The 288,358-nt window shown below is 41.8% G+C and overlaps 2 protein-coding genes and 1 long non-coding RNA gene across 3 annotated transcripts; 2 read left to right on the top strand and 1 right to left on the bottom strand.

Annotated features, from left to right (window-relative positions):
- Nucleotides 1-17,994: 17,994 nt before the first annotated feature.
- On the top strand, nucleotides 17,995-21,078 carry AVPR1A (arginine vasopressin receptor 1A; the record flags this gene model as incomplete). The annotated part of the gene is made up of 2 exons (XM_080349494.1): nucleotides 17,995-18,997; nucleotides 20,795-21,078. 2 exons carry the CDS (start codon nucleotides 17,995-17,997, stop codon nucleotides 21,076-21,078), a joined length of 1,287 nt encoding a protein of 428 aa, XP_080205620.1.
- An 89,355-nt stretch (nucleotides 21,079-110,433) lies between these two features.
- Nucleotides 110,434-244,000, top strand: PPM1H (protein phosphatase, Mg2+/Mn2+ dependent 1H; the record flags this gene model as incomplete). Its single annotated transcript, XM_080340319.1, has 10 exons — nucleotides 110,434-110,669; nucleotides 175,331-175,496; nucleotides 184,814-185,158; nucleotides 192,700-192,812; nucleotides 208,130-208,214; nucleotides 215,545-215,663; nucleotides 228,849-228,912; nucleotides 230,546-230,653; nucleotides 238,088-238,239; nucleotides 243,856-244,000. 10 exons carry the CDS (start codon nucleotides 110,434-110,436, stop codon nucleotides 243,998-244,000), a joined length of 1,533 nt encoding a protein of 510 aa, XP_080196445.1.
- Nucleotides 244,001-274,348: 30,348 nt separating this feature from the next.
- LOC308051759 lies at nucleotides 274,349-277,929 on the bottom strand. The gene is made up of 2 exons (XR_013923527.1): nucleotides 276,228-277,929; nucleotides 274,349-274,967 (listed from the first exon to the last, which is right to left on the bottom strand). It is a non-coding gene; the product is annotated as an uncharacterized lncRNA (long non-coding RNA).
- Between the last annotated feature and the right edge of the window lie 10,429 nt (nucleotides 277,930-288,358).

The raw sequence follows: 288,358 nt of genomic DNA, 5'->3' as shown, positions 1-288,358 counted from the left end.
GATAGAAAAGTGCAGTCTTGTGAACCCAGCATTTTAAACCACTCTGTAATGCACACAGATTGAGAAGTTCAGCTGTGATATACTGATTTTGTTTCTATCAGTGCCACTTCAGTACAGGCAGGTATGTGGGCAGGTCTGTTCCTCTGAAATGCCCGGTCAAATTCAAGAAAGAAAATCTCTCAGAAGAAATAATTATATTTCTTCCAATGACAGGGTCTCATAATTTTCTCAGCCACCTTTCTGAACTCTCACATGAGCACCATCAAGCTTGGAACAATAACATACTTTTCTCTTGAGTCATTCTATACTGGCAAAATTTAGAGCATTCAGCCATATTTTACTTCAGACACAAAAAAATTTCCTTCATGCCAGAAGTGTGGTATCATATTTACTGTCTGCAAAGAAAGTGTTGAGAATATGTATTGTCTTTGGTTTGAAGGTCACATGAAAGCAAAGTGGGTTTAGTGCCTCATTTATTTCTCTGGAGCTGCAAGTACCCTGTTCTCAAATATTCTGATGCAAATATGAAAATTAATTGTAATCTGCTGCAGGGTTTGAAAAGATCGTGCAGGTTTACTGAAGGTCATGAGAGACATTTGCAAGTTTGTGGTGTCATGAAGTGGAAAGGGTACATAAAATTCAAACAGGTTTCCCACATAAGTGAAAAGAAACTAGAAATACTGCAAGAGAGCAGTATAGTACAAGTGCCCCAGGTGTTCTACTTTTTTCTTTTGATACTGTGTAAACAAGCAGAATCTTCAGGTCTGACAAGCGCTAATACTAAACACAGTATGAACTGAATATTTTAGCAAAATCCTGGATAACAAGAATGGTCCAGCATTTCTAGAGCTTCTTTTAAAGCCTGAGAAACTTGCTTCTATGACCCTTAAATACACAGAGGAACTTCAGTGCATGGTCCCCTGAAAGCAGAGAGGGAGATGTACAAAGTGGAAGGGGACAACACAGTCCCATTCACTGGACTAGGTTGCTTTTGGAGCTACAGGTGGTGACTCTGCATGGGAAGCCTTGATTTCACCAGAGGAATTGAGAAAGATTGTGAGAGGCATGAGCAAGAGCTGAACACTGGGCTTCGACTAAATCAGCTGGAAAGATCTTTCCCATGTCAGCTCTGATGGCAAATGGGTAACACATTTGCTGAGCCCTTGGATGGCCACAGACAGAGGCCCAGGTGACATGAAGGAGTGTTATTGCATCCAGGTCCCAATTGTTCTTGCAGGACGAAAGTTAGGACCATGTGAAAGAATATGTGGTTTTATTGCTCCTTTCATTTAATTCCTCTTCATTGCCCATCCACTCCATGAGCAGTTTCTCTGAGAAATCTTCTGGTGTTGCACAGTCTCTGGGGAGAAGCACCACCCAGCTCATCCCCTTCAGCACGCCACAGAGGCTTCCTGCCTTTGGAGGGATTCCTGGGGGTTGAGCTGTGCAAAAATCTCCATCTCCAGGTGCACATGAGTCCTGATCTTTTGTGAGATGCTGTTTACTGAGATCTCTCACAGATTCTCTGTGCTCTGTGATTTAAACATGTCTTGTGCCTAAAATTTGAAGCTGGGAGATTTTTTCTTCTGGCAATGGTGCCAGTCGTAGCTTAAGCCCTGTTTTTCTTTGTGACAAGTATGAGAGTCAGCCCTTGTGCCTGCTGTCTCCAAATATACGAGTGGTGGATTTAAGCTTTTGTTTATTATTCGTTTCCTGGGTCCTAGTGAACAGTTCAGGAAAATGGTTATTATCACCTAACAGCAGAAAAACAGGCAGAAGCAGGGAATGAGTGAATCAGTGGAGCTATAGGCCAGGGAAATACGAGACTATTTTTTTCAGTCTGCACCAACAGCAGAAAATCAAAGATTACCTCTTCTCTGGTTGTGGAGAAGAAATGTGGAAGACTGTAACTTTAGTGAAAGAAAAATGTTGGAATTTTAATGTGTGAAACAATCTGCTTCTCAATAACAAATCATTAGGTTTCTGGTGTTATTAATATGAATTTTTACTTAAAATTTTCTAAGTCATGCATACAAGTATTAACAGACTGGAAAAAGCAAGTGCATCTCAAACTGCAGGGACACAGGTTGGGGGTGCTCATGCAGAGCTCTAAGATGACCAGGAATAAAGGAATGACAATATTACTCAGTACTTGTCTGCAAAGTTATTTGCATAATGGATGGCTCTGCCTCACATTATCGTGGCAGTTATCAATCTTTATAACAAAGCATTTGAATGTTACTGAATCTGTTGAAACTGAGTGAAAGAAGAAATCTGTGTGAGAATTTGGGACGTGGCGAGCACTGGCTTTGCTGTGATTATTGATGTTGAAAGGGGTTTCTACACACAAAGTGCATATTTGATCTTAGCTATTCTGTACCTAGAGCACTGACAAATACTTGTTTTATTCCACAGTGCAGCAGGATAGCAATTTTAATTTAAATAGCACTGACTTGAAGTATTTCAACTTATTTTAATGCTAACTGAGAAGCTATAATAATCCTACTTGAACAGCAAAGCAAGGAGATGAAATGTCATCTTGGTGGCATAAGTATTTTCCCTCTGATCCAGCGGAGTTGCTCCCTGTAAACTGAGTCCTGCACACATTTCCCTGATCAATGTGTCAAGCAGAAGAGACAAGAACTTGGAAGAAAGTGTGTGGGTGTATGTTGTGTGCATGTGTACTTGACCTTCACCTGCCATTCGCAAGTTATCTCCTTTTTCTTGCCCTCTTCTTCCTTGCTTTTCACAAGATCTGAAATGGTGATCTGGAGTAAGGCAATGCTTTCTGCTGCAATTGCTGCTATACTAGTGCAACACTGTATGTACATACATTGCTGCCACTTTTTCTCCAAGTTGTACGCTGACACAAATGGGATACAGAGCAGAGCTCACAGTCACTAACGTCGCCAAAAGCTATGTTAATCCCTCGGCAACTCCTGTAGAAGGGACAAAGATGACAAGAAGTTCAAGGCAACTCTTTCTGAGAGCTGATGACAGAAGTTGTCAGCCAGCAGAATGAGGTTGGAGCCCCATGTACAGAGAGGTGGAGCAAAGCAGGGTACTGCTGAGAGGAGCTAAAATCAGTCAGGTGGTGATTCTGTTCCACATAAATTCACTTACCTGCAAGGGGGCCATGTCTCTAGCCATACTAGTTATATCACAAGGCAAAAGGGGGCCAAAATGTCCCAGTGGAAATATAGCGGATTAGGGAAGCCCACTTCTGAGCCTTGTCTTCAGTGGACCCCGAGCCTGCCACATCACCCACAAGAAGCCACATCTTGCTCCCAGCTGCCAGATCATGTGCAGACATTCACTCCTTGGTATGTCAGGGCACCAGAGGCTCCACAAAGCTCAGACAAGGCTGACTCTGACCCTGAGTAGCACCGCAGGATGGCTGGGGCTTAGAAGATCCATAGCCACAACTGGAGAAGAAGTACAAAGGAATCTCCCGCCTTTGGGGTAACCCTGAGCAAAGTAGGGATGCCTGATGGGATCAGTTTTGTCTGGGAGATGAATGCACTCATCTGTGTTTGCTGCCTGTGTGCACTGGGAACAGCATCTGCCGTATCTGGTTGCTATTTGAAATGCTTCCCAGCAGCTGTTGCTTCATCTGCTGCAGTTGCTGTAAGAGACTCTGTGAAGTTGCAGTGCAGCTTCTGCCAGCAGGACCCTATCACATGGCTCCCAGGGTGCGTTTAGTGTGATTCTCCTTCTTCTCTCTTTGTCTTTTGAGGTAGTGGTAGGACATAGTCACAAATAAGCATGGCAATCAGGAAATAAGATAAGTTCTTTTGAGCCAGAGCGGTCCTTTTGGGTAAACAATGATCACCATTCAGCAAAGTTAGTTTTGAACTTTTCGCTTGATAAATATTGTCATGTTCAATGACACTCAATGGAAAAGTGTATGCATTAAAATTATGCATCAAAAGGGGATGTTAATTTTAAGTTATTTTTTGCTGCTATCAGTGTTAAGTTTTTCACAGGAAAATTTAAAATTTGAAGGTTTTAGGTTTAAAGATTTTCCACAAAATCATGAAAAAAAATTCAGATTAACTTTTCCTTATTATACTTTCAGTAAACAAAAGCAAATGGACAAAAACCCAAGCCAGGCAAACTTTGTGACAGAAAACTTTCAGCTACCTCTGGTGGCTGTCAGAACAAGAGGCCATGTTTGTAGGCAAAGGTAATATAATTTATTAAACCAATTGATATAAATCATTAGTAATGATATCACCTGCAAACCTTGCCCTTCTCACTCTGGCATTTTCTTTGCCACAGCACTGTTCCTTCCCTCTCTCATACAGATTTCACCAGAAACATCTTGTTCTCCCTTATTAAAATGATCAACAGTGAAATACTTGCATATTGCCCCTTAATGTCATAACTGCGCTTCAGATTTGAAGTCATTATAGGGACACTCTCTTCCCTCAAATCAACTGTTATACACTGTCTCCAGACTCAGTTTATTAGGTAACTCCCACGCCTGAATAGAATATACTCTCATAACTACAAAATCTACGAATTTTTAATTTGTAAATCAAAGCTTGAATTCCACAAACTGCACATTACAATCAGGACAGATTTCACTTGCTTATATAAGTGATATCTGAGTATTAGGCACAAGAAAGGAATTGGGACATTATATTTCTAAATTTGGTTCAATCCCCAAAATGTTAGGCTTGTGTCATTCTGGCATATAGTTCACATTTCTGAAAGCACACTTCATCTCTACAGTGCTCCCTATCTAGTGCATGGTGTTAGTTTAGAAAAAAAACCAGCATTTGTGTAGAAGCTGGTTATCAGAGTTCCTAACTTGGGAAAGCATCTCTGTTCTACAGGAGCATTTAGACACTTGTGCCACTGCCTTCTTGAATCAGGGCACAAATGTTGAACAACAGATAACAATAAAATCTCTTGGTCTACTCTACATACTCTTTTGCAAAATACAAGGAGGCTGCTCCTCTGGCATCTGCAATGCACATACAAATTGCTCCAAGTCATTGTTTGTTTTCTTACAAACCCAGAAAGATAGGAAATCTATGCAAGAGAAGCAAAGGGAAAATGATGCATGGGTTTTTTTGGAATGGTTGTACAAAATTAATTTTGTTTGAGGAAATAAATTTCCTCAAGAATTCTCATGCAAGAGATCTGTATCACAAGCAAATCTGCAATATTCCTTAGCAAATGTTGGATAGTGCATACATGGGATGGCTCAGTCTGCCTGGCTTTGTATCTTGTGCAATCACCTATTATGCAAATGTTCACTTTGTGTTCACAGGTCCCAACGCACTTACTTAGAAAAAAATTTATTCACATTCTAGGAAGTGAAATAAAATCCACAAGACTTAAACTTATATTAAAATCCATTATGTTTCTTCCTATTGCTCTGCATATCTGCTTGTTTTGCTGCAATGTGCAATATGCACAAGAGTTCCTTCGGGATTGTCTTATCGTTTAGTTCCAGAAAGTCTAAAGAGATCTGTTCAGTCCAACATAAATTTTATCTATGTTTATTCTTACTAGAGAAGAAATAGCCTCATTCTGCAGATAAACCAAATCCTTTCATAAAAATGCTTTTGTTACTAAGCAAACCTGGTAACAGACACCTAAGAGAGAATTTTCTTCTTCATGCAGAGCAATCAGGCAATGTTTTTGCATGATGCACTTAAAAATCAAACTTCTTGCATATTGACGAACCAAACTGCACCAAGGAACAGTGCATAATAATGCTGTGAAGGGCATATTGTTTAATTAATCTACAAGCTAATATTAATTTGGCTATCTGTCATCTTGAAAGAACATCTACAGTACAATCAGAGAAGCTAAAATTTATGAAGACTAAACCAGTCCTTACCGCACATTCTGAATTTATCTGGAGTTCTTCTCTACCGATTTCAATAGGAATTGTACTAAGATTGCCAGGCAGGTGAGGATGTGTTAATGTAGCGCAGAGTAGTTCTGTTCAAAGCACATGCGGCAGCAGCATCCAGACAAGTAAGAAAGAGCAGACCAAATCTTAATGGCCTCAGTGAATGCCTATTCAGGCACATGTCTCCCACTTTGCTAGTTATAACTAATGTTCTCCAAAGTGTCTATGGAACTGTGTAAGTAATTTGCTCCAAAGCAGACATTCCAAGAGCTTATTCAGCAAATTAATAGTTGCTAAGAATTTCTACCGAGGTTAGTTCATGTCAGCTTTCAAAATATAATTTTGTTAATGTACATTGTTATTCATGCTTAAATTTAAGTGGCATCTTTTACATCATACTACTGTTATTAAAGAGAGTTCTTTAAACTAATTGCTGTACTGTGTTTTGGCAAACTCATCTGGGATGAGTCTAACTAAGACTTCTGAGCCAAAGAAATAGTGCCAGCTTAGGTATTTGTCCCATCTTAATGCCCTGCAGTTGTCCTGTCTTCTTTTCCTGTTTTCCTTGTAGAAACATGCTGAGTAAAGAGTATAAGGTGTAATGAAGAATCATTTTTTTAGCTCTGGAGTTTCTGTATGTTTTATTCTCACAGTATTTTGGAAAGTGAAAGCTTATATTGATCTTATAGCTTGGCTTGATTTTTTAAAGAGTCCTTTTTGCCCCCTTTTTTCCTTCTTTCAGTAGTTCATTACCTCCACTGGAAGCCCGTGAATACAGAGTCTGTTACTATATATTCATCAGACTTGTAATTTTTCCTCAGATTAATGGTTATACTGCCTTCACCCTTACAGAAGGAAATTCTTAGGATGCTTTAAGCTTTGCATTTTCCCTACTCCAGTCTTCTACAGTTCTGCTGGAAATTATTAAAGCTTAAAATTCTGATTTAAGTAAGCCCAAACTCTTCTAGATTCTTCAGGAGGTATAGCAACTTCAGAATAATCTTTCACTAGCAACCAAGGTCTCAGAGTTTTAAACTTGAGTAGTTGCTCCAAATTTGTAAAGCGCCTGAAAATGTGGCTCTCATCCCTTGAGTTTGGTAAAGCTTTGTTCCTACAGTCTTTTAAAATCTAGAGACTTTTCTAAAAAGTCTTCCCATTCCTTATCACATTTTCTTCACATAAGAAGATCATATTATCTTACCAAAAAAATAAAAAAAAAAATAAAAAAAAAGCAAGATATGCCTCTAATATAAGATCAAAAGTAACTGATTTACAACCTACTATTTGCAGTTTGCATCCAATTTGCAAATGAAGATCTCTCTTACATATATGTATGAAATCAGTGTTCTCTACTAATATCTTTTTCTAAACAAATCATAAAAGGGCATGACATAGAAAGTAGCAACAAAATGTGCCATAAAAGCAAAATTTTCACATCTATATACATCATGAGTTTCATGGGAAAATGAAATGTTGCCTTCCCAATACTTAGCTAAAGTTTTTGAAATTAATTGGGATAAAATAAGCTATCAAAAATCATGTAAAGGCAACTTATCATGATGTTCAAGCATCAGAATATTTTAGTACAAAATCATAGAAATGTAGAGCCAGGAGAATGTCAAGAGCCTGATATCAAACCACAGAGTACTGTGGCAAAAAGGTCCCAGTTCCTTGCTAGGGAGTTTCCCAAAATGTACATGTGGACTTGCTATATATTCCTTTTCAGAGCTCCTGCAGTACTCGCTAGTGCTGCACACAGCTGATGTAACTGCTTAAATCTCTATCTCGCAATGTCGTCATGACAAACATGAATTTGCTGTCACAAACACCCAAGTTGCAAACAATTTGGGTGCTAATGTGGTCAGGGTGCTATAAATTGTTCATGATCTTGCTTATTGAATGTCACGCATATGAGGATGTAGAGTAGATGGCATGATTGACCATGAAAAGCTGTGTGATATTTTAACATTGATTATGGCCAGTTCTTCAGCACGATAAAAAATTTAGATGAAGATTTCCCAGTATTTCAAGTAGTCTTTTCCAGGACGTATTGTATCCAAAGTATGCGACCAGTACTTTGTCAAGAATCACTCATGGGCAATTAATTTCTTTACATCATTCATACATTTGTGTTGCCAGTCACATCTCCAGCAAACACCAACAGCTACATATGTTTATTCTTAGAATTTTTAATCTGGTCTAGTTAAATACTGTGGATAAATGCATTAAGCCTAAATAGTAACAGCACCTTCCTGTTTAAATACATGACTTAGAGCAGAGTCAACATAAGGTTTGTTTGGGACACAGGTTATTGGACTAGAAGCAGCTGCCTGGAAAATCGTTCAATCTATTTTTTCAGGAAATCACAGAGTCTTTTCACAACTGTATCACATTACTTTATTTCTTTTTTACTATTCTGTTCTGACACTATTCCAAACATGGTGGCAGAGGTCAAAAACTATTTTCCAAGGACTTTAGGGTCACATTGATGACTGAGACAGCGCTACACTATCTCATAAAGTTTGGGAGTCTTCCTGAGCTTGGGATTACACTCCCCTGGCCTTTTTTATTCTTGAACTTGTTGCATATAAAATATAATTTGTGACTTGATTGATCAAACCTTTCTCTAGAATTACTATAAATACATATACACCTCTTGCATTACCAGCTCTTAGTTCTTTAGTTTGCCACATTTAGATCTGCTGAATTCAGGGAGTTATCTAAGGCTTCTGAGAGCCTGAAACCTTTAATAATTAAGTTTGAAAAAAAATCTTCTAAAGACCCTTCACTTGTCATTAAGCCAACAAAATATAAATTCAAATGACTTAATGACTTGTTGTGCTAGGTTCTTTGATTATACTGACCTAAAATTAACTTGGGCCATGATTATTGTATTGCTTCAGTCCATATTCTCATAGATTCCTTGAACAAACATTTTAAGCAGCTTATCATTTCTGGTTGTTGATTTTGTTATCTTTTGAAGCTAGCCTGAAAGGTTAGTTTTTCTAGTGAGAGGGCCAGAAAAGACTTCTCTACAGAGCTTCTGATTTGTGCTGGCAAGGTGTCTTCTAGTTCCATAACTCAGAAATGTTTGTTATGCACAAGGTAATAATGAAGCAGCAGAGGAGAGATCTATTAAAAGGGTGCTACCCTAAGTCATACTCCAGCAGGAGCTATATTCTTACTTTGTACCATATCCAGGAACTGAAAATGGCAGTCTACTCATCTTAATCAATTCAAGTGATTAATAGGTGAGTACCATTAGTACAAATCAATGTACACTTTAACCAGAAATATATCATAAATATTAATTGAAAGTACTAATGTAATAGGCGGTTTAATTACTTTGCTACCAATAGACAAGAGAATAGGTGCATTCTGTGGCAGCTCTAGGGATACCCTCCCCCCACACCCGAAAATGATAGACTCAGCCTTCCAGGGGAGATCAGGTCATTTATCCTTAACTGAATCTCCTCTCGTAATGGTGGTGGTGGTGGTGGCAGAAGGAGATGAAGGATGCTGACTTGTTCAAAACAGGAACAAGCCTTTCCTTGAACTCACTTGAGATAATAAGATAGTGATGACCCATATTATTCAGGGCCAAAGAAGAAGGGAAAAGTGAGATTCTCACAAATAGGGGCGTGTTAAAAATAAAATACCAGAGTCTATTGCAATGTCATAGACAGAAGACAGGAAGGACTGAAATAAAGCAACAGAAGTTGATTTAAACACAAAGCCCATAACATTAAAGAATTTTCTTCCATATGACATATCCAATTTATATCATGTTCTGACCTCCCTAAGAACCTGGGCACATATGTGGTTTTAGATCCCAGATTTTATTGCCATTTCTGTGTTGTAATGTCTTGAAATTAACTTGTGCAATGTTTGAAGGCTTGTTCTGAGTGACATTGCTGTTGTGTTTGTACTCTTCCTTATACATACTCTCCTCCTGATTCTCAGGGCTTTTCTAGATGGAACATGTCACCTGATGACTTCCATACCAGTTAGAACAGATTCAGAGCAAATCACAACCAGTATAAAATAGTGCTATTTACTCATCACTGAATGATACCGGCATTCATGAGAGGCCACTGGGAACAAACACCAATAGAAACCTTCTATAAGGTCAGTTCTAGGAAGATTTCATTTTCAGTTTTGGACAAATGCGATTAAAAGATTTTCCTCGTTTCCTTTTGAAAAGGTTCATACATAAATCCTGATAGAAGCCTAAGAAAATTTCAGGAAATCTCCATGTGCTGGCTTCTAACTCCAGGATTCTGTTTCACATGGTTTACTAATACTGCTTGTGGCAAATTAAGCATAAGCAATATAATGACAAAACTTAACAAGAAACCATTAAAAATGTTTATTCATAGGACATAAAATTATATACCTTGGCTTATAGCTTGTCTAGATCTCATGAGAGTGCTTTTCCTCTCTTGCCACGCTCGTAAGCTCATTAGTACCTCCTATCCTCTAAAATTTATTGTATTATTATCCTTCATTATCCTGGAAGCACATAAATTTTCACCTGGTCATAAAAGGAACAAGTAAAACATTATATGATATGGAGCTGCTAAATATGATTATGAGGGAAGTGCAAAGAGAGACTGCTTAAAACTGTCATGTAGACAACTTGTTTGGAGTGAAAATGATAAAGTATGCTAGTTTAAAGTAAAAAGTGAGAATATCTCAAAGAGCCCTGAATCTGCAGTAACTAACAGCAGCAAGTTCTCCCCATCTAAGTACTTGCCATGATGAATTTTAACTTATAGCAGTTTGCAGACCTACACAAAAGTCTTGTTGTATTTGACCTTGGGCTGCTAAGTACCAGTCTCCACCCACATGCATTTCAAAAAACCCAACAAAATCAGCAGCCAAGATGCTCAATGCAGCATCTAAATACCGTTACAGATTCCTTTCTTTCCTCTCTGCTTCTGCTGGTCTTGAACTCCCAACTCTACTTCATCAGTGAGAGAAACTAAGGTCGATGCACCAGCACATCTCTGCTGTGCCTGTGCCTGAGACACGAGGTGGCCTCTCGTTACCTGCCTTGGATTCTCCTTTCACATTCTCACACGTTACCCTGCAGACCCTGCTTCAAGGTCCACCTACATCCCTGCCCTGCATTTCAGCTTTCTTGTCTCTGACTTTCAATGCCTGATCCTTCTCTGCCCTCCTCAATACCGCTATATTTTTTATCTCTGGAAAGGTCTGTGCCGTCTGCATTGCCAGCTTGTTGCTGGCTCAGTCAGGGACAGCAGATGTGACAACAGAAGGCACACTGGAGGCAGGCAGGGAATGTTCTATTTGCTTCTTCTGCATGTTGAACATGCTGTGTGCCACAGCTCACGTTAAAGAGCGCAATACACCTGCAGCCTTCAGGATCCTAAACTTGTGGTTTAAGGCAATGATTAAATATAGTCTGTATTTCCAGGTCTCAACTATTCAAGGAACTAATCACACAGCTGCAAGGACTAGAACAACTTATATATTACACATTATATTCGGATTTGCAGAATGCCAGTCCATAATACAATTATCAAAGTTTTGTGTAGAGCTGTGGCACTTACGGATTGGAGCCTTTTCCTCCTGGCTACCCACTAGAAGGCCCAATGATCACCACAAGCAAAACCTGGATAACATCGAGTGTGAGCTCTACAGAGCCAGCTGGACTGCACACCTTTTTCCTCCCCACAGGTTTCCTCAGGCAGTGATGCAAAGCATTGCGCCACTAAAGTGGGTTCAGAAAATTCTACCTACAACATGGACATGGTAAAAAATTACCCTTAGGGCGTATCAATACCTCTTTCCATCTCCCTCAAACTTTTAAATTTTGATCAGTGATGTGTTGAAATGAAGAAAAGCCATTACATAGACTTGCATGAAAAACTGTGATTTTGATAAACTGGCATTCTAAAGAAAAAGCATTTTGATGAAAAAATTTTTAGCTAGCTCTGTTCCAGAGAGGGCTGGGCTTTAGACTGAGGGAACAGTCTCACAGAGGATAGTCCCATATAAACAGGAACAATGAATGTCCCATAATTATCCAAAAGACCAGCTGACATTTGAGCCTTCTCCAGTCTGTTAGAAAGCCTGGATCCTATTACTCAGTAATATGGTGATAAAATGACAGTGGTGTCAGCAGCCTCAGCTACCAAACCTGTGAGAATGCAGCTTCCACAATATCCTTAGTACAGGTTATATGAGTGGTGTTTTCTTTATATTAATGGTTTCATCGGGATTCTGCATCAATCACCAATATTCCCTATCGACAGACCCTTCAAATAATCACCATGAGAATACTGACATACACGGTTTCAAAACCAGTTAATTTTAAAATGCTTTAGAATGTATTTCTTAAGGATAGCTACTAAAATAAATTGTGTCATAATCGAAAGTGTTATTTCCTTTATTTCATCAATGTTAAGTGGTTCTGTCTTTCAATTAGAATTATGAAGCAGCAACACTGCCAGTGTTATTCTTGAATACAGTGTGCTTGCAGTTCTTGGCATGGTTCTGAGATAAATAAGGCAATTTTGTACAATGACTAGCTTTTACACAAATATTTTGAACCATTTCCTAGAATCAGTTGGTAGTATCATCAGTTGCAGTTAAATTCCTTAGAAAAATTGTCTTGCATAGGTTGTTTGTATTCCTTCTGGCTAGTTTAAGTGCCTGAAAAGAATTTTTGCTAGTATTAAATATTTTTGTAAGAGAATCACATCTCGCTGTGTCAAGTGTTTTCTAAGAAGAATTCACACAAGTAACCAGTGTTCATTTAATTTTGTTTTTACTGACTACTCTTGCTACCAAACTAAAATATTTTCCTTTGGTTTGGCTTAGCATATGTTAACTAGGAGAGAACACAAAAATAATTATTAAATTGCCCCCAGATGAATCAAAACTTGAAAAATGCATAAGGAATCATAAGATAGGTGTTAACACATGATAGAAGCAGTAGGTTATAGACAGAATGAAACTCTACATAGGAGTGAATTAAAAACTGGCTCAAGGCATACTAAAGATCATTGGGGGCCTCTAATGTCTCTGAAATAAGAAAACTGAGAGATAAAACTACTGATTATGTGCTTAAAGCACATTGCTGTAGTGTCTGTAAAAGGGTAAAATGTGTATTAAGTCTCAGGTCTGGAAAGTCTGAGCTTATCCATTTCACAAGGTGGATGCTTAAGCAACACGAGGAAGATCAGTTCTAAATTTTCTGCCAACAGCAGCATTGAATGAATCTGTGGATTTAGGCCCTGATGATTTTAGTCCTTCAGATTAAATGAGAGATTGCTGGCTGAGGCTCTAGTTAAACTCTCTCAGAGAGATTTTATTGTGCCATGGATGTGCTGAAGGTCTGAACAACGTGAAGCAATGGGGAAAGGCAAGACCTTTCACTGTGATTTTTGGTACGTTTCTTTGACAACCTTCTAAACATGCAAAGGCCCATTGTCCATTCAAACACCTCTTTCCTTCACTGCCTTGAAATTCGTACAGGCCGGGAAGCTGCTGTGTTAACATTTGTGCCAGGGAATGGTTGAACTCTGTGACTCCCAAAGGCCCTGATTGCCATCAGCCAGGTCAGCAAGGCTGCAACAAAGGAAGCAAAGGGAGAAGAAGGGCAACGTGATGCTTCTTCTGGTGACGTTTAGCCATATGGGCTGCCCTGTGGTTCTGCATTGAATATCACACCCAAACTCCATCATGGAAAGAGAGAAACAGGGGTGGTCAGATACAACTTCCTATGTGTATAAATACTAGAATCTGGATCTGGATGTTGATTCAGTTAATAAGCAAAGAAAAACTTGGGCATAAGCTTCAGGTTCTGTGTTTCCTGGCCTCTTTTAGACATTTTCAGACAATGAAATGGGCTTTTGCAAACTGAATCCTGAGGGCTAATCCTGCAGGCCTGTGTCCTATTCTAGGTTTCTTGATTCCATGTTTTCCAGGGTGAGAGTTTGCCCTCAGTCTTACTCATTTATTGTTCTTGTACTGCAGCCTTTTCCGAACCTCGAATTTAGATTTCTACTCCATTTTGAGTGTGGTTTTGGTGCAATTCTCCTCTCAGTTTTGCTTCGGTAGCCAAAAAGCTAGACAAATAGAATTGTAAAAAAGGTATTTTTTCAGGAGGTTGCTTTGAGTCCCAAGTGTCCTCCTGCCTGCCTTCAGGTGACATTTCCTTTTCAGGGATGGTAAATGGATGGGACACGTACATGTCTCCCTGGTGTCCCCAGCTTTTGGCAGTCTCTCACACAGCACATGAGCTCTCTTTCATACTCAGTTCCCATAGCTGTGATTTTAAAGGTCGGGATCAGCAGTATCTAAGTCTTGTGGCTCTGGGAAGGGCTATCAAACTCAGCCTTACTTATTAAATAGTGCATATGGAAGGCAGCAGTACAAATACTTTGAACTTGGAGACAGATCACAGGAGACAATCACTCATTTCTATGTAGATGGTTTATGTGCTATTTAGCAAGACAGCTGAATCCTCTACAAATAAACAGGCCTCCTTTTTTTAGCAGTACTTTAACCCTGATCCTGCATGAGGAATTTATTAGAAAAAAAAGCTTGACCTTTTTTTGCTTATGTTGCTTTTTTGCAATTCTAATGACTAGAGCAACTCTTTACAAAACCTGGCAGACAATCATGTTTGGACTATGAGTAGCTACAATTCAAAACTGTCAGTTTTCCTGAAGAAGATTACACTGAAATCCCCCTACTTTTTGATGAAAAGTTGTCTTGCAGAATACAAATCATCATCAATTTTCCAGGATTAAAATCTTGAGCCTTTGACTTGCTCAAAGCATTTCTTGAGCCATGGAAGAAAGGACTAAGATTGTCCAAAGGCAGCAAAAGTCACCACCAAGACAGCAAAGGATGAATGGAAAACAGCTGAATTTGGCAACAAGCCAGGTCATGGTCCAATTAAGTTTTCGAGTATTTTACAGGAGCCATTCAGTCACCAGTGAATCCAACATACAGAAAGACATCTGGCAACCTTTAAGCACTTTTACAGAAATTCATATGCCAGCAGAGAACACACTAAAAAGCTTTGCCATCCTTAGACATTTTTATAGAAAGCTCCATGCCTAATGAGAACAAATCAAGGATTCTTGTAACAGCAACCTCAATTTTCTTTACTGAGGCTTAAGCTCCAAGCTGAGCTCCAGGTGAATCACAGGGCAAAGATGTTCATTTTCTCTAGCAGCCTTCCTAGTGACAATTTTTCTCTTCAGAAGAGTATTCTACAAGTTTTCTGTTAACTGCTTTTTCTCCAAGTTGATCTCTGTGTTGCAGCTTTCTCTGGCCACAGGGACACTTTCCATGCCTGGTCAGATAGGAGAGCATTGCTTGTTCAGCTTGATAAAGGACACCTACTTGGAAAACTGAACATTATACTGATTAATTTGAACAACAGCATTTTATCTAAGGCTTGCCCTATCTACACACTGATACTGTTAGAATGGAGTAAACAAGACCAGGCTAGATCCCAGTCTAGTAGAGAAACCCAAGAGCCCTGAATTTACTTAATATCCAGAGCAGAAGGACATTTTAAAAATAGTAGTTATAAATAAAATTCTCCACTGAATTATCTAGATCTGTTGAAAGAAGCAAATTTGCAACAGTCTGGTTAAATACATTATTTAAAAAACATAAATATTGACTAATTTGGGGATGGAAAAAAAAAGGCATAAAGAGTAGCCCTAGGCTTCTTCTATCTGATGGAGTACAATGCAGCAAAAATCAGTATAAATTTTATGCTTAATATTGCACATAATCAGCCTTGTACAATGACACTGAGGCAAGTTTCCAGCCCTTTGCTCTGGAAACACTCTTACAAACACTGTTCAGAGGAACTGAGCACAGGTTGGGAAGGGATATTAATGCACCTGAGATTATGTGGTCTTGACAAACTGTTGGTACTCTGAACTAGCACGACCACCCTCATCTTATTGTCTGGCTGTTATAAATGTGTCTTTCTTATGCCTGAAGTTTTTGCCTCCTCTAATAATGGAATGACATACCCAGAAGAAAATGGAGTTTTATGATTTTCACATGGTTTGCACAGCAGAAAACCTGTTAGGACAGTTTCCTGAGTAACACCATTCATTTACGCAGCGTTGAGCTCCTGTAAAGCATGTCAGAGACACAGGCAAGGAATTATTCTCATGGCTGGGTACAATGCTTTGAATGTGAAAGAAGCCTTGGTAGCTGAATGGTTTTGTGAGATTTGTGATACGTGGTTTTCACTTCCCTCTGTATTTAACCTGAAACCTGTAGTCACATACTCTGTTGAGTGGTCCATATGGTTTCCTAGGTCCACTAAAATGTATAGCTAAGGCAAGACTATGAATCTGTTGTTGAAAAGTTGGAACACTGTGTGTGTGGGAGGGTATGAATGTGAGAACAATTACAGTTTTTGACTCCACAAAGTTTTATGTTCTTACCAATACCTTCAGTGAAGTTCACAACGTAAGATGGAATAAACACTAAGCTGTGAATAGTGCACTGAACTGTTCACAAAAATTAGGTTTTGGAACAAAGATACCTTTAAAAAAATAAGTTTACTGGAAAATTAGGACAGCCACTTTTTTTTTTTTTTTGTCCATATTCCTGGTTTTGTGGGTTTTTTTGGAGCTTTCTACAGAAAAACTCACGGCAATTATTTGCACTGTTAGAGCAGGTGTCCTCCTGGACTACTACCACTGATGCCCAAGCAACAGAAGCTCAGTGGCAGGCTGGTGTGGGTGTACGTACCCTCTCACAGGCTAACAAGCCCAGAAAAAGACAAAAAGCCTAGGATAAAGCCTTGCACAATTCTAGCATCTTTGGGAGCATATCATCTCCTTGTATTTCAAGCTGGAAGACTCTTCTGGTGTCAAAACTTTTGCAAACATCTTTCTAATAAAAGAAGTAAGATTTATTCTTTAATTCTTCACCCTTTTTCCTTCTCCCTGCAAAACCAGTAGGAAAAAACCCACATATTTTTAGCAACTAAATTTAAATGAAATCACTTGTGAGCAGACCCAGAGATTTTTATGAAAACCAAAGTAGGATTGGCATCTAATATAATATTTCTTTGTTGTAATCTTATGCATTTATTGTGACTGAAGGAAACAGTTTCTAAATGAGAGGTCAAATTCAGGTTCTGGTGAAATCAGATTGTAAATCCACACTCCTAACAGTGGGACCAGAATTTGCACCGAGTCCACTATTCCAATAGGAAGAAAACTCTTTAGTTCAAACGTGTTTAAACCAGAGATTTAATTGACCCCTTGCCACAAACTCCCTAGGGAAGGAGGAGATTTTGATTGTACTTACAGAAGCATGAATTTTAGAACCATATGCTAAAATCTGGAGGATGTTTGTTGTCCTAGGTGAAATCCTGAAACCTTTCAAAACATTATGTTTAGTGAGTTGCTTTCAAACTCTGTGCTATTTTTTCTAAGGATTCACTTTGCTGAGGTTTATCCCAGCGAGACTGTGAGATGCCCCAGGCCCAGATGAGACTCTTGTTAGATCCAGAGCCGCTCTTCTTATCCACCAGCCACTTTGCCTTGGATAGAAGCGGGCTCGGGAGTGAGCAGATCGATATTGAAAGATCTCCACCTGCTTTGCGTGGTTAAGGTAACAGTATTATTCTCAATTAAACTTTTAAGTGCTGCTTTAAAAGACCGTGAGGGAGCTCTCCTGGTGCAACGTTTCCTCCCGACCAGCTCCTCCCGCTGCCCCTTGTCCTTTCCCCGAGCCGCCGGGCCCCGGGGAGGCAGGGAGGGGGTGACGGGCCCCTCGGAGCAGCACTTTTTTGGTCGGAGCGGCCCCGGTCCGTCGGCGGGGCGCTCCCCTCCGGGGGCGCAGCGGGACGAGCCTCCCTGCGCTGGCGGGGGCGGGCGGGCGCGGACGGGGCGGTGGCGGCCGCCGGGGGAAGGAGGGGGCTGGCGTCAGGCTCTGGGCAGCCACTGGCACGGGAGCTCCCCCCTCGCCTCGCCTCCCGCGGCGGGGAATAAAGGCACCTGGCCCGGCGCACCGCGCCGCCGGAGCGGGAAGGCGGCGGCGGCCGAGCGGGCGTGCGGAGGTCGGGCCGGGCCGGGCCCCGCCGCGCAGCCCCCTCCATGCGCCTCGCCGGCGGCGCAGGCTCCTCCCGGGCGGCGCCCTCGCCCGGGAACGGCAGCCGGTGGCGGGAGACGGAGCCCGGCGGCGGCAGCAGCCCCAGCCCCGAGGCGTGGTCGGGGTCGCCCAACGGCAGCCTGGACGGCTGGGACCCTTTCGGGCGGGACGAGGAGCTGGCGAAGCTGGAGATCGCCGTGCTGGCGGTCACCTTCGCCGTGGCGGTGGTGGGCAACGGCAGCGTGCTGCTGGCGCTGCGGCGCACGCCCCGCAAGGCGTCCCGCATGCACCTCTTCATCCGGCACCTCAGCCTGGCCGACCTGGTGGTGGCCTTCTTCCAGGTGCTGCCCCAGCTCTGCTGGGAGGTGACCCACCGCTTCCACGGCCCCGACGGGCTCTGCCGCGTCGTCAAGCACCTGCAGGTCTTCGGCATGTTCGCCTCGGCGTACATGCTGGTGGCCATGACGGCCGACCGCTACATCGCCGTCTGCCACCCGCTGAAGACGCTGCAGCAGCCCACCAAGCGCTCCTACGGGATGATCGCGGCGGCCTGGGCGCTCAGCCTGCTGCTCAGCACCCCGCAGTATTTCATCTTCTCCCTCAGTGAGGTGGAGCGCGGCTCGCAGGTATACGACTGCTGGGCGCACTTCATCATGCCCTGGGGACCCCGAGCCTACGTCACCTGGATCACCGGCGGCATCTTCGTCGCGCCCGTCCTCATCCTCGTCACCTGCTACGGCTTCATCTGCTACCACATCTGGCGCAACGTTCGAGGCAAGACGCGCCCGGGGGAGGTGGCAGCGGGCGGCGGGCGGCGGCCGGGCGGTGGTGGCCCTCGGCGGGGGCTGCTGCTCGCCCCCTGTGTCAGCAGCGTGAAGACCATCTCTCGCGCCAAGATCCGCACCGTCAAGATGACCTTCGTCATCGTCTCGGCGTACGTCATCTGCTGGGCGCCCTTCTTCACCATCCAGATGTGGTCCGTCTGGGACCAGCGCTTCCCATGGGTCGGTAGGTGACGGGGAGGCCCCGGGGAGTACTGGGAGGGCACGACGCCGCTTTTCCCCGGCCGCACTGTCACTCCTTGGGGTCCTCCGAGGGCTCAGCCGGAGCCGGCTTCCCGGGGCGGTGCGCAGTCCTGGGCCGAGCGTGGGGGAGATGGGCGCGGAAGGCGAGAGCGGGACCATGACCCCGCTAACGAACCCCTCTGCCCTCCGGGAAATAGCGGCTAAACGCCCCCCGCCCCGCAGCCGACTTCGCACGGCGAGGCGAGCAGGTCCTCGGGGCCGCCCCGCCGGCACCGCTCGCACTCCCGGACGGGGCGGCCGCGGGAGCTCCGGCTCCACCAGTCCCGGGAGCAGGCGGAGCGGGGCGGCTGCCGGGGGCAGCTGGGCCCCCGGGAAGGAGCCGCAGCCGCTGCGGTGTCACCCAGAGCGAAATTAGCGGATGAGAACTGAAATATTTGCGGCGACAATTTGAACCAGCAACATCTTTTTCCATTTGAAGCTGCCCATTCGTAAAACTTTAGAAACCTTTTGTGTTATTACCAAGCATGCACACATGTATATAATAAGTAATTACATGAGCAGGGAACTTACTAAGCCTTCTTTCCTGTAGCTGCCTTACATGTCTGATAATGGGGCTGAGCACACCCTGAACCCTTCCTCTCAACAGGGCAGTCACCTCGGAGTAGCTCCTTTATCTGCCACCAGTTCTCATGAAACAGTGGCAATTTAGTATTTTGGAGATACCTGTGCATCGGTTGAATCTGGCTGAAAATAATCAATGAGTTTAAAAGTTGTTACATAGGCAATGACAGGCAACATAGTAGCATATACCCCGTTTCCTCATAATGAGAAAGCAGGAAGTCGAAATGTTGAAATTCATAATTTCCTGGGGGTTTTTTTAATATCCCCAGTTCATCACTTACTGTAGTGAGGTCATTGATTGCCCCTAATATACGACTAAAGTCAAGCCAAAAATGCAGGTGTCTACAGGGAAATAAAGGCTTGCAGTGTACAAATAGATTTTATTTTATTTTTTTTTACTTTAAAATAAATGCAAACCTAACTGAACAGATGGATATTTGGTAGTTTGTTTGAAGAAATTATTTAACTCTTATGGAGCTGTGTAACACAGCAATTATACTTCTTTGCACATTCATTATTTACAAAGAAAGTTCACTAATCATTGATTAGGCTAAATATGTACTTAAATTTAACTAGTTATTGAGGGTAGAAGACTGTAACTGTTTTATGGCATAGTGCAAACTTCCATGTTTTCCTTAAGTAAAATTTGTTCAACCTCTGAAATCCAGATTTGATTCACAAGCCAGTAGTTACTTGAGCATTCAACGCTTTCCATCATGCAAATGTATACAGCAAAATTCGGTATTATTGAAAGCAGTGGGAAATCGGTGGGAATTTTGCCACTGCCTCCCAGGGTAACCAATTTTTAAAACAAAAGTCTGAAGCAAAAGCTGTTCAGTATTTAAAGCATGAGCTTGTCAACGCATGGATAAACATCAGTGGAAACAGAACTAAAGAATTCTTTTGTATGGGTTGCCCCATAACTACTTCTGTCACAGCTTTTTGAAGTCTCATTGATTTCAACAACAGCCTTACATAAATAAGAACTTTCCTGATTATGTGCTCATTATTCCTTTCAAATACTGCTGCTTAACTTTAAAAAAGCAGAATTATCCAGTAATTGAAAAAAAAAAAAAGTCCAACAGTTAATGAAGCAATTGACTGAATGGCGCGAATGTTCTTTTGATGATTAAACTGCTTTCTTCCCTCTTTTCCACAGACTCTGAAAACACGGCGACTACCGTCACAGCTCTGTTGGCCAGTCTGAATAGTTGCTGTAACCCCTGGATCTACATGTTCTTCAGCGGGCACCTCCTGCAAGACTGCATACGAAGCTTCCCTTGCTGCCAAAAAATAAAGCAGACGCTGAGTAAAGAAGATTCAAACAGCAACAGCAGGCGACAGACTTCATATACCAACAACAGGAGCCCAACCCACAGCCTGAACACCTGGAGAGAGTCTCCGCACTCCAAATCCACCAGCTTCATCCCCATCCCAACCTGAGACAGGCCCCAGGGTAGGCCGGGCTTGGAGCCCCGTGACAGCGCTTGGGAAGGCCACGCACAGCACCTTGTGCTGGGCAAAGGCATCGTTCGTGGCAACAAGGAGTGACTAAGGTGGCTATGAGACACAACAGGCTGCGTTACTCAATAAGCTATTCTGCAGCGTGTAAATTATTTTCTGAAAGGTATTTAGGACTTGGGCAACTGATCAGGAAGGTGTGACAACAATAAAGCAATTATTTTTCTAAATAGAATTTATTATTTTATTTTATTGTTTCTAAAATACTTGCTAAGTGCATTTTTTGCTTGTTGTGCAAAGCAGTGAAAATAGTGGAGTTGGCATGTGTTGAGGTAACTCCACTCTGTAGTGTTAATGCCTAAAACTTCTTACGATTGTCCGATAAGTCACAGATAAAGAAGATAATATGAACAAGATCACAATTTAGTCTTGAACACAAAAAGAGTTGGGAGAAAATCCTGAATGTCCAGATAAGCAATATGGTTAGACAGTTTGTGAGTTATTTAGAATTCAATTGATCATGCTCCTTTGTTTTGTAAAGGTCTAACAATTCTCAGTTAATTAAATTTATTGGCATTTGTGAAGGCAAATCCTTCAGTGCTGTCAATGTCTGTGTGTGTAACGCGGAGTTTCATTTTTGGGGTGACATTTCGTCCTCCATGATGATGAAAGTTATACAGCATTTTTTTGGTGTGTTGTTGCATCTACCTTGATTTTTTTTTTAATTAATTTAAAAAACGTATTGTTAAATAAGTATGGTAAGCTATGACTAGCTCAGTGCTTTTACAAACACATACACCACGAAAGCTCATCATCATTATGAGAACCACTTGCTTAATGGGTAAGAGTTGCATCTTTTTTCTTCACTAAGACAGCTAAGATCGAGCCACACTTGGTTGTCAAGCAAATAGCCTCATAAATTTGGGCAATGGAACTATTTGGTAAAAGCTGAAGAATCAATATATTCCAAGACACACATTTCAGAATCAATCTTAGAGGTCCTCTGGGAATACATTAAAATTGTCAGTGTTGTTGGTTTGATTTTGTTTGTTTGGGTTTTTTTTTTTTGGCAGATCATGACAATATAGGCTTTGAAATTGGCAGTAAACTGCAATTAAGAGTCATCACACCCCATGTACTAATTGTAAAGAATTCGAGGTGTGCTTGTTTTCACTACAATGCATGCCAAGTCCAATGTAGTTCCTGCAGCTTGTAAATAATCCTGTTAGGTCTTTGTGCAGAGTCTGTCTTTTACTGGAGATGGGGTTTTGAAGCTCCTTGAGTAAGTGGTGCAGTCCTGAGGATCTCTTTGAGAAGTACAGCTACCTGTCTGCTCCTGAGCTCTCTGGATCCCGAAATCCAGGCATTCCCTTGGCACTGTGCAGGACTTCTGTTGTAGTCTCAGCTGGTTCTCTAGAAGATGACTGGGACGTGTGCAGGGCTGTGTAACGTGCATGCTTGTATTTGCAAGCAGGGAGCTCAAAAGCAGGTTTCTCTTTCTCACCAAAACCAGACGAACAAGCTGATTGCTTTCCTAATTGCTTGAGGAGAGAAAAAGATGGGATCACAACTGTGGCTTTGACTGAGGATGGTGCTGGCCCCATGCCTCTTGCAATACTGGCAGCAGAAATTAGTAGAACTAGACGCCAGATGAGACCATGTTCAACCTGGCGTCCAGTCTGGAGCTTCCAGACGTATCAGTGACTGTTCCAGGCAAAGAACAGGGAAGAATATAGCTCAAAAAAAATTGGTTTTTGTTAACATGAAAAAAAATCTGAGCTCTTGTCCTACATTTCTTGTTATAATTTTCTGCTCTTCAGGAGAGCAATCTGGCCTGATGTTTTGTTGTTGTTGTTGTCCAAAACACTAGAACCCAAAGGATAGCATGGTGGAACAGCTTATATTTAACAGACTTTTTGACCACCTTTAATACGCAGATGTGACTACAGCTGTCACCAGTCATGGGTGAAAGTTTCATGAAACTCAAGTCATATTTTAGTAAAAAAAAATGCATGCCATGGCATTGGGTGTGTGATGATTTGTGGCCATTGTATGTACTGCGTATATTTTGCAAGTAGGTAATTCACAGTTACTGAAATTGCAAGTGTTTCAAATTAAGTACACCATCCTTTGTATAGTTTTCTATTTGTGTAACTACTTTCTTTGTACATAAAATATATATTAAAAAGCAATTAGCTGTACTGACAGAATGTTCATGTTTGCGGAATTGAATTATTTTTCTATTACACTTTGTATTCAAACAGAGAAGATGATGAGAAAACAAATGTAGAATAACATTGATTGTAAAACTGAGCTGGATAATGACCAATATATATGAAAAAGTAAAGAGACTTAAAATTACAGTTTTCAGTTTCTTCCAAATATGCTACAAAATCTAGGCTTACACTTGGGACTTAGTATAAATGTACTATGTGAGTGTTCTACAGTTTCTGTAATTAAATAATCGACAACAGTATTTAACAGTATTTGAATTTCAGGCATTTTTTGTAAATACCAAATTTTGCTTTTTCACATAATTGTAACATGAGAAGATACAGCACATATTTTTTTATTGTCCATCAGTAGAGATACATTTTGTTGGGGTTTTTTTTGTCTTTTATTTAACAGCTACTCTGGTTATTTTGAGGGCACACTAATGAAAACAGAAGGAAACAAGAAATTGTGAAACTACTGCACGTTTAGAACATGGAAACTTGCTCTAATAAACCTATATATTTGTTTGATGAGAAGCATTTTGTTTCTATTACTTGACTAGATTTTGCAGGGCTAGAAACATGTTTGGTGACAGTCCATATATTTTACAAAATATACAATTTCTTCATTAATTTTGATGAGTTGTTTCTATGAAAAGCTTTAAGGAGTGAACAAAACTAAAATGTTTTCCTGTTACACATAGTGCGTGAAGGACATGTGCAAAGAAGGAATGTGCGGTCAACTTTCTGCTATATACTGGTAGTATTGTTAAATCATGTAACGTAGCACTTACATTCTAGAGAGATTATATTGATATTTTGGTTTTAATTTTGGAGAACAATATTTAGCTGCCAATGTAAAACACAATTGAATGGATGAGCCTGCACCCTGTTTTTTGTGGCGGTGTTACTAGAACTGCAGCATTTTTAAAACAATTAGATGGTAGAAGCAGAACACATGGGATATTGAGAAGATGGAAAGAATTTTATTTTCTTAAGTAAGAAACAGAAGTTGTTTTGCTTTGCTTTGTTTCGGTTTGTTTTCATTCATCTCTTTTTAATTTTGTAGGTAAATATTCTGTTGACTCAGAAAGGAGAAGGGTTTTCTCTTCTATATTACCACAGCAAGACCAAAGTATACAAGAAGACACAAATTCATGTGTGCCCAATCCTGCAAAGACAAAAGCTTTGTCTGCCCCGAATCTTCTGGCCTGTTCCAAATTGTCCAAATTGAAGGACCTTATTAAAGTACACAGATGCTACTTTCCAGTTCATGCAGAGGAAGGAAAGGGTCTGCAGCTGGATGTCACCCCAGGGCATGTACCAGTGGCCCAGCTTTGGGAAGTGAATGCAGATCGTACAGTAGAGCTAGAGCTGAAATACAGACTTGCTGCATAGAGGAAGCTCTTACAGAGTTGTCCTAGACTGAGCTCACCACCTACAGAGAGGACTCATTAAATACAATGTCCTCTTCTAAAAAGTGTCTGCATGAGTTTCACTCAATAGTCCCTTCTATACAGGATGGAAAGAAGAAGTACCTTCCCTACTTGGAAGACTGGGGAGGCAGAAAGGAGTTATTGTGCTTAAGCACAAGTTTGGAACTCTAGTTATTGTTACAAGATAGTTTTCTGTGTTTTCTTCTTTAGGAACAGGCTTCAGTGGAAAATGTAGTACTTGCTACTTGGGTAAGGGAATTACAGGGTACGTTAATGAACAAGTTTCAAGGTCCATCACAGTGGTTCCACAGGGAGCAGTCCTGGCTGGTTCAGGTAACAGTCCCTCACAGAAGAGTGGGTCCAACTCATCTTGGAAAAGGCAGGGGACTGTAAAAGGTAGTGTAGGTCACGTAGAATGGTTTGTGCAGGTATGTAAAAAGCAAGCAAACAGCAATCATGACTGGTCCCTGCTGAGCTTTGTTAGAGCCAGCCAGCATGGGTCTGCCTCTCCCAGGACTAGTCCTGCAGAAAGTCCTGGGTCCGTACTGTGTTAATGGATTAATACTGTATCACTGTTCTGGCACAGCTGCTCAGTAATTTGCCATGTCTAAGTATAAACTTGCTTGGAGTAACAGTTTACATACAAATTAGTCTAAGGTCTTCATAAGGACATTTTTAGTTGAATTCCTGACACGGTCCATTGGGTTACTCCATTTCTGAAAAGCAACACTGTGAGGCAGCATCGGGAGTGCAAAGCTCTCTTCCCAGCTGTATGGTGAAGAGATTGCCAAGTGCCTCTAGTTTTAGGTGGACCAAGCAAGATTGGGTACGGATGGACTTTCTTCTAGTCAAAGAAGATCCAAAGAATCTTTTGCACGTTGCCAATATTTTGCACATTTCCAACCCATTGTCCATTTCCAATATTTTTTCTTGGGGGCGTGAGCAGGAGGTGAGGATTAGGGATGATGCACTATCCCAGTGCTCTGCAACCAAAGGGTGGTTTTCAGAAAAAAATTCTCAGGATCAGTGGAAGGTCATCTACAAATTTCTCGCCTCTTCATTGGCTTAATTTATTTCCCTTTATTGATGAAAATGCACAAGTGCCTTCCCTTCCTTTTCATGATGAATTAAGTCATTCCCAAGAACAGTTTTGAACCGCTGCAGTTTATTATGCATTTCTGTTAAGTGTTAACACTATTTACAATTGCGTAAGCAGGAATTAAGATTTAATATTCTCTCATTGCAGAAATAAGGACTACTCTTTCATGACTGTCTATTGTTAAATGGATTGTGCTCCTACTCTGCAATAGAGCAAAGTGCTATTGAAACCACAGTCCCCTTTCTATGACAGTATTTTGTATACATAGGACTATAACATTTTATTTTTCCTGCTCAAATGTGGTAGGCTTGTGAGACCCGCTTAACTAGATTTATGAGCTTTGCTTCTGCTCAAAAAATACAGCCTTATCAGAACTGAAGAAAAAGAACACCCCTGATTTGGATCCCATTTTGACTTATGAATGACCTGTTAGGATGTTTCATCTCTATTGTCCCATTTGACATGGATCATTCCTTTTCAAGCAAAGTACTGGCAACGCAGGCTGAAGGTGGCCCAGCAGTCTTTACACTTTTAAGGCAAAACATTACAAACTACTTTTCTCTCCAAGGCGTGAAACCCATTCTGGAAAGTAAAGAACAGGTAAGCAGAGACTGGCATGGTGGCTACCTCAGCCTCTTCCACCACGGCTGCTGTGACTGCTCCTGCTATAGTCTCTCCTGTCCCTGGCAATGATGGCTGCAGCAAGAATGGGTGGATGGGGACCATGGGAGCAAAAGCAGACAGGGTTGTCTTTAGAACACATTCATTTTCAACTCCTTTTGGAGGAAGGAATGTAGATCTTATCAAATGAAAAAAAAAACCCCACACAGTGAATACTGGGAGAAAGATTAACTGGTGGCTCAGAGAGCAAACAAAACATGTCTTAGTTCAAAGATGATTTGAAATTATCAAGAGGCTTTCCATTTTGGAATTGTAAAAGATGTTTCATATATTTAGAAAAGGAGCCCCTTGTCTCCTGGAACTGTAACTACATGAAGCTCCTTACAAATCTAGTAAGTATCTGCTGAGATGGCTAGCTACAAGGCTATGGCTAAAAAAGGACAATGATTTCTTCAAGTTAAACATTCAACATGGGACTTGTAGGGTTTTGGCCCCCACAATACAGACATGGCCTGTGGGTAATGCGGGCAGCCACAGAGCTTTCAGGGATGAGAAAGGAAGAAGACTAAATACCAATCCCCTTTTTGGAAAGAGGTGATAAAGTCAGGCTAATTGTTGTAACAGATGCCTAAATCTTTGAGCTAAAAGACAACAGCCTTCCTATTATTTTAGAACACTTTTGGTTTAAGGTGTTGTGGAAATGAGGAGCTGTGGATGAAGAACTCAAAGGATTAGGAGGCATTAGTATTGTAGCATTCTTATCAAAAGGAGAAACTTGCTTAGGCGCTGCTCAAAATTTTTTCTAAGTATGGATACTAACTGTATAAAATATCGGCAAAAATAATAATAAAAAAAAGGTAGCAAATGCTCTCTCCTGGCTCACTGTGCAGCTGGCAGAGTTCTGCACAGTAGACATCTGCTAACTGGCCAAGCCACAGACAAATGCATCCTCTGAAATACTCCATGTGTGGGTCCCCTCAGAGGAAACCACTGATAACCATTCCCTCTATTGTTGGCTGAGATCAGAAAAACAAATAAATCAAATAATCAGACTAATTTGCCATGCACTTAATCTAAGTAATTCTCTGCCAGAGAAGGCACAAACATAATTAAATTGTCACCATAATATTTTCTAAACGTGAGACATTTCAGTGTTTCCATGGGAGCAAAGGAGGGCTTCCAAGTATTACATGAGACACATGAGCTAAGCATTGAGTTCAGTAAAACACTTGGCCATTCATGTGGATTTCAGTCCTCCTGGAGTCCCATTATCTCCAGTACTCCAAACACTCTGAGGATGATCAGTGCAATAACAAATTATATGCAGTAAATGACAAACAGAAGTAAAAGATACGCAGAAGTAAGAGACGCTTTTGTGGGCCTGTGTATAGTCTCATTTCCCAAACCAAATTGTACTTGCATGTTTTTTCAGATAAAATGAGCTTGGAATAGTTATGTATCACTGATAAAGTAGTTCACCATAAAGATGATGTTCAGAGGCTCAAGAACCCTGAGTTCCGATATACAGTTACAGATGTTCTTTATTAAATGGATAGATTGGAAGCTTATCAGTTATTACGTTACTAAATTAAATAGAATGTGGGAAAATGAGCAGAGAGCTCTGCCTTTGTTCTCTTGTTTGTTTTATTTTTCTTTTCTTTTTCTTTTTTTTTTTTTCCCCATCTCTTACAACAATTCCCACGAAAAGTTGTATTTTAAATATGCCATACTGGAGATTAGATGATCTAAGGCAACATGAAGAATCCCAGCTTGACTCGCTCTTTCAACATAAGATTCACTATTAATGCTTGCTCCTTTGTCTAACAGAGATTATGATGTGAGTCATAGCGTAATTAGACAGCGGATTCGCCTTTCTTCCCAAATTTATGACCCAAGCACCTCAATATAGGTATTTAAAAGTGGAGGACACAAAGGTGGAATTCATCTGCATGAATGTACCTATACTTCAGGTGTGTCCACTTGAGCAAGACTGACTACTTTTGTAGGCAACTCAGAGCCAGTTTTTGTAGTCCAGGGAATCATCGTATGGAAGATGTCAACATCCGATCAAAAGAATTCTGCCCTTATCTCCACTGATATATGGACCAGAAGGCTATTTATTCATTTATCATAATGGCAGGTAGACAACTAGCTCAGATGGGTACATCTGTGCTGCAGGTAGCTGTCTACAGGTGATATTGTTTTTATTCTTGGATCTTAGTAGAGACCTCCATGTTGCTAATTCAGGATTTTACTTTATTTCGAGGTAACTACAAAATGTGACCACCTAGTAACATCATATTAATTTTAATGGAGCTGACAACGTTCACAAAGGGTAGCTCGTATTGCAAAGGTTCTGCCAGCTGGGTGCCATTGTTATTCATGTCACAAGGAGACCAAAACCAAAATGAGTCTAGAGATCAATTTACCTCCTCACACCCAGATGACATCTCTGCCTTTACAAAGCGGGAATGATGTCTACATCTAATCTCTCCATGTGCCACATCTGTGAATGTTGAACCTTTTCAGGTTTCATCTCCTTTGTGCTTAAAGGTGGATTTGCAAGAAAATCCTTAATTAGTCATAACCCTAGAGATACTTAGAAAATACAATCCTAAGGGTCAATCTACAACACAGAAAGATATATCAGCTTACACAGAGAACTAGGACTGGAGAAAAAGCTTCAGGATAATACCTAGCATTCGTGGTAATGTTATGTGTTGAAAAAATCAATAATAAGGAAAGTGAGAGCTGCATGTTAGGTATCTGTCATGCACAGCATGTGAACTCCTGATCTCCTAAGAAACTGCAAAATTTTAAAAACTTTGAGAATACAATCAGTGCAAAATTATTTGCACTTGTTGCCATCAATGACTGTTTTCAACATGAGCAGAAGCACTCTAAGAAAAAAAGAAGCAATGAATCGGCCCAACAACTGTCCCTCTCATGTGTTTAAATGAAAAGCAAAAGCAATGTAATGATTACAAGAAAAAAAAAACAGATTTGACATGTTTGATCAAAAGTGTCCTTTTTTCCGCTGAAGATGTACGGTTCATCTAAAATAAACAAACAAACTCTGTGTGCAAGTCTGTGCACACTGTGGTCTGTGTGGGTGGTCAGAGGTGCCTCTGGCTTCCCCAGGTGCATTTCCCCAGTGTAGGGAAACCCATGAACCAGCCACCCCAGAAGCCTCCTCAGCTCACTGCAGCTCTTGCTGGGAACACTCTGGTTTGACTGCATTAACTCTGCATGTACCAACATGCTTGTGTTCCTGAGTGTATCTTCCCATTACAATTTTTAAACCTTCCTGAAGACAAGAATATAAGGGAAGGTAGAGCCTCACTGGGACCTTTGCACTTGGTGTCCTTCTCTTTGGACCCAGGAGGAGGGTACGAGCAGGGGTTACGTGCACCACTGCTGGCTGACAGCAGGGCATAGGACCTGTGCTTTCCTGAGCTGCTTCTGCTCTGGGTTAGCAGGCTCCAGGTAACCAGGCAGGCTGTCTCCCCAGGGATTATGCTGGAGTACCTTCAAGTGAGATCTTCCAGATCAATGTAGGTACCCATCCTCCTGCACCTGGAGGGAATCTGTGTCTCTTTTGGGAGACAAGTGGTTAAAATCCCATTCCACAAGCTGCTATCTGGGATGGGAACAATGCTTAAAAAGGGGGCTGAACTTCCTCAGTAGTGAGAAGTCAGATTATGGAGGAATAGTTGTATAAAGCAGAAAAATGTCTTGGAGTTGAGAACTCATAAGAGTTTCTTTAAAAAAAAATAGCACATGTGGCAGCTAAGGCTCCTTTCAATGAACTTATTAGTGTGAGCTGGGAAATATAGCTGCAGCACGCCCATCTCTTCATATTTGGCGTTTTAAGGGAGCATAACAGTTTTTCTGGTTCAAAATACAGCACTAACACATCTCAGTCTTGCTGAACTCTGTGCTTGACCTCACAGTGTGATACTGCCACCAGTTTCTCACGTTAAGAGCTCACTAAAAAGGAGTCAATATATCTATCCATATTTTGACTTGAACCTTCTTTTTACTGACTGTAATCTGACACTTTCAATGTAACATTTTAAAGCATCATTTCCCAATGATAGAGGTTTATCATAGAATAATTTGTTAAGACAAGAATATAAACCATTTCTTTATTAATGTTCTCCCCTAGTGTTAGTGGTTTCTGACTGACCTTACCTCAGTGGTCTGTTTGCTTTTTTCTTTATTTAGATGTCTTCAATTTGACCTGGGAGTATAATTTCCAGCAGGTTTTGAAAGGTTCTTCTAACAAAACTACAAGATAAAATAGCTGGTGTTTTAGCTGGTATGAATCCTCAAGCTCAGATGCCTGCTCTCGTTTCAGTGAAAAAGCCAGAGCAAACCAACACATTGCTAATTACCAGAAACACTGTGATAACATGTGCCAAATGTATAGATTGAACAGTTATGAAACATAAATATTTTTAAATGTGTTTTCTTCAGAGTCTGTGATTTATAAGTATTACACGGCAGAAAGAGAGTACTAATTTTTCAAAAGCGAATTAATCTGAAATGAAAAGCATTTTAAACTGTTCATTCTTTGTATTTTTATTAATCTTCTTAACTTAAAGCTCTTTTCTGTCTTGCAGTCCTGTACTAAGCACAACAGAATACTTCCATCATATTGCAGAAATATTTTCCAAGCATAATACAATTATTATACTCATCTGTCCTGTAAAATACAGAATCCTGTGCCTACTGGAGATACCAATTATAAGAATTAAGATATGCAAGCACTATTTCAATTAATTTACCTTTGATCTTTTGTATAACTATGTTTTTCATCAGAAATGATTCAACTCTTCATTTCAGTGACTTTCAGTGAAAGCACTTGCACAAAGAAGAAAGCTTGCTTATGAGACAGACCTGGCTCTGCCGTCTCTCCTAGGAGCCTCGTCTGCCCTCACTGCATGTCTTTATGTTATGTACAATGAAAAGATGAGAAATCATAAACAATTTTTGTCACAAAAGGAAATGGCTGTGATTCCGTTGCTTTAATAGTGGGAGAAGAAACACGTGAGACACAAATAACACCAGCTCTATTACTTCTGCATGGCCCTAAGGACTGGAAAAGGCCACAGCTCCTCCTTGCAGCAGCCAGTCCTAGTGCTCCTGGCTTCTCAGTCTATGTTACTTTGGTTTCAGGCAGCTTTTATGCTTCTGGAGAGTAATAATAACCCACTAAAGCCATAGCTCTACATAGCAGCACCTTAGTCTCCCAGGATGGGCATCTACCCCATGTCTGGGCAGGCTGTCCCGGCATGGTTTGTGGCTGTTGCTCTTCTGCTGGCAATCCTCAGATGAACTGGGTTTCATCCTGTCTGCAGCTACACTTTCAAGGATGGCAGGTTTCTGCTGAAACAACCTGTGACTCCTCTTTGCCAGAAGAAACAAACCCACTCCCTCAGCCTCTCCTCACATCACTGAGTACCTTGGCAGCCTGCTACTGGACCCTTTCCAGTTCCTACACAATCCTCTTGGGCAGGGGTCCCAAAATGGCACACCATTCCAGCTGTGGCCCAAGCTGCAGCAAGCACAGCTTGACGTGCAGACCATGCTTTCTAATGTAGCTCAGGTCTCAGTTTCTCCTCGTTCCCAGTCATAGTGCCCTGTTGGTTTAAGGTTGGACTGGGCACCCCCTGATTTCACAGATCATTTCAGCAGGGCTGGCCACCCCAGGCAGCATTCTGCACCTCTCTCTCTTGCACTGGCCTTTTCTCTGCCAGGTTAATGGCAGCCCCTGCTTCTCCGGCAAGTTTAGGTAGCCATAATGGTGTTTCCCAGAGACAGGATGCACTGAGTTTGCGTGGCAAGGTTGTGGTAGCTGGGGGGCTACAGGAGTGGCTTCTGTGAGAAGCTGCTGGAAGCTTCCTCAGTGTCCAACAGAGCCAATGCAGGTGGCTCCCAGATGAACCTGCTACTGGCCAAAGCTGAGCAAATCAGAGACGGTAGTAGTGCCTCTAGGATAAAATATTTAAGAAAGGTAAAAAAAAAAAGCCCCTGCACAACAGTAACTGCAGCTGGAGAAAGGAGTGAGAATATGTGAGAGCAACAACTCTGCAGACACCAACACCAGGGAAGAAGGAGGGCAGGAGGTGCTCCAGGAGCCAGAGCAGAGATTCCTCTGCAGCCTATGGTGCAGACCATGGTTAGGTCAGCTGTCCCCCTGCAGCCCATGGAGGTCCAAGCTGGAACAGATACCCACCTGCAGCCAGAGGAGGACCCCACTCAGGAGAAGGTGGATGCCTGAAGGAAGCTGTGACCCCATGGGAAGCCTATACTGGAGCAGGCTCCTGACAGGACCTGTGGGCATGTGGAGACAGGAGCCCACATTGGAGCAGGTTTGCTGGCAGGACTTGTGACCCCATGGGCGACCCAAGCTGGAGCAGTCTGTTCCTGAAGGACTACACCCTGTGGAAGGAACCCGTGCTGGAGCAGTTCATGAAGAACTGCAACCTGTGGGAAGGACCCAGGTTGGAGAAATTCATGAAGGACTATCTCCTGTGGGAGGGACCCTACGCTGGACCAGCAGAAAAGTGTGAGGAGGAAGGAGCAGCAGAAACAATGTGTGATGAACTGGCCACAACCTTCATCCCCTGTCTGCCTGCTCTGCTTGGAGGGGAGGATGTAGCAACATCGGGGATGAAGTTGAGCATAGGAAAAAGAGGGAGGTGGAGGAAAGGTGTTTTAAGATTTGGTTTTTGTTTCTCATGACCCTACTCTGATTTGATTGGTAATAAATTAAATTAATTTCCCCAAGTCAAGACTGTTTTGCCCTGAATGATCTCCCTCTGTTCTTATGTGCACCCTTTTGTCATATTTTTTTTGTCATATATTTTTGTCATATTTTTTTTCTCCCCTTGTCCAGCTGAGGAGGGGGATAGATCAGCTTGATGGGCACCTGGCATTCAGACAGGGTCAAACCACCACACAGGAGCAAGGCCACATGGCCCACAACCAAAGCTGTCCCTATCAGCACTGTTCTCCCACCAAGGACCTTTGTCTGTTTCACACAGAGTCACATTAGGGCACAAACCAGCAGGGAGATAGGGCTGAAGTAGGGTTTCTTCAGCCCACTGCTGTCCTGTCCCCTGTGTTGGGACATCTGTGCCCTCTCACAGCAGTGTCCCCTGTCCTGGGCAGGGTAAGAAGGGTAAAGGACTGCTCACCCTCACAATGGCATGCACGGCAATGCTGTAGCTCAGGTTGATGGGGCAAGGAGCGTGAGGAAGGTCATCTCATACAGATGTTCACCATGAAAGTGCTGCTGCTCAGCTCTGTTTCTACTTGGTGCCTTCAGCATTTGCAGGTCAGGGTGTAAGTAGTGAGGTTGCTGGGCTTAAAAGTGAGTCTCTTCTAGGAAAGACCAGAGATTTTGCAAGCAGCTAATCTGCTTTTGTGGCTTCCTCTCTGTCGGTTAAAAAAAACCCAAAACAAAACAAACACAACACCAAACAAAACAGATCAGGTATCACCCTCCAGTCCAAAGTCCTGAGGCATGGTAAAGTTCATGCAGATTTAATTTACTTTCCCTCCAAAAACATCCAACATGCCGCTAGTCCCTGCCTCTTGCCAGCTCTGGAGTTATTATTGAGGTTGCCACAGGCCACAGTTGTGTCAAGGTCCACGACACCAACTGACCAGCACAGGTAAGGGTGTGTCGGTGCTAGCATCCCAGCATCCCAACACAAGACAGCTGACAATGTCTCTCTGCAGACCTGCTTACCTCTCATCTTCCTTGGAGACAGCTGGGCTGTGCCACAGCACTGACACTGGGATGGGACCACTGTACCTGTTGGTGTCTCTGCCTGCAGGCAGGTACAGGGGAGCTGTTGGGATACTCCAGCACAGGCACCCCCTGTTGTGCCTGGGGTGGTTGGGCAGCCCTGCTCCTCACTTGTGGCCTCCGCAAGAAGAGCAAAGGTGTTTTGTGCTGGGCAGCCTCTGAAGAGTTTTGTCTATGGCCACAAAGCAAGCGTGTGGCACTTGGAAACACATGGCTGACAGGGATGTGTCTGGGAGGGGTGAGCTGAGCTCCCAAGAACAACCCATCCTGGGATCCCACCAGGCCAGGGGTGCTCGTGGGTGCTGGTAGCAGTGGCACAGGCATGGGAGCATGTGTGGGTGCCAGCAAGCGGGAAGGAGAGGGTAACACCAAGCCCGTGCTCAGCGCAGAGGCATTTCTCAGCGCAGGCTCCCCCCTTGCCCCTGCTCCACTAAGGGTGCTAAAGGTGAATAGCTGGAGCATGTAAACGAGCACTGAAGCACTGGGAGGAAAAGTCCTTGCCAGACATGTGTAGGAAATTTGTGGCTGTGCTAGAAACCAAACCAGAACATTAGATTCTTAGTACAGTTCTTTAACCATCAGTTAATGTCCTCTCCAGAGAGTTAAATTGTTGTGAGAGAAAATGTCTGCAAAGCTACAAATAAGCACTGAAGAGTATTCTTGCCATTTTCCCCCAGAGACTGGTAATTTTATTTTTTATAAAATGCTGGCACTTTGAGAACAAAATTGTCTTTCTTCCGCAGTGTGCACTCTCGGGGGTAAGTAAAACTTAAGTTTTGACAACATGACAAAGAATTAAAGTGAAGGGATATGTGCATTGTTTTCATTTGTTCTCAGAGCTGTTCTCAAATGAGTGTCATCTGAAGTGTACAGTAGGTAAATATATAACTAGTGGGCCAAAGGACTTTCCAGGTTGTCATGTACCCGCAGTGGGGACAGCATGAAAATTCATGCTTACTCACTGCCCCCTGACACTCGTGATAAAGCTGTGGTAGTGGTACAAAGCACAGCCTTCCCGATAGGGATTTCTCTGTTTCCACTGACTGCCTCAGTGCTATCTTTTAAAGATGTTTTAAAGAATCTTTTAAAGAATACTTTTTGATGTGTTACTTTTATTGTACTTGTTCTTTTGGCCTGGCTTAAGAACTGAATAATAGTATACTGCCAAATGCAGCATTTCACTTACCGATTCCAAGATGATGCACTTTTATGAGTCTTTGCTCAGCTGCGGCTGTGAATCAGTCACCAAATTTCAGCGTTTTTATCAGCTATCTGAATCCAGGTGTGGTTTTATATGACCTTTCGTTTACCTTACATGTAATGGGAGGCCAGATCCTTACTTCAGTCCTGTATGTCCGGCTTACATCATGTGCATAGGTCTCTTCCTGAAGGATATTCCAAAAATGGCAAATCAGTCTCACACAGTCTTCTATGTTAAATCAACTCAGGGTTAGAGAAAAGAGATAATATGAGATATTCAAGGATCTTGGAAATTATCCTCACTTTCTAGTGGTGGGTGTCTGGAAGTTCACAGAGAATGTCGCTTCTGGAGTGAAATTCCTGGCCAGGCACAGCTGTATTCCACAGTCCCTTCATCAGTCAGGGTCCGTCAGGTCACATCAGCACAAGGCAATGGGGCGACAATTTGAGTTAATTATAGATTGAAATGTTTGTACGAAAGCCACAGATGAAACAGTAGAACAAAATTTAGAAGTAGGGGTAAGATTAATAGCTCTATGTGTGTGATTTCATTCAAAGGAAGAGGAGGAACAAACTGACCTTAAGATAAGGTTACAAGAAGAAGAAGAACAGGACTTGAGCCATAAAATAACCAGATAAGGAAAGCAAGACTTATGAGGGTTGAGTTAACATACCAAGGCAAAAGATCCCAAACAGCTTCTGCTTCAAAAGGGCACAGAAGCAAACCCACACAAGTTCCTCACTGCTAGCCCCGGACATACATGTTTTAGTGCTTCTGAGCACATGGGTGTGATCATGTGAATGGGTAAAAACTAACTTAGAGATTTTGTAAATTAAAATCACCTTTCTGTTATAGTAATTTGCTACAGATTGGCCTTGATGAGATGTAGGAGTAAAAAGCACTACATAGTGCAATAGTTCTGCTTGCAGAAGGATCTCCCTCTGGGCCTACATCACACATGAAGCAAGTCAATATGTGTCACCTCAAAGGTCTGGATCCTATAACCCACTGGCTTTGGTATCTTTGATCTGAAATATTTGAAATAAAGTTTAAAAGACTTTTGGACAGTATCTGAATTTTTTGTTGACTCACTGAATGTAAAGGGTAAAGAAACCATACTAATGCCAAAACAGTAACAGATGCACCATTTTATACAAAAACTGGGAACAAAACCATTTTAGACTTGAGAAATAAGAAAGACACATTGACACCAGCCTTTCCAGTAACCAGCAACTGTTCTGTGTCAAATTTAGTTGAATCCAGCTGAGACACAGGCCAAATTCTGGTTTTGGCTATATGTGTTCTAATTTTGCTGAAACCTGGAATGATTTCAGTCGCTTAGCTCCAGATTTTAGACTTCCCTTAATTTAGAGTGAAACTGGAAATGTCAGCAGGCAATCTTCTAAGTGGCATCAGATGCAGAATTAAATTTACCAAAAAGAGATTAATCTGGAGACAAGGAAGAGATGAAGCAGGAAGATTTTGGGCCAGGTAACTGATGAATAAACACCTACAACAGAAGAAGGCTCAGAGGAGATGGTCAAGGATGATGCACCTATGAAGCTCAGGGCATAATGTAGGATGTGACTGACCACAGCTGTTTCAAAGCAGTCAGCTTCTTTGCAACAGGACTCCTTCGCAAAGGAGGGTGGTTTTTGTTTTAGATGAACAGCTATAAACAGCTGGGTGGATCCACTGGTAGTGTAAAGGCTTCCTCCTGAGTTAGTTAAAGGAGTGCGAATGTCTCCCTGAGTTAGCCAGACCGTTATTGGGGAAACAAATACATGGCTCAGCCCAACATAGATTATAAAAATTAGACAACTAGTATAAGTATTTCGAAGAGAGCAATGGGCTTGAGTTGGCCCAGAGTCATGACAGTGATTATATTATGGAGACTGATCACAGGAATCAGACTGGTATTGTGATTAAACTGTTTATTGCAATTGCCATATACGTTTTGCAAAGTGTAACTTACGTTGGTATTGTGATTTCAATATTTTGTGTATCACTCTGCTAAATCAGAAATCCCATGTAACATCAACCATCTTTGAATAAGCATATTGGATATTAAACATTACACCCTCCACATGTGGGATAACTAAAATAACCTGATCAGAGAGTACTGCACTCTGACAGGCCATTCTTGTCTTCTTCCAGCACTGGGTTGCCCTGAGGATGCTGCTAATCTCTGAGAAACTGATAAGAAACACTGTTAGCTTGCCCAAGTCAGAGTAACTTTGCTGTGAATTCAGTCCTGCACCCTCTGTCTCAGTAAACCCTGTGCATTTACCAAGTCAGAGAAATCATCATATGCTTGCTAATGTATATGATGTGACTTTTGAAAGGATTTTTTTTTCACCATTGTAATATTTCTTTGTGGTACAATTATTAGTAGTAGTAGTAATAGTATTGGTATTAAGTGCTTCTCTTTTCAAATTGATAAGATTTAATGTTTGAGCTTTTCGGAAATCCTGGGACAGTGGATTACAGATGCCTTGTTCCTAAATTTTTTTGGTTGCTTTGAAAATTCCCTCCCATGAGTTCACTAAAAGCAATTCTGTTAAAAGTTTGCTGTAATACAATCAAACTCTTACTCCCAGGTATTTCTCCACATCCAGAGGTCAATGTCTCTTTCAAATTGATGGCAGAGATGGAGTGCTGCGTAACTTTGAGAACAGTTCATTGCATGCTCTTCCTTGCAGTATTCTTTAGGTGAAAAACAGAGTTTTGCACATCTGATCCTGCACATTTCAGAACAAGAGAGATTTGAATAACACGCTTCTTTCTTCAAAGACTGCAGAAGAGGCCTGTAAACCTTCCAGAATATATAGTATTTATTTTTTTATTCTTAGCACAGACTGCAATAAACATCATGCACCAAAGTGTTATGACTGAGTTTTTCCATTCCTGTGATGAGGCGTGTGACTCCCATAACCTCACAGAATATTAAAAGGATCTGCCAGTGGAAACCATAGGGGCTGTTTTGCTCTGGCTGTGGCTTCTTTATAACCAATTCCCTTTTCAGTGGGGATAAATTAGAGAGTGAAGACTATTTTGAGTGCTGTTTTCATAAAACCTCTCAGTCTTTCTACCTCTTGGTCAAATTATTTCTCCCAGTTACACTACATCTTTGCAATATCAATAAAGTCAGTGGTCTCTTCCCCCCCCATTTTTCTTTATAGCTTAAGGTGTAAAAAGATGGGTAGAAATCACTGAATTTAATCAGGTTTTTGTATGCATAAATCTAAGGGTAGATTTTCTTTCCTTACATTTTTAAAAAGTAAGTTTACTTTAGAAATAGCAATCCGGTAGTCCCAGTTGAACCAGCACTGTTTGACAAATTAGAAATGCTATAAAAGCAACTCATAATCCACTAGGGAACTCCCCTCTCCTCCCTTCCATAACAATATTTATAGCTAGACATAGAAAATATATACACAAAATAAGATATAAATGGCAAATGATAAACAAGTGCTCAAAAACTGAAAATCAGTAGAAATTTTTAGATGACCTCAAATGATTTCTCATTTTTTCAAAGAACGCTCTGTCCACTTCATGACTTGACCAAGGTAAGACAAAATAAAGAATGAGGCAAGTGGTCTTATAGCACTTGTGAAAAATTGGGAAAGGAATGTGTGTGAACTTTTAGGGAGTTTTGCTATTAAGAATGAATATCTGTTAGTTAAAATAAGTCAGCCACGAGAGAGGGTGTGGAAATTTATGGCCTACAAATATTTGTGTGGGAGGGGTACTAGTGGGAAATGGGTTGCAAGTCACTTAACTGCTGGTACAAAAAACACTGTAAAACATTGAATTTAGTGACACCTGTGCTCTCACACTGTTTTTGTTAACAAGGATAAATAGATACTCCTCATGTTGTTTGTAAAGTCTAGTGGCAATCTGAACCAGGGACCTCCCTCTCTTGCAGTATTTGACCAGTTATAAACAACCTGGGAAGGCTCAGGAGACATTTGTGTACATGGAAAAATTGCTATATTTATTTTAGAACCTTTGGACTTACAAATATCTAAATATTTTACAGCTAAACACTTGATTCAGAATCAGTCCTTTACTGTAAGACAGGTAGTGCAGGAGGAAAGAAAAACTCAGGGGTCAGGTTGCCTTCTTCTGTCTTCTGTAGCTGGTTGCATGGAAACGGAAAGGAGAAGGGACATTTGTTAGGGCAGCAGTACAGGCAAGGGGAAGGGCAGGAGTAGAAGGATGCAGCCTGGAAAGGGGACTGATTGCCCCTGTGCCAGGTGTGCCAGATATTGGGGTGAAGTGAGCTTGTGTGCAGTGAATGCAGCACTATGCAGGGCACAGGTTCAGCATGACAGCAAATGGAGACAGTGCTTTTACACCATGCTTGGAAACTAGTAGAGTCTGCTACATATGTTTTAAGGGCATGTTACAGACATCAGCAGAATTTCTTGGTGCTGTACAGCACTAAGCTGAGGACTAAGTGGTGGGTAGTGCTGTGCAGCGCAGGCTACAGCCTGGTACCAGCACTATAGTGGGTAGGGACTGGCCCGCTGACTTCAGAGGATCTCTGAAGAGAGAGCTCTGGGGAAGGCCCTGCCAGCCCTAGTCCTGGTATGAGACTTCTTTCCTCCACTAGCTTCTGCCTTCTGATGTGTCCTGTGATACTAGATGCTGGTGCAGTACCAAACATTTGAGGCAGGGGCTGGTGAGAGAGAGATGGTTATGTCCTCTTTGGATTTTCCTCAGTAAAACTGGGTCTTCTCTGCCAGATAGGGATGTCATTCACCCGTAAATGACTGATGAACACAGGTGACTACTGATGTCATGGAGCAAACCACTGGGAAGCAGTGAAGATCTTCTCAGAATTACCTGCTGTGTTTGCTATTGGCACAGCAACTGAATGTGTCAAATGGATAAGGGATGGAGACATTTACAGGTGTGAAAGTGGGGAGAAATCCCACATGCCAGTGCTTTGCAGCAGATAATGTGGCTGCTGGCTCACTGCAGAGGCAAGTGAAGTTTACATGGTCCCTGGTTAACAGGAACAGCCTTTGGGCCATGAGATAATATTCTTTTCATGGTCTTTATATGAGTGAAAAGCATTGAGAAAATAAGCCCATCCAAATCAGCAGGAGACTTCAAGAAGAATTAATCTACTTCTGAAGCTGGACATCTAAGCCAACCTAAAAGCTCTTTTTAGCTCACTGCTGTATTTATTTTCTTTTTTTTTCAGTTGGGTTTGCCTTTTCGTGTAAATGTTAAATTAACTGACTCTCCCTAACTTCTTGAGTCATAACGGGTAATAGAAAGAAGACTACAGCACGAACGTGAACTTTGTATACTCTCACCATGGGCTCTCCTCTCTACTCTTCACCCTAGGGACAATCCATCTCTGACTTGTGAGTACGGTTCTCAGCAGATAGCTAATCTCTTCTATAAACAAACTGACTTCTATTCCCTTGGGAAAAACAAAGAAAACCAAACCAAACAAACAAAACACATACACAAAAGCCCAACCAATCATCCAAAAAAAACCCCAACACCAAACTAACAACAACAAAAAAACCCCAACCAACCAAAATAAAAAAGCAACAAATAAATGCACAATCTATGAAATCAGTGTTCCAATCCAAAGGAGAAGCAAACAGAGAACACTTGTCATCTGGGTTGGTTTTCTTCACTTTTATGGCCTCTTGATGGCATCTCTGCAAACCATCCGCTCTTTTAATTAAAGGTCATGCACAAATTTTTTCCCATGAAGAAGAATGAAACAGTTAAATTTGGTGTTTGAGAATCCAAGAGAGTCACAGCTTATCTAAGGGCTGCATTTATGCCTATTCTAGTCAGTGGGAATGTTAGAAAGGAGTGGGGAAAAATGCATGAGTGGTACTTTTCACATTAATAAAAGCCATGATTTATTCCTACTGTATGGATGCCATTAGAATAACTATTTTATCAATGACTACAGCAACCAAAGCCTCCTGCCCTGAAGTCCTTCCTAGCTAAAAGGACTTGTAAATCCTATTTTGATCTGGGACTTGGAATTCCTCCTCACATTTTGCCACTTGCCCAAGGAGTACAAACTGGGATTCAGAGGAGCCCTTTGTAGGTGAGGTACATCAGATAATCCCCATCAAGTCACTTTTGACACTCCATCAGCCATTTGGTTATCATCAAGGCTGTAGGCATCCCACAGTTTCTAGGAAGGCTCAGAGATGCTGGCATGGGAGGTGCACCCTCTCTGAACTGTTTCCACCCCTTTCCTTATCTACAATGATTTTCAGTGCTGTAGATATTCCCCTGAAGAGTATTGCTAATCCATCAATTTGGCATAATGTGATCATGCAGTTATGATATTGATGTAATATTTGATATAAGATCAAGTCTACTGAGCTAGATGAACTTACTTTGTCATATAGGGAACTTTTGTGATGCTTTAGGCTGACAATTACACTGCACTCCTGACAATGAAGCATAACCGTAAACAAGTTTTTGTTAAATTCATACAAAATCTATGTCAGATCTGTAATTCTGTTTGGCAAAGATTAGCTACATGTGGAAAGAATACTCCATGGAAGGCTGTGAATCATCACACACGCATGATCATCTGTAGAGTAATCTCAGGGCTTTAACCCAGTTCTCCCATCCATGTGTCCTTTCATGACTCCAACATCTCTGCCTGAAAGGCTGCACTGAGCTGGTTTTTTGTCCCAGGAGCACACTGTTCAACTGAGTAAAAATGACAGGATGTGATTTGTCCTCTGTGATGTCCCATGTCCCTTGCACTGACCCGGCTGTTACCAGGGCTGTAGCCCACCCCATGCCCAGCACTGCATCTCTCACCCAGAAGGGATGTTACCACCTGCCTTAGAGCACAGATCAGGACATCCCAGTACAGATGACAGGTTGCAGAACTCTAGGTCTTCCCTAGAAGTGATTAAGGTGAAACGTTTAATTTGTTTATGAACATACTTCCTCCAGAAAATGGCTTAATGAATGCTCAGGCTTCAGCACTGCTCTTGCATGTTTCTGAGGTGTGGAACATGAAGGAGGGGAACAGATTTCTGAACTGTCCTACAAGAGCCTGTGTGTTTGGTTCATTTTCTAGAATATCCCGCAAAGAAAATGTCACATTTGCAAATGTGCTGCTTAGGGACATGTTGTGGATCACAGCTTTTGCCCAGCCTGTGTTTCAAGGTGGCAGAAGTAAATTATAGAGACTCGTAGGTATGAGTCAGTCTGCAGATTCAGGTACTCAGTTCATGGAAATAGGTCTGAAGACCAAGACAGGGTATGTTCACCCAAAATATGGTCCTTAGAGAAGAAGGTGAAAAGTTTTAGTTTATCGTGAGGAATGTACATTGACAGGAGCTAGCAACAGGTCAGTGAAATCCAGACTTACTGTCTCCTTTCTCATATCTTTTGACTACTGGATGAGACCTCTGCAGGTACATTTCAAAGACTCTGGCTATAAATACAATGTTGTAGACAAAAAAAAAAAAAAGGTTATGAGACATTGGATTTTCTATATATGAAAGTTCAAGAGGAGTCAGAAGAAAAACAGAATGTTTTCCTGCTAATAAAAGGGACATACTTTAATAAACATGGAGTTTTTCATCAAAGAGGAGACATCAAATCTCATTTAGATTTGTTTTGAATTAAGCTGGCATAGTCTGGCCTTGAGAAAAGTTGACATATGAAAAATTCCCTTCTCTGTTGGCATGGAAGAAACCTCTCAGGATTTTTATGCAAAGAGAATAGCATAGACTATCTGGATCTTAATTGCATGTCACTTTATCTTTGTTGCAAGATTAGAAAATAGATAGATAGATAGATAGATAGATAGATAGACAGACAGACAGATAGATAGATAAATAGATAGATAAGCTGGCAAATTATCTGCTGACCTCCATTTTCAGTCAGTTGCACGATACCTAAGGAGATATTTTTTCATAGGACAGAGAAATTTCTATTTACAGGTATGCTTACAACTATAAAAGTACAAAATGGTGATTCACTGAGTAGGTCATCATTCATTTTTCTGTCTGTTTCATGAAACTGACCCGCAGTAGCAGTTTTGAGCAGGAGGGTCATAATTTCTAGAAGATAAGAAAATTGACTCTGGAGGGCCCCTCAGATGAAGTCCTGCATCATTAGGAGTATTGATAACCAGTCCTTTGTACAGGGAGATTCCTGCTGTCAATCTGAGAAGAAAGTTGTCTACATTGATCCATCTTACTGAATGTTAGCACTCAGGATTTCCAAATAGCAACACAAAACAAAGCTAGAGCCCCTGGGAAGGTGATGTTATGACAGTCACAAAATATGTTTCTTTAGAAAGAAAGACAGTTGATATTCCTTTATCACCCTGCTTTATACATATCAGATATCTTTGAGGCATGGGGAATAAAATGTAGCTGTCGAATTTCTTTATTTGGCTCTTGCAGAGCATCCTACACCTCAGCAGCAAACAGGAAAACCTCTGCACATCTAACAGTTTCCTCCTCTGGAGAAGGGCCTTTTATGCTCCATTTGATGATTCAGCACCAGTAGTATCTTTTTTTTCTCTCTTTTTCAAATTCGATTACTACTTAGCCAAAACCCAGTTATCAGAGTAACAGCTATCTGGTCCAGTAACTCTCCTCAGACTCTTTTACTAGGTGTTTCTCTCTTTTAAAAGCATTAATGTCCTATTCAGGCTTTTTATGAGTTATGCCACTTCTTGAGGACCCCAATTTGCAATTAGTCTAAAGGATATTTCCTTTTAAGGTATTGAGGCTGTTTCTGAAATGGCTGCTGCTAAATCATGTGAAGCAGAACACAGCACAGCTTTCTTCAGTTGCAGGGAGCACTGGGTAGGGCACTTTTCCTCTTCGCTTTAGCTGTTCATGTTTTCTTTCAAAGTGTTTTAAAAGGGTCTGCTGCTACATCTTCTCATTATACAAATGTCATTTGCTTTTTTTCTAAATATGTACTGCAGCCCAATGAGGAGAAAAAAAAAGCCCTGTGTTTAATCAAAAAGCACCTGCTATGGAGCATTTCAGTCCTACACTGAGGGTCTGTAACACACCGTGGTAGCACCCACATAGAAAGCAAGATGCTACTTGTGTATATCTAATCAGGTTTGCAAACTACACCATATTCTAAATGTTTGAAAGCAGAACAATATACTCTGAGTTTCATATACTGGCCTTTCCATTCCAACAGGGTACACAAAATATTCCTGTCCTTATAGTGCATGGACTTAGCAAAGGCTTTCTTGATATAATCCCTTTAAAAGTCAGAATCCATCAAATAAACTGTAACAGCACGATTTATCCTATTGCTTAAAATCAATTATCCATCAGTATGAGCAATAGATAAACCTTCTATGAAGCTGAGAATTACCAATAAATTCTTTATGCAGAGGTTGCCAGCAACTCCAACACTGCACATTGATCACAGTTTCAGTTGTTCAGTTGTAAAAATATTCCTTTTGGTTTTCTTCTTAAAATAAAGTTGCTTCTCTTGCTGTTGCTGGACCCTGTGTGAAACAGAGAAAACTGCAGTTCCTACCCCCATTGGTTTTCCGAAGTTTTAGGGGCAGCAACTGAATGCTCCTGTGACATTCTCTTGTTCTATAAACAAAATCCTGGGAAAACAGTCAGTGCTGTCCCTACCCATGAAGGAAACCATGCATGGGACTTTTCAGGATTACTCCTTCCAAGGCAGAGGCTCAAGCTTGCCTGGGAGCATTGCTATGCAGTGGGACCTGGTGAACCACACTGGAAAATGGTCGGAAGGTTTCCAGGTCTGGCTGTGCCCTCTTGCACCTCATGTGGCCTCACGCAGATTTCGGGCACGCTTTGGCAGGCACCGTGCCCAGCTGCAGGCAGCTGCCTGCTCTGCTGCTACAGGCGGATCACCAGCATTGCTGCAGCTTTGAAAACAGCCCAACGTTGAGCAGGGGTTTGGACAAGGTGCCTTCCAGGACCCCCTCCCAACCTCTATTTTTCTGCAGTTGTAGGAGTTGGGCCTTTTCACACTCTCTAGCCTCACTGCCTGGCAAACCCACTTATTAGTATGGACATACCATCTACAGGGCCTATGCAGTAGACTAGAAAACAGGTGGTTTTTTTTCCCAACAGTTGGCCATTTTCAAGATATTCCTCTTGAATTTGTGGAAGCCATTCCTCCTGACAGCGTACATCCCACCTGTTTTTAGACCTGCTGACACAAACTTTGGGATATAAAACAGTGGCATGGTCCAGGCAAGCCTCTCACGACACGCGCAGAAGTCTGTGATTTGCCAAGCAAGCCTTAGCAGTGGTGAAACAGACTATTAAAAGTTTTGTAATGTCACAGTATATATAATAATCTTTGGCAGGCTTTCAAGACACAGTTACCATCAGTAAAGCTGCATACTAAAACCTCACAACCTGAGGAAAACAAATCTTGAAAGAGCTGCTCAAGGTTCCTCTCAGTACTCATATTAATAAAGCTTGTGCTTTTGTCTAACTTACCTCGCAAGGAATTTGAAAATATTTTAGCAATTCAACAGTTTGTGGATTTACCCTCCTCTCATAGCCGTGGGGATGCACTTTCTTCCTGATAGAAGACCTGAATACTCTATTTGTTTTTCCTTTGGGAAACAAAACAAGTGTCTTCAAGCTTCACACATCGGGTAGAGATGTAATTTGTTGTTCTCTGAAAAAAAAAGTTATATTTTCTCTTCGAAACGCCAGTGGTTGTAGATTTTAAACTATCAAGGTCCTTTTCACTATAAATTGTGTTAATCCGGGTTCCCAGGCTGCTTTTCTGTGGTTGTATAACTACATGTCTCCTTCTGCCTTGTTTTCCCACGCTGTGGTGAAGTGGGAAAAGAGGTTTCCATTCAAAATGCCAATACTGTGAATAAAGAGGCCCCATTAAGAGCATATTTTTGCTCAGACAGTCCCAAAGTTAAGTGGGGGGGAAGCGGATTTATAAGTGTCTAATATTATATTCCTTAGTTTTCTTTAAGAAGTACGTAGTTGTGTAACATCATAACAGTTTCTTCACCAGGTTTAAATTTTTAATACAAAGCAGATAACACAAACCAAAGGAGCATCACAAAGACAAAAACAACAAAAAATTCACTTTCATGTTTTTCATCTTCCTAACACGTATAGAATTCTATACCTGCTTTTTCCATTAAGAGATGAAAAACACAGAATAGCCAATAGTGTCTAAAATTGTACACTATGAGAGTTTTACTCCAGAACTCTGTCCCTAAATGTCTCAACAAAACTGAACAGATACTGTCTGCCCTTAAATTCTCAAGGTTTGTTCTGATTCTAATTTTATTATGTTTTAGGCTGATAGCAAACCCAATAAATACGATGGACACATTATTCTTTTTGCTTCACATAATAGTAAAGATCATACTTTAGGATCTTATTTTGAAACATAAAATGAAGGTGGTGGTACACAGAGAAAAGCTTAATACCATTTACAGCAGTTTGTTTCATATTTGACATTTTTGACCATGTGAGAGTTTTTTAACTCAAGTTCATCAGCTGCCTGAGCTGCACTTACATATCTGTGGATCAGTAGTGCAGTTAACAAGTAGAACATTTCTGCACTAGTTCAAGCTAGTTCATCTAGCACTCAAACAGAAATGGTACTTGAATCTGTAAACAGACTACAATGGGATCACATTTGGAAAAATACAAACCTCTCTCTCTGAACAACTTTTTCAGATCCAGAACTCCAGAAAAGTGTTCACTGTGCGAAGAATTAAAAGAGTTTGGGATACATGAAGATGAAGTGTTCACATCTACCTGAGCACTAAACTGTAAACACTGACACAACAAATCAACAGGATATTCTTTAGGTCTGACCATCCCAGTTTCTTATGCAACAAGATTTTCTTCTTCCTCGATAATTTCTGAAGGAAAAGGGAGTGAGAAAGGATGATGTGCGTTTCCCCAAGGAACCATCAGGACGCAGCCAGGTTGAGTACCCACACCTGGGAGCTATTCTTATATCACACATTGTAGTCATTACCATGAGTAGTCAAATCTATACTTTTGCCTTGTTAACCTATAAATCATTTGCTTTCTGAGACTCTCAGCCAACAGGTTTTACTCAGAGTTTTCAGAAAGCTTCTCATTTCCTTGGCAAAAGTTACATCTTTAAAGAAATGCTTGTAATGTCTTCTTTTCCCCTCTGTTGAAGTACCCATGCACATTTCATACATTTTACCTATGGGTTTAGGACTGGACTTCCTTCCAGTGTGCCCACTCTTATTTAAGTCCTTTTGTTAACAAACACATGAAACGTTATCTGTATCAGCTTAATTTACTGTAATTTTTCAAGTAGCATCAAAATGCTTGATAGTTTAAAAACAATCGAAAAGCAGTGTTTCTTGCAGAGTCTATTATGAGGAAATTTATCTGTTCTGAATGACTTACGCAACGTTGCTGGCTTTCATCATTATGCAGAAAATTCTATTAATATAAGCAAGACACAGACCCTAGTTATTAAAAGGCATATGGCTGAAACAGAAAAATGTGGGCATGCTCATTTACAGTTATAAAATAATGTTTATCTACTTCATGTTTGTAGTTGTCACTCTTTCCAGGAAGCCATGGGATTTTAGATGAAAACAAAAAAGTGTAAATTGTGATGGTTTTACATTTTTTTTTTTTTAATTAAATTAAACCTTAACTTCACATCAACCCTGTCACTATATGCAACATAACGAGGAACCATTTTGCTACATGATAATGAAGTTAATATTCCTCCAACAACACTCTTACACCAGCGTACAACTGAACATTTTCTCCTTTTGCTTTCAAACCACGAATTTCCTTTCTTACAACTTCTAAGAACAAACATGAAAATACAGTTTTTGGAAACAATCCTGATGTTTTGTTCAGCTGTTATGAGACTGGATTTTCACTGTCATCATGAGAGCTTGAATCTTTTTTTAAGAAAGGAAAATTGAGGTGCTTGAAGTCACAGGTGTCCTGAGTGTCTGGCAAAGGAAAACAGCCCTTGATGTCAACAACACACTCCATGTCAAAATGTTAGTGGTAAAGTGGTGGCAGCTGGCAGTCCTGCAGCTGTTCCCTGATCAGCCCTGCTAGTTACCTGGAGTAGGGGGGGGGATGTTTTGTGCTTTGGGATTACCCCACAAAGCTCATATGAACATCCTGGTATGCCATGCAGTAGCTGTGACAACTGGTTTTGCATTTCCAACCAGCAGAAGACACAGTAGGAAAGATCCCTGCTTGGCTGCCATTATGGATGCAAGACCTTCCCCCACCAGCCCTGGAAGTGGATTCAAGGCCTTGTCAGCCAAAGAAAAACGGCAATTTAGATCCATGATTGACGAGATCTCTTTACATTGCCAAAAGCATTGAGTCCCCTATGTCTCATAAGCTCACGGCTGTCTGCTTTCAGTTGTTCATTCCCAAGCACAGAATTTTAATTTCTAACAGAGTTCTTCTACAAACATTTCAGTTCTTCCTTCTGAAAAGCCCTTTCTGCACTTTAACTCCTTCATGTTATGCACACTGTTTTATTGCTAAAAGATTCCTCTTCACCTTTTCCTGCAGCCAATGTCAATCTAGAGCTTTTATTAGGGCTGCATACAGATTTTGGTATTTGATGCATTTGCCTTCATAGTTTAGACAATGTTGCAATATTCTACCTATATTTTTCACATATTTAAGAGCCTTGATCTAAAATGTATTACCAGAGCTGAGTTGTGGATGGTACTGACTCATTTCTGTCAGACTTCAAACATTCAGACATTTACTGTTCCTATAAAAAACCTTCATGCAGCTACCCCAGTAACAAAAACATAAGTAGCCATGCAGTAGATGTCTTCAAGTGATGATGCATTACTGCGGACATTTTTTATTATGTTACAGATTGCATGAATTCCTTATTACCTTCCAACTTTATTTTTATTTCCATAAAAAGCCCTTTAGTTTAGAACTGTGTTGCAATCTATGTCACAAAGCACTCATTCTTCACACTGTACTGAGGGGTTATCAGTCTTCTTGGTTATACTCATTAAAAATCATGAGTTTTTTGCAGACTCCCACATTACATCTAATAGGGAAATGCCATGCACTAGACATTTTTGGGCCAAGCAGATGGAGTGCATAGTGCAACTGACAGCTGTAGTAATACAAATGAACTTTCCAAATACACATCAGCGTGTGAGGTGGGGAACATTGTGGTTCACACTGGTGGTGGCCTAAAGCTTTGTAGCCGTGGGGTAGGGACACCCCCCCTGCAACGTTTACTGTCTTTCATGTAGGGGACAACTAACACTGTGAAGTGGTGATCTGGGAGACAGAGGTGTAGGTCAGTCTTTGCTAGTTATATAGGCAACAAGCTTCTAAAGACTAGCAGCGTTCATTAGCATTGCTTAAGATACGGTCTGCAGAGCATTGTATTAGCTCAGGAAAAACAAGCTGGGACTCTTTACTCTATGTTTGTTAAAATCACTGTCAAGTGTTTAACTCATTTTATCTGTTTAACTCACTGTCAAGGAGCCTCCAGAAAAGCTCATTAAGACCTGAAGAGATCTTGAATGAGAAATACCAGTAAGGCATTTACTTGTAGTTGTTCTAGTCCTCGATGCAGTTGCCTGTGCCTTACAGGACACTTCAGCAGGTTGTGTCAGTCCATCCAGGCTCCAAGGTCATGGCTTTGGCTCTGCAGGCAGTTTTCTGCACCGTTGAGAACAACTTTTCTTCAGGAAAAGAAATGAAGAGGTTGTGGGGCTCCCAGGCACATCACCACCCATTTTCCCCTTTGGACATGAGGCTAACGTGTCCTTAGGTAAACTGTGTGTCACTGGTAGGATGCTCCTAAAACCAAAACTGGGTTTGGATAACCTGCCTGCCCACCTCATGGGTCCATATCAAGGAAAAGAGACAGACTGTTTTTAGACAAAACTGTGGTTTTCTGTGGAAAGATGAAACGTAGAGTGAAAATATTTAGAAACTCATTTTGTCGCCAGAAAGAACCTGAAAACCCACACCCCACTCTCAATTGGTTCTCCCACAGTCACTAGTGGGAGTGGGCATCCCAAGGGGTGGTAGCAGTGCTGAGGGAGGCTCATGTGTCCGTCATGGATGAGGCTTGGACTCAACCTTTCCATATGTACTGGCCCTAATGAAGGACTGGTACCCAGCTGAGGTGATGGAGCTACAATGGTTTAGGAAGGATCCTGTAATGCTTGGAGAGCAGAGACAAGGGGCCTGAAGGAGCACCACCTTGAGCTGTGCCAATATTTGGACATCCTAAAGAGGAAGATTGTGTTTGCTTCAGTGTTAAAAAAAAAAAAATAAAGAAAAAAAAAAAAGAAAAAAAAAAGAAAAAAAGAAGAGCAGCTGTCACCATTACAGCGAAAAGGCCCAGATCACCATTACACTGGCACCACACTGTGGACATTTGCTGCCACTGCAAAAACACTTGCGCTTTTCAGACAGATTTTTCTCTTCTGGCATAAAACATTTTTAAAATACATGTTTGTCCTGTGGGAAACAATAATCCAAGGGTTCAGAAATGTCAGCTTGATGATGCCATCTGATCCACCTGTGACAGGCAGGGGGTCAGAGACATTTCAGGCACCTGGTCTGGAAGGGGATAGGAGGCCTGTTGTACCCTGTCTTAGAATCATAGAATCATTTCACTTGGAAGACACCTTCAGGATCATCGAGTTCAGCCATAACCTATCCTAACTCTAGCACTAAACCATGTTCCTAAGAACCTTGACTAAATGTCTTTTAAACACCTCCAGGGATGGTGACTCCACCACTTCCCTGGGCAGCCTGTTCCAATGCCTGACAACCCTTTCCATGAATAATTTTTTCCTAATATTCAATCTAAACCTCCCCTGGCACAGCTTGAGGCCATCTTCTCTTGTCCTATCACCCGCTACTTGGGAGAAGAGACCAACACCCTCCATGCTACAACCTCCTTTCAGGTAGTTGTGGACAGCAATAAGGTCTCCCCTTAGCCACCTTTTCACCCTCCCCACAGCTGGCTGAGGAGGTGGACTCTGAAGGGGAAGAGTAAGCTCCACGAAAAATTAATTGGTTTCTTCTCTCCCTGGTGGAGGAGCTTGGGCTGACACCTTCCCAGGAACAGGACCTTCCACCATGACCCCGGGCCCCTGCAGTGGCAGCCACCCCACATGTGGCCAGGATGGGCTGCTGGTGCCCAGTGTCACCTTCTCTCCCCTCTCGCCTGTCCCTGCACACACCAGTAACCATCACTGGTGAAAGACCCTTTGCTTCATATCAGTTAACATTTGCACTGACAGATGTTCACCTCTTCATTCAGACTGTGGCAGAACAGAGAGTTTTCTGGAAGTGTACCTGCAAAGATCTTCTTCTCCTTTTGCAATATAAATACAGGTTTTAGGGCAGGACAGTAAACAACTAAATTTAGCAGGATCTATTTTTCTGTAGTGTAACTTCATTGACTTAGAAATGTTAAAATATGTGAAGAAGTTTTATCTTGAAACTCAAAATTGCTGTCACAAAGCACATTCCTGTTTCCACTAAGCAAATATTTGCTATTGAGACCTCTTTGGGACCTGTGCAGAGTGTCAGCCACTTTGTGGGTTTGAATATTTTGCTTTCCTGAATCAGTATACACAATCCCTTTCTAGCAAGAAATGGAGGCAGGTGCTGATGGGCCTTGGTTCTTTAATCCTTTACTTATTTTGCATGGTACACTGTGGGAAGGAAGGTCTGAGTGTACATTAGCAGCTGGTCCAGATTTGCCTTCCTATGTGGCTAACAAAGCTGTGTGAGGCATGGCCAGGCTCTGCTGGCCTTGGTCTCTCCATCAGGTCCCCAGGAGCTGGGTGTCAGCCATAGGCTTCAGCATCTGCACCTGAACCTGCAGCAACCTGAATGCCTCCATCTGATTTTCACATGTTGACTCACCACAACCAAAAAAATTAAGGATCTCTGAAAACCTTTGCACTTTTTTGGGGAATATAAGTATACATTCATACATGAGACTAACAAGAGTGTCTTGTTAGCTGTATTAGTAATTAAAGAACATTAATAGTGCTGATTTTTGTGAACTTTTTTGGTGAAATATTTTTCTTTAATCTCCACTGTAAATTGCGACAATATGACATTTTTGACCACAGTATGATATAGGAGAGAAGAAAGAAAAATAGGAGGACATGAGAAGCAGATGACCGATCAAATCCCATCAAGGTCTAAACATTTCACCTACCTGTGTTTAGAGCTGATAGGTCCTCATTTTTTCTCCCTCTCCCCGGGAAAGCACTCCCAAGCTGGCAGAGGGTGATAGGCTCCTTAATGTCAAAGCCTGATCTTTTCGGATCAAAGTATTTTCTTATGTCACTAAAATTTATTACAATTAGTTACTTATCACTGAAAATACTTGGCAGTTTAAGAAACATCAGTCTATTGTAATTAAATACCAGCTGGCTGCTGGCAATTTAGAAAAATCGTAACTGTCTGTTCCAGATCACATATCATAACTAACTGTGATTCACAGGGGTTTTTTCAAACATTGTTTTCCAGTGACTGATCTTGCCACATGCTACAGGAGCCTTTCTATGAAACGTCTGGTATGTCAAACACTTAATGTTCTTATATGCTGTATTGCTTAGTGGTGGAGTAGATGCTTTATTGATTGATATATGTTCTATATAACTTATTTCCTGTAGTTCCCATTTAGTCTTTATATTATCCAAATATTGATTTTAATAATGCACTGTAAGTAAGTACAGCAATGCCCCCCAGGTGGGTAACATCAGATTCACTAACCAATCTGATATCTCTGCATTTTACAGTTGGGGAGATGGAAGCGCAACTAATGTAAAAGCACATTTCAGTGTATGTTGATGAATGTGTGAGGATTGGCAAATAACTAATTATTTTATCAATTTATGAAGCATAAACTGAGAAATGGATTCTTGATATTTCAGCAATTGCTGATCAAGTTCAGAGAGAAAACATGGACAGATTTCCTTGGATGCTGCTTTTCTTGATGATTCCCCGCAGTTAGAGGCTGTCTCTGCAAATTTGAAGGAGTCACAGGGATATTTTCAACATTTTTTACATGGACACTGAAAGCATCTGGGCTGCTTAAAAATGAAAGCTAACTCTGTGGAAATAAGTGGGTTTAGAAAGCAGGTTAAACAAGATTGATTAAAACTTGCTCTCAAGTGCTCCCTTGCTCACTCACATCATGGGAGCATAAATCTAGACATGCTCAGGTCCCGCCTGCTCCAGAACGCTGGGCAGTAGCAACGGTAGATGACCAGGTTAAGTCAGAGGAGCTGGCAAACATCTAGTCATCTCTTCCCAATGCCATCCCACAGCTTCCCCCAGCCTGTAGCTCATAGGCCTCTTCACTTTGTCTTATTACTATGATTTATCCTCTTGCTTATGCTTGTTGTCATTTGCTAATATGGTTGTGTTCATTCAATGCACCTGGCTCATTTCAGCCTGCTGCCCCTGCCAGGCAGCACTGCCAGGGACTAATAATCGCACAACAGCAGGAAAAAGACAAGGAGGAAGGAAATAAGGAAAAGGCCCCATAATATAATGAGGAAAAGCTCTCAACTCATAATTGTTCATTTAGAGTGCTTGTAATAGGATTTAAATATTTAAGCTCATTACAATGATATTAATAGAAAGCTGCTCCACCAAAATCCCGCTCCCAAAGGAGTCTGTCACTTATGGTGAAGTACAGGGAAAACACGTAGTGATTCATCTTCATGTTCTTGTTCCGCTTCCAAAGTGTCCAAATAATTGTTATTGCTGAAGCAAAATGCTTGAAACATTCTGAAGGAGGATACAGAGAAAAATTATATGCAAACTATGATGAGCAGAAAGAAAAGGTGGTATTTACTTAGTGAAGTATAGTTTGCCCATCTCCAGACTACTTACTGAATTGCTTCTTTCCAGTTAAATACTGTCATTTGTTTCATTTGGCTTAGTAATAATCTTTTACTTCTGTCTCTTTGAAAAATATTTATATAAATGCAAGCAAGATCAACACAGTTTTAGGTGATATTTCTTCGGTAATCTATGAACTGCTTAATTTGTCTGTGGCACACACTGAGATAAGGCTCATGGGTGATATGGGAGATGTTACGCTTAAATCCAGAGAAGAGTGGCCCCAAAAAGAAACAGGCAGAAATAGCAGTTTATTACTGCTTGCTTGTAATCCTTTTTACTCAGTTTTTTAAAAAACATAAAACAGTCAATAATAGTAAATATTGTTCTCATATTGAAATTTTGGCAAGGTCCTAGCATAGTAAGGACACCATGATTAAATAATGGAGGGCACATACCAGACTTGACAGAAGAAAAAAAACATACTTTCCCCACCATTTATTGTTAGCTATGTGATCCTTATTTAATATTATTTAGAATAAAATTACTTGGTGGGGTTTTTTTAAACTCCTCTTTCTTCCTTACACAGGCAATCCTCATGCCAAAAAATGTTTTGCTGCTTAAAGAGCAAGTGGAATCTAAGATTGCAGTCTGAAATAATTGCGTCAGTCGGCAGGGAATAGACTCCTTCCGCTCTTCCCTCTTGAGATTGCCCTTAAAAGCTGCTTATAGTCCTAACCACTTAAGTAGAAGAAAGATGTAAGTACCCTGAAAGTAATGGAAAGAGCAACAGGGATTAAGGGGCTGCAGGGATTCATTTAAAAGGAACTATTTTTAAAGTATTGCACTTCATAGATAGATTATTTTGTCCTGGGTGGAAGTGCTTTACGTAACCACCACTGCTGTAATCAGACAGGGAAGCCACTTCTCTCACCATCTTCTGTAACCTGTAGGTGATCTTCCCATTAGATTTTCATCAACTCTTTTTTTTTTTCCACTCTGCTGCATCTCTGAAGTGTATAATATTTGTAGGCCATAAACATCAAGGTGAGTGACAAATTACTGGAGCTACAGGGCAAAGTGCACGCATGAAATTGTGCCTGGCTATCTCAGAAGGTGCCTGATGCAGAGATTTATTGGATTGTGATACAGCATCCCAAATGAAGCAGTGTAGATTTTGTAATTTAGGATGTTTTAAATAAGCCCAAACAGTGCTTGAGGGAAGATACTCCAGCTGTTTACATTTATGTAGTGTCCTTCACAAACGGGTCCCAGAGTGCTGAACCAATAAGTACAAAATAAAATTATTAGCACTTACTCTGCAGGGAACGAGTATTCCTTTAGTTTTCTTTTAAGTGCCAAGATACAGACCAAGCAGTGAATTTAATAACTTAATGCAGAGCACAGAGTTGCCCCTTTCCCCTGTTTCCAACTGACCTGAGTTAATAACTGAGGCAAAGCACACATGGCACTCTGCAAACACAGCACCTTAACGCACTGCTCTCAGCTACCCAACCAGAGTGGATTAGCTGGAGACTGCTCTGCAGCCCTGGCTCGGGACTTCGAATGTGAATGAAGCAGACCGTGAAATCAGCGTGTAATCTGATGGTAAACCAATGAAAAACCTACCGGACTAATGGTACATGTCTGGTAAAAGCAGAGCTGTTGTATTTTGACTGAAGATGCATCTTGGACACAGTGTAAAGCGAAAGTATGGTAAATGAGCATTACAGCTACATACAACAAACCCCCAGGAATTTCTTTTTAGGATAACATCTCTGTTCCCAAGAAATTAGCTGAGCACTGGGTGGTTTTGTAGGCAGTAAAAAATGACATTTTAGAAGACAACCTATGCATCAAAATCTGACAATCACAACAAAAAACCCGCAAACAAAACAAACAAATCAACAAAACCCGCCACATTTTCTGCTTGGTGATGCAGACAATGAAATGTGGCTGAACTACAAGAGAAGGGACCACCTGGCCTGATTTATTTATTTACAAGGAATCTACTGTTTGACTTCGACAAGTATCACTTCAAGTACATGCTTGCCTGAATGCAAGTACTTTATTGGAGCACAAGATGAATTCTGGAGACTCTGCTTTTAAATCCAGTAACTGTGGAGAGTCCGCAACAGGCAATCTCCAACATGCAGATGTTTAGTGAACATGCCGTGATCACAGGTAACCAGAGTTGATCATTGTTTAGAAGTGTTAAAACTATACAAAGAGCTACAGAAAATCATTGTTTCTGTACTGTGGTACGGATGCTGGTCTCCAGGTGCTTGTCTTCTTTTGCTTTGCTTCATGCAGAAGACAAGGACCAAAGTGGGGAGAAAAGAGCAGAATGAGGAAGTGCAGTGGGCTTTGCTGTGTTCAAAAACCCACACTGTCGCACATCTTGCTCCTGACCAGTTTATCGGTTTGCTCAGTCTCAGTCTGCACTCCCAGCACAGTAACTAAAAGGACAGAGAAACATGGCATAGGTGGTGACTGATGGCTCCATAAGCTTTGCTCCTGTGGCTCTGGTTGTATCCCATTGACAACATCATACAGGGAAAATTGGTGATACTGAAAACATTAAGCACTGAAATGGGCAATCCCTGGAGCAGCTGTTTCTCTTCTACAATTTGAAGAGCACTTTTAGAAATCACAGGTAAGCTTCTACCCTGCTGATCAGAAGTAATAAAGGTCAGAAAATCAGCTATATTGTCTTGCCTGAAAAGCAGAACTCTCTCCCATTGGTCTTTGGAGGCCTTAACACATTTTGCTATGTGGACATAGCAAAAGGATATTAGGAATTTTTTTTTTCACTGAAAGGGTTGTCAAGCACTGGAATAGGCTGTCCAGGGAAGTGGTTGAGTCACCATCCCTGGAGGTGTTTAAAAGATGTGCAGATGTGGAGCTTAGGGACATGGTTTAGTGTCAGACTTGGCAGTGTTAGGTTACTGGTTGGACTCAATGATCTTAAAGGTCTTTTCCAACCTAAACAATTCCATGATTCTATGATTCTATAATGAACAGGTATTCGTTTACCTGTGGGATCTGACGTGTGTAAGCAGACAAGTGAAACCACCTATCTGTCAAAAACTGATGCTCAGACATAGGCAAAATTCAAATTGTGATGTTTTGTTCCCCTTCTTTCCATGAAAATGACACAGGATCTCTGAAACTACAAGATTACCAGCAAAACACTGACTCTAGAAAGCAGTCTGAAATAAGATAGCTGATAACTTTGAGGTATGATGATTGATATTTTCATAAAAGCATGGTATTTTATTCCTTATGCTAAACTACTTTATCATATGATCACAATTTTTGCCACTCTAACTCATTAATTTACTGAGATAATAAAGGCATCCCTATATTACATAGAAAAAAATGGAAAAAAATGTTGTTAATGTTATGAAGCAGTTTGTCATAAAAACAGTAAAAGCATATCAATAGTTGAAGGTAATCTATGATTGATTGGCTCATTTTGACTATGTAGTTAAACTTCCAAGAGGAAACACAATGCTTTTCTTGAAAAATGATGGTGCACTTTAGAAGGCATCCAGCTGTGTTGCAGAATTTGCTATCCCATTTTCAATCATATTTATCCATCTATTTTGCAATATTTTCTGCCTGCTTTCTAGGCAACAGGATAATGCCTTATGAGCCATCAACATAAACACAAATTATAACCTGTCATTCTTTGGGCTAAGGGGCATGAGGCAGCAGATGAATGGTGGTCCCATTGCTGACTATTTTTTAGAAAAGGTGAAAATAGAAGACAAGAGCTGACTTGCCCTTTGCCTGACTTTGATGGGGAAAATGCATCTTACATTCAACATGCATGCAGCTAGCTGGATCTGATAATTATATCAAGCCTTGTTTTTAATCTATTTTAATCCAAGCAGGTTCAAATGCCTCCAGTCTCCCACTAGCCTCCTCCTTTGCCTGCAGCCAGGGCTGGATGCAGGGTCCCACAAGGTACAGCACTGAGCTGTCTGGGATTTACTTTTACATCTTTGGTCACCAGAGGTCAGAATAAACCACAGTCTTCATAAATCCTGCTCATGATTCAAAACTCACCTCTTGCAGTCCAGAATTCCCATATGAATATTTTGAGAAACTGCCCAAGTAATGTACTTATACAGCAAAAGGAATCTGCCCATAGGTAAACAGTTTAAAATTGCTGAGGGGAACTGCTTCTTTCCCATTCAAAGGGCATGCAAAACTGATTAAATACCGCTAAGCCAGTCACCCCAGCTTCTTGTCCTCCCTTTACCATGCTAATTATAGGGAATGAGAAAGTAACATCCAAAAAATATTATTCAGCCCAGATGGTAAGTGATTCTTTGCCACCAGAAGGAGGAGACATATTTTTGAAGTTGGAGTGTCTTGACTCAAAAAAGCGGCAGACATTGAATGTATTTTTTCATTTTAGTGGCATATTTAAGCAAAGGGTGGAAGATTTAAATTTAGCCATTAGAGGTCAGTAAACCCCAGGTTATTCATCCGTTTGTTGAGTTCAGTTATTGAAAAGAAAAGTAGAAACAAGGGAAAGACAAAAATAATGACAGCATTTCCTAAACTTTTGGATTAAATGCCAGGTGAAGCAGATTCCTGTAATAGAGAGCAAAACTGTAGTTTTCAGCTGAAAACGAGCACAGCTGAAAATTAGCCTACATCCTTCAGAACTTGTTAGTGTTCTCTTTGTAAGGCTTATTTCAATCCCATAAACAAAACAGTTATACAGATGACTGCCTAATACAAGATACAGAATTAATCCAAGGAGCAGGGGACTGTGATTAGGGATGACTTTTCTCAAATGTGAGTGTGTAACCACTACTCAATGCTGCAGAGTTGTTTTTGTGTACTGCTACCCCCAGCTCACAGATTTGTTTCTCTTGCTCCACAGCAACCCAGCTTCAGTGAGAAAGACACAAGGAAATACTGACTTCCACAAGTGTACTAGGAGACAATGATATTATTCATCTTATATTACCAACACTTAAAAGAAATTGTCTTAATCTATATGGTAACTGTATAGGATTTAATAATGTCTGCTCTAAATTGATGCAACTTAATATAGCTGTTGAACAGCTAAAACTAAGCTTGCTTGCTGACCCCTACCAGAATAAAACTTGAGCTTATTTCTTTCCTGAACCTTCTCCACCCCGTGATTTACTGCCATTTTTCTGTTAGCCTATCTGAAGCTAACTTGATGTGTGATGCCTCTAATGATTGTCCAAATTTGCTGAACAGGTCTTCATATATTACTGTTGCTGGGTGCCCACAGCTGGCCCCTCACTGGCCTTACAGAGGGTGCTAACCCGCAGCTTGGAAGCATCTCCCTGCTCTAGGCAGGCACATCTCTCTCAGCTATGTGTCTTGCTGTGCCAGGCTGCCATGTTACCTGATATGAACCTTAACCTTGATGTCTAAGTCCCCAAATATTTGAAACAGAGGGAATGAAAGCACCAGTCTGGTGAAGAGCATCACGTGATGTGTGTGCTCACTCTCATGAAAGGAACATGCCAGAAAAGCAGGCGGGCAGAGGTCTTTTAATCAGTAACAGTAAGACTATTAGGCTGCCAATCTTCTGTCTCTGTCAAAAAGACAAAAGCCAGCCTGTATGGAATATTTTCAGAGAAAAAGTGTTTCTAACACAGTATAAGACCAAGGTGAAAATTCCTCTGGAGTTGCCTGCAGTCATCCCCTAGAAAGTCTGACTTCTGGTCAAGGAAGACCACCCAAAAATGAATGAATACAGACAGGGCCATGACAATGAGCAGCAGAAAAACAAAGCAGCTAAAACAGCACAGCTTTTCTGGCCTGGCAAAATAAAGGCTGGAGACAGTTATGACAGTTCACTATAAATACACTGAGGAGTGAGTGAAGAGGAGGAAGACAAGCTATTCAGGATGAGCAATATACTTGGCACAAAAACACATGGACATAAATTTCCTGCAAATAAAATTTAGGCTGGAACTCAGGAAAAGATTTCTAGGTCTCTCAAATGCCTTCATTTCTCATGGGCAACCACAAATTAATTTAAATTTAGATCTTGGTTAATTAAAGAAATGACAAGACATGGGTTGCCCATGACAGCAGGGGACTGGAACTGGTGATCCAGCAGACCTATAGCATAATTAGCTAGCCAGACCCCTTTAAAAGTTTTTTACAAATAGCTCTTCAACAAATAGCTCCATGGGGTCCAGTTCTGCCATATATTTCATGGAAATCTCTCACAGTGATGAAATTAAGGCTTCCAGGCCATGATTGGCAGATGGTTGTTAAGGCCTGCATGCAAGACAATATGAGCTGACAGCTTACAGATCATGCAAGCTTTATGTCAACAAGGAACATGGACAAGATGATTTCCAAAGGTCCCTTCCAACCACAAACATTCTGTGATTCCATGACCTTGGATGAGTGAAGAGCTCCCTTTATTTATGACTCTCTGATATTTGCATTGAAAACTGTGGTCCTGGGATGAAGGGGGAAAAAAGGATCAGTCTTCTCTAAACTCCAAAAGCAGATAGGCACAGAGCAAGGTTTCTGCTGAGCCTGTGCTCAACACAGAAGAGAAAGACATTAAGGTTATGTTCTGCATGTGTTCAGAAGCTTCTTCTTTTATTCTGGAGAAATAAAACTGAAGTAGTAAAGTAAAAGGAACTGAATCCTGTGGTTGGAGATTTGAACAAGAGCTGGTGAGTCAGTCCTGTGGCATCCAGAAATAGTCTTCTGCTTCAAAACAAAATGTGTGTCAGCAAGAGGTTCTTCCTTCTGAGGAGAGACTGGGCTACCCCACTGCATCGGTGACGGTGGTGTTGGTGCGACAATGAAAGACTTTGCCATCACCTCTGGGAAAGCTGAGGGGAGGGTAAGGGCTTCCACAGCCCTGCAATGTCAAGTCACACAAAGATTAGAGGATGGGGTTGTTGATCTCACAGAGTCACCACGCAGCCCCTGTCCCTCAAAGACAAAATGTTAGCAGATTTTGTTCTTCAACTTCATGGTCTTCTGTCCAGATTCAGAAACAGTCTCATTTATGCAAGTCTCAAGCAAATTTATTTAATTTCAGTGGATTAGTTTGGGGTTTTTTTTGTTGTTGTTTTTCATTTTGTGGGAGGCTTTTTATTTGTTTGTGGTTTTGTGTTTGTTGTTTTGGTTTGGTTTTTTTCTGTAAATCATCTATTATTCTGTGTTAATAGAGAAGAATGCCATAAGACTGTCAAAATAATAAACAGCTTGGTATATGTGACATTTTAGTAACTCTTCCCCTTAAGTATCATGGCATTTATCAACATACTAACTCAATGACAAATGATTTGATCTTTCATTTTCTGTAATCAAGACCTCTGGAACTAAATCATTTTACTTAATGGGAACAGCAAAGTCACTTGAATAATACAGATTCAGAACTCAAGTCAGATGTAACTTTTGAGCAATGTGCTATCTGGGTCAAACTGTGGATGAAAAAAGGAAGAGCAGAGACCGGGATGAAAAGACAGAAAAATAACGAGAGACAGAAGCAAAAATTTCATCTGTTTCAGTTTAGAACATAGCATATCACATTAAAGGCTAGAAGATAAACACATCATCAGCTCTGTTTTCATCACTTAGAGTAGATATTTTAAGAAACTTCATCAACTAAGTAGGAAGTTGCAATGTGGCTAATAAGGAAGATTGGATGAGATAGAAACACAAACAGCCTCAGGAAAAACCCCATGATATAAACTGATGAGTGCAGCTAAAAGCTGCTATTTAAACATTTTTTTTATTGATGCAAGAGCTATCATGTGCTCTTCATGCTGCAGTATCCACTGTGAAGGTCATATTTGAAACAATGAACATTGATCTGAGCCTATATAAGAGAGCCATTGTAGATGCAGAATAATGATTTGGTCCCTGTACCATGCTCTCACGTACTGCATGTATGAGCACAATGCAAACCACTTCTGACATTTTCTCAAAGCTGTGACATGAGGTGGGCTGGTGACCACACAGGAGGAAACATCCTGCTGGGGGTGTGCTGCAGACATGGTTCCCCAAGCATTGCTTGTGTCCAGCTCTCACTGTGCTGGGGCATAAGAAGTCCCACGATACAGTGTAAAGTGATGTGAGCAGACCTTAGCAGGAAGAGCTGAAAGCTCATACTAGCCTTTCTATTGATTTAAAAGCAATTATTTGCCTGAATAAGCCCTGCTCATCTGAGAAAGGCGTTACAAAGTCATGGCCAGAGGCTTCTGAAAGCTCCTATCAGTCCCAGATGCATGTGTTGTGAGACACACGCTCTACTTTCACGACATGCTTAGAGGCCTGAGTCTTTAACTAAGTCTTCTGTGCCTTCCTGTTTTGGAGTTATTCTACATGGCCATAGCATTCCTCAGTGTCTTTTACACAGATTTGGGCTGTGACTAAGTTGGCCAAGCTTTCTAGGTGGTCCTGAAGTACATAAGCCCCACCTAGAGTCTTTGCTACTAGCTGACTCTTGACATGGTCTCCCAAATCCAGCTTGGATTTGGAAGGGGCTAAGGACACAGCAGCCCTGTGTCCAGCTTGGCTGCAGTTTCCCAAAGTTGGAGCAGCCATTTTCCAGTGTGCTAGAAATGACCTGAAAGGATTCCCCATTTCTGGACTCTCTGGCCTGCACCACGTACTAGGACTGCCTGAAGTCAGAGATGGAGGAGACAGCAATAGCCTGGATACACTGAGAGAGAGATGGCTAAAGAGGCCGCCCAAAAACTGGCTGTAATTGCAGTAGCCTTTTCAAACAGACATTCAAGTTGCATCCAGCTCACCTCCGGGCACATTTTAACCTGGCTGAGCTACATCTGGACTGCAATTGGCCATCAGTTTGTCCATCCCTTACTGCCTACAGAGTGGAAAGGGCAACAGTAAACATTTTGCTCCAAGCAATAATGAGTCTAGGAGAGGTCTAGGAGGTCTAGAAGAGGTCTAGGAGAGGTCTAGGAGAGAAAGCCTTGAGAAGCAATTTCCAGTGTATGATTCCTAAAACTTTACAGCTGTGGAGAGGCCGAGTGACTCAGTGGACTAAGATTATGCAGGGAATAAAAAACTAATTTTATTTGTCTTCTGTTTTAGTACATAACTTTTGGTCAGCCATTTAATCCTACCCACTTTCCCTTATGTGTAATACTGCAGTGGTAGGACCCAGTTCAGGACATGCTTTGATATTCTCTGGAGCTGTAAAGGTGATATAACTGCTGAACATCACTTATGTCATGTCGGTTAGAGGCTTAAATGGTAGTGCTGACAGACCTTTAGTAACAGGAGTGTTACAGGCATTAGCACATCTATAATTACAGGCAAATCTTCTCTTTGTGTTTATTTTGTCCTCAAGTGGATCACCAAAATTAGTCTCTTCCACGCTAAATAACATGTCCTGAATATTAACAATTTCTGGCTTTCTGTAGCATGAATTCTCTGCCAGAGCTTGAAGATGGCATGAGTTAAGCATGACCTGCTTTGATTTATTTCTGTTTATTTTCAGAGGTATAGGTCTGTATGCTGAAATCATGAAGCCACATTCTCATCTCGCCCAGTTCTTCCTTTCTTTCCTGTGTGTGTTGGGTGTCATTAATATTTACAGTACTACTAGTATTTTCAGTTAGTAATGAAAGTCTTCACAGCTTTCTCAGCTACTGTTCATCATCTAACTAGTCCTGAAATATGAAGAATGCACACTCCTTGAGCTTTACCATTTGTTTTTTAAAACCTTGATTCTCGAACAACATGACGGAAAATTCTGTAGCATCGGTGTCTTGTGTGATTCAAAGGCAGCGGTCATATGGTCCTCCAGCACCTTTTTTCCAGCTGCCAAAACTAAGATGCTGATTTTTATCTCCATAATGCAGATCATAGAAGAAATGGCCTTGACTGTAGCAGAGTAGCAGAGAAGTAATGGCAAAATCACTTAGAAGTTGTCTGCACTCTGGATACATCTGAGAAATCCATAATAAACTCTGTTCATCAGAATGCTTGGGGTTTTGCTAAGCATGAAATGGGTGGAGATAAGGAGTTTGTGGGTGATGCAAAGAAAATACTAGCTTTCTCACAGATTAATTGCAGTCCTTGTACTGCAGATCATAAAAAAGAAATTAATCTGCAATTGTAAAGTTCTTGTACTCTACATTAAATGTTGGGGGGAGGAAGAGAATTAATGCTTGGCACTAAGTGAAAATGAAATACAATGTGATACTTTACATTTAGGAAGGGACCTTGAGTGGTCTTCTGACAATACCAGAACAAAGCAAAGGCAGCTCAGTTAAATAACCGCTAACAGACATTTGTCTCATCTGTACTTAAAAATATCCATAAATAAAGATTCTCTGCCTTTCCATTGTAAATTTAGATTAGTTTTCCACAAAGAGAAATTTCGCAGTCTGGATTCATTTCACTGGAACACCAACTTTCATTAGAAAAGCTTCCTAGCAGTGGCTGGTGCTCTTTCACTCCATTTTGCTGGAGAAACTGCCTGCATTCAAGAAAACTGGTGAGGTCACATCTAGAGCACTGTGTCCAGTTCTGGAGTCCCCAGTTTAAGAAGGACAGGGAATTACTGGAGGGAGTCTAATGGAGGGCTACCAAGATGATTAGGGGTCTGGAACATCTTTCTTATGAGGAGAGACTGAGAGAACTGGGTCTGTTCAGCCTGGAGAAGAGAAAGCTGAGAGGGGATCTCATAAATATTTATAAATATCTCAAGGGTGGGTGTCAAGAGGATGGGACCAGACTCCTTTCAGTGGTGCCAAATGATGAGGGGCAATTGGCACAGACTGAAGCACAGAAGGTTCCATCTGAATATGAGGAGAAACTTCTTCACTTTGAGTGTGACAGAGCACTGGAACAGGCTGCCCAGAGGGGTTGTGGGGTCTCCTTCTCTGGAGACATTCAAAACCCACCTGGACATGTGCCATTTTCCTGTGGACACCCCAAGTCCCCTTAGAGGCAAGTGATAGACCAGCCTCGCTATGCCTTTATGGAAGTGACAGACTGTGCTGGGTCTCTGCAAGGAGGATCTGCTGCAATGGCCCTAATCCTCGCAGGCAGAGGGGAGCTGAGACACGCGTGACTTCCTTTGAGAGCTTCCTTTGCAGATCATGCTTTTGCTTTCTGAATTGACAGCTGTCAATAACTATTTTCTTATGTTTTTACCTTTAGGACGTTGAAAATCCCATCCAGGAGACTTCAAGCAGTCCACTGGTATTGCTGACCAAGAAAGGCAAAGTGTCTGAGCCCTGGCACCTAGCATCCTACCGTCCCTTATCTCTTTATTTATAAGATGCCCCATACTAGGGCCTCGTATATAAAATCTAGCCCACATATTGCAAGTCTTCTTCAACCATTAATCCCCCTGTTTTTTTTTTTTCTAGACATCAAGGCATAAGACAATCTCTCTTATTCCTTCCCTTAGATTCATACTGGGATGGAAAAAATCATGCATTTTCTCCTGACATGTAAGTGTTACAGCTGACTCACAAGTGTTCCTGTGCCTCCAGGACTGTGACTGCTCTATCCCATACAGCATGGTTTAGGAATGACTCTCCCCTATATATTTAAGTAACATAACATGTTAACTTACAAATACTCTCCCTTGTGTCATGTCCCCCCCACATTTATTTAATCTCTTCCTTCTTTCACTCCCACAACTTTTGTATCATGAAAGACTTGCGAAATCCCTCAGGCAAATTTCAAAATATCAGCCTTTATCAAGATGGTTTATTCTGCCGATACAGCTTATTCCCTCATTTTGCTTTTCCTTTTCTATCTTTAGACAAATTCTGTATGAAGAAGGAGGAATGAATTTTCCTTCCCTACTCCTCTTTTAAGACTTTACAGATGGTCCTGGACTCCCTGCACTGTGCAACATCCTTATAGGGGCTCCCTGCATTTCCCTCCTATTGCTTATTCTCCCCTTTCTCTAAGGCCTTCACAGGCCTTCTTTCCATCTCTTTTACAATGTTTTACCTCTGCTCCCTTGCTTAGTCAACATGTCTCTGCTTTGAACCTGTCTCAGACCCCACACAATTCTCTCCCTGCTCTCTCCAGTAGCACTTTCTATCCCCAGCAAGCACTCAGAGCAGTTTTCCTGTTCCAGCATTTTTAAAGCCTTCAGCTGCCCCTGCATTTGTGAATTTACTCAAGGTCTGGGAGGACAGTGACTGTAGTTGTGTCCCTGATGAAGGCTCTGCAAAAAGCACCAGTGTCCCAGGTCTGCTCAGTGGGGACCCTGCTGACTTCTGTTTATTGTTGTTGGCCTTCAGCCAGGCCAGCCCCGCCAGTGGGCTCGCTGGCAATGCTTGTTCTGGTTGCTCCGGATGGATGAAGGGTCCCCCTGAGGAAAACCTGGGGGCTGGAGCAGCAGTGTGCCTGCACGTCTGTGTGCTCACACGTGTCCGTTGCTACCCAGCAGCCAACCCTGGCTCCTAGTGCAAGCTCCTTTATCACTTTTATTGCTAAATTTCCATTTTCCTGCAACCCTGAAGGGGCCTCTGGCTCCTGCGTATCCGGCCAGAACTTATTGGAGTCTCCTCCGGCATTCCTCCATGTTTCCTCACCAGTTCAGGGGGAAGAGTAGCACATACTGAATGGCCTATTCACCCCCTGGTAGACACACAAACCGCACAGAAAACATGGAGGGCTCGTCTGCAGAGCTGGCTCAGGCAGGAGCACCTGAGAGACTGAGCCACTGCTGCTCCCACTCAAGACCCAGACACGGGGCTGTAATGGCAGACTGTGCCCAGGGTGGCCCCGTGCCATGAGGAGGCCATTGTCCGTGGTGCTCACTGCAGACCTGGCAGCAAATTAACAGGCTGCAATGGTCTCCGAATGGAGCCTTGTGCTTCTCCTTCAGCTCCAGGAGAGGAGCTGGATTATTTCCAAAGACAATGTTATGTGTACTCATCTGGAGGCTGTGTAAATAAATCAGTTCAAGGAATTAACTGGGTTCTCCAAGTAGCTGCAGCCGCTTCCCACTGAACCCTGGGCAAGGCAGCAATCAGCTCCCCATCTCCTGACCCAGGTCCGGGCAAAGATCTCTGCTGCCCAGGAAAACTGCCTGTGGGACCAGTGGTTTCAATCATCATACACATTAACTGGGGAATGACTGTACATTGTTTCATACCGGATGATTTTGTGCTTGGTTGTATGTAAGGAATTTGCAGCCTTAAAAAGGCTGGGAGTAATTTTCAGCCTCTCTAGACAGAAGTTTATATGATAGGCCTTTAATTGCATTTTCTGCTGGCACCGCTGTTGGTGGCCCTGGTACCTTGGCTCCTACCCTGCTATCCTCCAGAATCAATATTACCTTGTATGTTAAAAGGTGCTTTGGGAAGTCCCCACCATGTGAAAGCAGCTGAATGTAGCAATGGTGCCAGTATTCTGGCCCCAGTATCCCAGGCTGTACAAACAGCTGTCTTGTCTGCTTATTTTGACAACAGAAAATGTTGAGGAAACATAATCCTTAGTCTGTTTGGTTGGTGTGGTGTTCAATTCTGGAGTTCTACACACTATACCTGCGCATCACACCCTTTTTCTTAATTTATCTGAGCTTCAAGTTTTGGCAAAAGGCAATAGCATTTTAGACAAAACCCATCATGAGAATGGAAGGAGGAACTTTCCTTTCCAAACCTGACTGGACTTCTGTAAATGTTAGTAAAAATCCCTTATCGCATTTTCATTTATAAAACTGAAACAAGGTTGCTCACTCGCCCACCTGACAAGGGATTAGGAGGTGCTTCAAAGGGATTTTGAGACTGAAATTCTACTCTTCGGTCCTCTTGCCCACTTCTGTATTGCTTGGAGGCTCAGACCATCAGAGATGTTGGGGTGGCTCTTGTTATTAAGAGAGATTAAGCTGGATAGGAGTAACCCAGGGGATCAGGGGGTGCTAAGGTAATAATGTCCCTGAGGTGCTCAGCAGGAACTGTTCATCTTGACTGCAGCGGCTCCCTCTATGTGCAGTTCAGCAAGGGCATGGGTGCATCCAATACAGAGATTAATAAATAAATACGCAGATTCAGATACACAAATGAAGAGCTATGAAGGTAAAGGGATTTTGAAATGCCCAAGTTATTGCTGCTGCCCTTTCAGAATAAAAAACCAAATTAGTAGCTTTATCTTCCTGTCATTACACAGGTAAGAAACTCATGAAATCAGTGTGACTAATCCTGTGATTAAGGACTGCAGACCGGGTTCGGGACTTAATCTCTTCTGAGAAAATCTCAATTTAACAGGAGTAAAATGATCCTAGTATCAGGTTATGAAGGCCAGTGTTTCAAGAGTGTGGAAAAGGAGTTATAATTAATTTTCAGTTTGGAGGGATATTTGTGTTAAGATAATTCTATTATACATGTGAAGCAATTGTGTGTTTGACTCTGCAATTCCAAAATTATTATAGTTTTCATTAGAAAATTAAGATCATCTGGATGCAAGGCTCTTTCAGAACAGCACAGTCTTTTGAAGTATGAAAGAAAGAACACCGTTTTTTGCAGAAAATGCAATGACAGAGAGGGGATGCAGTGTCCTTTTTCAGGAGTCACATTTAAAGGATAAGATTAGAAGTGCATTATCTTGATGCAGGATTACAGAAAGCCCCCTTGCACAGCTGGTGCAACTGGCACTGAGAGGAAGACAATCTGCCTGCTCTTCAGCTTCTAAGCAGCGATAACATGACAATGTTTTCAACATACTGTAGGATAACACTGGGGAGGGGTCTTTCTGAATTTTAAAATAATTCCTCTATATGTAGATATAGATATATATATATGTGTGTGTGTCTCTGTGTGTGCTTGTATCTGTGTGTGGCTAAACACGGTCTTTTGTTATTTCCAGTTTCTTAAATATCAGAGTTGTTTAATTCAGAGCAACTTTTTTTTAAATTTCCTTTCACTCTTATTTTTGAATGTCCTTCTTTCAGTGTGGTTTCCAGGAAGGGAGGGAAGAGGGAGCAGAATAAACATCCATAGCTAGATTTTGTTTTCAGAGCAATTCAGTACATTTCTGCAGGCTGGGTAGAAGAGGAAGATTGTCTGCTGTGTTTTCTGAAAGTTACTGGCAGTCTGGACATTTCAGAGGTTATTCATTTGGGGCAGGGGGACACATTTTGCACATCCACATATACTGAGTGAACCCAGAAGAGGATGAGGGCTTAGACAGATGCAGCCAGCACATGGTCCAGGTGGGATGGGGGAATCTGTGAACTGAGTCATTAGACAGCACAGTTTGCTCCCACAGTTTATTGGGATCATCATGTGCTACCTACAAGGTCGAGACAGAGAGACCTTTGCAAGTTATTTCTACAGATAGCCTGAGGCTTGTAACCAAGCAGTTTATAGTCTTTGTCTCTACAGTTATTGTGTTTGCAGGTACCTAAACTGCCCAAATAGAAGTTGTATCTGCGATTAAGCATTTGCAGGCTCAGAGCCTCAAAGGTCGAGAGATAGCTGGACTAAACTCTTTCCCTGGTTAGCCCACACCATCCATCCCTAAACACACATATAGAAAATGTAAACATTCAGAAACTAAGGAACCTCTTTCTGTAGAAATGTCCATGTTATTGAAGCGTGTTTTGAAGGGTAGATGTATAGTATTTGTTGGAGATTTTCTAGTGTGTTTCTGCACCTTTGTAACACTGCAGGTTCCCTGTGATGCTGCAATGTCAGCAGCAAGTCCAAGCTGGCTGCTGAGCCAGAATAACACTTGGCCTGGTGTAGAAGGTAACTAACAAACCAGCATTGGCAAAATAAGAGACGACAAGACAGTTCAGATGGACAGCTGTTCCTCCTTCTGTCATATTAAATGTCTTCCCTTTTGTAGCCCCTTAGTATGTACATTATTTTTATTCCATGAAACCAAACAATAACAACCTGAAAATACCATTTGCAATGAGACCATGTTAGAGCTGGTAGCCTGTCACTGCTTGACTTCCTTACTGTTGGCTTGAGTTGCCACTGACAGCCTCCCAGCACACTTATAACCAATAAAGGGAGTCTGAAGAGATCAGAAGTTATATTCACAATCACTTATTACTTGGTGCCAGCTAGGACCATAATAAAAGCTGCAAAGGAGGCCACTGATTTCTTACTGCATTCAGTGAGTTACTGAGAAATCAACCCAAAAGTCATACTCCAATAACAGCTAATGTCTCTGCTGAGCTCCAAGCTTATTTCATGCTCACAATTTTGCTGAAACTGACTGGCTGAAATAATTATCTAATGAGTCAGGCCTCCCAGGAACAGCATTTGACATCCTCGTGAGGAAAATATAGCTTTAATTGTCAACATTTCATAATCTGAAATTTCAGATGCTAACTGATCATTTTGAAGCTGCTTATCCATCCTGATAAGATACACATTTTCCTTATGAATGGTATTTCTTTTGATCTTTAGGTTTTCCCTGATTCTTCTCTGGCTGCAGTTAACAGGGGTTAACTCATTTGCTCTATTTTTTTTTTTTATTGGAGTGCTTCTGCTGATTTATCCTTTAGCATCTTCTTTATTCTTGAAAATGCAACCTGTATTTATTTAATTGTTGGCCTACAATAAGCTTCCTCATTATTGATCAATCACTACCATCAAGCAATGCACAAAAAAGAAAAAAAACCACACAAAGGGTATGTATTTTTAGTGCCATTTGATGTGTCTGAGTCTAATTATAAGTGAAGACACAAGAGGGAAATGTTTTGTGTAAAGAACCTGCAAATTACAGCTTTGCACAGATCCTGTTATATATATCTGGGAGAAATCCCTTCTCTAGCTCCAGGGCTTTGATATGAAGGAGGAGTGAATTTGCTTTTCTGTATTCTGTCTCTTTTCTTCCCTAAATTGGATACTTTTGGTTGCTTTTTCTTCCCTGAGAAGAAATACCGACTGGCCCAAACCTCCCTGATTTGTTCTGCTTAACTTGACATACAGAATCATTAGCGTTTCTCCTTTGGCCATTAATCAAAATCTATCAATTACCACAAGCAGTCTTTACTTGTTTGGGCAGAAGTGCCTGAGTCCTTTCTCTTCTGTTTTTGGAGGACTATCAGGAAGAACATAGCTCACTTCAGTGCAAAGTATTACAGATTAAGTTTGAGCTTTTCAGCACGCCCAAGGCAGGATGAGGACCTTGTTGCACTGCCCAGGAACAGTCCAGGTCAGGGAACAAAACTCATCTGTGAAATTCAGGGCAGGGTTGAGAGCAAGGCCATGTGCAGCAAAGCCTGCTATCTCACTGTTGCAGCACCCAGTGCTGCAGCTGAAGGCTGGGGTCAAAGCCCCACGTCCATGCTCCAGGAGAGCTGGATTCAGACTGTCTGGTGGCTGTGGAAGAGTCTGCTTCCAGTGGCACTGGAGGGACTTGGGTCTGCCCAGCAGTGCCAAGCACTCCTCTGGTCTCCCCATGGACAATGTCCCCAAGCTGCAGCATGTCCTTGAGCGCATTGTTGCACACAAATAATGCGAGTGAGAAGCAGGTCAGGCTTGGCCTCACTCAAGCTGCAGCTGAGGAGGACATGGCCGTGACTCGTCCCTCGGACTTCCCTTGCCATACGGCAACAAGCACTCTGTAGCCAGCCCATAGCTGATGCCCAGGCAAATCTTCAGCCATTTAGGGGCATTATGGACAATGAGAGCTATTTGAAAGCTATCTAATGAAAACATCCCTAGTCCCAGGGAGAAAACTGGTTGTCACATGGATCACAGCAACAATAAACAGGAGCATGCATGCTCTGCCTCCAAAAGCAGGTGCCTCTGCAGCCTCACCAAGGGGATGATGCTTCCCCTCTACATGGCACCACTCCGCTCTGACACCCGTAAGCAGGTGCCTGTGACAAACTGGCTGCCTAAAATACTCCAGTAATTGATAGGGAGACACTGAGTGGCTAGAAGAATCTTGTTATTCTAGAAGTAAAGTTAAAGCATCATTATACCCGAGCAGTAGCTCTAATTTAACATGCCACCAGAATGCAAGGCACCATCCAAAGGGTAAACAAGCACCATTTCGGGTTTTCACAATCAAAGGGAAGAACCTTATTTGTCTGCTTACACAAGCTAATAAGGTGGTGGAGGTATTATTTCAAGAAGATCAATTGCATAGGTATATCAACTCTTCCAGTTTAATCCATCACTCAGGATACAAGAAAGCAAATGGAAGGTGCTAATAAATGATTCCTCTTTCAGTGACAACTGGGTCCTTCTGTTGACAACAGCTGCTATGTAAAAGGCAAGTTTTGGCCTCCTAGCTCACAACATGGGCTCACCTTGGGCAACCTGAGGAATGGTTAGCCTCTTGTAGGATTTGACTCAAGGCAATTAGCTTTCAAGTGTTGTATCCACTCCGCTAATAAAATGTTTGCCAGACCTAACTCTTGAAACACTTTTTCTTCAAAGGTAAATCAGAAACCTGAAGCCGATGTGACACTTCTGAGCTCTTGCCAAAGGCAATCCTGTGGAAATGCAGCAATATGATGGTGTTGAAGAAACAGCATCTATAGCTGAAATCACATTTTGGCAATAATTACTTGAGCAGCTAAAAATTACCTCCCAGTAAGTGTGAATGGCGAGGATGTGGCCCAGAGCATAGCACTGTAAAAAGGCATCCAGAAATGCAGCAGGGTACAGTTTAATTCCAAACCGTTCATCACCATCTGTTAAGAGCTATATCTCTGAGAAGAAAAAAGGCACCGTGGTACAAATCCTTTTTATTTAGAAACACTAAATTTAGGATAGAGAAGAGATTTGTATTTTTCCCCGCAGACTTTTGTGCTTGTTTGTGTCTGGACACGGCAGCTTTACCTCTCTGCCTCCGCAGGTGTTGCTGAGGGAGGTGAGGGCGAGGAGGTCAGTGGTGCCAAGCTGCAGCACCCACGTCGCTCTCACCTGCAGCAGGTGTGCCTGCAGCCAGCGCTGCACTGCTGTCCGCTCCTGGCCACGGCCACACCAGTGTCCCTGTTGTCACTGTACATGAGGATAGAGAAAGGTGTTCCTGCTTTTGCTTTAACTTCAAGGGGGAAAAAGAGGAACTTAATTCTTGAAGGCTGGGGCATGAGGGTTCAGCTATGGCGTGTTGAGGCAACAGAAATACTGTAGTGAGAATCCTGTTTTCTCATTAATATATGGAAGAAACCTCTTCCCCTGTGTAAGAAAATATCTCCAGCTGCCTTCTTGTACTTGGTGAAACTGTTGAGAACATTAAATGCCAAAATTTAGCCCAGTAGAAATTTGCTAGTCACTGCATTAAATGATCCAGTGTTTCTGAATGTTGTATGCTAATAGTCTTTTGAAACAAGAACTGAGTTGGTTTTATTTCCCAGTGCTGTTGAGCTGTTTAGAGGTTCATGCTCAGTTTGCCAGGTGGTAACAGTTCTGACTTCTAGAATTTTGCCTCTGTATCTTTGCAAAATAAAAGACAGTACAGTTCCCTCCTCCATATATGTATTTGGCGATCTTAACATCAGTTTGTGGTACACGTGCTGATCCCAGCTGCTTAGCAAGGACACAAGTGGGTGTCAGCTCAGTGCCTTAAACAGGCCTGCAATCTGCCTTGGCTATATAGAAAATTTTTAAAAAGCATGGTGGATGACAAAAAGGCGGACAAAGCCCAGTTTTTGGTCAATATCCTGAGTTGTTGGGGTCTGGCCTTTGCATACAGTTCACTTTGGATGAAACAAGAATCACCCAGGAGCAAGAGACTGTTCTGTAACCTGCTGCTCAACTGCATGGTGGTGGTGAGATTTGGCTGCTGCCAGGGCAGATGCTGTAGCGAAACCTGGATATTTGTGTTGAAAGCTGTAAGAAACAACTGAGGCCAGACTAACATAAAACCAGTGAAAAGGTAAGAATTAGAACCCTTTGCTCATGTGAGGAATCCCAGGCTGTGAGAAGTCTGGGCTATTACTCTAAATTTAATTTTTACAATACAGGTCAGTTGTCCTTGGGAGAGCTGGTTATCATACCGAGCTGGTGCTTCTCCCTCTGTTGAGCTGCTAAGTCACAGTAAAAGCTACAACTTTATTGTGAATATTTTAAAAATATTATTATCCTGTGTAAACAGATTCTGCAGCTGTCACAGAGATTTTTATGATTTTGTGTGATACTCTGCCCAGCTCTGAGCTGTGCTTCCACGTGCTGGGGCACCTGGGGACCCGTCAGCTTCATCCACCTGGAAAAAGCCATTTCTCCCAGGGATGCTCTTTGCAGTCTGCTCTGCTCTGTTCATTAGGAGGGACTGGGCTGCTCCTCATCCTACATGGCCTTCCTCTTCCAGACAAGCAGGATGGAGATGGAAAAGACTGGGCAGTTCCTCTTTCTTTGTTGTGAATTTTTCCACTGGGAACAAGAGGCAATCCATTAAAAACCTGAACAAGCAGAGTCTTCCTCTCCATCCACAGTCCTCTCCCACAATTCATAGGTGGTGGTTATGTTTATCTTGCTGGCGTCCAGGCCTTAGAGCTCCATATCGAGTTCACAGTTTCCTGTTTGCTTGTGAGGTTCATGTCTGTTATCACTGAAACAAAAAGGAAGCCCCCCTGCCTATTAACTGGTTCCTCTTCTCTCCTCAGAAAATGAAACCTAATTTAAAGTAGTGTTGCACGAAAAGCTTTCTTCAGGCAGAGGGAAAAGCAAATTAATGTCTCCATTAGTTATTTTATTATAGTGAAGCAAAGAACAAAATAAAAAATAATTAAATTTCATTTTTAAATTGTCATTAAATCATCCTCATTATGAAATACTGAAGTAATATTTTGGTATAACAGCTCTTACCTTTGGAAATTTCTAGGACTTGGGAAAATTTAGGAACATAGCAGGGTCATTTTCTGTCATGTCAATATAGTGGATTTCCCCTGAGCATGGTCTTTGGTTTGATTAAGGTATGAGAAGACTGCTACTTGCTGATAAAATACGAGTGGCCAAGGCAGCCTCTTTTTTATTTGGCTAACAATCTAAATAACTTCATACAGTAACTTAATACTTTCCAACTGAGAATGAGGATGGCGATGGATAATGATGAGAAACCTTTTTCTGCAGTGTATACAGTTTAATGATGGCCCCAATTCAGCACCATGACTAATCTGAATTACTTCTGCTCATAACATTACATTAAAACCCTGCTGAGGGATCCTGCTTTCACAGCCAGCTGTTCAGTAAGTGGCCACCAAGATGAATTTGGCTTCACAATGCTGACTTTTGGCTAGGTTATTCATTGCTCTTATTTTATTTATCTGTTTATCACAACCAGGCAGGTAAGAAAATATGAATGAATGGACCACTTCAGCTATTGGTCTCAGTACGGCAAACATTTGTCACATGTCCTTGACACTGTGGGAAGTCCAAACAGCTTAAAATCATTAGTCACAGAATTCACTTTCAAATTACGGGGTTAGAAAAAAAAAAAAAAGGCGCTAAATCATACGTCTTTTTATTTTGCTGGTTTGTTGGTGAAATAAAAGGGCATATTTTTCCAAGTTTTCTCTGCATTCATAAGGAATTGCTCATCTTTTCATAAAATTGTGGATTTTCAGAAACAGGTCCAAACATAAAACTGTTCAATGCTTTGCAAGCTGGAATTAAATTCAGCCTTGGTAATAAGAATAGTTTTGTTTTCACAGATGACTTTCAGGGTATTTGGTAGCACAGATTATTTTTTTATAGCAGTAATTCTACACATTGCCATTTGTCTATACTCAGATGAGCAGCAGGGATCCATTCATCATTTAGATATACATTTCTGGCTTTTGTAGCTCATTTGGGATGATTTGTGTTTAGAGTTAGGCATCCTGCTGAATCAGGAACATAGGTGTGTCCCTTGTTATAAAAATACTAAAGTGATGTGACCTTTGGCAAGAAACCACTCACACTGATGTAAGCTGTGAGGGTACGGTGTGGTTACGGTTTTATCGTGTTGTTGTATTTTAATGAGATTGTTCTGCACAATGTACATAGTTATCCAGGCTCTGCCTTGGTAACAAGTGAGGAATCATCACAAGCAAGGTCTGAGGACAGTCACGCTCTGCTAGTTTAAGATGTACAAAACTGGCGGTCTGACGAGGAAAGAGGCTGATGGTGACAAAGACATCTTTTTGCAGATGTAACCCAACATTCCAGAAGGAACAGAGCCATTGAGAGCCTGTATGGGAGCTATTAGAAAACCTTCCCCATTAAAAAAGCCCCTGGGAAAGGTGAGAGTGAGCTCTTGGTTGAGAACCTGGGAAGGAGGCGTGAGGATGAGTCTCCCCATCCCCTCCAGCTGAGGGCAAAGGCTGGGGCAGGAACCAGCACCTGGAGAGGATGGGGTGGGCGGGAGACAGGACTTGGTGACAACTGCCTTTTCCCAGTGAGGAGGTAAAAATACCTGAAGAAAGAGAGAGTCTGTCTCACACAGAGAAGTGAGAAAGTTGTCGGGCACAGACTGAGCAAACTAGTAAAGAGGTGATAATGCATGTCCTGAAAACAGGGCACTAAAGTTCTCACGAGAATGAAAAGGGACAAGAAAAAAAAATAGAGGCATGATTATCTTGGAAGGTTATATGCTAATATAAGAAACATGGAAAATAAATTGGAATAATTTAATACACAATCAGAATTATTACTTAACTGATTTTATAGCTTAATGGACATGATACCTTTATGTTTTTTGTTCAGGCAGGGAGAGAGAGAGGCATTTTTTGCAAGGTGTGCATGGTGGCTGTGTGTGCCTGCTGTGAACACCAGCAGTTGGAGGCAAGAGATCTGCTGAAAGTCTCTGAGCGTAAAAGAGGAGGAGACGCACCCCTACCACAGTGGAGATTATTATCTGATTCTTAGAGAGGGAAAGGTTCCTTTGGATCTTGTTTCTGCTGAGCAAAGGAGTTGGTTCAGAGGGTGGAGGGAGAACGTGAATCCTGTGATATAGGTTACATCATAAAGAATAGTATTCCTGACATCTAGCAAGGAAAGAAAGGGAAGCAGTAAAATAAAAATAAAGGCTTTGAAGAAAAGAAGCATCACTCAGAGAATTGAGAGAGGAGCAAGGCAGGAGGAAAAATGTAGTTTAAAAGAAGTTCTTAAAGTCAGCCTCAAAAAGACAAGCACAAATTATTTCATACGAAGGAGATACAGAAAGTGTAGTAAGAAACCACTTTTGCTAACTCAGGAGTTTTTCAGTGACCTGAAAATTATTCAGCATGGAAAGTAGGTCAGGTTACTAAGAAGATATATGTAAGACTAGCACAAATCTACAAGGACAAAATCAGAAAGGCAGAGGCATAGAATAAAATAGAATTAACACAGGAGGTAACAAGAAAAAAGAACAGAAATGATATCTTGAAAGAACATTTCCTGGAACATGAAGACATTAAAAAAGTGGAAAAATGTGATTCACTCCTAAGGGCAAAAAAGGTTAATATAATATATAGATAGAAAATTAGTGAAGAGGCAGTAGATGTCTTTATATTGGCTGTAGCACTACTTTTAACTTTGCTTCCCAGGGGAGTCTGATGAACAAGTTAAAGAAACAGTTTTATTGAAACCACAGTGAAATTGCTGTACAACTGTCTGGAAAACTGTACTTCTAAAGAAAAGGACAAGCTAGGATTTCTCCTGGGTCTGATATTATTAAATATTTAATGGTATGGACACAACAACATAGCCTTCCTGTACAGGGTACGAGCTGGAGAACATAACTGGATTTCAAAATTATTTTGAAAAATTGAAGTGGCCTGAAATCAATAGTTTAGGTAGTAAAATTCACAATATGAATACAAGAAGGGAAAATGTGAACTAAACAACTGCTTTTTAGTAAAGTCTCTGGGGTGCACAAGAGCACATGGGTGAGCATGACCTGAGTCAGGGATGTTGTGCTGAAAATGCAGCTTCACAGCAGGATGCACAAAGGAGCTGCATGGGAGATATGTTCTGCCTTGCTTGTCGCTGGTAACAGCTCTACTTTAAGAAAGATGAGGTCAGCTTGATTGAAACCAGGGATCTCAGTTTAGATCAACCTCTGACAGGGATGACCTAGCAGAGCTGAGCCTGCCTCAAGGCAGGGGATGGACTACACGACCTCTCAAGTACCCTGCCAGGCCTGTTTTCTGTATTTCTGCAATCGCTTAAACGTTCCCTGTAATGAGAGTGGTTGTCACAGAGAGATTTCACAGAATTGACATTTTCCGTATTAGAATCATAACTGCATCTGCAAGAGAAGTGACCAGAATACCTAATGACTTATCCAGTTAAAAATATCTTAAGGAGCAGAAAAATGAGAGCACTTAACATCACCTAATGCAGCCTTGAGGGGGCATAGGAGCAGATTTATTTTCCAAATGTGATGCCTGTAAAATGGCCTGTTTCAGACACAAACAACACATCTGTTACACTGACATTTCAAAGATGAGAAGACATTTATCAGAACATCATTTTCGAATAGAAGTATTGACTCATCAGGGTTCATTCCAATTAAATACAGGGAATAATTAGAAAAGACAATAATCAAAGTGTCTGTTCAACAAGGCTTTTACTTCCATGGGGATCTAAAACTGAGGAACTTCATTCTGCTGCATCAAACCCGCATCAAACCCACATCAAACCAGTGCTGCCCCCGAGCATTGAGCCAGGCCTGACTCCTGCCGAGGACCAGATGGGGGGGTGGTGGGCACTTACTAGAAATGAACTAGTTGGCTTTGTGCTTTGGTTTGGACTGAAATGATATTTGACTCTCACCGTGAAAACTGACTGGAGCAAGAAATTTGTTCTGATGTCCTGTTTACTGTCTATGTGAAAAACAAACAAACAAACAAAACAAAACAAAAATAAACAACCACAAAAACCAACCCGCTGCCGCTTTCCAGTTATGTAGTACATATGCACATATTGTCACTTAAATGCTTGCACAAAATATTTTGATAACTCTCTGTAATAAAGGCACATCTGAGTTGAGGGAAGGCAAGTGATTGAATGATCGAAATCAGTAGATTAAAGCTGAAAATGTGTATTGGACTTCAATCATGTCTGAGTGGCTCCTATCTGAAAGAAGGGATTTTTCTTTTTGTAAAACAAGCTGAGAAAGACAGATGGAAATCATGTTCCTGCCTTCTTACAGTATTTTGCTACAGGCAAATGTTATTATCATTATTATCTATACCAAAGCAAAATGCAATAGCTTATGTAGTTGCAAGTACTCAAACAGAATTCTTCATTAAGAAATTATCTTGAGAGTTGCTTTAGGAGATGAAAGCCATCATCTTCACCATTTATTCTCATTCTCTTTTCCCCTTGTCAGCTGTGTAGACAGATAGATAACTTCAAAGATAATCTCTTGAACTATACTTGCTACAAGTGCAGATCTGACAAAAGCACGGTGTGTTTGTAGGTTTAGACATAGCAAGTATTCCCATTGATTTCAGTAGACTGTCTGGTACATAAGGATAAGCGTAACACAACTCCTGGTATGAGTAAAGCATTAAAATGACCCTCATCCTTACTGGAAAGGAGAAGAAGGCCTGTTCTTCCCAAAAGGTTTATCACTGGTTGTAAACAACAAGTTAGCCTTTTATTGCATTGTATAGTCCCTGGCAGAAGAGATGATCAAAGACCAGCAAAGGGCCAGGAAGCACTAGCTATAGCCACACACATTATAAATAAATGTACACATGTAACCTAAAAAGAGTCCCACACGGAGAGGAGACTCACTGCTCTGTTTGTTTGTTTCTCTGGAGCTCTGGTTGGGAAATTATTGCCAGCAAACAGCTCTTAAACTAAAAAAAAAATTAAAAGCCAGATTTCCTTATAAAACACAGGCTCGTACCTTGATGCCCAGCTAGGGGCAACCTCACAGAATAACCTTTGTTTCTCAGGTGTGGAGGAGATGCTGGCAGGCTCTTGGGAAGGCAGCAGAGATGAGGGGGCACAGGGTGGGCAGGCTAACACAGAGCCCGCTGACATGGGCTGAGATGCTCCATGCCAGGAGGCCCTCAGCAGAGCCACGGCTGCCCTTGTCACCTTGGAATGGGAGCCCTACCTCATGTGGGGGTTATCTGAGTGACACCTGGGGCCCTTCCAGACCACACTTTTGTCATTTCATGATGAATACCAGAGCAAGAAAGGTACTTTTAACCAGATCCACAAAGGACATTACCTTTGCACTTGTGCAAGGTTGTGTGTGTGTGCCACTAACAAGGTTATCAGCTTCTCAAAAGACCTGTGAGTGCATTTGCACTTTGAATAAATGCAGCGAGACTATTACTCTGTGCCCTTAAATATGAGAAAATATTTGCTGGTTGTCATGCAAATTCTAAGGGCTCCAGGCAGCAGGACACATTTTGACAATTATTTTCTTCTGGTTCGCTTGTGGTGCTTTCAGCATCATTGCTCGGTTGGATCCATCCTCTTGCCAGGTAGTCAGCAGGAGAGGGTAAACTGATAGCCAAGGATACCTTGGCCTCTTGCACCACTTGCAAGGAAAAGAAGAAACACTAAGCCAGGACAGTTTGGATATCTGTTGAGGCTGATAGTATCCCAATGAAACACATGTATTAATTATTAATACAAATGGCATCAGATAGCAAAAATTTGTGCATATAAAATTGACTTATATTTTACCTTTGAAACGTCTGTGTTTGCTCCAGCATGAAAGTTTGTCTGTAATGGCCTATTAGTGTTTAGTTAATGCTACATTAGCTGATTTTTAATGTACTGAAATAGCAACGGAGTCACAATCCAGACACTACCTCAAGAAGAAAACGCAGAAGGAATCATCCATGAGAAAGAGGTGCTTGCCTTTTATCTTTTAACTGTCTGTCTCATCAGACAAAATTCATTAGAAATACAGTCTATAAAATAATGCTCAGCACATTACAGAAGATCATGTCAAAGGTAGTTTTGTAGTATGAGAACAAGGGAATTAAATCAGCCATTCATATTAAAATAACCAGTATTCAACATCTAATCACCTCTGTGCCATCTGAAAATTTTCCTCTGAATTAGCATGTCAATGTTTTACCCCTTTTCTGTAATGAGCTTGCCCACTCAGGGAAAAAAATAACTTTAATAAAATGCTAATGTAGTACCTGTAGCTTTATTTGCAATTTTACAAAAAGAAACAAACAAACAAACAAAAAAGAATTATTTAAGAGAGATATACACAAGCAATATAAATATAGTAAACATTTATTTAATCCATGGATAGCTGATAGCCTCTAGATTGCATTGAACTATATAGGTCTCCATAGAGATGGTTACATTAAGGTTATGCGATGTAACAGCCTAGACTGATATAAGTCATGCTAACAGGAGCTTGAGCAGAGGGAAAGTGGCAAATAATGTCAGAGACAATAGGTACAAAGAGACTTTCCTCCACTATGAGGGTGATGAGGCACTGGAAGAGGCTTCCCAGAGAAGCTGTGGATGCCCCATCCCTGGGAGTGTACAAGGCCAGGCTGGATGTGGCTTTGAGCAACCTGGTCCAGTGGCAGGTGTCCCTGCCATGGCAGGAGTGTTGGAACTAGATGATCTTTAAGGTCCCTCCCAACCCAAACCATTCTCTGACTCTATGAAAGCCTGGCTAGAAGTAGCCTGATTACAAATTAACAATCCAGGTAAATTGCTAATGATGTATGTGCTGAAGCAGTGGCAGAGTTGACAAAAGACCCTGGCTGGGATGCCCTTCCCAGGGTGTGAGCACAACAGGAGCACCACTGCCTTCTCCACAGTGATGTCCTGGATGAGCAGCCTCCAGACAGTGACTGAGAAAACTAAGAAAGAAGAATCCACTGGAGGTAAGATGTTTTACTATTACACTAAAAAACTGTGTAGATTAATACCGTACACATATGTACTATTTACTCCTTATTTGCATGCCTTAGTCTTTATTTACCTAATGAGCTGTATGCTCAAGATTTTCATTAACAGACTTTTAAGTGCATTATTTCTTAAAACTTGTTTCTCTGGGGAAAGATTCTTGATTTCTCCTCATTAATGTTTTATATTTCATTTTTCCTCTATGTCTATGTTATGCCTTAAATGATTTCTGCTAAAATACAATCTTTGTTCACGAAATGTAGGATTTCTGTCACTTAATTTTAGCATCTTAGAGTTTACTGTCTTGTCTGTGCTTGTTGTCCAGGTTCCCTCTATTATCAGTGGAGAGAAAGAGACCTCTCCAGGGGGCCACTCATTTGATTTGTCTCAGATGCCTTCTTTAGACCGCAATGAATCACTCAGTCATGGGAGGACTTAGATCTCTCTGCTTTGATTTTAGAAAAAGCCTGTCTAACTGCTTTATAGCCAGCACCTAGCTTATAGATGACCAAAATCAGGGGAACTGGATTTTATCTCTTCCTGTTATAATGATGTTCCTCTACAGAAATGGTTGCTTTAGAGGGTCTTCCCATGCAGTTACTGAAATAAGCCATGATATTTGTTTGATCAGAGCAAGACATACAGCTAATTTGGACTATTTGATTTTCTGTGGCTGGATTGGCTTGATAAAATCTGCTGGGTGGTCAAAACCCTAGAGTGACAGGGCTTAGATCACATTTAAAGGGCTTCACAGCCCTGACTACTAGTGTCTCCAAGCATACAGCCATGTGCAGATGCAACACAACCTACGGAGCTGTCAGGGCAGCAGGTATTTCTGTAGCAAACGCTTCTTTTCGGAGAGGCTCTCTGAGGAGATGCATGGGATCTCCCTCGATCCAGAGCCTTTATGTGATTGTTTTGCCTAGGGTAGAGTTAAGTTCCTTCATAGTAGCTAGTATGGGCTATTTTTTGGATTTGCGCTGGAAACAGCCTTGATAATGCAGGGATGTTTTGGTTATTGCTGAGCAGTGCTTAGAGAGAGTCAAGGCCTTTTCTGCTCCTCACTCCACCCCACCAGTGAGTGGGCTGGGGGTGCACAAGAAGTTGAGAGGGGGCACAGCCAGGACAGCTGACCCCAACTGACCAAAGGGATATTCCATGCCATATGACGTCACACTCAGCAACAAAACTAGGGAGGAGGTTGGCTGGGACTGGCTGGGTATCAGTTGATTGTTGATGAGCAATTGAGTTGCTTTGCATCACTTGTCTTTCTTGGGTTTTATTTGTGCCTCTTTGTTATTTTCCTTTTCATTATTATTATTATTTTGTTTCAGTTATTAAACTGTTCTTATCTCAACTCACGAGTTTCTCACTTCTACCCTTCTGATTTTCTTCTCTCTATCCTACTACAGGGTAGAGAGCAAGCAGCTGGGTGGTGCTTAGTTGCTGGCTGGACTTAAAACATGACACTTTCCAAATGCTTCAGTTTCACCATCATACCACATGCACAGTAACACACCTCACAGCCTTTTCTGGAGGGTTAGAAAGTAGTTAACATTTTAAACTAAACCATGTAATTAATGGGCTCCTCTGGCTGATAAACAAGCATAAATAAGTCACAATTATATTATGATCCTTCTTGTAATGATTTCTGCCTGGCAATAATGAGCTATTTCATGGATTCAGGGCAAAATTCATTCTGTGCAAGGGCATAATGTAAGGTCTATGGGCTGCCTAACTTTCACTCATGCTTTCTGAATAACACCTAAGAAGCACTTTAGATGTGCAAAGGTCCTGGCCCGCCCTTTTCATTTTCACTGACTAATTTAGGATCAACCTACTAAATGGGGTTTTTAAAGGTCATTGTAAAGTACAAGGAAGGTCTGAGAATAGAAGCCAGTTCTTCTCAGTTCCTAAATCCCAAGACCTTAGGTGCCCTTATACATAAAGATAACTCCTACGTCAAAACTGTTAAATATATTCTAGAAAAGTTTTTCAGATCTCTTTTTAAAAGCATTTCTACAGATTTCAGGAAGTTCTTAATGCCTTGCTAACATTTTCTCAGGTCAATCTCTGATGACTTTCTCCCTGGCTACGTGGTCTACAGCTGCTGTTTTGACAAGGCAAACAGCATAAATCTGCCCATCTTTGGGCTCCCTTAACTCTTACAAGGCACATCTCATTCATTACAGAGATGCAGTTAATAACCTTCTGTTTCTTCACGCAAGCACAACTTCTAATTGGTCATTACAAGAAAAAAAAAATTCATTTGCATTTAATTATCCTGTATTAGGCAATATAGAAGGTGACACTAGAAAAGGTAAAATAGTTCCGTATTTATTCAGGAAGACGGTAGCAATTCAGATGGTTTTAATTAGATTGTGCTACATGGATGTTTCCAAATGCAGACACAGTGTCTCTCTCGAGAAGTGAGAAGCTGGCTGGTTTTCACTTTCAGTGTAACGAGTATGTTCCATTTGAAGGGACTTTCTCCATGTACATTCCTCTTATTCCAGGTGGGTTCTTTTTCCCAGTCCATCTCTTATTTTCCTAAGCAAACATAACTGTAGCTTTGTGGGAAATACTATTCATGCTAACTTTTAGCTGATGGCGATAGGTAGGTAGGTAGGTGCTTTTGGTAAGATAACTTTCTTCGATAAAGATATAAGCTACAAAGTAAGGTTTCCTTTAAAGCAGTTTCTCTCTTACTTTCCCTTAATGACCAGTGGTCCAAGATCCCTCTTCTTCTGGAGCCTTATCCAAAGTCTGCTAAAGTCAGTGAGTCTTCCCATCGATGTTAGTGGTCTTTATCCCACTTGACTAATTTCTCAAGCCATTTAGTACTTAAAACCCCCTGGAATCAGTGAGTTTGTACCAGCAAGTCATCCCTATTATTTGCTTATTACAGTGTCAAAAACCTAGAGAGCCAGGTGATCCAGAAGCAGCATCCCATTGGGCTGCGGGAGTCTGTCTGCCCCACGGCAGAGGACCAGTCCCTCACCTCCGCTCGGTCCCCAAGCTCCAGCAGAACTGACCTTCTTGACAAACACGTGCTCCACCAAAGCCACAGATCCAGTCACTGACATTTGGTGTCATTCATGCTCCCTACAGTGTATGTGCAGTGGAAGGAGAAGCAGAACTGCACCCAAGGGTGTATGAGCACAGAATACAGCTGTAGAGGTCTGGCGAGTTTGCAGGATCTGCTGGTTTTGGCTACTCCTCAAACACTATTTGTTATGTATTACTCCCCATTCCCCAAGATAAACAAAACAGCAAACTACTTTAAAAAGCAGCTCCACTGAGTATTGCTGTTGCAAGAATAATTTTTAAAATGTATCAGAAGGGTTGAACACACACCAAAAAAAAAGTCTGTATTTTTAATGATATGAATATGAATGAGAACTCAGGAACACAGAAGACTCGTGTAAGGACTATTCACCCAGAAAAACTCAATATAATAAATTAAACAAAAAATATTTTTTCATGTGAAACAATGAAGAATTGTTTCACAGTTTGTAACCCTCTTCTCTTTACTAAACTGCATGATCAAGTGCATGACTTTTACTCTGTATGTGAGGTTTTAAATTTCTCCATATCATTTGCAGGGTAACCAAGAGTACATCAGTTAGAAATGTATTATCCTTTCTCTTTTTTATGAGCTGTGGTTGCTCAACAAAGGAATTGGGGACAAATTCTATAGCTTCTTTTACAAAATGTGAGTGGAAGCTTTCTTCCAGCTTGTTCTGGCCTGACATTTACTTCAAGAAAGTACTTATCTCTGGGAGCACACCAGGAAGGAAACTATAAAAATACATTTGAGGATCTTGTCAAGTTAAAAGTGTATGACAAAGAATAAGCCTCTGCCGATACTTCGGTGTGTTCCAGAAACTCACTCTGTTGGCTGGTGTGTGTTCTCCAAACCAGAAACAGAGAGAGATTATTCCTGACTTTTATCTTCAAATTTATGGGCCTATTTTCCCTGTAGCTTTTGCATCACTGCACTTTTCTGTAATGTTCAGAGGGAGAATGTTGCCATATATTTCAAGAGATGAAAAGCCATCCAGTTATTTCTTTGGAAATATCTGTTGACCTCCAGTTGGCCCAGACATATGTGCACAGAACAAGCAGGGTTTACAGTGCAGGTAGTCAAATCAATAGAGACCCCTTTTCAGAATTAGCAAAGATTTAACTCATATAAACCTCTGCTCCAGAGGCATTTGTAGAAAGGAAATGGACATTATGAGACAGCTTTAATGACAACAGAAACTATTGTTTTCCTCATAGGCTCTGTATGCCATAATCACATGTACATGCTTAAATTGGTATACTTCACATTCTTGCTTACCTTATTCTGTGTGTGGAAGGAGAACATCACACAAAATAACGGTGTGTTGCAATAGCAATGTGTGAAAGAGTAAACTCTGTGGTCTAGTAACCACTCTGTGGCATGTACCTAAAAAGTTGTGAGCCAGAGAGCTGTGGTCAGCAGAGCAGACCTGAGGGAGCTGGGAGATGTGCTCTGCTCCTCCTGGACCGACTGGTCACTCTCCAGCCCAGCACAACCCAGCTCTGACATGTGAGGAGAGGTTCTGGCCAGGTTTTAAAGATGGTGATAAGAGAAAAAATTATCCAAGTACTTAGGTGTCCACTTTAGGGTGACTGAATTGCTCTGTAGGGCTTCCCTCCTCTGCACTGAATAAATGTCTGTTGACTTCAGTGTGAACTTACATGCCTAGAGGTTGATTCAGTTGCTTAAATGTAGGCATCAAATGTAACTCATGCAAGATGCACTAGGTTATCCCACCTGGCTCTGCCTGCCACTCCAGAGGGACATGGGGCTCCCATGGGTCAGAGCTGCCCAGCCTGCTTGGGTGGGCAGCTCAGATAATCCTAGTTGAGCAGATGAGCATTCAGATTGCTCCAGAAACATCTAGTTAAACAACTGCATCATGCCCTGAGCTCACATGCAGATACTTAAATTTGGAAGTCGTAAGTTTGATGAGAATTAGATTAATTCTACATTTTGTTGCACTAAACCATACCCAGCTCAGCCTGCTTCTGAAGGGTAGCCAAGGAAGTGCCAGAGCACTGTTAACTCATGATGAGTTTTCTGTGCCTGCTGTGCAGGACTAGATTTGGTCTACTAAGGTTTTAACTCAAACCAAATGTAGGCGCCACATAGATTTCTGGCATGACTGCTGAGCTTCCTAGATAATGGCTTTTACTCATTTTGTAGAGTAGAATGGTTATGACATGATATTTTACAGGGACTTAGAGACAAATCCCTGCCTAAAGAAGCTTAAATGATGTAAGGAGTTTAAAATGGATTAATTTCTATTGCTTGTGGGAACCTTCAGGTATATAGCTTTTGCTTCTCTGTTCATTTTCTACCCAACTAACACTTATCTTTTTGTGAGAGCTGGCACATAATGTGCTAGCAGTTCCTGGAGAGCAGAAGCTAGTTGCAGCCCGCATTGCTGAAATCCAGTGTGTTGAACTAAGCTGAGTCTTTTAAATGCATCCAGGTGGTGGAAGGTTGTGGGAAAATAAGCCAAGCTAAAACTGGACTTCCAGTGGGGAAAAAGTCATGAAAGTGACTGGGAAAGAACTGCAAATAGGAGCTCCCACATGCTCATGCAAGCTGCAGTGGGATTCATTCCTGTGCTGAGCTGACGGTTCTCTGCAGCTCCTGCAACCTCCATTACTTACAGCTTAACATCTGTAGTAGGAAAGTACTCTTTACTCACCCCAACATCTACAGAGGGCCTCAGCACACAGCATGTTACTCTGAGGTCTGGGTAGCAGTCAGCTTTTTAAAGAAATCCAAAAATAGACCTGTTTGTCAAAGCCATGAAAAAAGTACATTGGAGGTACAGCACCTATAGAGATTCAAGTCAGGTACACAGGAGAAAGCTTCAGCAAGCAGCAGGCAGTCACACAACCATTTCTCAGACTTGCCAAAATGGCAAGAATGTTGTAAGTAAAATGTGAATTTTCCACTTTGTCATACTTGTCATTCAGATCCATCTTTAAATAAGTGATGCAAGCAATATGTACCTCTATCTCACAGCAACCACCTTTCCTTTCTACTCTCCCTGTTAAAGGAAAAGTAACCAAAAGCAGATTGAAGGAACCATTACAAAATATTTCTTAATCAAGTCTTCAAATGTCTTCAAAAATTAATTTGATAAGCGCCTACTTTAAACCATTTGTTTTTCAAGAATTCAGGTTGTTATCACACAAAACACTCATTTGAAGTGAATTAAAACCTTTCATGCTTCAATAGAAATTTAAAGCAAGTATTAGGAGACCAGCAAATGTCACAAGTGTCTGACAGCACTCTTCAGGATTGGAAACTGCCTACAATCACCTTCACCTTCACAATAGCCCTGAGAGAAATTTGCAAAGTGGTGACAACTGTACTTTCAGAATATTTTGTATGGAGCAATACACTTTTCACCAAAGCCCAAAGTGATCATGACCTAAGCTGTAGGACACCTCCACCAGGACTATATGTACACAACCAATTACCTTGTGTGTAATTATCATAAGAAATTAAAATTCAATAAGTAAATAAAAGAAACCTGACAATAACCTTCTTTATTTCAGAAATTAATTTTAGAAAAAACCTCTTTTATGTAGCCAGGATTTTAGGGGCAAATGTTCTGATCTTTTTTTTTTTTTTCCTGTCCCTAAATTTTCACCTTCTGAGCAAAATTGTCATGACATTTTTCAGTATCTTCTGTCAACAAAATAGAGAAAACATGATGTGTCTTTATCTACCTACACAACAAAGTAATGGCCCTAGAAGTGAAGTACTGCATATCAAATACTCCCATAAAATTGCTCATAATCAATCCCCCAAAGTCATTAACATTTTGAATAATTAATACATTCAAGAAAATTACAATCTGTTCAAAGACAACCCATGAAAAAGCCTAAGACTGCCAAACAAGTTATTCATTGTAAATTATTGCTCTGCTGATGCAGTTACATCACATAAAATGAAGCACTCAGCCCTTGAAGAACCAAATGTTTCACTACCCTTTCTAATGCGTGGCAAACAGGTGAAATGAAGCATGCAGAGAGAACTAACAGAGGAGAAACCTGGCAGTGATGGGAGATCATCCTCAACATAGACGGCATTTCATATATCCAGAGTCCTGACATTCCTTGTAAGTAGAATAATAAAAAAATAATAAGGTAACACCAAAGCGAGCGGGATGCTGAGACCAGAATGAGTGTCACTATGCATTTTCATTAGGCACAGCTGGAAGGTCTGAGAATATGTTGTGTAACCAAGTCTATTAAAATTAAACAGTGTGACAAGCGCTGACACAGCAGTCGAGCTGCTGGTGCTGAAGGCTGCCCCACAGCTGGTGTGCAACAGCAGACATTCCCACACAGACCACTGAACACCAGTTGATCTTCATCAGAAGCATTTTTTTAAAATTACCTCCACAGACTGAAAAATAGGCAACACTGAAAATTATCACTAAGTTTGTAAACTGCTGCTAAATCCTCTGTGGTACATGAAAGATAGACTTTAATGAAATGCAGCATTTTCTTCCACAATATACTATCAAAAATATCTGGTACAATAAAGGTAATATCTGAGAAGCTTTCATCTTCCCAGTCTCCTCTTAATAAAACACAGACATTAATCAGATGTTGCCTTTAAAGTGCAAATCAAGGCAGAGATTCACATTCTTAAGGGTATTTTTTACAGTGCTTTGTCCTACTGTCAGATATGAAATGTGTGCAGGCTGTAAATGAGTAACTTGAGATACTTTTTCCTTGGCATAATTTCAGTGCCTTTCTGTTATTCAGACCAGATTGCAGACATATCCAGCTATTCTCCCTGCACTGGCTTTGTGTATCAGAAAGGCAGATATTTCCAGAGGTCAAAGTGTTAGAGGTGGCCAAAGAGCCTTGTCCTCTTTTCGCTGCCTGGTGAAGCTACAGCTCTGGAAAGCACACCTGGCTTCTCCTGCTGAGGAGAGGGGTAGACAGGGTGGAGAGCTGTTGGGGTAGCTGCTACCTCCACTTTTTCCATCTCTTCAGGGGCAGTAAATCCATCTGCCAAAGTCTCTTCCCCCTAACCTGGTTCGTATTCCATGTGAGGTTTATCTATAGGCTTGTCCATTCTGCTCCCCTGGGAAATGCCCTGGCCCACACTCAGATCACCACTCCTCCGTTGTGATGCTGAGGAACCTTCAGCACCTTGTGCAGTTTGACTGGACCACAGAGTTAGAAGAGGTTCTTAGGATTCCCCTTCTTCTTCCAAATATTTGAAAAAAATGTATGTTAACATCTACTTTTCATTCCCAAAGCAAAATATGTCAATATTTGCAGCAGACTTTATCCCTGGTTAATAAGATTTTACCTGGAGTAATTTCTCCAGAACAGCATTAAATGTAGTAAAACTGAGGAAGATCGATCCCTGGGTTCTTTCCCATCAAATATCAGTAGTAAATCCTTTTCTAAAATTTTGCATTAATGTAAGATAAATGGTTGATTCTTTCAAAGGAATAAGTCTGTGAGAGTTATGCTTCTGAGCAAAGGGAAACTGAAGTCAGAACTCAGTGGTCTTCATTCCCAATAGCCATGTCTGTACTGTGTGGACCAGAGGACCTATTGTTGTCCATTGTGGCTCCCTCGTTGCTGGAGTAACTAGGTTTCTTTCCAGAAACACCCACTGGGCAGTAAGAGGATGGTCCACAACAATGCAGGATGCCACCATACAGGCCAGATGTTGTCCATACGTGCACCTCAGCACCTCACTGAGGACCACGCCTGGAAGCAGCAGCCATACAAACTCATGTGCAGAGATAAAGGTATGCTCCAAATGTTACCAAATCACAGATTTCAAAGAGCTCCAGAAGCCAGGCTGGGCAGCGAGGAGGAGCAGATAGCACCTGAACACATCACAAACTCCGTGGTGCTTTAATGTGGGTACTCGTTAGTAAGTTCATTACCTTACTATACATAAAAAGGAAGCCTCTTTACCTCATATTATTCTTTCTGTTAGCAACTTCCCACAGTACCTGTAACCATCAAGTCACAGGTGCTTCCATGGCCCTGAGACAGCCCAGTGTTCTTGCGGGAGGCTCCAAACTTAAACTCTTCCTGTCTGCACATCTCGCAGAAAAGGATTTTCCACTCTTCACTCACCCCAAAAACTTAGCACTGCGATGATAAACTGATCTAGAAATAAACTTGAGGTGATCATATGTTTAAGCATTTCCTCACATAAACATTTTTTTGCATTTTAAATTATAAGGAAACCATTTATTAGACTGCGGCAAAGGAGGTATTGGGCTGTTAAAAAGAAGCAAATAACCAGGGTAAGAAACATTGTGTTCTGCTGTACATTTCTCTCTTCATATATTGCCAGCAGACGATAATGAGCAGTGAGTCATGAGTAGAGTTTTACTGGAATGAAAAGGGGCAGAAACAGACCAGAAAGTACATCCTATCCTTTCAAGATCCCCCATCCCATGAATATCCAGATCTTCATTAATTAAGGTTTGACTGTAAATTATTGTCATTATTGCAAATTCATGTTGGGAACCAATCCAATAGTGCTTTCCAATAGATGTCACTGAAATGCCAAGTCACATATGCTTTTCCCCACAATGCTGCCAGGAGCCTTGTCTCCTTCCATGGCTCCCCAGCATGTTCATGCTCCTGGCAAAGCATTTAACGTTGTGTTTCCAGCAGCTTTGAGGCCTTAGGGCATAGAAAGAATGGGGTGAAGCAGTTCTTAGGTTTATTCCAAATGTAGCAGATCTTCAGAGACTTAGAAATATTCATTTGTCAGTTGGTAAAACCTTTTCCGTGGATACGGAGGACTCAGAATAAACACTAGGAAAAGAGTTGTCTAATAATTGTTGAAAGAATGAGTTACAGAAGGGTTTCTGCTGCAGTAAAATATCATTTCTTTGTAGTCCCACCCCTATTGCTCCTGTATGGACCAAGTCCTGTCTCTAGGGGATAACAGCAACTACAAAGACCCACCAGAGGCTTTTCTAATTTCCTTTTATCATTTAGACTGATACTACCCAGATGATAACACCGTAGCTATCGGAGTAAGACTGAATGGCATATTATTCACTACTTTTACTGCACTTGGATGTAAGTCTCCAGCTAGGTTCCAGAAGATCCCCAGTTTCACTGAAAGCATCAGCACCTTAAATTATTATTTGTATCATGATAGCAACAAGAGGCCAGTAATCCAAGATGTTAGAGTCTGTAGGAATAAACAGACTGTCCCTTCTCCAGAGCTTTCCTTCCTGCAAGAAATAAAATGTCCTCAGGTCATTATATGAAGGTCCTGTTCTGTCTCTGAGCCAGGAGTACAGAGGAAGCTGCCTGCCAGACAGCTGCTTGCTTCTCAAGCCCAGGATGTTGGAGAAGATCATCCTGGTTTGGAAAGAGATATCCCTGTTTTCCTAGCTCAGGTGTTTTCTTGAAGGTGTCACACTGATCCTGGAGAGAGCTGGTCATACATGAAGTGCTCTTTGGACCAGCATGAGAGGAGAGTGAAGAGCTGATCTCTCCCCTTTTCTCTGCTCTGCATTCTTTATGTGCACTCTTTAAAGCGAGTTTTTCTCTGTTCATGACAATACTTTCCACTGCCAGAGAATCCTGACCTCCGGTTATCACCTGATTTTAAAGGGACATACAAGATCATCAGCCTACCCTGTGTTGCCAGATGTATGTAGTTTTGTTCAGGTGTGTCACTGACAGGACAGTTAATTAGCCTGAGTATATGCAACGTATCTTCCAAATGTTTTTGTCTTCCTGCAAGGCATCCTTCTGTTGCAAGTCCCTGAAAAAGTTTCCCAAACTAAACTGGTCAATGTCAAGTTCCCTGACATCAAGTTCCCTGTAATTTGCCTCATCAGGACCCCAGCCCCACATCTCTATCTACTTCCCCCATTCTTCCCCATCTCCTGCATCCAAGTGCCCCCGTCTGAACTCTGCGCTCTTTCATTTCTCTGTCTTTACCTGTGCTTCCACCAGCCAGGCCCCTGCCCCTTCTCATCCATGCAAGACAAGTCCTCAAGCCATCCTCCCCTCCTCATCCTAAGTTGGCCAACATCTTGCATCCTGAACCAGAAGAATACAGAATACAGACTTCAAAGCAATGTGTGTGTGAGGAAACAGCAGCTGCAATGGCAGCTTGGAGCAATGTTTGCACACTTCTGCCAGCGGGTGGAGGTGCCTGTGTCACGTCTCCTGAAAAGCCACCACACAATGAACTGGGAGAGGTTGTGGCTGCTGCTGCCTATTTTGAAAAACTTCTCATACAACACTTGAGCAAAGTCTGGTCAAGTGTGAGAGTTGGAAGAGCCACCAGCATGTGGTCTGTATTTTCTTGCCTGCAATGAACATCTGGATGTGATCTGAGAGGAACCTCTGCTTCTTAACTCTGTGTAGTGATTGCTCCCACCTCTGAAGGGGCGGGACAAGAAATCCACTCTGCAGCTGACCTGCAGGTCACCAGCGTGAGCAATCTTATGTGTTCGTAACAGATAGCCACTGTGAAACCACGTCATTTTTCATGAAGCTTTGCAAATCTCTAGGATATTAAGAGAGTGGTATGGAGAACCATGCTTTGATCCATGCGCCGGGTTCAACAGATTGCTGACTGTGAGCAACTGCTGGGATCACTTCAACATCTGGGGGTCAGTGTCCTGAGCAGGACACAGCCTGATGTGTGGCCGGTCCAGCGGCAGAGCTGTGTAACCCGCGGCTCAGGTCTCATGGAGGCTGCCGACACCCAGGCTCTGAGAGCAGCGCTGGATCCAGCTGCCACCCTACAGCTGGGAATGCTCTTCAGTCATCCTGAATAGGCACATTGGGCATCTGAACTTCCAGTGGAGATGCTATTTGGAGACGCTATTGAGAAAAACTGGTAATCGAGGCAGTAGAGAAAGGCCAGTTCACACAAAGTCACACAAGGATTTGCTTTTTTGTCTGTTCTGCTTTATACCGTTGCCTCTCCAAGGCTGAGCCCACACGTCCCCATGCCCGCTGGTCACCCCAAGAGACCTTCTCCTCCTTGGCGGCTTCACCATGGCTGCAGGATGAAAGGCTTCAGATCCTCTCTTGAAGATTAAGAGAGGGAAGATCAAGTGCTTGTTTCCCTCCCTAGTCTTGCATTTTAAGCTCAGCTAGGTCACTTTGAAAGGTGGACAGAGTATATTTCTTCAGTGCTCCTACTTTTTAAAATGTGGTACAACTTTTTTTCTTTTTTTCTTTTTTTTAATGTTTTTTGTCTTCTGGTCTTAATTTTATCTTAATTTTCACTTTTTAATACACATCACCTATAAGAGTTACTCCTTAGATTCACAGTTTTTGGGAAGGCTCAATCCCAAACTTTTTCAGAACTATTTAGAAAATGGTTAAAACCTGGAAAAAGAGGCAAGCTGGCTAAATAGCATACTCTGAAAGATTCTTTCAAAGCCATGTTGTTCCACAATTTTCACCCATTTGATCCTACAACTATCATTATTTTAATCTTACCAAGGGAAAAAGAAATTATGTTCATGGCATGTTGTGCTGTCAGTGTGATCCAGACACCCTTTGCTGCTTCATGGTGCTAATTCTCAGTGTTTCTAATAGTTTAGTTATAATTATGGACTATGATAGCATGTGTGCAGTGCATAGCAAACAGAATTATAACAAATCTGAGTTAATCTGCGCTGTTCCAAGTGTTCATTTATCAATATGCTTACCAAGTTGGGCTTTTTAGTGTGCTGTTATTCTACTGCCAGCAAGCACAGTTCACTTGCATACAGAGAGAAAGATTTACCATTGTCATTTAGTTCAAAAGCAAGTGAACAACCTCTATAACCATAACAGCCAAATAGCTACTTTGGCTTGAAGTCCTTGTGTAGGACTGTGATGGAGCAATACATACTATAGCTATGAAATATATAACTAAACGCATGGTGTGGAACAGGGAGTGCTCAGAATGCCACACAGAGTCGTTCATATGTGAAATAACTAAGCTCAGCCTTGCACTTTCTTGCTGGCTGGATGTCTGCTGTAATTTGTATCTGCATCGAAGAAGTGCAGGAAAACCTGCAGAGCCTGAGATTTTCTGGGATTTATAATACAGGTAGGTTTTCCCAGAAGAAATAACAGAAGCCTAGTGAACCTATGACCAAGTCCCTTAACAAATCTCCTATTTCTCCTCCAAACTGGAGGGTTGCTACAAGTACTTTATAGTAGAAAAAATATAATGTATTGAGAAATCTGCTTCCTATTCCTAGTATTCCTTTCAATTACATCTGAACTTTATGAAATCACATTTGACGTGAAAATTCAGTGTGAGGTAGAGATCAGGTAGAAAGTACGGAGTGAATCCATTGAAGTTTCTCAAAGGAAAACAATTGAAAGAGGAGGTAATATAAAAGGCGTACACAGTCCTAATAGAGGTATCTGAAAAACACTATTTAAATAAACAGATAAATGCATGATGTTTACAATACAAAATTCAGTCCCACTCATCCTGTAATAATCAGTTTTCATTATAATATAACAGAATGTTTGTAACACCCACACCACTGCCTTGAATTCCTCTGTAGCACTAGACTCTTTTCAGACAGTTGTTCTTTTACTTCATATTTTGCTTCAGAAGAAATCATTAATATCTTTCATACAGGCATATGCTCAGTACTGTTATAACGTTGTTATCCGAAACAGATTACAAAAGCAGGTTCATCAGGTGAACAATCTTGGCCTCATAATACCTTCTTCAGTGTAGCAGAAAATGATCTGGTTTATTAACAGCTGCTGTTTACCTGGAGCTTTTCTGCCGAAGAAAATAATGCAGCTGCATTGCTATCTCTGTGGCAATATACACTATTTTTTCATGGGGATATTCAAGAAAAAGGATTGTTCTTTTCTTTATCATCTATTCTATCTCCATTATCAATTCCCAGCTGAAGTAAGGACCTTGGTGTACTGGATTATTATTATGGAATAATACCTGTCTCTCGTGTATTATACCCACCTCTCATGTATTTTCCCTGTCAGAATAAGTATTGAAAAAATAGATAATGGAGATACAGTCAGTATCTCTATTCCAAAGGGAGATGTATAAAAGAGTACCTATCCCATTAACTAGTTGTTTATTTTGAAGGAAGAAAGATGAGTTTGCATCAAAGATATTTCTAGTTTCCTTTGTTACAACTCTATTTAGGCACAGAGAAAAGCTTCTAGTATTTTTTATAGTTAACATTGAGAAAGCTTTTATTTTGGTTTGAAATGTTAATTTGACAGTAGCATTTACTAACACACTCTGATGACCAAAAAGAATATATCTGAAGCACTTCAAGACATTTTATTTTGTTTCCTAATAATCATCGAGAGGTGATGGCCAGATTTTACCAGTCTACTTTCTATTCAAGGTCAAGTTTATAGGATCAATTCAGGCCACTTTATAGTCATCGTGCAGGAATATAGCAGTTTCCAACAGAAATTCAAACAGATTTAGGGACAAACATTGAAAAATACTGTAAATAGGTATTGATGTTCTCTTCAATCTGCTAAGTCATGCTTGTCCTGCTGCTATTTCTCTTTCCATTAATTTTATTTACAGTTTCATCATGTGGATATTTGCAGGAAGGAGAGCTGAGCAAACAGCGTTTTCATTCTGGGGCGATTCAGATATTTCAATATTTTGTCCCAAATCAGATTGGAACCAATTTTTATGGGAAGAAAATACATGAAGAATTTCAGGTGAAAACTGCAGAGGTGTTTTCTGGCTGTTCAGTCCTGTAACAGGATTTGTTATGGGACTCTGCAGAAGGGATGCCCTGGTTCTTGATAACAAGGAAATTTATTCCATTGACCTGAAGCACTGAGGTTATAGCTTAGATTAGGCAAACCCAAACCAATCTATCTTATTTCAGTTGTCTCAGTGCAACAAGTTTGCAAATTTAACAGTTTCTTGTGAAAAATTTGCCATTTTGCAGGACTTTATTAACAGTTAAAACCCTGTATTTTTCATGGGAAAATCTCTAATCAGGTCCAGAAGCAAGTGGATCCTAGAGCTGCACACTGATATATTCAAGGAAAATCAAGTTTTAAATAAAGCCAAGCAGGTTAAGTACACCCTTGCCCAGGCAATGAATAGTAACTGTGACTTGCCCAGGCAATGGCAGCTGCTCAGCAGAGGGGAGGCTGATGTTTCACCCTGAGAATTCTTGTCATTCGCTCTACAGGATAAGGCAATTTGCATAATGAAATAATCCAAGAGATTTCACCAAACAAATTTGAGAAAACAATGACAAGCACATAAAAGTTTTGTGAAAAATGAAAGTCTGAATCTGTAATGAAATATATATTGTTGCTATTCTTTCTATTGCCTTTAAAATAGTTCCACTTACAAGATATTGAGGATATCATTAAACTTCCTTCCAGAACACAAGTTGTTCTTCCTCAGCTCATTTGACTGTTTTTGTATTATCATTTAGGAATTCCAACACAAATACTTAGCCATAAGGAAATGCTGCAAACCAAATATGACTCGTGCACAAAATGCTTCAATTTAAAACAGAAACAGTCCTCCTTTGACAAGGTTAAATGCAACTTTTAACACTCTGAGTATGCCAGCAGATAAAACACAGAAATAAAAAGCAGGGAGCCAAAAGACGCATATGGAGTTAACAATGCTCTTTAAAACTTCAGCAGAGGGCTGAGATGCACATTTTTAAAATAGTGATGCCTGAGCATGCATATCTATGTGGGTGGCTTATGAAATCAGGGCTGGCACCCTCACACAAAAGAGCACCTTTGGTGGACCCTGTGAGGGATGGGGCCGCAGCTCAGGTTTGTGGGATGGGACAGAGCAGACCCTTTATCCTTCCTCTGCCAGAGGTCCTCCCTTCTGCATGGGCGGCTCCTGGGCAGATCGTGGGCATCGTGGTTCATCCTCGAGGCTGGTGTGATGGGTGCTCCTGGGTCTGGCCGGCTACTTGAGCGATGTGCAACATCACATTGAGCCTTTGCAACATCATGAGATGATAGGTCTCACTCTGTGCACCAAAATCTTGGCCAGTGCTCAAGAAGACAGTACTCCGACCTCTGACTTCCAAGTTATTTGCATCCCAGCAGGGCATGGCTTAGCATTCCACTGGCTGGGGAATTCAAGGGCTAATCGCAGTGATGATAAACTGTTGACATCTTTTGATCTCAAACATCCCCTTTGTAGTTACACCTGTGTTTTCTCCTTTCTGCTCTGGGGGATGCAATTGCACCTGTAGTTTTGAATTTTGAAAGAAGACGGATGGGAGCTACAGGAAGTTGGGACTGGACCCAGTCTTTTCCACAATGTAACAGCTGTGATTTTCATGACAGCCCACACTTGTGGTAGTTTCCACCGCAAATCATACTGCTTTACTGGCAACAACACCAGGGGAAATAAAAAAACGTGCCAGATCTTGACCTGCTCTGTACTTGTGCACCCAAGCATCAAGCTGCTTGCATTGCTGGATGTAAACCACGTCCAGGCAGAGAAGAACTGGGCAACTTATTCAAAAGCAAGCTCTGCAAAACAATGTGTACACCGGAACAGTAACTGGACTGGCCCAGTTACTTATACACTTCAGGGGCATGTCTGGGCAGCACTGGGGCACAGCCCTGTTCCCCTGTCCCCACCACACACAGCAGCAAGGGGCTATGGGCAGCCTGGATGGTGGCTGTGTCGGAGCAGGGGCTGGACACCTGCCCACAGACATTACGCCTTCAGACCGGGGCAGAGGAAACCTCCTTCCACTTGAATCTATATATGTTATAGTGTCATATACCATCTGCAAAAAACTAAGGTGTTTTATACAAACTGTGTATGCAGGCGCATGAATGCATGTGCATAATACAGCTATTTTAACTTGCCTACAGAGAGAATCTTTTCCCTGTACTGGATAAGAAGCAGCTGGCAGCCTCGTGGCAGATTCTTTTTCTGTATACCACATTAAAACATTGCTATTCAGACTGACTTTTAGTGTGAATCATATGATCACATTGATGCTTCAGAACATAAGTGCACACTTCCCTTTTGGCATTAATAGTATTTATGAAAGAAACCAGAAGAACTTGTCCAAATTTAAAATGTGGTAATATTTTACCTTCTGGCTATTTTCAATTTTTTTGTTTTATTTCTCCTAAAGGAAAACAGTCTGAAGATATTTATATGAAAAAATATCAAAAGATCATTGCACCACCCTGAAGGAGATTCACACATAAAGTTTCTCTCAGTAGTTTTCCTCATGGATTTTGTTGTTGTTATTGTTGTGGAATTAATCTATACTTTATTAAGAGCATTCTAAGCTCATATGAACTTTTCATTTTACAAGATATGTAACTACTGTGTTAATGGCCATCTACAAGTGAAATACAGAGACACTGGGAACTTGTTTGGAAGAAGCCAAAGGGGCAGAACACATATGACTCATACAAAAATGTATCGAGCATTGTATTTCTACAAAAGGTAACTGTCCACAGGCCTGAGGGGCACAAGCTGCTGGGATCTCATGTTCTCCATCACAGAGGGCCCGTGCTGGCTCTGCATCTGGGCAGGATGATTTCATCCCGGCAGCCCAAGCTGAGAGAGCTTCAGTTTAACTGAGGAGAAGCAACAGCCTGGGCTTCAGCACAGGTTGAGGAGAGATTATCAAGAATAATGCTGGATATTTCCTCTGGCGCCTCTGGCATGCTGATGTCTGCATTATCTCGTTTCACTGTGACCATTGCTGTTACCCAAGCTAACAAAACTAAAACTACATGCACTGCAACTCCCTTTCTCTGCTGTCATTGATATAATGATTATCACCAAAAAAAGGACAGAAAATATGATTATGTCCTAGTCCTGTCAATGTTTGCACATCACTAATTTTAAACAGGTGAGCGATTTGGGCAAAATGTAGTTGGGTTTATGCATTCTTGCACTATTATTATTGTGATGAACTTTCTTTTTCTAAATCAATGTTCAAGATACAATTGATGATGTGAGCATTAGGAAACAAGAAGAAAAGAGGAATGTTAGAGGCAGCAACATGAGCCCCTATTCTTGATGAACTACAATCACCAGGACTTTTTATAAAAAAATACCATTTATTCAGAATGTCAAAGCCAAGATCCTAAATGCAGCTTTGGGCACCTTATGGAAATGCACCGTTTCTCAGAGCTGCTAAATAAACACAAATTTTGCTGGAGCTAAAAGGTGGCTGCAACAGGAGCCAAGTGGAAGAAGTTTCTAAAAATCAGGTTTGCTTTTCTTGGCAGCTTCAAGACCAGTTGGAAATGGGTTCTGCCCCTGTAGTTTCTGTAAAGCTCTCATGGCTGTGTTGTGCAGAATAACAACACCAAGGTGGCTTAAATGGCCGTGAATTTCCTGCAGCAAAGTCTCCATAACATTGTTTAATATATGGCGATAAAGTTACAGGCAACGTTGTTTACATCAATGGGATTTACTATGACCTATCAAATTACCCTTTGTTCATTAAATCAGTAGTTTCCAAACTTCATCTTCACCAAGGACTGGAGTCTTCACTGAAACATTATTATAGAACTAATAATGGCATTATTATTATAATAGCACAAAACTATAATAATACATATTTCTGAATTAGTATCTTTACAATCCCTGGATGCCTTTTTCCACCTCAGCCAGACACCGCTTTTATTCCTACCTTGCTTTAACACTCCACTGCCCTATCTTAAAAACCTCAACCACTTTTCCCTAGAGGGTAGCTGGTACCCAGCCCCCCCCCCAAACTTCTCATTATGTCTTGAGCATCTCATTCCTTTCTCAGGAGGTGTAGAGACTTGTGACCCTGCAGCAGCACTGTCCCCATCCTTAGGAGGATTTCTGGTCATTTGCAATTTTGTGCTTGGGGAAGAGATCCCCCTTGGGACAAACCCCTCCAGGCAGAGGTACCACATGAAAATTCTGGGGCACAGTTACTGCTCTGCTTGTGTGAGCCCCCTTTGTGCTCTGAGCTCAGCAAGCCACAGTGCCAAAGACCAGTTTCATGTAGGTTCTCACTGAATGGCTTTAGGGCACCTAGAATAACATGATAATTGTACGTGTGAGCCGTAATCCCATGTCACAAAATCCTCCATGAGCAGCACAGCCTGGGGAACAGAGCGGCACAGTGCTTGCACTATTTTCCTTACACGTTTGCTTAAACTTCAGGGAGTGGCTGGTTTTTGACTGGAAGCACTGACAGGTCAAACCTTCCTGAGAAACTTCTCTCAAAGGACTTCATCCTTGAAAACTCGCTACATCAATGTAGCTGCCAACAGGACCAGAGAGATACCTGCTTATCAGCATTTTAAAATGCTTCCCATGCAGTTTATACAAGCCTCTCCTACCAGCTTTGAATTTCAGGCTTCATTAGATTTAATGGAGCACCAGAGCCGTCTTTGTGGTGTCAACACTTTTCTTCGGTCTCCTCTCGAGCTGCTCTCTCCTCTACTCTCTCCCTGCTGTCATGCCAGCAAACTTTTTGACTCTGACTTCCAGACCCACATCCCTCACTAATTGCTGCTGAAATGGGGGTCTGCCCAGAGCCAGGTTGTTTTGAGCAAACTTCCAATGGGAATATCGTACAGTGCTCCCCACTCACTTAAATCCTTTTTTATGAAATAACACATAAATATGGATGATACATTTCCATATTTTTGCTAACCGTTGGGCTTTTGATGGGATTGTAGCTCAGTGAGTCCTGTTATAAAGGTGCAAATTGAAACCAGATGAAGTGAGTACAGCTGTGACCACCGTTCTTGGTTTTTGGTGCAGGTAAACAGTTGTCTGAGGCTTGGAGGCACCAGGACAGGGCTGAGCAACCCCCAAAACTGCCCCAACACCTTCACTGTCAGCACCATGCTGTGCCCAGCCGGGGAACACAGGGAACAGCAACTGAGTTATTTTACTCTCATCTTCAGGGAGACCAAATTGGGTTCTACATAGGGTGTCAACAAGTTTTGGACCAGCCATGAGAAATGACTGGGAATAACAAGCATTAGATTATGGCATGTGAATGATTTACTCTCATTACTTAAATGCATTTGAGGTGCATGTGTCACTCTCAAAAGGGGCTACAGCTCTATAGAAACAATCGAAGATTTTTTTTAAAATACATTTTATATTAAAAAAAAAAAGTAAACACAGGTGGTCAGTCACAAATAATTGTATTTCCAGAAGGTCAGCATATTTATTCTATGTCAGCTGTTTAGTGGAAGAGTATGATACTTGCTTTATTACTTTAAATCTGTTAAAAAGCATCTTTTCAATGCGGTTTCTTGGGTTGTTGCAGACAATAGTTGAAAAGTCATGACCCATAGAAGTCAAAGGTTAATTTGATTTTCAGATACATCAGCTGGAGCAAGCAGAAGGTCGCGCAGATTTCCTATTGTTGTAGCAATGTGTTTGTCTGGGGCATTTCCCGCTACTGCCTCTGCTGCGGAAGCAGAGATGTTCGGACAATCCTGTTTGCACTTCTTCCTCATCAGCCTGCTCCAGAGCCGGCCTGACTTCTCCCTGACACAACCTTTTCAGTCTGATTTTAGACACCCAGGTTTTTTGTTTGGTTGTTTTGGGGTGTTGTTTTTTATTTGTTTGTTTGTTTGTTGAAGAACATCTGAAAAGCCCCAGTTTCTGCGATCTCGGAAGAGCCTTTATGGGTATATTACAACACAACTGAAATGGTTCCAGTTCTCAAGCATCAAAACTCCTCGATGTCGCTGCACACGGGATGGCCACAATTGACAGGTTATTAACGTTCTGATGTGTCTGTCCCTCGGCTGCCAGCATTGTAGCATTGAGTGAAGTCCTGGGTTTTAGTCACTGATTCAGCTCAAACTGGGAGAAATTAAGCAGACATAGCTGTCACATTTTTTGCCTTGGGCAATCTGTTAGAAGAAGATGTATGAAAAAATTATTCCTTTTCTATTATTATTATTTTAAAGTCCGCTGTACAGAAGACTGTCAAAAGCCATAGCTACTAGTCAATAAAAAAGGAAGTAAAAAACAAAGACAAATTGAGCCAAATGCCCACCCCCTAATAAATAAAATAAGGTGAGGAAGAATCCATTTAAATATACATGTCATGAGCATCAATAAAAGAGAGCAGTCAGGTTATAAAACAAGAGTGGGGGTAAAAAAAAGCAACGTGCTTGTCCAAGCAAAATAGGTTTAGAGCCCACAGTACTGAGACACATCTTTGCAGAAAAAGCAGCAGATACTGTAACAAGAGAGCTTTGAAGGATGCTGTAGGAGAAAGGACAGAATTTATAGTATCTTATTACACAACTAAAACAGAAGAGTTCTTTTTTTTCACTCTAACACAACTTAATAAATATTTATATAGACACTTTTATCTCTTCATGAGACATTTGGAAGTGCAAATAAATTCTAAATACTTGGTTTTGCCTTTTTTGTTCTTTCTTTGGCTGTTGACAAGATTCTGTGTATTAGTTGTAGCAACCTGAATGACAGCGTATTAGTATCAGAATGTCATGTATTTGGGAAAGCACGTAGTCAGGCTGACTACACAGGGCCACAGGCAACATCATAAGTAATGCTGGAAAGAGAAAAAATGAATGGGGAAAACGGTTTCTGTGTTTCTGCTTACAGAAAATGAGCAGAAATCCAAGAGCTACATACAAAGGTAGCATGATTTCCTTAACTTTCTCTGCCATCATTCAGTATAGCTGGGACTGTGACAGCACAAAACATCTGGTAGACTCAGCCTGAAGTCTAGGAGCCTGGGGTTTTGACAACTTGCTCAAAAATGCCACTTCCTTCCTTGGCAAGACTGGCTGCGAATGAGTGCCATGTAAAGCACCTGGGATTTTGTATGCTCAGGCTGACACTCAAACCCTGAAGTTCTGCCAGAACTGTTCATTTGAGTAGTATTAAAAGGAAAAAAAAAAAAAAGAAGAGGGAAAAAATAGCACTGAGCACTGCCTAACTCTAAGCAGGGCATAATAGGTAAGGCTCAGACCTGCTGCAGATAAGATCCCGGCTGACACGCAGCTCAAATCTGGTACCTGGCTGGCCTGAGCTGCAGGAAAGCTCATGCAGCAAAAGCCGTACCTCAGATGTAGAGAGAGGATCCTTCTTCATGTTCACCATCCGTTCCTGAGCCACCGCCGGCAGTGGAGAAGCCCCTCGCCCACCCATTCCGCTTACTCTTGAAACAGCTCCATTTAAGGAGCTTTTGCAGCGAGAGCAGCTCCAGGTTACTAAAAAATCCCCCACCACTTGGTATATACAAATCACTTGCCTGCATGTTTAACACATATGTAACTCAGGCACGAGCCAAGACCTTCTTATATTCAGAAACATGCTCCTACTCAACCCAAAATGTTGAAGCAGTTGACACACACCTGTGCTCAGCCAAGCTTCTAGTGATGCCCTGTAACTCCAAGCACCTAAAATTACCCACACGTCCTTTTACCTGCTTGTTTTCCAGTTGTCTCTGCATTGCAACCTATTTGATTACTTTCACATTTTGTTTTTCTGAGATTGCCAGCAAAACTGTTGCCATTGCTGACATTTTGAAGCATCACAGCATCATCAGGGCAAGATGTTCTTTCACAGGAGCCAGGGCAAAGGAGCCCCAGAGAGGATATAAACATTTTGCTCCACCTCCCCTATGAAAAGCTGCCAACAGGAGCACATAAACAAGCTAATCCCTATTCCATCCCATTATTAGCAGATTTAGCTACAGGCATTAAAAAGGAGCAGATAATGGAAAGTAAGAAGAGGCTGCAGAAGCAAAATGATGATGATGATGTTTATTGTGAAATTAGATGTTTATTTTCAGGATACCTGCAGATAGATTCTTGAATAAAAAGTCATTCTGTAGTTTTCAGCAAATGTGAAATTCTTACCGGCTTGTGGGCAGCTTACATTGAAGTATTTATTTATAGTTATATAGATTGCAAGCAGCTATAAGATTTTGTGACATTTTCTACTGTGATCGCCAGTCAGTTAAGATCCCTCCTTAGGCCCCTTTTCCTGGCTGGTACCTAAATCAAGGCTGCTCTTACACAGCTCATGATATTGCATTTATTAGTCCTTCATCATGAGAAGGGACATGAACCCACTTTTCTGGCATGAATGCTTTCAGCACACAGCTGTACAGCATATTTTTGACCAAGGACAGAGCTGTGAGGGCTCTGCTTTGTGTTGCCTCCTAAATACTTCTGGGAAGGGGCAGAAAGAATGAGTCTGCCAAAGTAGAAGGGAGAGGGGCTGCGGGGGACGGGACACCTGGGTTCCAGCCCCTGCTTTGTTAAATCTGATCGAGATTCAATACAGTAGGTGTGCTCTGAAAATACCTTCTAGATTAAGTTTCACTGTTGAGAAGAAGCTCTAGCTTTTGGATCTCTAAAAGCATAGGTTTTTAACCATTCAGCACAACCAAGAATGAAGGTTATTCTCCACATATGTTGAATTTGGGAGCTAGACAATTTCTATCTCCAAACCCTACATGCTACACCAGGGCACCTGGCATGTCCATACAGCACATCAGCATAAAACCCACGCATACAACAGTTTCATCCCCAGTTTCACCCTAGTCTAAAAGAAACTTGGGATGTTTGCTTGCCCCTCCCATCTTCCCCACTGTGCTCCAGCAGGTTTCTGATACAGGAGATGCTCAGAGGTGGACCTGCAGGTGAAATGCAACATGCCAGGAAAGCTGAGTCTAGCTACAGCCTCTGCAGCACAGAAAAGCAAAAATACTTGGGGGTTTGGGTCACCTCATGGTTAGGGCAGCAACTGAAGAAGAACAGTTTGCTCTAAATTTTGTGCTTGAGAATAAGATACACAGGGTTTTGGCCCTGATACCATTTTGTGGATTTGGCCTCTTTGGGTAGCCTGCAGCCTTCAGCAGAATTACTGGATTCATGCTTTGTGGGAACTGGAGTGTGCCCAAAGCCTTGGGACTGTCACACTAACCACATTCTGCTGGAGATGCTCTCTCTGAACTTCAGTCCCAGAAATCTCTCGAAAAGAAAACCTGTGTGTGAAATTAGAGGATAGTGCAATAGAAATCAGCTATAGCAGAGGAAAGATACCACTCCAAGTCTTGCTAGTATTTATTTATTTTAAAATTTCCTTGGTGCTCTTGCTTGCAAACTGGCAAGAGCACTAACAGCTTCGATCTTGTCAGCTCTGATAAGCCTTGAAATACCGGGGCTTGCTGCAGGCGCGGACAGGAGATCTGGTATCATGGGAAGTAGGATTGATGTCTTAATAAGTGGCATCTTCCCCTCCACATCACTATGATGCCTCAGGCACTGTGCTTCTGAAGGGCCTTTTCCGGAGATAAAGAGCTTGCTCATGCTCATTAAAGGTTGCACAGTACTTTTGAAAAGGTAAGAATAACTTCATTGATCACCACATGACATGGTGATCTTTCTAAGAAGAATCATGTGCAAAAATAAGGCTCTAAGTGCTTGGGTTTTTGGGGGGTTGTGGTTTGTTGGTTTTGTTTTTGTTTTTGTTTTTTGGGTTTGGAGGATTAACAGAGAAAAACAATCAATTCTTCCTTCAAAACTGTTTTTTCCCCTGCAAATATAGTACCCTCACCATAATGTCAGACACCTATTCTGATGCAGTCTCTGAATTCATTCAGCAGCTGAGTTCACACGTGTGGATACTCTGCACATCTGTGATAATGTGACACAGAAGTTCATGCCCGTAGAAATGGTGTATTCATCTCACATTAGACCTCCTTTTCTCACCAAAGTCTTTGGCAGTTTTCCCATTGCTTTTATTCAGAGCATGAAAAGCCCAGGAAACAAAGCCCGAAGAAAGCTAGGAATGTAAGGTATAAACAAGGTAAAAGGAAGTAAAAGCTACAGTGTTAAAAGAAATGTCATATTCCTGTGAGGCAGAGCCCCAAGTATTTCCATGTTGGCAAAGAAGCTGGAGCACATGAGCTTCAGAAGTCATTTCCAATCAGAATTATTCTACCACTGTATAAAAGTTTAGCATATTCTCTGCGTAAATCTGTTTTCATCGCGATCAAAGTGCTCTTGAATTTGTTGAATGATGAATGATGCATGGCAAGGTGGCATAACACAATTCAGATGCTTCAAAGAGATCATATGAGTGTGCTTCTGGCCCGCATGCAACTTCACTAGCTCCATGGCATGCGTAGCCATTCAGAGAGAAAAGTATATTTATCCAAATATCACAAAGAAGCTTACATTTTTAAAAAATCCAGCCTGTCATCTTTCCTTTGCATTAGTTACAGGATTGCAGAAGGACACAGAGTCAATTTTCAAACACTTGCATAGAGAATTCAGAATTTTATTTGAAGTCAATACTTAAACCTTTAGAGGTCTACTTGCCACCAAAGAAGAACATCTGACTTGGACCAGAAGGACCTCAGTCTAGGAGATCTGAGAAACTTGCTGAGATCTGCCAGGCCTGACCATTACTTCCTTTGGGAGGTGAGGCTTCACCTTTGACTTAAAAGTCAACAACATGATCCTCTTTCGCAAAGAGAACTGAAATCAAAGCATCTCTTTACTTTTCAGTATGAAGAGGCCATATCATACCTGTTGTATCCTTACAGCATTCTTGTGCCAGAGGCAAGCATCCATGGAATTTCAAACAGCACACAGATTTGTTTTGAGTGGTGAGCTGTTAAGCTGTCTCCCATATGTCTGATCTGAGCTTCTCCTTGTCGTCTTGCAGAGATAATTTAAATTCTAACAAGCCTATATATGCTTCCTTACATTTCTTCCACGTTTTCTGCCAAATGGTGACCGCAGGTCGGGCAGGACGACAAACGCTGCATCCTCTCTTACTTTTAGTCAACTTTTCAAAGCCTTTGGGTCAAATAAACTACAAAGCTTAGTCTGCTGGTGTAGCCTCTCCAGGAATATATTTAATAACCTGCAAAAGGCTCTACTTTTACAAAGAAAAAATGAGCCTCTCCAGGATATATGTCAAGTGCTGCTCATGGTCTTCTTCTCACTCCTGTATTCTTCACATGGCAGGTCCATTAAAGTATTAGTGAGGGAAACGAGTACTGGAAAGCCTGTCTGATGACAAGCACTGGCCATCTAGCAGGCAAAAGACGCATGAAGAGATTGTCCTCAGCTGGAAGGGACTGGGAATGAACTGGGATTGGACAAATCAAATATAGTTCAGGCCACCAGAGTGGCTAAGAGGCTTTGGGAATCCCACCACCTCAGCCTTGCCTTCTCCTGTAACATCTGAATGTAGATGAACAGCTGTCTGTTACGGCACTTAGACATATGACCTGTGAAAAAAACCCTACATTTAAACAAGCCTTTTGTTTCCCTTTACTTCTTTTTTTTTTTTTCTTTAAAGTAATGACCTCTGCAACATAAACAGGAAGCAAAGCAAAGCAAACAGAAATGCATGAAAGGAAGAACCACAAGGTTTCCATTATATTGTAAACAAATGGTGTGTTATTAATGTCACATATTTTTTTGAACTAAGAGAGGTTTGCTGTTCCTCCAAATGTCTATATCAGTCCTGGAAATGACTAAACAAGAGATAGGAAAAATAACTACCTCCCCTCAAAGGAGGTATATCTCTAATGTTTAGTTCAGGGTGAATATTTTTCCAGCTCTACTTCAGGTAGCACTTAACAACACTCCTAGCATCCCAGTTCACTAATTTACTTTTGGCTCTGCAGACTTTCTTAACAGACAGCTTTAGCACAAAATTTTTACATTTCTCATGTCTATACACAAGGAACCTGGAACAAACCCAGGCATTGTTGGAACTCAGCTATCAGGATGTTGTTTAATAATCAGAAACTGAGCGTGCTCACAGGGCTTGGTCTCCAAAACTGTAACTGTGTGTTCAGTGGTTCACCAGCTGGTTTCTAGCACAAGCCAGCTAGATGACAGCTGATCATCCCCACTAGCCATGATGACTAACCAGCTTTTCCCTGCTAAGTCCCAGCACTGCGCTACTCTCATGGCTTGCTGCACTTACCTGCTCCATTTTGCAGGTCACTCTGCCGTTCAGTGAGACTTACAGCTCCCTCAGTACTACACCATCACAGGGCACTGACACAGCCTTGCTATAGAGGACAGACTTCCTAAATGCTCTTCCTACATTCCCTACACCCCCGTTTTCCTCAAGGTCGGCACACACAAATCTGCAGCGTTTCCATCCATTTGGGTGACTAGCACTTGGAGCAGACCTGCCAAGGTTTTTTGTGCAAGAATATGACATGGTCAATATGACACGGCCAGGGAAGGAGTGGTTAAAACAGCTATGTCCTCAAATTTGAAGACACTCAGGCTTATCCTTTCAATTTTGCTCCATGACAGCATCCTGAACACCTGGCTGTGTGTGGAGGTACCACACTATCCCTGCGGGTGAGCTGGCAGGCATGACCCCCGCTTGCCCCAAGCAGGCAGGGCTAAAGCGCAGTCCGCCGGCTACAGGATTCATTTTAGGTCACTGCCGCTGGCCCTCCCGCACGGCGAAGGTACTTGGAATTCTTTTTTCTGGCAAATGGGTTTGTAGGAAAAAAATCCTTCACACGCTTAAGGGGGAGAAGGATGGCAGACCCTTCAAGCGGGAGCTTTGTCCCGCAGCCCATAGGACGAGAGGGCTCTGCCAGGGTCTGCGACGGAGCCTCCGGCTCGGGCTGCGCTGGCTCAGGGGCAGCAGGGACGGGCGCACTGCGAGCGGCGACCTCCCGCCCGCCGGTAACGGAACACCCGGCGCGCCGGGGCCTCCGAGCGACTCCGTGTGAAACGTCTCCCGGGCAACTCTTCCCGGAGGCGGCCGCGGGCAGGACCGCCCGCCGCTCACGGCCCCGCCGCACCGCTGCGGGCAGCTGGGGGCGGCCCCGCCAGGCCCCGCCCGCCGCGCACCTGCCGCGGGCCGCCCCCCTGGTGCGGGAAGGCGGGCGGGGGCCGCCCGTGCCCGGCGTGTGCCAGGAGTCCGCCGGTGCCGCAGGAGGAGCAGGAAGCGCCCGGGCAAATCCAGCCTCGCTATCACATGACTCAGCAGCAGCAGCCGCCGCCGGGCTGAGTTCGCCCAGCGCCGCGCCGTGAGGGGGGAACCTGCCGCCGCCGCTGCGATGAGCCCGCGGCCCCGCGGCTGCCCCTGAGCTCGCCGTTCCCCCGCCGGGCTCCCCGCGGCCCGGTGCCCCCATTGCGGAAGCGCGGCGGGGGCTGCCGGAGCCGCCGCCGCCGCAGCAGGGCTGCCCGCCGGCGCGCCCCGCTCCCCGCCCTGCGCGGCGGCTCCGGCGCTGCCGCCGCCGGCGGGGGTACTATGCTCACGCGGGTGAAGTCCGCCGTGGCCAATTTCATGGGCGGCATCATGGCTGGCAGCGCGGGCGCCGACCACGGCAGCGGCGCGGACTTGCCCCTCCGGTTCCCCTACGGGAGACCCGAGTTCCTGGGACTGTCCCCGGACGAGGTGGAGTGCTCCGCCGACCACATCGCCCGCCCCATCCTCATCCTCAGCAAGGAGACCCGGCGCCTGCCCTGGACCACGGGCTACGCGGAGTGAGTACGGATCGCGGCTGCGGCGGGCAGGTGAAGCGCGGCCGGGCCCCGCCGGGCTGACCCCGCTCCTGGGCGCACCGGCGGCGAGAGGCGGCGATGCCGGGTGACAGCCCCGCGGCGGCTGCCAGCGGCGGCGGGGGTGCCGTCCTGGGCCTGCGCAGCGCCGCGGGCAGCGGGGGCCGAGGCGGGGGGGGCGGCATCCGCGGCGCCCTGTGCCCGGCCCGGGCCGTAGTTCTGCACCTGGGTAGCTCGTTTCTGGGAGGCCGAGGATGCAAAAGGCCAAGTGTCCTTGTAAGTCCCCGCGGAAGCAGCCGGTACCCGGACGGGCCAAGGATGGCAAATCGAAGCACCGGGGCTTCTCTGCCCGCAGTGACGACTCCGGAGGCGCAGGGGCCGAGGTTGGGGTCCTTACCAGTGAACAATTGTCTCTGTTCTTGACTCGGGAATGAAAAGGGCTATTGATGAGAAACCCGTGTTTCATTTGCGTGTGTGTAACTGCCTCCCACCGCCCAGAAGTGGTGAAATGTGTGGGGTCTGGGGCACCTTCCTGTGGACCTGGCAGCCCTCATGCTCACTAATGGTGGCTGGTTGCTTATTCCCCAAGTGCTGTCCAGTTTGGGGAGATGCTTGAGGAATATGAGCTCCAAACTGAAAGAAAAATCCAGTGGCCAATCCCGAAGCTGGGCTTTCCCGGTAGTTTGCTGCCCTGACTCCCTCATGTCATGGTATTTACTTTAGAGGATGTCTGGTCAGGACCTGCTTGTAGCCTTGAGCGCAATCAAACTAAATGATTGCACACAGCACCTTAAATACCAGCCAAGGAAAGGGCAGTTTTTGGATGCAGATCCTCATCCTGCTGGCAGTGGGAGTAGCTATGGAGGCAAGGCATGGCCTTGCACTTGATTGCTGTATCAGTAGACACATTGTTTTCTTTGGTGATACCAAGAACTCAGGATTTGGTTTCTCTCCACTGCTGCCTTTAAGTCTTGAGCATATCTGGCCATCAGTGCTGCTACTGGCTCACAGGTTACAGAAGTTACACTAAATGAGCTCTTCCAAGCCAATGTAGAGTGCTGTCTCCTTGGGCATACATGAATTCCCAACCAGGCTACTGCAAAAACTACAGTGAAGGCTTCTCATCGTTAGTGAGCAACCGCTTGCTTTATTTAAAAGGTTGTTACAACATTTGGGACACTGAAATGGGAAGAGAGATTTAAAGAATTTTAAATTTGATTGTTCTCTTCAGATTATTAACGAATTGAGTAGGCTACTGAGCAAATTCCCTGGGAACTATAAGTTTAAATGTTTAAAATGAGCTCAAATTGTTCTGCTACTATAATAGTCCCTTAAAAAGCAGTGCTTTACCAAATCAAGTAAGTGCTGCTATTTTTAGCTTACGTGAGGTGCTGTGGCTTTCAGCAAGTAACTGTAATTGCAAGTTGGTGACAAACTATAATAGAAAGGAGGTTCTCTGGCTCCCAGGTATGTGCATCCACTGCTGCCTGCAGGCTCTGCCTGAGACTGGGGGAAGAAAACCATGGGTGCTGGAAAGGGAAAGCCCAGGTAGACCCTGTAAATGAAACCTGGGAGGGGGAGTTTAAAGTAAATGGCTCTGATGATCATGGAAGAAGAACATGCCAGGATCATTTTCCTATACTTATTATTTTTTTGAGCTTTGAGCAGTTCAGTTAGTGGGGAGATGTAAAAAAGTCACTGGCTTTCTCGATTCATATTGTTATCTATGTGAAAAGAGGTTGGCATTTGGCTTTATATCTTTTTTTTTTTTTTTTTCTTTTATCTCATCCACTTCCAGTGCAGTTCAGTTACTGGTTCCCGTGTTGGTGGAGCAGAGCTCAGTGAAAAGTACTACTTTTTACAGAGAGAGAACTAGCGAATGTGTTACCAGGCTCTTCTCGGGAACATTTTTACGATCTTCCAAAATGGGGTTTGGTTGTAACCAGAAGATGTCAAAATGCTTGCTGTGCAGAGCTCAGAGGAAAGCGATGCTACCAAGATTGCACTGTCTTCCAAAGGCAGAGCAGTGCAACAGCCATCAATAAGTAAAGAAAAATAAGGAGATAAGGGCGGACTTGGGTTTTGCCAAATAATGACTCTTTTTTTTTTCCCTACTGAGCTATTACCAGGCTTTCTGAAAATAATTGCGAGACTTGCTTGAAGGTATATGTTCAAAATATCTGTTCTCCTTTTGGCACACATTTCAGTCACATAGAGAAAACAAATGGAAAAATACCAGGAAGGTCAAATTACTCTTATACGTATTCTGAAGTTTGTTTGCTTGGGGGAAGTGGGAGTGTGAAGTACTTTATGCTATTATTTAGCCTTGTGTTGGCATCTGTATTAAGGAAACCATCAGAGCAGTGTTTGGTTTTTGTTACAGTACAAGTGAGCACTTGCAAGAATTTTGGGAGGAAGTTTGGTGTCCTCTCAGGGAGCTTGTGACATAATACAAACGTCAGCCATTTAACTTGCATTTTACAAGTTAGCATGAAGGAATCAGAAAATGTGTCTTACCTGCAGTGCTGCAAGGTCCAGCTTCCCTGAACTATTTGCTTTCCTGAGTATCCACATTATGGCAAATCAGCAAAAGTGATTCCAGTGTTTTGTTGGTGGGGATGCCTTTGAGCACCAAGATTTTTATTTCTTCAAGTTACGAAGACGTTTGTTGTAGACTTAGAAGGCAGAGATTTGGCCCAGAACATGTAAGGAGAGAGTGTGTGCCACCTTTATTATGTCTGCCCTGATATCATGGGCCATCCGCACAGCAGGGTTTGAGTTGGTGGATTTATACTCCACATCCAGCACCAGCATCTGTCTCACTGTCTTTAGGAGGAAATTTTGTCTCTGAGAACAGATCACCTGGAGGCTTTGGCTCAGCAATGTTCTTGTTTTTAGTTGTAAACGCGTCGATTTACAGATGACACTGGAGCTCCTTGATGTTGTCATGTTGGTGTTTCATCCCAGCTGGAGAAGGCATTTTTAGGATAGACCTGGTTCCCATGCAGGACTAAAGCAGTCCGAGCCCATAAAATACGTAGTTTTTTCAGGGACTTCCTCTTGTTCCTTTGATTCTTGAGGACAGAGATTTCCTACTAACTTACATAGTGATAAAGATGGCCACTCTGACTTTTTTTTTCTCCTTAGCATCCATGGTATATGGCAGTTCATCTGACTTATTCCTCTGGAACAAGCACTTCTCCTCCCCTTTTGCTTGCTTCTCTTGTGCTGAACTCTTTTGTAATGGATATTTTTGCAATATTGCTCATCCATGTCATATATTTTAACATATTTTTTAAATTACCTACTTATCTCTGTGGTGTTATGCAGTGAAATGTAAATTAGCATTTATTTTTTTATTCCCCTCATTTAATAGTGTGATCATCATGCAAAGCATGTAGGCAGGCAAATGAAATCTTCAAAAACATACTTGATGCTGAGATAAAGCATCATTGCTTCCTGAAATTTCACTGGGAATCCCATAGGGAATCAGCTTTCCTTAGTCAGTGAGCAGCCTGGAAATTGTCTTCTTGAAATGACTGTCCTGCTGTCTCTTACTTTCATGGGAGACCTGAGACCTTGGATTTCAGTTCACCTCGTATTGCAGGATGGCAAAAGGCTGGTAGATGTTTCAAAGAGATACTCTTATACCACAGACACTTTTCTAATGGTCATCAAACTCCATAGAAGCAAAATGAAGATTGTATCCCAGATGCAGTAGGCTTTTCAATTGTCGTTAAAGGTATCATTTCATTCAGAAATAAACTTTTTAATTAAGGGCATCCTTAACATAGTTATACTGCATGTGGCTCACTGATGTGCATCAGGAATAACCCAGGGAGAGGGTAGTCTGTAACAAACATGCCTTTAAGTCTGTCTTTAATCCAGAGGGGTAAGGAGATTTGCTTCTCTCTGAAAAGTTAAGTGATTTATTTGAGTGAAGGGGGTGGGGGGGAACCTGCCTGACACTTTATTTACTTGTTTCCCTCCCTCCCCTCTGCAGGCAGCTGTGCTCCCAAGGCCACAGGGTTTTTCCAGACCTTTCCCTGTGCTGTGAGCTGATTTCTGAGCTTCTGCTTGGATTGCCCTGTTACTGGGAGGGAAGTTTCTTTCTGGGCCCTTTCTGCGCTGTTTTCAGTGTGTTACGACCTCTTCTCTGCAGAGCTTCTGCTAAGCTGCCCTCAGCCCCTGCCTTAAACTCAGGAAGTAACTTGCAAAGTAGAGACAGTAGCATGGATGGAGGATGTAACATGAAATGACTCGGACGGTATTCACCTGCATCTGAACTCTGGCCAGAACAGTGGCTTTCACCTTTTGCTCTTTTGCTTTATCTTGTTCCCCCCATGAAGACAGAGGATGAACACGGTGGAGCAGAGGCTTCCTCTCTTGGTTGAATTCCCTGGACTGCATATGGCATGACAAAAATATATGCTACATTTGCAAATGACAAAGGACTAGCCTGATGCTGGTGGAGTTGCAGAGAAACTGCAACTGAGTAGCATTTTTGGTAGAAAAACAAGACCCATTATTTTTTCCATCTCTTTTGAATCTGTGTTCCTAGTAGTTCAGAATTCAGTACTATAATTGCTTTTCTAAATTATATGAATCCTGGGGATGGGACTGTAGGTAGCTGCTTCTGTATCATATGCTTTCCCCTCTTACCTTTCTGCCATCTATTTGGAGAATATCAAAAGGTACTATTAAATACACCTCAGGGAGATGGGGAAAGTCTCAATTTTATGTTGTCTGTGACCTTATGCAAAGCACAGTTTTGGCTGCCTTTTTTTATTATTTTAAAAAGAAAAAAATCTAAATTACACTTTACATATCTTTGCAGTTCCAAGTTATAATTGGTAGCCAGAAACTTCACTTTTGTGGTGTGTGTGTTTCTTGGCTTACAAAGTCAATTTATTATCCCAGTGGTACCTTCCGTTTGATGAGACACAAAGTCCGGGCTCTTTTTCCATAATGTTACATTTCAGAGATACTGTAGTTTGTCGCTCTGCAGGCCTGCAGTACCAATTACATTTTCTCTGTGCTGTGGTGACTACTGACCCATAATGAATGCAGAGTTGTAGGTGAAGTGTGATGACTGTGTCCTTCTGCAGCATTATTACAGTCTCTTGTTGTTACAGCAATAACTTAAGTTCAAAATGAAAAGGAGGGGGGGAAGCTTATAGATTTATTTTTTTTCCCTACTCTAAGTACTGGTTGTTTTGTAAGGCTGATAATGTTGCATCATATTTTCTCATGCTGCGTTACTTAGCTTGGAGGAAATTAATGTATGTGTGAAGTGACTGGAGGTTTTTATTAAAATAATTTTGAGCCTTTCTCAATGATCATAAACTTTAGGTTTGCACAACAACATAAAATTTGTTGATTTTGTGACTTAAGATAACACAGAAGTATTTTTCCACCTGATTTACCTCTCATGTTCTGTCTAGACCAAACTATTTATACAAACGTTCAGCGTTGTAATAACCATCTGAAGCAGGTGCAGACTCAACCACGTCTGTGAGATGAGGTAAACCAAACCACAGAAATTGCTTGTCCTGAGTTTGATAATATGTTGATGTTGGAGGATAGCATAGGGCTTGTAGCTACTGATCGCTTATTCTAATTCTCATTGCCTCCTATTAACAGGAGCTAACACCACAGTCATGCTCCTGTGAATTGAAAGTTACATTCTTGTTTCTGGGAGCTCGTCTTTCTAACTGTCAGCTGGGAGCATGACTCATACCCCATCGGTAAACACATTTCTTGTATGTATTCTGTTTGGTACAAATTCAGGAGGATGATACGCCTGGGAAAAGGAATACCTTTTTTTATCTTGTTCTGTTTGGCTGTCTTCTCAGGTTAAGTAAACAGAAATAATGAATTACTTTCCTTTTAAAACTTTTTAAAATTTGTTTACATTTCTCTTTGTCTGGATAAAATTATGTTCCTTTATTCTTTCTGTAGTTCCAAACACAAGACTGAGTAGGACCTGATGAATTAGATAAAAATTCAAATTCCATATGTGTACCTACACATGACTAAACATTCTTCCTGTGTATGAATTATTCTTCTGTGCATAATGTAATGTTAACTTAAACAAGAGTCTGGCAATGTATATTAAAGCCTGGGCTCATATAAAACAGCCTACAGAAACCTCACGATAGTTTTAAGAGCTTAAGAAATCCCTTTCTTGGTGTAAGAGCTTATACTATAGCATCTAATATTTATATAATGCCACCAATCTGCTGAGTGTCTTGCAAGTAATAATTTCAGAATAACCTTGGAGAAAATTGTCCATGTGTAAATATTCTGGTTCCTCAGGTGAAGAAACTGAGAGAGTGAGGATAAACTTTGGCAAGAGGTTTGATACGAATGTGGAGAATGAATCTTAAGTTTAGAGTTCTGTGCTTGGACAACATGGTTGTATTTCCTGCTGTTATGTGCTCGACTTTTCCTCTAATGGAGGTAACAGAAAAAGGTAAATCATGTGCTCTGGTATTCTTAATGCAGTCTGATTTGCAGGCACATGATTTCTAATGAGGCAAGTATGAAATTCATTGCTCTAAGCTGTCTTGCATCGCTAGTCTCCTGGAGGCTTAAGGCTAGTACTGTCTCATGTTTCTGAAAAGCTCGCTTGAGCCTGGTCTGGGCTTCTGAAACCAGAGGGTGACTGTGTCCTCCCAGACAGCCTTCCTTTGGCTTTTCTGCCTTGGCACTGGTGGCAGTCAGCAGATGTTACCTGCAAACACTCCGGCTTGTTCATTTGTCTCAGATGCAGCTGCATTGCGTAGGCTGTAGGTAGGAATGGTTTGGCAGAGTTACCGTCATGCTATAAAGTATTCTGACAGGGCTGTGCCCCTTCGGGTGAACTGCTTGGAGCCTCTGAATGCACTCAGATGAAAGATGCTCGCTTCGACCTTGAAAGGAAGCAGTGCTGCAAAGCACAGGTCATTCCTGCCATGGGATCTGTGTATCACGTGAGGAAGAAATATGGTTTGTGGGTTTAAGGACAGGTTAAGTCAGCTCTTTGTTGAGCTGCAACCCGAGTAAGAGTTGGAAAAGGGGAGCGCTGTTAATGAGTGAAAAGACAGGTTTTTGGGTGGATCTGGGCAGAGCAACACAGTAACTTTGCTGTAGCATGGGGCTGGAGCAAGTACCGCCTGTGTGCTGGAGCAGTGTTTGCAGGGAGAGACAGAGGCTTCTGGATCACATCCACCCTGGATCTTCATCCCTTCCCTTTGGGATTTCTGTTCTGATTGAACTTGCTGCTCTAAAATGCAAGAAGTCTTATTGGGCAGCAGTTGCTCAGTATTAATTGTGCATTTTATTGTCTCTTTACTGTCTAAGGGTTTTTTCTTCTTCCCTGTTAAACAGAAGGAGGAAGGTGACTTGTAAGACCTAGTTCCTATTTGGCCAGTTACATTTACCTGGTATGGTATATGTTGGGGGGGGCCAGCTACAATACATGGTATTATCCAGAGTGGTTTCCCTTCTCATAGGTTAGGTAGAGTAGAAGGGGTCATGGTTTCAAGTGTTCAGGTCCAAAATGGCACAGCTTGACGTCTAGAAGACGCTGCTAACTGTACTTGTGGTTATAAATGGCAGGGTGCTAAACATTTGCTTTGTGAGCTGTTCAACAGATGAAGCTCGTAAAATGGCTGGAGGCCGGTATGGTTCCTCCTCCCAGTACTGTACATAAGGCAAGTATTTGTCTGCAGAGTTTAGCATTCTCTGAATAAATACCGCACCCAGTATTTGTTCAGGGGAAAGCTGTGCTGGGCAATCTAAGGGACATCTCTGGTTCTTGATCGCAATGTGGTTAAATTGCTGGAGTCTGAGAGGAGGAAGAAGAAAAATAACCTCAAGATGAGGCAGCCAACATTGGCAAGTGCGGTGGTTGGAGGAAGGCTGTGAGCAGAAGTGGTGTGGGGAACGCCAAAATATGGACTCTGCATGTGACTCAGCACTCATCCTGATTTAAAAAAAAATAAAACCCAATCTTAAATAAGCAGAGGCTATCAGTGTGCAGTGGTGGTCAAGCCTTTCTGTCACAAAGCTGGGTGGCAAATCTGGAGCTTCACTTGTTGTAGGGAAGTCTGCTGGAGGAGTCCAAGGCTGCTGAGGTACAGGGGTATGGGCCATGCTGTGTCCTCAGACACCCTCTAGTTTCACAGAACTGCAAATGTACTTTTTTTTTTAAAAAAAGGAAGAAATTATAATGGTAAGTTGTCAGTGCTATTAACTGAAGTGATTATCATCTGTGTTTAGCTTCAATTAATTTCCTTCTCTTTCTTTGATACCAAGGTTTGCATGAACACCTGAATTTTTTGCGGCACTGGTCTTGATGGCAATGTATATGGCAATGCTTCTCCTAAATGGTCCCCATCCCCAAGATGGGCAGGAGTCAAATGGGTCTGGTCCTCAAGAGGAAAGAGAGCACTGTTATGTCAGCCTCTCTCTGCTCTACTGTGAGGAGATCTATCTGTCCATTGGCTTCACTTGTCATAATGCCAGGTTGTTAACTCTACTGGGCATGTCCGATGTCAGAGGAGGAACGATGTCAGATCCTTAGGCTCTGCTACTTCAGCCTTTTACCCAACCGTGAAACACTTGATATCTGTTCCCTGGGGTGAAATGGGATCCATTCCATGGTGAGCTACCCAGGCAAAGGGATTGTCCTTTTCTTCAGGTATGATGATGAAAGATGCAGCTCTTTGAAATGAGCATTGCTGCTTTGATTTCAGATGTCGGTTTTTTAGATTTTTAAACAGTTTGAGTGAAAGTAAGGTCAGTGCTGGAAAAATAAGTTGCCCAAACTGTCACTGATTTTTTTTTTTTTTTTAATTATTATTATTTCATTTTCCCCTTTCTTGAAGAGAGTTGCTTTTTATCCTTTGTTTTGAACTTTTTTCTCTTCCATTCATAATCCATGCTGCCTGCTTATAAGGAGGAAAAAGCAAGAAGCTGTGAGTCTAATGGTGGGCAGCAAACCTCCTTTTATCTTCTGGGTGGGAAGAGCACTCTTGAAGTTGCTTCATGTGTTGTAATGAGGATAGGGTCCTGTGCAGCGGTTTCCGGGTTGCATTGGATGATCCATTTCAAAGGCAAGAGCCACTGTAGAAAACCTGTTACATCCCCGCCTTGCTGTCCAGGCTCACACAGCAGATGAGCAGCTCTGCTTGTACCCAGGAGTGCAAAGTGTTGCACCTCTGCTGGTTTTGCTGGTTGTGTGGGGAGCTTAGTGCCTCTCCCTGTGTCCCATCCTGTCCCACTGCCATTAATTCCATTGGCTCCAAAATCTGTGCCAAGTGCCTTGGCAGCCTGAGCCCAGGTCATGTTTTTTTATTTGTTCACTAGTATACGATGCTTTGCTGAAGGCTGTGCAGTAAAACCAGGTTCCTTAAATTGCTGGTTGTGTTTTTTTAAAACAGCATTTTTGAGCAAGTGTTTTTTCTTCCAAATCTGTTATAGGGGTCTTTGTTTCATGAGCAAATGCTAAATTTTGGAGTAGGAATTAGATCTAAAATCCAGTTGGAACTAGTTTTTGTTTATCTTTGCCAAACTTCTTTGTAGGTGTCTTGACTGAAAAAGGAAATTAAAAGCTTTTTTTTTTTTTTTTCCCATTTCTTTCTAAGGACTTGATCTTACTTTAGACTTACAGTGTTTTTCTTCAGAAATTTTAAGAGCTGTACAGTGAAACCCGCATTATGTGTGTGGTGCTGCTGGGGATGGAATGTGCTTTTAGATTCTGGTATTTGGTTAGGCATTTAGAAACAGAAAATACCGATCCTAAAGCTAAGTCCAATAAATATTGTTGCTTATATCATTACATAGATCATAAAGTCTTGTGGGCTGTTGGACTGAAATGAGTAATTTCCATTTTGCAAAATGTAAAAAAAGAATTTTCATCCTGTCTTCCAACCCTTCCCACAAAATATATATATATTTTCAGCCATTTTAATGCATCATTTGAAGGTCAAAACATAACTCTGTCACACATGCTCTAGACCACTCTTAGCAGGAGTTGGTAAGGTGTTAAAAATTACACTAGTATTTTTTAAAAATTAAAGAAAGGTGTGTCAACACCAGACTTCAAGGTCGATTCTCTCTCTCTTACCTTGTTGCCTCTTGTTATCGCATCTCCAGTCCTGTGCTTTCAGTTCATTCCTTTATTCCTCTCAATAAAATTTAATTAAGATCAGTGTCTCAACAGCCCTTGCAAAATGTAGATGGCAACTTCTTCATGCTGGGACTCCCTCTGGCGTACTTCTCAATGTCATTTTAAGGTCTCTCTGTCCCTCTCTGGTAGTGTAAAGCCAGGAATTACAGCTCAGCAAGTTCCTTCAGCAAGCTCTCCAGAGTAATCCCTGAAAATCCCAGGTCTGTGGATGCTAATTCTATTAGACATTCACCAAACTGAGTCTGGAAGAATGCAGCTGGTGTGCAGGAATGTGGGAAGTTCCCCATCTCTGCCTTTAATCCTCCTTTTAGAGGGGAAAAAAGTTATAGGCTAATGTGATTAGCTCTAATCCCGTTCTTGCTTGGTTTTAGAAAAGTGTCTGATTCCTAAATCACAAGCTAGTACTGTGAAATGCTTTCATAGAGAGGATGGGGAATTATTTTGGTACTCAGCTCATTTGTCTTTGGAAAAAGAAAAGACACTAGAAGCAAGAGAAAAAGAAACTCTCATAGCTGGCAGTGAGTTTCTAGTTTGTGTTGCACAGCATGATTTAGAAATCTGAAACCTAGAGCATGCAAGTGGAAACACAAAATAAGCATAATCCTTTCAGGTATCTAGGTATATGTATAAACACAGGCAGGGACCAATTTATGTGTACACTGCAAATTGCTCTTTAGGGCTTTGTAGGCCCAAAGGTTTACGTTGGGATCTTCTTGTTTGCTGGTAACATTGCTGCTGAAATGGGTGGTGTGGCTGGTTTAACACAGCCCAGGGACAGAGCTGTCTCTAATAAAAGCCACGGCTTCTACCTGAAGTCAATGATCTGGGGACTTTTTTCCCCATTGAGGTGCTTGTTTTCCTTTTCGTGTGAAAGGAATGAAAACCTTAACTTCTGTGGAAGTGCTGCTGCGAAGCGTTAGAGACACTGTTGGCTGTCAGGGAGGGGCAGAGACAGGACCCTCCGTGACAGGAACAAAAAACACCCCAGCCGGCTCCTGTGTATGACTGCAAACAACGTGTCACTTTGGGGACAAAGGACGTCTTGTATGAAAGGCAAATGCAACCTGAGATCAAGATCTTTCAATGCCATTGTTTGCTAACAGCGTATCAGTTGTGTTCAGAGGTTGGGAAGTGGTGCCCTCACAGGCATGGCCTGTTTTCTGTTTCCAGGGCAAGGCAGGGAGGAGGTAGCTGTGGGTTCAGGCAGAAAAGTACCTTGTTTGTTCACTGGAAGAAATGGAAATAGGTGTGGCTGGTCTTGGAGTCAAATGCTGCCTGAACCCTCTGGACAAGTAGCTCTGGAGAGGGATGAGGTCTTGGGGCTGAACTCATTGCTCTTTTGTTTGAGCAGCAAATTTGAGATACTGCAATTTAGAGAAACTCTGTGAATTGTGGCTTTCCGTTGTCTTCCCATCAGGTTCCCCCTCCTTTTGTGCCAGTATGGCCATGGTGGCATCTGGTCCCTGAGCAGGGAGGTCCTGGGGAAGGGAAGGCAGGGGCAGATGATACTGGGGGGACACCTGGCCTGAGCTGTGACATGGCTTTTGGTTCAGCTCCCTGAAGGTTGCAAAGAGGGGGCAAATTCACTGAAAAGCAGTGTTACTCGCTTATGTTTTCTGTGTCAAGTAGACCTCAGGTATCCGTCCTGTCACAGTAGTTCAAATGCTTGGGAGGGGCAGGAAGGACGATGCTGTAGCAATGAAACATTGCAATACTAATCTTAGCAAATATATAGGCTTAGTCAGCCTGGTGTTTTGAGAGGCTGTGTAGGGCTGCCTTGTTTACAAATAAAAACTATCAGTTTAATTACAGTGTAAGGCATACTGCCTCTTGCACTTGTTTACAAAAGCCTGATGTTCTGGTTTGTGGCTTAACTGCTGTGCTCCTTCACAGCTTTCTCTAATGGCAGAAGACTTTAGGCTATCAAGTAAATATAATAAATGAGTGCCTTTAAAACAACAACAACCAAACCTAAAAAAACCCACACCAACAAACTCCAAACCTAAACCAAATAATTGAGGGGGAAATTATTGTTCTTCTTTCCCCTTTGAACCTGTATGATACTCCCTGAAGAACTTGGAAGGACTAGATGAAGAGCAAGATGGATTTAATCTTGGAGAAATGCATTGGTGTTTGGCTAGGATAATTTGAACTAGCGTTACACAGATGTGCATTTCAAAATTATTGTAGCACCTCTAGCATCATTCTGGAGACCACGCTGAAATGGTTGCTCAGTGTTCAGTCAAAAACACAAAGAAAGTTTTAGTACACAGGGATGTGGAATGCAATACTGGATAAAGGGTTGCCTCTGTAAAAGTCTACATTTAAAACACTATCAAGATGACTGTGTTCACCCTTAATTATGGGCAAAGCTAAAGAGGAGAAGTAATGGCTATGGAAAAAACAAACAAAACAAAAACAAACAATTAGGAAACTGTGTTGGAAGAGAGGCAACAAATGAAGCTTACAAAACCAGGAGAGAGCACACTAAAGGCAGGCTAGATATTTTTTTGTATTGGGGAACAAGCTTAGCAGGAATAGAAATCTCTATGATAGAAAATGAAAGGCTGTAAACAATGATAAAAGATAATGCTTCCCTGTGTAATTTGGAGTATATGGGCAGAATTAACTGTTTGAGGACATGCTGTTGTGAAAGGCTTCTTTGGTAGGTCAAAGTCTTCTGTTTCAGGATGCTCCGAGACCTTGGATCTGAAGATATTTAAAATAGAGATCAGTGTCTTGAAAACCTAGAGTATTTTCTTCTTTTTTCATTAAAATAAAGAAGATACAACCTCTCATGCATTACATGATAGAGGACTCTACTGGGCATTAAGGAGAGCTCTCTGCTATGGTTCATTCCTGAATTAACCTGGTATTTCTCACACTTCCACCTGGAATACCAGGACTCACCCCTGCAGCAGGTAGGAGGGCAATTAGTGGGACACAAACTGAGCTGCTGAGAAAATTCTTCCAAAGGTGTTTTTTTGTTGTTGTTGTTTGGAATGATAAGCAATTCAGAGTGTCATGGTTTAACCCCAGCTGGCAACTAAGTCCCACTCAGCTGCTCCTTCATTCACCCCCCCATGTGATGGGCGAGAGCATCGGAAGGGTAAAAGCGAGAAAATTAATGGGCTGAGATAAAGACAGCTTAACAGGTAAAGGAAAAGCCACGCACACGAGCAAAGCAAAACAAAGAATTCATTCAGCAGCAGGCAGGTGTTCAGCCATCTCCAGGAAAGCCAGGCTCCAAGCGTAACATAGTCCCTCACCTTCCTTCATCTTCTCCCAGCTTTTATTGCTGAGCATGATGTCATATGGTATGCAATATAACTTCGGTCAGTTGGGGTCAGCTGTGCTAGCTGTGTCCCCTCCCAATTTCTTGTGCACCTCCAGCCCACTCACTGGCAGGGCGGTGTGAGAAGCAGAAAATGCCTTGGCACTGTGTAAGCACTGCTCAGCAGTAACTAAAATGTGCCTGTGTTATCAACACTGTTTTCATCACAAACCCAAACCCCAGCAACTTATGAGCTACTATGAAGAAATTTATCCCAGCCAAAACCAGTACACAGAGGAAATATCAAAATGTGGGAGAAGGCCCTTCCATGGAGACCACAACAGAAACTGAAAGTGGCAACACAAACTATACCAAAAAGCACTATATAGATTTTCTGCATGTGGAGAGAATTCCTTTTAAAACAAAAGCTCTTTTAAGGGTGGGGGTGTCTTTTCATTTTAGGACTGCATATTTAAGTAATGTAGAAAGCAACTTTTTCTGTTCAAGGGTGGATGTGCTTATTGTACGTTATTCCACAGAAGAGTGTTTCCCCAGCTAGGAACTGAGGAAGGCTACGTCACCAAGAAGAAAAATGGTTATGACTGGCCATTGGTGCTATGTAACATCTTTCAGTTCTTTTGTAGTATTTTAGCCCACATTCCTGAAATAAAAAGGCAGAATAAATATATGTAGATACCTATCCTTTTTGTCTTCTCTGGATCTCCTGTTGAGAGTCCAAGCCCTCCAGAAGTGTTACAAAACTCTTGGGCTCTCTACTGCTTTTCCCAGCATTGCAGGAGTACCATTAGGAAGAGACTTCAGAAAAATCAAGTGAACATGCTGCTGCAATAAACAGTTGAGCATTGTTACAGGCAGGTTTTAGGCACAAGAGATCTGTGAGTAATGGATGGATTAGTCATAAATAATCATTGAACAAATAGCTCAATCTGTATGAACAGCAAGGTGGTTTTGACTTCAAAAATAAGAATGGAGTTTGGAAATTGTTTCCCATGTGAGGGTTTTAACAAGACCTAAAGGAACTAAAACATCTACAGTGAAACACTCATAGTCACAAGCCAGGTGGGATTTGTTCTCAACGCAGAGAAGGCACTTGCAGTACAAAAGCATCTGGTGCTCTCAGTAGTGTGTCACACAGCATAGTGAGGGGCATCGTATGTGGAGCTAACATAGCATTTTGCCATAGCATTTTGCAGGACAGCTTATCCAAAATTAAAAGGACGTTCGTGAATGTGTAGACAGAGATGAGGGTTTTCATATAGAAGGCATATAGAGAGCACTGCTTCTAGAACATCTTCATGAACTATTACTTTCCTATGACTGAAACAGTAAGCCAGGCATTTTGTATATCTACAGATAAGAGCTTACCCTATATTCTTCAGCAAATTCAGTTGTAAATCACATAGAAAGGTTAACCTGGTGAGCCAAGTTTAGCTGTGTAAAAAGTAAATATATGGGGATATGGGAGGAAGTGTGACTGGAGACTCAAAAGTGAAGGTGGAAGAGTTCCAACTTGTTTTAGGAAACAGCATGAAATCTGAACAAATACTTGAGATGTAATAAATAATACACTTCCAGATAGCTGTGTAAGCTGTGTGTACCCTTTGCATAGGACTTGATTGGCTTCAGATGGGTTGTAGGAAAGGTCCTCCCTATTTTCTGTGTCTCTTCACCTGGTGCTCTGCTGCCCTGCGGCAATGGGAGATGCAGAGCTACCAAGGCTTTAATTTTGCAGCAGCAATATTCATTTTTGAGGACAAGAGAGACAGAGGCAGCATGGCCTTGGAGCGGGGGACTAGACCTGTGTGTGGGGGTCAGCAACTGAAAGGAAGGAGGATTTGCTGTGAAAAGCATTGGCTTCTTGCAGTCTGTCCATGCAGAGTGTGGGATGTCTGCAGTTCTCCTTCCCGTGTGAGGGAGTGATGCGACTACAACGCTGATTTCTATCCGTCTTGTCCTCCATGTTTCATGGGCACAATTCCTGTTACAGAAGAGTGAAATGTGGCTGCTGAATGGCAGAGTAGTCTGACAAGCTACTTAAGAAAATATATTTCCATGTGATCAGCTCTGAATAGCAATTTGCTCTAGACATCTGAAAATAAGTATCTGACAACTCATTGAACTCTAGCACGATTACTAGTGTTGTCCTGTTACAAATAGGGGCTTCGTGTGTTAGCAACTGCCTTACGTGGTGTTTGCGGCTGCGGAACTTGTACCGCAGCTGAGAGTACAGGTTTCATCTGTGTGTGTTGGTGATGATTTGTTAGATATTGTTTTGAGGAAAGCCATTTTAGACAGGGTTTTAAAGAAAACAAACCCATGACCTTTCTCTGAAACAAAGCCTTTCTTTCCTTATTCAGAGTGTGCCCAGCAGGTTGCCATACTACTGGGAGGCATTTGTGTTCTTGAGTGTGTTTTGTTTTCTTTTGCCTGTTACTTTCCTTTGGCCCTTTGAATCAAATTGCTCACTTGCAATCTCCTGCTGTTTGTTTGCAACAGTTGAATTTAATGGAAACCTTCTAATTATATCCTTATCTAAGAGTGTTGTCACTTTACTTGAGTACTGAAGTACTGTTTGAGATAAAAAAGCCACGTTGCTCTGCTTTTCGGCTGGACTAATCTTGCAGTGTGACAGGTATATTTTGTGAATTATGTTTCTCTGTGATCATTCATCCTTTTAATTAATTGAATGGCAAATCAGCATGAAACAGAAGAGTTATGGCTGAAGAGAGCGAATATTATCAGCCTGTAATGTCCAGCATGGCCGTGTTGTCCATTTGACCTGTGGAGTATTAGAGGACAAGAAAGTTGTCATCACACTTTGATTCCTTAGACCTTGCCAGACTTCTGAGGTGCAGCCCACAGACCAAGAAACCCTCATCCTCAAAACCATCAGGCATCTGAAACACACCAGCAAAGTGTTATATGCAACTCAGGTGCCAACGTATTAATAGCACTCTAGGGAGAGCCCCATTTCATCTGAAGAACACTCTTTGTTTGTCTGGACAAGCTGCAGCCACGTCTCCTAAAACATTTGGAACAAAAATTCTCATTAATTGTTAAGTCCTTTATTTATCGTCCTATTCTCTGACCACAATAGATCAGTGTGTATTTAATAGTCAGAACTGGAAGATCAAACCTTGAAATATTTTTTTTCATTACCCTCAATCCTCGTTCTTTTTCTGCCCTCACTTCTTGAGCCTTCAGAGTAGCTATCAGCCTTACCAAAGTCTTCACCAGGAAGAAACTTCCAATGGACTGAAAAGACCAAAACCAAACAGAAGAAACAAACAAGCAAACGAAAACCCACCAAAAGACAGCTGAAACCAAGCTGTGGTGTTTATAATAAATGCTTTGGAGGACAGAGCTGTAGGAACTCCTGAAACCTCCGTATGCTTTGAATACGGTAGACTCTGTCCAGAGCAGTTGTGCCATCATGGGAATTGTGTGGGTGACTCTGCACTCAGATGCTTTCCTGCAGACAGTTGGTGAAGGGCAGGAACACTCTGTTTTCAGCAGGAAACATCTTTCATCTCTTCCCATCATCTTCCTGGCCTTGATCCTTATGAGTTATTTAAAACAAAACCCTAAAAAAATGAGAATAAAACAAAGCTTTACAAAGGTGAACTTGGGAAATTAAACTATTTGTAACTCTCCTGGATATCCATAATGGATAATGGTAGAGATACAGCATAATGGATAATGGTAGAGATACACCATAATGGTAGAGGTAGCCCTAGGTATGTGTATTGGCTTTATAATTTCACTTGTAATTATACCCTGCTCTCCTGCTTTGCCCTTCTTGGTCTCCCCTTCTCCCTTTGCCTCACCAGCTAGTGCCCTTCTTGTCTTATGATGTGCCTCGTGTTCTACCAGCAACTTGTTTCCTTATGAATTTAGTTTTGAAGTTCTCTGCATTTGTTCGTTTCTGAAGAGGTTTGTGCATACCTGGGTGAAATCACTGGGCAAAGTTTCAGCTGTGTCAGCTGGTATCGTAAAGGATGCTGTTGCTCTCTGGAGACCCGATCTCCCTAATATTATTTTGATAGTCTGCTATTTTAAGCCACAATCAAAAACGAAATAAACCCCTCATTTGATTGCTAAAAGAAAGGCATACCACAGACTTACCGTAAGTCTCTTGAAAAAAAGCTAGTAGGATTAAGTGCTGTCTGTGCCTTCCCAGATGGTGAAGCTAGCAAAAGATTACACTTAGAGATTTTGTGAAACTGTTCTAGTTGCCCAGAAATAGTTATAATATGTGGGATGCTTGGGTAATATTAAAACAATTCTTTGCATAATACTGTAACTTTCACTGTCAAATGAAATTGTCACAGCTCTGAATTTTAATGATCCTTATTTATGCTGCATCTTTAAGATCCTGTTAAAAGAATTAGAATTTTCAAATTTCACAATATGGTGGTATTTGTTGAGAGTGAAACACTAATGCGGTTCTTATAGGTTCTGCTTCTGCTACAAAAAGAAAAGGGGTATTTTCCTCTTTTATTCCAATTTCAGAGTCTGTTTCCAACCATTGCTACCATGCCTTCTGTTTTTCTCAGGACCTGGCAGAGGGATGGGAAGTGTAGGAGGACAGGCAATTGATGTTTAATCCTTCATATGTTTTCTGATTTATACTAGGGCTGATTATACATGCATCTAGAGCAAACAGACACACATGCATATTCTAAATAGAGATACATTATGATTTTCCTGCTACAGACAAACACTGTATCATCTTCCACGGCCTCTGTGGTTTGTGCCTCGTAAAGCTCATTATGTATTTTTGCTTCTGCACTGTTCTTGCAGATGAGAAAGCTTTGATAAAGATTCATTGCTTGCGAAGTCTTGTTTCTTAGGAGATTTTGTCAAACTGTCTCTTCTTAAATCAAATTTGGGCCTTTCGTATACTAATTAAAAATAAAAACTATAGAATTTCCTTAAGTGGTTGTGATAACTGAGTGGTTGAGCGATCATTTTAAGTGAAGGTTGCAATATACCAAATGCTCTGTATAAAAAATAAAGACACCCCAGTGGTGTTCTGAGAGCATTGCTGTCGCTAATGCAAGAGCAGTATTGCTACTGCTTTATTACAGGACTGAATTTGGCCCTTGTATCTCTTCGGTCCCTATAGGTAAGGTATCCGCTTTGCAGAATTGCCCTTTATTCCAGGATTAAACACCTGGATGAGTCTGATAGCTGCTCCCAAATTGTGCTTTGGAGGTTTCCCGACTCCCTGGTGGTGTTTGCCAATGGTGGGGAGTACTGTGAGGAGGGTTTCATGCAGTTCTTCTGTTTGGGGTGAGGGTTTTTTGGTTTTCTCTTTGGTATTTTAAAAAAAGGGTAAAAAGAAACATCTGTCTTCACATGAAAGATATGTATCTGTAATGACAGTGAATTATTTCCGTATTATTGAGCATTTCCTGCTTTGGTAATTATTGTTGCGTAGCAGTGCTGTCTTTGGAGTTGCTGCCAAATTGGTTTATAAATCTGCAGAGACTGCAGCTACAAGGGAAGTCTATTAAAATAGCACTGATTCGTTTTATAGGATTTCTTTCACATTTTGCAATTTCCAGGTTGCAGAGTACAGACATAGTTCTTACTACTTAGTACTGGTTTTGAAGTCATAAACCACTCTTTATCAACGTTGACAAAATTCAAGGTGGCCATCATGCTATCTGGAATGAGAAGGGAAAGCTATGGGGACATTCCTGGTGGGGATGTGTAGGACAGATCAAATCACTTCCAGTGGAGACTTTTGAGCTCTTCTCCATAGACAGAGCTGTTGGGGAGTTCAGCAGAAGCACAAAGATGCCAAGCTGGCATGTTTCAAAAGAGGAGACAACACAGAAGGTTTAGGAGATGAATCACTGCTTATTGTAAGTAGGCAGAGCTGAAGGCTTTGACATTTTGATAGTTTAGGTTCTGCTTTTAGAGTTGAGGCATCTGTGAAAAGACACGCTGTGCTTTCCAGGCAGCCTGGCCATTTCTCTTCGTTGTATCTGTAACGTGCCTCAGAACGGTAGGGTAGATAAGGTTTTGCCTCCACATGTCATGTTGTGGGGGCAATGGGATTTGTTCTAGTATCAGCATCATTTAAGGGATGCTGGAAGAGCTGCAGGGTGAAGAAGAGGGCTGTGGAAGTTGCTCCAAAGATACAGTAAGTGCCTTAGAGCAGGAGACTTGGATATCTTCTATCCAGTAGATCAAAAAAAGGTTGAGAAATGAGCTGATTAGGTTTATGAAAATATTTATGAGAAAAATGTGTTATGAAGGCACTCTTTTATCTACTGAAGAAAAGCAGAAAAGAACTGAGGCCTGGAAGCTAAAACTGTTAATTCAAATGGGAAATGAAGCACCAGGCTTCTGTGGGGTGGTAGGTAATTCAGGGTGCTCTCAGGGAAATGGGTGAAGCTCCCATCTTGCAGTCCGAACCGGACAAGTGAATACTCCAATGACACCATGTTGATCCTGAGATATTTCAGTCATATATAAGGTTCTGTGATAGATTAGAGGGCTGACTAGATAACGAATTTCTCTCTTCTGGTTTCAGAACTTTTTTGTAAATATGCTTATTAACTATTTTCATAGCAATTGGCTATATTGGTTATAACTTAGCTAGAGTCTTTCACATGTAACTACTCAGTGTTGCTTACTCTCATCTAATTAGAGATTGTGACAATCTTTATTAATAGCTATGGAGATGCTCTGCACTTTCACCCAGTTAGAAAAGATTATCTCAGATGGGGTAGTAATTAAGCAATTAGCTGAGCAGTGGCTGAACCCCCAAAAGCCACGTACATTACAAAATAGGTGTGCATGGTAGTTGTCCCACCTGGTGTCTGAGCTGTAAAACCCCAAGTTGTAGAACGGCCCTGGGGAAGCAGCTGGGGAGTGATGTGGCGGTGACGCCACCAGCGTTGCCACTTGCCAAGGGGCTGCCTTCCCACTTCAGAGGAGCGGCAGCCCACAGTTTGAGACTAACAGGGCTGAGATTTAAATGTTGTGCTTGAAGATGGTTTCTCACAACTGGTCTGCTAAATACCCAAAAGGATTCTGCAAAAGCCTATCTTTGGCAGCTTACCATCTTGAAAAGAAAAATATTTTAATTAGGGGGTGGCTGTACTTGAAGCGTTTATATTTCTGCTGGGCTATATCTTTGCATTTACCCTGGTGCTGCTTTGACTGCTAGAAGAACACTAACTTGTATTTTGATTAATTCTGATTAATTAAAGGCGAGCGTTTGCGTCACCACATTTCTTTCACCCTTTGATTTCATTTTATTCGGGCCCTGAGGAGTTATAAAATATCTATCGTCTTTCTGCAGTATCTACATAAATACTTAATTCTGAGGTGACTGTATTAATAGAATGTCTTGTTCTTTATTTTAGTTTAACGCATATATGTCATTTGGTAATGTGAGCAATGAAAAGAAAAGCTTGTTAAATTTCATGTAGAAAGCAAGCTATGGTCTCCTGTGAGAAACAATGTGCAGGGATCTCTGTACCTTTGTCTCCCTCTGTCTATTTTTATATATATATATATATGTGTGTGTATATATAAATATACGTATATGTATATGTGTATTTATAGATATATAGATATATCTCTGTGTGTGAATCTCTGAATATGTGTATTCGTGTATATACATATATATATACACACACACGTTTTAGAACATTACAGACCATGGGAATCAGCTATTTATCACAGAATCATAGAATAGTTTGGGTATAGAAGGGACCTTCAAAGGTCATCTAGTCCAACCCCCCTGCAATGAGCAGGAACATCTTCAACTAGATCAGGTTGCTCAGAGCCCCATCCAGCCTGGCCTTGAATGTTTCTAGGGATGGGGCATCTACCACCTCTCTGGGCAACCTGGGACAGTGTTTCACTACCCTCATTGTAAAAAATTTCTTGCTCATGTCTGGCCTGAATCTGCCCTCTTATAGTTTAAACCTATTGCAACAGGCCCTGCTAAAAAGTCTTTCCCCATCTTTCTTATAGGCTCCTTTTAAGTTCTGTTTGGAGACCTCACATGTGCTGAGGGCAGAGAGGAGCTTTTGAGGACATCTGGCTCAAGGCAAGGCCAACATTCTGACCCACCTGCTCTGCTTAGTCTTACCTTTGTGCTGACATTGTAAAGACTAGTATTTTCATCATCAGTTTTTCTTCCTGTTATCTTACTCCAGATAACTGGGGTTGGAAATACCATAAATGGGGTGGAAAGATCCAAGTGTAGTATCCTTTGCCTGTTTCAAAATTTGTATTAAAATGAAACTGATTTTGCAAAACAAACAAAGAAAACCCGTATAACTTTATGGGTAAGAGGAAGCCAGATGACTTGGAGGACAGATGTGCACTTGTTTATCCTGACTCTCAGGGGTCAATCCATGCCTTGAAATTTTGTAGAGGAAAATTTTAGCCAAGCTTGTCCAAGGAGCAGGGCTCTGAGTTGAATACTGGGATTATTGAAATATCTCGATGTATCTGTCTTCTTTGGCCAGGCTTGGCTTGCAGGCAGGATGGGCATATTAGCCAGTGAGTCAGCACAGGCTTAGCTGGGAATTTGGCATAACACAGCTGATTCTTCCTCTAAGAGGAAGGATGTGGAGAAGGAGCTGGAAATACTCTCAGAAGATCAATGTTGTTTCATAAGAGAAGGAGAGAACACAGGGGCTGTTGTGACAGCTGGGACAGAGACAGGTATGGCATTATTGTGCTTCAAAAGGCATAAGGATGTGAGAAACCAAGTTTCATTAGCTCTGCTGCTAATAGAGCATCTTGCTCCTCCCCAAATGTGAAGGCTCCTGCTGCTTCTGCACTCAGCTCAGGTGGCTCGAGTCTCCTACACTACAGTGTGTTTCTCAAATAAGTAAATACTGTGAATATGGAGGTTTAATATTCTGCCATTTAGAACTGTATTTATATTCGGTTTCATGTCAGAGTTGCTGTATCTCAGTGTTGCTAACAAGGGAGCATTGATGGTATCACTCCAGTCTTCTGAAATGCAGAGGAGACAATGAAGCCATTTCTCGACCTTCAAGGGAGCATCAGTGCCCCAGTTCTGAATTATTAATGTGTTAAAGCAAGGACCGCTTCATATCATAGAGCAGAAATAAAACATGCCAGAAATAAGCTTTTTAGCATTATGTTGAAGTATAATCTATTCTTAATGGAATTCTTTCTCTAACTTGCTAGCCTGTGTGTTTAAAAACATTGATCTGTTAAAATACTTTATGTTCCAAAATGCCATTTGGAGCATTTATTTCTGAACACCACACATCAGCTAACTAGAAGCCTAAACAGTTTTGCTAAAGGTGTTTTTTTATTTTTAATTGTAGTACTTTTTTCTTGTGGAGCACGTAGATGATTTTGAACGCTGTTTGAGTTGGTTTCAAAAACAAATGTCCCATCCAGCACCTTTAACTTTTAGAACAAAATATGCCCAAAAAATCCATAGTGTCTGTGCTAGTCTTTTAATCAAAATGGGCCAAAGGTGATGACATCACCTAATACAACATAGTAGTAAGGGTTTGAAAGTTTAACGTTGCCAGACTTCCTTCAAATTCTGGATATCAGGATTGCTAGGTTAAATCTGATATCCTCCAGCAGAATTTGACATGCATGGCATCTCTAAATTTCAGCAAAGCTGCAAGTCTAACGCTGCCTCTTAAAAACTCGCTTATACCAGTGGAGTTGAGTTGGTGTATGGTCTAAGACAAAGATGTTGGTGTGCTTTTCTACATTGTCTTGCTTGTCTTTGCCTCCACATAAAAGAACTGGGATATAACTTTTTGGGGGGTTGAGAGACCAAACTATTTTTGTGATAAACTACTGAGGTATCTCAGCTTGCAATCCAGATGGCATATTAATTGTTCATATGAGTTATTACTTTAGGGTTTAATTATACCTCTGAAGTCAGTAAAGTAGCTTCCCTTTGGATTAAGCTATTTGAGAAAGTAAGGCTTTGGGAGTATGTATGAATTGGGGTGGGAGAGATGTTCTGGAGCAGTGAATATATCATTAGTCTGGCATAGAGGTGGTTTGACTTTCAAATAGGAGAACGTGATTCTCTAGATATGTATTTATTACTTTGATTCATGTAAGTAAAAATTTTATTAAGGTGGCAAGACTTGGGAATAAATATCTTATACCTGTATTACTTGAAAAATCAGCATAGGAACAAAGTTTTGCATATGTGGTAGCATCTCTTCTGGTCACTGAACATTAATCCTTAGTGTTTCTTTTTTTTTTCTTTTTTTTTTCTTTTTTCTTTTTCCTAAAGGATTGCTATTATGAGTGTTTCATTGTAAAATTGGAAAAGCATGTATATGGCCTAAGGTTAAGTCTCGAAGCTATACAGGAGCTTAATGTTAATTGTTCTATAAATGATGCTCTGTCCACTGTCACAGGGCCTGGCTCATTTGAGGCTCTTCTTGTTCTTTAGGGACCTTCCCTGTTGTTGGGGTGGTGTATTTTCCATCGTGGGCTTGAAACCAGTCCACTGTGCGCACTAAATTACAGTCTGGTAGCACACAGTGCTGTTTGGTGTGTGAATGTGGCACATGCTATATTGCTGGAGGGCTAATTGTGGTTGTCTTTAGAAAGTCAGAAGCACCCTCGTTTCGTCCTTGGATCTCTTTCATTTTAGTAAAAGTTGTAGAAAGAATCTCTTGAGTTGTGACCAGAAGAGCCACAGCTGACTTAGGCGGTGTAAGCAAAGTGGTGCTGGGAGGTGTCTGGGAGGACTTGGGTGACAGATGGTGCCCTCATAGCTGTTGGTGGCTGAAGACTGATTTGTGGCCATCGGGGCCTGGAAGCCCTCCAGGTAGGAAGTTTATATGTCGACTGTGTTGTTGTGGACCGGCCTTTTCCCACTCAATGCATTGCCTTTGCTGATGATGTGAATGTGGAGTTTTCTCCTGCAGTGGAGAAGGTACAAGTCCCTGAACAGCCCAAGTGTTGTGCCCTGGTCATGCTTGGTTGGAGAACTGGAGAGAGGAAAAATTTCTTGTCAGAGGCAAAACAACAAAACATGCCAAAAATCTTAACGGTTGGTGCCAGAGACCAGGAAAGGCTCATAGGCAGTTACAGATGGAGGAGGCAAATGGAGCAGCTGGTGGAAGCCTTGCTTTGATCAGTAGTGTCTGAGGCTTGGGTGAAGGCCATGGGAAGGAACATGATAGCCACGGGCAGTGGTGGTGGCTGACAGAAAGGTGCCATTAAGCGTAGCAAGCAGCTGTTATGTGAGGGTGATCCCCAAGCTGGGTTGATGGCCTGCAATTGCTGGATTGATTTGTTAATCACTGTTTTCTTTTCCAGTCTGTGCTGGAAAAGTATGTTTCAGAGCATGGTAATCTGTTATTCTTAATGGCAAATGAACTGGTTTGTCCCTTAAGGCTTCCTCTGTAGTACCTTGCAGGTGCTGCGCCAGCTGAAAGGAGAGGTTGGGTCTGCTGCAGAGAAGTTACATCTGCTTATCCCACCTTGCTTTTGAGGGCGTCCTTCAAATTGCAATGTGCAAGTTAAGCAGTTCGCCTGGCAACAGATGTGTGGTGAGATAGCAAGAGCAGAAAGACACAGAGGAGCAGTACAATGCAGAGCTATAGGATAAATAAAAAATGATCCGGCTGAGGTGAGGTGCAAAAAACTGAAGTCTGTCCATGCTATTGCAAGGCAGGCTGGATGAAAGAGGAGACTGGGTTTGCTGTCACTAACGAGTCAGGGAAAGAAGAGAAGGAAGCAAGTGGCTGCAGAGCAGGGAAAGAACGATCAGCCATGTGATATGCGTTAAAATAACTTGAAGGTGATGCAAACAAATGGGGGTTCAGCCTGGTTACTGGCGCAGCCACGTCAGGAGCGATGCCTCGCAGGTGCAAACTCTTGCTGTAGGCAGTTCATGCTGCGGAGTGGTGACATGGCACGGACTACAAACCCTGTGCCATGGTTTTCGGACTGATTGAGGGTTTTGGGCCAGGCTGTCTGGTGCTCTCAGGCGATGCCTTGGTGCAGTTTGGGGCTGTGCACGAGCCAGGGGTTCTTCCAATCGACAGCATAGATAAGGCAGCCCTGAGGTGAGGTAGAGGATGGTGGAGGGAAGGTTTAGATGTACAGTCGTGAGCTGTGCTGTTTCAGAGGAGAGGCTCTGCATCCTCATATTCTGTCACGTATACAAAAGCTTTAAAAAAACAGAAGAGGAAGGAAAGGCAGAGCAACTGGAAAATAGACTAGAGGGAAAAGGCCTGTATGACTATACAGACTGTGAAGGGAGAAAACAGAAGACAAGACCTAGGTATGAAGAAATATTCAACCTGCAGTACAGCCTCAAGAGTCAAGAGGTTGCTCTTATAAAGTTAAAAACCTAAACAAACCAACCCTAAAACACCACAACAGAAAGCCCAACCAACCAACCAAAAACCCCAACCAAAAAGACCTACTAGAGTATAAGGGAGAGTGTCTTAACGTCATGCTTGTTAGCTTCATGGTAATGATTAACAAGATGTTGGGGGAGCAGGCATGAGGTGACAACAGTGGTCAAAGGGAGATCTAGGAATCATTCTCCAATCCTCTCCAAGGCTGTCATGAGAAGATGGCCACACACCTCTACAACAGCTGCTGAGCCTGCCTTGCTTTGAGATTTGCCCTTTTCTGGATTTAGTTTAGAAAGGCTATATCTTTTACTCTTGCTTTGTTCGTTCTTGCCTTGAAATCCCAATAAAAACCCCAAGAGCTCCGAGGTCAGAACAACTGCTGTGATACTATGCCTAGATGGCTGGGGTGGTGGTGGCAAATTAAATTGGCAAATGGAGTGGAGGGACTCAAAACTCTATACTGGTCTCCCATGCAGTGTCGCAAGAAATTCTTTCATACCTTAGGAGTCCAGAACCCAATAGGATTTATCACTTTGATATTGCAGAGACCTGAGATGGGAATTTCAGATTTATGTGGTACTTATAGTCACTTGATCTCAGTCTGATTTTAGAAAGTGCTTAATAACAGATGTCATTACTCATTCAAGATACTGAGAATAACCTTTTCATGTTCTTATTAAGAAGAATATGAGCCACAGAGAAACATTCATCAAACTGTGAATGAATTGTTTCTTGTGTAAGTCTAATAAAGGCTTCAGTGAAGTGACTTGAACGCTTTTCTGACTGTTACTAGAACTCAGAGGTCACCTGGTCTGTGGAAGCAGGAACAGATTGACAGTATGTCATAGGAAGTAAATTCTTGAGCAGGGACTGTTTATTACAGAGAGGTGCCTATTAGATGACTTGAGTGCAAATATCTGTAATAATGATTTAAAAAAAAAAATCCCTGTTTAAACTTGAACATTCTCATAGTCTCTAGGCAGCGCCTTCAGACATGGTGTGAACTGTAGAGTTGTCATATGCAGGGACAGGAGTTGGACTCGATGATCTTTATGGGTCCCTTCCAACTCAGGTCATTCTATGGTTCTATGATTGTCGAGACTAAATCTGTATCTGTGTTCATTTCCTCCAAAAGGGTCATTTCTGTCTGTTCTCCAACTGAAGAATTTGAAAGGCATCATTATGGCTCTGAAATGCTGTTAATTTCAAGTAGGAATAAGTCTGACACAAAGAATTATAACAACCTTTCATTCTCATGGAGCAAACTAGTTATGAAAATGAATTGTAACACTGATTAAGGCATAAAAACCCCAGATGAACCCAGTACTTGGGCCTATCTGATGACTTGCAGGGCTCGTAACTCCTCTTTGCATTAACTGCACAGACAAGAGTTCTGTGCAGCAGTCAGGCACTTGTCCCAGGGTCATCAGTTGGCATCTGCCAGCAGTTTTCACTGCATTTGCTTCTGTTTCCTTACATGTATTTAACTAATACTGCTAGTCTGTTGTTCTTTGACTGCAGTTTCTGTGCTTTTTTCTATAAAAAGAGTTCTTGAGTTGTTGAGTAAAAGAAAGCTTTGCCATTTGTTTCAATGGAGGCAGGGTATGGCCGAGACTCACTGTGCGTGTCCAGAATGTTGGTCTGCACATGCAGTTGTTACATCTGAAGGTCAATTTATGTAGTCAGCTAAAAATGTAACCTAATTATATGGTTCAGTGAGAAATTGTGTAGTACAGCCATAGCTAGTGAAATCTTATGTGAAAGGAACATGCAATTTGAAAACAGAATCATCATCTGTAAACCCAGAGAAAAAAAACCTGCGTGAGGATTTTGTTTTTCCTAAAAGCCACAAATACAATGATACAGCACTTCAAACATGGACTCGGCATACATGTTGTGGTTTTGTTTGGGCTTGAGATTTTTTGGTTTGTTTGGGTTTTTTTCGGCTAGATAGCAGTGACTAGCTTAAGGATACTGTCCCTTTGTTGGAAGAACTTTGGTCCAATATTTCACTTTGAGAATGTAACATTGCTGGTGGTTAAAACCCAGGAATCTGTACTTTGGGGAGAGCCTGGGTATAATAGGAGTTGGTTGGGGATTTTTCAGTTTGTTTTTCCTTATTTGACGCTCATCACATACAGTGTGGCTCAGTAGCATGGATGGGTTTCAGTATAGAATCATGAAATTGTTTTCATTGGAGAAGACCTTTAAGATCATGTAGTCCGACCATTAACCTAGCACAGCCAAGTCCACCTCTAAACCCTAAGACCTTCATCCACACATCTTTTAAATACCTCAGGGGATGGTGAGTCAATGGCTTCCCTGGGCAGCCTGTTCCAATGCCTGACAACCCTTTCCATGAAGAAGTTTTTCCTAATATCCAATCTAGACCTCCTCTGGCATCAGTTCTAGCATATAGAGAAATGGCCTTGGTCAAAAGCATTTTGAGATTGGTCATGATAACTGCAAAGTCCACATGGCGAGGGGAATGGCTGCTTCCCTGGGCACTCGGGGCGGGTATTGCTGAGCACCTGGAATAAGAGGAATGTTTCACCCTGAATTATGTGATCTAGTATAAATTAAACCCAAAAGAAACCAAAATGGCTATGTGAATGTCAGTAGAGGTCATGTTTATTTATTTTTATTTATTTATTTTAAAAATATTTTTATCTTTTTATTTACTACACCTAGCAGGGTCTCTTCCCTTTTCACTCTGAGGGCGTGCATCCCCCTCTGTGCAACCATCATTCTTTGTCACCTTTGAGGAGACAGAGTTTCTCAGCTGCTTCAGGTGGCTACCACCTCTACACACATTTATGTTCCAAGTCAAGAACTTAAGAAAGCCTTATGTTATGTTTTTGCAAGTTATTGTGTTAACAAAAGACTAAAGTGCTGTTTCTCCATCAAGGATGAATTTCCCTTTCTGTTGCACCAGCTAAGGCCATTGTCACACCAGGGCCACTTTTCATCCTGCTTATTCGCTTTAGCCCAGACCTTTTTGTGGTCAAGAACGGCAGTGACAGAGGGAAGGAGCCCAGGATTAACTGTGGTGTTTCACTTGCCGGTTGAGCCAAATCCTTTCTTTTCTGAAGCTCCTGCTGTGGTTTGAGGCAGTGTTGTGGGCATCCTCATCACAGGTGGCAATCCTATTACAAGTGGAAATTTGCTTTTTTTTTTCGGAGTGCTTATATTTAATGAAAAGTCCTAGTTCTTGCTTTTTGTTTTTGTAAGGGTATTTCCTTTACAAATTTGGCACCTTCAGAGTAAGGAGTTTCTGATCTAGCTGCTGTGCAGAGAATTTGAATGCACTGCAGAAAAGGACTGCACTTCAGAGCAGGTGCATGTTTGTACTTCTGAACATTTTTTAAAGATGTGAGAAACATCCATTTTCATAGCCCTCTCTAAATGCTTCCTTTATCTAATGCATGTTTTTTTTTCTTTTTATTTGCTGCTCCATCCCTCGTTGCCCCCCAGCCCCAGGCACCCAGGGGCGGCAGCCGCCCTCCATCCTCATGTGCTCCCTCCCAGCTGGGACAGTGTAGCCAGTGACCTGTGCTGCACTATTCCTGCTGAGTGCGTGATGTTCAAGAGGCTCAGATTATATCCTTCCTGGTAGTGTAATGGTTGATCTCTTTTGCCTATGACTTGATAGTAACGGTGAATTACAGTGCTTCTTCAGATCCCTAGATGGTGTATTACTTTTTCTCTTATGCTGTAAAGCGAGTTTAATAGCAGTATTTGAGACTGTTGACCTCCACACTCAGTGTTTGACACTGATTATAGCAATATTAATCTGGAGGTTCTGAAATTGTTAGAAAGATTACTTTTTCTCTTGAATTTGTGTGCTAGCAGGCATTAGTACTGGCTATAGGATGCTGAATGTAGATTTTTCTTTTCCATGCTTTCAAGGGAGTACTACACCATGTATGGGTTACTTGCCTAGGGAGGAACCTGTTACCCTGAGATCCACTAGTTCATTCAAGAAAACAAAAAAGGAGGAAATATAAACTAATATACATCAGTACTTTTAAAAACACATATTTTAAAGCAATTTTTAAAAACAGAGGAGATGAAAGGAAATTTTAAATATTTATCTGATTAATGTTTTTCATAGCTGTTTGACTGAGCGCATACACTGTAATCCAGCTTTCACACTGTATGCTTGACTTGGTCGTTGAATATTTTGTTTTCTCTAATTCAACAAAGTTGCATCCTTGCCAGCCTAGCTACCGACTTCACTAACAACATTCCTCTTCTCCTCTCTTTTGTTGTGAAGTCTACATAACTGATCTCTGGAGAAAAAATGGCAGTAAGTTTCAGTTGTGGCTGTCACTGACCTTGCCCAAGGTATTCTGTAGGATTTGCTCTGGACGTTGGCTGTGTTGTACCACCACAGCACTCTAGTGTTATTACGCAGGTAACAAACAAGAAAAATGGGGTTAAGGTAGAGATTTAATTTAATCTGCACACCTATCAACAGCAGCGCTTTTATGGGTTGGCACACCAGTTTGGTATGGTTTTTAATAGGAACAAGTTCTTAATTTATCTTATATCTTTAACTGACCTGAAGCTGTTCAATTGCATGGTGAAGGACAAAAGTCTTTTTCAAAGCGTCTCTGGCTGATGTAATATGCTGAGCCAGGACCAGCCAGGCCAAAACATTGGGCCACCTGTACCTGGGTCCACTGGCCTGCGTTTCTGCAGGAATCCAAATTTTGGTGCTGCTGCTTGTTTGATGCTAGTGCTTTTTTTGACAAACTGGTATCTAGTAGTCTTCGTTATTGCTGTCTGCTTCAGGCTGATTGCTAGCAGTGATACTAATTTAGCTTTGAAAATAAACACTTCTTTTTCCAGCCTAACACCATTGGTTTTGGACCCGACACAGCTTTAGGAAAAAAAAAAAAAAAAAAATAGAGGAAACAAAACCTTTTTTCCCCCAGTATTTTGAATCGGAAATTTGCAGATGTTTGGCAGGACAGCTCTTCCCCAGTGCAGAAGGCATCTCATGCAAATCACGAAAGTGGCCTCCTCTGTTTGGCGTGAGCCTCTGCTTCTAGCCAGCTGCGGGCATCCTGAGCTGGAGTGAAATTCAAAGGAAATCAGGAGGCTTAGTGACAGATCCAGATCATATCAGCCCTCGGGACATGTCTTCCTGAGTCTGTGTTTAAGAGCCCATTTGGCAGTACTGACATCTTATGAGTGGGCAACTCCAGTGAGTGAATAAAAAACCAGTTGATTCAGCTGTTTGGGAATGGAGAGCACAGACAGATAAACTCTGTTTAGCCCAAACTTGGTAGATTAAGTTCCACATATCTGTTATTATGTGGCTGATACTGTTGGCTGCCTCACTGGTCATGCCCACCTGCAGCTGAGAATCCATAGGATTTGATATTTTGTACAACAGGAGTCAGTTCTTGTCATGTGGCTCTTTGCAGGAAGCTGATGGTGACAGGTGAGCATCCACTGCTCCCATGTACCTCTGCGTCCCGGGCAAGAGTTGTTATTTCACAGTTGGTATATTTGCAAAGGGCCTTTTTCAATCAATTTCACATGTTCAGAATGGGAATGTATTCCAGCAGGAAGAAGTAATCGTAGTGAAGGAACCTTCTGGCAGCTCTGCACCTGGATTGTGCCCAGGCCTGTGTGAAGGATGGAGGAGCAGTGTCACAGCGGGGACACGTGTCCCCAGGCATGGCCCGTGGACTGGCCCAGGGACCTCACAGCTGCCGCCTTCTTCTTCCCCAACAGGTAGAGAAGGGCTTCTAAAACGCAGCAGTGAAGTTCATGGCTTGGAAATAAAGAAGGAACGCTGCTCTAAATACATTTTATTTACTTATTGCTTTGGTTTTTACCTCTGTTTTTGCTTGCTGTCCTTAAAGGTGGAAGCAATCGTGAAAAGTTTTTGCTTTGCTATATGTAGCTACTGTGTGGATGTTGCTGGGAGAAAAAGAAACATGGAGGGGGAGGAATGATCCACAAATGTTTTTTTTGATTAAGATAGTTGTGTGTATTGTTTGGCTGGTTTAGGGGACAGATATGGGTAGGTGTCTGTGTACACTGATTTTTTTTTTTTAATATATATTTTCTTTTTCCTGTTTGTACAGTATCTCTACACTGATCTGCTTTTATCCTGTGAATGGGTGTCTTAGGTATTTATGCTTATCATATATAATTTCTTTCTTGAAACATCTTGCCTAACTTCATTATTTGAAAAATATGAAAGAGAGAGTTCCCTGTTCAAATCCTTACTCATGGCTTATTACCAAAGTATTTACATGGAAGTGTGCAAAGTGTATATGTGTCTTGGGGGCTGGGGGAGAAGAGGCCTTTTTCTTCATTAACCAGGATATACCTGCAAGCAGGTACAGAGATCTGGGTGCTTCTCCATCTGAGCTCAGAGAGTCACAGATGAAAGCATTATTTCTGCATCACGTGGAAAGGAGCAGTGTTCATACAATTACTATGGTACACTTATAATTGACAAGGAGAGGCTATGTGGGCAGCTTCCATCAATTCTGGTCAAATTAATGAAATCCTTCACAGAGGACCTCTTGATATTTGAGTACAAAGTAAGTGCTAAAAGGCCTCTGTTCATTAATTTTTAACAGCCTTCCAGTCTTTTGATTTTTTTTAAGGCGAATCATAAAGCAATAATTCACAGGGGAAAAATTTGTCACATTTAAGCAGCAGCAGAATCTTGTGGGACTTTGCAGAGGAACACATTTCCTAATGTGTGACTTCTAAAAATTACTGTTGGGAGGTGTGTTTTTCACCCTCATGCTGCAGGTACCTGGAACACCTTCATCATCAAGTATGTGTTTATAGATTGGAAAATGCTTTATATTATACTAGGTAAAATGCAACAGGGGTGAAATGAGGTGATTGCACTTCAAAGCTTTCTAAAGCTATAATTTGTCAGGAAAAAGTGATTTTAGATTTTGACTGGGCTGTTTAGCCTGATGGCTTTGTGGGATAGCTGTCCTATTAGGTGAGGCTCTGGTGGTATAACCTCATGTTGCTTTTTGGTCCTCTAATGTTCTTCCAGAGGTGACTCTGGGGCTATGAAACCCAAATTCCCCATAGTATGGGACAGAGAGAAGGAGGAAAGCCAGATGCAAGGATCACGATGCTGTATCTCTTGAACACAAACACTGGAGATGAACTGCCAGGACATGTCATTCTCTACTGGATGTTTTATGTTCAGTGATATCCTTAAGCTATTAATCAAGCAGTAACATATGTTGCATAATCCAGTATTCAATTCTACTGGAATTATACATTCTCCTAATTTCACACATGGTTACTTAGTACCAGCAAAGAATAGTTGCAATTTTGTGCTCGGCTGTAACTTTAGATGAAACCTCTCACCTTCATTGTGTAAAATTTCTGTAGTTGTTAGGATTTTTCTCATGATTTTAATACATCTAGATTTAAAGTCAGGAGGCTTTGTCTTGAATTTTCTTCACACCTAAAATATAAAGAGAGGAGAAAAAATCAAGTTATGACAGAAGGTATGTGGTTTGATGATGAAAAGCAGCACAGCTCAATAACCTTTTAAATGTTTGCTTCAATAATCTCAAATTTGTTAAATTAAAGCGGTATAATCAGACAACACTCCACAGTTAAGACAGAGCAAAAATGACAACCCATTGAAAGACTAAGTATGTTCTTAAAGTCGTTCACAATTTCTCTAAAGGTACCGGAGGTGACTACTGTGGAAAGCTCGAGGTTTAGATGACTGTTTCATTCGTAGCACTGTAATCCTATGGAGTTGTAAAATTCACTTGAATTTTTCTGCATGTGCAAACCGAATGGCCGTATATGTCTCCGTCATCGCTGGCCTTGTGAGTTCTCCTTCAACATTGTATCCTCCTGAGGTTAAAGAAAAAAAAAGACAATAACTTAAAGTGCTGAATCATTAAAGCATGAACAGAGATGAGTCGTTTACTTTGAGAAACGTTGGAGGGATTTTTTTGTAGCAAAACCTGAGTTCATTTGTTACCTGCAATCCCCAGGCTAGAAGTTTATTTTGGAATTAAGTATTGGGTTATTGTGCAGGGATGTCACTGTTGAAGTTAAATACATGCAAAGTATGCACACTGCTTGACTTTTGTTTTCTCCCCCATAATATTCATGTTTGGTGCAAAGAAATTAACCTGTTGTAGGATTTTGACAACTGATGATCAGTAAAGGATGCTAGCTGGATATATATATTTTTTTTAATGCATTATTTAAAGAGGTGATTAGAGCCGGTTCCACTGCTTGCTGAGCTGTTGTAAACAGGGTTGGAGGCTTCTTACTGTTTCAGGTTGTGGAAAGATTGCATTTATCTCTCCCTGATTCAGCACGGGTCTGGGCTGAATGCTAAAAACAGAAACCCAATCTAAAGGTATTAAAAGTAACCTCCAAAAGAAGGAGAATATTTCTTTATTTCACTTTTCTGCTATGCCAAACAATTAACAGGTGAATTCCGCCCATCCTGTATCTCTTGAACTCAATCTTCTTCCTTCATAGCCAAGTCCTCTAAGATGATTTTGCAAATCAATTTGCTTATTGCTTTGCTCTCCTTCCTTGTGTCTGAAAGCAGTGGGCTTTAAACATGCTTCCCCCGCCCTCCGGGAAAAAAAAAAAGTGGGGGCAGGGCAGAAAAAATTGGGAATGGACTTCTTTTTTTACCCCAGGACTTAAGGTTTTCTTGCATGCCCCTACATAATGTGTATTCCTCATATTCAGGACTAAGACTTGAGTGTCAATGGGGCTGTATTTACTTGTCTCTTTTTAACGGTTTTACAATGAAAAACCTTTTTGCGGACAGGATAAACGACATATGTTGGTTTACACCAGATCACAGTATCACAGTATGTTTGGGATTGGAAGGGACCTCAAAAGATCATCTAGTCCAATGCCCCTGCTGAAGCAGGAACGCCTAGGTGAGGTCGCACAGGAACATGTCCAGGCGGGTTTTGAATGTCTCCAGAGAAGGAGGCTCCACAACCCCCCTGGGCAGCCTGTTCCAGTGTCTGTCACCCTCACTGAGAAGAAGTTTTTCCTCAAATTTAAGTGGAACCTCTTGTGTTCCAGCTTGATCCCATTACCCCTTGTCCTATCATTTTTTGCCACCGAGAAGAGCCTGGCTCCGTCCTCATGGCACTCACCCTTTATATATTTATAAGCATTAATAAGGTCACCCCTCAGTCTCCTCTTCTCCAAACTAAAGAGACCCAGCTCCCTCAGCCTTTCTTCATAAGGGAGATGCTCCACTCCCTTAATCATCTTTGTTGCCCTACGCTGGACTCTCTCCAGCAGTTCCCTGTCCTTCTTGAACTGAGGGGCCCAGAACTGGACACAATATTCCAGATGTGATCTCACCAGGGCAGAGGAGAGGGGTAGGAGAACCTCTCTCAACCTACTAACTACCCCCCTTCTAATCCACCCCAGATACCATTGGCCTTCCTGGCCACAAGGGCTCAGTGCTGGCTCATGGTCATCCCGTTGTCCACCAGGACCCCCAGGTCCCTTTCCCCCCAAAATTCCCATGTAAGCTTATAAAATTATTTTTGCTACATGTTTTAGGAGCAGATCCTGCTTTCTGGGAGCATGGAATATTGGTAAAATTTGTTTACTGTTTTTAAATGGAAGTATACTACTTACAATAATGTCATCCAATACAACCACTTATCTTTAAATACAGAGTCATTTGATTTATTCTTTGGTTTACCCATCTTATACGTTTTTTGAGCTACATTGTGCTTCTTGAAATGCCAAAGTTGTGTTGAGACTCAGGATAAATATGCTCAGGTACATCTCAGCTGCACCCTCTGTGAATGGCTCCTTTCTCACCATGGAGGTGGAGATCATTTTTCTGGGTTTCTTCAGGGGGTTGTCATTCCATGATGGACAATATTAGCCCTCTACTGACCTGACTTTGCTATGTAACACTGCAGCTTCCAAATTTAGTCTTTTTTAAAACAGTTTCCAGTGGAGAACAGAGGCGCAAGAGGTGATGAGATCCAAAATAATGAAATTTGCACTTAATTAAAAAAAAAAATAGAAGTTCCGGAGGGCGTATTAATCCATGCTGTTCCTCATGCTCTTCTGCAGGCATCTGCTGCCAGTCCCACCAGGCTGGGTCTGAGGTGGGATGTGGTGAAAGACGGCTGCTGTTATCACTGCTGTCAGTCGGGTGGTTTTGTGCAATTTGATGGCTTTCTTTTGCTCCAGCACTGGCTGTGCTTGATTTACTTGATTTAACCTGGGTAGGTGGGGAGGAAGAAGATGGAGGAGCCACTTGTAAATTAAGCTGGCCTCCTACTGGACCTGAGTATAGTTTCAGTGAGTTCTCAAGAACTCATGATAACAACAGGTTGTGTTTAAAGTAAGGCTTTCTGGTGTTTGGATCATAGTAATTGTTTCGCCTCTTATTTTCTTCATTGTGGATGGAGAAAAAGCAAACATAGCATCCAGGGTAACTGCATGTTTCAATACTGTCAGTTCGATGCTGTGAATTCTTGCTGGGGAGGATGCTGTTCTGAACGTTTGGCGGATGGATGGTTCTGCATTGCCTTTGAAAGTCCTGTGGTTTTTAGCTTCTCATCATTATGACTTGATCTAACACTGCTAATAGTTTCCCTTATCTGTCTGGCAGGGGGTTATTTGTTTTAATATGAGCTCATCGGTATTATTAGATGTGCCTGAGTGCTGAAACCTTTTTTTTTCCTTCCTTTTATTTCAGCGACAAATATATTTATGTGGTTTTAAGATGGAGAGCATGCATCAAAATTACAGCACAGTATAAATAGCAAACACTTCTCAGCTGGCAAGTGAAAATAAGTCTAGTTTGTATTCTGCAATATGCAGTATCTTAATGATTTGAAGCATCCTGTTTTTACAGGGTTTCACATACAGGTGGCTGAAGCATTATGGCAAGTTATGCTACTGTCCAAACAGCACCTTGGTTTAAAAGAAATATTTATTGCTTTATGATTACTCTCCAGTTTTAAATGTTACTCCCACAAAGAGTTTATGTACATTACTATACATAATTTGTGTATTAATAATTCTGTTGAATGCATCAATGAGACCAAGAAATAGGGAAACTGAAAGCAACACTGTATTCTTACTTGGATAAAAGGTTTTTCAGTCTGATGTTAAGAAAAATCACTAATGTAGAGGAATTGGAATGAGACACTAACCTGGTTTTAAAACATTCTTCTTCCTTGGGTTTCTTGTGCCTTCTCTGAATATTTTCCTTGTTTGTGTCCAATTAATGGGGCATGAAGAGCCCTTTCTTCAGTGGTCTCAATGATTTTTCTTGGCACTGGATATTAGCCCAGGTTCTTCCCACACCACTACATACTGCAAAAATCTTGAAAACTGCTTTTATCTTCATCTTTGGGCCTGCCTTAATGATAACCCTATTGCTTTTGTTTGGTTGTGTTGTTATTGGGCTTGTTTGTTTGTTTTAAGGAATGGCAAAGAGTCAACTCTCACCCTCCTATTTTGATGACCAACAAATTTCTTCTTTTTTGGTCTTTGTCCTTTATCCAACATATATTGCCTTAACTCCAAGTTTTATAATTCCAGATGAAAATAGCTTTCAAGGTCATTGGGACAAGCTTTCCACCACATCAAGGTAGAAGCGTCAGAGGAAGGTTTTGACTAGCAGTGAGGGAATCTTATTGGGAAAAGGGGGTATCTCCTCACCAGCCAGGATGCGACTCTGCTGTCACTGACCAACTGCAGTAAGCGTCACTGACCAATGTGCAGTCACTGACCAACGTGCAGTAAGTGTGTTGTGTGTCAGCATACTTGCTCTTCTCCAGGTGTGTGGTGTGGACCCCAAGAACAGAAGAACTGGGGTATTTTCCTCTTCTGGCAGATTAAACACTACACTGTGTTCAGCTAGTCTACACAAAGTACTTGAACATTTGATGCCAACACCTGTTAAATTCCTCTAGGAAATGTTTTAGCTGTTATGGAGAGAAAAAAAGTTTTCTGCTTGTTTTCTGTAGCCCAGAAATGAACTCAGTGTTCAAGACAAATGTTGATCCAAATCATCAGTAAAACTCTTCTTGGATGGGGGGTGGGGTGGAAAGTCCTCCCTTGAGTTTTCCTGGTGTTGTGATTGCTGTGACATTCCCCTCAGCAAGCAATTTTAAACATGATTAAATATGACTAAAGACAGACATATCTGCATCATCTCATCAGTGCACATCGATGTATATTCATGTTTCTGAGTAGGCCCTGGGAAGATTTTTTGCTATGATCCAAATGTTATCTTGAAACAAAAATTTTCCCTTTTACCTTTTAATTTTTTTCTAAACCAACCATCATTTCTGGACTGTGGCAATGACCTATTGGAAATAGAAAGATATTCACAGTAAAACTGATGTAGATCTTAGTCAAAAATATGGCACAACTTGCTGTGGTCACCCAAGTCAAATGGCATCTCTGTCAGTTCAAATCGGTCTGTAGCTGAATTTAGAAGCTTAACTCCTGCCCTGTGTTTTGATGACTCATATGCCAACTTCATGTTCATTGCAGAATTCCTTAAGGATTGTCGAGGTTTAGACATCCGTAGAGTGAACTGTTGATTACGAAGGAGGTGGCCTGTCCAAGACTTGTCACATAACCCCCTTCTCCACCTGAATCCCTGCAATGACCCATCCATTTTAGTAAAGGAGGATGTTGTTATCCTCTGGGAACCCTTGAACTCGGCTGGGACTTGAACATCACAAGAGTGGTTCATATCCTTGGTGGTGGGATGCCTTCTTGTGTACCAGATCTCCTGAGGTCAAACTAGTTCTAAGTAAAGGTTTAGGGTTAAAAACATGTTTATTTGATCCACTACAGGAAGAGTTTGTTTTCAAAGTTGTAAAAAGATGACACATCAAGATTTATTTTTAGAGTTATACTTAGACATAAGTTGTGTGAGGTTTTTTTTGTTTCTGGTGGTGGTGTGTTTTGTTTGGGGGACTTTTCCTTTTTTTTTTGTGTTTGTTTTTTCTTCAGCATCTTAACTTTAGCTTGCAATGGTGGCTAATGAGCCTTGCAGCTGGGCTGGCATGTCCCAGAGAGTCCATAAAGCTACATCTTCCTTCTATATCCTTCTTCCAGGTAATACATCCTTCTCAAGGTTCTTGCTACAGCCGGTCAGAATAGCTGCTCGAAGTTGTTTTCCCCTCCCTGCCTAAACCATGAGAAATGTCTTGGCTTTCCCATCCTCAATTCTTTCACTAGACACTGGTCTGTTATCTCATGGTGTGGGAGATGAAGTCATTTCCCTCCATGTCCTTACACTCTTTTGATTGAAGTATCTATTGAGTATCTCACCCAGCACATCTCCTGTTCTGGACCTCAGATGCTTACAAGGCACATTGTGTGTTTAATGTTTGTCATTACATATTGCATTTGACGGTATAGAATGTAAACCGGTGTAGTAGATGTAGAGAAAGGTTGGATATACTGAATTCAGCTTAACATGCCTATAGCTGTTTTCTTTGTGAGCATTATATAAAAAACAAATGTGTTACTGCAGAGCTGAATTTATGTGTTTATATTGAGTAACCCCCTTTTCTTGCAATGTGAAGTGTTATTTCTAAAGAGAGGAGGATCATCTAGGATACTGTTAGGAGTACTTTTTAAAGTAGATAGTGTGAAAAAAAGTGTGCAACTGTCAGGTGACTTTTCTTTAATGAGTTATACAAATTTATTTTTGGTTGGGCAGTATTTCTACTTTGTTTAATTGAGGTACCAGGTAGAGTCTGTACTTGTTCAGGAGTATTTCTTCAACAAGAAGGTGTGCAAATGAGTACCAGGAATTTAGAAAAATAGCATCGTGCTGATTCTTTTCTTGTACTGGTTGTGTCCAGTTCTGTGTGGACATCAGATCTCTGATTAAAACCTTTATAAGCTTCAAAGGAAGCTGAAAGTAAAGCATTGAAGCCTGGTGTTTCAGACATTATTATGCTGCCCTGGAGTTACAGTGCAACTTTATATGATTCTTCATTATATACTTATCTACTGGATAAAACCTCATTGTTTCTCCTAGTTCTTACAAACAAGCAAACAAAAAAACCCCACTCCAAACCGACCACAAAGAAACCAACTTGCCGTGCCTGTTGAGCTCTATAGGCCAGTCTGCACTAGCTGCTATTTTATTTTAACTTTTTCATTGTTCTGATCAATTATTTACTGAGTTTTCTATGGAAACAAGGTCTGTGTGAATGTTCTGTGTACATCTCCACAGTCAGCTGAAAACAACCAATGTGTTTCAAACTAAGTTTGACAATTGCTACATGTTTTGTGGAAATATTGACTGGGTAGGATGTGGTTATTGGTCTCATAACTCAGTGGGTATCAGATGCTGGAGATGTCACATGTTTTTCAACTCTGGGCTTTCCATGGCACTTGCATTTGTTTTTTAAGCATTAGTACGGCCTTTTGGCCGGACTGTTGCTGAGGCTCTGCTGATGAAAGATAAAACAGATACAGGTTTACTTTGAGGAATTGTTCAAATTTCTTAGTTTGCAAAATGGCAAAGCTACTTGCCATGTTGCCTCTACTTGATCACCTCTTCTAAAAATTGAAAGCACCTTCTGAAAAAAGCTGCTGCTTAAAGTGAGGAACAGGAAGCTAAAAAGACGTTCTAACAACTTCAGTATCTTGTCTCTCAAACTTGGGTATCGAAGAGTTTTCTCTTGAAATATCTTGAGAGTTGACTAGTGCCAAAGTGGCACACAAGAGATCTTGTATGGTACAAGATAACTCTCTCGTAACTGTGTCTGGTGTCTGCCCTGCGCTGCTGCAGAGTTCAGACCTTCAACCTGGGTTTTGTTGAGTGGAAAAACCACATCAAGGTACATGTAGATCACAGGCAGAGTAGGGCTGGCAGAAAGCTAATCAGGGAAATGCTCTGTGGTCAGGGCTGCCTACAGCTTTATGCAAGCTGTAAAACCTGCCTGCAAAGCTGGGACAAAGCTCTTGACTTGAATGAACCCCCAGAGCATTGCTGTCAAGCTGGGAAGAGCTCCTGTGCCTTAGCTGCTTTGATGTATACTTAAACATCTTACTGTAAATTTACCTTCTTGAGCCATCTGCACTAAGCTGGATGTGAACCAGAGTAGCTGAGGTATGGGCACACTCCCACTGTAAAGCAGGAGATGGGATAGAATCCAGGACAAGGGTTCATCAAACCTGAGCCTGAAGTTTTAGTTTAAAAGAAAAAATCTAGAGCATCCTTTTCTTTTGTATCATCCTTAGTTTCTCTTTTTTCATATATCTTTCTCCTCTTGGAGTCTTTGATCAGACACTAAGTGAATATTATTACTTAATATTATTACTATTATTACTCACCTTGTCATATCCTGAGATCTCACCAGAACAGCACAAGCACTTTCTGCTGCTGAGTGCAGCTGTAGAGAAATAGCTGTTCAGACAATACATGGAAGTGTAATTTCACCTCCTGAAACCATATTATGGCAGAACTTCAAGGAGGAACAACAGTTTTAAACCACTTCTTCCTTAATTCCCTCTTCCTATGGTACCTTCAAATACTACTGTCCGAAGAGACAAAACCACCAAAATGGCAAGCTGGAAAGGAGGCTTTTGTACTGGATCTGCTGACGCTTTTTACTTAAAGGTCTTAATAGCGCTCATGGGGATTGAGACTCTTCTTGTGGATGGCTTATCTAGGGCATACTGATACATTTTTATTGCCCATTTTTGACAGGATTGCAAGTTGGAAATTTGTCCTGAGTGGAAGCTACTTTCTCAAAACCTCATAATCAATGCACAAGGGAGTTGGGAATGGTAGCCATTCTCTGAACCCAACCTAGCATTGTGCTCACGTTGTGCTGCTTTGTGCTTTGGTGAGTGAGGCAAAACCCTTCAAGAATTTCGGACAGGAAAACTGACGTATTTACCTAATGTCATTTTAAGGTAGCCTGCATTGAGCTGCCTGCACGCACTGTCCACCAGAATAATCATCCCCCCGTAACAGTCATCAGGACAATGTGGTGCCTGTGGCTTGGCTGCCTCAGCTGGCAATTCAGCATGGGTGACTGGAGGAGACTGGTTCATCTGGGAGCACGTGGGCAGTGGCTGGAGGTGAGTTGTGGGTGGTTGTCGGCAGGAGCAGTAAACCCCAGTGGCGAAGATGGTAAAGACACTCGGTGGATGGTCAAGGCTCAGCTGTCTGTTTGCTTGGCCCATGAGCCGGGTTCACAAGACTGGCTCTGCAAGGGCTTATTGCTTGAGCTGAACCCTGAGCCTTTGGTTCAGCATATTTATTTCTTGATTTGATGGGAAGATAGAAGCCTGGCATATGGGCTTTTATTGACAAAAAATTTACAGTTTATCTGATTCAATACCTGTGTTATCTGTTTTGCAGAGGCAAAAAAGGTGGTTGCCTAAGGCAACCAATATGTTCAGTGTGATTGCAGGTTGTGATTGGTAAGCCTCTGTGGACTTGACTGATATGACACACAAAACTGTGTTGCCTTTTTGAGTGCAGTGCTGGTTGCAAATACATATGCATTTTGCTGATTTCATCCTGCTTTCCCAATGTACGTTAAGAACATCTGTGTTCTCCTAATAAATGAGATGCTGAGTGGGAGCCAGCCTGTTGTTTTTTGGTTTTTTTTTAATAGTGCTAATATTGTTTTTTGTTGCATTTGAATTTGTCCTGGGTATGCAGATAGAGCTGGATATTGAAAAAGTTTGCTGTAATCCATTCTTCCCTAGGCTTAACTGCTACAGATGAAGGCCAGAGGTGAAGAGGGTGAGGGAGGTGAGAAGAAGCACTATGTAAATCAACTACATGATCTTCCAGGGAGTATGAACTCCTTGTTTGTAGGGATGGGGAGAAGCAGTTAACTCAGTCCATGTCTCAGGGATGTGGAACTGCACCTAGGAAAAGCATTTGCTTTTCTAGGCTAACTATAAGTTGGCCTTCCAGTCCTTTTTAGGTACTAGGAACCCTCTGGAGGTCAGGGGTTCATTCTGTCAGTCCTTTGCTTAGAGATCGTCCTGTCAGAGGTGATAAATTGTCCCTACAGAATTCATATTTAACGCTGTACTTGTAACTGGTTTTAGTGATAACTAGAAGAAATGAATATTTTTGTAAATGGATAAGCAGCTGTGTACAAAGAAAGAAAAAAGATTGTTCTTGGGCACCATGTAGGGAAGAGGCCTACATTTAAATTACAAGTATCCCATGTCCCCCTCTTCATGGGTTTTTCATTGCTGCTTTTGAGGCTGTTGAAGGTTTACCCCACAGTCTTCAGCAACTTCATCCACAGAATTGTCCTTTAATGCTGACCCGTGGAATTGGTTTCCCTGGTTTTGAAGGTAGCAAACCCCCTGTTTGGAAACTGCTGTGGGGTGAGCATCAGCACCGTGTCACTGGCTCCTGTATGTCCTCGCTTGGCAATGACAAAGTGTGACACTAAAGGCTGCAGCTGCCATCTAGCAGGTGCCTAAGCCAGCAAGGAGCAAAACTCTAGTTGCCCTTAAGCTCCTTTCCCAGTTTGGCTTTGCCAGCAAACCTCCAGTCAATAGGAACAGCCAGTGGAGATCTTCAGCCTTGAGAGAGATGTTCCTGAAAGGCTGTATTTGGCTACACTGCCTGTCTGGAGGTCTCACAGCAGATGAGGAAAACTCCAAGTAGTGTAAAGCAGCCTTGCTAGTTTTGTATGGGGTGAAACGGAAGGAAAGGTGGAGTGAAGGGATTTAGAATAGGGAAATATTTTTCTGATCCTTCACCTAAGCCAGATAATCTTCATGTAGGTGAAGAAGGCTGTTAGTCTTAAAGAAATGTGCATTTTTCCAGTTCTGTCTCACCTGAGAGATGTGAGTATGGGGTTATTTTCTGGTTAATACTATGAATTTCAAAAGTAACACAAAGATACACAGTTTAAAGCAAAATTGCAGTCTATCCTAGTTCCTGAAATACTGCTAAAGATGTACTCTTGATCAAAAACTGTGACTAAATACTTTGAAAGACTGTACTTCTTAGTTGGGGATGCTGATAAATGGCACCAGTCTAAAACTTACTTTCCATTTCAGGAGACCTGTAAAACATGGAAAACACCTTTTAAACTTTCTCTTCTTCCAGTCTAATGCATCATCAGATCCATTCATCTGCCACTTTCCTCTCCCCAAGCTAGTGCCCCTCACACTGTTTGTCCTCCTTACTGTGCGAGCTTTATGTCAGAAAGCTCTATTTAGAACATCATTTTACAGCAGGAAAATAGATGTGTGTATGTTCTGCTGTGTTTTAGCTGACTGGGAAGTTTTTGTTTCTGTGCATGTTGCCACTGAGCCATTGCTCACCAGCGGGAACCCCTGTAGATGTGTGTGCCATCAGTAACGCACGAGCAAAGCTGGCAGGGGACTGTTCTGAGCTGTGACATGAGCTCGCACAGGAGCCTCACACTGCAACGATGGTCTCGGTGTTGGCCATGCTTGCAAGCTGTGTCCTCTGCTGTTCACCACCTTCTCTACGCCATAAATATAAATGAAGCTGTGGTCTCATTTTATGTGTGAGAGACAGTTGGAATGTATTCTGAAATCAGAAAAAATTGGCACATTCTAATGAGCACCTGTGCTGCCTGCATCACTGCAGCCTCCGTCAGTCAGAGCTCTGTGAGATGTGTTGTGGACTACAGGGCTGCTTCACTGGAAGGTAGATGAAAAAAGCTAGTACAGGAGAAAGGAAACACTTCAGGTTTTGTTTCTATAGTTTTATATGCGTTTGTTCATTTATATAATTACCTATACCACTTGGTGGTTTTTTTATTGTTGTTTTTTATTTAGCTACCAGAGGCTTTGGCTTCATTATTCTTGTAATCTGCCAGCGCTGAAAAGAAAAGCCTTTTATTTTATTAGGCTGTTTCAGGCTTCTGTGCAGTCTTTTACTTGCTTTTAAAGATATGAAGAGCTGTGAGTATCAGGCTGCCTGAAAGGTGAGGGATAAGCACAAGGCAGAGATGACTGAAACTCTGTAGGGATCTCTGAGCTGTTGTTTGTTTCCATTAACTTCTGACGAAAGTGACAGTGCTTGATGGCATGCCCACCCCTTCACTTGACTGCACAAGATGGCGGCAGAAATAGTCCTGTCTTTGATTAAGCAGGCATCGCAAAATATACTGAAAGCAAAGGTGGTCTCCTTATTTTTCCAAGAGCAATTCTTCAGCTAGATAAGCTTAATAGAGTCTTAATGTTTTTTGGAGACCCAAAATAGATTGGGTTGAGGAGTGTTCAGCTTGTGGTGTGTACCTAAATATGTTATGCTCCACAAACTGAATATTGATTTGACTGTATTATAATCCATTGAGTCTCATAAATGCCTGCAGAGAGGTGATGGTGCAGGAAATATTCTTAAAGCAAATAAGCTGAGCATGGTCCCTGTCTCCTTGCTTTCTTGTGCCATTAATAGAGTGACACTGCCTTTGTTACACAAGATAACCGCCTTTGTGTTTTGAAGACAGTTTGTGAAGGACAGAAGCCTGAGATGATTAAACAGTTCAGGGAATATTGTTCCCGTGTCCAAACAATGGATTTCTGTGTTAATATAGAGTAAAAATAATCAGTGTTACCTCAATCAAAGATATTTTTGAAAGTCTGTGTACTATTGAGAATTAACTGTAACAATGTTGTTGTTTAAGTTTTTATCATGGTATTTAAAGCCCAGTTGAAGGCCACTGTGGAGTCATAGGCAGATAAAGATGCTTGAAACACAGAAGTCTAATGGCAACAATTATCATTGCAGTGTTCTTTGCTGTAGTTATTGAGGCTATTCAAAATGTTAATTGGACAGTAAGTTTCATCTCTAGAGAAAATGACTATTAAATGTTTGGGTCACATTCAAAATAGACCAGATCCTAAGAGGATATTAGTTGCTATGCATCACAGCACATTATACCAAAGATCTGTTACCTGATGAAGGAAATGCAAAAAACATGATATACAATGATGCCAACTACCAAATAGAATGTTTGATAGTTTTAATTAGGCATTTAGATTCTTTTTTTTTTTTGTTGCATGTAGATCAGTTCATGCTGGTAGGCAAGAAATAAATTAGGGGTGGGGGAAATAAAACTTGTCACATAGGTAAGAAAATAGAGCACAGTGAACTTTTTGCATGTGTATATAAATGGAGAAGATGGGAGGCTTAATGCTTAATGCTCTAGCCTCCCATTGATTTCCTTGTGGAAGTAATTCAATTTATATTTAATGGGTAGTTATGATCTAAGAAGCACAGTAAATCCAGAAGGCTGTGCAAAGTTTCATGCATGTGGAAATAAGAGGACTGAACAATTTTAGTGCTTTTATTTTTTGCCGTGATTGAAAAGGTAGAAATATGGCTTGCTAAAACAAAGACAGGCAATTTCCCTTCACCATCCAACCTCCTGGAAAAGCCTCTTCAAAAAGGCAAGAAGTGCAAGCCAAAATAACTTTCATGAAGAGGGAAGGAGTCACATATGTGGGAGCCATATTTATTGAAGCTCAAGTGGTAAAATGTGATTAACTGAGATTGGAGCAACAGTTATGTACAGTGGAAGACCACTGAGCAGGAAGCAGGAAGTTCTTTGACATTTACTTCAGGTGTCTGGTCCCAGGAGTACAGCAGGAAGGAAATGTTCCTTTGTAAAATATTATACTATTAGTAAAGTGCAGAATCACCCTACCTGCTGTCTACTCCAAAGTGCTACCTCAGAGTCCTGAGACATCAGGGACAGCAGAGCTGTGCTGAAAGCTGTTCTGAAGATGCTCCATATATTGATTTTTTTTAAAAAATTGTTGTTGTTGTTGTTCAAGTTTATATATGGAAGCAGATCATAAGGACTATGGAGCTGTCAGATTGAAGGTTGGCATCCTTCGTATCCCCTTGTCGGCACCATCCCCCAGTGGGTGGGGGAGCAGAAAGACAGAATCACTGCCGTTGTCAGCTACCAGCTTGTTTCTAAGCAGACCAAAATGGGCAGCCTGCTCACCCCTGAGTACGTAGTGCTGCTCTTGAGAAAGTCAGTTAACCCACCTTCTCTCAAGTGCACCTCTTTTCCTTGTTTTACATTGTGGAGCCGCACAATTTTTAATTTACGTGTTACAGGAAGGAGGTGTCACAGAATCACAGAATGTCAGGGATTGGAAGGGACCTTGAAAGATCATCTAGTCCAATCCCCCTGCTGGAGCACGAACACCTAGAATGAGGTGTGTAAGGGCAGGTGATGCATCAGGAGACTGCTGCAACCACCATCCGTTCATCAGCCACGAAAGGGTGTATTTCTTGTGTTCAGAAATGCGTTACTCCAAATCTTTACTTTGTAAGAGTCAATTTGGTACTTACTGATATAATCAGTATTTCACAGGGTTGTTTGTTTGGTTTTTGGATTTTTTTTTTCTTCCCAGTAGAGGAGAACTCCTCTGTGTTTTAAATCTTCCTTTTCTAATTGCTGTACTGATTACTCCTGTATTCTGTGGGGCATTTTGTTCAGCACTCTGAGAAATGCAGAGATTGGATTTCTTAATCTTTGTGTAATAAATAAAATTTGTCCTAACCAGATAACTTTATCCCTGTTTAAAATACACATGGGGTACTGTGTGTGTACGTGTATATCTATATCTGTATATATCTCTAACGATGGAGGTAAAGGAAGTACGGTGATTTAACTGGTCCTGAAAACCCCATTTAAACTCATACAGTAGGTGGTATGATCATATTTTGTGGCTATTTGAGCCTATGGAGTAAAGGATATCCTTTTTCTCAGTTGAAATATTTCCCCAGACCCTGACACAATCACTCTGGTTGGAAAAGGTGGATATTGTAAGCTGATTGATGAGTAAAGTGAAGAAAAACTATATTGATGTCATAGTCGCACTATATAGAAGTGAGAAATTCAGTGAAAAGATGGAGGGTTCTGACTGCTTCACTAGTACTTCGGAAGATATTTTAATTTGTTTGTGTGTTTGTGTATTTATATATAAGATACAATGCAACTCATTGGTTATATGTAAATGCAGTATTATTTAAAGAAAACATTTTTTTATTAAGCAGTTGTCCCTCATACTTCAGATATTCTTTCTTTTTGTTCTCTTACTCTGTAGGTTCTTCCAAGTTTTTTTGCTGTATATGTAAAACCCACTGGATGTTATATCATTGTACTGTCCTGTACAATGCATTAAGAAGTTTGGAGCCAAGAAGTAATGTATTTTAAACTGCTGTATTGTCTTATATTAGGAGACAATCTTGTGAAGCTGGAGGATAATTTTGAGAATCAGTTGAAGAGTAATGTGTATGTTGATTTGCTATGGAGTTTCTGTTTACTGGTGGTTATTAAACTACATAAGTGGGAGGGTATTTTTCTCCTGCTTTTAGTGGCAGTGTCTTTGGGCAGTGTTGGCTGAAAGTAGCTTCAGCTTCCCTTCAAGGAGCGGGGTGCAGGAATAGAAAGATCCTAGTAACAAGAAAAGCAAAACAAGTTTTATGGTGGTGGGATGAGAACCAGCTACAGAAGGTTGAAAAGTTGGGTCAGGAAGCCTGATGCCATCCTGGGGATGTGGCCACCAAGGGGCCTGGCAGGAGCAGAGGAACCAGAGACAGAGTAAATTTAACAAAAATAAGGCAAAAGAACAAGACTCGGCCTAACATTGCAGTTGTATCTACTGGTGAAGAGAGCTCAAAAAGGGCTCTGCTTGAACCCTGAAGATCTTGTCAGGGGACTGGAAAACGTGAAGTAGGGTTAGGCTTTATCAGGTTTGGTTTAGTTGGTGGGCTTGGAGACTCCTTTGGGCTAGATCGCTTGGTATGCGGACACCTCCGGGCTGCACGTCCCAAGGAGGAAGCTCAGGCGCAGCGCTGGGCCCACGATCATGCTGAGCTGCGCACAGCCAGGAGAAGGCCTGCTGCCAAAAGTCCAAAAGGGGGGTGCTCGAAAAGAAGCTGTTCTCCCTCTGCCATCACCATGATGCCATGCTGCTGATGTTGTGCTGTTGTCTCCAAGCAGAATTGGGACTTGGCGATTCATTGTCCTTCTCAAGTCCCTTTAGCTAGTTCAAAAACCACCACGGGGTTTTCTGCACTCCAAAACAGTCTTTGTATTACTAAATACTCTTGCTGCAGAAGAATGATTAACTTTCTTTTTCTCCTAGTTAAGTAGAAGCCTTTTCAATGAATAATACAATATGTTTGAAGCTTTGGAGTAATATCTTTTGAAGATGAATGATTTTTAATTACAGTGTTTGTGGTGCATAACAGCAGCTATCTGTACTCATATTTTATTGCAAGATTATATTTCTGGTGGATCATATAGTGAAATAAGAGTGGTGTTTAGTCTTCCTTTCAAGATAAAGTGTGTAGGAAAAATGAATTAATTTTGGTTTCTCTGAGGTTCCTGAGAACTTCTCAACTAGGAATGTGTAGTTGAACATCCCATCTGACAGTGTCTGGCACTGGAGACCTTACAGGAATGTACAGGAATTTACAAGTCTGCAGATTGGGATAAACTGCCCTTCATTCCCGGTCTTGTATTGCCTGCACCAGGAAACACTACTGAAGCAAGTGTTGGCTTCAGTGCTTGTTCTGCGTTTGTGCATGTTGTTTCTCAGCGTGTCCCCAGCGTGGCTGTGGCCTGTGCGATCTGGTGTTTTTCCACATGTTACCCAGGAGCAGCAGGGACAGCACGGGGCAGGTTGGATGCAGACACTTCTGGGAGAAGATGAAGAGAGTAGCCCATGACTCTTGGGCCCTGGGCTGGAAAAGGGCCAATTGTATGTAGTGGTACAGGTGTAACCCAGGAGCAGGCTTGCTCAGAGGTGCAGGTGCAGAGTTTGCTGCTGCCTGGCTGGGGCAGACGTTCCTTCCTGCTTCTCCTTCGCTGGGCTTGAGGCCTCCAGCCTTCTGCTGGGCTGACTGAATTTGTGAAACCATCAGGAAATGGATCTGACAAAAAATGAATTGTATTTGGGGAGGTGGTGGTGGTGTTTGTCTGGTGGGTGAACGAGCAAAAAGTCTGAGTGATGGACCTGGTACAGGTAGAGGGCAAAACCCTGAGGCAGAAGACAGGATCAAACATGTTGACAAGCTGCCCTTGGAGCCTTTTGCAGCATGATCCGGTTGTAGGGTTGGATGTAAGTGTTGGAGAGCTCTGGAGCTTTGGTACACTTTCTAACCTACAGTTAGGGCAAGTTTGCGTTTCTTCTGTCAGGTGATTGTGTCAGAGTGCTAAACAGATCTTTATTCTTTCAAGTCCAGACTTAACTTTTAAAATACTTTCTGTAAAGGCATGGATAGAAGCTACACGTGGTCTTAACAAGCAGCAAATTTTAGTCACAGCCCCAAATTCTGTCCCACCCTTGGTCTGTCTTTCACAGGTTTTTCAGTCAGGAGAGAGGCACGTTCTCAGGTGGGTTAGAGGGATGTTTGTGAGGTTTTTTTGCCTTCTCCAAAACAGATTTCTCATGTACTGCCTTTGCTGCCCCCACCCTGGCTAGCATGAACACTGGTCTCCTTGGAATGTGTTGAACATTCAAAGCCTGTGCACTGCTTTGAAGATCCTGGCCGCCACCTCTTTTTCCCAGTCCAACAGCTGTCTTTTGATGCTGCTCTGGAGGTATTTTGTCCTTGGCAAATGATTTGCAAATCCTTTGCTGCCACTTGTTGATCATTTTGAATTGAAAGAGGATTAATGATTCTTTCTCTAGTGGCAGTGTTGGCCTCTTAATAACAGTTATCCCATTTTCTTGTGCCTGGCTAAATAGCATATGCACAGATGACTCCAAAGGAACATATCAGGATAGTGTGCAAATGTCTAAATATAGCAATAATAATCTCTAGCTTTTTTCTTTTCAGTCAGCAGAAGAAAGTACTGGATACACTTCCATTTGTGCAGAGTACGCACTGAGATAAGTCTACGTTGACATCTGTTTCAATACTGATTTCTAATGTCTCCCTGATACTTTCAGAGGAGTAGAAATTATTTTTCTGTAAAAAATCTCTGAATTTGTCTTCACTCTTTGGTTGTGGGTTGGCTTTTTTCCCTGTTATGCCAGAGAATTGCAGTTTTCAGCCCCTTTCCAAACTGCCCACTTTCTGCTCCACTGAAGTTACTTCTGGCTCCAGTCCCAGTATTTTAGGGGAACAATAGATCCTATTTTAGCCTATACAGATTTAATTGCTGTGCATAAGGTTGACAATTATCTCCCTTTGTATTTGAGAATCCCACCAGCTGTTTTAGATGCATTTAAATTGCTGCACCATGCTAAACTCACTTGTCACAACAGGAGCTAGAATGCCAAATTTCGGACACCTGGTAATCTGTCCTTGGCCTTTATTTTAAAAATATTTTTTGCTGCATTTAATTTGTTTTTTCTATTTCCTTTTAAACCCTAGTTCTCTGCACTGGGTGGCATTATTAGTCATACCAAGGGACTTCTATACCAAAGTTGCATTTTGAGGAAAATGTGTTTCAAATAGCAAGAAAACCTATTGAAAGAGAAGTTGGTGGGCTTTTTGTGTCTGTGTGTTTGGTTGGTTTTGGTTGGTTTTGGTTTGTTTTGTTTTTTTCTATTGGTTTGGTTTTTTTGGTGTGTGTGTGTGTGTGTGTGGTGTTTGTTGTTGTTGTTTTGTTTGGGTTTTTTTTGGTGTGTGGTTTTTTTCCCTCTTTTTTTTTTTTTAATTTTATCTCCAAACCCATAAGCTCAGGCACACAAGGTGGGAATCATCTGACCACAGGCTGACAACCTGCTGTCTAAGTGTCTAGGCTCAGCTTTATTGTCCACAAAGAGGAACAGACATTTCAACCTAATGTAAGCAACTAAAATAGGTCAGATGAATCATGCCCCCAAATGTTCTCTTTGCTTATAAATAAAGCCTGGGCGATTAGCTCAGACTTAGCTGTCTGCACTGTAGACGTCTGACTAGATCTCACCTCTGGGGACCATACTTGTAGCAGCAGTCACATGTAGGGGACTGAAGACACATGTAGACACCTAAGAAGATTAAAAGCACTTGGCTTCTTGGTGCAGAGCCACCGCATGTGCCATTGTGAAGGTGCTCTGGACTTGACTTTTGGAAGCTGAAGGCGAATCTGAGTGGATTTTTCCCAAGGAAGAGACAGATCCGTATTTGATGTCGCAGTTACATAGCACTAGACTGTGGTGCGCTGTCTCTTTTTGTTACTAGCTTCCTAGACTTGTAAGGTACAACTTCATTACTTTCTTTTCAGAAATGTTAGTTTAAGCAGGACCTTCCCCCTGCCCTGCTATTCCTGCCTCCATATTGGCTCTTCAGTCTTGCTATGGTAATCACAGAATCACAGAATGTCAGGGATTGGAAGGGACCTCGAAAGATCATCTAGTCCAGTCCCCCCACAGGAGCAGAGATGAGGTTACACAGGAAGGCGTTCAGGCGAGTTTTGAATGTCTCCAGAGGAGGAGACTCCACAACCCCCCTGGGCAGCCTGTTCCAGTGTCTGTTACCCTCACTGAGAAGAAGTTTTTTCTCAAATTTAAGTGGAACCTCTTGTGTTCCAGCTTGATCCCATTACTCCTTGTCCTATCATTGTTTGCCACCGAGAAGAGCCTGGCTCCATCCTCATGGCACTCACCCTTTATATATTTATAAACATTAATAAGGTCATCCCTCAGTCTCCTCTTCTCCAAACTAAAGAGACCCAGCTTCCTCAGCCTTTCTTCATAAGGGAGGTGCTCCACTCCCTTAAACATCTTTGTCGCCTTACGCTGGACTCTCTCCAGCAGTTCCCTGTCCTTCTTGAACTGAGGGGCCCAGAAATGGACACAATATTCCAGATGTGAATATGTTGATTTGGGTTTAAAAAAAAAAAAACTGCAACTGCACAGGTGTCCCTGTGTGGCACACTGGGATGTGAAGGTGGAGGCTGCTTATATTGGGAGAGCCAAGAGAAAGGGATACTTGTTCACCTTTCATCCTTTCCCTGAGAAGTTGTCTCTCTTCCCTATTTTCTGAATTGCTCAACTGCTGAATTCTGCAGGGTTTTCTTTTCAGTCCACATACAACTTTGTTTAATGTTTATTTACAGCCTTGCCAAGGGGTTAATAAATTCAAATTTCTGGTTTCAGTCACTGCCTTAATGCATATTTTGCATTTGTGTGACTGTAATTATAATTTCTGATGACAAGTTGTTCCTCGGTGTAGCAGGATGCAGGGACACACTTATACTTTATTATTTCCTGATACATATTTTTGCAGATATTGACACGATTTTAATTTCCCAGTGGTGTGAGAGCAATAGGGAGGATTATGTTCAAGTTACAGTAGTCATTTGGTTCTGTTGTTGACTGTGTTCTTGTTGAGACCTCTCTGGAACTGCAAATGCCTTTGATCAGTCCGTGCAGGATTCATCCCATCAGTGCTGCTTAGGTCTGTTTGTGCTGGGCTGCCCCATCTCCTGTGGGCCTCTTCAGACACAATTGACTCTCCTTAGTTATAGCTCTTCTTAAAATATTTGATGTTGGCCCTGCTTACTATGTTTGTGCTAAGTATTTGCTGGTCTGTAGGTTTTCTGGTGTGCCTGAATGTGTTTGCAAGTGAAGACTTAGACTGAGGTTTCATAAGAGCCAGTTGTGCTTTTGCCTATTGGCTTGGGAAGGGGTAAGATTCATAATGGAGGCAGATGTGCACCACCAAGGAGAAGAAACAGTAGTGCTGGAGAACCATGACCTGGTAATAGCTGTGCAGGTGCTCCTGCTCCCATTCAGACCAGAGCTGGGTCCCAGCCCAGGGTTGTTCGCTGTCTCAGGCTTCACAAGGTGGCAATGAGCACGTCCTGCTCTGTGTCAGATCCTGTGCACACACTCGGTGGCTTTGTGCTTTTTTCCCCCTGTGCTCCCATATGGACATGGTCCTGGGCAACCTCCTCCTGGTGACCCTGCTTGAGCAAGGGCATTGGACCAGATGACCTCCAGAGGTCCCTTCCAACCTCCACTATTCTGTGATTCTCTGGTATTGCACCTCCTAAAACTGCTCCTTAACCTTGCTGCACCTCCTCCACTCTTTGTTGAGGGCATGTCTGTTCATCCCACGCCCCCTGCAAGGGCAGCAGGTGCCTGTGGGGACAATTTGCCCTGAGGTCCAGCCCTGGTGCTGCACCAGTGCTCATGTCCATGCTGTCTGGGGCACAGCGGGACTGGTTGCAGCACACCCCTAAGTGACTTTGTAGCCCACTGTGGTAGTAGGTGGTGTGCAGACCCGAGAGCCTGAGTACCTTCCCCCTGCATAAAGGTAGAAATGGACATCCTTGTGTCCAAGCCCTACACAGATGCATGGACAGACAAACATTTGCTTACTGCTATATGCCTGCTCTCAGAAATTCTGCATTTGGCTGGGATTCTTCTTTTTACTGATTTTTACTAGGATCCCTATGTTGACTTTGTCTCCAAATCACCACTACACTTGACATTTTGCATGTGTGATGCCCAAACAATGAACAAAGATATTGAGCACTTTGACATATATTGCATGAAAAACAAGTGTTTTCAGTGACATAACATTTAATTGAACTTTGAATAGCTTGCCCCAGAAATACCTAGTATTTTGTACAGGGGTGTGCATGTATGTGTATATAAAATATATATCAGATACTGCAGTATTTTCTTAATCTTGTTTAGCATTATATACTGAGGGTGGGTGGTTGTTTGGTTTGTTGTTGTGTTTGGTTTTGGTGTGAGGTGGTGTTGTGTTGATTTTGTTTGGTTGAGGTTTTTTTGTTGTTGTTGTGGTTTTTTTTAACCTTAAATTTGGGAAAGCTAATTTTGGAGTTTGCTGTAACTCCCAAGCAGAATGAATGAACACTATACAAATGTTTTGTTGGATCCTCAAGATCTGTCAAGATTAAGGTAGCTGCTATTTTTCTACAACCTTTTTTTTCAGGCTTGGAATTTCTGATATTTCATTTGCTTGCATTTAGCTTATGTTTTAACAGCTTCAAAGATGAGGTCTAGGAAAGTGATTTTAATAATAGAAGTAAAAGATTGCGTTCCGAGGCACGTTTCTGTTTAAAAGAAACATTATAGTGTTTTTTGCACATGGCACCTTCCTGACAATCTGCCATTTAATGTTCTCTGAGAGGAAAAAATGATGGATGTAAAACTTCAGCAGCAGGGTGTAGTTTTTCTTTAAGCTATTCTTTAAAATGAATGGCTTTGGATTAGATTTTTTACTTGTGGATTCTTAGTAATAAAACTGTATGTAATGTTTTATTTTAGTTTGTTTTTTTTTTTTTCCCCCTTGGGTATGTGTGCTTTCATACGTACACAGTTTGCTATGATGGCTTTTTAAGAATAAATTAGCAGATTGACATCTTTCAGGTTATAGGGGCTTCACAATACCTGCTGCAGTAGAGGGATATTGTGAATAAGGCATTAGTGCTTATCTGTGGAACTGTGTACACTCTCTGTCACACTTGGAAAGATTAGTTTGGGGCTAATTTAAGTTGACAGCTGTATAAAAGGGATTAGTACTGTCACTGCTGAACTCTTGCTGTTAACTTTCACACATGCTAAATATGAGAGATAATTTTTTTAAAGCTTGGACTAGTTTTGCATAAGCCCTTTATCTTGATTTCTCTTAACCCTGAGAGAGCTGAGACTGCAGCCTGCAGCATCACAGCCTATTAGTGTGGGATTTACTGAAGTACTTTAAACACATAACTTGCTTCATTGTAAGTATAAGGAGAGCTTTTATTTGCATGTAATTGGCACTGTTCTAGGGAAGAAAGGGTTTGTTTTGGATGTGCTTACAGAAGTAGAACTTTGGGAAGGAAATCAGCGTGGAAAAAAAATTGGTATTTTTCCTTCATGCATCCTTGCCATGTTCAGACACCCATGAATGAGTCTACAATAAAACTAAAATATTTTTAATTCAAATGGAACATTTGGCTGGGTTTTTTGTGTGTGTAGTTGTAGTAGTAGTTGGTGTAGTAGTAATAGTAGTGTTGAGCCTGTAGACTAAGTGAATATTTCTGAGGCCTGGATGCCCCTTGCTGTACAGATTAGGGGCAGGCTTCTGTCCCTACCCCTTCATCATTTTCGCTAGTGTGATTTGTTTATTTCTGTCATATAACTTTGGGGGGAGAACTGGACCTCATATGCAACCATTCTTTCTTCCATCAGACTTGTGTCTCTACTGTGTCCTCTTTATGAGGGATGCTCATGGTCAGGACTGTCACACAGTATCACAGAGTATCCTCAGCCTCATGTGCACACGAGTTGTACACTTCATGGGAACAGGTGTGCAAGTGGCTAGTTTTTCATAGAATCATAGAATAGAATCACAGAATCATTTAGGTTGGAAGAGACCCTTAAGATCATAGAGTCCAACCTTAACCTAAATCTACACTAAACCATTTGCTAAGAGCCTCATTTATATGTCTTTTAAACACCTCCAGGGATGGGGACTCCACCACTTCCCTGCATTAGAGGGAAGGGAATAGAAGAACTTGGGTTCTTGTCTTGAATGTGAGCTCAAGGATAGATCCAAAGATGTTTCTCATCCAAAACCAACTCAAAACCACTATCCATAGATGTGTTTCTTTCTATGCAGCACAAAGCCAAGTATTGCTCATCAATGAACTTTCAGTATTGCGCTTGAAGGTCAAGGCAGCAAAAGCACACATATGATAAAATGGTTGGGAACAAAATGAAGGAAAATCACTATCATCATGTGCATAATGTGTTTTCTTAAGATTGAGTCAAGTGGATCAGTTTCAAAAGTTGTCAGTCTGAATGTGTAACATGAAGTCAAAGGGCTGTTCATAGGCTAATGAACCAGGATAAAGTATATTCGTGTAGAAATGCTCCTTTTCTTTTCGCAGTCTTTTGCTCTTGTTTAATGCTTTCTGCTTCAATTTGACACTCTCTGAACTTGGCATACCAGCCAAAGCTGAGAATCATTCTTTGCCTTAGCAACAATAGTCTAGAAAAGTCTCATGATGCATAAAAATCTTAATGTTCTTGTGGAAATATACCCTGAAGGTCACCTTCACCAGACTAATTATGCCCTATTCATATAAGAAGCATCACTTGAAGAACTTTCAAGCCAACTTCTTCCTGTATACCATGGAAAGAAATTCAGACTCATTTATTCCCAGATCAGCAAGAGATAACTTACTTGAAAATTTACCTATGAAGGAGGAGAAGAAAAAAGTGTAAGAAAATACATTACTGGAAATTGGACTAGAAGGACACTGGTCAATGTGATGTTATTCTTATTTACTTCCAATTCTCTTGCTTAAATTTTTTCAGCAAGCTTTGAACAGATAGCCACACAAAGTTGCTTTGGGTAGGACAATGAGTAGTCTGACATATCTCTTTACAATTTCACTGTGCTATGTGGGAAAGAAGTGGTAGTTCTCTTACAGCGTCAAGTTCATCTTTGCTTTTGTGAACTCTTCTCACCCCATACTGATAGCCAGTACAGAAGGAGTGAGGAAGGAGAACTTTGTAATTAGTTTTGACAGCTGTGGCTGAGATTGCTTAGCCCTGAAGTGAGATCATGCATAACCACATTTGTGTCCCACTGGTCTGGCTGAGCATCTGCTCTGGGCTCACTGTCCATTGATTTTTTCATGTAATACCTGCGTGCTAATTATCAAGAAGAGCTGTTCATCCCGGTGTAGTGATCACAGAGCCTACTCCATTACTGTGACCTACAGGTGTCTTGTTCCTTGTAATCTCTTGGTTATTTCATCTTTTTGGGCAAGCGTAGCTGGATGGTATGCCCCGCAACAGCATTTTGGGAAGTGCATACACATAGTGTCGGCGGAGACTTCTCTTCCAAGACAACATCAACTTCAGTCAAAAGAACAGCTGTGCTACCAGTTTACGTTCATTTACACTGAACTTGTGGCAGAAATTTTTAGAACTTTCTTGCTTTGTTTTTGACTTCTTTAATGTGTTTAAACCTCCAGCATAACTGGTGTTCTACTTTTGGGCCTTGCCTATTTTAATTTCATATTTAGTCCTTATCAGCTTGGTAAGTGATTCTTAAAGTGAGCTTGGCCCAGTATACTAGTGTGATTACTGATACAAGAACCCATATTTTCACACTGGCTAAACATTCACTTTCTCCTTTGTTAATAAAATTAAGGTTTTATTCAAACCCATAGATTTAGAGAACCGATTCAAGGACGGCTTCAGTTTCTGCTCACAGTGGACAGTTCTAGTGGGTGTCTTGGTTTTGATGTGAGCATGAGACAGTAACAGCAATGAATGAATGAGAGTGTTTAGGCTGCTTGACAAGCTGCCTTTCATCTGCGGGAGGAGGTGAACAGCCAGGAGGAAATCTCTTTCGAGTCAATTCCCAGTGCAGAAATAAATCTTGTGTGGGTGAAGGGAGGGAAACAGCCACCTACCTGGAAAGCTAAGACTATAAATGAGATGTCACAGAAGAAGGTAGTGGCATCCACTCACATGCTAATCCATTAGGGGAGGAAAAAAAAAGAAGGGATGGGGCAAGAAAAGCCAGGAATACTTGTATGAAACACCTTTTTTTTTTTTTTTTTTTTTATGGTATCGCAATCATCACTCTAAGACTGTTGAAGTCATAACACAAAACTGTAGGATCGTATTGTCCGTTGTTTATAGGTATGTTGTTTGTTCATCGGGGTTACTTTGTTATCAGTTGTGTTGGATGCAAGCGGGCACTATACTGGGGTTGCAGGGTAGCACGTATCCCCAGCTGGAAGGAGGAGGGAGGCTGGTGTAGCTCTCGCGAGCAGCTGGAGCCCGACAGGCTGGAGGGGACGGAGATGGGCTCTGCGCTGCCTGATGAATTGATTTGTTTATTCAGTGGCAAAACAACTACAGGTGCCCGCTGCTACTCTGAACCCCCTGACTTAAATTGAAAAACGCAATAAACAACAAACTGACCGTGAATATGTCACCTTTCTTGTACCTCCTTTTTCATAAGCCTGAAGTAGTAATGAAGAGCTTTTGCGTTTGCCAGGGTTTAACAAACTTAAGTTTTTGTGGATCAAATGAGAGCAAGTTCCTCAAGTAAAGACATCTTGCAGGCAACTTTCCATCACCTCAGCTAATGGAGAGTGGTTTAAGCTTCTGTTGTGGCCTAAATTTTCCTTCAAGGCAAGTGTGTTGGGGTGACTTTTTTGGACTTTTGTTTGTTGCATGGGTAGGGTGCCATTTTCTTGACATTATTCTTTTGCCATCTATTGCCATTATTCTTTTTTTACCTTGTGTAGAGCAGAAAGGTTGTTAAGGTGTTTATTTCAGAAGCTTGTATAAGCCAGAAATGCAGAAAGTCACTTTTATCCACAGCAAATAAATCACGAACCTCAACAAAAGCCCTCGGTTTTCATTGTTTAATTCTTGTGATGATTGTATACAACTAGTATTTCCTAGAAAAAGTACCGCTTAATTCCCCAATAAGCCATATTACTCTTTGATATGGTTAGTAACCTGAAAACTGATAATGGAGAAACAAGGAGCATGCCAAGTTGCATAGCTTAAAAAGTGTTTAAGATTATATGGCTACTGAGTTAAAAATTTCCTTGGGGAAGAAAGATAAAGACACAGTTGAGAAAAGTTTCGGTTTGGTGATTGAAAGTTTGAAGCAGATAACTTGGTTTTAATTTATATTTTTAATATCTTACGGGACTTTCAGCTTTTGTTTGAGCAGAATTGAGATCTTCTGCTTTCAGCTGACCTTTCCTGTTAGGATGGCCTCCAGCCTGGCACGGCCACTTCCTTGTCAACAAGTGCAAGTTGATGCATCTCCCCCTTTCTCTGCAGCACTTTCTTTTTTGAAACATTTGTAGGTATTTTAGTGTTCAGTGTCAGACCCTGTGGACTATGTAGATAATAAGCACAGCTTTAGTCTCAACCTATGTGGTACAAGCACAGGCTGCTCAGACCTTTGCTCTGGAAGTGCTTGTGTAGGATGTCTTGACCCTCGCAACAGGTCTTGCAGAGGAGGTGGAACTGGGAATTGTCTGCACTACTGTGGAGAAGAAATTTGCTTTGGTGGAGGAGAAGCAGATTGGTTTTGGAATGTCCTCCCATGGTCACAGGTGGTGTCAGTTACCCCACAGCTCAACTAAACTGAGGGGGTAGGTCAGGCTCGCTGCTTACAGGTTTTATTTCTTAGCTAGGCCAGGTCTGGTGTGTGTGTGTGGCCAGGTCCCAGCTTCTCCTGCTGCAACGTAGCTCCCCAAGCTCTTGTAGCTCTCCTAGTCCTTAAATTTCAGAAAGCATTTTTTTGTGCACACTGCTATTGTCATGCATCGTTCAGAATTTCTGCTGAGCTCTTTGCCTTTACCTGTTATTTTTATCTAGTTATGTTACATATGAAATTTTTCTGGACTTGCAAGTTTAAAAAATAAAAGTATTTGGGCAACTACTTTAACTTTTTTTCAGAATTTGAGATCTAAACCTGAGTAAAACTCTACTCCTACAGCACCGCTTGGAACTTTTGCTGAAGCAAATGCAACTTAATGTAATCTCAATGAGCACAGTATAGGGAGGAGTAACACTATTAAAGAGTATATGTACTAATAAAGGTGTGAAAAATAGAGGACTGAATGCTTCAAAACACTTGATCTGTTTTTTGGGTTGCTGTTTTTTCTTTGGTTGGGAAAGTTTTACCAAAACCTGTTTTGGATTTGTTAACTGATCTGTTTTGGTTCTTGTAAGATAAACTTAGGATTTTGTAGTCAGTGACCTTGGCACCAGAGTTTCAGAGCTCTGCTTGTTGAATGATGAATAGAAGCACAGTGTGACCTACATTTCTATTCAGTTGGATGGTATTTGGGGTCTTGTGAGATACCAGTAGAATGCGAATTGTGAGCCACACAAACTAGCAGGCTCCTGTCTGGAGGATTTGCTTTTAGCTGAGGACATGTTTGAGATTAGTTTCTTAAAGCACTGAAGTGTCCATGAAGGTTGATGCAAGTACCTCTTCAAGTGTGACCAAACACCACCACCTCAGCATGCAAGCTTCAGTAAGCTCCTATTTGCAAAGCAGGAGGTATTTTTACTAACACTACTACAACGTAAACTGATCCTTAGGGTTACTTTTTCATTACTGACCAATGTATTTGACACAATAGAGAGAGCTAATACTGTAAAAAGAGGTGCTTCTGATCCAAATTAGATACGTTATTTGGGTTGAACTTTGTAAAAAAAAATGGATAGGAAATAAACAGGTAATGGTGGAAAAGAGGGAAGGGATTGAAAGGAATTGGTCATGAATAGGTCTAATCAAACAGTTCCTCAAGGAATTGTTATGAAGAGAGAAAAAGAAAACCAAGTATTCCCTTGAAAACATCTCTAAATAAAAGCTAGGGAATTATATAGGCTTCAATATTTTTTAAAAATTCCTTTTTTTCCTCAACATTTTATTATTATTCTTTGCATCCATGAGAAAATGGAAGTGAGGACAACTGTATGATTGGAGGGCGCTTTTTTGGGTAGGGGAGGGTTTTTTGTATTGAGTGTGAGAAGGTGGTGCTTTTGTTCACTTTTCTGGAGGATAACTTATTTTTCAAGGCAGACAGAAAAAGAGATCTGAAGGGGAACTGAAAAGCTTAGGAAGCTGAGGCACTTCCTCTCTGGAAGGAGGGGGATGGTAGGTTTTCCATAAAAGTGTTCAGAGGTTTAATTAAGGGTTACCTTTTGGAGATACAAACATCTTGCCAGTTCTGCTTTGTTATTTATATAAGTGGTTTAGATGTGGTTTTTGTCCTGCTAAGTTACAGTCTGTGAGAGCGAGGAGGAGAGACAACAGCAAAATCAGCATTGGAAAGCTGGTTGAAAGAATTGCCTCTAGGAGGGATTTAAGAAGCTGCTGAGAGAAAAGGATTTCAAAAGGCAGCAAAGTCAGAGATGTTTGAAGCCAAGGAGGTGGTGTTACCTGCTACTGTGCTGGGGATCAGGCACCAACACGTAGCTCAGGCTTTGGGATTAAAAAATCACACGAGGCTTCACTGCAGCCTTCTTCCAAAGTTCACTGATGGGATGTGAGTGTAGAAGAGGTCTCGTGTCAGGAGAGGGGCATTTTTTGGCATCTAGACCCTGTGTTGCCTGGTAGCACCCATAGGCACTGTTCTGACATTATGATTAGTTCAAGTCTTAGGAAGAATTTCCAAAATAAACTTAATCATGTGCTGGAAAGAGAAGAACTGGAATTTGGAGAGATTAAGTAAATTTCTGTGAGGGAACATATACTGACATCCCAACCCCCATGTCTTCTCAGTATTCTGTCCTACTGGGTTCCTTTTGGCCATATCCTCTTCTAGCAAGGTGTTTGGTACGCAGGTTCAACTTCCAGACGTTTCACAGTAGCTGACTGCCAAGCTACTCTGTTAGGTCACTTTGTTCTTGTAGCCTTTCTAATGTATTCAGTGCCTTGTCAACTTTTCTTGGCAAGAGCTTTGTAAAACGGTACCATATTGTGCTTAACATGCCGTTAAACATCAGAACATCTCCTACCACACAAGTCCTGAAGTCCATCACAAAGTTTAGAATCCAGAGCAGCTCCAATACTGCAGTGATTTTTGTAAGGAATGATAAGTGGTAAGGAAGGTAGTGATTTTTGTAAGGAGTTGCTTTTCTCTATTTATCTTCTGCTTTTTTTAAAAAAAAATGGGGTTGCAAACAACTAGCAGCATTAATGAGGAAACTGATCAGCTTAACCAAATACTAATTAGCTCTCCATATGATAAAACTACACATTCTGTGCTGCTGCAATATTTTAATCATTGTTGTAGCATTTCAAACTAAAGGGGCATTGGTCAGCTGATTTAAATTCTTTGGTATTTGTGCTTTCTTAACCCCCACCCTGTTTCTGAATACGTGCTTCAGTTTTTCCTAATATGTCAAGAAAATGTCAAGTTTTCAGACTGGAAGCTTATTGCATCTCAATGTTTGATCTCCAGTTGCTCAAAGGTCAGGCACCGCAGGAGGTGAGCAGTTCAAGTGCTCACAGGTGCCTTGCAACAAGGTGCTGCTTCATCTCTGCTCTCTGTGTGTTTCACAAAATAATTTTATCCACAGTTGGTGTTTATTTACAAGAAATACTTGTAAACAACCGGTGATATTGTGCATACAGATGTCAGACTGCTGTGTGTGACATTTGGCAGTGTAGGGAAACTTTTAGTTTCTGGAAGCAGTTAATTGTAGTGGATGCACCTTTTCTTAGAGTAAGGCTGTCTTTTTGTCTAATCACAGGCAGGAATACTCATTTGCATGTCACAGTATCATGTTGCTCTTAGAAAATCAAAAGAATGTTTTACCTTTAAGCAAGGCTGACACTGAATTGACATTTCGGCAAGAGCAGGCAGGCTGGCGCAGAGTGCCCTGCAGGTCTTCCTTTGGTTTTTGTTTTCATTTCAACAACCTTTAGCAAGTGCTTTCCTGTTATGTAAAATTATACTGTAATGAAAACATTAAGAGATCAAGAAGTCAGGTGTGTCTTGAACTTGCCATCAGGTTTACAACATGTCTTCAAGCTGTTTTACTTTCTGGGAAGACATTGTGTGCCTGATGTGAAACTTGGTGTGTTTGCAGTAGTAGAAATGCTGTCTCTGATGAGCAGTCAATTTGTTAGGTGACTCTCACCTGCTGATAAAGAGAAGTGGTTAGACGGTGTTTGTGGATGATGTCTTTGCCTGGTTGGAACAAGACATGGTCCCAGCCTGCACAGCTTTTTCTCTGTGTGAGCCCAGGACTGTCAAAGCACGTGTCCTACTGAACACAGTGTCAAATGATGCAAAATGAGTCAGTTTGTGATTAGGTTCTTGTATAGAGAGTGGAAAATGTGTTTCAATTTGGCTTCCTGAGGTGGATGACAGTAACCAAAGTATCTTGGATAATGCAGACTTCTGATGAGGGTGTTTAAAAGTTGCTGGTGGAGCAGCTGTTATTTCAGTTTCATCACTGATGGAAGGAAGATGAGCAGTTGTGGTGCAGGTCTTGGGATATCCTTGGTTGTCCAAAGCTTGTACTGAGTTCTCAGTGCTGTTTTCTGCATGCCTGCAGCTTCTTGGTGCCAGTCTTCTGCTCTCTACTCTTCAGGTGGGATACAGGTGTGAGGGTTTGTGGTTTCATTTCGGGGTGGGGGGAGGGTGTATCTTGTTCTGCAGTGCCAGAGGGCTGTATTTAGTATGCATCTCGCTGTGTTGCTGTGGTACAAGCAAGCTCAACTTGCATGTTGGAATATAAGGCAAAAACTTTCATTTGTGTTTTTGCTACAGCGTTTCTAATATGTGCCCTTTAAACAGACTAAAAGCAGTTGCACATTTTTCTGCGCCTTTAGCAGTAACAGCTTTTTAGATTTATAGCAGGTATTTTGTTTGTCCAAGACTTGGAACTTGACAGAATCCACACCCTCAGCCAACAGATTAGTTATTCATCATAGCACAGAGGCTGGCAGGTACAAAAGCAACTGGAGACCTCATGTTTCAACTAGGAGGCATAAGTGTTATCAGACTTGACCATCATGTACTCCCTTTGAAGAAAAGCGTGGTATGCCTAAGGGTAAAATATGCTTATGATACTATTGTTTCTTATTCACATAGTTCTGTGAAAAATGCTTGTTAGGCCCTACATAGGTGTATGGAAACAAACAGTGTGCATGTCTGTATGTATGTGTATGAGAAAGGTATTTTAATTCAGTTGGTATTTGTAAGGCTTCTGGGCTATGGTTCTGTACATATTGTGAGTCACATATGAGATACAGGTGGAGGCTTCTGTGCTTTGCTAACTTGGACATGTCCTTTATTTTCTTTTTTTTAATTTCCTTTTTTTTCCTTAGGGTAATAAATGCAGGGAAGAGCACGCACAATGAAGATCAAGCCAGCTGTGAAGTCCTCTTTGTCAAGAAGAAAACTGGAGCTGCTAATTCTACACCAAACAAGAACTCAACAAAACGGAGGTCATCGCTGCCCAATGGAGAAGGTCTCCAGCTGAAAGACAATTCGGTAGGCAGTCTTCCATGTCTTGTCAGTTGTGCACTACACAATAAGTACAAAAGAATGTGGCAATATGGCACTAAAAGAGCTACTCCAGATTTTTACTGAATGTTTCACATATTTCCAGTTATTTATTAAATATCTCTGCTTAACTACAGCACACGATAGTTTTCTTAGCTCTACCGCTTGATTTTTGATTTCTTGAATTGACAAATGCTTCTTGTATCTAAAGCATTTTAGTTTAAAGATGGGGAGAGGAATACTCTTTGGATTTTCCTTTTTTGTTTCATTTCTGAAAATATAATCCTGATAAACGTACTGCTGCAGAATACTGTGAGTTTAATGTCACTGGTTGACACGTCCAGTGATGGCCACTGCAAGTACTGCATTGTCACTGTTTATACAGTTATACACTTTTATTAAGGATTAGAGAGTAACTTGGGTTCTTTCCACTGCAGCAGTATTTTGTGTAGCAAGGTTGGTTTATGCAGGTTGGGTAAGATCATCCAGCACACTGAATTCAGTTATTTTTGCAAACTGTGGCTCCTCTCTTTATATGGAGTCATATACATCATGTGCTTTTCTACTGGCAATCATCTGCTATTCTTCATCTGTCTTCTTTCCTGACTGGCTAATTACTTCATCTGCTCTTTAAGCATGAGCTCAGGCACCAGCAATGACTGATAGTGTGTGCGTGATTCAGACATTTAGCCATGTAACACTAAATGCCCTACCTGAATGTTGGAGTTGGACAAGGTGGGGAGACCTTATTGCAGCCTTTTGGTACTTAAAAGGAGCCTGTAAGAAAGACAGACTTTTTAGCAGGGCCTGTTGCGGTAGGACAAGGGGTAATGGTTTTAAACTGAAAGAGGGGAGATTCAGGTTAGACATGAGGAAGACATTTTTTACAATGAGGGTGGTGACACGCTGGCCCAGGTTGCCCAGAGAGGTGGTAGATGCCCCATCCCTGGAAACATTCCAGGCCAGGCTGGACGGGGCTCTGAGCAACCTGATCTAGTTGAAGATGTCCCTGCTCATTGCAGGGGATTGGACAAGATGACCTTTGAAGGGCCCTTCCAACCCAAACTATTCTGATTCTATATGCAGTCTTTCTGCTGCTGGGAGAATACAAATTTTCCCTAAGTGATAATCAGTCTTTCAGTGGACTATAAGTACCTTTTTTGGGTTATTTTTGGCTTTTTGTTTTAAATGAGGTCTGCTTCAGTCTCTCTCCCAAAACCCCATGGCTTGGTACACCTGGTGGCTGCAGGGGTTGGTCACTGGGGACCTGAGCAACAAGCATTCCTCTTGCATTGTGTCCCTCACTACCTCTTGCTCCTCCTGTTCTCTTTCACTTTTCATTAATGTTGCAACATTTTCAGTCTCTTGACAGATCTTCCAGGTTTGCAAATAGCCTTATTCTTTCCTCTTTCAAATCTTTCCTTAAATCACCTGTCCCAGTTCCTGGGTGCTGATATTCCTTGTTGTATTCAGCCAGTCATGAATTTTTTTTCAAGTACATATTTGAACATTCCTGGGTAAAGAATTGTGCCCTGTACTTGCTGGAACTAATGACTTCTGCATACACTCATGCAAGGCAAAACAGAATATGTTTTAGTAGTCTGTGTTTTAAGAAGTCTTTCCTAGAAAGTCCGTGCAACTGTCTGCTATTGACTCATGCAGATGCTCGGTTCCATGAGGGTATTTATTTTTTGTATGCATTAATTATGTTTAATGAAGCAAGCATTTGGGCACAGCAGTTGTTTGTGTATATAAACCACATCAAGATAAGCAACAAAGTGCTTTGTTCAGGTGATGGGTTGGTTTGACACAAAGAGCATCATGGTGTCATGCGCACAGCACACTGCAAAGATCCCTCTGTGACACCAACCTAGGTAAACTCATCTTGGTGCTGTGTAGAGATACTAGCTTTGATTTAGCACCACGTTTAATTTCCAGGCCTACTGTGTGAGAAACCTGGTCAGGGGCCTTTGCATCTGGAGTGTGGGAGGATGTAGCTGTACTGTATTTGCCCGTGTTTTCATATTTTGGGGACATGCACAGGGCATAGCTTTGTAGCAATGTTTCACAAAGTCCAGTTAACTTCCAGCTTTGAGTAGTACCAGATGTTTCTTGAGAGCAAAAGGCACACTATGTTTGTATATACTGCATGGTTAATCATCTTCCTCAGAAGGAACATTTTTCCAAATATTACATAGCTAATATGTTTAGATTGCATTAAAAATACCAGGATATAAAACTATTTTAGTTTTGGAAATGTGTCTTCACTAGCCTTAACGCTATCCATCATCATTATTAATATATTGTTATGATAACATAATGGTAGGGTCTGTAAACTGACCGCGTATTTTTGAATGCTGTTCTTTTTATCCTTTTTGAATTTAATATTTGTCAACTTTGCTAAATATCCAATTGCCCTGTGCTAGAAAAAGTATCTCCTAGAATTTCTGATTTCTCTTCCTTTCTTCATTACTGTATTTCCTACTTTGACTCTCTATCTTGTATGTTGATTTTGGAGTAAACAGCCACTTCCTTTCAAGCTTCTTGAGAGAAACATTTTTATTTCAAATTTTCTGTTCTTTTTTCTATTTCTGACACATTTTGGCCAGAAATGAGCATAATGTCTGAAGTGAAGAGCCAGCTGATCTGTATAACATAGTGTACTGTTTTCATGGTACTTGTTATCATGTTCTTTATATGTTTTCTTCTTATCTACAGATTTACTTCTGTTTTCTACATGACACTTAAATGAGTGCTAGAGCACTCATTATTTAGCTATGTAAAATCTGTTCTACCGTTTTATTAGACCACGTCTTGTGAGTTTAAATTTGTAATATATTTTCCCCAAACAAGCAGTATATTTCTGAAGAAAGTTTTCTACTAGAGGGCAGTCTTACACTAGTAATTAGTAGGATTTTTTTCCTTGGTACTATTTTTTTTTTTCTGGTTGAACATATTTTAAAAGGAAAAAAAAAAAAGTACGTATTTCTATAATGTATCACACTTTAACATTTTCATTTTATACTGTAAAGTATAATATTGTGTTTTGCCTTCACATAGTATTGTTAGGAGTACTGTATGAGTTGGTATTGAATGTGATAAGGGTACAGCTTACTCTAGATCAATAGGATGTACAATACAGACTTGAGACACTCCAGTGAATGGTGTAATATCATCCTGGAAGGTATTTAGCTAGAAAACCAGAGTCTGAATTCTGTAAATGCCTCCTAGGAAAATCCTACCATAACATACAGTCTGAAATAATTTCTGAGTGCTGAAGTACCTTGTAGAAACCTTGAAGGAATAAGAGATGAGGGAAAGTTTATTGGGTGTTTGTCTGATGAAAACAAAGATTTCTTCTTGTTTAGGTTTTTAAACTGTGGAACACAAGGGAAATAGGAGCTGGAACTTAGAGTGTCTCTTTTTCATCGTCCTCAGATTTTTCTGTTTTCCGCAGAATCTTTGAGAAGGCCACATGCCAGCTTTGTTTTACCCTCCTTTCTGGCAAGTTTGCAGAACTTAAATGGCAGCTTCATCTGAGGTCGTGTGATTACTGTTGTTTAATGGTGACCCGACTGATGCAGCCCCACGCTTTGGCAAGGCAGCGTAAGGGAGTGGGAGATCCACAGGTTGTCTGTGTGGATTGGGTTGGGTGCTGTTGTCATGGCTTTGACTCTGCGGGTGGACTCTGGAGAGCTTTCAAGGGTGGGAAGGAGGAGGTGAGGAGATGGAGAAGTGAATGTTTCCTCAGCCCCGACACACACAGTAACCCAAGGAAATCTGTTAAGCAGCATAAATAGGTTTTCCTTCTTGAAAGAGTGGGTGATAAACTAAGCAGGGCAGCGAAAGCAAAGGCTCTGCAAATTCAACCCTATATTAACTCTCTCCCCTTTCTCCCACACCATTCCACTGCTACTTGATTAACCACATTTGCCCTCTATCTCCATTCATGAACATTCCCTTCAAATTGTATAGCTTTTTCACTGGTACTGTTTTTAAATGCCTTTAACTATGGGGTACCTTGCTGATGAATACTGAAGACCATCAGTGAGCGAAATGGAAATACTATGCAAGGATATTGTCATAGTGACAAGTTGCAGGACTTCAAGTGATGCATTATTAATTGTCATTGTAATGTGAAGACACATAACTACTAATTCTGCAGTTTCCTTTGTCACAAAGGTGTGACAGAGTATTTGCTTTGTGTGACATAAAGTTGCTTACCACAGGTAGCTGAATATATCACTTGCAACATGGGGGGAGGCTTTGCTCTGAGGATGAGGTGGCAATTGCTCACCCAGTTCAGACTTTATGAGAACTAAAGATGTGCTCTAATGCAGTTTGTGAGTGCAGTTCATATTTGGAACAATAATAGTCAGGGTGGGTTGTGGTTTTCAGAATAAATCTTTAGTGGCAACATGATTTATTTGCCTGTTTGGAATTAGCTTCATAAAAAAAAAAAAATTGGGAAGGTTTGCCATGTAAGACCACTGTCTAGCTTACCTGAAAAATTTGTCCCAAATTGCTATGTATTCCTAAGGCAGCCTTTTTTTTTTTCTCCCTGTAACTAAGCCCAAATTATGTGTGCATATATATATATATATGCATTTTCTTTCATGATTTCTCATCCATTGTTTGACCCCAGATTTTGCATGTCTTAATTATATTTTACAATTACAAAACCCAGGAGACTGCTGAACCTTCCTGAAGGCTAGGTCAGCAGTTGAGGAGCCTGAAGCTTATTAAATTTCCTAGTACGTACTGGAAATGAATTCTAAGGTCAGTGCAGTGAAGGATCTGTTTGCCCTTCATGTGTCTGGTAGCTATTCAGAATGTCGTTAAATCTGAATCTTTTGAAAGAAAATCTAAAAGAAATCACTGTGTTGACTGATCATACTCCCACTTGAGGGCTCTGTCCAGTTAAAAGAACAAATGGAACTGATGTTTGAAAGACTGCTTATGACAGAATACTACCAGAGCTAGTAGAAATAGAAATCTTGGTCTCTGGAAGTTTACACAGTCATTACTTTTGGGAAGAAGTGCAAGCTCCCAAATGTGAAAGAGAGAGGGCAGCCATGCATACGCACACCAAAATAGGTATCTCTTGGTGGCTACGGAGGTCATCTCAACTACAGGAGGAAAAGCAAGGACCTTTTTGTGCTTTTTGTCTCATCTCTGTGCCCTGACTGGCAGCCCTTGTTCATTCTCTGAGTGGCTGCTATATTTGAATCATATAATTAATTCTCATCAAATTAGTATGGTTTTGGAGAATTAATTTCTCTCATATAGAGGAGCTGTTGTTATTCTCAGGGTGAGAGAAAGGAATTTGTTTCCTCCTCCTTTTTTTGGACAACTACTATTTGTGGTTATACTCTCATTGCAAGTTCAGAAGTAATTGAATTTTTATAGGAATATATAGAAGTTTTTTGGAGGCTAGTATCTAGGTTACCGTAATGCCTGCAGATGCCAACTAAAGTTAAGGCCCTAGAGCATCTCACACAGAACATGTGCATAGGAGCAGTGTTGTGGTAGTCATCTCCTCTGACTGTAAATACTTACCACACAGACCTCTCAGTTATCTGGGGTACTTCTGCAGTTGACAGGGAGAAAGAAATCTACTTTGGAATTAGATAAGCATCTGAAAGTGTGGGGTTTTTATTCGTTCTGCTGAGTATGAGGGCAGTTTAGAGAACTACGTTGGAGGAGTGCAGTGTAGACCTCTGAATTTAGCTGAACTGGTAGCAACAACCCCTTGTTTAAGAATTACTAGTCCAAAAATGACAAGATCAGCGAACTCCAGAAGAACCACCATAGCTGATGTGGCCACACCATGTTCATGTCAGTGACAGCCCAAGAATACAGCTCAGGCCCATGTGAGCTTCTCTGTCCTAATTTGTGCTGCCCATCAGCTTAAAGGAAACAAGGCGTAACATTTTAATTTCACTTTTTGTCATGGGCCATTGTTCTGGTCTGTTTTAAAGCTTCCCAGTCTCTGATGGCACCTTATTTGATGACCAGTTTTACATGAGGCTTGTTCAGTCGACATATCCAGTGGTGTGCTCCTTATTATGAGAATGAATTGCATTAATAACTGTTCTCCTTCATCTTCTGAAAATCTCTAATACAGACCTTGGTGGGGGCTTACTTTAGAAAAAGTTTAAGAAAATCAGTGTGTATGGGCATGGTTTAAACTTGTTCTTAATTGTAATTTTCCATTATACTTCGGGGGCAGGAGGAAGGTGATGACAAAATATTGTCTTCTTTTAGGTGGAAGGTTAAATATTTGTTTCAGTCAGAGGTCTACTGCCTTTATGCTCTTTCCCCCAAAGGCAGCACATCTCCAAAGGGGTAGCACCTTTCGAATGACGTGAGAACATAAGCTGTGGGAACATTATCTGTGGTGCACCATACAGTGGATTTTGGCCAGGGAGCCAAACCCTAACAGAAGAATGGGAGCAGAAGTAGTTTCATCTGCAGCTCCCAGGAGACAGACACAGTGTTGTTGCCATTTCAAATAAATGGCTTCAGTTTCCAGCTGAAATACTTTCACATTGGGATACTTGTTTTTGTTGGCAAAAAACTTCACATTTTGCACGAATAGCAATCTATTTTTGCAAACACGTTTTTCAGTCAGTAATTCCATTATCCGTTAAAAATGGCTTAAGCAGAATTTTACAGCCAACTGTTGTGCGAACTTGGGAGGGATTCTGAACCCAGAGCAAGATAGCACAGCTGCCAGTCATGCCTTCAGGGTGAAATTGCACAACACATCTTCCGTGAATTTAACAGATTGGATAAGTGGGTGGGACTGGCTAAAGAGCTACATTTGGAAATATGTACGTTTGTTGTTTTTTTCCACCATTGTAGGATGTATCCTGTGTGATCCTTAGTGTGGTAAGTCATCCAGTACTGTAGGACAGCACTCCCTTTTTTCAGCATTACAGTGATGAAATAAGAGTGCACAATAGACTGCTGAATTCCTTCTCTTGGATGGGTTCTTCACTGTATAGATGACTACATTGTTAATACACTGGTTAAGAATATGTTTGAACTTTACTACAGCAGTAATGCCATAAGGTAAAAAAAAATATTGAGTTTTATGTAATTTTAATAGTCAAGGCTTTTAAATGTGCATTTCAACAAATTAAGTTATAAGTTGTAATGCTTATTCAGCAATGAACTTTGCCCTTAGAACAGCATGAACTTATAGTGATGGTCAATATACATATTGCTAAAAGAGACATTTTACATTACATTTTGGATGTTGTAGCTCAGGGCAACCATGAATAATGTCTTTTGGATCTGAAAATGACAATTCACAGTGTTTTTACTCCAGCCTGTCTGTCCTGCCCTACAGCCAGTGGTTGGCACCTTTGTGGAGCAGCTGAAACAGCAGAAAAATAAAAGGAGCTTCAGTTCCCAACCCTGTGCATAAGTGTGAAATAAGCAGCACTTGGGCATGAGGTGGTGGGATGCAGGTGGTACCTGGACTACATGCTGATCCATTGTGTAAGGGAGCATCGTTTGGGTGAATGAAACAAATCATGTCTGTCATCCTAAATTAGACCACAGTCAGCATGACATGCAGATATAATTTTTAAGTTCTTTGACTGCAGTGAGATCTATGTTATGCTGTCTTAGTATGAGGTGTTTTGCAGCAGTATTGGCTGATTCCTGTCCCTTTCAAGATTATTTATTTCTAAATCTGTATTAGTCCACCCACATCTGACTCACTAGGCAGCCCCACAACCAGTTGTTTCAGCATAGCTGGGAGAAGGTGCAAGCTTCACAAGAAATGGAGGGGAAATGAGAGACTGGAAAGACTCTTTCCACATGCTGCTACCAAATATGCTATCATGCAATGACTAGTATTAAATGCTTCCTTGAAGATTTCTAGGTGAATTTCCCCCCCCAAAAAGGTAGAGGTTATCTACAGTATGGCTCCTTGGTATTTTTCAGTCAGATCAGAGCTCGTGCTGCCAAGACCTTAGTTTGCTTCCAGCTCTGGGTTAATGGGCCCTATCTGAATGACGAAGAACCCCCACCACAAGGATGTGGTTTCTGCTGAGCAATAGTGGAGCTGACTTAAAACTGTCAGAGAAGACTCTGCAGAGCAGAAAGGGAGAAATACTTGAAAGTCACAGCATTGATCAGTAGCTGCTGAACAAATATGTAACTTTACCACAAGTACCTTAATTTTAATAATGAGGTCTACAAAATTTACTTTTTCCAGGTACTCTGCCTGTATGAGAGCAGTTGTGTTGACTGGCATGCTCGGAGTTGAGCTAAGAAATAAGATCTAAAAGCATACTGTTATGCCAAGAGCTATGCCAAAACACTTGCATAGCTCTTCTGATCAGGGGGTATTTCGCTCCAGTACTATACGGGAGTCTTTTCAGAGCCCTGGGAAGAACTAAGCAGTGAATGTGTGGGCAACTGTGGGTGGAGTGCAGCTGATGCCACTTGTGTCTGCCATCCTGGAGGACCTCCATGGTGTGCTGGTTCCTGGGCTTGCACAGGTAGCTGAAGCCTGACCTATCCCACCTGCCAGCATGGATGGACCTTATCATAGAATCATAGAATAATTTTGGTTGGAAGAGACCCTCAAGATCATTGAGTCCAACCATAATCGAACTCCATCACTAAATCATGTCACTATGAACCTCATCTGTATGTCTTCTAAACACTTCCAGGGCTGGTGACTCAACCACTTCCCTGGGCAGCCTGGTGTACCAGTCATGGCAAGTGGGGATCACATCTTATTACTAGATGTCAAACTGAGGTCATTCATCTCATGCCTAGTGGGGGAAAAAAAAAACTATTGCAGAAGTAGCAGGTGCTGTCTTGTGTAGAATTTTGGTCTCCATGGTGGTAGGTCCATCATTTATTAACAACAGGATTTTTTGAATGCTTTTCTTCTGATCTACATAGTTGTTAGGAAAATAACTTAGTCTTACAATGGTGGTTGTGCTTGGTCAGTGCATCGTGTGATGCCTGTAAGGTAAGAAAGATTGTAAGTTCAGGGTTTTTTTGGTTTTTTGGGGTTTTTTTTGGAAGGTGGGGGGGAGGGTGGTTAAGGAAAAGAAAAAAAAATGTAGAGACGTGGCAAAAATAGACATTACTTCTTCCTGTCAGAGCTGTACTAACACAGTGCCTATTACTCCATTTCAGAAAGCTACCTCTTGGAAAGTTACCTGTGTTTTACCTGCTGCTCCTGTGCTACCGGCTGCTTTGTCACCTCACTCGTGGCTGTGTAACGGTGACCATCTCTTTTCCTTCCCTTTCTTCCCCTCCTGCTTCTCCAGGAAACAGATGGAATCAACCTGTACTACTGGTCCCTGTTTGATGGACACGCTGGGTCGGGGGCAGCTGTGGTCGCTTCCAAACTGCTGCAGCACCATATCCTGGAGCAGCTGCAGGAGATCGTGGACATCCTGAGGAACACGGCCGTCCTCCCACCCACCTGCCTGGGAGAGGAGCCCGACAACCCATCCACCAACAGCAGGACGCTGACACGGGCGGCCTCCCTGCGTGGTGGTGTGGGGGCCCCAGGCTCGCCCAGCACCCCTCCAACACGCTTCTTCACCGAGAAGAAGATCCCACATGAGTGCCTGGTTATTGGGGCCATAGAAAGTGCATTCAAGGAAATGGTATGTATGTCTCAGGACTCTGAAGTTCACGTTGCATACATTTGTGAGTTGCATGGCCTGGAGAAAGTGAACACTTAGGGATTTTTTTTTAACTTTTTTTTTTTCTTCTCTTACTTAAACACCATCTGAGTGTGGACAGGATTATTTAAGAGCCTCAACAGCGTACCTGGTACATCCCTCTGAGGCAGGAGCTGCACCTGAGATCCCAGGCAGCACTACAGCCATCCTTGTGGATTACTTGGCTCTTAGAAGCTTGGTGCTTTTTTTTCTTTTCCCTTTTTTTCTTTTTTGTTCCTTCTTTTTTAATATAAGAATGAGTATTGCCTCACAGTGGCAGGTTTCAGCATTGGCTATTATTGTAAGATGTGTATACGGGCACACACTTTATAAAGCCTTGTTGCCCTTCCAGAGCAGCAGCAAAGGCTTGCAGCATCCCTTGCACCACCAACATATCGTTTGTGTTGTGCACAAATACATAAACTAGTCATAAAAGGTCATGTCAGGGACATGGATGAGGGGCAGCATCCTTGATCTAGTGACCTGTAGTTCACATTTGTGTTGGAGTGGCTCGTAAAGCACAGTAGTGACTGCAGAGAGTGTGTGTGCTGCTCTTGACTGAGGCAGGCAGGGCATGGGTGAGCAGGACATGAAGTATGGTCCTACCACCCACTTGACTTGTATACAGCATGAAAAACTGAGAGGAAATCACGACCCTATAGGAACAGAATATCCATCAATTTCCCTATGGAAAGCTGCCTTTTCTCTTTTGTAATTGCTGTTGCTGCTCTGCACCTGCCCCCTTCACTTCTCCATGTTATTAAAAATAATTCTTGTGAGGCAGAGCAGAGGCTTGTCCTGCCAGTAAGTACACGTAGATCAAGTCTTAGGAGATCTGATCTTATTCTTTTTAAATTTTTTTTAACTTCTTTTTGTTGCTGTTAGAAAAGCCTCTTATTTGAGCAGAAGGTTTTTGAACTAATGAGTGTTTCCCAGATGTTTTATTTGTTCTCTGAAAGGAAGTATTCAAGCATTGTTTTTCCTGATATATGTGAATTTTGTTTAGTACATGCATCTAATTAGAGACTACAGCTTTTATTATAACAAAGTGGTGCTTCACTATGAATTCTGATAAGCAATTATTTTGCTGGATTGTCCTTCCTCCCCAAGGAAGTGTGGGCAAACAGACCAACCAACTGAGGATGCATGAAAATCTCCAGTCAGTTTATCATGCCTTTTTCAGGAAGGGAGGACTAGCTTGCTCCCTTCTTTGTCAAGAAAGAAAGAAAAAGATGACACTGCCCATCCACTGCACCCTAGTGGGTTCAGATCACGCATAAGAGAGGCACACCAATTTCATGCTTCAGTTGGGGTGATTTTCCGGCCAGAAGAGTGCCAGGCGCTGAGTGCATGACATGGTTCTCTCTCTCCTGTTGAAACTGGCTCCAAGTGGAGGAGAGATGAGAAATGGGGTTGATGGGACTAGAAAGCGAAGGTAAGAGAGGTAAAGAAGGGCCATTTCAAGTGCTCTCTAACTTTCTTATGAGAGCAGCAGGGGCATTACCCGTCGCTGTCTTCCTAAGCACATCTGTTACTGCCATGCTTTACATCTTTGTTGGACAGGTGTTCACACAAAATACCATCTCAGCTCATGTCCAGGCACCTGACTGCTTGGGAGGACTTCTATGGATAGAGTAGGGCAAATGCAGAAACTCTGGATAACTCACTACAGATACAGTGTCTGGATATTCCATGTACAGGTCATAGTGATCTGTCCTCCCTTTTTCTAAACTGAAGTCCGGAGAATACTTTATTTTCCTCCTTGTGTTTTTGTTTATATGCTACAGTTCAGATACCTTAATTCCCACTTTTACTGTTTATCAGAGGGCTGAAGTTCATTGTCTGTCTTTGCGATATAAATGACTCCGTGTCTACCACAATGAAATATAATCTCAGCATTAAGTTTTACATTAAACGGAAGTCTTACCAATATGGTCAAATTAAGAAAAGCAATGGATAATTCTGTCTACTTTAAGATCTTGGGGGAGTCTTATAGTTGGTTTAGGCAAAACAGTATTTTCTTTTGCCCATGTAAGGGAGTGGCTTGTAAGATCAACACTCCTCAGTCTCATCTGTGCTTGCAATGACTGATCTTCTTCCTACCTCTGTCTAACTTCCTGCTAGTTTATACTCTCCTAGTAGTCTTTGGGTGAAGATTTTGGGCCTCTTCCACAGCACATTGTTTATTCAGCCCTATTTTGTACTGGAACATCATGGATGTTGTTGAGTTAGGTCAATTCAATTGACGTGTGCATAATGTACGAGGGTTTTGTCCCAGCAGAGCGTATCGTTTTACCTGGCACTTGGTGAGAGCTCCCATTTCCTGGACATGTAGGCAGAGTTCTTGGTGTTGTTTCCTGAAACACCCATTGCTGCAAAGGAGTCCTTTGAACCTGGTGAAAATGCTGAGTAGATACAGATACACCTTTTTTAAATTTGTTTTTAAACAGTCCAACCTGACAGGTTTATCTAATTATGATTTTGTCCACTTTCCCTGGGAGCATGTAGCATAACGTTACTGTTTTCCCCAACTGCCTTTTGAATTCTAGTTAAGCTCTCCCTAGTTCTGCCTCAAGTGTCACATAAAATGCAATTAATCTCTTTCAAAAGGCTTTTAAAATTATTTTTCCTTTATTGGGTGTGGTTTCCTTTGGACAGTGCTTGTCTGACAGCTACATGCAGTAAAACACTGTGGAAAGCTGGCTGTGTTGTGTTCTCAGATATTTTACTGTTCTGTTGAAAAGAATTTTAAAACACCTGATGTCAGTACTTATCAATGATCACAATTATTCCAGTTAAAAGGAAACAAATAAGCTCAAGTTCTGCAAGTATCGTAAGTCAAATCCTCTAATTTTTATCTCTTGAGTTTTAAGGTTTGTATTTGTAGATTGAGTTCTAGACACATCAAACTCTAATCCCCTCCCCATATTTAACCTTATATATGTGTATGTGATGTAGTATGTATTTCAAAGTAAGATTAAGGAGTGAAAGCACCTATTCCACACTGAACTCTGTTTAATTTTGGATGGGAAAAAATGGCACAGAGCTGGTCTGTATAACTTATTGGAAGGTGTAACTTTGCATACATTGTATAATGATTTTCTTCTTTATTGAATTTTTTTTTTTGACTCGGAGGAAATCTAGACGTGCTTTTGCATGATTGATGCCATTTCGATTTGAACAATCTTGAGAGTGCAACATATGCTGTATGATACTTTCTTTTGAAAAGTTTCTTCTGATCAAGTAGTTAGTAGAACGGAGAGCTGAAACAGTGCTATAGGATTTTGATGCCTTTTTGACAGAGGTAAAGCAGATTAAGGAGTTAATTTAATCTTTTTGTGTTCTGGAACTTTTTAAGCAGATAGGTGAAGCTGTGTGTGTAGGGAGAAAAGGTGTTTTCTGTCATGGCAGTATTGAGATCCCGGAGGAAGGGCCCCTGCTCTGAGGACAGATACAGATGGAAAGCAGTTATTGTAGTAGTTGTTGCAGTATGCTGTCTTGCTATAACGACAATATCGAGATTCGAATGTGCCCAGTTCTGTTTTCAAAGTCCTCTATTTCTCAGACTGAGCACGGGCTCCAGGCGCATTCATTTTTCGTGCCGCCTTGCTGCCCCTTTCCTGCCGCCTCCCCTCGCCCCGGCCGCGCCCCTAGCCCACCCGCGGCCGCCGGTGCCGCGTCCCGGCGCTCGGCTGCCCGGCACGCGTGGGCCGGGGCGGGCGGGGCGAGGAGAACGCGAGGCCCACGCCGTGCTCCTCCGCGGGGTCTCCACCAGGTGGCACAAGCAAGCCGCCGTCGAGGGTCCGGGAGCCTCCGACAGAGGGAGGCCGGTAGCGGCTCCGTGGCGTCATCTCCTTCCTTTTTGGGGAGAGATTGTTAAATAGCGTGATTAACCCGCGCTTTTGCGCTGGGGAGGGCGGGTCCGGGCCCTTGCGTGGCAGGCGCTGGGGAGACCCGAGCGGTCGGGACGGTCTGTCCCGGGGCTGCCGCCGCGTCCTCAGCGGTGTCTGTGATGGGTGGAGAAAGCAGCTCCCGCCTGTGCTCTGGAAACGCAGCCGGGGGTGTCCTCTGCATGCAGCCTTTGCCCCATCTCACCTGAGGCAGGAGGACGAGGGTGACCGGGCGTGAGGGCACCGGGCTCCCACCTGCTGCTACAAACGTGTATCCTGAACGGCGGAGCAGAGTGCAGGGTGAATTAGCTGCTGCTTTGCCATGAAACGATAGTCTTTTGAACAGAGGATATAGAAATCTTTTTTTAAATTCTTTTTCTATTAGGATCCGAGTGGCAGGCTGGGCTGGAAATGCATTGTTTGGTTCTGCCCACCACTGCTCAGCTTTTCCCCTGCACCCAGATTGCTGTGTGGGGATCCTGCATGGTGGAGAAAAGAGCGGTCTAGGGGAAGGAAATCGCCTTATCTGAAATCTTTGTCCGGTTGGAAAATGAGTAAGCTTTGTATATGCTTTGACTTTGTCTAGAATGAGCCCTTCACACTCATAAAGACTTCAGAGGTGTTTGGGGGTTTCTGCCTCTGCTTGTGCTGCGCTACTTTCCCAGCAGCACTGTTACAGAGTATTGTGTTAAAAGCCTCTGTCTCTACATCACAATGAGTTAGTGACATTGGTGGACTTTATTTTATTTTGATTTATTTTTTTCCCCTTGAATCTCGTTGAGCTGTAGGAAAGGCTTCTCCTCTTGCCTTCTTCTCCCCCCCCCCCCCCGCCTCGAAAAAAAAAGGGAAAAAAAAAGAAAAACATCAGAGTATGTAATATAAAATAAAACATGGCACTGAATATACTCTGGCAAGTTATGGTAGTAAATTCAAGTTCTGAACAAGTAGATGGAAGAGCCCATGAACAGCAATGATTCGAAAAAATCCAGTACACAGATCTAGTTTAAGTCAAGGAAACTCTGCAAACGAGGCCCTAAGGATTATCCGTCTTCTCTCCTATAATAGATGTTTCTGAATTCTGCTTATTGAAAGAAATAAATTTTAATTTAGTCATTCCAGCACTTGCAAAGTGTACATATGACAGAGCTGAAACCAGGTGAGGAATTGTACATTGTTTGAAGGTCTCAGAGGATACTCTGAACTGCGGAAATGAAGGGTTTTTAAAATTCCTGGCAGTGCCTGGAAAATCTACTGTAGTATTTGTAAGTTTAAATTATTTTGATGGTTAGAAACGTCTGCTTCCTTTGAACTGTTCTTTTCAGCTTAATTTAAAAAATATATAGAAACCACGGGGAGGAAAATCAGCTTCGCTATGGCAAGATTAGATAAAGAGGCATTTATAACAGGCCCATGTCTGTGACCAAAGGTTCTGCAAGATTTGATTTTTTAGCTTGGAGGTGTTTTCCTCCTGGTCCTCACTGACATCCCATGCCCTCACCCCCCCACACCAAAAAAAAGAATAAAATTTTTTTTAAAATAAAATAAAAAAAAAAAAGGAAAGGAAAACCATGAGTCAATGAGAGACTGGGTAGTGCAGTTCCTGGTGCTGCGGGGTATGGCCTTGTTGGGCAACGCCGCGTGTTTCTTGCTGTCCCCAGCGCACTGCTTGCCTCAGTGCTGTATTCATGGCACAGACAGGATCGGTCCCTGTACACACCATCCTGCCAGGAGTCACATTATTTGTGACAGGCACCTTTGCCTGCCCAGCCTGCTCAGGACAGCGAGTGCTGCTGAGCATCCTTGCTGCTGCCCCAGGCCACCTTCCTCCCCTGAAATTTATAGGAAACAAAGCATGGTGCCTGGCTGCCTCCAACTCTGCAGATTTTCAAGCAAATTGCAGCTGTCATGGTTTGCATTTGTTGTGGTGCTTTTCCTCAGATAAATTTAGCTCTAAAATAAAGCTCTAAATCCCATACCCCAAGGCGTGGACAATTTGAGCTGTTTGTTGTTCAATACAAACATGAAAATGGCTGAAGTATAGCTCTTGTGCGTGTGTGCACACAGAAGCAAACAAATATATTCATAATAAAAACCATACAAGTAGGCAGGCTTTAACTGGGAAAGATCTGCCAGTGCTTGCAATAGCGATGTTAAATGATGCTTCCTGTTTCAATCCAGTGTTACAAGGAAAAACCAGTTTGAAATTGGATTTGATTCTGGACATAGAAGAGGAGGGTAATTTGTAACATGTTGCATTATTACCCCAAACTAAACGTAGAGGCAGCAGAATGAATTCACTGGCATACACTTCAATTTTTTGTTTAAAATTTATGGAGTACTGGAAAGTAGCTCATTTACTTGTGTCCTTTATGTTCTCCAAGCTTTCCTGGGTCTCTCTCTATCTAGATATAGATATATATATATATATATATATATATATATATGTAATTTTTTGTTCCTGGGCTTGATGGATTTTTTGATGATAGATGTGACTTGTGTTCTTCTATTCTGTTAAGCAGGAGGTCTTTTTTATATATATATATTTCTTACACTCAGAATCATTTGGAAACTAAACACAGGTTGAGTAGGTACGTACCTCCTTAAATTTGGGCCTATGCACATTGCATAAAAATTAAGTCTTTTCAGGACTTCATAAAAGCAGTGAGATGAGAGACAGGGTTAAATATTGTGGTTCATCCCGGAAGGTCTGTGAATGCCTGATATCTTTTAGTAAATACTGTTCTACTGACCTCTCCCCCCACCCTTAACAAGTTTAGAATCTACCCCTTCCATGTGTTTCTGAGGAGCAGCCTTGTGGTAGGAATGTGTCTTGCTGCCATGCATAAAGGTATGTGCTCCACAACCATAGTGTCCCTTTTGGAGAGCAGGTCATTATTCGCATCATAGCTAGGTCTCATTAATTATTTGCTGTCTGTGTAAAGCACTCTGCAATTATACCACTAGATACTGGCTGTTAAGCTACATTTATCTTTGCCTTCATTGTGCTTTTTCCATAGCGAATTTCCTTGCATCCCTCAGCTGCCATATTTTTCCTTGGTGCCTGATATTTTACAATCTCCTGTCCTGATTTTTCCTGAACATCTTTATATCATAAGCAATAGGTACTTGACTTTCCATTCTTCTCTCTGACCATGTGGCAATAGCTACAACAGTAAAGAAAGGCAGTGGGACACACAGTGTAAGAAAGACTCCTTTTCTTTTCTTTTCTTTTCTTTTCTTTTCTTTTCTTTTCTTTTCTTTTCTTTTCTTTTCTTTTTTCTTTTCTTTTCTTTTCTTTTCTTTTCTTTTCTTTTCTTTTCTTTTCTTTTCTTTTCTTTTCTTTTCTTTTCTTTTCTTTTCTTTTCTTTTCTTTTCTTTTCTTTTCTTTTCTTTTCTTTTCTTTTCTTTTCTTTTCTTTTCTTTTCTTTTCTTTTCTTTTCTTTTCTTTTCTTTTCTTTTCCTTTCCTTTCCTTTCCTTTCCTTTCCTTTCCTTTTTTTCTTCTTTTCCTTTTTTTTTTTTTTAAAGGGAATCTTCATTTTCTAGAACAGTAATTGCAATGCCATCTTTGTAAATCTTGTTCTCTTTTCCCATAGGATTTGCAAATAGAACGAGAGAGGACCATGTATAATATTTCTGGTGGCTGCACAGCCCTTGTGGTGGTATATTTATTGGGGAAGCTTTACGTGGCAAATGCTGGTGATAGCAGGTGAGTAAGCGTGGTGTCTCCCCAACTATTCCTTCACCCCAAACTCCCCAGATCTGGTGTTATCAAGTTCCTTAGTTGCAAACAGTATCACAAGAGGATTCTTTTTCTCAGCTGGACACTTAATGGTTCTCGCAGAAACCAATGCAAATGGCAGTGATAGGCTGCCAGTATTTTGTCAAGTGGTGGTTGCAGTCATGGAGGTTGACAACACTTCTGGCCCTGTAGCAGCTTCTGAATAACTTGATGGTTTCACAGAAATGGAAAGATGCTAACGAGCCATTGAAACAGAAGGGATGTTGGGTGTGTGGTGGAATCGTGTTGAACACTGACAAGGTGATTGCATCTGGAACAGCTGGTAGGGCTGGACTTGTTCAGTAGGAAGTCCTCTGGTCCCTGTCCTCAGCCTTAGTCTTGAAAGGCCACCTGGCTCTCAGATTTTGGTATAATTGAAGGTAACAACCTGTGAGCAAATAACTACTATTCCTGCAACAGAGAGGAGGGGAGAGAGAGAGGCAATCACAGGTTAGGATTTTTACTGTGTCTTATTTTAGCCTGTGTACTCATCCACTTCTCAGAACGGAATGCTGTCATTAAGGAGTTGTTGCTTTGTTATACTTAGAAGATGGATGCTTGAAGACTTGTGACAAAAAGCTTTTTCTAGCTAAAACTAGGAGCACGTTCAAATTATCGCACTCACATTCTTTTCCCCTCTCTTACTCTCTGCCCATACCACCATCAGAGAGAGATAATGAGGCTGTTCTTGCAAGACTTAAGACCTTCACATGTTTCTTTTGGCAGTACTCTGCATAAACAGGCCAGGGAGAATATTATAGTTCCCTGCATGATACAGACTGCTGTTGTGGTCTCTTAGCCGCTGAGAAATTGAAGTCTGCAAAGATACGGAACCACATTGTCTTTAGGTAAAAACTGCTATGGTTATGCATCTGTGTTTGAGGTTTGTGTGCACATAGTTCATGTTGGTACTGTGTGTGCACAATGTATTTACAGAGAGCAGTCAACCACAAAATGTTTTGTAGTTTAAACCCAGCATTTTTATTGCCTCTTGCTGCTTTAAACTGTGTAGGAAGTCAGATAAATCCTTAGTGTATAAAAATCCTATTCTTTTCATGTTGCGGATTGTTCTTGATATGCTGAATTTTGTGTTTATATGCTTGCCCGATTCCTCTTGACAAGTGACATATTTGAATCTTTTTTGCATCAAATGTCAAATGAGTCCTCACAGAGGGTAGCTGCAAACATGTTTTAGTATACCACCTGTGTTAGTTGTCAGAACCAGTAGCTGCACTAAATTTTAGCTCTTTTGCCATTAAATTAGAAATAATCATGTTTTCCTGTGCTGTTCTACTTGAAGTACAATTGAGACTCTTCTGTTGTGTTGGCTAAATTGCTTTGTTGTCTCCTAAAAGTGTGCTATGTAAAATTTGCCATGCAGGACCAACTTCTGAGTAGTTGAGATCTTTGTTCTTAAATGACTGGCTGCTTCCAGTTCCCCCAGGATTTCTCCTCTGCCTTCCCAGAGCAGCCTTAACATCATTGCAGCCCTTGACACCTGGTGGGAAGAAACTCATTGATGATATCTTGAATTAGCTCAAGCGCCCACTTCAGTTAAAGCCACCAAGTCTTCAATAGGCTTTGAATATTCATCAAGCCCATCAAAAACATCTCTTCAGGAAAGAACAAAGAGCAGGAATTAGAAGGGAAGCCATCGGCAAGGCTGGGTCTTGTTTGAACCAGAGATCAATTTTCTATACTCATTCCTTGTGTCTTGTAGCTAACAGGGTCCCTCCAGATCCTAGTTTGGTTTTGCACTTTCAAATGACCTCAGGGAAATTTTCCTCATGCTGAAGAGAATTCTCTGGATTCCCAGAATCTTTCACTTTCAAGTAAGCCCGCTTCTAGATTTTCAGAGCTCAAGAAAAGAGAAGCTTCTAAGTGTAGATCAGTAGTTCTGGGCCTCTCTCCCATCCAATCCTGGCTTCCCATGTTTCAGAGATAAAGAGAAAAACAGCTATTGCAAAACATCCATGTTATTCCTCCTCACTAAAGGGACATTTTAGAACTAGAAAAGAAGCTCTGAGGTTGTCCACCTACTGCCAGGGTTCACAGTGCATTCCTGTATTTTTAACATCCAAGTCACTTCGCCAGGAAGTTTTATTCTTGTTAGTTGGAAAAATATATTCCTTTTTGCTGTGTCATGCCTTGCGTGGTCAACTTCACGATTTGTACAGATACAAATGAGGACAGTGAGAAGTACAATAAGGGAACTACTTTTAAAAAAAATTTTGTTTACTCTTGAGAAGAAAAGTGGGGTTTGTTTTTCCCCCCAAACAGGGGACTTGTGCTAGTTGCAGTTGGAAGGAGATGCCAAAACCTCAGTTCTTCAGTTGAACTTTAGTTTGAGTTCACCTGCTCATTTGCGCCTCTTCTCTGTCCTCCTCCTCCTCCTCCTCCCCTCTCTGCTCTCCCACTGGAAAAAGCCTACAAATAAATCAAGCTACATTTCCCACAGACTAAAGTCTGTGAGATGAGGTTTCGTGCTGCAGGGGTGGGAAATAAACATTTTGGGTTCACGCAAACCTCGTTTGTTCTGCCTCTGCCCAGGAGGTTAGGTCTTTTAATTCCAGGCAACTTCAAAACAGCAGAAGTTTTTAAAGGTGGTTTTGAAACAGCTTCTGCTGTCAGGGGACCAAGGTATGTGCAACAAACTGTTACTATCACAATGAGACTTAGGAAACGCCAAGTGTGAGACTTGAATGATAATGTGCTGTGCGGTGCCAGCTACACCTCAGACTTATGTCTGTGGTATTCAGTTTAACCACCAAAGCTTCTCAAATCTAATCATTTCATGCCACGTACCCTGGCAGTGTTGTATAGCAGCTGTCCTTTTGTAGTTGATGTGTAATTACATCATGAAAAGACTTTAATTACCATATTACTAAATTACCAGCCAGCAACCCTTTCAGGTTCAGCCCTAGCTCGCTTCTGTATGGACTATTAGGCTTCTCCAAGCTGAACACTTTTGGTTGGTGTAAAAGGGAGGAAAAATTGTGCTAATTGTAGGTTTTGTTATGATCTATTATTGAGCTTGATGTTATGGCATCACTAATGTCAATGATATAATTAAACTTCTGCTAACGATGCAATCACAGTTCTGTAATAATTATACATTAACTGCACATGATACCAGAACCCTGCTAAAAATGAGGTGATGTATTCAGATCCTCATGAAAACAAGTTGGAGGGAGCTGCTTTCATTCTCTAATGGCTTGTCTGATCATTCTTGGACACTGCCATAAATATTCCGATTTGTACAGTCAAAATTCATGTCTGAATATTAGCCAAAGCTTTTTGTAATGTTTCTTTCTCTCTTCCTCTCAGTGGTTAACATTGTCCATGCAAGGTTATCTAATTAGGGACTGATAGTGCTATAGTCAGTTATCCAATATATTGTGCTTTTTTGGTGAGCATTGGTGCGCTGTACTTTGCTTACCAGTTTGCCTGCCAGTTTGCCATATACACTATGGTAACTAGGCCAGGCACTCAGAATAACTGCCTTTGTTTTTTTTTTTAATAAGGAATAGTAAATCTTCTAATTCTTTTAAATAGTATTGTTCAATTTTATATTGCTAAAGTGACTTTTACTTCTAAAGTGCCATAACACGCCCTGTTAATCTCAGTTCTTTTTAGTTTTATGTGCTATATTAGGTTGTTGGTTTATAGCTAGTGATGAAGTAGTAGTAAAACAAGGACGTAATGTTTTTACTGATTACTGCCCAATTATTGTATAGCCTCATGCAACATAACATTTGCACAATATCACTACAGTGACTGTAATGCAATATGATCATATTAGCTATCTTTGGCACGAGTGCTGTTCTGGCTTTCATGTTGTCTGGCTGAGGAGCTGCTCAGAGGCTGCAGGCGCTGCCATTTTGTGCTGTGCTTAGAGACATGCAGGGCTGCTGCGCTTTTATCATTATACGAGAAGCAGAACACCACAAGTTGATTTGACTTTTCTGTAGGCCCTGAAACACTCTCTAAATCTGCAAATGGGTCCTTGGGCTTTTTTTGATTTATTGGCAGAACATGGGATCAAAGCAAAGAGCCTGATGTTTTGGAGGCTTCACAGACTTGCAGGGTCACTGGATTTTTTTTGCTTTGCTTCATCAGCTTTTTTTATCATCTCTTTTTCTTTTTGCTTTTTCTCCCCCATGCCTGTGTTTTCAGGGTATATTCACCCTCTGTTTGAACATATATCCTTATGTCCAGGATAGATGTTTCTCCTCCTTTTTGCAAGCGCAGAATTAATTCTGAAGCATTTGGGAATAAATGATAGGAGCTTGTTGAGTGAATGTTTTTGTGGCATTTCTGTGTGGGTGCACGTTAAGCAACTTCATTGGTGCTTCAGGTGCCCAGATGTGGGAGTGTGTGTTTATAACACCGACTTCTCCCAGTGTAATAAAATGCTGAATTGAAAATTGAATTCTGCTTTGTTTACTGCTTCAATTCTTTCTGGATTTGCTGCTTGTGTTGAGTCTCACTGCATTTATACTTCCTTTTCTACTGTGTTATGGTGCTTGTCAGCTGCTTCCCTTGTGCATAGTTCTCATTGTAAGAAGTAAAATTTGGGGATCAATCTGCTTTTATGAAGCAAATGAGAGAGGCATGGAAACAGCCATGTATCTGCTGACTGGCACTGTAGCTCAAATAGAATTTCTGAGAAGTCAGAATTGATGATTCTGACCCATTTTTGTGGTTTATGCTATCTGACCTCTTCCTCAAGGCAGTCCAGCAGGGTGGTTTTTTTGCCAGAAGTGCTAACACTGTGTAGGGATGGAGACCAAAAATCTAGTATGTTACTATTGTAGAACTAGTTTGCTTTAGTCTTCGGTTTACAGTATTTTTAAGAAACTGTAATTTTCTGATTTTTCTCAACTACCCATCTTCTAATCTAAATGGTGTATATTTTCCCTGTTTTCCTTGAGTGGCCTGACCAAGCTCTCTGTCTCCTTACGTCTGTGTCTGCATAAACAGCAATATCTGTGCTTCGTACTTAGAGGTCTCTAGAGGAAAGACTAACTCAGTTACTAAGCTTCTCCAGTCTGCAATATTTGGAAAAGCATTTTTTTTTCCTGTCTTCTCCTAAAGATGGGACAAAAAGAATTACAAATCTCTGAGCCACATGCAGGCCTTTTCACCCTGGGACCACATAATCCGTGGTGACTCCTCTTCATCCTCTGAAGTTCTTATTCCTCAAATCCTCAAAAGATGCCTCACAAGAGGTGAGAGCAACACTTACAGATTGTATTTTGACCAATCTATGTGCACATCCCCTTTTTAGATTATTATTAATTCTTCAATGGAATCACTTGGAAATAATAATGTTTGATTATTTCCCGGCAACAGATAACCTAAGCCTGGTCTGCTCAGGAGCCTGTGTAGTAGGGAGAGACTGAATTCAAGACAAAGTAAGTGTCTCCCATACACATTCTCCTTCACTGACTGTAGTTTGGTTGGTGGAGAAGTCTGATCCTGCCAAGCCAAAAATGCTGCAAAGGAGCATGACATCTTAGTCACACTCAGGAGATACGGCCAATTCCCATCTCTCTGTTTCCCCTCCTTTTTTTCTTTAGAAGCCTGATTTGCAGGGCTGCAAAAAGCACTTCTGGCTCCTCTCCTTCTGCCTGGCTTCCTTCCAGGGAGAAGCAACAGCACAAGATTCATAGGAGTAGCAGCAACCTCAGATATTGCAGGATTTTGTACTGGCTAAAGCTTTTGGAGGCACCTCAGGAAACACTTTGAGGTGTGGAGGAAAGGTGTCGGATCAGAAATAAGTCATTGCACTCAAAGTGCAGTGATGAGGAAGAACATTTTCTAGAGGTCCAGTAGATGACAGGTTCCAGGGTACTGGCGCATTGTATCCAGCACTGACTTGGCAGAAATGGTGAATTTGGCAGTAAATGTTCTTAGGCTTTTGAAGTCAAAACATATGTCCTGCCTCTTCTCCGAACTCTTGTTTTTCCTGGGAAAGCGTATGCCCTGTGTCTATGGCAATGTAGCAGGTGTTGAAGCCATTGTAAACATTTTCAGTTAAGTCTTTGGTCCTAGCCACCCAGGCATCATCTACCTGTGAAGTCCTTAAGTTCCAGATCATGAGGAGGAAGAGGAATTTTGGCTATTCAAGTAATATCAGTAAACTAGAAAGTCACAGTTCATTGGTATTAGTTTCCAGGAGCCATGAATTCTATGAACTTTAATTCTTATAGGTTTTCAGCCTTAAAAAAAAGAAAGAAAACCCTCAAACCAACAAAACCCAATCAAGCCAAGCAAAAAAAGCTGGTTGCTGCCACTGCAAGTAGAAATTCCCCTGCTGCCTTTTTTCATTGGTGAATATAACCACTGATCAAGGAAAAATTCCCACTGTAATAATATCTTTGCATGTATGTTGCATATGTAGCTTGTAGAGCTCATAGTGCCTCAGGTAAGATGGGTAAAGGTGCTGAGATGTAGTTTTAAACCCTCTTTTACCAGTACTTTACTGATGCATGAAGAGCCTGTGCCATCTGATAGAGGAAGCTCATGGTTTAAGCAAATATACCCAAATCCAGATCTCTCAGTACAGTGCATTAAGCTCAGAACAATCTTTTTAATCTGTGCCTTTGCAGCCCATAGGTTCTTCGCTCCAGTGTTACAGGGCCAGGGCACGCAAGAAGGCTGGGTGGGCAGGGGGAGCAGCCAGGCTCCCTTGGTGAATGTTTCAAGTCTGCTGTGGCCCTTACTGTGCTGGAAAGCTTTTTCTCATCCCCTGAATTCCGTGAGCCTGCCAGGTAGCCCAGGCCATTCAATCCTGGCAGCAGCTCTGCAATGCAGCTTGAGTCCTGTTCCTGGGCTTTTAGTGAGGGCTTCCTTTGTCACTTCTGCATGGGTGATTGAAGCAGGGCTTGAAGAAAAAGTAACTGATGCAGAGTGAGCAGAGGGTGCGAATTTCAGTCTGCTTTTACTTCTCGGTCCACCTTGTTCCAATATCCTGCAACCACCACTGAATTAAGCAAAAAAGCTGAGATCAAAGTAGATGTGATGCTTTAGTTGCTGAAAGTCATTCTGACTTCCTCAGTGGCAAGATAGTGAAGAGCAAGGGGAAAAAAATCCATGATTCTTCCACATTACATGGTCAGCCATATCCCAGCCATATTACTGGCAAAATAAACACTGACTTGCACAGCAATGCCTTCATCCACTAAGCCCAGGTTTAGTTGCCATAGTAACTCGTCCTGGAGATGAATGCGATATTCTGGACAGCAGGGAAAAAGCCTTTGATTCCACAGATACCAGTCCTGAGGCTCTGAGCTGGCCACAAAGACGTGACTGTGCCACTTTGTTCATTTCCCTGGCCTGGCCTGAGTAATTGGTGGCATATTGTTCAGCCGTGATACAGAAACACAGTGATGTATCATCATTGCAACCCCGGACTTAGCCGTGTTCAAATGAAGAATACACTGAAATCATCATGGGCAAAATGAATCCTGTGAGGACAGCAAATCTCCAACCTAAAGACGCTGGAACGGATGCCAGGCAGTTTTCTTGTGCTAATGGTGTCACTTTAGACTTACTATAAACTGACTTCTGATAGCTTCTTGGCTGCCAGCTGAAGTCCTCTCTGAAGAATTGGTGGGTTCAGATGTAAAACAGCAGGAAAGCACGCACAATTAATTACAGAGCATTTTAGTTTAGTTCGTTAGCTTTTGGTTTAGTGCTACTGGAACCAGAGTAGGCAATACTAGAAGTGTATAGGTAAACATATAAAATCACCACTGATTCAATAGCAAAAGTTACTTTCCTGATTAAGCAAACAAAATATTGCATGCAGGTAGCCAGTGCCATCCCATTAGTGATGGGGTGGGAGTACAAAAAAAAAAGAAAAAAAATTAATTATCCCTAAAATGAAACGCTGTTAATAAAGCCATCTGCTAATAATAAGCCAACTGCTAATAATAACTCCATACTTAGATTGCATCAGACAAGCAATACACTTGAGGACCTAAACTAGAGCAGCAAATTCATGGGAGAGTCACATGGGAATGGAGCTGCAGCATGTAAAAGAGGCACAGAAAACTAAAAGCATGCAGCTCTTGGGGTCAAAAATGACCTAGCAAGGTGTCTTCTCCAAGATATCTCCTCTGTGGACAACCTGCAAGCTCAGTACTATATTTTACTTTAAAACTGTAGAGTGAGTAGTGATGCAGAAACAACTGAAGTAATTTCGTTACGGTGTTGGTGATGATCAAGTGCTTCTCACTGTTGGATGCAATATATAGAGCAGAGGGAGGCCACCAGGAGTAGAAAATCCCTTTAACCTGCTGCTTACTAAATGGGATGGAATATGAGATCTGTTCTAAAAATCCAGGTTTTTATTATTTTTGGTGACAGTAAGGAAGATGCAGACTGGCCCAAGTGCTAGCGTAGATGAGAAGTGAGCCTGTCTGTGGAAATCTATGAGTGTTATTTTGCTTCGAGAAACAGCTTCTACTTGCCCATTTGTGATCCCTTGGTAAAAAGTAATACAATTCATTTAGTAAAAACAGGCCATTGGGTAACTGGAAACAGCATAAAGCTCTACACGTGTGTGTGCAGAACAGGTCGCGTTGCTTGTAGGTGCCTCTGAAAGGTGACTCTCAGGGTTTCTTGCAGGGACTGGATTTCGTAATTTCTTTGCATGGTTCTTTTCGAAGGAGGAGGAGGTTCTGTTGTTGCCACAGGAGAGCTGGGGCACGCTTGGCTCTGTGCTGCTGTGAGGACATGAAAAGAGGCTCTTGAATGAAATACCTGGGAGCGCCAGATGGGTGTCCTGCCAGAGCAGGGCTGCCCTTGGTGGCTGTGCTGCCGAGATGTTCACCCTCAGAGCAGCCAGGGCAGCTGGCAGCCTGCGAAAGGCCTTTAGCAGGAGTTTGGGGGGCTTCTTCATTGTTCCTGCAGGAAATGCCAAAGCACGGTCCTATAGGAAATTATTTTAACTCTGGTTTTGTGCAATACTTCACCAAGGCAACTTCTCACACCTTTTGTTGGCCTGAGGGAGCTGAAGTTTCCCCAAGTGATGAATGAGTGTGTCCGAGCAGCCCGCTTTACCTGTGATGTACATGGTGAGACTGCATTGCCACAGCAAGAGCCACAAGCAGGGAGAGTGTGTTCCCTCCTAAAGCTGGCTTCATTCTGCTGGAGGAAAAATGATCCAGTGTTGTTGTTCTGTCACAGTATTTCTGTGGACGGCCTGATGTTTGTGCTGAAAAATGTGAAGAAACCAGGTGGCGGGACTGTTGAGTGGCAGGAGGTGGAAAATGAGGACTGCGGCAATTTTCATTGGCTCTTCCCCCCTCCCTGGTTGTTTCTTGTTTTCTTCTTGGTGGCAATGCTGAGTAGGGTTTGGGGCATTTTTGAAATATCTGCTGGGTATTATGGATGGGAGGCGGCCAGGGTTTTTTCCATTGGTCTTGCTGATTTCACCTCTGAGTTTTATGGAGATGGATATGTCAACGCTGGCACCTGTTTTAATGCCAGCTAAACATTATATAATGGTTTGTTTCACTATCCCCAGGCTGCCTTAATTCATAAAATTAAGGAAATCATTTAAAGGCTTTGCACTACAGTTCCATGATTACTGCCAGTGCGGTGAGGTGTTTGTTCACCTGGTTTCTAAAGAAACACTGAGAAATGAGTCTGCGTGGGACTAAAGGAGAGTAATTCAGTTCGTAATAAGTGAAACCAAGGTGAGAGGGCTGAATGTATTAAAAAGTCATCAGTAATTGTAATGGCTGTAAGTTTCAGTACTGCATTTAGAGAAGAGAGAAGCAATTTTTTTGAATCTTTTTATAATCGCTTCTTCTTTCACTTCTTAGCAATTAAGAGAAGGTAAATAAACAAAAATGGTTTGAAGCTCTCCAGACATTAGCATTGCTCTTCTTTAAATATAAGCATTTAGTTACCATAGTAAACAAGTACCCATCTAGACTCATTCTGTAGTTCTAGGATTTACTTATTTTGTGTGTTGTTTTTTTTTCTTTTTCTCAGCTATTGTGTGACACACCTAATTAAAATCTACTGCTTGGTTCCCCTTTGAACGTAATAAAACCCTGCTTTATTCTTTCTGTCAGTTTAATCCCTCTTTCTTTTCCATTGACACATTTCTAATACCTCTTCAGACAGGCCAGACACTCCTGCTTCATCTGTACGGAATCCACAATGCTTAACACCTTTTGACAAAATGGATACATCCTCCCTGTGGCTTGCAATTGATACATGCTGTCAAAAAGGGTTTTCCGAGTGGTCTCTCTTTGTCACCTTTACCAGATTTTTATCCTCTGTTGTAGAAATGTGCAGTTTAATGTTGCGTTTCAAATCATTTTTGGCTGAGAAAGTGTGTAATGGAATCAGGGTGTCCCCTGAATACTCCTAACAGTAGGAGATGCCTCTTTGTTTTGAACAACCAGAATCCCAATAGACCCATGACAGCAGTGAAATTACACTTTTGACCTTGTTCACTAAAGTGTTTCTTTCTCTGTATGATTAAATGAGGGTAACCAACAATAGCTTTCTCTAAAATGTATGAGTTTCCCTCTGTTTGTGTCTCATAAGAAACTCAGAAAGGATGCTGTGCAATTCTCAGCTGATTGTGTTCTCCACAAAATAAAAAGAAAAAAAAAAAAAACCCTGCTTGATTCAAGGAGAAGTGGCGGTTTTAACCATATTAAAAATGCAAAAGCAATTGATATATTGATATTTTCCTTAAGCCAGTGTTGTTGCTGCATCCTGAGTGTGAGAGCAGCAGTACAACACAGTGGCAGATTTTAACCCTTTTGTTGCTTCATTCACCACATGTTTTAAAAGAGAATATATGTTAAAGCACCAAATACTATTTTAAAGCATTGAATCTGAACACAGGAAATAACCATGTACTTAAGGTTCTGTGCGAATGCTGGAGTACTCATAAGATCATGTAGCTGATCACCATGGGCTATGCAGTTCTGTCAATCCAAAAGATAAATGTGGTCATTTCTGTAGATTTACATGCAGCCTTTTAAGCTCCTGGTGTTTCTTTTCAATTTTGCATGACTGAGGGGATGTGGCCACTGCAGGATGTGCTGTAGCTGCCAGTCCTACCTTACGCACTGAGGCACCGTCACATCTCTTGCTCCACATTTATTTGTTCAGGACATGACTTACCTGGATCAGAACACGCTCAGTGATGTGGCCAGAAGAGAGATACAAAACCAGATTTTTGCATCTTTCATTTTATGCTACTTAGCTGTATTTGGGGGACTTTTTTCCCCCAATATATTCCTGTTTTCTGTGAGTATTTACCAGCTCTGGATTAACTAACATACTTTGTCGTGCAGAGCACGTTATTTGTGAAATGCAAGGGCGAGTACAATCCTGTAGTTTGTGTGGGTGGGGAGTTAGGTAGCTGGGTTCAAAGACGGGAGGTCTCAAAAATCTGTAGTTTCTTTTTAGAAGGGATCAAAATAAGTGAGTCTAATGGCTTCTGTGGCCTCAAGACTTAAGAGTAGCTTCTCCTCTTCATTTGCTCGCAGTGGATGATGCCGTGTGGAGGAGGCATCAGAGCCCCAGAGCTTGGAGGGTAACACACTGAGGGGGCTGCAGATCTGTGACTCCCAATTTCCCATCCTGCCAAAAAAACCCTTTTGTTTTTTAATTGCAGTTTCGTTGGTAATATAAATTAACGGTCAGTATGGGTCTGAAGCAACCTTGTCATCAGAGAATATTTGGTTAGTTTTGACATACTTGTTCCCTACAAACATGAATCATCAGTCTGCCTTTGGCAGGCTCACCCTGTGGCTCTGCTATAATGTGTTTCACCAGTGTGGCTGAAATTAAAATGTCACTATTAAACATGGCAGAATCAGATGCTCTCTGGGCGCTGCATCTCTTCAAGTTCTTCTTGCTTCCTATGCAGCTATTTCTGACAGTTTAATAGGACAGCTTTATTCTGGTATAAAATAATACATTCATATTTCCACAGCGCACAGGGAGCTAAATGCTTTCAGAGCACTATTTCATTGTGTACATGCATCTTTCATGCATGGCAGAAGCAGTAACGCTCATGTAACGCCATGTTGCTGCTTAGTCCATTAGGAAGCATAAAGTCAGAATTAATTGTCCTGCAGGACTGTACAGAGCAGGTCTGTAAAAGCGGTTGCCGGGCTGTTTGCGGCTGCTGCGTCAGCCAAGCGCCCTCCCCATGCGTGGTTATTGACTTTGGGCTATTGAATTCAGGGCTCTGGAGGTTGCTCGGTGGGAAAAGCCTTCAGTCGGTGCTTGGCAGCTCTGTCACTGCGAGGTCACGGAGAGGGCAGTTCAGTCTCCAAACCCAATTAAGGGCCTGATTCGGCACCTCTTCAATCACAGGGGAAAATCCCTGGCTCCTGGGCCAGGCTTTCGCACCTCTCCAGTGAGACAGCTGATGAATGTGTCTGTTTTTGTCACTTGGGCTATCAGAAATAGCCTTTGCTGTAATGAAACCGCTAAGCAGCGGGTGCGGAAAGGTGAAGAGCCTGGTAAGAGGATAATGCACCCACCGCAGCTGAATTCAGACCAGTGACCTGTCCGTGTATGTCTGCATCCCTCCCATTACTCATATCTAGAGCCATCTAATTCATCAGATCAAATAATTTGACTCCTCTGAGCAGCTGTAACTTTCAAGATTAATAAAGTCCAACAGCTGAAAACATTAATGAAAAATAGAAAACCGAAGCTCTGTTTTATCAGGTATCAACAGCGTTGCTTTAATTCCCCCATCCAAAGATATGTGTGTGTGTGTGTGTGTTGGATTGTGCTTTTCATCCCAGGTGGCTGCTATTTCTATTGAAAATAAGTTGAGCCATGAAAGGTTGACCGACTCGCCTCTGAATTGCTTTTTATATGATGTGGGTCCCTCAGGGCCCAATTCTAGCCACAGAAGTGAGAATGATAGCTATCAGCGTATATAGGAAGTATGTCAGTGTGCACAAAGGAAAAGGTGAACCCCAGACTGGTCTGAGTGGCCCTTAAAATATGGATTTCCTGTGAAATGGTGATTAAAGGGGAAGCAAAGGATAATTAGAAAATTAGCCTGATGTGCCAGCAGTTATATCAATGTGTGTTTTTATATTAGGTCTTTCAGACAAGCAAAGATCAGGCAATCCCTTATGGCTCTCTTACCCTAGTGTGTAAAATTTGGTTAGTGTCTGATCAGCTCCTTTGATCACTCTAGTCTAGACTGTTGCCAGAGTACTTACTCTGTACTAAACCCACAGTTCCCTTAAATGGAGGCCTACTCCAGTGAGTCAAATTACAAATGAAAAGGTTATAAAAACTGTCCACTGTATTTTGAGTAAATGATTTTAGTTCAAAGCCAAATACCTTCAGAACTGCAAAAATAAAAGTAAAGGTGTTGCTGCAGAAAAGAGGTGGTAGTGTTCTTGCTTCATTTTTAAATGACTGTCTCAGAAATCCAAAGAAAAATTTTAAGCAAACTTTTATTCTTTTTAATTGGAACAGCATTTTTGTAAGTCTTTAATGTGTTCGGATCCCATAAAGGGGAAAAATTTCCATCAAAAATTCTGCACAAAATTCTCTTAAGAAATTAATGAGTTACAACCACCATGTCTGTCTCATTTCAGGCACACAATATTGTTTTTAATTGTAGCAGTGGAGGGCCAGTGGGAGCCTTCAGTATGTAGGTTGCACTCTTGCTACCTCTAGTTTCTACACAGGATTGTTTGCAAGGGAGTACTGCAAGCCCAGGAACACTGAATTTATCTGTCAAAGCAGAGTAGTTTTCCCCTGAACACTAGAGCCTTTTCCCACCTTTCCCATTGCAGCGCCATCCTGTAGCTGTCTGTTCTTTGCCACGTGAATCTCAGAAAGGGGAGCAATTCCTTTCTTCTTTGATATTGCTTCTTCCTTTTGCATTCTAGTGATAGTAGATGATAATTCAGAGACAATTTTAGTCCAATATCATATTCAGAAAATTTGGAAAGTTATCTGATGCCACTAATTTTACAAAGCTGGTTTGCACCTGGGACAGTTTTCCTAAGATGGCCGTGTTTTGAATTTGGAGGTTAAGTTTTCAGTCTTTGTGTGTCTGCCATATTTGTTGGTTGCATTGCAGTGCCATCGGAATACCTGGCAGAGAGACAATGCCAGCAAACTGATCAAATTTTCAACAGAAGTAAGCTAACACATAAATATCCCATCAACCGGGTGAAAAGATAACAGAAAGGAGACGATTTAAACATACAGAAACTGTAATCCAAGTGACAGTTACTTGTTTTATCTACACCAAATTCTGTGCAAATTTCAGAGGAGAGCTGGTACACTGCTACTATCCAAACACTGAATTAATCTATTGACGGTTGAGAAACAGCTCCAAACCAGACATTAAAGTCTTTGGGATGATACATAGTCCATCCAGCTCTTTGAAAGTGCCAAGCATTACTATACTTACAGAGCTGAGTAAGTAATGGAAAGATAAAAGAACATAATTCTGTGAGTGAATACATGACTGCAAAATGTAGTAGGAATATTGGGTTAATTCTTCCCTCCTGTGACTGTGTTTCACGCAGTGGCATTACACCAGGAAGAATCAGGCCGTATTTTGCACGCAGCATAGAAGATTAAGAGGCAAGAGGCAGGTGTTTGAGAGAATTTTCTCTCTGCTGTCTGCAGAAGCTTATGTGAAATTTCCTGGCTGATCTGTAGTCGTTCCATTACCTGTTGTCTTTCGGCAGGTAACTAGTTAAATTTGTGTTAAACAGAATTTGCTTTGCCATTTCCATTTGCTGGTGGAGTAGAAATGTTCTGACATGACATATGACCAATCAATAATTGGAAAGTGCTTGCATGAGTCATTTGAAGCCAGGAGTTTAGACAGTGTCAGCCACAACTGGGATTAAAACCTGCAAAGAGTTGTCTACAATCAGTGATTCTGCAGCATCTCCTGGGTGCCTGCATTTCACTTAATAAGGATACCCTGTAGACATCAACTGAAATAACTCTCGCCTTTGTTGCTTGGATGTTTTTGTGAGCTCTGAAATGAACTTGGCATATACAAATGTACTTTGTTATCCAGCCTAAAGGATGCAGGGCAGGAATTATTATCCTGTTTTGCTGACAACTTCAGTAGAAAAGAAATGGCTTTATTTTACTGTGACTCTGAAGAGAATAAGAGTGTAACTGTACCCAGTGGTTTTCTGGGTATCTTTTTTTTTTTCTTCTGTACTGATGATGTTTTATTACCATTGCAGGGCTATAATAATCCGAAATGGTGAAGTCATTCCAATGTCTTCAGAATTCACTCCAGAGACAGAACGCCAGCGACTTCAATACCTGGTAAGAGACCTCAGGACCAAATCAGGTGCTGCTGCTGACAAGCATTGCCTGGTGATAATCTAAGGTTACGGTGGTTCAGTGAAGGACCTCGTGTCTGCTGAACACCAGTGACTGACCACATCTTTCTTTTAGCCATCAGCAAACATGGAGAAAAGCCTGGTGGTGCAAATCCCGATGAAAGCTGTGTGACCTTTTCTGTGAAGGCCATCAATTAGCATGGCTGTGCTTGTGCACCTTGTTCAGCTGCAGACCTTCAGCAGCTCATTGGGGTTGGATGACCAAAGCTCAGACATAGAGCTAACAAGCCACAGAGGTATTTCAGTCCATCCCAGTGTTTGCTGTGGGACAGTATAAAATACCACAGATTGCTCTTTGTGTGCGTGTGAACATTATTGCAGGGTTTTATTCATTTGCTCTAATAGTGCACCAATAGTATCTCGATCAAGGAAAATATATCAAGCTTAGAAGTGATTTCAGTCAGCATTAGTAGCTGCAAGATAGGGTGGATGAAGAAAGCCTAGTTTTATTTAGTGTAGCAGCACCTGTAAAGCTGGGACAGGGTGATTAGCTACACCAAGTCACATTGGCTGATAAGCTGCCCAAGAAACTAAGTCAAAATGCATGTTATTTTTTGTGCAAACAATCCTCTTTAAGTTTTTCATTGATGGTCGGATCAGTTGGTTGAAGTTGGATGGGCTCTTTATCAAAATGTCATTCCCGATGCAGCTGGAGATTTCTTTTCTGCTTCTTCTGGTCTTCTGCTTTTTCCTCCCAGAAATTTCAGCATAAGCCAAGGCAGGCTCGCTGTCAGCTTTGCGTGACGTGAGGTGGACAGGCCAAGGCCAGTGGCATTCCCTGTTCTTAAGTTGTCTTTTATCTTTAGCCGAGCCCAAGCACTGTGGTTTGAAACTAGGCAAAATACCGGTGGTTTAAGGCAGGGGCGGAAGGTTTTAAAGAAAAATTGTAAATGTTTCTGCAATTGTCAAGTTTGATTTTTAGTCAGGTTCACTGGCCTGAAGCTGAAAATTTCAGAGGAAATACTGCTTTGGGAGTATTTGTATTTGGAGAATGAAGTGGAAAAAAGGCCTAATAAATATTTACAGTTCAGTTATATTTAAAATAATTTGTTTGCCTTTAAAATAAAAGGTATCTTTGGTATCTAGGGAGTGTGCTACTTCTGTAGGAAATATGAGATAAAGCATTGCCTACAAGGGATTTTTTTTCCCTTTTGATGTCCTTTCTGGCTCATATTTGAAAACAGCAGCTGATCTGAAAAGCATTTCTGCTGTTTCCTTTGGAAAATTCCTTTACATTTGTTTATTTATTTTAATTCTATATGTAAAAAATAAGCCAGTGCTATGGGTATCATGTTCAAAGAAAATACATGCAAGACAGCAAGAGCGTGAAACAAAATTAGAGATCATTTCAAACATAACATTCTGTAAGTAACATTTTCACTTTAGTGTTGTGGGGGGATTTTTTTCTTAAAAAAATATATATATAAAAAAGACGGCCCCAAATTTCTTACAAGGTTGGCATAACCAGTACACTCCAAAGGTTGCATCTGTCTTGCTGATTAGATCCCAAATAATTCTCCTTACCCTGCCTGTCCCCAGGTTCTGCTATCAGTCTATTCTATCATCGACGTCTCTTTTCTGCTGTTCTTATCTAAAAGCTACTTACTTTGGATTTATTTTCTTAAATGCAGTTAAAGCCGAGTTTCTTTGTTTCAAACATGTTGCACAGCTCTTCCTTTCTGCACAACAGGAAGAAGATCACTTAAATCATTTTAGCATTAATATTTTAAATGCAGAGAACCTGTTTACTGTGGGGAAGTTTCTGCCCAGGCAAAGGGAGGGTTTGGATTTACAGCCTGCAGGTGACCGAGTGGTGGCTCCCTGTGCTGTAGATACTGTTAGCACAGCTGGGGCAAAGGACTTTCCTCTGCCTTTAGTGCCTGTTGCTTGCTTCAGCCACACAGGACCTGGGTTTAGGTTAACTGGTGTCTTTTGGATTCACGTCCTCTTTTCTGGGCCCTAATTTCCATGTGCAAAGAAATCTGTGGAATAATGAGTTGTTCCGGTCATGTGAAGTCCTCTAGCCTAGTCTTAGACAAAACTGTGCTTCAGCTAGTACTGGTTGAGTAACCAAGGTGAGGGGAAACGCATGTTTTCCCTATCCAGCTCTCATTTCAATGCAGGTTTTTTGCCGTGTATGCAAGAATGGCCTGGGGCACAGGCCTCTGGTATGGCAACTTCAAAAGACCAAGCTGACTACCCAGTGATTCTGACTTTTGAGTAGGCACATTCATCCCTCTGTCTTCACCTGCACCTACTGTTTTTGCAGTGGGAGGACAGTGTACAGCTGCAGATTGCAGGCAGGCTGAATGGCAGAGGCAGGCTTCCGGGTCAGGGGACTTGTGAGAGTATTGCAGAAGGCAATTGATCCTTCTGTTAGAGAGGGCTTCTTAAGATGTAAGGCATGAAAGCCTTGCACCAGTGTTCCGCGAGTCCTTCGGCTTCTGTAGAGGTCCAGTGCACCATACGGTGGGCGTCCACGAGCCTCCACGTCTTTTGAATTTTTGTGTCTGTCTTTTCTTTTTAGCACTCTGGCACGAGAGCTCACACAGCGCCTGCTCCAGGAAAGCCCTGGCTTCCTGTATCCGTGTATCTTGATGGAGAACAAAATCCAGTATTGACTGGGAATTACTCTGGTACATTCAGCAGTTGTGCAGGCAATGACTGCCAGAGGCAATTTGCCTTTCATCTTCTGAGGAGACTATTAATTTTAGTCATGATAGTCTAAATTGCAACAGTAAATGGCATAGATTTTGTTACTTATTCCCGTGGAAAACGTGTTTAAAATGAATGATGAGTGAGTGTATTGCAGATGGGTGTATTTCTATTAGTTATCAAAGTTGCACTTTGAAGATGTGGTGTGAGATGAGCATGGTGTTACTGCAGACCACGTCCAGGCGTGTAGCCAGGCAATGCCCCAAAAGTTGGCAGCTCAGACCAAAGACGGTGCACTGCTGCTACGAGGGCAGGCTTTACAACTAGTAGAAACTGAGTGGCCATCGGTGGCAGTGAGCTGTGGATGCTCTTTGTGTTTGACACCATTCAAACAAAGGTTCATGTGCCCAGGCGAGCCTCTGTACAAAAAGAATCTATTCTCATTTCATTGTTCAAGAGGGGATTAAGTGATACTGACTTATCTGTTGAAGGATGCTTGGGGAACCCAAGCCTGAAGAGGACATTAACCTAGATTTCCTAAATGTCAGTTCAGTGCATCAATTACAAGTCAGATGCATCTTAATACTCTTACAGTTTGTGGCTCCCTGCATCACCCAGCGTAGGATTGCTTTGGCCAACTGATATATTGCATGATGCCATGGTAAAAGAGATGTGTACTTTATGGACAGAGTCCTGGCCTTTCATAAGAGGAGAGACCAATCTTGGCATGGATTTGGCTCCCATTTCCCTTTTTCCTTCTACCACTACCTCCTTTAGTTTTAATCTCTGTTTCACTTAATCATATCCATATGATAATGGCTGAGTAATTTGCAAAACTTCTGGAAGCATTGTGCTGTGCAAGCTATTTTGAGCGGTAGTCCCATACAGTGAAATATCCTGTTTGAGAAAATGTCACAATATGATAAGGGGATAAAGTTGTAAGATATTGCAGGGGAGTTGGACTAGATGACCTTTGCAGGTCCCTTCCAACCCAAACTATTCTATGGTTCTATATAGTTGGTGTAGGGGAAAACAGCAATTTTGAAAATAACGCAGAATACAATGAAACTGCTGGTGCCAGTGATGTCCCAGAGCAGTGTGTGCTGGAGGAGCTGGAAAAGGCATCAACAAGCCTTATCGAGGTACGATAAGATACATGCAGTGCTCCCTGCCACCTAATTAACTGGCACACTAGTGTGTAAGTCTAATTTCATATTTGCTTTGCTGATCACCAGGAAACACAGTGGGAAGTAAATGGCCTTTTGAAAGAAACGTGACTACAATTTCCTTGAGCAGGCTCCATTTTAAACAACTAATGTTGAATGTAATACAGCCAGCCACAAAATACACCATAAAATGGCAGAGTACCAAAATGATGCAGACTATGCCAGATTTATGCCAAAAAGCTGTAATAGCTTCTGAAAGAAAAATGATGGAAAATATTCCAGTTCCATAACAGAATAACAATCTTGTCTGAACATACCTCACGAGGATATAGAAAGTGTTGGATAGTCACTCTTTTTATTAAATTTTAAGTTCTCTGAATGGTGTTTCTGATCTGAGGTTCTTGCAAATCGAGACTAAACAAATGAAAAAATGGAAAATACGGTGCCTCATCACAGATAAAATTCTGGTAGTGGGTTCACTTGCTGGTTTTGTTTCTCACTTGATCACTTGAAGGGATTTTGTGATGTCTGCTTGTTTATCTACTTGAAAGATCTGTAGATTTTTAAAGCATTGCTTTTTATGTATTTTCTGGTTCTACTGCCCAGCACAATTTGGTTGGGGTGGAAAGGGAGAAGAGTCTTGCCTTGTAGTAAATGTAGAACTGTTCTCAACAGACCCAACTGGAAGTTGCAGCTGAATTTTATAGTAGAACATTCTTCTCTCTGTAGAATTACCAGTGAAGCATCAAAAATAACTGTTAAAAAGGGTAACAAAATACAGATTTCTTTTTTTTTTTAAAATCACAATTTCTTCACATAAGAATTCAGCTCACAGGCAGCAGAAGCTTCCAAATTGCTCTTTTCCCTCTGTTCCACTGATGCCAAAAATATTAGAATCAAGTTAAGATCCCTGGATTGTAAATCAGGCATTGAGGCTTGGCTGCGGAAGAGAAATCTTATTTGAACATTAGCAGTCCACTGGTAACTCTGCCAGCTTTATTAATCTTATTTCACTTGTGACCTCAGACTTTCCATCTGAGTAAATCTTTATGAAATGCAGTCTTCCCAATCGCTTTACCTTTTCAATAAAGGAAATTCTTGTTTTCAAGGGGAAAAATGCTAGAAGCCTGGAAGTTTTTACTTCTGGACCTGTGATCTAGCCTATTAAGTCATCTCGTAATCTAAAGGTTAAATAAATTCATTTTGATGTCAGGTATGAGGCTTTTTGCTTTAAATAAGGCTTCTTGTTTTGTAGGCAGGCAACAATAGTCTTTAGCTAGAAGTGGTTTGTAGTGATTTAATCAAGATAGGCTGTGCATTTTAAAAGTGAACTGAAATGCACTTTCGAAGCAGACAGACTTCATTGTTTACAATATCATAGACTAGAAAGAATTAAAAAAATACCAAAACAAGTCCAGTTCTCTGCTGTCAGTGTGTAGCAATACATCAAATAAATCATTAGAGATGTTCCATCTTTATTGCAACTGGAATGAAAATAAATAAAAATAAAAAGTTTACATGTACTTTTAAATAAAGAATCCAGAGTTCTGGAAGTAATAAAAGCCTCATCTGGACTAGTACTGCTAGACCTCTCAAAAATCACTAGTGCTTCTCAATCATCTCTGTTATGAGAAGCAGTGATCCAATTAGAGGGTCCTTGAAAACAATGTTTGGGTGGGTGAGGGGACCTTGGCTTATTGTAGACTGCAAGGAAAAAAAACGTGATTCCCTTAACTGTACACGGAGAGAGTATTTGATGGAGCTCCTGTTCCAGGAAGGGATCACAATGTCAAGAACAAACTTGCGTGCTTGAAAGCTGCCTCTTGAAAGCAGAATCCAATCTTGTTGGCTACACACAGCAATCTCCCTCAGCCCCGTTTCAGCCGAGCTTGAGGTGTTTTCTGGAAGGGTGTCTGGCGATGGGAACGGGGAGAAGCTGATGGAAGGTTAGTGCTGCGATGTGCTGAGCCTGGTCCAACTCCTATTAAATTGAGTGGGAGCAGGCTCAGCCCTTAAATGCAGGAAATATTTTATTGTGAACTATCTGCATGATAGCTGCCAGGTAGATCAATAAGGGCTTCCACTGCTTCCTGCCGCTCACCTTTGATGAGCACTAGATTTATGACAAACCCACAAACCAAAGCCCGCTCATTTGGTCTGCCCTGACGGCAGCTGGTGCTGGAGATAAGACAGACTTTATTGCCTTAACTGGCTGGATAAGGGAAGAGAGTTATCTGCAGAAAGGTTAAGAAATGCAACTTTTTTCAGTTCCCTAGCTAATTTGACTGTGTCTTCAGAAGAGCTCACTCACAGTGTGGCTTTGAGGAGGGAAGGTGAAAGGCTTGTTTACGCAAATATTAAAGAAAAATGAGTGAGGTTTATTTTGGAAAGAATACATACAATATGCTTATGATTGTGTAACCTCATCTAGGTGTTCCTGCTCCCGCAGGGGGTTTGGACTAGATGATCTTTCGAGGTCCCTTCTAATCCCTAACATTCTATGATTCTGTGACCTATCATGTCAGGTGATCTGTGTGTAAATCCAAACCAAAAATTTGTGCAGTGGACAAAGAGCCTCACAATGCTGAGTTAGATCAGCTCTGGAGGTTGTGAGCCTTGGGCACATCTCTGTCACAGAGGCCTCCCAGCATCTGCAGAGCAGCACACCAGAAAGGACAGCAGCAGCCTTGGGACGTTAACACCACCAAAAACGTTAGCTGTGGTTGTGACACAAAACTGCTGCTGCTTTTCTTAAAGCCTGTTCTGCATGAAGGAAGAAGTTTTTTTAGAGAACAAGAAAATTAAGTGGTCTGCAACTCATGTTTATTCGCAGTGCTCTGTGTGATGGGGTGCAGCACACTGAGCAGGTAAAAGTCAACATTTTTCTCGAGGCAGTGACAATTAAGTGTGGTAGTAATATTAGGTTATATGCATTGTTCGCATAGCTGAACTAGGAGCCAAAAAGCTTGAGCTTCACTCCACACGCACCCCTCCAAGTCTCTGCTTGCTCCATGGCTTTGTCCTTTGATCGTTCTCTTCTGTCAGGTTGCTGACTTATAAAAGGAGATGTGTTCTGATCTACAAAGCCCTGCAGACTCCCTCAGGACCAGTGGCTGGGGCATACTTAGAGATCCCAAACACTGAGAAGCAGGGAAAAGAAGTGAAGGATTTTGAGGGCAAGTGGCCTGCTCCCTGTAAGGCTGCTGCCGGGTACCAGGCAGTGTCAGAACTGGTGTATGTGCATTATATTGTGTATATGGTCTGTTGTTTGTTGAAATGGAGCTGCTCATCTTCCTTGTTTAAAAAGGGTGGGGAAAAACATCATATGTGGGAAGACAGTGGGAAGGGTTGGTAATGCTACCTCATTAAAAATAGATGATGTCTTGGTTTATGATGTTCATGTGGTTACTGTGGCTTGGTTTCTGCCCACAGGCGTACATGCAGCCCCACTTGCTGGGAAATGAGTTCACACATTTAGAGTTTCCACGGAGGGTGCAGCGCAAGGAAGTTGGAAAGAGGATGCTCTACCGTGACTTCAACATGACTGGCTGGTAAGAATGTGTCCTTCTCAGCATGGAGTCAGCCTTCTCCCCAACCAATGCTTGCTCTGTACATGTCTTTGATCAGTGTAAACTGCGTCAGATATGGAGGTATATGCCTGTGTACTCAAGGGAAAGGTATTCTCTTCTTTCAGATGTATTTTTCTTTTAGACATTAAAGTTTTAAATAAGTTGACCTCCCTTCAGAGCCAGGACCTCAGTTCATTTTAATGTGTGAGCACTTAAAGCACAGCAGACACATAAAGGAGAAGAAGACATGATGGGGAATCTTCCTGAAAGCTTAACAACTTTCCTGTCTTGGAAGTAGCTTTTTATAGAACCGGGATAAGTGGACTGTCATGCCTTTGCTGCTGAGGAACCATTGCAGAAGGGATAGAGCTGGCTCTCATATGCCAGTGCAGCTGACCCCTGATTTGGGTAGCCCTCAAGGAACTCTTTTAGAAACAGGCCTATCCGAGTAAAAGTCATAGCCAGCCTAAAATGAAAAGATTTAAATGAACATCATTGACTTAATTAAGTGAAGACAGGAAGAACGATGAGTTTTTTATCTCTGGCTACATGTCTTCATTATTTTGTGTTGGTTCAAGAGGCTCCTTCTCAACTGACTCCCACTGAGCAAAGCCCTAGTCCTTGCTGTTGTGGGCTCTGTGTGTGACTGATAAAGGCAAATGCCCTATATATGCTAATGGTCTTCACTTCCATATTGTTTGTGTTTTAGCATCCTTAGCAAATGTCCTTTCAAGAAGGGAAAGAATGGAGGGGGTTAAAAAGTCTGAACTCTTGTAGGTTTGGAGACTTGGATGCTCACACACAACTACAACTCCATATGCTTCTGATTTCTCCCATACTTTATAGACCATAAATATAATGATGTTTTAATGGCAGAATAATGATCTAAGTATAATATTATCTAGGGTGTTTGTGCAGAACATGTTAATATGGGAATAACCATCATTGTCCATCATCTTGAACAGCTGCTAGTAGAATATGCAGTCTCACCCCAAGAACGATGACTTCACATTTTAAAAAGACTGCAGGCATGAGCAAAAGAATAGGAACAGAATGAGAACATTGGATCAACTGAGGACTTAAACAGCAAAACACTTGGAAGATCATGATACGCTCTCCCAGTTTCTGCAAAGGCACTTTTCTTATTAAACTCCTGGATGTCTCTGAAGGCATCAGTAAAGAATGGTTTCATGAAGCCATTTTTCCAAAAGGTCTTTTTCAAGATATGAGATGCTATTGGAGGAAAAAGAAAAAAGCAAACAACAACAACAAAAAAGCACCACCACATAAACAACTTCTAATCTGGGGAAGAGCTACAGAAATACAATGTGCCAAGAACTTCCTGAGAGGAGGGTAAGGGCAGAATTCTTCCATCATGGTTGGAAGGCAGAGAGGGTTTCTCCAGGTTCATGGCAGTTGTTTTTCATTCCCTCAGTTGGTTAGTGTTGCAGCATTGGCAGGTGACACTAGAGCTCTTTTCCTAATGAACAAGAAGGACTGTGAGGAACTGCAAAGTATTAAGTGCTTTACATGAGTGGGCATCATAGTGATAAAACTTGGTGTTGATAAATACCAAGTAAAGCATGAAGAGGGGAAAAATAACTATTTGTGCACACTAGGGGTTCCAGATGAACTTGAAAGCCATGTCAAAAAGCTCGGCGGAAGTTCTGCTTACTATTTTTTTTTCCAGTCAAAATCACCAGCAGAATGTTGGGATGCATACAGGGTTGGAATGGTTAAAAATTAAGCTAAGAGATAATTCTGTATATCAGTTCGTACCTCATTTGTGAATCTGTGCATTGCACTTCACCTTATTCAAAATGGTTATTGCATAGCTCATACTGTTTGGCATTAGAAGAAAGATAAATAAGAAGGAACGCACATTTTAAATGTAGAATAATGAGTAAGGTAGAAGAGCTTAGGTAAGTCTAAACGGATGGCAGATTTGATCCAATGTACTGTTTTTTCAGTACTGGTGTGTGAACTCTGTTAACCCTGGCATATGGCAGGGCGGAGAAGAGAGTTGATTTTCCTGTTGATTTTTCTGAATTTCCTGAAGTGTAGGACACATGTTGATCCAGTTACAGATTCTAATGTGGTCAATGCAAAAAATACCACCAATTTAGTACAGATATGCCTATCTGTAAGCAGTTATTCTGGAATAAATGCTTAAACTGTGACTTGAAAATTCAAGTCTGAGTTTGTCTCAGTGTTGTCTCTGAAAGAGGTGGCCTGTGCCAAACACAAGCATGTGGAGACTGTGATGAGGCTATCTCTCCCTGCTGTTCTTTTTGACTTCTGGCTGGAAGTGGAAAATGGGGGCTATGCTTTTGCCCTGAATAAAAGATTCAGAATCTTTTAGCTGCTCCATATCCCACAGCTAGTGCATCAGTTACCTCTTTAGTTGTTTGCCTCAGGACAATAAAATGGTGAGGGAATTGCTCTATCACCATACGTTTAGCTAAATCAGAGTCCTTCTAAATAAGGATCCATTTCCTCTTGCAGGGTGTTTGCCCAAGGGCATCTTGTTTTCCATCAAATTGTTTGCGTTGATCTCCTAAGCATAGGAGAAGCAATCTGTTTCTATTTATCCAAAAGTTTGGGTCAGTTTTAATGGTTGAAGTTGTGGACAAGACATTAGATTTCCAGCTTGGTGGGCCTTCAGAGGTGATGGTTTGAGGTGGCTGGTGTATCACAGTGGTTGCTTTCCACTTCCAGGGTTTTGCTTCTGTTTTCTTCCCTAATGCCTAGATTTAACTGATGCATCAGGACACAGCAGCCAAGGACATGTCTGTTCTGCATTTGTTTCTAAGGACAATATCTATCATGGAGAATAAATTAGCATATCTGTTCCTTTTCTAGAAAACATCAGATGGAGCTTTGGCCAGCCAGAGCTTGATACGCTAAAACGCTGCCAAACTTTTATCACTTGCAATGCAGAAGATCAGTTGTCTGAACCTTTTTTGGGTCAGTGACTTCACTGTGTGTTGACATTTGCACGTCCATGTCGAAAGGTGCAGGTGATGTTAAGAAGAATCAGCCACTCTTACACTTAATTACAGAATACTTTAGTGAGAGAGTGTAAAACTGTCTCTGCTCTGATGTTTCCTCAGGAAAATGAACTGGTTTATTTAAAAATTCAGGATGCTTTCTGTGTTTTCTATTAGAAGCTGTATGGTTGGAGGGTTTTCTTCTTCATTTTTACTCTTCTTCTGTGCTCTGGAGCTTTTCAGATTCTCAACAATGGCTTGGCTTTCCCAGCTTGTTTGGATTACAAAAGGTTATTGTCTTTGGGTCTGTCATAATGCATTTGGCCTTTTTTTTTTCTCTTTGCTTTTTCTTTCTTTTTTTCTTTCTTTTTTTTTTTTTTTTCATGTGAAGTTTCCACAGTGGCTTTGTCTCAACAGCCCACAGTGGTAACAGAGCTGCCAAGTTTCCCCACAGCATTAGGACAACCACTGATCCAGCAATGTGTACCACATCACTAGTCCAGGCCGCCTGTAACTGCTTTGAGACCAGCCTTTCCCTTCTCCCTCTGGCTCTCCCACCCTTTCTCCTTTCTCTGCATCGGCAGTTAGGATGAGAAATCCGCTGTGTTAAACGTATCTAAAATAAATCCCATTTAGGTGGGAGCTAACCATGAGCTGCCCCTTCTGCACCCTCACCCTGCGTGCGTTGTGGTTGAGCAACCATTGCAAAACACGTCCTGCAGCTGGCAAGGCATCTTAAGAGCTGTGTCTCCTGCTGAACAAGCCTCCGAGCTGTCTCGAGCCGTAATTTGCTGGCAGACATCTGTGTTACTGACAGTCTTTCGCAGCTGGGTCTCTGGGCTGGGGTTTTCAGGCCCATGGCTTGCAGAGGTTAAACTTCTGTCAGAGAGAGGGTAGCTGTGATGGCTTTGACAAGTCCTGGCAACAGAAGCATCAGGGAAGGCTGAGTGGCCACGTAAGCAAAGTGCTGCCAGTGCTAAAAAGGGGTGTGGGTAGCCTGAGGTGGAAATATATGGGGGAAATAAGCAGCCCTGATGATAACTGCTCCTTTAAAGGACTGCACGGAATTTGTGTTCTGTCTCAAGCTTTTATTTGAAGGATAAGAAGCAGTTGGTCAGGTTTTCTTTAGTCCTGGGTGATTCTAGTGTGAACAATTTTGAAGTACTTTGCTCTGACCATATCCTAGACAACTTCCCAAAACCTGTTTTTCTGGCTTAATGTGTTCCTCACTGGCACAGCAGTTCCTTCCAGGGTTCCCCTCTCAGCCTCCCATGGGGCTGGAGGAGCCGTGTAGTGCTGCACTTAGCCGAAGGCATCCAAAAGGCACTACCAGCTGCCATCAGCTCTGGTGGTTTCAAAGTTAATTTTTTGTTCCTCCTTGGAACATGAACAGTGGACTTTCTGCTGCTGGCATTTGAGTTATTTAAAGGCTTGTTTCCCGATCACAGCTTTTTGACTTTATTTTAGGATGACAAAAGAGCCCTCGATGACAAGGCCGTTTTTTTACCTGATTTGTTGGTCACTTCCTTTGCCCTGCAGGAGTGCACAGGATTGAGCGGCATCCCATCAGAAACAGTCCGAGCTGGGGCAGCACCCACGGCGCATCGTGCGCTGCAGCCCATGGTGACAGCGAGCCAGGGACCTGGGTGCTGCCTCAGAGCGTGTACGGCTGCGGAGCTCTCGCCAGCTCCGTGTCTGTCTGTCTGGCAACGGGGAGCTGTGACACATGGTTGGCCACCCGAGGGTCAGCCCATGCCGAGGAACTGCCTGCCCACCTGATTTATTCCAGAGCAGGGAGGCTGGTGCCCTGGGGCAAGCGCTAAGCAAAACCCATTTTATTCTAGAGTCAATACTGTCCACTGCCTGGAAAGCCGCCAGCCTGCTCTGTGCTCACCCTTTTCTTTCCAACAGGGAATGTCTTTCAGCCTCTGAGCATCTGATTTAAAAAGCAACTTCACTTTTCAAGCCGTTTTATTTTGTTTGGGATGGATGCCTTTTGCTTTCATTGTGCAGCCCGCCTTGCCGTCTGTGGTTCAGACTCCGTCTCACAAAAACCATGCTCTCATTAATCACTTATTGGGGATCCAGAATACCCCGGTGAGAGCTAATGTACATGTTTTGCTTGGTAATGTGTGAGCTGATTTGAACAAATATTGCCAATGCGGCTGCTATCTTATTCTTTATTGCTGGACTCGATGTCCTTTGACAGCGCGTTCAGGTAGCCTGCCTGAGGAGTGCCTGAGCAGATTGAGAAATGCCACAGAAATGCTTTATGGAGCAGGCGCCTGCGCTGCGCCCCCCTTAATATAAATTGATTTATTGAATCAAACGCAGAAGCCCTGCTACAGAAACCTCGGGCTATATCCTCTGGAGAACCACCTAATAAAACAGCCCCAACTGACACTCCTCATTAGCTTTTCCACCGATCCCAAGGCAGTATTTAAAGTGACAGTGTCCCTCTTTTCGGCCTGAATTTATCTGCTGGCTAATGCCTGTGGGTCTAATTAGCTTAGTATTATTAGTCTTATTCAGATAAGCTGCATTTCCTAACAGCTTGATTCCAACTTGTAAAAAGTAATTGGAAGTCTGAAAACCCTGTGCCGTAACCTGCTTGATTGTGCCTTTTAGCCAAATTCATGTAATTTACAAAAAGTCATCCTTTCTCCGCCACCCCCCCTTTTTTAATTGAGCTTTTTTGTCTAGTGAAACCTTCTGTGCTTCTACTATTGAAATCCTGGCTGTATTGTTGTGTTCAAGACCTCAGCCGTATCCTTTGTACAATCGCCAGGGAGAGATCAAATTTTAATTTCATAATTACTTCACAAGAAAGCAGCCTTTTCCCCAGTCGTGCCTGGTATTAATTTCCTCCCAGCAACTTATATTTTCATAATTTAATGATTATGGGCCACCTTTGCAACACTGGGCCTTTCTGGAGAAGGGAGAGGTAGGATGTCATTTTTGCAGCAGAAATCACAATCCACAGCCACTTGCCTCGGTTTTTTTTTTTGGTCTTTGCTCTGGTGTCTATTGCGAGGCAGCCGGGAGCAGGACAGGACGTGCCTCTGATGTGCACAGCCGGAGCAGCTTGCTGGGTTGTGCCTGGGTGTCTGGGGCGCAGTTCTGCGATGATGAATGGCTGTTTGCGATGTGCATGTTATGCATCTTCTCAAGATTTGCAGCCCTCGCTGCAGGAGCAGCGGGAGGTGAGAGCTGACCTGCTGCGTACAGCACATCTCCTGACAGTGACGAATGGCTCTGCTTTCCCCAAGTGCACACATGCCGCAGGAGCTGAGCCAGTGTCTTTGGGGCAGGAGAAAGCAGAAACAAGAAAGTAATAGTGCCGCAACAAAAGAGAAAACTTAACGTCTGGGGTAAAGCTCTTTGTAAATGGTCTCTCTGGGGCCAAGTGAGCCCAACGAGAATGTGTTTGGTCTGAGTCATGTCCTGCAGGAGCGTTTCCTTCTGGAAGCAGCACTTCTAAGGCCTGTCCCTGCATGGCTGTGCGACTCTGCTTGGGCTTTGCCTTGGCACAAGATCAGGTGCCACACATGCAAGGGCAAACAAAAGGCTCCCAGGCTGTAGAGCTCTGTTTTATCAGATGGAAACTAAACTGAAATAAGACAACTCTTCCTCCTGGTAAGGTGAAGTTTCTTTCTGTGTTCCTGCTTTCTCTGGCTTCCCCAGCTGCACAGATTTAACATAACCTCTGATGGGTCCCTAGGAAATCCTCTTTCTGTTGCCACCCAGCACTGACTTAAGGTTCTGCTCCTGGCTGAGAAGAGGCCCCTTGTTACCTGAAGGAGTTTCCAGTGCTGCTGTGGGATGGTGAGGTCCCTGCTTGCTGTGTCTCACTGCCTGTCCCATCCTATGCTACAGCAATCTTTCCCAAAAGAGTTTGCTGCGCGATTCCTCCTTAACAGCGGATCTTCCTTCCAGAGGATCCCAGCTAGCAAGTGTGGAGCAGGCACTGCAAGGTGAACATGCCATCTTTCTCCCAGCTGCCTCATCACATCCTTTTAACAAGTAATACAGCAAAATGGGAATTTACAAACAGTTCTTCTGTCCATCACAGTGCATTCAGCCCACAGGGTGTTAACAGCCCACATCCGCTACCTCTCTATTCCAAAGTAAATTGCCGACAAACCTTCCTGTTGGTCGTTTACAAATAGAAGAGATGAAGTAAATTTTTAGAAGTGTTCAAGACAGCAAATTTGGGGGGGCCGGGAGGCAGAAAGCCACAACACCCTTGGCCTGGTGAGAGTGTTGCAGAGCATGGATCCACTTGCTATGCAGCTGCCATGTCTGCACACAGTTTCAGTCACTCATGGGTGGCAGAAGCTCAACCAGTCACAGGTAGCGAGTTACTTGCTCTGTCCCTTCCAGCCTCCTGAGCATGAAGGCAGCAAGGGAAGGCTGCTTATAAATACCATAATTTTTTTTTTTTTTTCCTGATTTTTCCACTTTTCGGGGCAAGGACATCTCTAGATACTCAGTCACCTTCTCTGTGACTTTTCCTCCACCTCTGTCTTTTAATGCTCCCATAGAAGTAAACCGACTAAAAAAATCAGCCACGCTCTGGGAAGTGCCTGAGAGGAGCTGGTGCTTGAATCTTTAAAATGGGCTGGCCCAGACGGATGGAGTTTGTTTTGCTTAGGAGAATTTCTTCCACAGGAGTATGTGGTGCTGGGGGACGTGTCCTCTCCAGACAAAGTTCAGCTTCTGTCTTAGGACTGTACACCGTAGTGAAGGCTCCCTGGGGATCCAGAGCTCACATGCTGGTCTGATTTGACCAAGGCCAGGCTGAGATATTTTAATTTATTTATTTTTTAAAATTTTTTTTGTAGATGGATAGACAGAACTGGGATTTGCAAAATGAAACGTTGTACATTTTCAGGCTCGGGAGTTTCTGATTTTTCTGGGAAAAAAAACACATGTTTTAAAACTTGCATGTTTTCCTCTTTACCTGAAAGAAACCCTAGGGAGAGTATCTTGGTTTAGAGTAGATGTTTCCCTAAAAACTGTTTTCTGCACATGTGCACATGCATCTGTTGACTTTAATCCATTTGGGTTTGCCATCATCTTTTAACAAAATTACTGTAATTTGTGTGCTTTTATTATCTTTGTTTATCGTAGTTTTGCCTCATTAAACTATATGTCGGATGAGTAATAGGGGAAAAATAGTGAGGCATGGGAACATTAAAGCTAATCTACCTAGAGGATACTTAGTATCAGACAGTGTCGTCTGGATTTAGAGATCCTGACTCTGCCGAAGCACATATGTGTAAGGACATTTTTTAAAAAATGAGGGCTGGATGCAGCCATAAGTTGCACAATTTTCAGTGGCTCTATGCCTAACCTGTCCTACACATTTTTTTTCCTGGTAGTGGTTTAATGCCTGTAGTTCAATAGACAGTACCGATAAACGGTTCCTTTTGGGTTGGTGATTTAAGTTCTGTTATCCAAAGGGCTAGCTCCAGTCCACTGATTCCTTTCTATTAGTTTCTATCAAGTTTTGTGCTTCTCAGGGGTTAAAATCTGTGTTTCTATTGGTATGACTAAGGAGAGCTGACCTTGGGGGACAGGAGGCTGGTTGATTAGCTGAGGTGGTTTTGTTGTGGGTTTATTTTTTTGGGCGAGTGGGGGGTGTTTGGAGGTGGTTCTGGGTTTGGGGTTTTTTACAGAGTAGTAGCAAAGCAGTGCTAGAAATACACTGCATCCACAAACCTGTCTCAAAGGAGAGCCTTCATCCTTGTACTATGAACTAGGACATTTCTAAAGCTGTAGTGCTTTTTCTTCCTTGCTTGCCACAAGTGGATTTTGCTCTATGCCTCACACTGAAGCCCTTTAATGATTCTTTTTGCTCTTCTTCAGGTTTAATTCTCAGTTTACTATCAGGTATCACTAGCAGAGATGTGAAATACAGACAAACTTTCTAAAGCCAAAAAGCCAAGTGCTATGGAAAAGCAGAACACGGAGTTATGGAGTTTGGATTCCCCTATCGTTCACAGAACTGAGCCTTCCAGGTCAGAGTAGATTGTGTTTTCACCACCATCTGTTGTGCCTGGGGATGCCAATGCAATTCTTTTCATGACCAGTAACCTTATGCAGTTTACTGTAAAAAAAAAAAAAAAAAAAAATATATATATTAATATAAAATGTGGATTATTTTTTTTTTCTTGGTCGTCAACAACTTCTACTCTTATGTGAATTTATACGTGCTTTGAGAAGGTCAACTTTGAGAACAAATTATATGGCAAGACAATGCATAACACATGTAAGAAATTATCTAGGATTTTGTCCCAAAATCTGTATTTAGGAGCTGACAGTTTTTCAAGTTCTGACCCAGCAATATGCAGGTAACTTTGGTAATCTTTTGTGAGTGCCTAAAGCGCTCCTAATGACCTCAGCACTGTAGCAAATTTCTTCCTTAGATTGTTTTGTGCATTTAGCAGCTTCTGGTGATTATTTTGCCATGTATTTAGAGCAGATTCCAGATAGCATATGAGTAACATCATGTCAGTCCTAGTTCTTTCATTCTGACATCTCTTTTGGCTCCTGGTGCGATTTGGCCCAGTTTTCCAAAATGTTGATCCTGAGTCCAAATGTAACTTTGTGGGTGGCACATATGTCAAGCCCTAGTTGAGTATTTTTGGACAGCGGTAGCATTTCATAATTCTTTTGAAATGAAAAGAAAAAACTAAATTAACTGAAAAAAATTGAGCTAGATCTAACTGGGCACAAGCTTGCCTCTTCTACTCCTCCCTCCACCCCCCTGTTTTTCCATTTGGAAAAATAGAGGTTTACGTGGCAGAAGCACTTGACAGGATTTACGCTCATTCAGAGCAGCAAGCGATAGCACAACCTTGTCTTTATAAGCTGTCGTATCCTACCCTGGTGACCACTGAGACCTCCAAGGACGCAGATAAGGAAGATGGGGAGAGTGGAGGGTTGCAACCCTGTGTTTGTTAAAGCAGTGAGCTGAGCTGAATTTCGTAGATGGCTGAATAATGCCAAGTTGGCACTAAAAAAGCCAAACCACCCCCTCAGGTTCTCCGTATGTCTGTATTTGATATACCTACTACTGTATTATATCTTTATATACTGCACGATCTGAACAGCACAGGAAGGCATAAATGCAACTTTATTACATAAAATCAAGTGAAATAGTCCAGAAGGTTGTAGCCTGTGTGAAATAGACGCACGTACAAAGTACAGGAAGTTTCACAGGGCATAAATCAAAATGAACTTCATAGTTTCCTTCCTTCCTTCTCCCCAGTGCAGCTGCTGAGCTGCTGGCTGAAAAGCTGTCCTTCATCCTTCTCTTGCAGCAAACCACACGCTCATATATTATTAATTCTGTTTCGCTAGTAATGCAGGACATAGGTACTTTTCTAGAGTGTCTCAGGTTGCTTTTCAGTGTGTCTGTGCCAGCTCCACTTCTGTGGTTGCAGTTCTGAGCATTGTTTTTTCAAGTGCTGATAATTTTCCAGGCAATAGCAACATCAACAAAAACAGCATGTTTGAGATGAGTCTTGACACCCAAGTTCTGAGCCCCAGAGGTGATTTGCTGTGAGAAACCACAAAACAAATCACTGTAGCCCCCTGGGCCTCCCTCACTTAGTCACATAGCTTCAGGAGGTCACAGGCTAGCCAGCTGCCCCTCCTGATCTGCTGATGAAACATTAGCTTCAGCTCTTGCAACATGGCCTGTTCCAGCATCCTTGCACCCTTGTGTCACAGTTGAAGGCCCTAGGGATGATGGTCCTTATGGTGGCTCCATAGAAGATGCTGGACTTTGCAGTGGGAACCATTCTTTTGAGGGACACCAGCCTAAATGATGCCTTTTTCACCCATTATTTTTTCCCTCCTTCTTCCTAAAGTGCAGTCAGTGTGAGGTGCTATTCAGGAACATAAGGAAGGAGGGGAGAGGGCAGAAAACTTGCTCCCTGTTTTTGGCTACTTACAAGACTGTGTAAAGTGAGGGCTTCAGTCTTAAGTATTTGTAGTTATCGTGCAGGTAATATATTTTGTGGGTAGTGAGTTGCTTTTGGTCACATCAACTTACTCTTGTTTGCTGTTTGTAACAAACATGCACAACAACTTGAATGATCCAGTAGGAATGGTTGTCTTGTTGGGCTTGGGATCTGATTGACTCTGCCCAACATGGACTCAGCTTATGTGCTTTTTCTTGGTGTCAGAACACAACTGGGTCTATGCAAGGAATAGAAAAGAGTTCAGACTCCTCCCCAAGGAGGTTTCACCAGGGCTCCCAGCACTGTAGGCCCAGCTGGAAGCTTTGGGACATGTTCATGAGCAGTCAGGGATGGTAAAATTCTTCCTCCACGTTCAAACCAGGATATCCAAGTTGGTGAAGCAGAGACAGTAGCTATTTTATTCCCTGTTGGAAATAAAGGAAGGAACAAGAGCAAAGTCTATGACTGACTCATCCTTCCTGACAAAATGTTCTTGCAGGATTTAAACACCACAGAGGTTTTATCATGCTGACTACTTGTGGTGGTCTACACCTTTTTGTTTGGCTTAACAGCTGATCCGTTGGCCCTCCCCAGTACAAAATGCCATTTGAATACCTTATCTATATTGCCTCTTATAGAGATACCCAAGTATCCTGGTTATCTACACAAGATATACTCAACTATGTGGTCTCTCATGAGCATGTTTTGCAAACTTCACCTGGTTCCATTTTGGGGATTTCACACATAGTAATGTTTTGTAGTACTACAGGAATAGAGTCCTCCACTACTGTTTCTTCTTTGCATTTTGGTTGCGTTTCCTTTTTTCTTCTCCCTCCACTTACCCCCAGACTCTTAATACGGGCTGTACCTGTGATTACTAGGAAATGTAAAGGTGAGGCTTAAATGTCTATGCTACTCTCTTTAAGTCTGAGGCTTGCTGAGGTGCTAAAGTACATATAGCTGTGTAACACAACACCCATTATTGGTCGCAGGTCTGTGCCATATTTTGGCGAAGCAGGGGGCAGTTTGATTCCAAAATGGGATTTCACCCTTAGCTTTTAATTTCCTGCTGGTTTCTGCCACGGCCTTAACATCACTTAAACCTGATCGAATGCGACTCCCTGGAGCTCACACAGCGGCGGCCGGGAGTGGCTGGCAGGGGACCCACCACGGCACCATCCCTCCTCCCGCCTCTCCCTTCTGCTGTCATGGGGAGCGCTGACTCGCACCCTTTGGGGACTGGGGACAGAGGCGGTCTGGGAGGAAAGGACAACATGCAGGGAAAGCCTGGGGAGGGACGATTTTGTGGTGTGAAGGGAAACGTGTCCCTCAGGGGTAAGGTACTTTGACCAAAGAGACTCCCCAGCACCTCGTCTCGAGCATGTGTTATACAAACCACGGGACTCCGCAGTTTATGAGAATGACAGCTGTCTATTTATTTTTTTATTTCTCACTGGCAAAATTGCTCACCTTCTCACCTCATCAGTGTCAACAGCTGGATGTGTAAAAGGTAGAGTACGCAGGCATGTGGTAAATGGAATCAGAGCATGAACATTTACTTCTCTTGGCCACGGCAAAACTGCTGTGAAATGTGAAATCTCTGACAATCTTGACTGTTGCAGTCAAGGTCAAATGAGCACTAAATATCCTTCTAAGACTCTTCAGCGCTTGAAGCTTGCCATGGTTTAAGCAGTCCTGAAAGGTGAGAACAGGACCAGAGAGCTGTTTCACACTTTGTGTACACGTCCTGTCGTTGTTCACCGTTTCATGTTAACAGTGTGAATCCAGTCATTGGTTAGTTTCTTGGTGAGTTTGGGGCTGGGTTTTTTTGTTTGGTTGGTTGGGGGTTTTTTATTACACTGTAGTACAGTATAGCTTCTGTATTAGCCAACAATATCTTACCTGATTAGGATGTTATTCCAGTATACCTCTTTTTCTTTGCAAGTAATAGGAGCAGCTTGGCATGTTAGATATTTCCTTGTATTCACTTTTTCTTTTGGTGAAGTGGATAATTCTTGAGGCAAAATCTTTCCACGGAAAAATAAATTTACATCTTGGTTCAAAGACAAAGTCCTCAGGAAAAATAATGTGTTTTGGTTTTTTTGTTTTGTTCGGGTTTTTTTAAATCACATCTGCTTGTTTCAGGGCACTGGGTCACTAATTGAGTGCAAGCTTTATAAATGTTGTTTGTCCTTCCCCCATAGGGCATACAAAACAATTGAGGAAGATGACTTGAAGTTTCCCCTGATATACGGAGAAGGCAAGAAGGTGAGCACATTTGCTTTTTTCAAACCAAAGGAAGAAGGAATTCTGTGCTGTTTACCACTCAGTTTAGCCTGTGGCAGTCCAGTATTTTCCACTCAGTATCTCTTTATTTTATTGTTTTGACAGCTTGAAAGAATATCTTGGTTCTGTCATAAATCAGTCTCATGTCTTGGGGGGGTTGCAGGGGGAGCTCAACATACTAAAAAGCATTTTTATAGCACACATAGTCATTTGCTGTTCAGTTTGCTTTTGTTTTTCTTTCATTGTAAGTAGGCTACAATGAGACTGTCTTAAATAATTGACTTAAAATGTTCCTGGTTTCACTGTAAAATGTAACTAGGTTGGATGAAGACAGCAAAATACCTCATGTTTACTGAAAACAAAGCAGGAGGATATTTAATAACATTTTAGAGTGCCCTGAGATGCAAAACACTAATTTAGGAAGGAGAGGGATCAGGGTAGGATTTGGGAATTATAACACCCCTTAACCATATCTTCCTCAGCTAGTGTACGTGAACTCACTGTTGAATTTTTCTGATGCTGATAGTTTTTCTTGGAAGAGAGAAACGAACCGTTCTGTTTGGGTATACTTTGTTTCCAGATCTGTGATTAAGAACAGTCAAATCATTAGTGCTGATCCCAGCAAGCTTAGCTGGGTGCAGCAATAGGATCAATATAAGGACGCAGTGGTGTCAGTTTGCCGATATTGGTATGCTTGCTGTGTTTCTAAATACTGCTCCCCTGCTGCATTAGGTTCTTATCTCGATGCAAAATACACACTCTTCAAAATTAGTCGAAGTTTTGAAGGTTCAGACCTGCAGCTTATCTCTGAATTTGGTTAGGTTTATAATTATCCGCAAAATGTTTCGTGCACATCTTTTTAATTTACTTTCTTATTGCCTTATAGAGCCAGGGGTTAGTGAGGCAAAATAATTTTGAAGTCAGTTGCTCGCTGTTATTGATGCTGTGAGCTCTCTTGTTCAGAAGCTGCTGCAGCTAAACTAGAGTTTGAGGGAAACGATACACAGACAGCAGATAGCAAGGTGCCCCGTGAGGCTGTCTGCCTGCTCAGTCTTTGGAGAAGTGTTCATGACGAAGAGCCCAGCACCTCTTGGGAGACATCTCGTGTCACAGAGGAAGGTGCTTGTTGGAAGGAAGTTGTAGACCTGAGGTAACAGCAGACCTGGCTATCCAAAGGGGAGAGCACTGTGGTCAGTGCCACTGTCACCTGTGTGTTCAGCAATTTAAGGCTGCCTTTGGCACTTTTCCTTGGCGGAGGGAATATATGACAATGTGTCAATAGGAAGAAGCCCAAGGTTTCTTAGGTGAGTAATTAGACTCATCCTTTTTATAAAACCTGTTTACTAACAGTATAATTTGCTGGAGGAATGCTCTTTTAGACTGGTGAGGGACAATGAGGTGACTGGGATGAGGATGAATACAAAGCTTAGAATAATGATGGAATGGAGATGACATGAGTGTGAAAAGCTTTGAAGTTGATCAGCTGTGTTTAATCTAGAGTTTCTGGGAGAGAAAAGGGAATTCATCCCAGTTATGGAATAGGAACATAGTCTCATTCCCTAATGACACAGGGCATGTAACAAGATTTGATCCCATTGCTTTTCTTTATTTCCAGGCTCGAGTTATGGCAACAATTGGAGTGACCCGAGGACTGGGAGACCATGACCTGAAAGTGCACGACTCCAATATATACATCAAACCGTTCCTGTCCTCATCTCCCGAGGTAAAACAGCAAAGGTTCAACTATCTGATTTGTGGGAGAGAAACTTAGTGTGCTCATTTATTCTTCCCAAATTTTCCATTCTGATTGTGGTCCAATCCAGGTAACATACTGCCCTTCCCGAAGGTGGGGAGTGTTATAAGCTCCCCAGCTGTGTGCCCTGGTTGCTCCACATCTCTGGCAGAGCATTGATGTCTGCTCTAAGGTTATGCGATAGCCTCGCCATTCTGTGCGACAGATGCCCATCTCTCCCCACCTCCATGTGCTCCAGCTCCCCTTGAGGCCTAGATCATGTTGCCTTCACAGAAACTGATGTAAATCTGTGTTCACCAGAAGGGAGCACTGGATATCTTCCATGGTAGCATAGTATCGTGCGTTACACAGAGGATAACAGATCAACTCTTAAGCAGGAAAATGCCAAGAACAATGGGAAGGGTGCTTTATGCTTCTGTTTGTCTGCCCCTCCGCCTCCAGTTCTTGATTCTTTATGATGGTTTTGTGCAGACACCAAATAATGACAGGAATAGCAGTGTGTATTTCCCAAATGATGGCATAATGAAGGGACTATGCAGTATTTGTGTTAAGGGTAGTTTTAAATGCCTCCACCATTTTGACTTGCCTTGCCACAAACAATTCCAGTTTTTGAACACCAGAGACCTTGCAGTGAAGGATATCAAGCCTTCCAAAGGGATCTGAATCTATTTGTTAACAAGAAACATGCAAACTCCGCTTTTTTTTCTTCCTCTGTAACTGCATTCCTGTTCCTACATCAAGGAACAGATGACACATATTTTTCATAAAATATTAAGCAAGGGCAAGCCATCTGATGACAGCATAAAAAGAGGAGACTTTTCCTCCATGGCCCAAACGCTGAGAACTGTCCCCTGTCAGCTGGGTTTGCTGGAGTTTTAGCCATACCCAATGCATGACCTTGAATCTATTGCTTGCTATAGCAGTGCAAGAGAATGACAATACACAAAGGACATACTACTGCTAGGAAGGAACCAAATTATTAAATCAGCCTTGCTTAGGACATCTTTGAGAATTTAAAAATAAAAATTTAAAAAGTGCTGAGAGATCCTGGCCCTGAAGAAAAGGAGAAGATCTACAGACAGACCTTTCTTCACATGTCCTTGCTGTCAATCCAGTACCTTCTCTCTCCCCGCTTTGAATGTGTGTCCCTCACTTGGGACCTGCTGCTGTTCTCCTCAGCCAGGCAAGCAGCAGCTCTGCCCTCATCACTGTGATGGATTTGTTTAGTGCCAGCGAAATGATGCAATTCTACCTATTTATTTTTCTTTCTGGCATGCTGAGACCCAGTGTTTCTGGGATATGTAATGGCTGCAGTGCAGTATCTCAGCAGTATCATCTCTGCCAATTGCTGCTGCAGTATTTGTCTGTGTGTATAAACCAAAGCTTCTCATGGGCTTTGCTGATTTGTGTGGAGTGTCTGTACATGTTCAAATTCTGGAATATGACATCCAGTTCATATGCTGTCCACGTTTCAGGATCTCTTAACTGCTTTGCAAAAAAGGAAGCAAAATTGGCTTTGTTTCCACATTCCCTTCACAGCTAAATTCAGCAGAAATGTACTGGGGCAGGAGGAGGAAAGACAGAGCACCAACCACCTCGATTTAGACATACTTGCAAAAAAAGCCCTGAATTTTATTAGGAAGTAACATATGCTCCAACTTGCTTTCCAATTGCACCTCCTTCTCGTAATGATCTCTTCCTAGAGAGAGCCCCAGTGTTTATCTCCTCATGCTTTCCTCTGACTTGTTCTGTCCATACATGGACAGTGCACCTTGCGCAGAAACCGGCATTAGGAAACAACGTCTTTATGCTGCCATCTGGGAAGCTTAGCATTTGGAGATAAAGGCAGTGGCATCAAGCAGCAGTTGTATTTGGCCCTTGTGCAGCATTGGATTTTGAATTGTTTATATAGAGGTAAGGAAGCACAATGTCTGCTTTCCAGAGCTGGAAAAGGGGAGGCACAGGAAATTGAGGCGCACAGTGAGTCGTGACAGAGTGAGGATCCAAGTCCTCTGGCTTCTGTTTCTGTGCTGTAATTACAGCATCCTTTCCCAACCTGGGGGCAATGTGGTGAGTTTTCAGAATATTTAACTTCCAGCATGACAAAGCTGTGGTATGCCCTGTGCACCAAAATCTAGCTGAAGGAAAAATAAGCATCCCTGAGACTACATCCAGAAATAGGCATATAAAAGTAATTTTAGGATGGTGTGAAATGATACTTTGATAGAGTGCCAGGCTATGAGAGGAGAAGTCATGTAGCCAAGATTGACAAATGTAATCAGGATTCAGTGGCTCAGCTGTTACAAGACCAGATTTGGAGGACTTCTGCAGGTTGGTGAGCTCTGGAGAATTGAGCCTTTTATAATGAACTGGAGTAGCACAAAGCAGGCAGGCCATGGCTGAGGCTCTCTGGCATGGAATTAAATATTTATTTTTCATAATGGAACAGTTCATTTGAAAGCTTTCAGCAGGAAATTCTGCTTTTTAAAGCTCAGCAAGATCTGCCTTGTTGCAGCTCAAAAGCAGAATCTCATCCTGAAACGTTCTGAACAGCAGCTCAGCTCAGCTGTTTGGTGGGCAGAGGTGCCACTCTCCTGGTGGCACTTGGCCCTCGCCAGCAATGAGCCTGACGCCAGCAACCACAGCAAATAAGAAGGTAATGAAGGAGAATTTTTCTCCTTTCATTATGTTTGTAAAAATCTTTCTGACAACTTCACAAATATGTCAGATGAGATTGGTTTACATTCACATCTGCCTTCTGGAGAAATCGTTAGGAATTACACTGTTTAAAGGAACAAGCAAGGCAAAGACTTAGAGAAGTATAGCATGATCAAAGAGAATCAAGGTGTTTTCAAGAAGCAAACATCATGCTTTAGTGACTTGAAGTCCTTCAGGTCTATGTCTACCAGAGAATTTACAAAAAATTCATAAATGCAGTGGATGGTCTTGCATGAGCACTTTGATTTCTCAGAAAACATTTGAGAAACTGTTCTGCATCACAGGTTATTAATATAAGAGATATGAAGCTACGGACTAAGTGGAAAGTTGGCACAGTCTATTGGAAATTGTCTAAAGGGCAGGAAACAAAGGGTGGCAGTAAAAAGCTAAAAGGAGATTAATTGGTGTGTGCTGCAGTGAGCAGTGTTGGGACCCGCTTTTTATTATTTACATATAAATTACTTGGAGGGTGGTATTGAAAGATCTTGTCGTTTGCCAGCGAAGCTGTGCTGGATAACACTGTGCATGAAAAGGGACGATACAATTAAGAAAGGGCTTAATTTATTGAAGTAGCCGAGTTGATCAATAGTGCAGGCGAGTGAACGTGGGCTGTTGTTTGGCTCGAATTCCCACGGGGCAGGCCGCTGAGGACACTTAAGGTGGCTGCAGGCTCGTGTGTCGCTCTGCTGTGAGCGGTTTTCCAGCTGCAGGGACTCGCCTTGGCTGCCTCTTAAAAACAAACCTGACAAACAAGCCGCAGCGCCTTTGCTGTGGTCCTTTTCAACAGACAAATGCGGGTTTTGTCTGGTGGGTAGATCCATTTGAAATGTAAATATAAAACCAGCCCACCTGTTTATTCATTGCTTGCCCAGAGCATTTTTCTCGGTGCTCTTGACTGCATGTAGGTGAGCAATTTGGGAAACAAATATCTGGATTGAAGAAAGCTGTTATGTGACAAACGGCATTACGCATGTTCAGAAAGGTGTTGTGTGTGACTGTGGGCTCTAGTGGCCTGTTTGCACTGTTACCTGCCAGCAGAGCTTTGTAAGTATCAGTCAGGATAAAATAAAAAGTGTAACCCAACTCTTATTGTCATAGATTTTTGTGTTACTAAGGTGGTGCTCCTTACTTATAGTTAGCTTTCTACATTTTCTGGTTTCTAAAGTCAAGTTCAGCTGGTTAACGGGTCAGCTGCTCCACATCAAGACAAGTGGATAGTAGAAGTATGGTGACCAAACTGAGCTCCTGGACCACGAGTGCTGTGAAGCGCTATCAGGATTAACATCTGGATGCAGAAGCAATGAGTCATGAGGGCAAGTATGAAGATTTTGGGTGGAATTGCAAAGATATTTGTCAAGGGTACACCACCAGTTAAGGAAACTTTTGTGGTGTTGGGTGGTGTCTGCACTAGTGGGGTTATTTGATACTCTTTTGCAGTGCGTGCAGCTTTATGCAAACTTAGGTCACAGACAGAGCATTACTTAAACCTTGATGCTGTTTGGTTGCCTGAAATAAAGGTATGGGAAGGAGGCGCAGTGGGTTAAGTATGTTGGTTCTGGAATTAAAAAAAAAGAAAAAAAATTAAAAGTAGTAATTTCTATTGGAGGCAACAAGCTGCCTTTGGTCACATAAGATTTAAAGGACTGCAGGGTTGCTTGTTGTTGCAGGCTTTTAAGTAACCCCCTGCATCTCTGCCCGAACTCTGGCATACCACACTCCCTCTCCTTTTTTGCACAGCGTGTGTGGAGGATGCTGTGGGGTGTTGCACGGTGTGGGGTGTGTGGAGCAGATGTTCAGTGAGCCCTGCTGGTCTGAGCATCCATCACACACCCAACCTGGGTGCCTCCGAGAGCTCTGCTGTCGTGCTGTTCCATGCCCAGCAGAATGCACGTGTCATTGCTGCAAGAGACCCTTGTTGGCCCAAGTAAGAACTAGAACAAGGCTGCTAGCAGAAAGCTGAAGGGTTAGGAGCTGGCCTGTTTCTGCACTTGGGCAAGATGGTCTGTGAATGTAACCTGAACCTACATAGACTGTGCAGCTCTAAATTAACTAATTTTTACTTACATCTGTATTTTAGAAAGCTGAGGAAAGACAGAAAGAGCTTAAGAAAAAATGAAGTATCATGTGGACATGGCTGTTCTAATGTGTTGCTGCTGTGGTAACTGGAAGGCAGACAAACCTGCATTTCAGTGAAGTTTTTGTTGCATGTTAAACTGGTCCTTGTATACAAGAATTTTACCTGAAGTTGGCCCCAGCTTGCCTCCTGTAGCCTTGGCACTCTCTTTTCCTATCCTGGGTACCAACCATCCCTCATTGCTCACCCCACTGCCCTTCTCTGCACCTCTTCTGACATGTAGTTCCTTCTCAGTCGCAGCCCTTTCTGGAGATGCTCAGTTCACAAAGCTTTTGCTTTTAGGAAGTTCCCAGGTCTACCTTGTTCGCAGATTACTCATAAAATCAGTGATTACATTGCTTGTTGGTTATGTTGGGTTTTTTGTTTGGTTGTTTGTTTTTCTTTTTCCCCAAAAAACTAAACATGTTCCTGGTATAATTATCTCTTCTTGGTGTTATTCTAGCATTGTGCTACACCAAGGATTTGGACCTTTTGACTTGTAGATTGGCTGCAGGTAGCTTTGACAAGTTCCTTAGCTGCCCCAGCACCACTCCCCAGTCGGACAAGATCACAGAATCACAGAATGTTAGGAAGGATGGTTCATTTCAGAAGGATTCAAATCAGTGATACATGGTCTTGTTTTCCTGCCTTCTCCCCCACCAACACCACAAAAAAAGGCTCATGTGATGTGATGTGTACTTCTCCTGGGAGGGAGAGCCATGGGAGATGTGTTTTTCCTAGTGCTGACATTCAAAGCTTGGTTATTCCTATGAGGGGTTTGCTGCTGAGTGCATCCTTGAGCCTTATCCCCAATGCTCATTCAAATATTTGCCTGTACCCAAGAGATCTGAGCAGAACACGTGGTGTTTATTGATGGCTATGTTGGCCAACTTAACCCCCATGCCCCAGTGATTTTCAAGTTGAAACCCTGGGCTCTTAGAGGCTGAACTAAATTTTGGGGAATAGGGGCTGTGACAGCTACTGATTTCTGTGCAATGGGCTTGGGAAGAGAGCTGCGCTGTGTATAGGGATCTTTTCTGTAACAGTATTCCCACTCAGTCTGAATAAGGAGATATGCTCTAATGAAGAGAGTATCTTGCCTTGACTTTAATCCTCTCCAAAGTCCTTATTCAGCTGCTACCTTAGATAATGAAGTGGAGGTTACATTTTACAAATGACCTTCTTGTGCTTTTGAGTGAAAGGCGAACAAGCAAGGATTAGCAGTGAGGTCTAGGTGATTTTTTATTTTTTTTTTTAACTCCAATACTGGTTTCAGTCCCATAAAATCATAATTACATTAAAAGGTCCAGGCATTTTGTATGCATTGCCTGTTCCATGGCTCCTAAGGGGAGAATGCACCAGGAGCGAGAATAAAACAGCTCATATTTTCTAGTTATGCCAAACGCTTGTTCTAACAGATGTCCCGGCTGCCGCTGCTGTTAGTGGAGCCCAAGGCTGGAGCAGGGTGCCTGACGAGGTGCACCATTTCCAAACTTCAGTACGGATGATCGTTCCCTCCTGTCCGCTTTGCCAAGGCTGTCACACTTCATTCAGGCTGTGGTTCATGCTGTCGGTAATTAAAGTCCTCCATGAGTGCTTCATTGTGGCTCCCCATCACAGCCTGGGAATTGCAGGCTGTTTGTCAGCTGGAAGGCAGCCTGTGCTGGAAGGAGAGTTACGCCCAACTAAAAGGCTCATTTTAAAACACTTGCTGTGACCTCTGCCTGTATCCTGACTCCACTGATGGCCTCCCACCCCGCCTGTGTCTGCCTTGTCTGCTCCTGGCTTTCTCCAGCCCTGTTGAGGGGAAGGCGGTCAAGTCGCTGTGTTACAGAGGTGCCAGCAGCAGTGGTCAGCCTGGCTGGGGCTGCAGACTGATGAGGTGAAGCCAGTGGGTGTTTTAATAGTGTGGATACGCTTGGGGGTTCATTTCTGTGCCGATCTTGAATCAGTCTCTGCTTGCTGAACTCCTTACAGATACGTATAACTGAGCAGCTAAACAGTTTTTCTCTGTTTTGTGGAACTACTCACTTGCTCAGGTGTAAATCTTGAGGGCAGCAGCTGCCTCTGTTCTAGAAAAACGGATGTGATGCCTTCTGCCACACACACAGGCATTTCTGAACATGTGCAATTTATCTGGCAGAGTTAAATGGATCTGGACAAACAGTGAAAACAATTATTTGTGAATATTTTATTAGAAAATATCAAAAATTCATCAAATAAATTATTCAGCTTCCATATGACTAGTCCTGCCGATGATAGGGAAGAGCCTCACGCTGAAGCAGGCTGCGGGGTGGGGGAGGCTGTGAGCGCTGCTGGCAGTGGGTGGCACAGTGCTCCACAGCCTTTCTCAGGAACACTTGTGTCCATCCTGCTGGGGTCAGCACCTGAGCCATGCTGGGTAGGACAGGTTGATGGCTCAAGGGCTAAATTGGAGACAGACCCCAGCAGTGCAGCCAGAGAGGTGTTTCAGTGCCCTGGCTGAACCTGCCAACTCACAGCCCAACTCAGCAATGTTTCACAGTCTGACAGTCTCCTCCTTCATGGATACCTCTTGGTTTTTTTTGTTTTAGGTGAGAGTCTATGACCTCCTGCAGTATGAGCATGGGCCAGATGATGTTCTGATCCTAGCTACTGATGGACTCTGGGATGTGCTGTTAAATGAAGAAGTGGCAGAAGCTGTCACTAATTTTCTACCAAACTGTGACCCCGATGATCCCCACAGGTTCGTGCTCATCCCTAATTTTTTAGCTTCTTCTCGGAAGAGTGCTTTTCTGGTAACGTGTTTTTGTAGAAAGTATATTCTGAATAACATTCAATATATATGCAACACTTGCAAGAAGATGTTTTTGTAAGTTGCATGGGAGCCTCTGCAGCAAATGTGAGGGTTTGGGATGGGAGGGAAGGGAGTGGTGTATATAGCTCAGAATTGTCTACCTGCAAATGAATGTGGGTTCATGGTACTTGGCATAGGATCCATTTTCTTTGCTGTACAAAGTCCTATGGAAACTGTAGGAGGGTGAGGTCTTAGCAACAGGTTTCTGTCTCCAGCAGTCACAGATAGTCCTTTAACACTAAAGATTGTTTCTCATTAGCGTATTATCAGCGTCTCTCTCTTACTCCAAATGTATGTATGTACGTACAAATAACTGCACGGTGTGGTTACCACTCATTCCTCATGATATCTCAGCAGCTGAGTGAAAACATGCAGGACAGTGTGAGAGCTCAAGCTGCAGTTGTTTAGATGTGGCAACTCTTGACATGGGGGAACCTTTCTCAAAATGCTTGTTATTTCTCCTGTGTGTAAGTGGTCATCTTCATGGGTCAGCCCTGTTTGTCATCAGCAAACAAGGAAGATAACTGGGACATCGTGAGAGACACTTGAGTTTAAAGTAAGAATAGCTCCAAAGTAACTCCCCAGCAGTATTTTCTTGCCCTGACACTTACAAACATGGAATGCAAAACAGTGTTTTGCTCCAAGCACTCAGTCTTTGGGTGAATGGATGGTTAACATGGAGCTGCAACTGCAATATTTGGACCTTCCCCACCTCCTTGGGCTGAAGGGGAGATGTATGAATGACAGCCAGGGCTGTCTTTACATCAGCAGGACTTGGAAGTGTCTCTGCCCTCTGTCTGGACAGAGATCAGGCAGTAGTAGTGAGGGGCACTTCCAGGGCATCTGGCACTGTGCTGTGCAGATATGCCATTGATTTAAGGTAGGAGTAGATGACCCACCCAATCAGCTTTCCATTCAGATCTGCCAGGGAGCTTTTGCTCTCATTTCTGCACCCCTGAGTTTCCTCTTGCAAAGGCACTTGGTGAAATGTAATATCTCTGCCTTGCTTCATCTCCATTCTCATCTAAGAAATGGGAAAGGTTGGCTCTTCTACTGTCCTCACTGGTCCTACCTGTTACCTCTGAATGCAGTCTGGGTATGCTGAGTCTGGTTTGTTCCTTTTAGGCTTTCCAAAGCTGGTGATGGTCACCACATTTGCTGCAGTAGGAATGGCAATTCTTTGTTCAATCTTCTTGACTCGTTAGGTGGGCGATTTTTCATCCATTATAAAATACTTTAAGCAATCAGAGACACGAAAGAAAAAAGAGGTTTTCTTTGTTTCATTTAAATCTGTTTGTGCTGGTTTAGCCCCAGTAATTATGAGGCACTAGTAGTCCCTGTTTGTGCCAGCATGCGTGCAACACATTCCAGACTTGGGCATGCTGTATGATGAGTTAGAACAAACACATTTATTAGTGTTTGACCTGCTGGTCTATGGATGGACATCTGAATCGAAAATTAATTTGTTCTTTTAAGTAACTTTGTGCCAGGTCATTTAGAGGCTTACAAATAGCAGTGGCAAGACATTTCTCAATGCCAGCTTCCAAAAGGTAATTAGGGCAATCTTTTGTATAGTTTACAATGATATTTATGAAAATTACCTTTGTGGAATTGCTCTTGCTGCTTGGTTGTAAAGAATATTTAAAGGGTTTTAAGTACTGTTTGAGAGGTTTTATGTAATTACTTCACAGTGGTCCAAATGAGGTATAACTAATGAGTTTACAATAGCGTAGCAGCTCAGACTGTGGAGCTGCATTCATTCCTCTCACTAGTCAGTGACAGGAAAATCTTGTTTGCTGTATTATCAGTGTTATATTTAAAAGAAACGTTATCCCACAAAATGTCAGGTTCTGTGATGGGTGTAGTGACATAGTCTGTGGTGAGATGATCAGCTGGAAATGTGAAATCTCTAGGGATGTAGAAAACTTGTCAGAACGTAAGAGACTTGCCCCCTGGGTTCGGTAATGCTGTGGTCTGTCAGGGAACCTACCTGTGGAGCAGACTCTGATCCGCCTGACCCAGTAGCCTACTTATTCCCTGACAGCAGACTATCTTAAAAAAAGAGTGCTAGGGAGGAAGATTTTAGAGCTGCAGAGTACTTATCTGTTAGGTAATTAGCTCTTTCAGGGAACAATATCCCTCCCATTTGGATTAGAAATCATTCTATAGTCTGATGGGTAAGAGCTTATAGCCCTCAGAAATGCTCTTGGGACTCTCTCCTGCTGATATTTACTGTCAGAACTGTGAATGTTTGTTATCCACAGAAAAACATCTTTGAATCCTGTCAAACGTGGCATATGCCTGGGCATCTCCAAGTGCAGGGAGAGCAAAGTCCTCGAGTCTGTCTTCACCCAGACGTGCAGACACGGCCTCAGGGGATTTGGGCAGCGGGTGATGGGCACAGACTTGATCAGAGAACAGTTCCTCCGTGAGAGCTGTGATGAAGGAGCTGGGGTGCAGCTGGATTTCTTTGCCAGCTCATTTCTTCTGGGTATTGTGGCAGATGAGAGCATGAAGGGGACCCTGAGTGAAGAGCAGGTGGTAGAGACACACTGCTGCTTTCCATACATCATCTGTCTGAAAAGGTGTGAAGGTATAGAAATCTAGTTCTTGCCCATTCTCTTCAGCTGCACTTACGCAGGTTTACCTGCTGATCTTGGGAATCTTTTATTTCTCGCCCTCTCTCCTGTCCTTTCTCGTTCCCTCTCACTCTCTCTTGCATTAGTTAGAGACTTATGAGGATGCTGGGGAGTTGTTCCACCTTTGCCGGGTATGCAAAGATAAGAAGCTGCTCAGATAGCAGTACGGTTCCCCCACTGTCACCATTTCTCCTGCAGTACTTTCACTGATCAATGCCAAAAGCTTCAGCAGAAATAAAAAAAACCACCACAACAACATATATATTTATTCTTAAAACACAAAAGTGGTATCCCAGTGAGGCTGTTCGTTGGGAGGAAGTGGGTAGTTTAAAACTACTTCAGCAGTTCTCTAATGCTGTCTTGACAGCTGAATCCCGAGTTCACAGTGCTGGAGAATAAAGCATTCAGTAATGGACTGCTGCTGCTATTCATCTCCAGGTACAAGAGACTCACCCTTTCTCCTCTAGTGCCAAGTTGAACAGCATCGCTCCCATTCAGCTCTACATAAGGGGAGGAATATGTTACCTCGCTGCTGCCTCCACCTGATGCTTGTCCTTTCCTTCAATTTACTGGTTTTCTTGTGTATTTCACAGTCTGAGATAATTTTTGGTTTATTAAAATTCTTTTTTTTAATCTTGCCCTTTCCAAACATTAAGCAGCAAAAGCTTTACACAATGAAGAGCAATACTTATTCCTTTGTATTCTTTAGATGTGGGGAGCCCTTATTAATTACAAAAAGGAGGAAGACAAAGTTTTTTCCCAGAATGATGGGTGTTTTCTTCTCTGAAATTCTGACAATAGCTGAGAAATCCTTGGAAAAGATGTTCTAGCCAAAATTCACTCAGCATCAGACGTGCTGTGAATAAATATTCCAGTTTCTCACTTGCCATGTGGAGTCTTTTTGTTCCTTAGCCCTGCATCCGATTTGGGGATCTGGGAGCTGGGGAGTGCAAGTATGTACTTTTAGGGGTTTTCTTTAAAAAAATATGGTTTCATGTTGCATTAGGACAGTACGAGCAGTGCTTCTTGTTACGTCCGCCTGTTACAGCTTGAGGTCATTGGTACAAACTGATGTTGGCACCTGTGGACAGTGTGCATGTGTGTTAGAGTTCATGCTTTAGGCCCTTCTCTTATTACTAAAAGTAAATCTTTTGTCAAAACTAGTGAGGACTGGAAATTTTACCACTCAGTACCATTAGAAGCAGAGGGTACATTGGTTCTGTACAACATTCCTTGGATTTAACATCAAACTTTTTTGGTAGTCAAGTGTTGCTTATTTGCATTGAGGAAATCTTTGTAGTAGAGCAAATAAATCTATTCCTGGTTCAAAGGCGTCATTTGAGTTTATGGCAGCAAAACTGTAGAAACAGAACATAATTGGGATTTTTTCCTTCTGGTATTCCCAGAGAGTGAATAATGTCTCTACTGATATAAATTACCATTTAATAATGCATTCTCTGGTGAAAATTTCTGGGCTTAGAACAGGCCTGGCTACTCACTTAATAAACTTTTTTTCCACCTCCCGCACACTGCTTCTGATCAGTGGAGAGACTGCTCTTTCCCATCCCTCAGGTGAGATCCAAGGAGATCATTTCTGGCCAGGGATCCTCCCTAGAAAAGGGGCTCTTTGAATGCAGACCCGTCTTGTCCTTCCTGTTTTCTGGAAACCCCCACGGTGTCCTTTGCTCCTGGTGGCCTGTGTGTTTGGCTTCACAGAGCCTCAGATCATCTTGGAGGTTGATGCTTACGCTTCAAATAAAACACAGGCAGATAAAATATTGAGCTGTTTTTTCTTTTCAGTCTTTTAACTGTCCGATTAATTTTTAATTGTCCAATCATAGAAAAGCTTGTCTCCACCCAACAAAACTGAAAACATCTCAGCCAGGTGTTTTAGAGATCAGGAAAAACACGTGACAGTAGCTGTTTACCCATAATGAGCTGTCTTTCAGAGGAAACTTCTAAATGAGTACGTAGATATGTTGATCTAGTAACAGCGGGTAACACGATAAGGGAGAACGTGTCAGAGCACATGACGGAGCACTGTCTGTGCACCACCTTTTGGACTCTGACACCCTTCTGCCCCCAAGCAGCATCTGTTATTTTTTCAGGACAGAAAATAACTGCTATAAATCCAAGGCCACTCAGCCCAGCACAGGCTGGGAGCTTTGAACTGACATGAAACTTGGTATTTCACTAAATTAAGCTCTCGACAACTGACATTCACAGTTTTCATTGAACTCATAGAAGTGAGAGGACTGTGGGACTCTGTTAATCTGGCTGTATTAACTGTAAGTTTCCTTTTCCAGTTGCAGAATAAAAGATATTTTAAAACGATACTTACGGTCAAGGAAACCAGACAAATTAGTCTACTTGGTTTGAAGTGTAATTTGGATTTTATTTTTAGTGCTTTATTGCTTGTTTTCAAATGACTTTGTTAATAGTTTGTCTCTGAAATAGTTGAGCCATGTTTACCTTCAGGTGTGTCTGTGAACAAGGGTGTAGTTTCCAACAGCAAGTAGAGTTATTTAGGATCCTCACTTTTTCAGACTACTCCTAGAAAGACAATTTCTTAAGGCAATTGTGTTCATATTTGTCTGAAAACTGGTGAAGCTGGGCACCCGAAATGACCAGTGACATTTTGATTGATTGATGCCTGTCAAATACCTTTAGATTTTGATGCAGGAGCTGTCACTGAACTAGAAGGGGTTGCTTTGTGAGTGTGCTGTAGTTTGTGTTTCTTCTGCCTGCTTCAAAAATGCTGAGAAACTTGTCCTGGTGGCTCATAACAGTAAACCTGGCAGGCTGTGAAAACTCACTTTCCTTACAAAAACAAGCAATTTCTGGCTGTATTCTGCCTTTTCCACAGGTACACGTTGGCGGCGCAGGACCTGGTGATGCGAGCCAGGGGAGTGCTGAAGGACCGGGGCTGGCGAATATCCAACGACAGGCTGGGCTCCGGAGACGACATCTCTGTCTATGTCATCCCTTTAATACATGGGAACAAGCAGTAATGAAAGTAGCATCAAGAGTGGTTACAGGATGAGGATCTTTTTGGGAAGGGCCTGTAAGAGACAATATGTTTTTGGTGATCTGACCAGGACACTTGCAATTGATGTAATCTATTCAAAACTAATGCTGGAGGGGTATTTTTCTGCCCAAAAGGTAGGGTTCTGCACATATATTGTATAAGATTAAAGACAACCCTTAAGATTACAGTTTCCTTGTAGACATGGTTTTGGTGCTTCACAGGAATGGGTTTTAAATGCTGCTAGCATATTACGAATTCTGTCGTCCCTCCAGGTGGGGAATTATTTTTTTTCTCAGTTTACCATGTAGCTTGGAAGAGCCATTTGAGTTGTGAAAGTAGAATTGGGTGTCAGAAGCCAAGGAGGCTCCTGAAATCTACCCCCAAATATTCAGGAGGTGACTTAGGTCACATCTCATTTAAAAATACCTATAGATACATATTTCAGAGTTTTCTTCTTTCAAAAACTTGCATTCATGACTTACCTATGGACAACTTCAAACTTGTGTAATCCTTCAAACCCCCATTTTCCCCTCCTGTCTCTTCTTCAGTAGACTATACTCCTGTATTTTAGTAGGAAAACTGAAATTGTTTTCAGTGTGACTATGCCTGTTTACTGCAGTTAAAACAGCCACCTGCAAAATTATCCAGAGGTCACAGTCCTGTATGGTAAGATTTATTCTGGTGTGAGGAATTCTTTCTCAAGATTTCCTGTTGTGTGTATACCATGATTATCCAGAGCACGCAGACTCAGCTTTATGTGACATTTACCTGGAGGCCATGGTTTCCTTGGGATCAGAGATTTTCATTCATTGAATGGTTCTGCCTGCTTTATCCTGTTGAAAGGATCCTTGACCATACAGCTTTTGCATCAGTTGGGATTTAGGAAATTTATTTGGGCTCCTGAGGGTATTTTTTGTTGGATTCCTGTTTGAACTGATGGTGTTGTTCTCGTTATCAGTTTGGATAACCAGATAGTGATCAGTTTAAAAGTTATTTCACTTCTTCCTGCCTCACATATTATTCAGTATACCTTTGCCTGCTTTACTTGGTGATCAGAAAGTGACAGCTTATCACCTTGTCCTCTTGGTATTTGAGGACTGTAGTCAAGGATCAAAAGATCCGTGTGATAGATACAAGTAATTGGCTAGCTTAGGCAGCTTTTTTCTTAGCACTGGTGAATTGTTTCAAATTAAGAAAATCTGAATCAAACATTAACAGAAAAAAAGTAATAGTCCAAATGAGCCATTCTGCAGCTTAACCTGGCTGCCTATTCTTCAAGCAGAGAGCTCTCTTACTTCGTTGGCAAGGAATTGAAGAACAAATTCAGAAGGTTCTAGTGTATAAGCAGGTATATTGGCTGGAGAGGCAAGTTCAACCCAATTTGCCCCCAGACCACATTCTTTTGGAGCTGCTCATCTGGCTTGTTCTTAGACAACCAAAAGACAGGGAGCTGACTTAATTGTAGGGCTCTAAGTAGGTAGCTCACAAATGTTGTGTCCTTTCCAAAGGACAAAGAGTGTGCTGTGTCCTTAGCAGACTTTCTCCTGAACTGGCATGGCCTAGAGCTTGCCAGTATTGTCATTTATAATGTGCTACGTAAACATCACGCAGCGCGTGTGTGGTGTAGCTGCCCAGATGCTTTATTCGATTGCATCCAGAAGTATATGTGCAAGTCTCGGTGGATTTAAGCTGCCCTTGTGCTGATCTCCAGACCCAGCAGGAGTTCAGGTTGAGAGGACGCAACACAGGGTGAGTAAGGGCTCCAACATGCAGCAAACTGCACGAATTCAGCCTGGAAACTTCCATTTCTTCCCCAGTGCCTGCATGTGATAAAGCTGTGCAGAACATGGATGGTTTATATTCTAGAGCTTCAGCATAATTCAGTGGCATATCTGATCGTGTGTTGTCATGCTTTATCTATGCTTCCCTTTTTTTTTTTTCTCTTTACCTCTTTTTCTCTGTGCAGCTGGGTAAAAAGAGCAGTTTGGAGTCTAGAATATTTTTCACATGGCTCCTCATATGTTTTAAAGTTTAAGCGAGAGATCTTCTCTTGCACTGCCTTTTTTTTTTGGCCTAATAAACTTGTAAACATGCTTTTCATGCTCTATGTAACTCCTGTTGTCTCTTCGCAAATGCAGTTGTGTAGTCCTCTAGCAATCCAGATGCTCTTTCACAAAGAAACTAATGGTGGCAGTTCCTGTGGAGTTGTCTGAACAGCAAAGAAGCTGTCTCTTGCTGATACCAGCTATGAGCCTGAGTCAAATATTTTAGTGCCCATGTATCGTTAGTCTTTGTTATTGGGTACCATGGTGTCAACACACATACCAGCCATTATAAAACCACTGAGTGGTGGAAATAAGTTTCCAGTGTAGCACTTGCCAAAATATAAAGGTGAAACTTCAAGGAAATGAAAAGTGCACCTTCTCATTCAGGGCGTTTTTAGACGCACCCCTGGAGAGATCAGTTAGCAGAGTGCGTGGCTTGGTGGGAACAAACTGCCTGGTGACTTCAGAGGGCAGAATGTCGTGGGTGCTGGTGTGGCTTTGTGAATCAGGCTCTGCTGTGTGTGGTGGTATCGCCGTCGATCAGCACGCTCCTCTGCAGCGGCTGGGCCCAGGTGGAGCTGTGATTGCTGTCAGCTCTCCTGGAAAGGGAAGAAGTACAGTATCAACAATTAATATCAATTAGCATCAATTAATAAATTCTGATAACTTTTAAAGGTAATAAAAAGCTTCCGACTCAGATGTATGTGACTAAAACTATGCTGTGATGCTTTTTGTTTTGCTTTTTTAGAAAGAATCTGTTATGCTTTTCCAGGCTTGCCCCCCCGGACCGCCTCTGGTCCCTCTCTGAAACACTACGTTAGTCCTTGGGCTTTCACTTCCACCTGCTTTCAGTAGAAGCTTCTCACGTGCCTGTGCTGTGGTCTGTGTGCTGCTTCACGGCATGGGATAGATACGTTTACACTCCAAAGCAGCACATAGATAGAAGGCAGGAGTTACTTGTTGGGCAGGTATTGTGTGAGAAGCAAGAATAATTAGAAGCATTTCCAATTCCCTTTGTAGGTTGAATTATTTGGGGAGTTGCAGCATTAGAAACCACTGATGGCGAGGGGGATCCATCGTGCACGATACCATTTTTCAGACAGGCCCAGGATGGCTGCTGCCATGTGCAGGCTTGCAGCTGCTCTGGGGCTCAGTGAAGCTCCTGAGTTAGCAGCAGACAGCTCGCCTTCTCAAGTTAGGCACCAAGTCCAAATTTTAGCTCCTTGGCACTTCATCTTAGTCACTGCCTGATGCTGGCAGCGCTGTACTTCTTGCCGGTGGAGTTCCCTTAGCATCCAAAAGTGCTTAAGCCTTAGCAGCAAGGAACCTCTGTCCCAAGTCACACCTGCATCCCTGTTGCTGTTGCGCAGTGCTGCGTCCTTGCCTGTACATCAGCACTGCTTAGAAAGTCAGGCAAGTTCTTCTCCTTCCTCGGGCAAGGTGAGGAGGCGGTGAGCCGTACGGTGCAGGTCACTGGCAGCGGTGTGACACAGTCTTAGGGTGCCTGGTCCAGTCCCATTTCTAGAAACTCAAACCCAGAAGCTTTTACCATTCTCTTGTGAATACTGCTGCAGGAGGTAGTACAGCCACTTTTGACATTATTCTCTTGCACAACAGCCTGAAATCTTCTTTGTTTAATTGGATGAAGAAGGTAGTTAGAAATTTCATTTACACTTTAAGTGAGTCACACAACCATCTCTTGGTACACTAAGGCTATGATGCTTCTTTCATGAACACACAAATGTATTGTCTGAGAGGGCTCATGTTCAGTCACCTCATGCTGGAGAGAGAGGTACTTGTGGGTTTTTTTTAATAAATTCTGAACAACGACAGGGCTAACAAGCTAAAGGAAGAGTGATCAGAGTCTGCTGCTAGCAGTGGATTTCCATGTTAAAATATGACAAGAAAGGTCTGTGAGGTACAGTTGACTCTGCACCTCCAGGATATTTTTGAAGAACTGCACTTGATGTTTGGGCAGATTTTTGGCTTTGAACTTCTGCTGGGTTTTTTAAGAACACTACACACTCCAAGCAAATCTGCTGCATTTCTTCCTGCCTTGGCATTTTGCTTTTATATTACATTGATGTACAAATACTTTCAACACACTTGGATCAAACATGAATTGCAAGCTGTGTGGAATTGTTGTTCCTCCCTGAGATTTTTGGTGTGTAAATAGTTCTCTTCCATGTGTCTTAGATGTGATCACATAGTGATGTGGCTGCCATAGAGTGACCAAACGATGCTGTAACTGTGCTGCTGTATTTCTACCTGTGATGTACTTGAAGGAGGACGCCCTTGTCCACCTCCACTCTCATTCTCTTCTCTTTCTCCCTTTTTTTCTTTTAACCATTGCTGGTGGTGGTCTTTCATAAGCATCTTATTTTGGTTTGTTTGCAGTTTGATTTTGGTTTGGTTTGGTTTGGTTTTTTACTAGCCGCCACCTTTTTCTTTCCTTTGTTGGGCAAGTCATCTTATTTTGGGATCTGTACAACTGTCTAGGTTTTATATGTCCTGAAGAATGGAGGACCTGCTGGAGGAAGATGTTTTGGACCAATGTACTTATGCTTTGTGACTGTGAAATGTTAATCTTTTTGTAACCTAAGAACAAAAAATGTTTAGTAAAGGGATATATTTTATGGTTTTTCAAACTTTTCAGTGCAATGAACAAAAGAGGAGGATGCTGAAGAAGTGTATGCTCAAAGTTTTAAAATAAAATTTTAAATTATATATTATACATATCCATCTATATCTATAACTGTTATTACTTTGCCTTTGTCCTGAAGAGTACCCAAGTCTCTTTGTGTGAATTACTAATTGTGCAATATGGACAAGTAGCACACTGCTTTACAGGGAATGGATGATTCACTGACAAAAGGTCTGACTCTTAATGAAGTGAATCCCTATGAGGTGCATTAGCGTATGGGTTGATGCGCGAGAGTTCAGCTGTGGGATAACTGTGTGAGCTGTGTGCTGCCATCAGATCATGATTCATTGCCCAGGCTGCCAGTTGCCGTGTTCTGACTCAGCGAAGAGCTATGCAAAGTGATCAGCTGTCAGCTCTCTGTGGCACGAGAAATCAGGTGTCATTTTTGAAATTACAATATTCTTGGAATATTTTTTCCCTCCTCCTCAGTTCCTTAGGAATCGAAGTCTCAAATTCTACTCTATATTAGAGTAAAACCAAGGGTGAATGGATGGATTCCACCAAGGCAAGCTGTCATGGCGATGTGGAAACCAAAGTTGTATTTGAAGGTACCAAAGATGCAGGACGTAACACGGGCCTCGATGCGTTACACCAGCACAGAGCCATGGGCAGCACCCACCCGAGGGGGCAGCAAGAGGATGGGAGCTGGACACATCTCCACCACTTGCATCCTTCAGTTACTGTGCTGTAGCACAAGCGGTTCTTCCAATTCTTGTTTCACCTCACACGTCATAGAAGAGCAGTGAAAACATTTGTTCTAGTGTGACCCTCATTTTTTTTTTAAATGCTGCTAATGCCTCATTGTGTTCACTGAGCATAACAGAGGGTGCAAAAAGTGATTTGTTACTTACTTTCACTCTGGTTCTTCTTGCTCTCCCGTTAAGTCCTAGGGTTTATGATTGCCATGTGAACACCAAGTCAAGTTTAAAATTTCAGGGCAAATAAAACTCGAGCCCAGCTTTGCCTGCCTCGCTGGTGTCAGCTCGATAAACAAGTGTTGGCAGCGTGCAGTGACAGGGAACTGTTGCACGTCAAGTGAACCTAAAGGAACTTGTTCCACATCGTCCTGTTGCTTTCACAGCTCCTACGCCCTAAATTCTGTAACCTTGTAGGTCAAGTAAGTCTTGTTATTTTTGGTTTTTAGGTAATATATACAAGTCTTTAAATTTGGACATCAGTTTCTATAATTCCTGTAGGTAATAAATCAGTGTTTGCTTAGCCAAATAATATATTTATGGTATTCTACAGAATGTACTCAGTTAACTAAAGCGACATACGGGAACAATCCCAGTAATTTATTGTATTTTGTACAGTTACTGTAAAACTGAAGCCTGAAGTTTCATCTTCTTAATGTATCCTCCTAGTGTAATGTACCTTCACAAAAAGTTTACTTCTTTATGCTATTACACTGCAGCTTTTATTGATTCCAGAGTTTCTCTCGTGCTTTCCAGGAAGAGTTATATAAACCAAAGTTATTGCACATCCTGTTCTTGTTAGAAGGAAGGACGAAGGCTTTTTTAAAAATCCTCTACTTTGCAAAACAAAGGATGCCATAACACTTAGGGACATAAAATGATTTCAGGAGGAATTGTGCTTCAATGACAAGGTTAATAAAAAGGAGTATGACAAAATGTGTCCAGGTAGATAAAAAGCAGATGGTTTGGACGCTCTTTTTTTTCCATAATTTAAGAACAATTAATCATAAAGTTGAAGCTGCAGAAATAGTCTGCAGCATTCTGCCACAAAATAGGAAGGGAAGAGGGAGGAAGCTGCAGCGGAAAAAATTAATTAGATCTTTACTGCAGCTAATCTAAGACTGATGATTTAGATGTATAGACAAATGAGATCTCTGAACCTTCATGAATTTTAGGCCACCTATGATTAGAATTACAACCTTTTTCTTGGTGTATTAATGCTTAATTTCTCAGGCTCTAAAGGGTCAAAATGTCCCTGATTTTTACTCCTGGGCAGTTATTCCCTTAAGCAGTACAAGGCAATCCCTTAGGATGTTCTTTTGTAAAGTCATCACTGCAACCAGCTGTAATGCTTTGGCATCAGCCCTCAGCTTCACAGTCATCCCTGCAGTTACCAGTCCATTGGGTTTTTTGTTTGGGTTTTTCTTTTTGGTGGTGTTGGTTGGTTTGGGGTTGGAGGGGGGTGTTGTTTCTTTGTTTGGTTGTTCTTTTCCCCATTTCTGTGGTAAATCAAGGTCTGTACCCCAACAAAGCACCTTTCTGGTTTTCCTTTGTCTTTTAACTGTGCTCTTCTTTGATTTAAAACCTTTTGGAGTAGTTAACTGCCATTTTGGATGCTACACCGCATCCCTGGCCATCCACCCTCCAGCACCACTCATTTCCTATGGGTGCTGATGCAGACACCATCACCAGCAACGCAGGAATCGCTGGCAGCCAAAGGAAAGTCTCGTAAAAAAGCAAATTATGTCTTCATTAACCCAACATTGCTCATTACCTCAAAATGAAAGCTTACATGCATGCAATACGTGAATTCCATTTGAAAGGGGAAATTGATAAAGTTGATTTTAGGGGGTTATACTCTTTAAGCCATTGTTTCCTCAGTTCTTTGCCCCAATTGTTCTCCAAGAAAACTACTTCTCAGCAAATTAGGAACTGGCTGGAAGATTTGAAGGTTATCACACAAGCTCAGATGCAGCGTCATTGCTTATTTCTGTAGTTATTGCTACAACTTTTGGGCAACTAAGCAAACACACCTGAAATTTTGCTATTTTTGTTTTAGGAAGATTTAAGAATATGGAAATTCTGCTCAAAATTTGTAAACAAAAATTACAAGAAAAGATATAGTTTTCCCATGACAGCAACTGTTGAAGACAAATGACCAGACAGTCACCTCATCAAGTATCACAAATTGTCCCTAAATAGAGGCAATTTCTCTGCCCACTATAATACTCCGTAAAGCATGGGGTTGTACAAGCAGCTGACACACCTGCAGCCGTTTCAGTCTCTTCAAAAATTTAGACTGAGTCTGCCCATCCAGACCCCTTCAATGTGCAGCAGTTTAATTTTTAATCCCGCTGCAGCTGGAGCGGATGTGGGCTGAGGCAGCTGTTCCACGGCCAGTGCAGGATCACAGCATGTACTGAGATGGGGATGGAGAGACAAGAAGAAGCCAAATCCAGTTGCAGTTCTCCAGGATCTAGAAGCAGACAAACCAATTGCTGGAAGAAGGAATTGCCAAAGAATGTACAAAGAGCGGGGAATTGCTACATCCTCAAGCAGTTTAGAGCTTGACTCTGAAAGATCCTCTAGTCCCCCCCGTGATGCCTGTTTACTTTCATTCTTGGGTTGGTATTGCAGCTAATTGCACCAAATGTCTTATTTCTCACCATCCTCCAGCTTTCCCTAGAGCTTTGTCAGCCAAATGTCAGCTGCGTCTCATCTGGCTGAGATCAAGGTACTCCGCGAACAAGCTCCTAATGCAAACTTCTGATGCTGCTTTTTCTGAGGATCGCGTTCACTTTGCTCCCAATTAAAAAAACAAACTTACTTTGCTGGTCTTCGCACCCTCTCTTAGAGCTTGTTTTTCACCAGCACTCATGCAATTGAATTTTTACATTCGGGAATTTAGAACGTGTTAGAAAAGCTGAAACATCATTCTTATCCCTCCTCTGCTTGAAAACCAGCGTAGAAGCAGTTTAAATGAGCCAGACAAGAATTAACACACACCCTTCAAACTAAGTCTCATGTCCAGACATATGAGTATTTTATGAATGGGAAAAATATTAAACACAACGCTTAGACAGTAAATCTCGCTGTGGTTACATTTTTCTAAGAATGGTGTTCTAGGGAAGGTTTGTTTAGTGCCAAAAAAGAAAAAAAGGAAGGAGAGGTAGAAAGAAAGATTTATGGTTATACAAAATTTCCCAGTAGCGCTTCTCTGCCACCGCTCTTGCAAGATTAAGATTTCCCTATGCTGGCTTCACTGGGAAAGCAGGTAGCACAGGACTTGGATACTGGGTCAGTTGGGAAATGGGGAAGACAACACTCAACCGACCTGGCGTGCACAAGTTACAGCTCTATGGCACAGACTGAGTTCTGATAAAAAAGTACTTACAGAGTATTGAATTTGTAACTATATATGTATTTTATATATGTATGTATGTAGGAAAAAAATGGCAAGGAACCTTTCCAGCATCTTAGTTGCTGTTCTAACATGATCTGGTTTTGCCTGTTTCATGAGCTGAAAGCAAGAAGTAGTCAGTAAAGGCACTTATTTTAGCTGCCAGCGACCAAGAATACGGCTAAATACGTTTGTGCTTTTGTTAACAAACCCTCCACGTTTCAGGAGGATTAGTGAGGGAAAGAAGGCCTCCTGGTGACCAGTGGAGACAACGATTCATGGGGACCTGCAAGGTTGAGCAGCGGCCAAACAACAGTAGGTCACACCAACACCAACTCTTGTGAACCTCTCAGCAGAGTCGCTGCTCCTCTGCTCAGGAAAACAGAAAATAAACAGACTCGTCTCTCCTTCTGCCCTGGGAGCAGGCAAAGAGAAAAGCACAGTGTTGCTAGCAGGCAAGAACCTGCACTCCCGCTGCGCTTAAGGTCACGGTTTGCCTCATCAATGGCACTTGGTACCGAGGTTTGAGGTTTTTGGGGTCTCCTCCTTGTGCTAAGCTATAGTCGGCACTCAACAATGTCAGTAGTTGTCTCGCAACAGCTGAGGTGGATTTTGTTTCTTTTCATCAATTCTGTGTTGCTCCTACAAACAAATATGCTGAGGTTTCCAAAGAAATAGTTATTATTTTTAGCTTTTTACATGCATCTGTGTCCACAACATGATGGTTGCATGCCAGCTCCCCCCAGCCCCCAGCAACTGTTCATTCTCTCCTTTGCCCTCCCCCAGTAACATAACACACTATGTGCAACGACCCACTTGCTCCCAGGAAGGTGATTCATTTCCAAGAGGCATATTTGTAGGGAAAAAAACCAAACCCACACTTTGAGGGTGTTGCTGTGGCTCTGTGTGACCTGCATCGGGGATGAAGTAGAAGCCTCAACACTGCAGACAGATCCCAGGGTTGCATTCACAAGGCTCAAGGAAGCGGTGGGGGAAGGACACAAGCAGAGCATCAGCAGCTCTATTGCTTCGCTTGAAAATAAACTTTAATAGCAATTAAGGGAAAGGAGTAGGAAATTAATAAGGCAGTAAAGATTTTTCCAAATTGGTCACAAACCATTGGTTTATCCCTTGAAAAGCTCAGCTGACAAGGATTCTCTCATCCCTTTGTCCCCCTATCTCTTTCAATAATCATCCTTCTTCATGCAAATATAGATGGAAAGAGGAGAACAGTGAAAGGTTAAAATGGAAGCAGGCTATCTTTCATCGACATGGTAATTTTGCTGCTTGGCTCGATGCCAAGCGCTCGCTGCAGCCACTAGCTGCCATTCCAACATGAGTGAAAGGATCTTTAATAAGAGTGTAAATAAAAGCCAGGCTGAGAAATGAGTTTTCCATCCCAGCAATCGCTGGCCTAACCTCTGCTGTAAATAGTCTCTCAGAGCAGCACAGATGGAGTACCAGCACCTGGGGATCAAGGCAATCTCTGCGCAGTGCAATTTAAACAGCTGGGTACAATTGAAACACGAATTAGCAGGGATAGACGGAGGGATTCCATTTTGTGCACTAGGTAAAAACAAATAATTCAGTCCTTTTTCCCCTAAAAAAAAAAGGGAGGGGGCTGGGGGGGACACTTTTGACATGATCTTGTGGGAGGTGTTCTTCAATGCAGCTGTTAGATTAATTTAACCATGAGAATTTCCCACAAGGCACTGTAAAAACAGAGCCCTAATTTATGATCATTGATTTAACAGCTTGAAAGTGATTTATCTGACCTCAGTAAAGATAGTGAGGACACCAGAAGAATGATCAGTCATTCTGGGCTTTGTGTGGCTGTGATTGGCCTTATTAATTTAGAGCAGAAGGTCTGTCTCAATGTCTTACTGAGACAGTCAAAAGCAGTTGGCAACTGAACCATTTTAAATACTTCTCTCTTTTTTTAAGCATTACTAATGCTGCTAAGTACTAAGAATTTATTCCACATGGAAAAGATCCTCATTAGTTAAGAAATAGTAAGGCTTATTTCGAACTGCACACAAACAGATGCCAGGTCTCGGCTTTGCAAGTTGGTTTTTTCTTAAGTAATTTTTTGTTTGTTTGTTGCTCTTGTTGGGAATCTAAAGCACACTGCGAAATAGAATTGTTAAGCATTACAGTAAATGAGAAATAGCTTTGGAAGAGATAAAAGAGGTTGGCATAAGAGATTGCCGGCTCTTGCTCTTTTTAAGGGTAGGTTCAGAAACACCTAAATGCTTCACGTTTTACTATTTTTTATCATTCAGTCTTCTTTATGGAAGTTATGGGGCATATCTGTTGAAAAGAAAATATATATAGGTTTTGTTTCAGAAGAATATGCTTTTGGTTAAAATGAGTGCAGCACCCACTACTGAAATGTCACAGCTGAGTGGTGCAATTTCTTCACACAAATAAGAGGAGAAAGGATGAAAAGCAAAGGGAAAGGTGAGTGCTCTCTCTCTAGAAAGAGTGAAAAAGTGTGAAATGAAATACGGATGCTTTAAAAGTTTACCTACACCAGCAAGAATATGGTATAAAGTCTGTTTGCGCAAGCATGTGCACATGTACACAAATCACATAGGAGGTGCCAAAACTGTTTCTTGTATTTCAAGCGCTAACCAGGAAAATGGGCTGGAAACAGCTGAGCACCAATTTATCTTGTCACCTGGACTGACGTGTGGCTGGGTTAAATGCTACCCATTTGGATGGGTCTGCATTTCATTCGCGGCTGGATTATGCCCAGCTTTAAAGCCCATCTACAAGGATCTCAGTAATTGTCTTGCCACTTTTCAAGGTGGGAGACAGAAGTGCTGCAGGGTAGGATTTCATCCACGGAGGATGAGCGCTTACAGTCATTTCGCTATCCTGATGAAATGCTATCTGACCTGAAACTAAGGTAGTCCACTTAATCTCCATACAACAGGGGGAAAAAGCAGAAAACAATATTTCAGCCCTCCAAAATATGAAATAATAACAGTTATTTTAAAAAGTGAAAAGACAACATCAGACAATGCAATGAATTATGAAATACATAGAAAAGCCCCCACAAAAATCTCATACGTGTTGTCAAGAGATTGAAGAATAAATGCATAAACAGCTATCTATCCATCTATCTATCTACCTCACTAAAAGGCTTGGGGGTACAATGGTAACCATAAAAACAACCCCCAGAACTGCATACAAATAAGACAAAGCTGAAGCCCAGCTTATGGACTCAAAGATTACAGAAAGGTATTTGTCAGCCGGTGCATCACCTTCTTGCCATCATAGCACCGCTGTGGTGTTCCCTAAAGCACACTATAGAGACATTAGGAGAATCCGATAAATTATAGGCAGTATTACTTTGTTTAAATCCAAATTTGGGTGGGGGGTAAAGATTACAAAGTGAGTAGCACACTAAAATGTTTCTACACAGTTTTTAACCACAAAAAGAGTCTCTTAAATAAATAAAACAAAGCTGCTTTTTTCAGAGTACTGACCTGCATGCCAACAAATCTTGGTTCCTCCAGAATAACACTAGATATTTCTTCCCACTTAAAGCCCATTCTGGATGGGTTCAGATCTAATTCTGGGAAATGACAGATAAGCAACCTCAACAGCACAGGCATCGTGAACACTTCTAAAGGAATGACTGCTTTTTACCAAATGGATCAACTCCTTTTTTTGGTCCATTTATTTACCACTGAGTTCATCCTAACGCATGACACTATGGCACACGCAGATGTAAATGGGTCTTACAGGTTAGTTTAAATGTACAACTATTTTTCATTTATCATCACTTAGGGCTACTTTCCACATAATGTCCTGGAGCAACATTCAACTCAGAGTTCTCCTGTTTAAAATTCCTAATTGGTATCTCAGGGCCCAAACTATGTGACTTGTTTACTGCTGTGTGAACCAGCAGTTCACACCTAGAATATACAGAATCACATTGGCTTCCATTTTTTTTTAAGCTTCAGTTACTACGTTCGCAAACATATACCTGCTTTATCAACAGAGAGGCCATTTGAAACAATCAACAAATTTGAAAAATCATTTTAATAACCAGTAAGCCTGATGAGGTGATCTTTTACACATCCTCCTCCTCCTCTTCTTTGAACTTCTAAGAACCATTTGCATGAAAAGGTGTCTTTAATTACTGCAAAGTCGATTTGCAGACAACAGGCTGAAGTGCCAATGTGTTTACCATTAAAACCATTACCAAACCAAAACTATAATGTGTTTACCATTAAAACAAGGGAAGAGACAACCCCTTCCTCTGATGCTGCATTGCCCTTCCCAGCCCTGAATCCCATCCACAACTCTCCCACCCCTGCTCAAGGTCCGGCTGCTCCCCACAACAGAGACCAGACCCAAACCTCCCTTCAAACGCACCAGGATGGAATCATCGACTGCCCAAGGCTGCTATTAAAGCCACTCCTAGATATTTACATACAAAACACAATAAAAAAAATGGCATTGCAAGTCTCTTATATATGCCCGTAGCTTAAGAACCGACACTGTTTGGGGGGTCACTGGACTCAGATTATGTGGTGTGACCAGGAAAACCCCAGTTTTGCCCAAGGAGCAAACAGCATAAATGTAACAGGCTTCACGAGCACCTCGCTGCAACCCCCTCGTCAAAATGCTACACAGCTTACACCAAAGTATTATGTCTGCAGAAACTCTTAAAATGCATGTGAGAGTTAAAAAAGTACAGCACTCACTGGTGTAGGGAGGACAGTGGGACCAAGGCAGTGTCTGGAGCAAGGTTGGTGCCCACGAAAACCGGGTGCGTGCTCAGTGACACCCACAGCTGCAGGAACACAAACCCACCCAGCACCGCAATGGCACGGGTGGAGGGGCGAGCAAGTGCCACCGCAGGAGACCAGCCACCACCGCGGGGACAAGGTGCTGGCAGGAGAGGAACCACAAACTATGCAAACTCCAAACAAAGCTGCCGGTTAGGGCAGGTTGGAGATGCACTGCTCTGCGTACCAGCCTCTGGAGATAATTCCAGCAGCTGAAATGAATGCTGTGCTTGTATTCCCCTCAACACCAAGAAAATCACTAGAATAAAGTTTATGGAGGTGAATTAAATAGGGGCTTTTTTTGTTTGTTTACCTTTGCAGAAGATGTAACATTATGTGAGATCTCCTCGAGAAAGCTTCACTTCCAATAACCTCCCCAGCCTGACTGGGTCCTCACAAAAAGCTGTTAATGATTAGTCAGGTGTTCAGCATTTTGCTAATAAATGCTGAGGTAAGAGAAAGCCTCCAAGTAGAGTATTGAAGCTGCAGAACCACAATAGGGAAAGTCATTTGCAAACCTCAATTTTGCTTCCACAGAATGCATCACAAAGTCACTGGCAGTTCTGCTCAACATTGTGTGATGCCATCAATAGACGGATGAGACAACAGGAGGGGCTGCTGGGAGTATGTTTGTAAGTCATCAGTTGCCAGTGTGCAAATGCATGAGGTTGCAACAGGTAGAAAGCAGCATACAACTGGTTAAGGGTTAGCAAAGCGAGGGTTTGTGAGATCAAAGATGTATGATCAATCTTGTTTATATTTCAGATGAAGGTACTGACTCCACTTCATATACAAAGCACCATCCACTGGATTACAGCTCTTACCTACAGGTATAAATGTGTTGCAGAATTTATGCGTGAGTTATGCATAAAAGCATCTTTCAGATGGGAAGAAGAAAATAAATTGTTCATGTGGAATATATCCATGTAACAGAAGAATGCTGAATGCTTTATTTCCTGCTTTCAGCCTCCTTCCTATGGAAAGGAACTAATTGCTGGTTATCATCAGTAGTAAATATAGTCAGAGCTATTTAACTTAAATGTCAGTCTTTAATGGAAACATGCTTCATCTGTCATGTCGTTATTCTTACCACCACTGCATCCACAGTCATTCCTTGTGGCTAGCATTAGGCCACCTTCCATCATCTGCATTGACAGGCAAAGGTAGACACACAGGTTTTCAAGAAACTATTCAGAAGAATAAAATTCCCAAAGTCATAAATTAAACATATTTACCCTGTGTCCTTAAAAACTGCATCTCATGCAAGAACCACCATGAAATATCGTTGTTCTCATCATGTTCTCTTTTCTAGTAACAGTAGAATTTTTACTTTTGAACAGAGACTGTTTGGATATATGTTGGTCATTTACTATACTAGTTTTTAGCATGCCTTCTGTAGATACTGTCTTAGGTGGGGGTGAGCAGGTAGAACCAGGACCAAAACTGATTAATGCATGTATCCCATTAGTTTAGCAAAGCTTTAGAGTTTCATTTTTTTCTTGCCTTGCTTTTTCTGTCTTCATCATGTTTTCTCCCCCATCAATGTAATTAAATTGAAAACTACAGAACAATGAAACCAGGATTTTCCAGGAAATAGAAGAACATTTGAAAAAAAAATAGTACTGTTATAGTAGCAATATTTCTGAAACCTGGACATGAAAACCACCAGAAGCTGGGGAACAACAAGGACAGAAACCATAGAACAAATGAAGAAAGTCACAGACACTGAAAAGCCTAATTGCAGAGACTATATTTATACTGTTCATTTTAATTTAATGTCCCACCACTGCATCATATCTACACTGGCGTTACCATAATAGTTTTCGGGCATCTGGCTGTCAGCTGAGGTTTCTCAGCTGGAGACCCCTGTTCTCCTAGGGTGAAGTCCTGTGAATGCCCCCACCAGGTGCCACCACATGGCAGGGGCTGGGAAGTCTGAAGGAGCTGAACCACTAAAGCCTGGTTTCCCCTGGATTTATGTCAATAGGATGAGTTCTCATGTGGATTTTAAGGTAACTGATAAATAGTCTTTCCAGTAGTAAGCTCTCCTTTTTATCCAGCTGCCTAGGTAAAGGCATAATTTGGCATATTTTTTCCAGAAACTTAGTATTTTTAATTTCTCTTCATCTTGGTCAAATCTGGATGAAATAGGCAAATAAATTCAAGGTTGATAAGGAAGGATTATTAGATTCACAAACATATAAACCTTGTTTTCTTAGAAAGTCAAGTTAAAAGTGTTCAGCCATAGAAAAGTAATTGGTAAAAAAAGCAAGTGAAATTACCTTATAAAGCAGAAAAAGCCTTTGAGAAATAAGGAACAACAAAAGACCATGTGACTATGGATTTGTTTTACCTTCCTCTTTCAAATGACACAAGGAAGGCTGAAATGCTTAAAAACTACTCGATGCAATGTTAAGTGTGTAACAACGGCATGGCACTACGAAACGATGGTTTACAAAAAGAAGTTGTCATAAGACAGGATCAAGAGAAACAGCTGGAGAACATCCAGATAAACATTTAAGATCATACAATAGGAAGGGGCTCTTGGAAACCCAGATTTTATTCCTTGCTGGTTTTGCAACTCTCTCACATAAGCCTTCTCATGAGTTTACAAAATGCTTTCTTAAAACCAGCCTCCTTTTTTTTTCCTCTGATCCCAGACATCTGTCTAGGATGACCATTGCTCTAACAGCACCATGTCTGTCTTTCTGCATGCCATGCTCTGTGACAAGCCACCATGCTCTATCCCTTTCCTCCCTCTTTCTGTTCACATAGGCATGGATTGTATGTAAATAGAGCTCTGTCTCAATCACCCCCTGCATGGGTCTGAATTGAATCTCAGAAAGTATCCATAATACTAGCACACTCATTAAGAAATATTCTCTTTCTGTACTGTTCTCGGTGATCCATCAATCTTGGCACCAGCTCATCTGTTGATCATCACCGCTTTGCCCTTCCTTCTTCAGGAAATGGGGAAATTCCACTGAAGTTTCTAGGAAATCTCTACACTTCTGTTCACTGGATCATTATAGTTGTCAGATCCAAATCTATATTTGTTATCTTAGCAAACATACTTCTGGATCCATTCTCTTGATAGACTACCCATTTTTCTTCAGGAAGCAGTATCAGTTACATACTCGTTCTCATGCCAATTGCATCTTCCTTAGATTCCACAGGTCAGATTCTATTCAGCTATTCTCTTTCACGGTCCATTTATCATATTCACTGTTTCTTGTGTCCCTCACAATTTTTCCTCTTTTCTGCTGATGCTGCCTTCTCTCCTCTACTCATCTGCTACTCTGTTTTCTTCCTTCTTTCTTTCTTTTCTCTCCTACAGTAAAGGAAATTTGTTCTGCAACTTTATTTGTCCCTCACTAGCCATGCTTGTCAATTTGAATTGTGCATCAGTTATTCAAAAGGTCACTTCCACTGTTTTCATGCCTTTTTTCCAAGTATTATCTTTGGCAAATACCTACAAAAAGTCACCCATCTAATCTTCTCCTCCTTCACTTTCATCTTGCTGTTGTCTTCAAGAATCCATCTAAACTTATGCTGTTGTCACAAGCTGTAGCTAGAATGTCTCTTAGAGGAGATCTGTGCTTATAGAGAAGTAAAGGAAATAGCAATATTTAACTGGAATTAGTCACCATTATTTCTTTGTAATCACATTAGGTGAGGTGAGAGAGCTTTGGGAAGTGGCAAGTACATAAACCGTTTCAAAATGTATGTATAAGGACTTACAGTTCAGTATTTATCTGGAAATATTAAGCTTACTGCCAGAATTTCAAGCATCCCTAAAACAATAATTAAGTAGTAGCCAACCTGAACAGCAGAACTCAAGTGCAACTCACTAAACTTGCTTTCTTTGATATGGAAATAAACCTAATGGAGAGAAGTAATGCACTTGGTGTTAGTATTAACTGGAAGAAGATTTAGAAACATGTTCTATTAGAATCTGTTCCTGCAGAACATTTCTCTCTGTGTTCATTAACAGCTGTGCGCTGGTGTATGGAAAATAAGATTCTTATCAGCATTAGTTGAAACAGAAAAGAGCAAAAGTCTAGTCATCATAAATTCAATGTCATGTTGATAAACAAAGAAATAATCTTAAATAAAAAAAAGCATCATGAGAGATGTGAAGTAGTCCTCATAGGGAGAAGTAACCAAATTCAGAGAAGGAGGAAGGGGTTAAGTTATAGGAACATGGAATTAGTTGATATATTTTATCGTCATAATATAGTAAGTTAATACTGTTCCAACAAAAATTAAAAACGTGTATTTAATGCAAGATAAACGAGGTCATTAGTTTAAGTTTGAAACTGGTCTGATTTCCGTCACAGACTAAGGATTCTCTTTAGTACAGTGCATCTTTTGAAAAGGCTAATGAAAATGGTCAGATGGGAATGGTCAACATAATAATTTTTAAAAAGTGGAAAATAAGATCCATCAGGCAAAGTTGTGAGAAAGTGCTTGAATAGCTGCATTCATTTTAAGAAAATTATTTTCCACATGTACGTAAAGATCTGTCCTCCTTTTCAAACTGCAAAATCACTTGAAGGAGAATGGAAGTTATGTTGTGAACACAAAAAGAAAAAGCACCAAAAATGGAAACTCAATAGAATTGGAATTATTGCTGGAGAAAGTGATTATACTTTCATCTTACATTTGTGCAAATATTAAAGAATTGTTTATTTACATACTTCTTGATATTGAATGGCATGTTCTTACATGAAGCAGTATTTATTCACTATCAAGTCAACCAGTGTAAGAACTCTGAGAATTTCTTCCCATTGTTTGCACATATCAACATAAATGCGATGATTTACAACCCATCCTGCAGACTGCCCAAGTCAAGCTGTATTGGATAAAAAATGGGAGATGAGAGGGGCAGACAATATTACCACATGTGTTGTTTTTCAGTCAGTTCCTTCTTTTGTTTTTGTATTTACCAAGCACAGGCCTTTCTGATAACCTCAGGTCTGACAGTGAGACAGGGAGTTTGTTTGCTCCTTTATCTTTTTCCTGTAGGTTTCAATACAAGTAGAGCTTAAGAAGCACTTACTAGAAATACAAAAACGGCTGAACAACTTGTATTACACAGCAATGCACCTGAACTACAAACGGGAAACCATGTTCTGGGTCAGGCTTAATAGCAGGATTGTTTTAAAATACCAGCTAATAATAGAGGCGTTGCACCAGGCTGTGCTTTAGGGGACAATGCTGTGGCAGGTGGCTGCAGACTCCTCAGACTAGTACTTACAGGTTCAATAGGAAAGCTTAAGTCATTTTTGACATAGCTTCAGACTACCTCTCCCAAACCACCAGACTCAGCTGTGCACCATCATGTACAAGTCTTAGTTCTCTCAGTGACTCTCCAACTTCACTGGAGGCAGCTGAAAAATTTCGGTCTGTGTTTCCTGCAAAATTCTGTAAATGGCTCCTTTCAAGTGCTGAACAGGGCAGAGATTAAGTTTAGCTGGTTTTGCTGCAGTAGACCACAGAGGAGTGTCCTTGGAGAGGAAAAGCAATTTCTCAGCACTAGCTGAAGAGAAAAAATCTGTTGGCACAAACACAGATACTTAATAAATATATCATCCATGTAGACAAGAATGAGGAATCTAAGGAAATTAGCCTGTATCACAACTTTTCTCAGTTTTTGTGGGGTTTTTTTTGTGAGCAGCAGACTGATCTGATGGCCTGATAGTTTCTTGCTGTAGCAGTAGCTCAGATCCTTCTGTAAATGGAGCATATGATCTGCACCACTTCAATGGGATACTGGCCATACCCAGAAGTGGATCCAGCAATTCTCCCCTTGCCTTCTGTAGCCAAAAAAAGACATGTGAAATGCACGCTGTTGAATGAAGAATGTTTCTAATGCTTTCAGTAATTTGGAAAACAAAACCTGCTGGAACGAAGATGAGAACAAGAAGAAAAATGTGTCTTAGAAGACTAACTTTCCTGGTGCAGAGAACTTGTTTTGGATTGCTTGGTTGATTTTTTGTGGGTTGTTATTGTTTGTGTTGTTGTTTTCTGGTGGTGGCTTTTTTCAAACCAAAGTTTAAAAATTAAACAAAACCCTCTGCAGTAGCAGTACTTGAATAAGCACCCAAAGAGAAATGTGCTATTCACACCCAAAGCCACTGATGAGGGCAAAGGAAACAAGCTTCAGTGAAATGTAATCCATTTGCCAAAGCAACCCCACTGTCAGGCAAGCAAGTTTTTCTTACAGCATACAAACTCTCCATTTATAAGAAATAAGTATTTTTAAATTATAATGCCAACATGTATTTACAGTGTGTATTTGACACTATGCTTTAAAAAAAACCCTAACCAACCAAAAACAAAACAAAACAAAAAAAACCCCAAAACAAATAGAAAAAAAAAACCAAAACCAACAAAACCAAACACAACTCCTCAAGAAACCCACCCCTCCTACAGTCCAATTAGTGGTGCAAAGACACTGGCTTGCAGAGTTTTTCTGAGTAGCCCTTTTCCTTCAGGGTGGCACCTCCCGTGTCTATTCACACTCCAATAGACAAAGTCTGGCAAGAAGAGCTGCAGAGTTGTTGTGTAAAAGTGCACAGGAGGGGTGGGTGCCTTTCAGCAACGGCCACTGCGCTGCATCCTACCCAGGCCACCACAGCGGGAGCTGTCTGACCATTTGGGTAAGTTTGCAACAGCTGGCCAAGCCTGGGAAATAGTGGGTTTCACTCACTACAATCCTATTAGTACAGCTCAGGATGGGCAGGCAGTGCTACAGCTAAAGAGACCAAAGGACTCTGGGCTTCTGCAGACAAAGCTATGGCTGGGTGCTGCTGCCAGCTGGAGGGCAGAAGGCTGCCCAGATGGAGGGAAGGAAGACAGGACCCAAAAGTTGGTTTGGCGGTTGGACAGGTCTGGGCAAATTCCATGACCAACATAACCATCAGATACACTTAAATGGCCATCAGAAGAGCTACCTCCAGCAGAAAAGATGATACTAAAGATGATTCATTATGGTCTCCAAAAAAAGCAACTCAGTCCAAAGGCCAAAAGAATGTCCTTAAGCCAGTGTGTACACGTGCCTTGGGAACCACAATCAGGAACATGAGCTTAGTGTGATTTCTAGGAATGGTGAAAGCAACAGCATATGAAGCCAAGGAAATACTAGTGACAGGCACACAATAACTGTATTTCATAGATAATACTGTGGTGTACAATATTGCAACAGTGCATTCTTAATTATTTTATTTTTCTGGACCACAGGAGAAGAGGAAGGAAAACGCTGACTTTGACTTTTCAGTTAACCATCTTAGGCATTCTGCAGATTTTTGCACTACAGAAAGAGAAGAAGACAGCCATTCCCAGGTACAGCTTTGGCCTAGCAGTACCACTGTCATCACCTACTATAGACAATAGCCATACAGTTTTTTTAAACATCTGGCCCAGTGAATGGTGTTTAAAGAAACAGTTGTAAAACCTATAGCACGTTTCAGTTCTACCACTTTTCCCCATCAATTGTTCAAATGTTTAATTAGTCCTAGCACTCAAACTGTATAAATTAATGGCATAAGATACAATTGGGTCCTCTGTGCCTCTATGCATTATTAAAAGCTCCCCATAATCAGTTGACTTTGCCATATGTAAAGTGCTGTATTACCTTCCATCCTTTTCTTCGATCTGCTGAATAGCTCTATGGCTTGCGTCTTGAGACTTTTTCCCCAAACACTTCATTCTTTGAATTCTCTCCAACAGTCCCATTTTCTTTCTGAATTAAGATGACCAGTCCATCAATATACAATAATCAAGTGCAATACGAAGGAAAGATGACTTTATTTGGCTTAATAGCTTGCCTTCTGTATACTGAAGCACTATAGCAGAAGTCCACTTCAAGGGAACTACAATGACATCAGCCCTTTTTCTAAATCTTTGCTTAATGAGATATAGTCCCTGTGTTGGCTACCTTGGTCCATGTATACTGCCAAAATGAGTACAGAGTGGTTAACATGATGCTGTCTTGTACTGTATTGTCAGGGTTATGAGCCCTGTGATCTCACCCTGCTTAATTCTATCACAGACAACCACAGTAGAAACATGCAAGCCCACAAAGAATGTGGGGGAGGCAGCAGCAAATCCTACCCTTTTAAATCGCTCGAAGGATAACCTAAATCTTCAGTTGTATCCCTTTCGCATTATTTTAAATATACAAAATATAGAAAAGAAAAATACACTCCTGTTTTGACAGTCTTGACAAACTAAAATATTGATAACAGTGTTAACAGTGCTTTTAGTGATGGAAAAACAAATTGAAATAGCCTAGAGTTTCATGTTGTGAAGCCAAAAGGGAGGTATAAACGTAACAAGCAAGAAAGGGAGAAAAAAGAAGTCTAAATGCTAAACAAAAAATGCGTCATTTGGTCCTGCTAGGTTCTTCCATATCAGCCACTACTAATGAAAAGATGTAGCCTCTTTTGGTCACTTCAAGCTCTGCCAAAACTATTATCACATCAAAGACGCTGCTTTTTACCTGGCCACAAGGTTGCAGAAGACAAGGTTTTTAAACAAGATTTGATTAGAATAAAAACAAAAATCAGCCTGGCTAGAAAAGAAAGAGAAACCAAAGCACAAAGGGGTAATCAAAAGTTGCCAAGTCTCAATATTTCAGGTGATGGTTGGGACGAGGGCAGAGTCAGTAAAGACGGTGAGATCACCTCAGTCCTTGGCATCGTCAGAGACCTTTGGGCTTTCCGTGTGTCATGCTTGAACCCAGAAGTCTGTAGTTGTGGTGACCCACACTGGTGTTGACTTTGCAGGTAAAAGCTGCACATTTTTTTACTCAAACAATGAACTCCAAAGGAGATTAAGAGAGGGGAAGCCCTCCTCTTCTACCACTTCGGCTTAATTTTCAAAACATTGGGTCCACTGCAGTAATTCTCCTGTCAGACACTCCCATTGTCCATCAGATATAGTCTCAATATGTTCTTTAAACCAGCAGGAATTTCTGACTGAATTAATTCTATTTTTATTTTTTTCCTGACGTTTACAAATAATTTTATATAACAGACCGAGAGTTGCCATCTGTTACCTCAAACTACTTTTAGGTCTCTATCCAACACATCCTGCGGATCTAGCCTACTTTTTTGCTGGTAGATTTGGTGCTTCATGATTGACAGTATTAAATATGTTGGACTATGACTAAAGAAACATTTTTTGATTGCTTTGTAGCAGTAAATGCTCCACGTGTGCTCTCCTATCAATCCCTGTGTCATCTGCAGCTATTATTATGGATGGTATTTTGCCACCTTGAGCACTGGTAACTGGATTGAACAATACTGGCATCCATATACAGAACTGCAAATTTTAGCCTTGGGATATGCCTGCCAGAGTAGACAGGCCCTGGGAAAATACCCCACGCACAGCTCAGTTCCAGGGTTCACCCTCTGCCTCTGCTGACTCTTCTGAAGGTGGGCTCTGCTGCTCCACCGCTGCCTGCAACCCCTCCTGCCACACAAGTCAATAGCAGGCTGTGGAGGGTACCACAAAGACCTCAGAATTACCATAAAGGGTTTTCTGGGCAAATGCCAAGTCCAGTCTTTGGCATGAGCTGGCCACAGCCATCTGGTCAGGCTTACACACAGTCATCGCGCCCAGCTGAGCCACCTGCATTAGGGCATCCTGAAGCAGAAGATCATAATGGCACCTGAACGGTTTGTGTCCTGTCTCCAAATTGAACTTCAGGTACCCACAGCTTATATGGTGGCTGCTGGGGGCTGTCAGGAGCCACATGATGTCCCAAACACTCCACCATCACCTTGTTACAACAGCAGGGCCATAGGTAGTACAAGGCTGAGAAAGGGAGGGGAGAACATATGGCATTAATATTTAAGGAGCTCTGTTCCCAGTAGACCTTGCACTCATCATTTTATTTGGGTTTTGACTAGCAGCACTACTGTATATCAACTTTCTTTAAGTCTTGCACGTTATTGCTCTCTTAGACCATTTTTACTTTTCAACCATTAAAAAAGGATTGGTGAGGTTAAGCACTTGCTTCCTCTGCCATCCTTCCCTATTTTCTTTTCTACTCTAGCCTATAACCACATACTGAAGGAGCAAGACAGCAGCTGGATAGAGGATGCATGACAGACCATGTACGACATCAGGGACTAACATGACTAGAAAGCAATCTTTCAGGTGCTGGCAAGAAGACAGACACTCATGAGGCTAGGGAGCAGTGGAAAAGCTAAGTCACAAGAGAGGGAAGAAACCTGAGGGACCTGGAAAATAATGGCATCGTAGCTGGCAGACTGGCACACCTATAAACATTTAATGCGTATAGCAGGGCTGGCTGTCACATTGTACAATTGTATGTACCATTTCAGACCTACCTTACATCTAAGCATTCTAGACAAACCCACATGAGGTTATACAACAGTAACCTACTGCATCCTTGCTGATAGAAGCATTTCTTGGGTCCATATTCAGGTCTGGCAGCAGGAAAGGCCACAGTGATGCTGATGGCACCAGCAATGAGCCTAGATCAAAGGATTACTATTACACTGCTACGATGGATCTCTAGGCAGGCAAATCTCACCATCTGACTGAAATCACTGCGTAAATCAGATAGGGTTACATGACACAGAGCAGCACAAGATAGATATGGACAATGGCAATGCATGCGTACACCCTGATAACGCTTACAGTTATCACCTTGGGAAAGAAGACATGAGGAAGTACAGATATCATATATTCAGTACAGCCAAGGGTATATATAGATACTGGCCCCTAATGAGGTAAAGGCAGGCAGGTGAGCAGAGGTAAGGAAGTGGTTAATTTTCTACTTAGCCTGAGAAGTCTAGAGAAGACATCATATGGAAAAGTAGATCCTGTTTGTAATTCCAAACAAATGGCGAGTTTTTGCATCACCATGACACAAATAACTCAGTAACAAGGATTCAGACATCGGATTTACCCATTCTAAAGTACAGGGTGGACCCAATTTCTAAGATGGACACAGTTTCACAACAGTATATTTCACGATGGTGAGGTGTTACAATTACACAAAAATTTACAAGCGGTTTAATGAGTTACCAAGGCTTAGTAACCTTTCTATAAATGTTCTACATTCCCTCACTCATGGGCAGTTCGTGGTTGCAGAGATAAAGTGCTTTCAAATTGGGTCCATCTTTTTGAAATTCTGTAATTGCCCACAAGGTGACCAGCATTGGCTGCGGAGAGGCTTCACGGAGGGTAGTTGCGCTCTGGACAAGAAGTGTACTGATGCAGCTGGGCAAGTGACAGCTCTTCACCCACATGAGTGAAAACAGGCTTACTTGTGTAGTTGTCCTGGATCTGCTGGCAATTCCCCCTTTGTTCACCTAAGCCAAAACATTTCTTTGATAAAGGATAAGCTGCAGTTTGACCTAGACCTGTAAGGAGGTGCAGGCAGCTTTCCAGACAGGAAAGCTTTTGACCACTAGGATGCTAGAAAATCTAAGATCCAAATTCCAACCAGATCATTGTAAATGTCCTTGTTCCACCCTGTGTAACACAGACGGCCTTGGAGCAGTCCTTGCTAGATGCAAGCAGCAAGAACTACATGCAATACAGCCATGAAACCACTTTGCAGGATGCGCTGAAGGGCTGTTTACCTAAGACCCTTTCATAAGTTACACATGCTGGTGCAGCCCTCAGGTATTGCAACAGATGAACAGTCCCCTCGCTACAGCAGCCTGTATTGCCAAGAAATTTAGGAATAGGTTTCATACTGTAAAATGCAGCTGCTGACTTGCAGTACAGAGGTGACCTGTTAATCTGGAAGAAGCCCAGGGCCTCACAAGCAAGATTCAGACTGCACCACTTAGCCTGTGCCTCTATCGCACAGACACAGCGTTTCAGAGAGGACAGTACTTTGGCCCTACATCTCCTTTAGGTTCTAATACATGTTAGCAGTTTAGGAATAGAGAGAACAAGAATACCTGCCATTAAACATCTACCTCCTTGGCATCACCTTCCTCCTGGTATAACTCAGGGTTCAGCTACGACACATTTAAAAATCATTCCAGGAAACACACAATAGTGAGGGGGAATGGAAAAATGGATCCAGGTGGTGGCTTTCTTACCTGAATTAGTGCCTATTACATAGGTCACTGTCACAGCAATACATTTTTCAGAAGGTTCTGAAGGTCCCATGCACCAATACCAGGAATGGAAACATCACAGGAGCTCTCAAAGAAATGTCCCAAGTTCACTTTTGGCCCCTCTGTGTCACTTCTGTTAGGCATATGGCCACACTTGCCACCCCATGAGAGGTGAACACGTCTATAGCAGCTGCACACACGATGAATCCCATGGTACTCTGCAAAAATACATTTCATCTCAAGTATCATTTTATTGGACAAGTGATACAGCTTTCACCACTTCATACTACAAATACTGAAATGTAATTCGCTATAATAACCAAAGCTTTTTTTGTAAAGTCCTCAACTGGACCAACTTCTCCTTTAAGAGCATGGTGTAGAAACTTTGGGAGCAAACAAGATCTGTTTTAAACTGAAAGCTAAGCTTCAGCCTGAAACACAACACCTCAGCTAAAACCACACACGCAAACCACACTGATTTTACCAGCTTAAGAAAAAAAAAGACAAAAAGGAAGTAGATTTTAAAGCAGCTGGAAGTCTGTCACCATGCTTTTTACTTTGCTTCCACACCCACTATTTTTCTTTGCAGGTGGATTCTTTTGCTTTTCTGGTCAAAAGTCTTGGTAAAGTAACATATCCCTCCAGGAACATGTGCCACAGCTCATACTAGGTCACCAGGCTATCTCTTGAACAGTTCCTCCTAATGTGGTACTTAAAAAGTTAACCAACAGCCAAACTACCCCCTCTTCTCCTCCAATACACACACAAACCTTCACATGGAAGGCGGGATATGTATGAACTCTCCTCACTCGATGCCACCACTTTCACACAAGTTCCTCCATCTGATATTTCTTTGTTGGCTAAGACTTAAGTCATGCAAGGCAAAATCCTTGCTTCTTGCAAAGGATGAAACGGAGGGCAGAAAATGCATCCTTCAGAATGGAATGAGGCATACGCTGAGTGCCTCCAGGTGAAAGGGGAAAGTGGGAAATATCACACCACTTTAGCAATGAGATGTTTAAACACATTTTCATGTAAATTAGAAGAACATTATTTTATTTTTAAACTTAACCTTCTTTCCAGCGGCTGAAGACAGTTCTTTGCTGCAAAAGTTACTGTGAAGGGAGTAGAAAGAAGGAATAGGGTAATCAGGGATTTTGAAGGGATTAGACAACCAGGTATCATAGATGATGGTACAAGAATGGATTTTCTTCCATTTGTGTACTAACACACTGGCATCACTAAGTCCTGGATGCTGTTAATCTGTTGCACAAAGACAGATTTTTGCAACTTTCACCAAAAGCCTAAAAGAAGCAGGTAAACTTCGAAAGTTATTAAATGCAAAGACACTGGCAGCTTTGCCTGGGTTGCAGATGGAATCAGGGTGCACAAACTAACAGGGCAAGAGAGACAACTTCAGGTACAAAGAAAACAGAAAGACAGCAGAAGTAAGCAAAGCTGGGATAGGAAATTGGAAGGCCAGATAAGGGCAGCCCTTCTGCAGGTGAGGGGAAGTAACAGAAGTTCAGTCCCAGCTAAAGGCAGCAGCTTTCATGGTGACACACCTGAGGGCACGCTCCAGCCCCTTCCCACTAAATATAAGCCTTTTGTTTCAGCAATTCCACTAAACCCACAGTAAAGGTAACTTTTTCTGTCTTTCCTCACCTTTAACACTTTCAGTGGCAAGACACATGGTCTTTTTTGACAGAAGTTTGGAAAGCAGCTGAGGGGCTAAAAGACTCTCAGGTAAAAATTTGCTTAGCTCAGCCAAAAAGGTTGTGAACCTTCTCAATAATGAATTTAAAAATTTGTATAAATTACGATACAAATATACATTAGAAGTCTAGATATCTAAGAGTTTCCCAAATTTCACACTTTAGTTTTGAATGACATTTCTATATCTGCTACAGAAAGAATAAGGCATATACCACAAAATATATATATGTAAAACCTTCTCCAGAAGTAATGTTCGCAAACTGATTTCTATCATTTAATTGTGTAACACTCAAGCACAGGACAGCGGAAGATGCAAGTAAACTTATTTAAAGAATGTGGCCTGCTTTTGTTTATAATTACTAGTGTAAGCATTTCCTTATGTTAATGTAATACTCACTCTTACCGAGCAAAGAAAGCTCCAATGGGAAACCGCACGTATAACTTGTTAAATGCATTGATATATTTTAAGTAAGTGCTTGTGTATTTATAGACATGACTCTCTAGAAACCGGCATTTCCTCTTACTGTCTTAAGCTGCTTCCCAGTGTTAGCGCGAGGTCTCTCTCATCAGGCGCACGGGCCAGGATCTATTAAAGCAGAAGAACCAAGCCAGCGTCTCGTGAAGAGAAGTTCTCAAACATTGGTTTTGCTGGCCTGGGAACACAGAACTCTCCTTGGTGACAGGGAGGGCAACTGCACCCTGCAGGGAAGCAACTATTTTGAATCTAAGATTTTAGGTTGATGTGTGCCAGTATCTTTAGAAGCAGCATTGACAGACAGTAGCTGGAGGGGTGAGCAGCTGGTGACTGTTCTTCACAAAATAGGTAAGACAATAGCACAAAAAGACATCAAACCAGGGAATAAGAGCATCTAAAGCTTAATCGACTATGCTGTGAATCTCAATGCATTTTTATTATTCCACGAGTCAAAAGAAGTGCTCAGAAAAGCTACAGAGGAACATTTCTTGCAGTATTTTCTCACCCAGCACAGCAAACAATACACAATAGGGATACTATAAACTAAATAACTTCGCACAGAAATTCCATCAACTCAGCTATGTGCCTATTTTAATGTTTCTAAAACAAATTAACACAAGAAGTTTGACTGAGTGAAACCTCTGAAGAATGAAGGGAAAAAAAAATCAGCAAGAAACAATGCCATAGACAGTAACATGCCTGCAGTACGGCTTTTTTAATTGGCATGATGCAATTTTTCTTTCTAAACTAATTCATCAAATCACAGTAAAGCATCACTGAATTTTCAAGATACGAGCTGCTCTTTCAATTTTAGGTTTTCACAGTATTTTCAGAAATGCCAGCCTCAACTTTTACAATATCACCGAGATAAGGCTCTCCATTCCACTGAAGATTAATCTTTTTGCCTCAAAGCACGATGTCACAGCCTGTGTATGTCGGACAGTTAAGCAGTAAAGACTGAGACTAGGACAATGCTAAGGATGGAACTTGTCTGGACTAATTTCTATACCCTGAATGCAAGACTGAGAAGTGTTCTGAACCAAGAAATGTATGGATAACCCTAAAGCAAAGCTAAGCATCTTGGATGCAACTCTTCAAGGAAATAATTCACATGTATGCAGCTAAGAACTACCAAGCAACACGTAACCACAACCCATGTGGACACGAGAACAAACCACCTCATGCATTACACAACATCTCATCAGCAGTCCCACTACCTGCATTATTTCAGGAGCACTATTTTATTTTAGTACAGCCTCTTAACCTACTCCTGAACTCTGAAGTCATCACCCTGAGCACAAAGAACTGACTGCTCGGGTGGCAAGTGAAGCTTAAGGGGGATATTTCACACAGCAGATAACTAAGTGCTTAAAGTTACATCTACTTGAACACATCTCCCTACAAAAGGAGCCAAGTTGTAGTTCTACCAAAGTTCCCTGAGCTTAAGAAGGAAAAGCAACAGAGAGGACAATTTCACACCACCCACCCATGAGCACTTAGCTTAGCTGGATCTCCTTCACCTCCCTTACAATCAACAGAGACAAGCTCCTTGAAAGGGTAATTCAGACCAAATAATGCTAAGGCACTTGAAAGTGCGATTTACATCAGGAATCTATCTTTGCCTCCTCCACTGAAGAGAGGACAAATAGTGGATTAGCCAGCTAAAACAGATGCCTAAAGGTAGACAGTGAAAATGTCACCCTAACTTCTAGATCAAACCTCAAGGGGCTCCGTTTGAGATGTGCTGTTTGTTAGGATGTAAAAAGCAGGCAGCTGTAGTATCTTTTTTGCCCCTTCCAATTAAGGTGGGGGGGAAAAAAAGCCAGGTTATGTTTTAAATTTGTGTAGAGTCAATAACTATGACAGCTATTTTACTTAAAAGAAAACTGACTATTAAGGACACTCAATGTGTTAGTTTATTAGTGAGCATGAGAACATCTATCTTTTAACAAGTTTAGTTTATGATAGAGGTTGAATTACCAGAATAATGCATTGCACAGCGTAGAAATGCAGTATCATCAGATTAAACTTGCCTGCAAGTACAATGTTCCATATGTTCTGCAAGACACTTTACATTCAGTAGAGGTACAAGAACAACCTTTGCATGTCTTATAAACACACTGAGTTCAAACAATTCAAATAAAGAGGCAAAGTTAAATATCTGTAAGTTTGCCCAACTCTTCCCATTATTATAAATATATTAGATTTGTGAATTAGAAGCAATACTAAAGCATCAACTTATTTTCAAGTGTTTAGCTAGGGCTTTAACTTTCACTACAAACTCAAAAGATTAACCATAATCTGTTCATTGTCAGGTCTTAAAAAGCCTAAAAATTAACTCTCCTTTTTAAAAACATAAGAGACAGTTATGCACATTTGTTGTAAATATTTTAATATATTCCAAGTTCAAGCCGTTGTAATAAGTGATCAACACACTAAGATTCATAGCAAAAAGATACCCTTAGCCACCACTACAAATATACCAGCAATTCTAATTAATTCACAGTGGCAGATTCATGGGTTTGCTTTTCACAATAAGTCAAAATATACAGGAGAAATATCTCAGAAGTTTACCTTGGCTCCAATCAGTACAATTAGTCAACTACACTGTAAAAAGACTATCTTATCAATGTAAGGAAAGTGGTAATTATATATTTTCGCTTTTGTTAGATAAATATTTAGGATTTTTTTACCATTCAAACAAGAGCACTTAATTTCACACATACAAGTTTTGCATATGCAGAACACAGAAAACACAAGTTGGTCATTGATCTCTCTCTTCACAAAACAGAAAATCCACCTCTTTCAAGGGTGCCATGTGAATAATAAAGTCTAAGCACGAGAAGAAATGCAGACACTTGCTCTTCAGCCCAAATTCAGGTGCCCTCCAAGCACCGTGAAACTACCAGTTTTTCATCCAGCTCAGCAAAAGCAGCAGCATCCTACGGACAGGGTCGGAGCCCAGACACCTCAGCGGCCAAGGCTGGACTCCTTCTGCAGAAATTGGAGGAGAAGGAATTGTTGCCACCTCAGCAGCGTGCAATCCCGGGAAAACAAAGGGGATTCCCATTGTCATTGTCTTCATCTGCAGCTGATCATCACCAGCACTAGCAAGGCAGTAGCTTGCGCAGTTATCTCCACAGCGGGCAATGTCACAACCCGACCAACAGCACAAACTACTACCTCAGCCAGGGCCCTGGTGCACCCGGCCCCTTCTGCAGGGGGGGACGAGCAGACAGACAGCGCGGCAAGGACAAACGAAATTAGAGGGAAAACCGGCAGAAAGATAAAAGGGCTCTGGGGTCTTTTGATGATCCTCTTGTCTCCTTTATCTGCTGCAGACATCAACCAGACTCCTCTCGCCTGGCTGCGAAAAGCGGAGGGAAACCCCGCCCAGCTCCCTTCCCAGCTTTGCCCTTTTCCTTGCATGACCTGAAACCGACGGGAAGAGCTTCATTTATCAGATACATTACAGACCCCAGCTGGTACAGTACAGATCACGTTTAATTTCAAACAGCCACGGTTCCGCAAGCCTGTAACAGATGGGGCGGGGAGGGGAAGGGGGGAGGGCGGGAAGAAAGGAGAGAAACGGGGGGTTGGGGTGGGGGAAGACACAGCAGACAGACATACCCCCCCTAAACACACACATACACCCCAGCCCCCCCAGCCGCCCTCCTCGCCCACCCTCCGCAAGAACCGCGGCGGCACACGGACCTGCCCGCGCCGCCCCCCCTGCGGCACGGCCGCCCCGCCGGCCTCGGGCAGCACACGGCGAAAGGGGTGCGGGGCGGGGAGCGGAGGGAGGGATGCAGCCGCCGCCGGCAGCCCGTCCTGCCCGCCCGCCGGGCCCCCGCAGGCCGGTCCGGTCCGGTCCGCTCTCCGCAGAGGCGACAGCCCCGCTCGCCCGAGGTCTCGCCGTGCCGTCGCCTCCCGGGGCGAAGGGGCCGGGAGAGGACCCCCCGCCCCGGCCGCCCCAGCGGGGAGCCCCCGCCGCCCTTCCCGGCGAGGTGGAGGAAGCCGAGCCCTCAGGCGAGGGCGTCGGGGCGCAGCCCGGAGGGTCAGGGAAGGGGGAAGCGCTCGCCTTGCCGAGGCCGCAGACAAAGGAGGCGCCGGGCGGGCGGCGCAGCCCCGCTCCCGCCGCGGCTCCGTCCTTCGCCGCCGCCGCCTGTGTGTCCGGCTGAACCATAGAGATCATTTAAGGCGGGGGGAGAGAGGGGCTCATCCGCTGCCCACGTGACTGGATATGTCACTCACCCGGCGGGCGCCATCTTGAAGAGGGAGGGGGAACGCGGCCCCCAGCGAGTGCTCAAGATGGCGCGGGGGACAGGAGGCCGCTATTCACAGACGGGCGCTGCGCCACTCCGCCGCCGCGCTTCCCGCCGGGCTGCGCAGGGGGAGTTACGCTCCGGCGGGGAATGCCGGGAAGGGGAGAATCTCCCGCTCTCGATCCGGGACTGCGCGACAGCCGCGGGAAACGCTGCGGCCGCGGCGGGGCCCACGGGAGGCGGGGCGAGGGGGAGCAGGCGCCCCGTGAAACGCTTCTGAGGGGAGCGCGGCGCCAGGGGCGGGATGGGCACCCCGGCCGGGCTGTGACGGGGGGGCCGCCGGGGCAGGGGCAGGGGAGGCTCCGCCGTGCGGCGCCGGCACCTCATGACGCTTTCTGTTAGATGGGTTTTAGTCACAGAAGTAAAGATGGAGCTCGCAGCGGCTCTTGCGTGCGTGCCCCGCGGGGGCGGCCGAGCGAGCTGGGCCCCGGAGCCGGGCAGGGCCGGGCGGCGGAGCTGGGGCGGCTCCGCACGGGGTGCCGGGCGAGGAACGGGCCGCTGGCTGCCCCGTGCAAACCACACCGGGCGTTCAGGGGCCGTGGCGTTTAAGTTTTAAAGTGAATCTGCTTTGCGCTGTTTTTTTTTTTTTTTCCTTTTATTTTCTCCTTCCTAATACAAGTAGAAAACCTGTAAACTTTTATTTCTCACTGGAAATATACCCCAGAACGATTACTCCGTGCCAGAACTGACCTCAAAGAAACAGACTGAACAACATTAAAAATTAACAAAAGTTACAAACACTCGACATTTTTAGCAAGTATGGTTTTGCATTCACTGCCAACGCACTTTATGAACAAATCTGTGGAAGAAAACCAGCTACCAATATACAGGAAGAATCAGACTGCAAGAGTTAGAAAAAGAAGTACCATTGAGTTTATAAAGACTGTATTAACACCAGCGATGCAGAATATGGAAATAATCCAGCTTGCAGCCAGACCTCAAATGAAACACAATAGTCTTGGAGTTTCCAGTGCAAAACCATCTACAACATGTCTTGAGAATAAAATGCAATGTATTTAGTGACAACTTGGGAAGAATTTGCAGTTGAGAAAGTCACACTAAAAAGCAGCCAAAATATTGCCACTTTAAGGGGAAAGAAAAAAAAAAAAGAGACAAAGACAAAATACTTTGTTATAATCTTGTAGTTCCCTGTTTAAAAGTTGCTACCTATGTTGGGCATCACATTCAATTAAATCACTGATTGCTTGTTTACAAGATATTTAAGCCAATGACATTTTGTTGGGGAAAAACATGCCAAGAGTTTCTGTATGCTTACAAAGTACATATGTTTTTGATACTGACTGGAAAAGTTAAAGAACGTTATACAGCTGAGAAAATGGAAGCATACAGTAACTCAGAGTCCTTTGCTTCTGGTTCTGGAAGGGGCTGGTTGATCTCCTCCAGACCACTTTCTCCCAATTCCTGTTTTCCTCCATAGAGCCCGTGATGCTGTTTCTCACAGGGACAGTCAGACTTCATTGTTCTGCTATTTGAGGTCAACTCAGGAGAGGCAAAGCATGACGGAGACATCAATGCACCAAGGAATTGTATGCTCTGCTCCTACTCAGTTAAGTTTGTGTATTCATGAAAACCCAGTTCTGAAAAAGAAACACAGTCTAAAATTGGGAAAGTTTAAGTGTTTATTTAAAAAGTGGACAAACCAAAAAATAATTTCACACCATTTCCCTATTAAAAATCAAATATATTTAATCTAAGCTTATATTACATGAAGTACTAATAGTGGAAGAAATTCTCCATACTTAGAATAATTATGTTTTTCTAAGTTTATTTTCGCTTTTGCCCTTTTTTTTCTTTTTTCTTTTTAAACTGTGCACCCTCCTGTTCTAAGACTGTTTCAACTATATAATGTAAAGCAACTTTTACACATATTTCATGTCTCCATGACTTGTTTTTATGAATTAAGGTCTCTTTTATATTCATTCATTAGCAGACTGAAATCCATCTTAACATCATGAATACATTTAGAAAGTTTCTTGGACAAAGAACTTTCAGTTTCTATACGAGGAAAATCAGCACTTCTGGGTGAAAACAAAATGTAAATTTAAACCACATCACTGGGATTAATTTATTTATAAGAAGGGGCAGAAAAACAACAGTAGAACACTGATCCCTCTTGGAAGTTTGGCGAGTTTATTAATTGAAATACTTGTAGTCTGTCACATATAGACAGGAATTGTTATTCTTGAATCCTTATCGTATATCACTAAAAGCTCATGGCAGATATTCAGCATACATCACAAATTTGTTATATGGCTAATCAGAACAACTACACTGATATTTTCTTTTTGGATTTGCATATATCTAAAACCTAGAAGTCCAAGAAGTTACTGAAGTATGTACTGGAAAGTAATGAAAAAGCAACAAAAAGTTCAAAGCTGCAGAATGATGCAGGTACTTAATGTTTGTTAGAGCCGCCCACCTTGATGCTTCCCTCCTTCTGTCCCACACCCTGGAATGCAAAGCTCAGAAAGATTTAGAGGATTGGTGTCTTAAGTCTTCTGTATGGAGAATGAGAATGTTCAAAGACTTTCAAAGAAGCCACGCTTATAATCTTATTTTCTCTTTTGTCTGAGGAGTGAGGAATTCCAATGCTGAAAATACGCATTCAGGCAGCAAATTACAGGTATCAGAAGCAACTGTAACATTGCTGACCTGAAACAATTGTGTAGAAAGCAGCAGTTAAATGTTACATATATATATATAAAACAAACAAAAACCCCAAAGAAACCAGAAAAATTCTCTGATAAGGCATGTAAAAAAGTGTAGGAAGACTAGAAATCTTTAGTTCAGTTTACTGAGTTCATGAAGACAATAATGTCATGTGCTCATACAAATTGGGGAACCTGTGGAAAACCAAGACAGATCAGTAGCAAGGAGAGTTTAAGGTTCCAAAAGGGCTGTATTTTCAATGATAACAGGAACTGTTGAGCTCTTAAGTTTTCATTTGAGCATTTAGACTAATGCTATGACTCCAAGGAATATTACCCTTGCAGATACAGGATACAACAAATAAATACTTGAATATGATTTCAAGGGAAGAAAAAAAACCCAAACCAAACAGCCAAACCTCAGAGTCAGCCCTGCAAAGGACTTCTAAAAACAAAAAAAACCCCACCACTTCCCCCCAAATTCAAATTACTTTAGATTGATCTGTTTTAAATGTATTGGATACATTAATGAAATGCATGTTGTTAACAAACTGGGTAAAACTGGTTATTTCTGGTGGACACTGCCCTCAGCTTTTAGACCCAGTACATTTTACCTTCACAGCTCTATCCTATACATGGAAGGGGAAAAACAAGATTTTCAATTCCTAATCTGTTTCAGAGTTTGAACTAGTTGTTCGAATTGCGTTGGTTAAAGTGAAACTGAACTGCAAGCAGCAGCTCCTGCTATCAGACAGTGGTTTAGCACTTCAAAAACTGGCTTCCTGATTCTTACTCTTCAAAGAGGAACGGTTTTGTGCTACTCCATCAGTTCAGTGCATTCACTTCAAGACTTTGGCAACATGTAACTGCTTAAGATTTCATATTTTAAGAGAAAATATTTAATTCTAAAAAGTGTTTTCTACAATAAATGTTTATCTTTCCTCATTTATTCTAGGGCAGCGCTACGTGCAGACTTTGTGGCTCATTTTAGCGGTAAGGTAGTACCATATTATGCTACAATGCCAAGCCCTGAGGCAAGAACAGACATTCACTAAGTAGATGTGCAAGTAACAGTTGTGAGGTACTGCAGAAACCACTTCTTTGTAATGTACGTGCCAGCAGCACTACACACATAATACTTCTATCCTCCTCCATGTTTTCTCATGAGAGAGGCTGATCAAAACCAGACTGCTCTCTGTGCCTTTTGAAGGTCCTCTGTTGGTTGGCAATCCAGTTCTGGTTGCCATTTTTCTATGGAGCCTCTCCATCCATCCTTCCCCTCATGCCAGGCATTAGTCTGTGATGTGATGGGAGAAAGAAGTGCAAGTCCTCTGTCAAGATAGGCAGAAACACAAGCAGTTCCTTGGCAACTTTAATAGTTCCAAGTAAGAAATAGTTAACATTAATAACAACAGAGCAGGTGACATCAAGTTTCCAACAGTCTCTCATCTTCACCAGCCTCTGCAAGTCTTGAAGCTGTCAACTTTGGAAATATCACTGGTTATGGAGATTCATGCCAAGTCTACGGCAGATATGGTTCCAGTAACAAAACTGTGAAGATGCCCAACAGATATCTGACTTACCAGGGATTTTCTTTCTTATTTATCTATTGGCAGTTCATTCTAAAACCAAAACAGACCAAAAACCCCTAAATGACATTAAACTGACAGGCAGCATGGGCTGAGGCCTTGGAGTATGTTTCAATATTGCAGTATTTTCGATTGAAGAAAAAGCTGGTCGCTGTATTCAACATGTGCTTTTTGTAAGGAACATGCTTCAGGGGAAAAGAGGATTATGGTGCTGACAAATGAGATTCCTTTAGAAGTTCTTAAGGTAGGTATCTGGACCACTGGTGGGAATAAACATGTTAACATGAAGAGAAAAGCACATCATACTGATTTTTAAAATAAGCTTATCTGAGAACTCCTCTAAATGTAGATAATAAAGGAAATGTGAGCAATGAACACTCTCATCTCTTGGTAATGAAATGCTGCAGTTTGCGTAGTAATCACACAGGTATTTTACCCTTTTTATCCAATCTGTTTCATAATCAAGACATAAATGCTAAATAAGGACCTCCGAAACAGAACAATCAGTTTTTAGCATGTTACTGTCTGATAGGACACAAGGACTATGACATTCTGAATCAGAAAAGTGGATGATAACTAATGCATTGTTGTTTTTCTATTATATTTGATGCATTCTACAATGCAACACAAAGACCCTATTCTGTTGGTAATACCACTCAGTACCGTTTTTATTGCAAGAATTCCATCTTATTTTTAATATACACCGTCATTCATTCAGACATAACATACATTGTTAGTTGAAATGTTTTAAAACCGTGTGAGTAGAGATCAGGTGTTTGATACAGGACCAAAAAATGAAGATTTATTTAAATAAAGTTCTGACTGGATGCTTTAAAGACAACTACACAATTGTTGTACAGATTAAATGTTATAATATAAAAATTATAATATAAAATTATGGATTATGTACAGAAATGTAACAGTTCAGAAAGTCGGTATAAAATTTTAGTTTTTACTTACTTAAAAGATGTTAAGACTGTTTTTGTACTTCTATTATTAGAAACTGTTGCAAAACGTTCTCAGATCTAGTTGTTGATGGTGTTAATGACAGCTGTTTGCACTGACAGCCATCTTTACACTGGAGCGATTTTCTAAGGAAAAACACCAAAACTGTTTTGAAATTCAAGTCTCCTATACAAGAAAGCTGGCAAAATTAAATGGAAAAAGCTGACTGCTGCTGAACAGCAGCACCTTACAGTCATCTTGATGAATTGCATCCTGGTTTTTGAGAGACCGCTCCACCAGTTGAGATGTTGAGTTATAATCCTATTTTCTAGCATAGTTGTAATGTATCTGTTGATTTGCTACTGATTTACTAAGCACACTCTCTTATCCTTACATTGTATGCAGAGACACTACACGTAGAATCCCAATCTGCACACTCTGATCCTGATCAACTAATACTGACTTTTAGTGTCCTGTCTTCTTGGACAGACTTTGTTTCTCTGGTTTGCTTATGAAAGTGTCATGTGAAACAGTGTCCAAAGCATTACTAAAATACTTAGCAACTAGTTCTTATCCCCATCCACAAAATCTGTCACTTTTTCATAGAAATAAACGAGACTGGGTTTCTGTGACTTGATCATAGCAAATAACTACTGCTTGTTAATGCACGTCATGGATACCTTGTTGATACTAACGGCAGATTTTCATTTTTACTTGCCAGAAAAAAAAAGAATGAATGTCAGGCCAGTTGATCTATACTTTTCATCTCCTCCATTTTGCCCTTAAAAAGTTAAAGCACTAGTTTTTTGCCTTTCTTTCGGTCATCTGGTACTTCTTGTCTTACATTAGTTTTCAAAGATTATTTTAAAAATGCTGATGTTCCTCAGATTAGTTCTTTAAACACCAGGAAGAAATTCTTCAGGCCCAGTGAATTTGATAATATATCTATTTTCTATCCTGTTTTCCTTCTTCTAGCTAAGCTTCTTAAAGTTTTGTCATTCAAATTGCATGAGTAATACACTGGCAGTTGATTTTTGACTTTTTGGATCACTATAAGAAATGAAAATATTCAGCACACAAATTGTAAATCTGAACCAACACAGGATCACTTGTGTCAATAGCTGTCCTCTTTTTAGTCAGCGCTTTTGTTAGCACAAATCTTCTACTACTTATGTGTATATCCTCTGTCAGTTGGCAGTTGTATCACATGTACTTTCATCCCTATCTGTTAACACTGTTCTTTGATTTTAACCAAATTTCCACCTTCTGCAGGGCTCCTCAACTTGCGTTTGAAGTCAATGAAATTTCTCATTTAACTGAGCTGGTCTCTTATGACAGCGAATCCCTGTCTCCTCCATTGGGATATACTTTCAGTCATGACCTTCGCATCTCCACGGAACTGTCTTATCTCCTCAGTTCCTCCCTTATCCAAGACATCTGTGAGATCTTACCTAGCAATTTTCTGAAGTCTGCCTTCTTGAAGTCCAGTGATCTTTATTTTTATGTTCTCCCTCTATCCTAAAGAATCTCAGATATTTAATTTCACTTTCTTACCCAAGTTGTCTTAAACCGTCCGATTTCTTCATAATTGTAGCTGATTCCTTCACAAAACTATACACGTACTATGCACAGGTGTTCAAACTGTAACCGTTTGTGATACACTCGCCTTGAAAAGTGACAGGGAATACAATGACAGAATGAAAGATCAGACTAGGCGGACAGAAAATACACATAGTATATTTTATTATCTGAAATTTCTGCACCTCTGGAAACCAGGGGCATTTCTGCTAATGATAATTCCTGTTGCAAATTTGGTTTTGGAGAAAGCTATCCTCATATAAGCAAAATTTTTAGCATGGGCTTTTCAGATTCCTTTCCAGGATCAGAGCTGTGCTCTTGGACAGAGCCTGGAAATTCTGAGTATTGTACCAGATTAGCCCACATTTAGATTCCTCAGCTTCTCATCCTCTAATTTACTTGGTTTTTCTTTTTAAGCTAAATTTTTAATAAAACACTGTAGCTTCCAGTGAAGCATCTTTAATTATTCTTTTCCCAAAGAACAACCACGTGTATTTACAATCAATTCTTAGCACTCTCTGTGACAAGGCTGCTTCAAAACTTGACTTTCTGTATTGGTAACACTCAATAGTAACAGCCAAGTTCTTAATCAAATGTTTCTAATGAACATTGGATGTTAAAATAAACCTGAAAGCCCCCACTGGAACGAAAAAAAAATGCACATTTGCAAAACAGTTTTCTACAATGGAAGATAATGGTATTAATCCTTGAGTGACTTCAAAGGACAAAAAGAGGAAATAATTACTTTTATCTTCTGTATGTCCCTTGCAGACTTTCTACTGTAACATAATGCCCATTCATGGTATAAATACAAAAAGCCACTGCTCAGTCATCCAGTTCTGATACCATTTGAAGATTCATGCGATGTGCTTAGCTGATTTTAAGTTTCACCTATCCTATAAAGTTTCCTTCTTCCTGACCATTTCTATACTCATCTGGCACCAGCTTCCTCTTCCTACTTTTCAAACAACTTCACCACTTTGGGTGATAGACTTCTGTATAATTCAAAATCTAGAGAGATCCTTTCTTTGTACATCACTCCCATCATAATTATCTCTGTATTTTCAACTAAATAAAACTTAAAAGGCTGTAAGAAGCAAAGAAACATTTGAGTTCTATTGTATTTCTTCACAAGGAATGAGCAGCCTTGTCTGATACACTTTCCAACATTCGAGAAGGTAATGCTGCATCTGTAATATGGTTATATCAGTACTGCACACATTTATAACAGGAACAAACTTGTGAACCCTAAAGAGTATTTACTCCCTAAATGAAATCTATATTCTACACAGACTTTTACAGTCATTTTAATTGGTCTTGCTCTTGCCCTGATATGCAAAATACTGTCTAGACAAATAGTCCATGCCCCCAAAACCTGAAGAAATGCACACACAGAAAAGTATTGTCAGAAAACATGTGGGAGATCGAGGGAGAAAGTAGGAGCACTGGTGTATCTGATTATTCCTCAATAATGTATCTTAAAGTAACAGATCAGATAGCAAAATAGTATGTGATAAAGTAGTTAATGTTAGTAAGCACTTACAAGTCACTTAAAGAGATCAGACAAATGTCCATTAAGAGTTTCCCATCTATAAGCTGGTCAGTAACTAGTTTGGAGAAGGAGAAAGGAAATGTCTACCAGATTGCTCCTGAGTGGTAAAAGCTCATAATGGGACTGTGCTGTACAGCTTAAGCAGTATTGATGACTCTGCAGGAACTGGTTGCTTTCTCTAAACAAAAGAAAATAATGCAACATGTTTCTTTAAATTTAGCTTAAAAAAAAAAAAAAAAAAAAAAGAAGGAATAAACAGCAACTAATTGGTTGGAATGAATTCTCGCTTATGTGCACAGCTTATGAAGTCCTCCTGATCTGAACGGTAAAATGAAGAAACCTCAAAGAAACAAACACTTCTATAGTGCTACATTGGGAACAATTGAAAATGGTCTCAAAATCCAAATGAATAGCACGTTCAACAGAGAGATGACGTTCATGCTTCAGCTGGGCTTTTTTTTCACTGCTCACACAGGTGTTAAGCTCTGCTTCAACAAGAAATGTTTAGTCAAACAGGATCAGTCACTGCTCCAGGAGCCTGTGCTGTGTGCATGAACAGAAGTGTAACTTTACAGACCTCATCACTTGAATGGCCCAATGCCTAAGCAAAATAGGAATTATGAAGAATTTACTTTTTATTCCACATGATTGTAGAGATGACTTCATAAACTGTAAACATTGTTAATATTTTTACTTGATTTATTCCTATATGGTTTATTTCACATATAGTAAATTTCCAAGATACTATTTTCAAGAAAAAGAAACTAGAATTTCTGTAGAGGTACTCTTACAGATATATCTAGATAGACAACATTAAGAACAAGGTTAAACAGTATTCTACAATGCATGTTAGAATTTCTTTAGGGTGAAGAAGACAGGAGAACCTTGAGTAGAGTTGGTACTTCACATTTTGCCACAATAAGCAAGGTCTCAATTAAATTTATATGAGTACCAGGATATATATACTGAGCTATATACGTAGGTGTACATTCCTTTTTTCAGAACAAGTAAAACTTCTTAAATGCTGAAAGAAGAATGCTACCAGTACAGTGGCATATAAAGGTACTATAGACAAATGCTTCTATTTCAACTCTAATATGAAATAATTCTGATTTTTTTTCTGGCATTATCACGAAGTAAAAAACAAAAGCCAACCAAACAGGAAAAGAAACGAGGATGCCAGCAGAACTCACTGCTGCATGTAAGAACACAACTGGAACTTCCTAGCATTGTCATCATGTAATCTGAAAATAACTTCTAAGAATTATCCATATATTCAAAATTACTCAAGTGTGAGGCAACGTAACTGAGAAAATTCCAAAGAATTAGACATGGTGGACTGGAGTTTTTTGAGAGTGTGCTGATATTTTTTTCCCCTTGTGAAATCAAACAGCAGAACCTCTACTGAATACAATGAAATATTAATTAAGCCAACTCACTGCTTCTGAAGACACTGTACAATAAATTAATTTATCTCATTTCTTTAAGCACAAAAAGTTACTGGAAGTTATTATCAGCCAGTGTGTTAGGAGGAAAGTCTTTTCACCTATGCAGAAGTCCAACTAAAATTTGTTTTTCTCAGGGAACACAAATTATCAATATTTTGCTGATGGAAACTAAATGCTATACATGTACAGATGTAGGCCATGTGTGTGCACTAGTTGGGATCCCAATTTAAACACTCCTCGCACCCCAGCTGCCTTATTTGTAACATTCTGACACACTTCACAATGAGCAGCTGTACAGGAGTGCAGCACTATCTGCAGGCAGAATGTGCACCACTCGCAATGCAGCTGTGCACAGCGATTCCTTCTTCTGCTTGTAGAACCTCACCTGACTCCGGAGCATTCAAGTTGAAGGTTGTAGAAGGTGCCTGCCCACGTAGGGAATGAGTGGCCAGCTGCAAATTTGAGGTGAACAAGTAGTGAAGGACACAGAACAGAGTTGTACCAGAACAAATAAGGAGAAAACGTACTTTTTTTCCCCCTCCAAGAACTTCTAAATGAATTTCTGTAGAATACACCGATGACTACTACTTGTGTTTGTCATGTGCTGAGGAAAAGAAAGGCATTAACCTCATTAAAAATATCCTGCCTGAAGAGTTCAAGGTCAGCTATGAGAAGATTTGCCACTTGACAAGAAGAAATAATGCAATCTGTGTGAAAACAATTAGACAAACAAAAAGCCCCTCACAATCTGCAGAATATGATAATAAACTACTACAGTTTCACAGATGTACTCCTACTTGCTCTTGTAAAATAACTAATGGTGACCATGTATTTCATGCGGCATAATGTCCAGTAACAGTCCACAGCTGACCAATAAAGCACGTGAGGAAGCAAGCGCATGTACAAGGGAACAGAACCATTAGATAAGCATCTCTGATGATATGCAAATAACTACTGTACGTTACTTCTAAGAACAAGATTCTTCATAAGAAGTTCCCAGCTTCAGGCATCCGTTCCTTTTTTTTTTTTTTAAAATCAGAGTTACTATGTGATCTTAAATCCTTGTGTACATTAAGGCAATGGTCATGGCATTGAGACATACAAGTTTTCCCAAGTAATCCAAAATCTTGATATGAATTTTCTAATAATATGTAAGACCCTCACACATTGTCTTTGGATTCCCAGTCCATATATTTTTTAAAGCTGGGGAGAAGAAGAAAAAGGTGAAGATTGTAGTGACATTCAATAAGCAATTAATGCTTACCTTCTGACTTCCAGCTGACATACTTCAACGCAGTCAGCTGTACCCCTTTTCTAGCTGATTTCGGTGACACAATGCAGATCCCATTCATGAAAATGTCCACATGTTTTACTTTTCATGACTAAACAATCCTACAGACTTGAAAAGAACTTGGACATGGGTCTACTCAACAGGTAACATTTCTTCAGGAACAAGATTTACCTTGCTAGAAACACGTAAAAATGTGAAATTTAAATATTCAAAAATGCTGTTTGCATCAAAGAAGCCCTAAAAATATTTAGCAAAAAGTACAGGTAGAAAAAAGAAACTGATACTTCAAGTTCAAAGACATATTTGAGTGCTGGACAAGAAGGCACAGGAAATGGAGTAATTCTTATTCACAGACAAAATTAGTCAAAAACCCCCCTTTTCTAAACTAAGAAGCTTTTAATTCTTAACCTATTTATACAAAATACAAGAAAGCAGTTTGAATACGGTCAGCCTCAGCTTGCATGTCTGATATGCCTCAAATAGCACAAATATTACTCATTTTGTAATTAAGAGGAAAGGAAAAGAAGTTTACTTATTGGTAGTTTATTTCAAAACCTTTTGAAGATGAATGTCCACAGGTGGTAAATTTTCTAAGCTCTAGAGTCAGGAAAATCTTACATGCCCCCTTTTTAAAATACAGATAAAGCTGAAGATTTGCTTCATTGGACAGAATGCTTCTGTGTTGTCACTGAAAAATCAATTAGAAACTAATTAGAAATAAACTCCCCCACAGTTCGGTCTGCACACCTCTTTCCAGAAATTCTGGTTAGGATAATAAATTCTAAACCAAATTAATACCCTTCTTTCCTGCTCCACACTTTGTTTCTTTAATGACCTCATGGACCTTGACTTCCAGTAATTAGAAGAGCACTTGCCACTTTCAGAGTATGGATTATGTTGTTATCTGTACGTGGGACCCAGTTCTGCAATATACTGGAACTGCTCCTCCAAAGAAGCTGTTTTGACATAAATTCTATTAATGGGAAGC

This window comes from Nesoenas mayeri (genome assembly GCF_963082525.1).
Source record: "Nesoenas mayeri genome assembly, chromosome: 1".
Taxonomy (NCBI): domain Eukaryota; kingdom Metazoa; phylum Chordata; class Aves; order Columbiformes; family Columbidae; genus Nesoenas; species Nesoenas mayeri.
Note: the sequence above shows the minus strand (reverse complement) of the source record. Positions and strands in the feature narration are given on the sequence as shown.